This window comes from Salvia splendens, chromosome 19 (assembly GCF_004379255.2).
Source record: "Salvia splendens isolate huo1 chromosome 19, SspV2, whole genome shotgun sequence".
Taxonomy (NCBI): Eukaryota; Viridiplantae; Streptophyta; class Magnoliopsida; order Lamiales; family Lamiaceae; genus Salvia; species Salvia splendens.
In genome coordinates this window covers 7,733,811-8,022,168 of record NC_056050.1, presented here as the reverse complement: position 1 = coordinate 8,022,168, position 288,358 = coordinate 7,733,811, and the positions used below count along the sequence as shown (strand labels likewise).

The following is a 288,358-nucleotide window of genomic DNA, read 5'->3' as shown; positions in this document are numbered from 1 at the left end:
TTACAAGCCTTTAAGACCTTCAGTAGCTGCACGTGAGATCCAAGTCCGAAGCAAGCGTGGTTGAGCATATTGAGAGAATGCGGTCCCAACATTCCAGGTGAGGTATGAGAGACCGAGTGAATCTAGTGTTTGGCCGAGAGTTTGGGCGATCTTGACAAACGGATGTACTGACCAGGAAGGAATGGGGGGGTGGCAGGAGTTCAAGGCTGTCTAAGGCCGGATTGCACCAGATCCCGAGGTAAGGGATGGTTGAAAATATAGCCCAAATCTTTATGTTTCGGTTTGTGTTTGTGTGTCTTTTTCTGTGTTTGACCAAGTGTTTTTCTTTGCGTCGTTGTAGTATAGAGTCTAGTTTAGGTAGAGTCGGTCAGGGGAGTAACCAGGCTAGAATTCGACTTATTCGTTTTTGTTTGTTCTTCACGCTTGAGGACAAGCATGTGGTAAGTGTGAGCAGTTTGATAAGTCGTATTCTAGGCCTAGGTTACTGGTCAGTATGATGTGCGTAATCGAATTATATCTGCAAAAACTAGTTGCTTAAGCGTGCAGGGTAAGCATTCCAGCCAGTAGGCAGAGTTTCAGACACTTCAAGTGAAAAGGGCGTCAGGACGATTACGTACTGACCAGTATACATGCAAATATGGCTCGAGATGGAGAAGGAGGATAGCTGGGACTGCTCAATCACAATTAAGGGCAAAGAAGTCATCTCACCGCAAGGTCTTACCCTAAAAATCAAGGGTAAGCCTCCCTATAAAAGGAAGCTACTTGGAGAGAAAGGAGAAGGGGGGATCAACCATTATCATCATCATCATCACTCTTAGGTAGAATTCTCTCGGAGTTCAGTCCTTCAGACCAATCCAGAATCTCGTTCCTCGCCACTGCCATGGTCACTTGAAGATCTAGATGTTCCCGGAGTTCCAGATCGTCCGTTCCAGCCAGCAGAACCGTAGTTAGAGATATCATCGCCCGGAGTGGCAAAACACTTTTATTCGCTTTCGTAGTTTAATTTACTTGCTTTCCTTACGTTGGATCTTTGTTTGCTTTTGGATATTTTCTGTTTTTGAAGTACTTGTGGAAGATCCGAACGTGTTTAAGATATGAAGTTGATTTCCGTTTCAGTTATGGTGTTGATTTCTTTTCCTTTCTTTTCCGCCTAGTTAGCTTAGATCTAAGGTTCTTGGGTGTTTAAGTGCCGAAACTTTCCTTTCTTTGTTTCCTTCAAAATTCCTTTAGTTAAACGTGGAACTGTTTGATCGTGAGTGAATCGCTGCATGTGAAGTCTAGTTTGAGTTCGTTTCTTTTTCCTGCTGACCAGTACGCGGAGTGGCATTTTCTGTGTTTTGATTTCAGATTTGGTGTTTTTATTTGTGGATCTGTGTTCGTGAATTCATAAACTGTGTTTTCGTGTTGAATCTGGAATTATTTTCTTATTTTAGTTTGTATTGTTGAAGAAGATGATGTCCCTGTCTAATGTTGGGGACCACTTTGCTTTTTAGATGCTTTTTGCTTTTTGTCCTTTACTTTTAGTTATAACCTGCAGATTCTGTCAGCCTAGTCACCATGTCTACCACTACCCTCTGAATATTCTGTCTAGCCCAAAATAGAATCCCGTACCTTCCAAATATTTTCTGTTACAAAAATGTCTCCCTATTTTCACGTACACAGCTGCACCCCTACACTGCTTTCCCCATTCTAGTCAGTAGGTAATTACCTTTAAATTCTTGCCTAGGTAGAAACTCAACCCAAGCGTGGTAGCTAACCAAACCATCCAGAATATCACCACAATAGTTTTAACGCACCATCTCTGTGGGATTCGACCCTTACTACCACTATACTGATCAGTAAAAGTGGGTTGAGGAATTTTTGAAACCAGGGTCTAGGCTTAGTTAGGATCGCTATCCTGACCAGTAGGATATATCCTTGCTTGAATGACACCTAAGCACCCTGACAAATCTAGGAGATCGTTTCAACAATCCGAAATAAATTTTTGGTGAACTGGTTCAAGTTGACGATTTAATCTCATGAACTTCTGGTGTTGTATATCAACCATGGGGTGGTTGCGTTCTTCGTTCTAATGTTGAATGACGTAACCACAGTCAGAATCGAATTTGAATGCAACACAAGCATTACATCCACATTTTTTCGATTTACGGTGTCGTTTAGGTTGTTGATCGCTAAATTTTTGTTCACCTTCTCTGTTACACACCATGTAAAACCATATGGTGATATTATCAACCTTCTTTGAACTGTTCTTCCTTGTATCAAAACCAACACGTCGACCATAGTTCTCATAAAATTCAATTGCGTTGTCCAATGTGGGGAAGCTACGACCAACAAATGGTTTAAGTTCTATAGGGCATTCTGGTGTATTTACATCTATAATAAATCATAATCAGAAAACACCAAAAAAAGTTGATAATTAAAGACAAGCTTCCATCTACTGGATGTAGAAATATAATATGTCATAATAGGATGAAATCGCGGCATACAACTCATACAACTATCTTAAACTAAAATGTGTCATACTATAAAAAAATCGAATCATAGCGGACAAATCGATCAAATAATATATTTAAAAAGATTCATATAAACGAATACGATGACATAAACAGATACAAATATGTGAATCGGAGCATAACAAACAAATGAAAATAAAAAATATGACCATAACTTGTATTCCCAACAACGTCATCGGAATATGATTGATTATCTACGTGCGAAGTAGAATGTGTGTCGGATTCCATTTTTGGAGTTTGGGATCTGCCAACGATGATGATATAGAATATAAAATTGAACAGACTAATCTGGAACGCGATTGGAGTTATGATCTTCCAACGACGATGATATATATTTGAGAATGGAAAATAATAATCTGAAACAATTATAATGGAAGTTTGATGTTATAGTGGCTAAAGAAGATGAATATACGTAGAAGATGCAGTTGAAGAAATTTATCTCATAATTCACGCGTATACTTTGATAGTGGAAAGAGAAATGACAAGATTATAGGAGATGCCATAACCAACGTGATAGAGCTAATTACTTAATTAACCTTATTGGATTTTTATTGAATAAAATAACAAGATTTAATGAATTAATTGAGCCATCCGATCTTTTAAAATCAAGATGATCTCGCCAGATCCGATGGCTGAAATTTGGCATGTATTTCTTTATTTAAAACCATACTTGTTTTGATCAACATCCTATATAGGATTATATATATATATATATATATATATATATATATATATATATATATATATAGGGTTTTGATCCATACAAAAGCATTCTTAATACAAAAATGCAGAACCAAGCATACAAAAGTAATTTTTAGGTCATTGTAAGCTTATTTTTACGTCATTATAGTAAGGATGACATGAAATGATCTTAACATGACCTCAAATCTAAAGTTTATAATATGACCTAAAACTACTTTACAATGACCCTCCGTGTTTTTGTTTAATTATTAACCATTGGATTGTCAAATCTCATGGTCAGGATTTGGTCTGGATTTTGTATTGAGATCAAGTTTTGTATTGATCATTTTCCTATATATCTATATATATATATATAGATATATATATAGGGATGTATTCATTTCCTTTTTGTATCTTTTGTTCTATTGTTCTTTTTAATCTCAGCCCCACGATTTTGTCATCCGACGGTTAGATTGATGTCATGTGTCATTTAATAATGCAGATTTTCAGTTGAATAATGCACACTGACTAATAATGCACCGTTATAGTGTAATACTGCAGATTTTCAGTTGAATAATGCACACCGACTAATAATGCGAATTTTTAGTCAAATAATGCAGATCATCACAACCATCCAATTCAAGGATCCAAGGGCTGTGATTAACAAGAACATTGGACTGAAAAACTGCGAAGGACCTTAACACACCCATATATATATATATATATATATATATATATATATATATATATATATATATATAGGGGAGTGATCAAGATATAACTAATCTTAAGTGTATAACTAGAGAACAAATCTCAGCCACACATCTTAATGGAACAAATATTATTTATTTTAATAATATAAAATAGGCCAAGGGTATTTTTGGAAATTACATTATCAAATTCAAATTTACGTGATTTCCTTTCTTTCTCCTTCCAAATCTGCGATCAAATCTCCTTCGATTTGGGGCGGCGCTGATACAGGCACTGGCGACGTGGCAGAGTTGGGGCGGTTGGTTGTGATGGGCGTCGCATCGTGTTGATGTTGGTGGTGGTAGCCGTGATTTGGTGACAGCGGGAGCGGAGCTGCGTTGGTGCGCCACGGATTGTGTGCGGCGGTGATGTTAGTTGAGAGAAACTCCGTCCAAGGACACTGTTGTTGAGAGCGATACGGCAGCGGCTGCGGTGTGTTAGTGATGGATGATTTCTTGGGCTTGTGTTTTTTGGATGGCATTGTTGGAAGTAAGGTTTGTGGTATGAGAATGTGGTGATGAAAGGGGATGTATCATGTATGTATATTGGTAGGTGGCCCTTGGTCCCAATCATCCATCACTAACACACCGCAGCCGCTGCCGTATCGCTCTCAACAACAGTGTCCTTGGACGGAGTTTCTCTCAACTAACATCACCGCCGCACACAATCCGTGGCGCACCAACGCAGCTCCGCTCCCGCTGTCACCAAATCACGGCTACCACCACCAACATCAACACGATGCGACGCCCATCACAACCAACCGCCCCAACTCTGCCACGTCGCCAGTGCCTGCATCAGCGCCGCCCCAAATCGAAGGAGATTTGATCGCAGATTCTGAAGGAGAAAGAAAGGAAATCACGTAAATTTGAATTTGATAATGTAATTTCCAAAAATACCCTTGGCCTATTTTATATTATTAAAATAAATAATATTTGTTCCATTAAGATGTGTGGCTGAGATTTGTTCTCTAGTTATACACTTAAGATTAGTTATATCTTGATCACTCCCCTATATATATATATATATATATATAGGGTTGTGATCAATTGAGATTTTTTAGCCTAATTGAGAATTGAGATGCATTATAAGCCACTCATTTTTATTAAATGAGTGGTCCAGAATTTGTCACATGGAAAATATTTTTACATTAATTAATTGTGAAAGGGCATATTTGTAATTTCATCATATATTTTATTTAATAAATATTTTTTTTATTTTTTTTTAAAAAATTATTTTTTTTTCGATTTTTTATTTTTTTATTTTTTTTGTCAACTACATATACAATTCATGTCAACTACACACATGTAATGTCAACTACATATACAATTCATGTCAACTACACACATATAATGTCAACTACATATACAATTCATGTCAACTACACATATATAATGTCAATTATAAGCTGTTGACATTTGATGTGCAGAGCTATTGACATTTGATGTGCAGACTACACATCGTAGTTGACATAATGTTTCAGTAGTTGACATCGCGCGAAAATTTAAAAAAAATTTAAAAAAAATTAAAAAAAATTAAAAAAAATTAAAAAAATTAAAAAAAATTAAATTTTTTTAGTTGTTGACATTTTAATACGAGTTGTTGACATTTGATATTCTGGCTATTGAAATGAAATGACGATAATACCCCTTAGTTGACATAATCTACTTGCAGTTGACATTTCAAAATGAGTGACTGAAAATGCATCTCAATTCTCAATTAAGCTAAAAAATCTCAACCTAACAAGACCCTATATATATATATATATATTAATTATTTACTAAAATGTTTACGCTTGAAAACATAAACTATGGGTAAGAGTGACAAAATGTTTATTTTACTACGGTGGTCCATCGGGTGGCATAGGAATAATATTATTTGAAATACAAATTGCACTAATTAGGTATGACGGTGGAAGAATAGGGATTAGGACCATGATTAGTGAAAACTTGTATTAATAGATTTGGATTGCATATGTTTAGTAAGATAATTTATAGAATGGATTTAATCAATTACTCCTAATTACATTAATTAGGGACGAGTCAAGTCAACTATTTCCCTTTTAATACTATATGTTTACAATTTTTATTTTAAAAAATAACACTTGAATGATAGTCATCATACATATACTTAACAAGTACTACAAATTATTCATATTATATGTTAAATTATAAAGTGAATGCAAGTTAATTAATAAATGGTTTGTGCATGGTCGATCATTATTAGGTATATCACGTTTAATCGTTTTTTAAAAAAATTATCTAGTCTAGACATACCAAGGTGGAATGATGATGTGGTGTGTCCCATCTATAATATATTGACAAATGAAAATATACATAACTCCACTTCCAGCTGGAAATTACACCTCCACACATGCTAATTGTCAAAAATTTTAATATGGAAATTATGAGTATTCCATATATAATACTATGCAGGGGAATGATCAATTGCTAACTCATCATTTAATTGTTAACTACAACTAATTTAAGACCATAGGATTTTAGAAATCTTGTGGTCTAAAATTTGTCATGTATAATTTTTATTTTTATTAATTAAATCGAAAAAGATAAAAAACTACAAAATTATGGTTTTGGATGAAAATGTCAATATAGTATTTCGAAAATATCAACACAAGGCTTTGAGAATGTCAACACAATGCTTTGAGAATGTTAACACATTGCTTATATTGACATTCTACATGTATTATATTGACATTCTACATGTATTATATTGACATATTTTATATATTATGTTGACATTTGTTGTTGTACGAAAAATTTGAAAATTTTTATAAAAAAATTCAAATTTTGACAACGGAACATATGCAAGTGAGATCTTGTTAGAATCCTTATGATATTATCTTTAATTTGATATATGTTGTGCGAAAATATAATTTAAATCGAGAAAGTTAGAGCATCTGCGGCGGTTGAAGGACAGCGTCTGTCCGTCCGTGCCAGCGGCACGGCACCCGCTGTCCTGCGCTCTCGCCGCTGCTCGATGCATCGAGCACGTCCGTGCCAGCGAGCAGCTGACGTGGCGCGTTCTGATTGGCCAACGGCATTTCCGTTGGAAATTCTTTTTTTTAAATCGAAAATAATACCAAAAATTTTATAAAAAAATCAGATTCCCAAAAATATGGTCGTTTTTTTACCGTTTTTCTGGATTTTTTTTATTTTTTTATTCCCAAAATCATCTATAAAGACACACATTTATCATCCATTTTTTCACATCAAATCATCTCCCATTCATCTTGATGTGTAAATTTCGAGTTCAACTATCAAGTGTACAATTACACAAGTTTAATTAATTAACTCTAACATTACAACGAATCTGCAAGAATACAGAGTCGAATGTAGTATTTCGAGTGTCGATCCACAGGGAAGGTAAAGCTTATTTAACTCCAACACAAGTAAAAGACATACTAAGATGGATTTTGATTGAAAGGTTTTGACTTCTATAAGCTAAAGACAAAATAAAGCTACGAGTTAATTGACGAAGGACTATTCGAATGGGAAAATATGTCACTCCAAGTTGCTCACTAGGCTTATATTGTTCTACACCTTTAACAATGAAACATATAAAGGGATTAAAACATCAACCTAATCACATACACTGAACATGTACACGATGAATAGTTCGCAATTAGTTGAACACATAACATACGAACCAATCTTCAATGTTTACAAACTCCTACGGAAGCGCTAGAGAAACAAACATCTACTATAATCACCTACTTAATCCACTATCTAATTATCCTCTGAACAATTCTAATTCGATAGCAATCCAACAATCAAACATTCCTAAACTATGTTAAAGAGACAATAGCATAAGAAATAACATCACTACATTATTAGCCAAAAACATAGTGAATAAATATTGAGCACATTGTTGGACACAAACATATGAGATCAATGGTGTAGAAACATCCATACAAAGCCTAGATTACAACTTGGAGCAACATAGAGAGCTTAGCCTAAACACATGGTGATATTTGCAATTAAAATCGTAGGATGCGTGCTCTCGTTGAGTGGAATTGGGATTTGAAGACGGATCGTCGGAATGTTGGCCGGAACTCTTTCTTTCTCCCTTCTTCCCGCTTTCTTTCTCCCGTCTTCCTTCTCCGTTTTTCCTCTCCGAAAAACCTCTCTTTTTCTTTTTCTTTTCTCCATTTCTCCCTTGCCAAAACTGCCGAAAAACTGCTGAAATTGATCCACCCGGCCGGCTGGATATTTGCAACTGAAAATATCACCCGGTCGGGTGAAGGCCTCTGGACTCTTCCTTCATTAAATATTTCACCCGGCCGGGTGGAATTATTGGTACAAAAATCACCCGGTCGGGTGATTTATTCTGGACTCCGCCTGCCTTAAATATTTCACCCGGCCGGGTGGAATTATCAGGCATAAAAATACACCCGGCCGGGTAGCCAGATGTAACATCCCAAACTTTTGTGACCCTTCTTATTATGTTATTGGAATTTTGGAATTTTGAAACGTTTGATTTTATGTGATTAAGTGCTTTGCGTGAAATAAATTGTCGTGGTTAATGTGAATGATGAGCTTGAGACTTTATGTCATTCCAATATGGGGAAATAATTAATAGGATCATGCATTTATTCTTTCTCAAGTCAATTTATTGAAATATTCGGCCCTTCCTAATTATTGAGATAGTACTTCTTTTGTGGATTTAATTAAATTATTTTGGGACTTTAATCCAAATTAAATCCAAACCCATGGACCGTAAATTATACTACAAGAAATTCGAACTCCATTTTATTTTTCCTTGGGAGTTTTCGAAAATCTCCTATAGGAGAATGAATTAATCCCTTGATTAATTGGTGCTTTATTGACTCCCTTCCTTTGAATTTAATCCAATTAAATCATGTGATAATTTATTTCTTCACCCAAAATAAATAGAGAGTTGGGGTATTTTTCCTTGGCTATTTAGCCTATCAATTTCGGCCCCCTCCAATAAAGTTGGAGAGTAATTTATTTGTTTCCTAATTTGTGGGATCCCTTTTTATTCAAATAAATTCCTATGCCTAATTAATTGAGGATGTGAATATTTTTCTTCTATTGTTCCTCCATATCACACGCCCCTAGGCATTTATTTTCCTTGTGGGAATTTAATTAATTATTGCCTTTTTATGGGAGCCTTTTTCCATAAAGGAATTACCAAATTTAAATCCTATTCTATTTAATTGGGGATTTAAATAATTTCCTTGTACAAATTTCCTCTTGAAATTCTCGGCCCCCACCACATTAATTCCTACTTGGAGATTTAATTTATTTTTGTTCCCTTGTTTATGGAATATTCACCTTTATTTCCTAATTTATGAATATTCTCTCCAAGTAAATATTGCTATATCTCATTGTTATTAAATAAGCAAATATTGAATTAAACCCCCCCCTCATTATGCACGCCTACTTTGTGCTCTAATTGGGAGATTTTTATTTAATTTATTCCTCCCACAATTTAATTAATTCATTAGGTGTGGGATTTTAACCTAGACTATAAATATTAAAAGCCTTAACCCTAGCCACTATTTCTTTTTCACGCCACTCTCTCCTCACCCTCACTCCCACACGGTTTTGCCTTCTTCCCCACTCTCCCATCTCCAAAAACCTCCATTCAAGCTTATTCTTGCATCCATTGGAGTTTCCTTCAAGAATCTCCGACGAATCGCCTTGTTCTTCGCTTCTACCGATTGGTTTTTGTCAAAGGAAGGTATAATTGCTCACTTCTACTCCTCTTCCGTTTTTGAACCATGTTTTGAGTCCTACATGCATGTAGAGAGCGTAGGTTCGATAGATCGAAAGTTTTAACGGGAGGGAATTGTATGTTCGTATGAACTTGTTTGGTTTTGCGTTGTTGGTTGAATTCACATGTGATTGGATCGAAATAATTGTGAAAAATATGAGTTGGTATGCAAATATGTGTTTGAGGAATGTGTAAGCATGATTATGTGTTTTCGTGCTTGAAAAATCGGTGTTTTCGTTGTGGAAATTTAAAAACCCTATTTTCGAATTTGAACCAGAATTCTGTGATGCTCGACCAGTGACTTATGATCTGTGTTCGACCCATCAAACGAACGAATTTTACTGCGAAATTTTTACTGAGTAAATTTCAAGATGTCCTCGGTGTCTCGTGTGAATTTCAGCCTGTTTTATAGAAAAATGAATTTTTAAAAAATGTTTGAAGTCGACTGCGCAATTCTGCCAGAAACGTGAGTTCTCGCCATGAATGTTTCGTTTTCTGTTTGACTGACCAAATGAACTCCGATTTACGTAATTCTTGAACTATATGAATATTTGATGTGTATTCTGTATTGTGTTAAATTTTCAGCCTTTTTGGGCATCGTATGAAATTATGGTGAATTTTTCAAATTAACTGCGCAATACTGTCAGAAATCATCTGTTCCGACCAGAGAGTTCAATACGTGATATGACTGACTAAATGACGTGATTTCGATATGAAAATTTTCATGAATGAACTTGAATGTGTCCTCTGTATCGTGACCAAAAATTAGCATGTTTTGAGGTCGGGTGAATTTAAAGTGATTTTTACAAAACGGTCGCGCAATTCTGCCAGTTTTCTGCCTTGATTAAATGACACTTAATTGCAAGTTTAAAAGTCTTATATGATGCATGTATGTGCAAGGAACGTGTTTAAATGTTGAAATCACTTGCGATAAGTTGAAAGGTGTTACGTGTGTTTTATACCCTTGTGATGTATGTTGGGTTTTGGGAAATTGAGAAAAAAACGATAAGAGAGAAAGTGATAGGACATGCATAGTAAAATGTCGTTTTAGAAAGCTGACTTGCGTTGTCGTTGACAAGGGTGTTGGGTATTCGTGAACTCGAGGATCAAGAGTTGCTAAGTTGAGTTGTGATTTTGCTAAGAGAACGAGGTGGGCTTTCTTTCAAACCTCTTTACTTTTCTGAAAATATTATGTGGAGATATAAGGGTGGTTTAACTGTTATGTCATGCCATGGACTGTTTTGTTATGAGATTGTGTGCCTGATGCCTAGTTCGTATGAGTTTACTCCGTTAGGCTATATGGCTGTATATGTGAAACGAATTCGGGTCCGAGTAGGGCCGTAAACCCTATCGGGCTGTGTACACTGGTGGGATCGTGAGCCGTCCTTGCAAGTCGGCCGGTCTCGTGGGCGAATAGTGTGGCCACACTTTCGTCGCACTGTGATTGTGATTGTTGGATTGATGTGAAAAGTGGGGAGATTATTTGACTGGCCAGTCTATGAAACTTTTTGTGTTCTCGTGATATTTTTCTTTACTGCGTATAAAACTCGAGATCACTGGTATGGATGACATAACTTGATAAATATTTTCGGCATGAGCCCATTGAGTACAACAAGTACTCAGCCCTGCAATTTCTTTTTAAAATTTTGCAGGTTGAGCGGGATGTTGCGGTGGATGTTGAGCTGGCTAGAGAACTTAGGATACGTTGTGTCGTCATACATAGGCGTGATCCTTGACTCTCCTTGAACCCTTTTATCCGCTGCTATGTTTTAATTTATGTCTTAAGATCTTAAGCTTTTCGTTTTGGTGTTGGAACATGTATGGTGGTGTTAGGTTTTAAACGTGCATCTACGTTGTCTTTTGAAAATGGTTTTCTCTGAGATTTAAGTTTAATGCGTGTTTTACTTAAACTTTTAATTGATGTATTTCTTAAGTCTAACTTTTCCGTTGTCCTTTTTTTTAAAAGTATTCTTTTATCTTATGTCCTTTCAAAAAAATAATAACGTTAAAATCTTTAAACTAAGTTGTTTTCCTTTCTTCAAAATTAATTAAGTTTTTTTTTTTTTATTTGAAATCCATGCATGTCGGTCACGATCGCCGCGTTTGTGGTACCCCTTGTATGGGCGGTCGTGACACCAGTTTTGAGCGCTTTCTTGGCAGCGGGCGCGACTTTTTCACCATCCGAGCTTCATTCCTTGTTTCGTTTCACCATTCACTCCTCTTCCTACACCATAAAAAATACTTTTGCAAGCATCAAACTATATAAATCATGTAAAGTTAGGGGAATAGAAAAAATGTACAATTTGATTCGCATCACATCTCTCATTCATATTTTTTCATACAACTTATCTACATCTTCCTCTCTCACTTAAACCCTCTCAAATGGATTTCACCAATCTCATTGCTGAAGCGGAGCGCGAAAAACAAGAATACTATGAACAATATCGTGCCGCCTATGAAGCCTATGTCACCGCAATTACCCCTGCCCCTCCTCCTCGACCAACTAGATCAACTCGCCGCTACATCCATCGTGACCGGGAGGGAGCCAACGAAAGGCTCGTTGCCGACTATTTTTCCGACCAGCCGCGGTTTCCGAAAGATTACTTTCAGCGCCGTTTTCGCATGTCAAAACGCTTGTTTATGCGTATTGTCAACACATTATCCGCCCGTGTTGAATACTTTCAAACAAGTACAAACTTGTTGCAGAAGTGTACGTGTGCCATCCGACAACTTGCTACTGGGCTAACGGCTGACCTCTTCGACGAGTATTTGCATGTCGGTGAGTCAACTCGAATCCTTTCCCTTGAATATTTTTGCGAAGGCGTTCGTTCAGCTTTTGGTGAGGAATTCCTTCGGGAACCCACCACCGATGATTGCAAACGGTTACTTCCTCTTCACGAAACAGTCCATGGTTTTCCCGGTATGCTTGGCATCATTGACTGCATGCATTGGAGGTAGAAGAATTGCCCGACTGCTTGGAGGGGGTACGGCCTCAAAGGCGGCGGCCCAACACTTATCCTTGAAGCGGTCGCCGACTACCGCCTATGGATTTGGCATGCATATTTTGGTATTGCCGGATCCAACAACGACTTGAGCGTGCTCTATTCTTCACCACTCTTCAATGATGTTTTGAATGGTGTAGCACTGGCGATCGACTTCTGACAAGTCGTATTCTAGGCCTTGGTTACTGGTCAGTATGATGTGCATAATTGAATTATATCTGCAAAACAGTTGCTTAAGTGTACAGGTTGAGTGTTCTAGCTAGTAGGCAAAGCTTAGGATACTTCAGGCGAAAAGGGCGCCAGGAGGGTGCAATACTGGCCAGGATGCATGCAAATAAAGGTTCGAGATGGAGAAAGAGGATAGCTGGGACTGGTCAACCGCAATTAAGGGCAGAGAAGTCATTTAGCAATGAGGTTTTACCCTAAAATCAAGGGCAAGCCTCCCTATAAAAGGAAGCCACTTGGAGAAATAAGGGGGATCGAGACACCATCATCACTCTTAGGTAGAAATCTCTCGGTAGTTCAGTTCTTCAGCCCAGTCTAGATTCTCATTCCTCACCACAGCCATGATTACCTGAGTTCCAGAAGTTCGCCGGAGTTCCAATTGTTCTCATTTCAGCAAGTGTGATCGTAGTTTAGCTGTTTCATCGCCCGGAGGGGCAAACAATCTTTAATTGCTTTCTTAGTTAATCTTTACGTGTTTCCTTACGTTGGACCTGTTGCACTTTCAATTTCTGTTTGCTTTTGAAGAATTTCGTTTAGATCCAAACACCTTTTATGCAATGAAGTTATCTTTGAGCATCGTTTTCTGTTGAATCTGTTTCTTTCTGCCTAGGTAGCTTAAATCCAGTAGCTACGGTAATTTCCAGTGTTTAATCACATGTTTTCATTTCTGTAGTTAATCTGCCTGAGTTTGCAAGTCTAGATAGCTGTTAGATTTTAGATCTGAAATGGTTAAACGTGAAAGTCCAGTTTACGTAGTTTCTGCCACCTTGCATGTCACCAGTAAGCATGATTTCAGTTTCGCTAGATTAATCTTTTGATTTGGAGTTTTAATTTTGGATCTGAGCTGTGAAGTTTGTTAATCTGTGTTTCTCGTTCATGAAATCTGAGATTGTTGATCTGAGTTTATTCATGTTGAAGAAGATAACATCCACATCCAAGTTTGGGACCACTTTTACTTTTTAGTTACTTTTTGCTTTTGTCCTTTACTTTTTCTACCTTTTCAGCTGGTACCCTACAGATCTGTCAGTCTAGTCACCTAACTACCTCTTTTCCTCTGATTTTCCGTTTAGCTTTTTATAGTAATCTCGTACCTTACACATATTTTCAGAGACATAATGTCCCCTACTCTCACGTACACAGCTGTTTATCAAACGTCTCTCACACCTCCTAATCAGTAGAGTAACATCTTAACTTCCAGCCTAGATAAAGTCCCAACCCAAAGCGTGGTAGCTAACCAAACCCTTCCAGAATATCACCACAATCACTCCAAATCGTCACCATCTCTGTGGGATTCGACCCCTACCTTCACTATACTACCCAGTAGAAGAGGGTTGAGGATTTATTGATACCGGGTTCAGGCTTAGCCAGGGATTCCATACTGATCAGTAGGATATACCTTCGCTTTAACGACACCTGACCGAAACCTGCTCTTTCAAATGGCGCCGTTGCCGGGGACAAGAGAGAGTGATCGGAGAAAATCCTTCGGAACCGATTGTGCCCTCTACAGCAACACTCGCCACCTCCATTCAGACTTCCTCCGAAATTCCACCAGAAAGTGAAGCTCCATCGACTACCGCACCACCTAAGTCCTCGGAACCCTTAGAAACTCCACAACACAGTGATTCAATGGAGATTGACCCCATTTCCGCTCATTACGATTCTGACTCAGAAGAACGTGAAGCGAGGAAAGGTCAGGAACAGGGGAGCCTACAGGGAGAAGTTGAATCAGAGAAAACGCCGACGGCGGAAGTCGCTCCCCAAGAAGTAGCGAGAGAGGACATAGATCTGAATGAGACGGCCAAGAAGCAGGGCCTAATGACCGACGAAGAATTTCAGGCAATCATGGATGATGTCAATCGGATGGAAGATGATACCGCTGCGATGGCTGAGGGGCGGGACCTCGCATCGAGGGCGGTAGGTGAGGGTGGAGAACTTGGAGAAGAGAATTACTCAGAAGACCCAATCGAACGGCCAGTAGACGAGGAGGTGGACAGTCAGACTGGGAAAGAAGTCTCGGTGTCAGTGAACCCCCAGACAGAGACGGCGAAGAGTGTTGTGCATGTGGAAGCAGAAGAAACAGAAGCAAGAGCGGAAATTGAAGTACCCGTCCCAGTAGCGCCTCCAGTAGTAAAACCAAAGGCAGTCAAGAGGCAGTTGATTTTGAAAGGCGCTCCAAAGGCAGACCGGCCTAAACCAACAAGGGTGTCACAGAGATGTCTGGGAAAATGGGCAGCTAGCAAAGCCGAGGCAAACACAGCGGAAACTCCGATAGAAATTGAAAGTGGAAGGTAACGGCCCACTCCCACAAAACCTGGGGAGGAGCTTCTACCTGCTACTGACCTGGAGGACGCTGATATGGAAATCGATGAAGCCCCTCAGGCACAAGGTGGCTAAGGCGAAGAAGTTGAGTCAAGTCCTACTGCCCAGGATGAGTCCTTAACTCAAGCAGGGGAGGAAGCCAGATATCAACAAGCAAGAAAGAGGAAGGGGAAGGCCCCAATTCAGAAGAAATCGGTCACCAAGAAGACTCGAGTAGTAAATACTGGAATAGTCATCAGGGAAGCTGCTCAGAGAACTCCGCCGAGCCGAAGGGAGTTGAGCGACAGCGAGTATACGGCCAGTGCCGAATCAGCCTCCGAAAGCGATGTTTCTTTGGAGGATGAGGAGTACGCCGAACAACAGCTTCTGGATGATCATCGGGAGTTAGTCCACCCACCGGTAGAGAGATTAAGGTACCGGAGGTGGACAGTGGACTTCACTGACGAGATAGCGAAGGAGATGAAGCTTTTTGAATCAAAGAAGCTGCAGGATGTTTTCGACAGCATGGATGATGGGAATAAGGACGTCAAATGCGGAAAGGTAATGCATTATCCCTCTTTGGATGAGTTGGGTGTCCGAGAGCAGTTTCTAGCCTATTTGCAGGCATTAGGATTTGAATGGTTGTTGCCGAATGGAAACCCAGATATCTGTGTTAGGCTCGAAAAGGAATTCTTTACCACATTTCGGTTTAGGGTGACTACGAATTTGGATGTGGTTTCTATAAGTTTTAGGTTGTTTGGAGGAGACATAAGTATGAGTCTGATTGAGTGGACGGTTCGGCTGGGGATGTGCAGTCTTGAGGAGGCCATAGGGCCATATTGGAGAAGTCGGGAACGGGGAATCCCCCCGTAGACATGTCGATTTTGACCCACAGGAGGCTTGGGCAGAGTTAACTCATCCAGGTGCTGGGGAGTTTGTTTCAACCATCTCTCGCTCAATCCATTTCAATGACCTCATTTTACGTCTAGTGCAACTCCATCTAGATTTCAACTTGTTGGGCCAGTCAAACTCAGCCGTTCGTACCTCAATGACGGAGTTATATCTGCTTTGGTGTGCAAAGCATGGACGGAGATTGCATCTAGGTTTCTAGACTGCGTACCAATGCCATTTGATCGCCACCCATCCTGCCCGAAATCTCACCCTATGCTATTCTGGGAGTATTTGTCGGGAACAACATCCTCGTCACAAAGGCTGAGGACTTATCCCATCTGACTATGGTAAGCCCCCCTGGGTTGTTTGACATACCATTTTTCGTCCGCACAAATTCCGTGTACATGAGGAAAAGTGTTCCGCATTTGTACGCAATGGGACAAGAGGCTATACCAGCTGGTAGAGCTTCTGCAGGACAGAGAATGCAAGCTCAGAGGCAGGCGACTTTGGAGAGGACATTGGCAGAGATGGGAGAGGAAAACCGACAGATGCGATCGGAGTTGACTAGGATAGCATCCGTGATGGAGGAAATACTGAGGGAAGTAACTAAGGGAAAACAGGAAGGAGCAACCAGAGCCAGGGGCCATGAAGGCCAGTATACTGAACCAAATGTGCAAGAGGAAACAGAATCAGGGAACAAGAGCGCCGAGGTGCCGGCGGAAGCCGAGGAGCCGGCGAAGTCTGATGAGAACCAGTCCGAGAATGTAGAGGAACCATCGGAGAACCCACCTGCACCACCTGTACCGCGAAGGAGCAGGAGACACTGATGAACCCCCTACTGACCAGTTAGTTTTCGTTTTAATTTTCAGTTTTTTTAGTTTTCCTTATTTTGGTTTGTGTTTTGGTGTTTGTTTAGGTAGTATAATTTATGTATGTGCGCAAACCCCATTCATAACACTTAGCCTATTCTATAGTCTAAGTGTGAGAAGTAAAGGGTTTGCTACTGTGACCCATGTTCTGTTGTTTTTATGTTTTCATAAGCATGTTGACTCACACTTAGCCCACTACGTGGTCTAAGTGTGAGAAGTTTATGTATATATGTGTTTTGTAATTGTTGGATTCTGCTTAGGTTTTAAACTCTCCCACTTAGCCTATTTTATAGTCTAAGTGTGAGAAGTTTTAGTTTTTAGCATGTCGTTTTGTTTGTCATGTTTGTGTGTCCACCGTACTGGCCATTACCTTTTCCACTTCACAGCTTTATCTGAGGGCAGACACTTGTGAAGTGGGAGGGGGGACGCAATGGCCAGTATGACGTATGTGTACATGTGTGGGTTGTGTTTGTGTTAGTGTTTTGTTAGGTCTAGTTTTTTTTCTTTGATGGGTTGATTGGGCTTAAAACTCAACTGTCTTGAGCTGACGGTAAGGGGAATTGAGGGAGATACGACATGTTGGAAAACAGAAACCACCCCCTTTAGTACCTCCTAGTCAGGACAGACGATGCAAGTATGAGAGAAAAACTCATCCTTAGAGCCAAACACGAAAGCCCTCTTAAAATGTGAGTTATAAGCTTAAAGTGGAACCACTTTCCACAATATCCAGAAAAGAAAAGAGTGGCTGCCACAGAATGATTAGGGCGAAGTGACTGCGTGTGGCAAACACTGAAGGCAGTAGGAAACCCCCCCCCCCCTTAAAAAAAGAAAAAAACTACCAGTAGAACCCCTTTTCCTAACCATATATACCCAGATATACACCCCTAGCCACTGGGACTGTGTGTGAATGCAAGGCATGGAAAGCAACTGGCCAGAAAGGTGTGCAAGAAAGAAGAATTCAACTGGAGGGAAGATTGGGAAGCTTGAGAAGAAAAAAATGGTCAGAAATACTTGACCACAAAAAAGAAGGAATAAGGGTGGCGAAGCCACAAAAGAAAAAAAAAAGAAAGAAGAAGAAAGAATATGAAGAAAATGGTCAGAAATACTTGACCACAAAAAAGAGGGAATGAGGGTGGCGAAGCCACAAGGAGCTACTGACCAGTTGGAGGTTAATGTCACAAACACATGCCGAAAGAAGCAAACACCAAGAGCCCGAGTACACACAGTTCCACCCACCAAATAAAGTGGAAATGTTTTTGAACCTTAGAGCCTTAGGAACATCCACCCCAAACACTACAACCAATAGCCCCGTTACAAACCTTAAAGCCCTTTAGTAGCTGCACGTGAGATCTAAGTCCGAAGCATCTGTGGTCTAGCATTTAGAGAGAACAGTCCTAACATTCCCGGAGAGGTATGAGTGACTATGTGAACCTAGTGTTTGGCCGAAAGTTTGGGCGATCTTGATGAGCGGATATACTGACTGGGAGAGAAAAGGGGGGCGGCGGAAGTTCAAGGCTGTCTAAGGCCGGATTGCACCTGATCCCGAGGGGAGGGATGGTTGAAAATATAGCCCGATCATTGTGTTTTAGTTCTCTTATGTTTGTTTATGTGTTTTTGTGATCGTTTATGTTTCATTTTCTTCCTTGTGTTGTAGCTTAGAGTCTAGTTTAGGATTGAGTCGGTCAGGGGAGTAACCAGGCTAGAATTCGACTTATTTCTTTTTGTTTGTTCTTCACGCTTGAGGACAAGCATGCGGTAAGTGTGAGCAGTTTGATAAGTCGTATTCTAGGCCTTGGTTACTGGTCAGTATGATGTGCATAATTGAATTATATCTGCAAAACAGTTGCTTAAGTATGCAGGTTGAGTGTTCTAGCCAGTAGGCAAAGCTTCGGATACTTCAGTCGAAAAGGGCGCCAGGAGGGTGCAATACTGGCCAGAATGCATGCAAATAAAGGTTCGAGATGGAGAAGAGGGATAGCTGGGACTGGTCAACCGCACTTAAGAGCAGAGAAGTCATTTCGCAATGAGGTTTTACCCTAAAATCAAGGGCAAGCCTCCCTATAAAAGGAAGCCACTTGGAGAAATAAGGGGGATCGAGACACCATCATCACTCTTAGGTAGAAATCTCTCGGTAGTTCAGTTCTTCAGCCCAGTCCAGATTCTCATTCCTCACCACAGCCATGATTACCTGAGTTCCAGAAGTTCGCCGGAGTTCCAATTGTTCTCATTTCAGCAAGCGTGATCGTAGTTTAGCTGTTTCATCGCCCGGAGGGGCAAACAATCTTCAATTGCTTTCTTAGTTAATCTTTACGTGTTTCCTTACGTTGGACCTGTTGCACTTTCAATTTCTGTTTGCTTTTGAAGAATTTCGTTTAGATCCAAACACCTTTTATGCAATGAAGTTGTCTTTGAGCATCGTTTTCTGTTGAATCTGTTTCATTCTGCCTAGGTAGCTTCAATCCAGTAGTTACGGTAATTTCCAATGTTGAATCACATGTTTTCATTTTTGTAGTTAATCTGCCTGAGTTTGCAAGTCTAGATAGCTGTTAGATTTTAGATCTGAAATGGTTAAATGTGAAAGTCCAGTTTACGTAGTTTCTGTCACCTTGCATGTCACCCAGTAAGCATGATTTCAGTTTCGCTAGATTAATCTTTTGATTTGGAGTTTTAATTTTGGATCTGAGCTGTGAAGTTTGTTAATCTGTGTTTCTCGTTCATGAAATCTGAGATTGTTGATCTGAGTTTATTCATGTTGAAGAAGATAACATTCACATCCAAGTTTGGGACCACTTTTACTTTTTAGTTACTTTTTGCTTTTGTCCTTTACTTTTTCTACCTTTTCAGCTGGTACCCTACAGATCTGTCAGTCTAGTCACCTAACTACCTCTTTTCCTCTGATTTTCCGTTTAGCTTTTTATAGTAATCCCGTACCTTACACATATTTTCAGAGACATAATGTCCCCTACTCTCACGTACACAACTGCTTATCAAACGTCTCTCACACCTCCTAATCAGTAGAGTAACATCTTAACTTCCAGCCTAGATAAAGTCTCAACCCAAAGCGTGGTAGCTAACCAAACTCTTCCAGAATATCACCACAATCACTCCAAATCGTCACCATCTCTGTGGGATTCGACCCCTACCTTCACTATACTACCCAGTAGAAGAGGGTTGAGGATTTATTGATACCAGGTTCAGGCTTAGCCAGGGATTCCATACTAATCAGTAGGATATACCTTCGCTTTAACGACACCTGACCGAAACCTGCTCTTTCAACTTCACCGTCAACGGAAATGCATACCACATGGGTTACTATCTCGCCGATGGTATCTACCCAAGGTGGTCGACTTTCGTGAAGACGCTCAGCAACCCGCAAGACCCCAGACGGGTTCTTTTTGCGCAGAGTCAAAAGTCCACTCGGAAAGACTTCGAAAGAGCTTTTGGGTCCTTCAAGCCCAATTCAACATTGTGAAGGCCCCGTCTCGACTGTGGTACGTGAAAAATATCACTGACATCATGTACACGTGTATTATCTTGCACAACATGATTATAGCTGACGAAGGACCGATGGTTTGCTAGCTTTTACGACGAGGATGAAGCCGGAAGCTCAACTGCGAGGTCTCCCCCACGCCGAGGTGTGCATACGGCGGTGGGCGAGAGGATCGAAACAAGGAACACAATGCGCGATACCCGAGCCCACATTGAGCTACAAGAAGACCTAATCAAACACATATAGGCGAAATTCAGCCACGAGTAGTAGGTTTTTTTAATTTTATGAATTTAATAATGTAATTTTTAATTTTTAGGATTTTAATTATGTACTTTTTAATTTTTAGAATTTTAATTATGTAATTTTAATTTGTAATTTGTAATAGTATTTCGGATATTTTTAATGCATTTTAATTTATGGAAATGTTTTTATTTATTTTGAATAATAGAATGGTGGGACCCTTGAGCTTGTCCTTGCGAAAGAGCACGGATGTGGGTGTTGTGCTCTTGCCTAAGAGCAGGGAGTAAAAGTGGGTCCGGGCCCACATCCGTGCTTGTTGGCAAGAGCACGGATGGGGATGCTCTAATATGCATTTTAAAGTTATGGGATATTTTTTAAAAGTTAGTTATAACTAATTTGTTGTAATTTGACCTTAATACCCTTATTGACGTTTTTTGTTGATCATATTGACATTCCAATGATGATGATCTAGACCCTTGATTTGAATATCTAATGGTTATTATTTAATTATAGTTAACAATTAAGTATTGAGTTAGTAATATAACACTCCACATACTATGCATAACCATATATACACTCTCAGAGGAGTGATCAATTGCTAACTCAACCTTTAATTGCTAACTACAACTAATTTAAAACCATAAGATATGTAGAGATCTAGTGGTCTACAAATTTTCATGTGTAATTTCGTTTTATTATTATTTAAATTTAAAAAGATTAGAAAACTACCAAAATTATGGTTTTGATCAAAATGTCAATATAGTATATAAAAAATATCAATGTGATTCCTTGAATATGTGAACACAATTTTGTATTGACATTGTATATATAGTATATTGACATGATTTTATACATATATTTACATTAAGTTGAGGCGAAAAAAATACGAAAATTCAAAAAAAATATTCAAATTTTGACATCGGAACATATGCAAGTGATATCTCGTTAGAATCCTTATAAAATTATCTTTAATTTGATATATGTTGTGTAAAAAATAATTTAAATTGAGATAGTTATACTCATTTAACGTTTTGGGATATTTTTTTAAAGTTAGTTATAACTAATTTTTTGTTAATTGACATTAATACTCTTAATTGACATTTTTTATACACTATATTGATATCCGTGGCTAAATGATCTTGTGCCTTGATTTAATTATCTAAAGGATATTATTTAGTTGTAGTTAGCAATTTAAGAATTAGTTAGCAATATAACACACCCATAATATATATATATATATATATATATATATATATAGAGTCTCATTATTCACAAATCCACTCTTAAAGACCGAACCACCGAACCATACAAAATTAGGGTTTTTAGATCTAGTTTTTTATGGATGAGAGACACAAATTTATCAATTATTTTCGCCTTCATCACGAGCCTATTTTAATTTATCCGAAGGTAAATAAGTCATACTAACATGTTACGAAGATTTAACTTCATCCCAGTAGGTTTTTACTTCATTCCAGTAGGTTTTTACTTCATTCCAGTAGGATTATTACTTCATTCCAGTACGTAAATGCGGTATCGCCGCCGCGTGCCGTTCTTTCTCTCTACAATATCTATCACCACCGCCACAACGCTGATATGGTGTAATAAACAATGGAATGATGTAATAAATTGTTGGAATGAAGTATGTGTAGAAGCATTTGAAGTCCTACTGGAATGAAGTAAAAACATTATCCAATGAAGTAATAACGTTTCTGAATGAAGTAATAAACGCACTTGAATAAATTATATTTTTTAATGTAAATAAAGTAAAAACTCATGTCAATGAATTCAAATGAAACATATGTTGAATCATTTCAAAACCTACTAGAAGAAAGTAAAAACATGTTGTAGCTTCAAGGTATTACGTACGGAATGAAGTAATAAACCTATACAATGAAGTAAAATGGGCTTGTAATGAAGACCAAAAAATTTACACAGCAGCACATCTCATCAAAAAAACTAGATCTAATAGCCCAGATTTGGTCTCTAGTTCGGTCTTTAAAATTGGTTCGACATTGATCACAACTCTCTCTCTCTCTCTCTCTCTCTCTCTCTATATATATATATATATATATATATATATATATGGGAGCGTTATTCTCATATTCATTCCTTAGATCCTTTATTCTTCTTAATATGGGTCGTTAGATCTCATTCATCAACGGTCCAGATGATCTGCATTATTACACTATAATGGTGCATTATTAGTCAGTGTGCATTATTCAACTGAAAATCTGCATTATTACACTATAATGGTGTATTATTAGTCGGTGTGCATTATTCAACTGAAAATCTGCATTATTAAATGACACGTGGCACCAATCTAACCGTCGGATGACAAAATCGTGAGGCTGAGAATAAAAAGAACAAAGAACAAAAGATAAAAAATGAAATGAATACATCCCTATATATATATATTAAATGTTATGACTTAAATCTCCCATTATCTTTCCATCAGCTGAAAAAATAATTACTGCAATTGTAAACTATGACACTATTTCATTATATACGTAATAGTGTAATCAAGTTTCACGGGAATATTTTTTCTTTAATTGATAGCATTGAACAGAATAAATATTGTCATATAGCTTAAGTTTATTTTTTATTTTTATTTTATTTGTATATATTAATCACTATTTTATAGCTTAAGTATTTTATTTATATGCCGTGTTAAAATATAAAGGTAGTTAATAATAATAAGATGATCAAAATATAATTTTACTTGATTAAGAAGACTAAATTTAAGTTCATTCCGGAGTTATCAATTGCTAACTAATTACTAATCACAAATTAAGACTAAATCTTAGTCATTAGATTAGAAGATCTAGTGGTTGAAATAATGTCACATGTATTATATTTTAAATTAAAAAAATTATTAAATAAATTTAAAGAGTATTAATGTCAATTCTCTCATTAAAATCATCTTAAAACTTTAAATTTACGTAACTCTCTCGATTTAAATTATTTTTTCGCAAAAAAATATCAAATTAAAGATAATTTTATAAGGATTCCAACGAGATCTCAATTGCATATGTTCCGACGATGTTCGGGTGATGAAATTTGATAAATTATATTTCAATTTTCGTAATAAGCAGATTTTATCAACAAATGTAAAAAAAATCTCAATATAGTATATGGAAAATTTTAATATAATGTAGGTAAAATATCAATAAAATTGTGTTGATATTTTCTTATACTTGTGTAGATAATCTCATGTCATATTCTTGATATTTGTAATACACTATGTTGATATAAAAAAAACCCACGAATATTATCATATGATAACATAATGACGATATTACCCTTTTGTTGATATTTTGTCTACTATTTATTGAAATTTGTGAGCTTTAATCTCATTCACTCATTTCAAAATCTAAAGGTGTAGATTTAGTCTTTGTTTTGGATTATGGTGTTATAAGCATTAGAAGAGGATCCGACGAACCTATATATAGATGTATGTTGTGCATAAAAAATGGTATTCCTTTGAAATTTATATTGCAATGAAGAATTTTTTTAATTGTTTTGAAGAAGATGGAAGATGTAAATCATAAAAAGATTGCTTAAATATATTTTGCATGGATGATATGGTTATGTAAGTTATATATGGGATATTCATAATTTCCATATTAAAAATTTTGACAATTAGCATGTGTGTGAGGTGTAATTTCCAACTGGAAGTGGAGCTATGTATATTTTCATTTGTCAATATATTAGAGATGGGACACACCACATCATCATTCCACCTTGGTATGTGTAGACTAGGGAATTTTTTCTCGTGTAGGAGAGTATGGTTGATACTCATACCACGAAAATAAATACTATATGAGAATCAAAGTGAATTGGTGTTTAGAGAAAACTTGAAAGATTTGGATTATGTATTTACAACTTACCATGAGAGTGGAGAGAAATACAGATAATTGTACTCATTTACCTATATTGCAGTAATATATAGTATAATGTTTGAATATGTACCGATTTTCGGTGTATATAGAGGGTTCGCTATACCGAATATACGGTATATACCGAAAGTTCAATATATATACCGAAAGTTCAATATGCTTCGATATCATATCATACTGAAAATCATAAATTTAATGCAAGTAAATTAGTAAATGGTTTGTGTATGCCCGATCTTGGTAAGGATTTATGTTGTTATTATTATTCTGTTTTTAAGACTTCCTCCGTCTATCAATTTTTATTATAAATTTTTTATGAATGAGACTATTATTTTGGACCGATGTAGTATATGTTATATTACAATTTTATTTATTTTCTAACTCAAAAATATGCTAAAGATGGTGAAATAAGTTTGACTATGTTAAAACTATCTTAATGTTGTAGCTTAAATAAAAAAATGTTGATTTGATAGGAGAAAAATTGGTTGTGGCTGATTTTATGACTGATTTTAACGTGTTTATTCTGAATGCCCTAAATACATATTTGCTCCCTTAAAATATCCATCATATTTACAAGGCGCCTATACAAATTTTCAGCAAAAATGAACCTTGGGTTCTTCAGGATTAAAATTATAATCGAAAACTTTCAAACAGAACTGTATATATAGTTTCACAATTTGAACACATGATTTGAGCTGTGGAATTCATAAAGTCTACATTCACTATAAGGAAATTACATAAACTATTTTCAAAACTTTGCAATGTTCAGATACAACTGCTTCCATACTCTATAAGGAGAAGGGGAGAGAGAACTGCTAACCATACTGATAGCATAAAACTACGGGGGAGGAGCTTTCACTTGCTTTCCGTAACGGGAAGATAAACACCCTCCGCTGCTAGCCAAACATTATCAGGCTTCTTTTGTCCAACGCCACAAACCTGAAACAATTCAAGAGACAATACATGATCGAGATGTCGACGCTGCAACTTGTTAAATCCACTATTATTTCACTTATTTTCGTTCTCACCTCTTGCTGACCCCCAGCTATGCGTTGGTATTTCTTGTCATGGCTATGAAGGTACCCATCAGTATCTACATGCCGAAGCCTTACCCTTTGATCTTGCCTCCATGTCTTTCCACTTCCCTCAATTTCGACACTGAACCACACGCAACAAACACTATGAATGCCTCCTTTCAAAACCTAATCACATCATCCACAAGCTTCATAACGAAATGTCTTTACCTCCAGTGATCCCCAGTGTCCGACTCGCTATCACTGCCAAAGCAACTGACCTGTATTTTTTTCCATCATGTATTTAGGCTTAACGCAATAATAGTAAGGTCGATACAACATGGAATATCAAATATGATGGATCTATACAATTTAAGACACAAGAAAATATTAGATGTGGAACTCTTCCAATTTTTAACGTCATAATGCTGGTACTGATAACAAAGATGAATAACTTTTTTAGAATAAACATGACACATCAATTACATAGTTCAAGAGCAAGGTTGATTAGTAAGACCAATCAGATTAGTACTAAAAATACCAAATAAAATGATTTTCAGAGCGAAAGAAGGATCTTATGTCTATTCCTTCAACAATCTAGTGGGAACTTATAAGCACCTTCAGCTGAAAATTCACGAGTACAAGTTACTCAATTGCGCGTAGGTTACACAAGGGGAAAGGAAAAGGAAAAACATTTAGTCATTGATAAAGTCCATCTGATAAATTAGACAACCATACAGTATTAAACTGGGAATAACAACTGCAAAACATATTGGGTGTAGAAATACAAGCTCCATGTAGTGACACGTGGCACTAGGTCTAAGTGCCACGAGTAGATACCAGTGCAAGCTTAGTACTTATAGGAGTTGACTTATAAATTATAAGCATATATTAGCTTCTCTTAGTAAACTAACGACTTGAGTTAAGATCAAGCTATATTACACAACAACCAACTTTAGAAGTTCAGCTTTTTACCTCAGCTCTAACACATCTAGATTTAAAGACTCTGGACTAACAAGTTTAAAAAGGATTTGTGATATATCAAGAAGTAAGTTAAGACTGTTTCTATGTGAGCGACAACGTGCATCAAACTAGCAAAAAAGAAGCTCCCAGTCCCAACAAAAAACATTATTAGTAAAAGAGTGATTAGTCATTAGTTGTTTCTCAAAATTTCTATTGATATAATAAAAACATTTTACTAGGTCTCAATGGATTCAAGAGTTGGAAGATATATTTCATATCAATATAAGCAAACACATTCAGCATTTATTCCACATTTTGAACTAATTCTGACAAATTTGAAATCAATTTGTTTTGAATGATTGAATTAAATCTCCCAGTCTAAAAGTAAAAACAGATGCGTTACGAAAGCTAAACATGATAATTCATACCTGATTTTGTTGTTATTTAGCAATCAGGTTACACAATTTTATAGCTGAAAAAAAATTTGAGTAACATTGAAGGTCACATGTACTCTACATACCAGAATTGTGCACAATGAAATAGCAAAGTAAAAGAAGAATTTTCAGCCAGAAAAGCAGATAGATAGATAGATGTTCAAAAATTTGATGCAGGCGGGAGGTTGCTAAGCAAACTCACGAACACTGACCTCCATATTGCCTGATATTGGCGAGGCATGCAAGTGGCTGTGCAGCCACTTCCTAGTTTTCATATGTTGCAACCTAATGAGGCTTCCAGTTTTTATTGAGTCTCCTTGCTTTGCAGATGATTCTTGTATATGCCTGACAATCTGCAAATAACAACTTCTCTTTAACAGTCCAGGAATCAGAATTAATAGATCACATGCACAAAGGAGCTACAATTACACCAGAACAATCAGACAATGTAGTGCTGACTGCTGACATACCCAGTAGCTATTGGCATCATCAACATTAGGAAAACCAGTCACAGACTGCTGCCCACTGCCAGAGCCATAAGGAACATCATGCGAGTGCAGCCTGAATTTTGTCCTCTCATGCATCAGCTTGATGACTGAACCATACGATATCTGTAAAATATTTGAGAAAACTCATTGGTACAATGGCACTCGAAACACAGAGCATACAAAACTAGTTTATTAACTGCATATTATAAATTACTACAGCTACTCAGCATTCGAGTCAGTAAAGCAGAAGGATGCACAGAAAAGCAACGAAATTAGCTTTCTCAACTGTCAAAGTGAACCTGAATTTAAATAGTTTACTAAGTTTCTTCACTAGCAGAACCCTCTAAGCATACAACTTGACTTTATATCTTCATTTCCTTTCTCATCAGTTCTCATGGAAATCATACTTATCACACGCCATTTGGAACTAAGACACAAACCAGTACTTATTCAGGAACCATATAAAATCCAACTAAATCCCTACAAGTCTAAAACCTTAAGCAAGTTTAGTTCTTCACATTTCAACATACTTCAACAAAATCACAACAACGAGGCCAGATAATAAACCACGAATATTCGTCAATTCACAATTGCACTGATATGCATCACTAAGTTGCAACCAAATCAAGCCGTAATCGTAACAGCTCCAATCAAAAACAAAAACCAGAACATAGTATCTTCAAAATTTTGAATTCCAGCTCTTCAATAAAACAAATTTAATGACAAAAATACCTAAATCTCGCAGATCAAATAGCCAATATTAAATCCACTCATTTAGAAATCTCCTCTCTAGCTCACACATACTATAACTATACGCGAAAAAAAGAAAAACATTAAAGGTGAATTATGAGTTGCCTGAACGCCCTCGGAGGCGGCGGAAGCCGGAATTGAACCATAATCGGAGTCGAGCGTGAAAAGAAGGAATATCGCGAGAGCGAAAAAGGAGAAGGCCATCGCTAGCAATAGGACAATGAACCAAGTCTTCTGCAAAAATGGCGGACTCAGATCCGGATCGGATGAGCGGGCAACGGACTCCCGATAGACTATTCGGGTCGGACCCGAAGAAGACGCGGCTGAGAAGGCGGAAGCCGGCTCGGATTTCCTGCGAGTGAGGTTGCTATGCCGGTGCTTCGGCGGAGCGGGGGGAGCCACGGTTAAATCTTCAACGGCGGTGCCGGAGCTCCGGCTAATTTCTCGATTGAAGTTGCAATGAGCCCTGGGCTGGGCGTGGGGTAATTAATTCAACTGGAATTAAGCCACGTGCGAGTGACGGACGTTCCGAATTGCATCATTCCACGTGGAGTTATGGTGACGTGGGATGTTACTATTGGTTATTGGTGCGTGATCTGCATTGTTTGATTGGTTAGTTTACATGTTCTAAACAAAGAAATCATGAAAGTGAATCTTCCCCAAAGTCGACAAAATAGATACCAATGGCAGGTGAGGTACGTTATATTGCTAACTATAGGCATGCACAAATCGAATCGGATCGCCGGTTAACTGACGGTTCGGAATCGCCGGTTCATGAACCGGAACCGGTGACAGCGGTTCGAACCGGCCGACGGTTCGGCGGTTCAAGCGGGCCGGTTCAGGTTCGGAAATATCACGAACCGTAACCGGCGGTTCACCGGTTCAAACCGTCGGTTCAATAAAATTTTTAAAAAAAACTTATTATTTATAAAATCAATTTTTATATATAAAAAACAATTTTCACAAATAAATATAAATAAATATAATAATTTCATAATAGTCCATATTTATTTGTTGGGCATATGATTCTAAGAAATCATTTTTGGTTGTTTCTCTTTTATAGAGACATATTTGAATATTTTGTGTTTCACTTTCGATGTGGGACAAAATATGTTTAATTATTTTCTCTTATAAGTACATGTTTAGATCATTCATTCATCTTTTTCCAATGTGGGATACAAAACTTTCATTTGTTTTCTAATTTTTTTTATTTTTTACTACATTTTATTATTCACTAACTTTATCTTTATTTTTGTTATGATTCATTTTCTAAGACAAATTTATAGATAATAATAGAATCAAATAGAATAGTTCAATTAAATTTGAATGTTGCATGTTGCTCATAATTTCTATATTTATAAAATGTGGATGTGTTCAAATAATAATAATAATTGGATTTAAATGTGCTCACCTTTAAGAATTCTAAGAAAACATTTTTTTTGTTTCTCTTTTATAGAGACATCCTTGAATATTTTTTGTTTCACTTTCAATGTGGGACAAAATATGTTGAAGTATTTTCTGTTATAACTACATGTTTAGATCATTCATTCATCTTTTTCCAATGTGGGATACAAACCTTTTATTATTTTCTACTTTCTTTATTTTTTACTACATTTTACTATTCACTAACTTTATCTTTTATTTTTGTTATGATTCTTTTTCTAGGACAAATTTATAGATAATAATAGCATCAACTAGAATAGTTTAATTAAATTTGAATGTTGCATGGTGCTAATAATTTGTATATTTATAGAATGTGGACGTGTTCAAATAATTAGATTTAAATGTAAGTATGTTGTTAATTTTTCTCAATATATTGATTAAAATGTGAAAAATAACAATTAATATAATTGGTATAATAATGATAAAAATAGATAACTAAAGAATGATTTGTTTAGTGGTATAATATAGTTTATATATTAGTAGTAGACTAATAGTATGATTTTGTATAATAGTTGTTATTCTAATAGATGTAGTATGATTTATATAAATAAAATTATTATTTGTGAATATATTCTTGATAGATAAGAATAAACAATTATTGAGTAATATAATTTGTATATAGATAAATAATTATTCATATTATAGTTATCACTAGATTAATACAATTTGTATAATAATTATTCTCTCAATGTGTATAAACTATAATGGTATTTATTAGTTAATATACACATAAACTTATATACAAACAAATCGATAATGATAAAGAATTAAATAATAATACTTTATGTAATTATATTTGTTGTTAAGTTATAATAATAGAAGATAGATAAGATATAAACTAATACTATAAACAAAAATGATGGAGATGTATCATGTAGTTATAAATAAAGAGTTTTATCCCACATTGAAAGAAAAAGCAACACATCCAAGAACATGTAGCTATAAAAGAGAATCATCCAATACAATCTCTTTCAACCCAAAAGCTCAAGTCCAACATTAAGTGTAAATTGTAACTTATAAGTTGTGACTTGTGACTTGTAGTCTTGTTGAAATAAACACTAAAACGAGAAGAAATGCAAAAAAATAATAATTTACGAACCGCACCGCCGAACCGGCCCGGAACCGGCCGTTCAGGCCAAAAACCGGCGGTTTTGAACCCCCTCATCAACCGGCGGGTTTTAGAACTGGAACCGGAACTACTGGGACCCTTGGCGGGCCGGTTCCGGTTCATGGGAATGATGAACCGTGAACCGCCGGTTCATGAACCGGAACTGGCGGTTCCGACCCGTGTGCATGCCTAGCTAACTATTTAAGTTGTTAACTTTGCTAACTCATCAACGTAGTGTATTAAAAATGTCAACACATAATATCAGCCCATTATATTGAAGTTCAACAAAATTATGTCTTAGACATTTTAATATCATCATGTTGACATTTTTAATACACTGCGTTGATGAGATAGCAAATTAGCAACTTATGAAAGTTAGTAATTGATCACACCCCTACTAGTGGTATATATCGTTCATTATTTCTAAGACATCATAATAAAATATTTTTGCCAAAAATTTATTCTCCGTGGGTAATCATGAAATATTTGTTATACTCCTTCTGTCTATGAAATATTGTCCACATTTGACTCGATGCGAATTATAATAAATGTGAAGAAAAGTGACTGAAAAATGTTAGTGGAATGTAAGTATCATATTTGTACGTTAGCTTTATAATAGAGTGTGAGTGTAATCAGTTGGTGGAAAGTAAGGTTCATTTACTAAAAAAAAATAAAGTGAACAACATTTCATGGACGGGCTAAAATGACAAAAGTGGATAATATTTCACAAACGGATGGAGTATTTAAGACAACTTCAAAGTTTGTTGCAAGTAGAATAAAAAACCGCATTGATTTAGTTATATCAAGCAGGATTAAAAAAAGGTACATACGTGAGTCGGATACAATGATAAACCCATCATAGGAAAGAAGACAGTCAAAAAGGTTAAAATTTTTAATCCAAACATACTAGTATTTAAATCTCCTATGCATCCCAATCATATTTGTGGCCATGCTGGCCATGAGCAATAAGAACCTATGTGTAAAACAAGGATTAAAACACAATTTTACAAAATGACTATAAAATTGAAGTGTAAAAATCCAAGTGTAAAAAGACTCAAAAATCAAAATATGAAAAAAAATGAAAATGTCTTAAAACCTAAGTGTTAACATGCAATATGGAGTAACAAATTTTTACATTTTGGGCGATAATTTTTTTTTTGAATTTGTATTTAATTTTAATTAATTGAATTAATCGGATGAAAATTGGATAGAATTTAGAATAAGTTAAATGAACTGGACGAATTTTTCAAATAACCAATTAGTTTGTCTCTAACCATTAATTTAGTACATTTAACAATTTTAACTAGATTTTCTCTCTCTACTTGAAGATATCAAAATACAGCTCATAAAATCTCATATCATTCCAAAAATGCACTAATCTTATTTTAAACAAAAAGAATAGTATAAATATCAAAATCAAATAGAATTTGTTATATATTTTTTATGTTTAGAACCAATATAACAATTGAACAAGATATAACATTTAGATTGAACTTGTTTAGCAAGAGCTGCTATATGTATACATTCTATCAAGATGTTGAAACCTTCATGCCACGATTTCTGGAAAGAGGCAAATTATATACGTGTGCATTACAGTGGAGTTGAGTTACAACATACTAATATAGAATAGACTTTGGAAGTAAGTTGAGATGGGTTGGAGTTGAGTTGGATCGCTTGTGCAGCATCATCCCCACCAGTTCCTTGAAAACAATATGCAGACGAGCATATTGTGTTCGACCCGAAAGCACAAGCACAGGATCACCACCATGTACCGTATAAGTTAGCCCGTCATCAATTCAATCCATGGAATCACCCTCATCTATCTCGTCTGGTACGTGCAATTTTTCAATGGCAGCCTGTTCACAACATGACAAAACCTCATAAACAACGGATGGAAGGAACAATAATGATAAACGAGTATATTCTAACACACCTATCCGAGGGAGTAATAATTAGTTATAGTCCATAGGCGATAAAAATACGAGTTTGTTACCTTAATAAGAGCGACATCAGTTGCAGATGGTTTCAAATCCAATGCTAGTCCGAAATGAAGCATTGCGTTATCATACATATTTCTCCGCTTGTAAATGTTGCCCATTAACGCATAGACACTACTCTCACATGGTGCGTACTCTTTGAGCTCCTCGAGAACTGCTAGGGCCCCATCAAGATCATCGATGCTCACAAGGATGTTAGCCTTCTGATATAGTGGGAGAGGATTCTTCTTATCAGCCAATACAGCTCTTTCCATCATCTCCAGTGCTTCATCATTTCTCTGTTGGAAGTTATGAGCATTGTTAATGAAGTCAAAACCAATTCCAAGTTAGGATTAGTCTTTTCGTAATATATTTATCTACCCTCAATGCATGCAAAGCAGTCCCAAGGTATGACATTATGACAGAAGAAAGTGGATTGATTTGGAAAGCCATCCGGAAATGATGCTCCGAGAACTCAAACTTCTCTTGCCGAAGATATATCATCCCTAGTCCATACCAAGCATTATAGTGTCTGGAGTCTATTCGAAGGGCACTCTGGTAGCTCTTGATACCATTTTCAAAATCTTCCAAAGCCACATATCTATAAACAAACACAGGTTTGATTACTAAAAATAGCAACAGTTAGAAATGCGGTATACGTATATAACAGGGAATTAGATTGTGATCCATACTCGTGACCACACAAGGTGTGGGCATATGCGAATCTTGAATTTAATTGCACAGAACGCTGGAAATTCTTGAGAGCAGTTTCGTGATCTTTCTGTAAGCTATAGCAATTACCCATAGCACACCTGTCATACCACATACACAAATCAGCCGCAATAGCACACGTGTTGTGTTGTGTGCATGAAGCAGAGACATCTACGAGGACAACCCAAAACATCTATGCGTATCTTATTAATGTATAAAACTAAGTACAGTTGAGTGTGATGGAAAGTACCATGATTGAGAAGCCAAACGGTCAGTTGATATCAGCTCCTGGGCCAAGTAACTCAACTTCATATCTTCTTTCAAATGCTAAAAGATGGAGGTAGATTGAGTAAATAAAAAAGTTAAAATTCATGGGTTGAGCTGAAATGGTACCTGATTAAGAATAAAAGTATAATCTAAACGAATAAGGCCTGATAGAATACAGATTGACACTATAAGAGGGAAGACCACAATTATAAATGCATAGTCCCCTATCGCAATCATGAATCATCAAGATAAAGTGGGTTTGAAGCCAAGGAATGACAACTGGGAAAATAATTTTAAAGATAAAACTCACATATAAAACTGTGGAATATATATCCATTCCATCCAAACTGTAAGGAGAAGCAATGCGTGCACGACTGAAGGCACGGTCAGCTTCAAGATAATCAACCATTTCGAAGTAAGCTTTCCCGACCTGTGCTTGAGTGAGATCATATACGAGATGACAGTCAAAGATATGTAAAGGCCGAAGCAAACGTACACTCACACAAGTGTATGAACAGCAATGATATTAAATGCTTGACAATGAAGTACAGAACAAACAACAAGGTAAGCTTATCAAGTGCTACCAAGCTCTCTTGAGTTAATCTTTCTAAAAATGAACTTGCAAAGAATCTTTAACTCTTAAGGATGAACTGTTTACCTGAGAAAGCACCCATCCGGTATTATAATGCTTTTGTGGAAGTTTCATGTAGATGCTCAATGCATCCTGTTCATGACAAGCAGGACTTTACTTTACATGTAAACCAATGGCAAATAAATTTCCTTCAAGATTACTGACTACTACCTGGCATCTGCAAAGACATGAGAGTCTGAAGCCTTCCCCAAGAAGTCTTAGGAGACCCAGAATATCAGAAGCACCATCTGTAACTTTGGAGCTGCTCAAAATCACTGCACCGTGTGATCTGGTTGCTCCTTCTGGTTCAAGAGACCTATTATCACCACTAGGTGACGAGGTCGAACTGGTAACATTTAATCTAGATTCATCATACACCTCATGATGGTTACCTGAAAAAGCAATAATTCAGTTAGGTCAGATCAAAAGACTATCTGTGTAACAGCTTTGAAACTTCCTTGTTCAGTTCTCTCTTTCCCTCAATTAACCCTTCACTGGTTAACTAATTGGTAATTCACAGAACAAATATTAGGAAACCACTTATCTAGCATCTTCTAAGGTAAATAATTAAGAAACCACTTATGTACTTAGCATCTAAGGTTAATCAATCAAAATATTGCTACTAATACAAGAACAACATAAACTTCATTAACGTCAAATATTAGGAAACCACTTATGTAGCATCTAAAGTAAATAATTAAAAAATTGAATGGAAAGTGTTGAATATTAATTGGAAGCCATCCACAAACCATGAAACTAGTTTTCTGAACATCAAAAAAGCTGGGGAAACACAGTGAAGAGCTATAGGTGAAAGACCACTCAGAATGATGTTAGAATGATTCAGGGTTCAAGAATACAAAAGGCATAATAACCAGGTCTAATGGTTTCAATACAGTTACATTATGTCAAGCTTTACTATACAAGTCTTCATGTATATAACTCGTTAGATAAAACATAAAGAGATAAAATTTTATGAAAAAAGCCAAGCAATCAATTATTTACCTTCATCAGCAATCTCACTTGAAGAAGGGTGACTTTTTCGAAGTGTCGAAGATCGTGAAGCTACTGAGTTTAACTTGGATCCCCCGAGATATTTAGAAGAGTGGCTTATTCCATTCCCAGAAGCTACAGATGTACTTGAATTTGCATTGACAGATTCTCCAGCAAGTCTCATGCTTCGTCGTTGCCCGGAATCAGAAAATAGCCTCTCAGATACCTAAACGCATACAAATGAACTAACAAACTTTAGGGCAATTTCTCAACTTATTCTAATTGTGTTGTCTCTATCACAAAAAGAAGTCATGACTCCAAAATTTCACCCTATACCAATGGTTATTTGTTAGTTTCAAAACTTGGCCCTCTTTGCTACTGTAGCACAATCCAATATAACTCCAGCCCCCTCAAGATATGTATCATAAGCTTAAAGAAAATGGGTGGATGAAAAAAGATTGAACAAGATTCTCGGATAGGTTTCAGAATAAAATTTATCAGTTTGGGACTAGAGAAACTAACTGAAAGCATATAAGCGAGCAGTAACCATCACAAGCAACTATGAAGAGAATTGAACTTAAACTAGAGACATAAAGTACAGTCAAAATGTACTTTACACTTTTGCAGAGGCTATTACTGAACTGAGGTTATATTATTATACTGTAAATAAAGAAATCGTGTGGGATTGATGAAGGAGAAAAAGAGATTCAGAGGAAATAAATACTAGTTTCAAAAGGGAACTTAGGAAACAATAAACTAGCAAACAGTGGCCAAAATGAGTAATAGCATGCACAAAACTATTACAATAACAAAATACTACTAAAATATCTCGACCTTTCTTAATTTTCCTTCATCAACAAATTTTCTTCTAGGGCCTGCAACAGCAGAGTTCATGGTTACTCGTTGGGAGACATCAGCTCCATGTGTTCTCATATTCGGCCCATTTGGTAGTGCATTCCTGCATACTGGAGGTGGACCAACTCCAGATAACTGCAATACATTAAGTAGTTTAAGAACAAACTTAGTATTCTTTAGCACAAAAGATAAGGAACAAAGACAAGTTTCTATAATACCATAAGTGAATCTCACTTGATCATTCTCCAAAAAGATCAATATAATTCACCCAAAAATAAGCAATATATAAAGAACACCAGCAAATAAGATGATTAATTTCAGTCAGACAGCAAGCACAAAGACAGTAACAAAACTTCCACAATTTTAGATGAGAGAGTTTGAAAATAAATAAATGCCATCACCAACATTCAGATTAAATATAAAAAACAGTGAGCATGATCATGGCCACTAGCATGAGAGCTCAAACAGAGTAATGCAGAATCAATATGCAGCTGGTGCTACGAAAAAAAAATGGAGAAGATGAACGAAAAGGAAAGTTCAACTATCCATTATCACGCCCAAAATGACAAAAAAACAGCATCAGTACATGATTATACCTGTGCTTGTGTAGCCATCGGGGAAGGAGTACTGTAAAATGGCAAGCTGGTGGGACCACCATGAAGGGGCTGATTGGAAGTTGTTGCATAAGAGTTACCAGACATCTCTCTTAGGTTATTACCATAAGTGTGCTTCAATTTTCTTGGACTAACATCATCAGAGACTGAACTCCTGTTTGAAGTAATCTCATGATCCTCATTTGTTGCTTGGGAACTATGGGAAGGTAAACCACGTTGCAGGTATTGCTTCTGAATAAGAAGAGAAGCTCCATCGTCAAAGACTAAAGTTGCTTCTTCAGCAGCACCTGAAATGATGCCAATTTTATCTGGTTAAAAAAGAGAGCTTTTTATCGCACTGTTTGAAATTTAAACTATAGATGAAAAGATAATGGCAACATACTGATTAAAATGGGAGAAAAATATGCTCAAGTTCAAGTAAAGACTCATCCCAAAGGAGATAGAAAAGCATTACATGGATAAAAATGTTTCGAATTTCACAAAACTCAAAATAGTAAGGCATTACCTAAATGGGCAGCCAATTTCACATGTTAATTTTCACATCAGTCTAGCTAAAGTTACTAATTTAATTTTGATCAGATCAGATATATACAGACATATATGTGCATAAAAATCTTTAGAGGCCAATTCCAATGGCAAAATAATCAGATGTATGAAGCATTTACCAGGAAAAGTAAAGACATGAGAAGCAGCTAAGTATTTCTATTATAAGCATTGTTGAAGAGCGTAGAAAAAAAAATTTAAAAGTGAAAAAAGCCTCATAAATGGCTATCCAATTGCCATTCCTTTAATAGATGGGGTCAGATTGCAGAAAATTAAAAAATATAAAGTAAATAAATATTTAATATACCTAATATACAAAGCTCCTCATAAGCAGCCCATAATAATGGATCCAATGACAGAGCCTGATTGAAGTGATTGATTGCACTGTGCTTTCTATCTGTATACCTGTGATAACAACATATGATATTGAAGAACAAATATAATGGCAATATTTAGCTTGTTTTCCAAAATAACTTTCTACCTAGTAACTTCTCCCAAAACACAATTGCATTTTTTTTCTCAGAAAATTCATTTCCAAGTTCTTCTGAAATCTTATCCACAGTATTCAAACATACCAAGACTTCTCAACAAATTGGGACTTTTCCATTTTATCAGACTTAAATATCTCGATTATTGGGTTGTAAGCCATTAAGACACACTTAACAGTTAACAACATGGAAGAGGCACCATCTTGAGTCCTTGACTCCTTGACACTTCCAGATATCTGCAACTGTCATCATACTATCTGTAGCACTCACCATAGCTGTTTTCTCTCTTTTCTTAATCATATAGAAGGTAGCACCAACCCATACAAAAATGAAAATTCATTTGAAATATCATGCTTAGTAAAAGCACTTTTCTGCAATATCATCATATGATAATTCATCATGAATCGTGATCACCCTTTCACTCTGTTCTACACAAGAATAAGAAAACACTGAGCCATGAACTTTACAGTAGACTTTCCAGTGAATAAACAAGAAAGAACTTTATGACCTATGAAGTGGGAAGACCTTAATCCCTTGTCACTTATTGCCCGAGAAATTAGGAAACCACATTGTACTTTAAAAAGAAAACATTCATAAATAGATTATTAATTTAGGATAGAGTTGTTTGTTACTGGTCATTTGAAATCAAATCGCGCTAGAAAGATAGCAGCTAACAATCCCCTGTCTACAAAGAAAAAAAAACTATGTACAACTTATTGTCCACAACAAACGCTTTTCTAGAGGCCCAAACTTGATCAATAATCAGAGCACACATTTCTACAATCAGACCACAATATTAACATCTCCTTATGATTAAAAGAAAGCCGCTCAATACACAGTGCAACTCGAAAAAAGAGCCTCAGCCTTGTTTTCCTTAATGTGTCAGTTTCAATTAATATAGACAGGAACGAAAAAAAGCATACAAGGACTAGAGAAAATGGCAACTGCAATCCAACCCAAAAAGACAGCAAAATCCAATGTAATTAAGAATTGAATAAGGTATCACGTTAAAACCTGTACACAAGTCCAAGAAGGAAATGCCCAGCAGCTCCATTTGGAACCTGCGACAAGTAAGGAAACTACTAACTATTATTCCTATACAAATGATTATTTCCGCAAATAACATCTACAGTCAAAAGTCATATAAGTATAACCATTACAGCTGAAAGACAAACTATACTTAATGAGCATACCTCCACATTACACTCATTAGGGGATAATGCTGCTTCTGCTTCATTCAGAAGATCCATCTGGAAGCACGCCAGCGCAAACAAATAGCGACATTCAGCTATATGTGTTCCTTGAAATCGAAGAGAACAAAGAATTAAATAAGCCATTCTCCACACATAGTGCAACAATATGCCACGATTAAATGTTACACAGATAAGAGAATAAATCAGTAATCATGCACCATTACTAATCATGGTCCATTAATCAATTGGTCAGATATTCAGATAAATGAAGAAAAATTTGCAGAACATACCCTTCAAAATGTGATAAGCGCAGTGTGCTTGATTGTTTTGCAAATAACAGCTAGCAAGCAGATGCAGATTTTTCTGCACCCAACAAAATAAATATCAATGAAACAAACTATTCAAATTCAATCTAATTCAAAGCTAGTCCAGACTTAGCCATACCCAACATTCAACAAACAATTTAGGAAATCACAAATGTTAATTTCAATTTTCAAGACAAACATCACTAAGATATAACCACAAAGTCCCACTCCTTCCCACATAATTATACAAAGCCGGAAACATTATTTGCAGCAACGCATGAAAAGTACATTTTCAGACAAAATCAAAACCATGTATCTTGTTTGACATGAAGTAGAAGTGAAACAACAAGCAACATACTGGAGTTAATCGCTGTGCTCCCACCAGACTACATTATACAATAAAAGATGTAGGAGTATAAAATATATGGCATTGCAACTCAACTATCTCAACTAGTGGTGTCCCAGTACTGAAATTACTAATTAGAAATAAATACTTGAGGAAATCACAAGTGTTAATTTCAAGACTAACATCACTAAGATATAACCACAAATTCCCACTCCTTCCCACATAACTATACAAGCCAACAACTATATGCAGTAGCGCATTAAAAGTACTGTAATTTTTCGACAAAGTAAAAACCATGACTCTTGTTTGACAGGAAGTAGAAGTGAACTAAAAAGCAATAGACGGGGGTTAATAGCTGCGCTCCCACCAGACTACATTATACAACCAAAGATGTATAAGATGTGTAAACTATATGGCATTGCAATTTAAACTCCACATGGTTTCATCATTCAGCTCAAGCTCAAAAAAGGGGTTCACTTCAAATAAAACATAAGTGCAAGTAATTGCTTTTACAGAAATAATTGTAAATAATAATTCACAATTCCACTGTTCCGCATTGTATTTAAAATTTCATTATAAGGCCATATTCAAAAAAAACTAACCTCGGAAGGAAATTCAGCGCAGAGGCGCTCGCACATGAAAATGGCGTTTCGGTACATTAGTTGCTGGAGGCTGTTGCGGACACTATCAGCAAGTATAGCCTCCATCTTGGCCGTAAATTCAAACACTTTTTTAGGCCAAACTAAGGATTCGGGAGATCTTATACGCAATCAATACTTATACTCACTCAGATTGCGAGAGACAGAGAAGGAGGGAGATGGAGGTTTGAAAATAAAATCACTAAGATTTCAAATTGTGAAAGAAAAATAAGCTGAAAACGGAAAAAATTGGTTAATTGTACAAATTCGGAGATGTTCTCGGAATTAAACATCAACGAAAAACAAAAACAACATCTCGTTGGAATCAACAAATTCGTGAGGCAAAACCCCCCAATTGACAAAAACCCTAAGATTTGAAAATTTCATAATTTTGAAACAAACAATAGTTTTAGTAGCTTCTAACACGTGCCTTGGTTAAAATTCAAATTTTAGGCTTGTATAGGAACATTCGGTATACTATAGTACATTTTGTCCTTCCTCTGTTTTTAATTTATTTATTAGTAAGATTTTAGTGGTTAAAATCATTAACTTTGTGTAACACCCCGACTTTTTCTATCCTTTTTATTTGTTCTCGTAGTGACATCGTTTGTGCACCTGAAAATTTTTTCATTTGTTTCATTTATCGACAGAAGGATATAATCATTTTGGACCTATAACAATAATTCTTTTTCTACCCCCAATTTATTTAATTTTTCAAGCTCAATTCATTTTTTTGAAACTACATTTTGAAGCCCAAATTTTGGAGAAGATCAAGTCAGCTTTTTATATTATCAATTTAGAGTCCATCGCCCACTCCCCTTTTCGGGTACCACATTTGAGAAGGAGAAAGAAATCAGATTTTAAATAAAGGAGCAAATCTCGGCCATATCTCCAACAAACATATCTATCAACTTCTTATATCTCTTTCATTGCCATCTTTCATGTAAAAACCCTACCAAATAAAACCGAGAGAGTTGGAAAATAGAGAAGGGGCGGCGGTGGTGCTGTGTTGAGAATAAAGTTGCGCAAACTCCAACAACGAGGACGGCGACATGGTTTCGAGTGGAGTAAGGCAGCGGTGGCTATGGGAAAAACAATGGGGCTGGACGACGACTCCTACTCCGATCAGCAGCCTCGCAACCAACAGCAGCAGCAGCGCAGGGCGACGGTGCCTGTGTCGTCGGCATGGACGTGAAGCAACAGCGGACAACAAGCAGAGGGCACGACAACAACTGATCCTTGGCCGCGACAACGGTGATCTATTAAAGGCGGTGTCTCAGTGACTGAACGACGCGCTGTAGGAGAAGGCGGTGCGGCGCCGGCTCTGTTCACGCAGCAGCAACCATGGCGCGATCCAGCGTCGGCGTTGATGGAACAAAACGTGTGAGAGAGAGAACGGAGAGCAGAGTGAGATGGATTTGGCGATGCTTAGACTTCGGCGGATGGAGATGGTAGTGTGGTTTCGAGCAGATCGGAGCAGCGACGGAGAGACAGAAAGGTCGTTTTGGTGGGGTGAAACGAAGGGATCGACATAGAGAAAGGTGTTGGACTGATTTTGTGAGAGTGAATTAGATGGAGTCCCTATTCAAGCTAGTGTACACAGAGGGGATTGTGCGCTATCTTTCGAGTTGGCCAGTCCAGTGATCGAGAATGTGGCCACGTTCTCGTTTCACATATGAGGTTCAGATATGGTACGAGGAGGGAGAAAAATGGGCTGCGCGGCCATACTTTTGAGCGAGAAAATATTTTGGTGACTTGGTCTTTTGTAAAACCCCGAGTTCACTTTTAAATGCTGACACAATATTTTATGAAAATTATTTTGGCATGTGTCCACTGAGTGCATCAAGTACTCAGCCATGCATTTCTTTTTAAAAATGTGCAGATTGAGCGTGACGGGTGCGGTGGGTGTTGAGCAAGACCGTTGAAGAATTTTAAGTTTTTAGAATGTGTCATGTCTTCACACGTGGCATATTCCTTCTTTCAAATGCTTCCGCTGAGTAGTTGTACTTCTTTTGAGTTCTTGTATCGCTGAGATAATATTTATTTTTGAGTTGTTGATTGTTGAGATACTCTGATTTTGTTCGAGCTATTCCCATTTGTTTCGAGCTATGGTCGATTTGTGTTGTTTTCTCCTTTCTTCCCCTCTTCTTTAATCTTCTCCTAGTCGCGATCAACTGAGTTTTCTATCCTTAGAAAATGCGGGCGTGACACTTTGTCTTTGCTATTTCTGCATATTTTTTTCTTAGCCAAACCCGAGTATTAAATATAGGGCAAATGATCAAAAATAAAATCATGAAGTTTTGATCAAATTCTGATTTATTCACGACTTTTGAAAATGGTCAATTATATCATAACTTTTGATATTTTTCTCGATTGTCACATAGCAAAAAAATTAATCATGCTACATTTCTGAATTTATTAAGTAATGCGTACATATGTAAAAATTAAAGACATAATTGGCTACATGTAATAATGACACAGTTTACATGTGCGATTGTTTTGTTAGCAAGATATATTTTCGTCTACCAAAAGCATACATAATTTCCCACTAAACAGGGAAAATTGAAAAAAAAATGTCAAAATTGTGATATAATTGATTTTTAAAAAAATTACAGAATTTGACCAAACTTCATACACGATCTATCTACTTGGATGATAGTAACCTATACGTGCACAAACCGTATATCTTAAACCTTATAACGTTGTTTCCAACACAATCCAATATCCTAACTAATAACTAAACCCTAAGCAGCCATTTCTTGAAGAATCTCTAAATTAACGCCGCATTTATGGTTTAGCGGTAAATTGAATTAGTGTTACTCGATATGGTGGACAACTGAAAATTGAACTAGGGTCAGTGGATTTTTTTTTCCCGGTCAATGAGGTGTAGCTAAACAATTGTAAACTAAATTAGAGTTGGAGAATTGTAAATGAATTACATGATGAATTAGATGATGTGTTTGTGGACATGAGTTTATTCACTACAAGCTTTTGGCGACTTCTATTCTTTCTATTTACACATTGTTAGGTTATCCTCCTAGTCGGAACCATGAGAAATTAGATGCAAACATTTGGCGAACAGATTTATTCACGAATTATTGCTTATTTCATTGAATAAATTACCATTTTTGCATTTCATCGAATTAGGTTTTATGGTTATTTTTTGGTAATTTCATCGAACATATTGCTAATTTTTGGTCATTTCATCAACCAAATTGCTTACATTTTACAATTATCTATAAGATGTCGGTGATTGCTAATTTTTTTTGTCTGGTCCTATTGTAAATGGTTAATTTTCGAGTTAGGTTCTTGTTGCAATGTCGTTTTTCTCAATCGTCAAGTTTTAATGTGAGTTGGCCTCATGTAGAATATGCGAATTGTAATCATGGACTTGAAGTTGAGCTTGTTATGTCTAGGACGAATAATGATTCTGGACAATATTACTATCATTGTCGTAAATGGAAGGTATTGTACATTCACATTTTAGATTTTGTGGTACAGAAATTTAATGCTTATTGCGAACTATGTAGGAAGATGAATGCTAATTTTTTCGTTAAGTTGACTCGGGTCTTTCCTCTAGCCAAAGCAATTACTTTCAAAGAATGAAGCTTGAACGATACCAATTCGTTGAATAACTTAGAAGTAAAACAGTGAAAGAGAGTGTGTGATGGGATACGAACTAAACAACTAAACAATAATTGCGAGCCCAATAGCAGTGACGGCCCATCAGCCCAAAACCCAAGAAAGAGTATCAGTTCGGCACAACCAAAGAGTTCGGTCACGGCCTATAGCTCGGTAAAAGCCGACCAATCGAGCTCAACTCTCAGATCGGCAAAAGCTGATCGGCAAAGTTCAGCAGTTCGGTCTCAGTATTCGACCGAACAAGGAGATAGTGGACCCATGCAGGATCTCCACGACCTCCATTACACCCACGATCTATTTAGTGGTATTAAGCAGTTATCAACCCCCCTACCAGGGCTGCAAACCACGATCTTAGTTCGAATGTATAAATAGAACTTAGATCAGATAGACCAGGGTTAAGTTCTCTAGATCCTGAATCTCATATAGCAAATCAGTATTGTAATCTGTAAGCTAGATCAAGCAATACAAATTTGCCCTCTATTCTTCCCGTGGACGTAGATTTACCTCGGTAAATCGAACCACGTAATTTTCAGTGTTGTGATCTTCATTTATTACTTGCATTTATTCCCATCAAAAATTCGCTAAATCATCACTGGCGCCGTCTGTGGGAACACAGAAAACCAAAACTGTGATAAAAGCGAGTTTTTGATCCTCTTCCACCAAAAAATGCGTACCAGATCACATAATACCCATACTTCCGTCCGTGATGAACGTGAGGAAGCTAGTCCAGCCCGTAGGTCTGGAAAACAGCCTCTGGAGAAATCTGCCTCCAGTTCTCACGGTGAAAGAACAAACCACTCAAAAAGTCATCGCACCGAGCCTCCCCAGCAGCTCGATTTGAATGAGGCTGTCAAGTTGTTCTTGGCTGAGAAGCAGGATGAGTTCTTAACATTCCTGCAAAAGAGCCAGAAGCCGGAGAAGAAAACGGCGGATTCTCCCTCCCCCTCCAGACATGAAAGTCACTACCGCAGTAGTGTCATATCTTCCAGGAGAAAGAATCCTCACCACCGATATGTTCCTTCTCCTCCTTGTTACCGAAATCACAGGAGAACTCCATCTCCACCATACCGTAGAGATGTCGGATTCGCTATGTATGGAGCGCTGAAGACTCCATTTTCGGATGATATCACCAGAACTCCGTTGCCACAGAATTACCGAACTCCGTCAGTGACTTATGACGGGTTAGTGGATCCTCATGATTTCCTGGGACGCTATCAGTATAATATGGCGAACCAAGGTCTCAATGAGGTTCATATGTGTAAGCTGTTTCCCGAGCTGCTCATCGGGAACGCAAGAAGGTGGTTTGATAGCCTCCCTCAAGGCAGCATTAGATCTTACAGAGATCTAATGGATGCTTTTCATAGGAGGTTCTTCCAGAAAGCTGAAACCCGAATCACTTCGGCTCAGCTGCTTTCTATACGTCAAGGTCGCGATGAAAAGATTAGCGACTTCATGACAAGATTCCACAAGGAATGCCTACAAGTAGATGATCTCAATGATCTACTTGTCATTTCGGCATTCCAAAATGGAATTCTGCCAGGAGCTCTCTACAGAAAGCTCGTTGAATGCAGTCCGCAAACAGCTCAAGAGATGTGGGACATTGCGGACCAGTTTTCTCGTGCTGATGAGGCAGACCGTCGAAAACGGTCTTTAGACAGCTCTTCCAGAGGAGACAAGAGGAAGCCCGATCATAGCGATCAGGGACATCCTCGCCGAACTCCTTTTGAAAGAATTCAAAGGGCACCGGTACAAGACAGATTGGGACCACGTCTCAATCCTGAGAAACCACCCGCTCAGTTCGTACCATTGAACAAGTCGAGAGCGGAAATTTTCGAACTGCATTCTGATATGTTCGAAAAACCAAAGCCGATGACGAAATCGGCCACGCGCCGAAGTCAGGATAAATATTGCTCCTTCCATCAAGACCACGGTCACGATACCGATGAGTGCCGAAATTTGGCATCAGATATTGATGTTCTTGTGAAAGCAGGGACGTTAAAAAAATACCAAAGCAAGCCGCCGAACAAGAATAAGAAACAGAGAAGTGCGAACTGCGCTCCTCAGGATCCTAAAAGGCAACAGGATCCCGAAGACGATGACGAGCCGCAATATGATGGAGTAATCCAGACTATTGACGCTCTCCCAGCCGGGAAGACTAAATCGTCTCTAAAATCAGAGCGCAGAGGCTTCAATCGAGAGGAGCCAACACATAAAAGGCTGAAGAAGGAGGAAGTAATTACATTTTCAGATGCAGATCCCGTCCCGGCCATTTCTCCTCATCAAGACGCTATTGTCATTCAAGCTGGAGTGGCAAACAAACTGATCCACAGAGTGTTTGTGGATACAGGAGCGTCGGTTAGCATTCTTTTTAAAGAATGTTTTGATAAACTGGAAGTGGATCCAGCTCGGCTCAGTCCGGCCCCACTTCCTCTGAAAAGTTTCGCCCAGGAGGACACCCGCCCTGAAGGTATTATCAGCCTTCCGATTACGGTAGGAAGAGCGCCTACTAGCTCCAGTACGGTGATCGAGTTTTTTGTGGTAAAAGCTCGATCCCCGTATAACATTATACTGGGAAGAGACTGGCTCAACACAGTTCGGGCCATTTGCTCTACTTATCACCTCACAATCAAGATCCCCACTAAAGGAGGGATAGCAGTCATCCGAGGTGATCAAAAGAGAGCAAAAGAATGTTTGCAGATTGCGCTTAAAAGTGCCGAACAATCAGATCGGCACCATCAAGCATAGCAATCACAGCAGCCGGAGTCAGAGGCAGGCGAAATGAACGAAGTCACACCGGAGCCGAACTCGATGAAAGTTCAGTTATACGAAGATGATCCATCCAGAACGGTCAAGATCGGTTTCGCGGGAACATCTCTACTCCGGGAAAAGACCATCCAGCTCCTCAAAGAGTACAAAGATGTCTTTGCGTGGTCTCCGTTGGACATGACTGGAGTGTCTCCCGAGGTAATTACACATCGGTTAAATATTGATCCTTCAGTCCGGCCTAAAACAGAAGCAAAGACTCTTTGCGGCAGAAAGAAATCAAGTCATCCATGACGAAGTCCGCCAATTACTGAAAGCGGATGTATTATTTGAAGTAAAATATCCTTCTTGAGTGGCCAATCCTGTGATGATCAAGAAAAAAGAAGGAGGATGGCGGATGTGCATAGATTTTACGGATCTAAATAAGCACTGTCCTAAAGATTGCTACCCCCTTCCCAACATAGATAAAAAAGTAGAAGCTCTGATAGGCTTCGAAATTTTCCGTTTTCTTGATTTGTATAAAGGATACCACCAAGTTTTAATGGATGAGAATGATGCTTCAAAAACGGCTTTCATTACTGACTTCGGTATTTTTGCTTATAAAAAGATGTCATTTGGTTTAAAGAATGCCGGAGCCACATATCAAAGGATGGTAGATAAGCTATTTCGGCACCTGATCGGAAAAGAGGTTGAAGTATATGTTGACGACATAGTTGTTAAAAGCAGAAGCACTTCGGAGTACGAAAACAATCTCAAATCCACTCTCGACGTGCTCAAAAAAGCCAACCTCAAACTCAATCCCCAAAAATGTACCTTTTTGGTAGATTCGGGAAAATTTCTGGGTTGTTGGGTTTCAAAGGAAGGACTCAAGGAAAATCCCCTAAAGGTTCAAGTTGTTCAGAACATGGCAATGCCGAAGTCCATACATGATGTGCAAAGGCTAACTGGATGTCTAGCCGCACTGAATAGATTCCTTTCCCAAGCAGCCGAAAAGCAAATGCCGTTCTTCAATGTTTTGAAGAAGGCACCAAAGTTTGAGTGGGGAGCCGAACAGAAAAAGGCTTTTGACGAACTCAAAAGTTATTTAACCGAACTTCCTACTCTCTCTGCTCCAACAGATGCCGAAGTGATATTCTTATATTTAGCAGCATCAGATCAAACCATTAGCGCGGTGCTTGTACGAGAAGAAGGCCTAAAACAGCGTCCTATCTACTTTACAAGCCGAGCATTAAGAGGTCCTGAAACAAGGTATCAACCTCTGGAAAAAATTGCTCTGGCATTAGTAAATGCAGCAAGGAGACTGCGGCCATATTTCTATGCTCACAAAGTATGCGTCTTAACCGATCTTCCACTTCGGCAAGTTTTGACTAAGCCAGAAGCATCAGGCAGAATTGCCAAGTGGGCCATAGAGTTGGGAGAACATTCAATAGAATATCTACCTCGGAAAGCCATCAAGGGACAAGCCTTGACAGATTTTCTTGTAGAGGCAAAGTTCGATCAGGCAATCCCTATTATTGCCGAACAGAAAAATCCTACCAATGATGAACTAACACAGCCCCAGAAATCCGAAGTAGAGCCGCCGGACTGTTGGATTGGATTCGTAGATGGAGCTTCGAATAAGACAGGAAGTGGAGCTGGTATTCTACTTATCGCTCCCGACGGACACGAAGTAACTTATTCACTTCGGTTCTTATTCCCAACCACTAATAACGAAGCCGAATACGAAGCCCTTCTTGCCGGACTTCAGTTAGCGCAACGTCTACTTGTCAAATCTCTCAAAATTCATTGTGATTCACAAGTCATAGTGAATCACATGCTGGGTACAAGTGAAGCCCGTGGTGAAAGGATGAAAAAATACTTGGACAAAGCGCAAAGTATTAGCCGAAATTTCTCTTATTTTCGGATAATCCGCATTCCCAGAGCGGGAAATAGCCGAGCAGATACTTTAAGTAAGTTGGCCTCATATCCGAGCTCAAAGGTGGAGGAATTACCGCACAGAAGCATTGATGAAGCTGAAGTACACTCAGTAACCAGTTCACCAAACTGGATGACGCCAATATTAAAGTATCTAGATCAAGGACAACTGCCCGAGGATAAGAGAGAAGCAAGGAAAATCACATGCCGAGCACGTCGGTATGAACTTCATGAAGGAGTCCTATATAGAAAGTCCTACCTTCAACCGTTATTGCGATGTGTAGGACCAGAAGAGACGGATTACATCCTTAGAGAAGTTCATGAAGGATCTTGCGGTAGCCACATCGGAGCTAGAGCATTAGCTAAAAAAGTTCTGAGATGGGGATATTATTGGCCAACTTTGGTACAAGAAGCAGTACAGCTAGTTAAGAAATGTACGAAATGCCAAATCCATGCAAATATCCCAAGGACGCCGCAGACTGATCTATGTGCTATGCAAAGCCCTTGGCCTTTTATGCAATGGGGCATAGACATAGTAGGACCACTACCACAAGCTCCCCGGCAAATGAAATTCTTGATCGTTGCCGTGGATTACTTCACAAAGTGGGTGGAGGCTGAACCATTAGCTACGATAACAAGCTCAAAGGCATTAGATTTTGTCTGGAAGAACATAGTTTGCCGATTTGGCATACCCCATATCCTCATTTCAGATAATGGGACTCAGTTTACTGACAAAACATTCAAGAATTGGTGCCAAGAGTTGAATATTCAACAGCGGTTCACTTCAGTCTCTCACCCACAAGCAAACGGACAAACGGAAGTAACAAACCGTACTTTGGTGAAAGGATTAAAAACTCGGTTAGAACAAGCCAAAGGACAATGGGTAGAAAATCTTCCTCAAGTCCTATGGTCTTACCGAACTACACCAAAAACCTCCAACGGTGAAACTCCGTACAGTCTAGTGTACGGCACTGAAGCCGTAATTCCGGTTGAGATCGGCATACCCAGCCCCCGAACCCTTAATTTCTCAACAGAACTGAATGACGACGGACTGAGAGCCGAACTAGATCTTGCCGAAGAAAGAAGAGAATTGGCCTTCATAAAAGAAGCCAAGTACAAGGAGCAAGTAACCCGGTATTATAACCAAAGGGTGAAAAAGCTGCAGTTTCAAGTGGGAGATCTCGTATTGAGAAACAATGAAGTAAGCCGAGCAGAAAAGCTGGGCAAACTTGAACCCACATGGGAAGGTCCGTATCGGGTGTCAGAAGTCCTGGGAAAAGGGTCTTATAAATTAACTCACATGTCAGGAGAACAAGTACCCCGAACATGGCATATTTCCAACCTCAAGAAGTTCTATTTGTAAGAGACAAGGTCCGGTCAGTCTTGTGTCTAGTTCGGTCCTAGGGTTATGTGCTTTCATATTTTTATTGTTCTTTATACTTTTCGTTTTTTAAAAGATTAAAATCTTTTTCGTCCTTTTTATTTGTCTCTCTATGTGCGTTTTGTCTCTTATAAATGTTACTGAGGTATATTGTTCCTTAAAGGCTGATCCCCTTTTTTTAGATCATGTATTAAAGACAATTGTGAGTCCAAGCTTCTAAGGAAGATACAAGATTCCACAATTCAGCTTAAGAAACAAGCAATTCGTCTGAAACGAACTGCAATAAGCCGAAAACCACTCCGGTTAACTAGGGAAAGTCCAATCCAAGCGATAAAACTCGCCAAATAAGGACACTAACTAAGTCCGGTCAAAGAAGAGTTTACTTCATAAGACCGAGGACGAGTACAATAAATGAAATAAAAAATCGCTGAACTGTAAATACGCAGTGATAGAAGCGAAATGAAAAAATTTCATTTACTAAGTCTTGTGGGGCATACAATTCCGCTGCCCTACGAGAATGCGTTACACCATTACAAAGGACTATTCTACTGTCTACGATTGCTAAAGTTGAGCCACCTATCCGAAAAATCCTCATGATGCTGAGTTCGGGCGTTCCGAGCAGTTGAAGAATAAGTAGGTGGACGAGATGCTCTGATCGACCTACCGCCTCTTCCCTGAGTCCGGGAAGTTCTAGCACCTCGGCGGCGAAGAGTCTCTTCACGAAGCATTCGCTGATCTTGCTCACTCATATTCACAACTCCTCTACGAACTTCAGGGCGTTCTTGTCTTGACGTTTCCGGTTGCTCCTGAGTCCGTTGCTGATTTGGAGTAGAATTTTGAGTAAGTGGATTAGAGGTTTGAGTTGGAGTGTGAGCATCTGTTAGCGGGAAACGGCTAAGGAATCTCTCGATTGAGGGACGCCGGGAAAGAATGATGTCGTACGGAGAAGCCAAGCGCCGCAATGATTTCACAACTTGTTGGCAAGCCGAGCTCTCCAGCACATTGTTCTTCCGGAGTACATGAAGCTTCTCCCACAGTTCATCAACTTGATTCTGAACTTCAGATATAGTCATTCCCCCGCGCCCGCAGATGAAATCTTCATATGCAGTCCTCTCAGCGATGGCAGTATTCAGCTCGGCCTCCAGATCTTTCTTTATGCACTCTAAGTCCTTATTGTTGGACTCCAGCTCCACTAAACGAGCCAAGAGTTCATCATACTTCATCTGGTCATCTATAGCTTTTTTCTCAGCTTCATTTAAAGCCAAAGAGTATAGCCGCTTCCAGTGAAGTACCTCCAGCTCCTTAGAGTTAAGAATACGAAGCAGCTATGTCAGTTCGGCATTTCAGTTTACCGAGCAGGCAGTAAACCACAATAGGAGTAAATGAGATTAAGAAAAGCTATAAGGAAGACACGAGTGTAGAAAGAAGAATTTTTTTCATTCACAAGAAAAAATTTACACAAGGAGGGCTTCAAGGCCATTTTACAAATAGAAAGAAAGAAACTAAACTAAGAGAAGGGAGACGAAATCATACTCCGCCAGTTTCGTCTCCGGCTTCCCTGTGGGTTTCAGCTTCTTGCTCCTTGTCGACCTCGGTCTCAGCCTCGGCCTCCCTCCTCCCTCCCTCCTGCTCGGCGCCCCCATCGCCGATCTGCTGCACCTCTTGCTCGGCGTGCCCGTCGCCGGTCTGCTGATCCTTCTGCTCGGTCTCCTTGCCGGCCTCATTTTCCTGCTCACCCTCTTCTTTGAAAATTGAAGCGGGTGAAACAGGCCCCAAGGAGGCAAAGATGGCCTCCATGTTCTCGTCACGGTCAGCACGGCAATTACGGACTCGTTCAGCAGAAAGCAGGACCGATGAAGACGCAAGCTCCTCAAGGAGCGGCAGACTCTGGAGACGCGCTGCAATCTCTCGGCCATACAGCGGCAAGACGACTTCGGGTTCCTGCTCAACATTATCGGTCATCAATTTCAGCAGATCACCGATAAGGGCCGAAAATTGATTGCTCAAAAAGAGTTTCTCCGTGTAAACACGGAGAGCCTCCTCCTGAGCAACCACGGCAGCCGCCTCCCTCTGTTTCGACCGCTCTCTCTGGATGATGAGCTGGTCTTTGGCACGCTGGGCTTCATCCTGAGCCGAGATCATAGCGGCCCTTGCCCTCTCAAAGTCTGCCCGAGCCTGTTCGGCCTGGTGACGAGCAGCATTCAAATTCCTCTGCATCTCATCATAATCGCTGGACGCTTTAGAGAGTTCAACTGTGACGAGTTTGCAGAGCATATTGTTCCTCTGAAAATGGAAAAAGGAAAAAGTCAACAGAGGGGCCACAAAAAAAAAATATAGGAAAGAAGCAAAGCCAGAAAATCAAGAAGAAAATTCACCTCTACAAAGTCCTTTGGCCATAAAAAGGGCTCAGAGATATGTTCCGAAGTGGCCGTAACCACTCCTGATCCATAACCCCCCTGGACAATGTCTCTCTCTGGCGCTTTTGGGGGTTTCTGAGTCTTCGCCTTCCCCCTTGCCGAGGTCGATCCCGGCTTTTTTGGATCCGAAGACTGACTCGAAGAGGTCTTCTGCCTCTTCGGATTCTTCTCGGCATCAGACGCCGAGCTGGTGGTTTTCTGTTTCTCCGGCTCCTTTGATTCGGAGGATTTGCGACCAAGCTTGCTTAGCATGTTCACTGCCAAAAAGCAAGAAAACAAAGTTAGTTTTCGCCGCTAAAGCAGTAAAGCATAAAAAAGAAATCCTCACCCTCAGTCTCTTCGTCCGAAGACGAGGAGTCGAACACGAAGTCACCCTTGACGAGCTCAGATTCCAAATACTGTTTCCTAATCATGGGAATCTTATTGAGCCCGCCCTCGAGCTCGTCCAACGGTTCTACCCGAGGATGAGGAATTATGGACTTCGGCCCTCTCCAGGAAAAGTCCGGAGCCGCTGTCCTATTGTTAAAAAAGAAGCGATTTTTCCACATCGGCCATTTGGTTTTACAGAAGGCTCTAAAGGGCTGTAAAGGGATCAAGTAAAACCAGGATCCCTTTCTCTTAAACTGAAAGAAATTAAGGATTGCCCTCAGAGACAGATCCTTTTCTAGTCTACGCAGCTCGGCAGCAAAGGCCGATAAGTGCCTCCAAGAATTTGGAGTCACCTGACCTAAAGGAAGTTGGAAAAAATCAAGAAGCTCTACAAAGGCGGGGGGAAGAGGGAAACGAAGCCCGCATTCTAAGCAGGCTTCGTAAACGGTGGCATAACCCTCCGGCGGCGAGTTAGCCCTATGAGTGTCGTCGGGAATCACCACTAACCCCCCAGGAAGAAAATATTTTCTGTGTAAGGATATCACAGTATCCTTACTCAAAATGCTGTGAAAATATTCTACCGTCTTCTCCCCGGACTTTTTCCGGCCAGAAGATCCCTTACCCCCCTTCCTACCACTACCTGATTCAGAAACAGTTTCAGAAGAAGAAGACATGATTCTTACTCTTTGATGGTCGAAAGTCTCTGAAGAAATTCTTGAAGAAGCGGAAGAAAATTTTACGAAAAAGAGAGAGAATGCAGAAGAAATAATCGCAAAAGTGTTCCAATGATGAAGAAAGGAAATATTTATCAGATTCGCAGAGGCGTTTCAAATTCGTCGCACCGTTTCAAATCCCACATTTAATGCAGACACGTGCAGAGCACGTCCCCTGACGTCAGCCTCCCCCTTACACTTATCCAAAATGCCGAAGTGATTCACTTCGCTTTTCGGGGGGGTGGTGATGGGATACGAACTAAACAACTAAACAATAATTGCGAGCCCAATAGCAGTGACGGCCCATCAGCCCAAAACCCAAGAAAGAGTATCAGTTCGGCACAACCAAAGAGTTCGGTCACGGCCTATAGCTCGGTAAAAGCCGACCAATCGAGCTCAACTCTCAGATCGGCAAAAGCTGATCGGCAAAGTTCAGCAGTTCGGTCTCAGTATTCGACCGAACAAGGAGATAGTGGACCCATGCAGGATCTCCACGACCTCCATTACACCCACGATCTATTTAGTGGTATTAAGCAGTTATCAACCCCCCTACCAGGGCTGCAAACCACGATCTTAGTTCGAATGTATAAATAGAACTTAGATCAGATAGACCAGGGTTAAGTTCTCTAGATCCTGAATCTCATATAGCAAATCAGTATTGTAATCTGTAAGCTAGATCAAGCAATATAAATTTGCCCTCTATTCTTCCCGTGGACGTAGATTTACCTCGGTAAATCGAACCACGTAATTTTCAGTGTTGTGATCTTCATTTATTACTTGCATTTATTCCCATCAAAAATTCGCTAAATCATCAGTGTGCTTGAAGAAAAACTAAACATAAGAGGGAAGACTATGAATCACTTCAGTTAAACATTGATAATTACGCAAAATAACATGAAAGATGGAGATGGCAATTTTCTTATTGCGTGTTGTAATTTTTCTACATTTAAAATTATATTTTTAGCGGCTAAATTATTCAGTTCAAGACAACTCAAGTATTACACAATTTTTATGTCTGAATCAGATCAGACAATACACGCATTCGCCATCGAACCAATTTTAAGCCGATCAAGTTGTTTTAACACTAGGTTAAAAAAGATAAGTGTTTCTAACTACACAGTTCTTTCATTTTTGAAAAATAATTTTTTTTTTGGTGTGACCACAGGTGTACCGAACTAATTTTGCTCGACTGAATATGCGGATATTAAGGCCGAAAGTCTCCCAATGGGTGGTGGGATTTTTGAATAACAATTTATTTTTATTACTATTATACATCAGCATAATTGAGTATATTTCCATTATATTTTTTGTTACTATTATGCATCTACACAATATACTTTATATAATAGCCTGACATGATGCAACTCATAACGTTAAAGATCAAACATAAACACCACATAATAATAATAAAATAATAAAAAAAGCATTCAACACGAACATGTCTCGTACACACGATAATGAAGCGATATCTTGTTAACATAATTCGATAACGACAATTGACAAATATAGAGTAACATTATAAACTAGAATGAGATTATAAACAATTGCCCATAATAGTTCATTTTTTTAAGTCCACTAAAATTAGTTTATTTTCATTTATAGATAATACCCCACGATATATAAATCCGACGACATGATAAGGCCAAACTCGGACAACACATGATAAGATAAATTTAAAAACGAACATGAACACGGTGTAGATTGACATTATCAACTAGAACGATATCATAGAAAGCGTCCGAGGATATATATACTAGCGGGGACGAAGGCAGGAAATCGTCTCAAGATGGGCAAAAATATATATAGAGAAAATTTTGAAGAATTTAAGAAGGAGCATTTAGTGAATAAATAGTGCAATTAGCAAAAAAGGTTCCGTCCCTGTAGATGGACCCATTATTTAGTAGTAATGTGTTAGTATTAAATAAATTGATCGTAATTAGTCAAAATGAGCTTATTAAGTTAATTCAACGGATTAGTTCAGTTTAAATTTTATTGTAGTATGTATAATGCATTTCAATGTTTAAATTTATTTTGATTTATTTTATATATATTATTGCAGTATCAGTCTCATAGTAGATATCACACTTTCCTTTTTAGGTGTTACACTTTTTTTTTGACAAAATTTCTTTCACATTATCACATTAATATAAATATAATATTTTCTCTTTCCATTTAATACATAAAACAAAATCTTCTAAAATCTCGTGACATTAACGAAGTATGTCAGCTATTATGTGACGGAGAAAGTAACTTTTTATTAAAAATTACTCCATCCGTCCTGGAATAGGAGTACTATTTAGTTATGGCACGAGTTTAAAGAAATGTAAAGAAAAGTGAGTTGAATAAATTAGTGGAATATTGGTCCCACTTATATACATTAGTTTTATAACAAAATGTGAGTGGAGTAAGTTGGTGGAATATGAGACCTACTTACCATTTATGATAAAAGTGAAATAGAACTCTTATTGTGGGATGGGTCAAAATGACAAAACAAGACTCTTATTATGGGGCGGATAGAGTATATATAAATAAATTGCTAAGAAAAATTTATTTAAGTACGTAATTTACATTATTGCAGTTACGTGTTTTTGTTTACACTAGTTGTGTTTGTGTCGAAGATTTCTTTGGTGTTACTTCCTCCATTCCCAAATAATATGCACTTTTGGTTAGGCACGGATTTTAATATAAAATTGGCAAAGTAAGAGAGATGTAGAGAGAAAAAGTAATTAAAGTACTGTTCGTAGAGAATGAGTTTCATCCCATTAGAGCACTCACAATGGAGGCCTTAAATCCAGAGTCCATCTCAGAGCCTATATCCATTTTCTTCTATCACGTCAGCAGCCCATCTCCCTGCAATGGGAGCCCATCGCACAGAGCCTATCTCAATTCCACCTCATCACTATTTTCTTTTATTTTTAATGTCAATGTCTAAATAATATAAATTAAAATACATAATAAATTAATTCTCTGATGTATTACAATATTGAAAAAAAGAATACAATGATAAGAAAATTTCAATAAAATTACAATAAAACATTTATAATAGGAGAAAAAGATTAATAAAGTAATTTAAAAAAATAGTGAGTAGAGAAGGATGTGGGTGTGTGAAATTAATGTGATTGTGAGGTATTTATAATAGGAGAAGAAATTTAATAAAGTAATTTTTAAAAAAATTATTTATCGGCCTCGGCGCCCCGCAATGAGGGCCTATCTCGGGGCCAATTGAGAGCCGATGGCGGATCGACAGAGGCTTATGATCGGTCATGGGGGTGATACGCTCGGATTTTGCACTGTTTTAATGCCATTATTCGGTCTGTTTTGAGTATCAAAGTTGCATTACATGTCCATTAGTTGCATATTTTATCTATTTTGGTACTTTGACGTGTTTTGTGAGACATGTGAAATATAGCCTAAAAAGATAGCAAAAAGTTGAAGATGAAAATCTGGAGTATTCGAGCCAGCCAGCGACCGCTGATCTTGTAGCGGTCCACTTTGGGAAATTAGAGCTAAAAAGAAGAACACTCCCAATGACCTTTGGGTTGAGCACAATGACCGCTTAGTTAGATCCAGTAGCTACGGAATGATTGCCAGCGACCGCTGAAACAAGTGCAGCGGCCCGCTGGGAAAATGCGGCGCACAGATTTGCCCTATTTTCTCTCCAAGACTTACCATACTAGAAGAAGGATTTACCATATCAAGGGAATTCGACCCTGAGGCTATAAATACCCCCTCAAGCTTCATCGAAGGAACCTTTTGCTGCATAATTTCCAGAGATAATATTTGAGAGTTCATTCCACTGATTATCAAGATCTAAGGTGTTTGAAGTGTGGAATCAAGAGAAGATCAAGACTACAAGATTCAACATTTGGGTTCCATTGCTTTAGTTTTAATGTTTTCTTTGTTTTCCCTACAAACTATGTATTTAGCTTATTCCATAATGTGTAACTAAACTCATAAAATTCTAAGGATGTGTTAGTAACGACTTTGGTTTATACAGTTCCTATTTATTTAATATCTGTTTTGTTCATTACTTTTCTTCTATTCTAAGTATTGGATAATTGCTTCATGTTTGAGTGACACATTCTATGATGATCTATTGGCTTGCAACATAATCATGAGAGGGGGTTTGCGAGTTAGAAGAGCTTAGTTGACATTACGATTAGCTTCCCTTAAAACGGCATTGTTAATGGAGAGCGAGAACATTTAGAGTCTTAGGAGCCTTTTAGGAATTACTAATCTAGGATTGACGCCCCTAGTGTCCGTAATCCACTTTACGCCGCATGGACAATAAATATGACTCGTTCTAGTAAAGTATGAACTGTGGCAGGGTGTTGTATTTGGAACTTGTATAAACCATAACTGTGAAAGCATGATAAGGTTCGTTTTATGCATAGTTTTAGTGGTGGTTGATATGCTAATTTGGGGGGATAATGCGAGAAAAGTTGAGCTTTAGTGTGCAGATTATCAAGTCGACCAAGCAGTAGGTGCACCTTGATCAAGTAAGCACAGAAAGGGAAAATGGCTTAAAAAATGGTGCAAACGGATCAAGCGGACGTAGACGGGATGACACTGCCAGACAACCGTGCGGATTGATCAAGCAGATCTACTATTGATGGCGCTGCAAAGGATGAGTCAGAGGAGAGAGAATATAAAGTTGTCTTCTTTTGCAAGGGTATTAATGCCAAATCATGGAGGGTATGCCCTGAGGATTGGAGCGGAAGCCGTCCTATAAAAAGAGGAGGAACCTGAAGGAAAGATCATCATCGAGAGCTCTCAAAATCTCGACACACACACTCAGTTTCAGATTCTACACCCTGGAGATTCAACACATGGATAAGCAAGGATAGAAGGAAGAAGAGAAAAAGTTCCACCGGGAGAATACTCTCTACCTACTAACTTGGAGAGAGAGAGCCTAGTTTAGCAAGAATCCGTTGTTCGTTTGATGGTCTTAAGCTCTGAGGAGCTGCTACAATTGTTCTTTTGTCGTTTCTATTTCTGTTTTCAGCTACAAGTTCTTATTTTTTTGTGATTTTCAAGTTTCCTTAGTTTAAACTTTAAACTCTTTGCAAGTTGCGTTTCCAGTTGGATCTTGTTACTTTAAGTTGTTAAGTTGTTATTCGAATCTGAAATTTTGTGGAATAGCTGTTGAAATGAAGTTTGCTGCTGGAGTTTCGGTTAGATCTGATGTTGGCGAGCTCGATTATGCATTATATGTGATTCCTTTGTTTGATTATCATCATATCATATTTCTTAGATCTAGCCTCTTCGTGTTTAATCGTTGTTAGATGTCTAAGATTTAGTTGTTTGATGTTTGATTTGCGTTGGATCTGAATTTACGTGTTTAGATTTGCATGGAAACGGAGTACATACTGTTTATTTGGTGTTTAATTGGTTGGAATTGCATGGATCTAGTTTTAATTTGTTGATTTCTCGTTTTTTGCTACATGCTCTATTTTCGATCTGCCATGGTTTGAGTTGTTAGTTTAGCTTGTTGTTTGAGGAAGAAGACATTCAGAGTTAGTTAGGAGAGCATGTCTGTGTCACTTTTAGCTTTAGTCGCTTTTTCCAGCTTTATTTGCCAGCGCATTAATTAGGAAAGTGGTCCCCATTACTTTTCTGTTTCGCAGTGTACTTACCGCTTTTGTAAATCCAGTTGATCAGTTAGGAGTAGTAATAGTCCAGTCATGAGCTCGCATAGTTAAATCAAGTTGATCATTTAGAACCTTTTCTTTTGTTCGCTCAGTCAAGTAGATAAAACTTAACCCACTTAGTTTGCGTGGCAGCAGCCATCCCAAAATGTCCGCGACACATGCTGAAACCTCTTCATCACTGTGGGATTCGGCCCTTACTTCCCTTCGACCCTTACTTCCCTTTACTAGTTAATAGTACTGTGGGTTTTTTTCTTTTTTTTAAAGGAGGATCAACGATGGTTCCCCCATCTACCCCCCGAAGTGACTCGGACCCCCGGCCTAACGGTCGGAGGTGAAGCGTCTTACCACCGAGCTGCGCTTCGTTGTCTTGGAGGGGACCAATGGGTCCACCTACCTTCCTCTAGGCACGGGTCCAGACCAGCTAACCTATCTTCCCAAGCACGGGCCTGACCAGTTAACCTATCTCCCCCAGCTCCTGGGTCCAGGCCAGTGAACTCATCACCCCTCAGGGAAATTAATCCCCAAGATACGCTTCCCAGGGGTAAAACTCTTGACCTCTAGGATGGCGCGGGTATCCTTGCCCCTCTACCACTTGGGCTAAGGGGCTTGGATTTAATAGTACTATGGGTTAAAGCTTTGAAGGTTCTTTGTTCTGGTTTGCGCACCGACGACACATAGCTAGAGTTTTAGGAGTCGCCTTGACCAGTTGGTTGATGTCCTCTTGATCAGTCTGCGATTATTTTCATTACATTGCATGCATACAGAACAAAAGGAAACATTTCAAAGCACATCCCTGGAATTCCCTTATCTCATCTGGTTTTTCTCTGGAATTCAGACATGAAAGAATCCATGAATTTATGCTCTCATACTTCTTGTGACTTGATCTTGAACTTGATGGAACATGAATACGTTGGGTTGGCTTTTGGTTTTGTGCATGATCATATACCCACCGTAATGGTGTAATACCATCTTTTGGAGTTTGCAGTGGTCCTAATCCCCATCATACTATGATATTTGATTTGCTCTTGCTTAATTTTATAGGTATGCGAGATCGGCTTTCCAAGGAGAGGATGATGATATGACCACGTGTGTCGGACATCAAGAGTCTCTCCGACGACGTGAGCCATGGATTGATTAGGGTCCAAGGATGAGAGAGAAGACATGCCAAGGATCCAACAAAGCTCGATGGCATCCCGAGGATGATAGGAAAGGAGAACGCTCGGATTTGAGGATAAATCATTTCCAAGAAGGGGAGGATGATACGGTCATGGGAGCCGCATATCAAACATTTCAACCATAGCGGAATTCCAAGAGTAATCAGCCTATTGAAATAACGTCCAAATCATCTTCAAAGGCCACCAATGTCTTCGTCTTCGAAAGAGGTTTGCGTGAGTATGTTGCACGCCTCAATTGGAGTCCGGTGGAAAGAGTCCAGGGGAAAAAGGCTACACCGAATGGGAGGAATCCGACATGATTGTTTTTTCATGGATCCTCGACAATATCGATACGGATATTGTCGTGGATTTTGCTCACCACCACACTGCACATGCTCTTTGGGAGAGCCTATCTGTCACCTTCGAGAGCGTCTCGGATCCGTACCTGCTCTACGACCTAGAGGAAAAAGTAGGAAAAATGATCCAGGGAGAACAGGGGCTCGAGACGTACTGGCGCCATCTACATGGGCTCTGGATCGAGATTGATCGATGCCAAAAATGCCCAATCGATTGTTGTGATAAGGGCATCGGCCAGTTCAGAAAGTATGGAGGGACGAAGCGTTTGTTCAAGTTCCTAACGGGACTGAACGAACGGTATGATGGGATTCGACGGGACATTCTAAAAGAATGCCCACTGCCCTCAGCCGAGGCCGCATACGGATGGGTGAAACGAGAAGCTACCCGGCTTAAGATCAATGCGCCGGCAACAAATTCGGATCTCCCAACCGGTGCAACCAACGATGGCTCATCATCGGGCGGAATAGGGTTGGGATTCGCAGCCCGAAATCAAACACCACAACACCAAACCCAACCACCGTGCGCCGCCGCGCTACCACCAAACCGCCGAGGGTTCAAACCTGACAAATCCAGAATGTGGTGCACCCACTGTCAACGACCGAGACACACCAAGGAAAATTGTTTTCTCCTCATCGGGTTCCCAGAATGGTGGGATGAAAGCCAAAAGGCGAGAGCACGACTCGCAATCGGAGTCGAAGAAGGAGGTGGATTGTTCCAAGAAACGGCGGGCAACCGAGGAGCTGCCAACGCCCGAGGGAGAACAGACGAGACCACCCAACAGCAGGGCGGTGGCGGCGGCATGCGAGGCGAACCGGACCAGCGAATCGGAGAGGCCGCGTTTGCCGAACGGATGGGGAGTTCTGTCGGAGGTAACGGCGGATTAGGGAGTGACAACCCTAATCCCCAAATTAACAAATCAATTTTATTGCATGCCCCCTCAAGTTTGGAAATGTTTAAAAAGGGACCCCCTTCTAGAAAAAATTATAAGCCCAGTCCCTGTAGTATAAATCATGTGCAAAAAGGTCCTCAGACTCAAAAAATCTGAAAAACTACCCCTATATTGCCTAAAAATTCCTTTTTAAGCCCAAATAGTTTTGCACCGTTGGAAAAAATCCCTATAGCATGTATGGCCCAAAGTAAAAATGATCCTAAGGAGAATGGATGGATATTTGATTGTGGAGCCACAGATACAATGTCTTATGATAAAAATGATTTTTCTGCATTTACTGATGCTACAAAGAGTTCGATACAAACTGCAGATGGGGAATTGACTGCTGTTAGTGGGAGTGGAACCATTGAAATTTCTCCCACCTTAAAACTCTCCAAGTGCCTTTATATGCCCAAACTGTCTCATAAACTCATGTCCATTAGTCATGTTACTAAAGAGCTAAACTGTACTCTATTGATGCACCCAAATTTTTGTGTATTACAGGATATCAGGACGAGGAGGATAATTGGGCGTGGCACTGAGCGTCAAGGCCTCTACTATGTGGATGAGATTACTCAACAAGGTGGCACCGCGATGCTTGCTCACGGATCTGCTGAAAGAGAAGCTTGGTTGTGGCACCGTAGAATGGGGCATCCATCTTCGGGTTATTTCAAAATTCTGTTTCCTAAGTTTTCTAAGTTTAAGAATATTACTTGTGAGTCATGTGTTTTGGCCAAAAGCCATAAACAATCCTTTAAATCTAGTGATACTCGGGTTAAGGATATTTTCTCCTTAGTACATGCTGGTGTGTGGGGGCCAGCGCCCATTACTGGTGATCATGGTTTAAAATATTTTTTAATTTTTGTGGATGATTGCACTAGATTAACATAGGTATATTTTTTGAAAAATAAAAATGAGGTTTTCAAGAAATTTACCATTTTTTTTACTATGATTCAGACTCAATTTCAAACCTCTATTAAAATTCTTAGGTCTGATAATGGTAGGGAATTTGTTAATAAGGAAATGACATCTTTTTTTAGGAGCAGGGGACTTGTTCATCAAACGACTTGTCCCTATACTCCTGAACAAAATGGAGTAGCAGAACGGAAAAATAGACTGATTTTGGAAATGACTCGAGCTTTGTTTTTTGACTCAAATGTTCCAAAATTTCTTTGGCCTGAAGCTGTAGCCACTGCAGTTTATTTAATTAATCGTCTACCTACCAAGATTTTAGGTATGAAGACTCCTCTGCAAATTCTTTCAGCCTCAACAAATATTCCTGAACCCCTGACTATTCCTCTCAAAATCTTTGGTTGTTCTGTTTATGTCCATGTTCCCAAGCATGAAAGAAGTAAATTCTCTGCATGTGCCATTAAATGTGTTTTTATGGGTTATGGATTGAATCAAAAAGGATATAGGTGTTATGATCCAACTTCTAGAAAGATTATTACAACCATGAACTGTAACTTCTTAGAAAGTGAGTATTTCTATCACACCCAAATTCGGGGTTAGGGGGAGAGTGTTCCAAGCCAGGGGAGAGTGTTCGACCCCTTCATTGGGATGTGCCACAATTAGGCAACTCTGAGGTGGAGCCAACAGAGCAAGCTAGTGTCATCGCCGAGCAGATCACGTCCACTGTGGAGCCTCATCAGTCGCCATTGCCTGAACCAGATCCTCCTCCAGTGATATCTGAGGTAATTCCCGAAACTAGCTCAGAAAATACAGTTATTGGTTCTAACCAACCTGATGCAGAGGAAGGAGAAAATGCAGCAATTGATGGTGATACTGGGCGGTATATCTTACCTCCTAGAAGCACCCGTGGGGTGCCTCCTAAACGATACAGTCCAGAAAGAACCAACTCAAGGAGTCGGTACCCTATGGCAAATCTGGCTAAAGCAAACTTGAGTGAAATGGCCAGGGCATTTGAAGCTGCTCTTTATGAGGAAGAAGAGCTCCCTAGAACGGCAGAAGAAGCTATGAAAGTTGCCCACTTGAGGGAGGCAATGTTGGTGGAGATGAGGGCCCTGATAAAAAACAAGACTTGGGAAGTATGTTTGAAACCAGATGGGGTCAAGACTGTAGGATGCAGATGGGTCTTTACTATTAAGAGAAGACCAGATGGATCGATCGAAAGATATAAGGCAAGATTGGTAGCTAAGGGATATACTCAGACATATGGAGTCGACTATGCTGAGACTTTCTCCCTGGTGGCAAGGATGAGTACTATTCGAGTACTATTCTCCATAGCGGCGAACAGGGAATGGCCACTACACCAATTTGATGTGACAAATGCCTTTTTACATGGGGAGCTGTCCAAACCAATCTACATGGAGGCACCACCTGGTTTCTCTGGCCAGTTTGAAGGAGGAAAGGTTTGCAAACTTAAGAAGACACTGTATGGGCTGAAACAATCCCCTAGGGCATGGTTTGGGAGGTTCACGGAGGTAATGAAGAAGTATGGATACAAGAAAAGCAACTCCGACCATACTCTGTTCCTAAAAAGGAGAGAAGAAAAAATTACGTGTCTGATCATTTATATAGATGATATGATCCTCACAGGTGATGATGAGGATGAGATCAAGCAGTTGAAGAAGAATCTCTTTGCAGAATTCCAAATGAAGGACCTTGGCTTACTTAAATACTTTCTGGGAATTGAAGTACTAAGGTCGAAGAAGGGAATCTTTATCAGCCAGCGAAAATATGTACTTGATCTGCTGGCAGAAACTGGGATGCTAGACTGCAAACCAGCTGATACTCCTATGGCACAGAATCACGGTTTGCAGATAATTGAAGGAGCGGAGTCTACTCATCGCACAAGGTACCAGTGTCTAGTTGGGAAATTAATCTACTTGTCTCACACCAGACCCGATATTGCATATGCTGTTGGAGTAGTCAGTCAGTTCATGCACGCACCCCAAGCAGCTCACTGGGAGGCGGCTCTTAGGATTGTAAGATACCTAAAGGGGACGCCAGGACATGGAGTGATGTTCGAAAATCATGGACACTTGGAGATCCATGGTTTCACAGATGTAGACTGGGCAGGAAACTCAAATGACAGAAAGTCGACCGCAGGGTACTTCACCTTTGTTGGAGGGAATCTTGTTACGTGGCGGAGCAAGAAGCAAAAGGTGGTTGCCCTGTCTAGTGCAGAAGCTGAGTTTCGAGGAATCAAGAGTGGTATGACTGAGATTTTATGGCTGAAGAAGCTAATGACAGAGCTAAGCCTAAAGTCACAAAAGTCGTGTAAGTTGTTCTGTGATAACAAAGCGACAATCAGTATATCTGAAAACTCTGTCCAGCACGATCGGACAAAGCATGTCGAGGTGGATAGGCACTTCATTAAAGACAACATAGAAGCAAAGATAGTAGAGCTCCCGTTTGTGAGATCTGAAGACCAACTGGCCGATATTCTGACTAAGGCTGTGGATTCAAGAAGCTTCCGCGAAGTATTGGGCAAGTTAAGAATGAGTGATCCCATTACTTAACTTGAGGGGGAGTGTTGGAAAGAAATCAATTAGAATCATGTATTTAAGGAGAATTACCATGTGATTAGGAAATTAATTGGAAAGGATCCTTACCATGTTTAGCTATTGTTGAACCTATTTAAAGGGGTGTAAATTAGACCATAAATCATAAGAGTAAATGAAGAAAATCTCTTCCTTTTATCAGTTTTCTTCCGTAGGCAATCTGTAAGATACTAAAGCAAGCTCACTTTGTCTCCGATGTCAACAACAAGTAGTTAGTGTTGTTCCAAATGCAGCACCACCACAAACCACCTTCAACATTATTTCACATTCCTTACTCAATTCAAATATTTTATACTGCTACCTTTTAAAACTACATACAAGCCTCAGAGACTGAGACCAATTTAAACCAAATAAATAAACTACATATGTTTCTAGCAAATTTAATTTTCTTTATGTATCATCTAACACAGGCAAAAGATATTCAGGACATGAAAGTATATAATTTTCAATATTGCAGAAATAGATCTTGGATGTCTTAAATGTCTTTAGAATTTAAGTAATCTAGAATTATTAAATTTTATTATCACCTAAACTTGCTGGTGAACTCAGCTATTCAAAATTAACTCACAGAGAGCAGGAAATCGAAACCATCTTTTCAATAGCCTTTATGAAGAAATTACCAATTTAGAACCTTCAATTCCTTCTTTTTTCTCTTCTGATCTTCATTTCTTCATGTTCATTTAGATTAGGCTTATGATATACAATGAGATTATAGACAACATCCCAATATATATAAAGTAGTGTGTGTCGGGTCAAGCCAAAACCAAAAACTAGATGACAAAAAAACCTTAGAACCCAAAAACTACATAATAAAGATACCTTAGACACAAACATTGTTGTTGAAAAATGATTGTTTAACTGCGATACAAAGATACACTAACCGGGTGTAGTACAACCCAATGAAGAAAAGAGAAATTAAACGGAAAATAAATTGAATTGAAATTACAAAGAAGAATTCGAAACAATAAACCGTAAAGATGTAAGCCGAGTCGAGGAGTCCTCTTTCCGCAAGACGAGATACGCCCCGGTAGTGCTCTCGGTTTGGCGTGTCATCCCCAAAGATAAAACGGCTTCGTCTTGTTCGTTGTAGCACCGCAGACGAAACAAGCTCCGGCGAACTAGATGATGGCGAGGGGCAGAGCTTCGACGGGAAGACTATGCAGAGAGGGAGAGAGCTATGCAAATGTGTTGTGTGTCTAATTGTGTGCAATGCATGAAGTGACTGCCTATTTATAGGCCAAGTCCACCCGCAGGAGCATTGATGGAGTCAAGGGTCGGGGTCCAACGAGGACCTTTTGTCTCCCGTTGTGCGTCGGGGTCCAGCGGGACCATGACGAGGACTAGGACCCGCCGGGGATAGCGTGGAGTTTGGGTTGGTCTAAAAAGAACAAGCGGGGCACGAACCACGCTCAACGACTAGCTCCAAAGAACAGCCCAAAGACCACCCAAAGACCAATTGCCAAGAACCAAGAACCAAGGTCCAAGGCACCAGGCACCCGGCACCCGGTGCACGGGGCACGGGGCACGGGTCACGGGTCACAGTATACGGGTCAGGGACACTGTGCACGGTGCGCGGCTCGCAGGCGGGCGGCGGCGGAGGGCGCGTGTGCACGCGTGTGGGCTCTGTCACCCGTCTTATTCCACGATAATTATTACACATAATAATTCATCTAATTAAATACTTCATCAAAGAAGTTTATCATCCCCGATGTGGGATAATTAACCCTTAGTTAATTAATCCCTTAGATTTTCTCATAGCTCATTTCTAACTTTATTGTGACCAACTTTAATATATTATTTCTCACTCACCGGGAATCGGATTTGAGAAAATGAATATACAGTCATCTACTCGTAATGTAGATCGACGTTACTGCATTTAATTTCATAAAATTAAATGTCTTATAACATTTATTATTAGTCAAAGTCATTTGACCAATAACGATTCCAACTATCCCCCACATGAGTGGAAATTGTCAAATGCATATGTATGCAGACACAAGCTCAGCCCTCAAGAGGTATGTAAGCATAAGGATAGGTAGTTTTTGGCTTTGAACCATCCATAGTTAACACCATCGGATACACAGGCGGACTAGTAGCGCGATGCTTTGAACTATTCCTCCACGGCGTGCACCGAGACAATGATGTTAACACTTAAACACCTCAACCTCATCCGTTCTCACGTTTTGTGTCCATTTCAGGCCTTGGACACCACTTTGGATTCATAAGTGTATTGTTTGAAGCGGCCCCACTTCACACTTACATAGGTGATTCCTCGTTAAGTATTTTTCCATACTCGGTCTCTTTGAGAACTTCATCTCGACGAGATCGTTTAGGGATCATTAAAAGTCTTAGACTTAACCTCACCACTAGGCAAGTTTTTCAACACTCTATTGCTCTCTAGGGAATAGATATAGATGAGTGTTTCACACGAACTCTCATAGCTTAGTTTTCCCATTGAACCAAGTTCTTGGAATCTCCAGTCATCATGGTTGGGTTACCACTATGACAATTCTTTAGTTTGTGGATTTCAACCCATTCCCTCTAGCAATTTATTCATCTGATCACGATTTAACCATTTGGTTAGCGGATCCGCTAGATTATCCAATGACTTCGCGTAGTCAATTGTAATCACCCCTGTTGTGATCAAATGTCTCACGGTATTATGTCATCGATGAATATATCGAGACTTACCATTGTACAAGCCACTGTTTGCCCTCCCAATAGCGGCTTGGCTATCACAGTGAATTAACACTGGAGGCACGGGCTTTGACCAACATGGAATATCTTCAAGGAAGTTTTTAAGTCATTCGGCTTCTTCCGCGGCTTTATCTAAAGCTATGAATTCAGATTCCATAGTGGATCTGGCTATACATGTCTGTTTCGTGGATTTCCATGAGACAGCACCACCCCCGATAGTAAAGACATGTTCACTTGTTGAAAGTGAGTCTTTGTTATCGGATATCCAATTTGCATCGCAGTACCCTTCAAGTACCGGGGGGTATCTCGAAAAGTGTAGCCCGTGATTTTGAGTATACTTGAGATACCTCAAAACTCTTACAAGAACTTTCTAATGCTCTTTGCTTTGATTGCTCATGTAACGACTCAACTTGTTCACAATGCAAGCAATGTCAAGTCTAGTGCAATTAGTCAAATGCATAATGCACTCAATGCCCCGTGCATAATCTTTTTATGCAGCGGGCTTGCCCTTGTTCTTGCTCAAGTGAACTTTGAGCTCTATAGGCGTCTTAGCCGGGATGCCATCATAGGCGTTGAATCTCTTTAGTACTTTCTCAATATAATGAGATCGTGTCAAGATGATTCCTTTGAATTAGAATTTTTCATTCCAAAAATCACATCGGCTAGACCCATATCCTTCATGTCAAAGTTTCTCTTTAACATGGTTTTCGTATAGTTAATCACTTAGGTGTTACTACCCATGATTAACATATCGTCAACGTAGAGACACACTATAACGTATCAATTATCAGTGTTCTTAATGTAGACACATTTGTCACATTCGTTGATTTTAAATCCATTTGATAACATCACATTATCAAATTTCAAGTGTCATTGCAACGACCCTTGTTTCAATTCATAGAAGGATTTAACCAGTTTGCAAACCTCTCTCTCTTGTCTAGGTACTACAAAACTTTTAGGTTATTCCATATAGATTTCATATTAAATCACCATTTAAACTTGTCAACTGTTCCAACGGCCTTAAACTTGCTTTTAAATACTCATTTGCATCCTAAAGGTTTAGCACTTTCAGGTAGATCAACCAACACCCAAGTGTGGTTTAGCAAAATTGAATCAATTTCGCTTTGAACAGTTTCTCTTTAATGCAGCCCATCTGGACCAACAAATGCTACTTTTATCGATGTTAGTTCTTCATCCAACATAAAACCAATATAGTCAGGACCAAATGTCTTTGGTGTTCTGACCCTGCTACCACGTCTTAGTACCGCATCGTTTGGATCATGCCTTGTTCGCTTGCGCGATTCAGGCTCTTCATCCACTGATTTAGAACTAGTGGCTTCATCCTCAATTCTCGTCTCAGAATTGGGTGCAATATTTTCCTTGTCTTTGCGAGGAAATGTATTTTCAAGAAATACATCATTTCTTGACTCGATTGTTATTCCCAAGGTCACAGTCGATATTTCAGACTTGTGGACAACGAATCGATATGCACTACTATTAAGTGCATACCCAATAAAGATACAATCAACCGTTTTAGGACCGATTGTAACTTCTTTGGGTGGAGGAACCATCACCTTAGCCAAACACCCCCACACTTTGAGGTATTTGTAGGATGACTTCATTCCCTTTCACAACTCATAAGGAGTGACATCCTTACTTTGAGTGGGATTTTGTTTAGGATGTAGTTAGCTGTCAAAACAGCTTTTCCGTACATGTTCTGGGGCATCCCTGGACTAATCAGTAACGCATTTATCATCTCTTTAAGAGTTCAGTTTCTTGCGTTCTGTAACACCAATAGATTGTGGTGAACATGGTGCACCCGTTTGAAGAATTATACCACTTGTGTTGCATAATTCCTCAAACGAGGCTATGTATTCGCCTCCTCTATCACTTTGAATCATTTTGATTTACAATCCAAGTCGATTCCCGACTTCGTTCTTATAATTTTTTGAACACTTCAATTGCTTCATCTTTACTTCTTAAAAAATAAAGATAGCAATGTCTTGTGCAGTCATCTATGAACGTGATAAGGTATTTTTTTACCACTTCTAGTTTGCACGAATTTTAAATCACATACATCAATGTGAATTTTCAAGGGGTTTCATGTTTCGTTAAATAGAATGAAACGATAATCTAGTCATTTTCGCCTCAAGACAAATCTCACATTTGTTTTGGTTATTAACTTCTTTTGTCTTTAGTAAATCCAAGTTTACTAAACTTTTATAGCATTAGGATTCACATGACCTAATATATAATGCTACAAATATGAGGAAGTATTGGCATTTTCATTATTAGCCAATGGCTTTTCAACACGGCGAATAGCCGATACACTTTGTTTAAAAAGGACCTTCGGTTACATAATATTTTCCGATGGATTTTCCAAACTTATATACAAAGAACTTATCGGACTCAAATACAAGGAAAGAACCCCTATTTACAAGTATTGATCAAGAAACTATGTTCTTGCGTATGTCCGGGACATGTAGCACTTTCTCAGAGTGATAGTCACGATAGACGTCATCTTGAGGACCATATCTCCTAAGTCGACACATTTGGACGAGGCTTGGTTCCCCATGTTGAGCTTCCTCCCCTCAACAGTCTTGTAAGTGTAGAACTTACTTCTATCGGCATACACGTAGGCAGTGACGCCCGTGTCGATGTACCAACCACATTTGTTCTTGACGTGGTTGGCTTCTTCAGTTACCACGGTGGCTATGTTGCCTTTGGCATGTTTGATAAATTTGGCTACACCAAGCTTCTTGGTTGGAGGCTTCATCTTTCTCCCGACATCTGGACGGGTGTCAAATGTCTCCCGACATCTCCCATGGAATGGGCAGGGCCAAATGTCTCCCGACATTTTTTCAAGACACGGACGGGTGTCGAACGTCTCCCGATATTTTCTAAGGGACCGACGTGTGCCTTATGTCTCCCGACATTTGCTAAGGCACGAACGGGAACCAAATGTCTCCCTATGTCTCCCGATGACCGGGAGACCGACGGGTGCAAAATTTCTCCCGACATCTCACATGGGATGTATGGGTGCAACACGTCTACTGACATTTCCTAAGGCACGGATGTCACACCTCAACCCCTCTGACGTATACTCTTATAATAAATAAATCTCTTATCATAAAAGCAATCAATACAGTGTCTAATTCATCGAACACCCATATTATATAAGTTCAAACCAACACTTATCCGATACATATTTCAAAATATCTTGTAAAGTAGTAGAACCCCTCACCACTCTATATACTATACATTTATCTACATGCAAAATGATGAGGAGAAGAAGGTTGCCAATATGCGTCAGCCGCCGAACCTGATAACACGTGCAGTTCCTATGACCCATGTCAGTCAAAACTTTACTGTTATCTTATTCCTGAAAAATTTAGTGGTTTATATGAGTCACAACTTAGTATATATAAATTTCCACCTTTAATCTCACATGATACAAACATCAAGCATATTCTTTCATCAATACATATAATCAGAAACAATATATATATAACATAAGTTAAAAACAAACCATTTCATACTCATATGCATATGCCATTCTATTCAATTTATTATTCTGTAACAGTAAGCCTGGTATCTGCCCGGGATTCCTCTATGATTGACCCGTAGGTCCCATTATGATTTGGACTCATAGGTCCCTCTGTATTTGGACTCATAGGTCCCTCTGTATTTGGACACATAGGTCCCTCTGTATTTGGACTCATAGGTCCCTCTGTAATTTCAGATCCAGTACAAGGCTGTCACAGATCCTTTTTAATCACATGATTCATGTACTTTCGATACCATATGTAAAACATCAATTATATATTTCTATCATATAATTCATTTACAACATCATATTCATTGCACCAATCACATATCCATATCATATTCCACCATCTATATCAAATAACACATAATCATATTGGATCACATCATATAATCAAATCATTCATTTTATGTAACACCTAGCAAGGAAGCAAATAAAACAGGTAAAATTAAAAGTGTGATTTATACATACAGAAAGCTCTGACTTCCAATCCACGGCCCTCCATCCCTTGAATAATTTTCCTTTTCTTCAACTGTTTTTTTTATATTGCTACTCTTTTCTTTTTCTACTGATTCTTTATTTCAATTTTTTTTTACAACTAACCCTCGATAATTCCCTTCCTCTCTTTTTTTTCCTTCACTGAAATAGGCACATATATATTTATAGGATCAGTGGAAATTTTTAAAATTAAACCGACCTCAGACTAAGCAAAAATATTGATGTGTATACACGACACATATTTCTTAGCATTACACTTGTGAAGTTTTTATCATCTCAATATATGTGTTGTGTCTCATACACAACACCTACGTGTCTCACTCCCATAATATTACACATACTAATTTATAACTATAATTAGTTGTGCATGGCTATACGTAGCCATATACACACATTGCTATTGGACACATACTTATTTATATATATATACTACTACTTTAAATCCCATGCACACACAACTACTTTAATTCAATGATTTAATATACTAAACAAATTTATATTATACATAATATATTCATTATTTATTTTGAAATACGGAATAAAATATGCAATGATGCAAAATGATGTACGTTTCGGGTTAGGGATGTCACAATTCTTCCCCTCTTAAAGAATTTAGTCCGCAAAATTTGCTTTCCCCCTGAGCTAATGCATCCAATAAATCACTAACCCGTAAACAGATGTGGATAGTTCTTTCTCATTTTTTCTTCAGTTTTCCAAGTAGCCTCTTCGACTCTGTGATTCCGCCAACTAACTTTAACCATTGGGATCTCTTTTCTTCGTAATTGTTTAACCTGTCGGTCTACAATATTAACTGGTTCCTCTATGTTACTCAGATTCTCAGAAATCTGTATATCAGGATCTCTCAAAACATGTGATAGACCAGATCGATAACGTCGAGGCATACTGACGTGGAAAACATTATGAATTTGTTCTAACTCTGGAGGTAATGCTAACCTGTACGCTAACGGTCCAACTCTTTCGACAATATCATATGGCCCAATATAACGAGGACTCAACTTACCTTTATAACTCTTCGGTCTATCCCATGTCGCTTTCAATCTGCTTTTAATAATGTCAATCTTGGACAGTTTCTCGAATAATCTCTGACATTTCTAGAATCTCTATATATTGAACTTCTACATTTTCTACTATACAATGTCTCATATTCAACTCCTTCTAACTCATCAAATATTTCAATCTGTTATGATCGGCCGAAATTCAAAAAGTCTCTCCATGCAGATAAGGATGCCAAATCTTCGAAGGAACACAACACTGCTAAATCCAGATCAGAAATAGAATAAGAAGCTTCATGTACTCGTGATTATCCTTGATGCATAAGCAATAAACTTTCCATTTTTTTAATAGAAGAAAAACCAAATCCATGTTGCAGTGCATTACTGTAAATAACATAATATCATATACCTGTGGAAATAACCAATATAGACGACATAGTCAATCAATGCTTCAACTCATCAAAACTGTTTTGACATGCTTCACTCCATATAAGAGGAGAACTCTTCCGTAATAACATCTTCACCAATTCAACCATAATCGAGAATCCTAACCTTGCAATAAGATGTTTATCTCTCAAACTTGTAATGCTTACTGCAAGTGATTAACATGCTCATCTGTACTTCGTGAAATATACTAGTAAGTCAATAAAAATAATCACTAAGTGATATAGGAATGGTTGAGAGACTTCGTTCATCAATGCCATAAATAATTGTAGGTGCAATAGTTAATTTGAAAGACATAACCAAAACTCATAATAGTCGTACTGAGTTTAAAATGGTGTCTCTGCAAGATTCTCTTTAGCTATCTTTAACTGATGGTATCTTGATCGAAAATCAGTACTCGAAAACAGTTGCATACCTTGAAATTGATCAAATAAGTCTTCTATTCTCGGCAATAGATATTTATTCTTCACAGTCACTTGATTCGACTTCCAATAGTGTATATAATGCCGCAGTGTGTCGTCTTTCTTCTTCAAAAATAATATTGGTGCTAGTAAAACGTTGAGTCATACATATCTCTTGTCTGACAACTCTTGTAACTATTTTTTTAACTCTTGAAACTCTAATCAAGACATTTGATAAGGATGAATAGAAATAGATACAGTACCTGGTAGTAACTCAATAGTGAAGTTTGTCTCTTGATCAGGTGATAACCCAGAGAGATTTCCACTTCGAATAAATTGAAAAGTCGATGTAGCTAATATAAGACAAGTTGCAATTGGTCGATACCATTAAATATCATTCGATCTCGTCTCGATGATTATATTACCATTTCTTTAACATGACAAGCTGTCTTAGTTCGATGAAGTGACAACCAATTTATACCCGTGATAATATCAAATTTGTGTATGAACAAGAGAATCAATATTCGCTAGCAGCTCAACTGAATTAACTCGCACCACGTAGTCTAGATAAACCGTGTATACTGAAACAATGTCAGCTCGTAATCAACAACAAACATAGTTCCTTGTAAAGACAAAAACTCTCTTTACTTCCATCACACACTTCTTGTATATATTTATCATTAAATTCTCTAGGAAAATCGTCTGAACTGAGTACTAGAGGTTGTATCATAGATTGTGGGACTGTTTCTCACCAATAGTAAGTATTGCTCCAAAAAAAAAAGTGACACTGTATAATCAAAACACTCATCTGACATACAACTCATCTGATTGAACACATGTTCTATCCTTTTCAACCATATCTCGTACTCGGCCGGATCAGTAGTCTCATAAAGTCAACAATTCCATTTTTTGGTGCTATTTAATATTTCTACCTCTTTGACTCATCATTGGTCCATGTATTTACTGGAAATCACCATATAATGCAATATGTATGTGAGATGTTTCTATAATTAATTGATGATGCAGGGCGGCTGACCCTTCTCTCCTCAGTGAGATATGTTCATGACAATACAAATGCAAATGATACTTATAACCAATACGTATCATATGCAATGCATGGATGCAATGTCCCAGCGGGATCCTTATCCCTGCTCTGATATCACCTAAACTGTCACACCTCAACCCCTCTGACGTATACTCTTATAATAAATAAATCCCTTATCATAAAAACAATCAATACAGTGTCTAATTCATAGAACACCCATATTATATAAGTTCAAACCAACACTTATTCGATACATATTTCAAAATATCTTGTAAAGTAGTAGAACCCTCTCACCACTCTATATACTATACATTTATCTACATGCAAAATGATGAGGAGGAGAAGGTTGCCAATATGCGTCAGCCGCCGAACCTGATAACACGTGGAATTCCTATGACCCAGGTCAGTCAAAACTTTACTGTTATCTTATTCCTGAAAAATTTAGTGGTTTATATGAGCCACAACTCAGTATATATAAATTTCCACATTTAATCTCACATGATACAAACATCAAGCATATTCTTTCATTAATACATATAATTAGAAACAATATATATATAACATAATTTAAAAATAAACCATTTCATACTCATATGCATATGCCATTCTATTCAATTTATTATTCTGTAACAGTCAAGCCTGGTATCTGCTCGGGATTCCTCTATGATTGACCCGTAGGTCCCATTATGATTTGGACTCATAGGTCCCTCTGTATTTGGACACATAGGTCCCTCTGTATTTGGACTCATAGGTCCCTCTGTAATTTCAGATCCAGTACAAGGCTGTCACAGATCCTTTTTAATCACATGATTCATGTACTTTCGATACCATATGTAAAACATCAATTACATATTTCTATCATATAATTCATTTACAACATCATATTCATTGCACCAATCACATATCCATATCATATTCCACCATCTATATCAAATAACACATAATCATATTGGATCACATCATATAATCAAATCATTCATTTTATGTAACACCTAGCAAGGAAGCAAATAAAACAGGTAAAATTAAAAGTGTGATTTATACATACAGAAAGCTCTGACTTCCAATCCACGGCCCTCCATCCCTTGAATAATTTTCCTTTTCTTCAACTGTTTTTTTTTTATATTGCTACTCTTTTCTTTTTCTTAGATTCTTTATTTCGATTTTTTTTTACAACTAACCCTCGATAATTCCCTTCCTCTCTTTTTTTTCCTTCACTGAAATAGGCATATATATATTTATAGGATCGGTGGAAATTTTTAAAATTAAACCGACCTCAGACTAAGCAAAAATATTGATGTGTATACACGACACGTATTTCTTAGCATTACACTTGTGAAGTTTTTATCATCTCTATATATGTGTTGTGTCTCATACACAACACCTACGTGTCTCACTCCCATAATATTACACATACTATTAAACACACACACATTATTACACATACTAATTTATAACTATAATTAGTTGTGCATGGCTATACGTAGCCATATACACACATTGCTATTGGACACATACTTATTTATATATATATACTACTACTTTAAATCCCATGCACACACAACTACTTTAATTCAATGATTTAATATACTAAACAAATTTATATTATACATAATATATTCATTATTTATTTTGAAATACGGAATAAAATATGCAATGATGCAAAATGATGTACGTTTCGGGTTAGGGATGTCACAACGGATGGAAGCCCATGTCTCCCGACGATCAGGAGACCGAAGGGTGCAAAATTTGCTCCCGACATTTCCCACATCACAGATGTGTGCCATACATCTCCCGACATATTCTAATGCACTAACGGGAGCGAAATGTCTCCCCATGTCTCCTGACATTTTGAAGGCACGGACGGGTGAGAAATGTCTCCCGACATTTCCCATGCCACGGACGGGAGTCGAATGTCCGTCATGTCTCCTGACGAACGGGAGACGTCCCTTGGGACCAATGTGTGCCAAATGTCTTCGAACATTTTCTAAGGCACAGACGGGAGCAAAACGTCTCCCATGTCTTCCGACGAACGGGAGACGTCCCGTAGGACTTCCCTGTCATTGGCCATTCATGAGGTCTCTCCCCCCACATTGGAGTCAGTCGTGTTGATCCCAACGGCATCAACTCTCGTGTTGGACCCGACGGTCCCAACACTCAATCCATTAGAGGATTCTATGGAGCCACTAAACGTGGAACCACTAGTTCTCGTGTTGGCCCCGAAGGACTCAACACTTGATCCGTTAGAGGATCTAAAGGAACCACTAATAGTGGAACTGTCAGTTTGCGTGTTGGCCCCGAATGCCCCAATACTCGTGTTGATCCCAAAGGACTCAACACACGATCCATTGGAGGATCTCGCGGAACCACAAAAAGTGGAACCGTCTTTCTTCGTGTTGGTCCCAAAGGCCCCAACACCCGTGTTGACCTCGAAAGGTCCAACACTCGATCCTATCAAGGATCCCATGGGTCCACTTAATGTAGAACCATCGGTGCCACCAAAGGTGAATGCACCAGTCGACCCAAATGAGTTAGTAAGCGCTCAAGGCGCTTGGGTAATCAAGTGTGATGATGTGGACTCGACGGGAGTCGTGGTCATGGCGGGGACCCGACGGGGAACAGTGGGCACGTCGGTGTTGGAGTCGGGAAAAGCGGCGACGGGGAACGCAACGACGGGATCCATCTCCACGCTAAGGTATTAGTTTCGAAAGTTTTAGATTCAATTTAAAGTCCAATCTCCTTCTTCAATGGCAAGTATATCTCGTCTTGCGATTGTTGTCGAAAAATGATTGTTTAACTGCGATACAAAGATACACTAACCGGGCGTAGTACAACCCAATGAAGAAAAGAGAAATTAAACGGAAAATAAATTGAATTGAAATTACAAAGAAGAATTTGAAACAATAAACCGTAAAGATGTAAGCCGAGTCGAGGAGTCCTCTTTCCGCAAGACGAGATACGCCCCGATAATGCTCTCAGTTTGGCGTGTCGTCCCCAAAGATAAAACGGCTTCGTCTTATTTGTTGCAGCACCGCAGACGGAACAAGCTCCGGCGAACTAGATGATGGCGAGGGCAGAGCTTTGACGGGAAGACTATGCTGAGAGGGAGAGAGCTATGCAAATGTGTTGTGTGTCTAATTGTGTGCAATGCATGAAGTGACTGCCTATTTATAGGCCTAGTCCACCCGCAGGAGCATTGATGGAGTCAACAGCCATCATGTGTGCCATGATGGCTTGACTGTAACCGCCGGGGGTTACTGACTGGTGCACTAGCCAGTGGGAGCTGAAGAGACACGATGCACCTGGACATTCTACACGACGAGATACACCATGGACCGTCGGGGTCCATCGACGACCTTTTGTCTCTCGTCGGGGTCCAAGCGGGGCACGAACCACGCTCAACGACTAGGTCCAAAGAACAGCCCAAAGACCACCCAAAGACCAATTGCCAAGAACCAAGAACCAAGGCACCCGGGGCACGGGACACGGTGCGCGGGTCGCGGGCGGCGGCGGCGCGCGCGTGTGCGCGCGTGTGGGCTCTGTCACCCGTCTTATTCCACGATAATTATTACACATAATAATTCATCTGATTAAATACTTCATCAAAGAAGTTTATCATCCCCGATTTGGGATAATTAACTTAGTTAATTAATCCCTTAGTTAATTAATCCCTTAGTTTTTCTCATAGCTCTTTTCTAGCTTTATTGTGACCAACTTTAATATATTATTTCTCACTCACCGGGAATCGGATTTGAGAAAATGAATATACTACGGTCATCTACTCGTGATGTAGATCGACGTTATTGCATTTAATTTCACAAAATTAAATGTCTTATAACATTTAATACTAGTCAAAGTCATTTGACCAATCACGATTCCAACAAACATCTCTTAAAACGAAAAACACAAATGTTGACTTAAATTATGGACTAAAACGAGATCACATAGTAGATGAGCCTATGCAAGCTTGCCATGAGCCGATTTTTATCCGACAACATCAAAATGTCACCATCTTTAAAAAGTTTAATTGGATCAAGAATACAATCAAAATAGAAACCAAAGCTAGTAGTACTTAGCTTGTACTCCGTGGTCCAAGACTCCTAGACTTAGTATTCCTTCATAATCCAAATAACAAATTCATCGTCGTGGGTGTAAGAAAAATACAGAGTCTCTCAAAACAGACAAACCACTCTCTCCAACTACCACATGCACAAGAGGAGCAGAAAATGTGCTTAAAACATTCTATTTCAAGATCAAAAGATACTATGGTATAACCCTGTGTTTCAAGGTCAAAACCGCGAAACGAATACAAAAGAATTTGCTGATTGCAATGCTTCGGAGAGGATGTTGGTGGTGATTTCTGATGCTATATGTATATATTGTGGGGTTAAGAATTTGGGCTATTCCTCAACTCTCAACAATTTGATTTGATTTGCTTTTATTTTTATTATACGAATTCGAAACTGGAAAGCTCATAATAAAGAGATTCAGCTGAATTTGTTTGAAACTATACTCTGATTTTGTCGACAGAATAAATGAGTTTGTTTGGCATTGGAACTGCATCTCATAAAGCATTTGTTCGAAAATGAATACTCGAAATTCATTAATCCTAACATATCGTGCATGTCGGCCGACATGATAAAACTCAAATGTAAACTCATCATGGACAACAATGAGATTATAGACAACATCCCACATTATATATACTACTCCATCCATCCCACTTTAAGAGTCCCGGTTTATCATTTTTGGGTGTCCCATTTTAGGAGTCCTAGTTAAAATATTCCGTAAATGGTAATAGGTCTCACATTCCATTAATTTTTTTCCACTCATATTTTATTATAAAACTAATATATAAAAGTAGGACTCAAATTCCACTATTTTTTTCACAAACTTTCCTTTAAATTTCTTAAAACTAGTGTCGAACTCAAATGAGACTCCTAAAGTGGGACGGAGGGAGTACATGCTAGGCTCGACGCATAATGTGCGACAGGTTGACACGATGCGGGTTACTCCTTTCGTCCAACTAAATATTGTCCACGTTTGATTCGGTACGCGTTTGAAGAAATGTGAAGAAAAGGTGTGGAAAGAGTTAGTGGAATATGAATACCACTTTTATATACTTCATCTATTCCACAAGAGTATGCACTCTTTCTTTATTTAGTTCGCCCCACAAAAGTACGCATAATCTAATTTTAGAAATAATTTTCTCTCTAATGAATGTGACTCATTCTCCAGTCTCCACTAACAATACTTTAATTACTTTTTCTTTTTACATACTCTCTCCGTCCCTAATAATACGTCACCATTTGATCCGGCACGAGTTTTAAGAAATGTAATAGAAAATGAGTTGAAAAAGTTGGTGACATATGTGTTCTACTTTTATATATTAGTTTTATAATAAAATGTGAGTGTGAATAAGTTGGTGGAATGTAGGGTCTACAACCAAAAATGGTAAAAGTGAAATGTGACAAATTTTTAGGGACGGACGAAAAAGAAAATAGGTGATAAATTTTCAGGGACGGAGGGAGTATTTCTTAGTCATGGGCGGATCTACATGGAGGGGTGGTGGGGCATTTGCCCTCCTCAAAAGTTCATATCAATGGCATTTTTCTTCATATTTAAAATTTTATTTTAAATTCTCCTTTAAATGCCGCTTCTCCTTACTACAAAATATGTTTATAAATATATTTTTGCCCCCTCCCCCCACTCACATCAAATTATGGCTACGCCCTTGTTCTTAGTTTACCAATTATGAATTAAAACTCGTGGCCAACCAAAGTGTATATTCTTGGGGGATTGAGTGAGTACTAGTTTAAGAGTGTGTTTGAATTGGAGTTTATCTTTCATTTAGATAAGAACACAACCATTTTGCACCAATATTTTTCTTGCATTTCCATTTCTATCTGTGGAGTTTGAATTGATGGTATATTATCTATAGTCCTTAATAACACATGTTTGATTTCTTATTTAAAGCCACATAATAGTAGGAAATTTCTAAACTATCATCAGACTTTTTTTTATATTTTCAAGACTGGGGGCTATATTAGTAATTTTTGGTAATCTACACATATTATTATCACTCAATTTTTCATGATATTAAACCACTCTTTTTCAGCCTTAATTCAATGGATCTTTGCCCATTGAGCGGACCACCCGAAAATTTAACCAACATATCAACCACTAGCTAAGACCATTAAATGCACTATATATGTGCATATCTATCAACAAACACAATTATGGAACGTGAGCGTAATGAGTTAGTCGAAAGTGAAGTCCATTATAAAAAAATTTAAATAAATATGGACAATATTTTGTAGATCGACTGAAATAACAAATGTGGACAACATTTCGTGGACAGGAAGGGAGGAAACATCGGTGAAATGAGTACCCATTATTTATTTATCTTCGAAACTTGGTGAATTGTTAATATATTTGTAAATAATAATGCAAATATTTATGGGCAAATTTACATGACAAATTTGGACTTTAATCTAATTAATTTTATTAAACTAAAAAAAGAGCTAACTTCAAATCTCCAATGATTCAAAGTCAATAAAAAATACACTTTATATCCTTTAGCTCTATGTATTAGAAAAAAATATTATAAAAAATATTTGAAAAAGCAAAAATAGCATTACTGTTATTTACCTTTCAAATTACTTCCATTCAGCCCGCCATTTTCTATCTTCAAATTTCGTCACTATGCGGCCACTTTTGTTCGCCATGTATTTTCCACTAAAACGACTCAAAAATTTTCCAAGTGAATGCATTAAAACGGCTCAGTTGCAGGTTGTACAAGATAAGACCAATACCGAACACTACACGACAAAGAAACCTTAGAACCTGGACACTACACGATAAAGAAACCTTAGAACTTGAACACTACACGATAAAGAAACCTTAGAACTTGAACACTACACGATAAACAAACATTAGAATCTGAACACTATGTAGACTAGTATTATGAACTAAAACGAGATCACATTCTCAAATCCGAAATTCTTGAGTGACAAAAGGGTAGGAGTGAAAATCAAGGCGGTAAGGTAACCCGCAACTGCATCCTTGAACATGCCCACTTCTTGAATAGTTCTTGCCTTGTTAGAGTAGTAGATGAGCTGATATCTGTACAGCGACATCAAAACGTCCCCATCTTTGAAATGTCTAATCGGATCAATAGAAATATCATCCCAACCATCATCACAGCCAACAGTGCTCAACTTGAACTCTACAGTCCAAGAACCCTCGACTCCGTATTCCTTCATCATCCAAATGACAATTTCATTGTCACGCGTGTAAGAATAACACAGACAGTCCCTCAGAACAGACAAATCCCCGTCTCGATATCCCATAGGAGGGGCAGAGAAGATTCTGAAACATTCTGTCTCAACATCAAAACCACAAATCAGCAAGTTATCGTTCAAATCAAATACCATCCAATGGAGGTTGCCATTGCACACAATGCTTGGACCAAAAAAACGGAAACCAGAAACAGCGCGGGCCTCTACGCGCCTCCATGTTCCTGTTCCGAGGGTGTATACAAATTGAGACTCGGTGTCTGCATTTCTGTAGACCACCTTATATTGCCCACTTATTTTGCTCACACCAAATCCGAATTTCAACAATTGACCCGGGGCGTAGGCCTCGGGGCAACAGAGCTCGGTATATTCACGAGTCATCGGATTGCATATGTAAACATGAATACCTTTTGGTAACGGTGAGTAGAGAAGAAGCAATCCTCTAGCAGTGATAGCATCGATAAATGCTCTGTTTCCGTGAGGGATCACCAAATCCGTGAGCGGAATGTAGTGAAGATCGTGGCTCTTCTCGGCATCATCGACTTCATCTTCGTCTTCAATTTCGAAAATCGTGCACCGAGTTGAGTCCCTCTCCTTCGGCGTCAGGAGAGCTAGGGCGGGTGGGGTTTTGATTTCGGATTTGGGGAAATCGTCGGAATCGATCAGATTGAGCCATGGTTTGCAAACGGACTTGCTAATTGCGAGGCTTCGGATGGAGAGGCGTGAGAGGATTTCGGTGGTGAGTTCTGATGGTAGATAACTGAAGAAATCAAGCCCCATTAATGGACCCAAATTTGGACAGAATCACTGTTCAATCACAATTCAATCACAATTCACACTGAAGAAGAAGAGGGCTGCGATTTGGGGATTTTGTTATTAGAAATGAAATGGATTCCCAAAATTCAATGGTTAATGTATTTTGTAAAATGGGAATTGATTTATTTGACACTATCGCATTACCTAATTTTACATTTAAATTTTATTTATTATTAATTTTATATTTTGGATATGTATATTTTACGTTCTATATAAACCTGTTTATTTATTTTTGTTACGACTTATGGGATGTAGTACATAAATTTATGATTCCGATTAACAAAATTTGTCTTTTTCGATTTGGCTAATTATGACTTTTTTATAATAATTTACGTAATTATGATCACATATATACAATATACATTTGGTAATTCTCTCTGCATTTTTTTTCAAATTTAAATTCTCTATTCAAATTACAATGCATAATCTAATCAATTCACTATGTATCCCTAGGGCAGTTTTTAGTACGGAATTATGATCACATATATAGTACAATATACGTAGTATTATGCTTATATAGATTCATAATTTTTGGAATATTACCATCGAAACTTGAAAAAAAAATTAATCACATATTCTTAACTTATATTTTTTTTATTTTAGGTTATATAGTTAATATTTTTGTCTTACGGTATCAATATTTGAATTGTTGGCTAATTCACTACATATTATGAAACATACTGTATTAAAATTTGGTATACGCCGTGGGTTTGAATTTTTTAATTTCATAATTCTAATTTTAACTCTTTACTTTTTGAAAATTGTAATTTCTTTAAATTCTTAACGTTTTTGAAAGTTACAGAAAATTGAACCTCAATCATAAAATTAATTCCTAAATCATCTATTTATTATTTTAAAGCTATATAGTTAAAATTTCCTTTTTTTTATTAAAATTATTAGAGTTCTTAGCTCTAACTCACTATATTACACAACAAATAAAAATCAAATATATATAAGGATGTAATCATATGATAACCCATATTTATGGTGATAACCTAATAACCTATCATTCTATGGACGAAATATATCATTTTATAAAATAAAATATCATTTTATGGATTAAAAGTATCATTCTATGCATGCTGAAAAAATATCATTTTATTGTATATAAATATCATTTTTAGTAAAAATGATATTTTTGACCCATAAAATGATAGGTTATTAGGTTATCACCATAAATATGGTTATCATTTTAACGCACCTCATATATATATATATATATATATATATATATATATATATATATATAAAAGGATGTGATCATATGATAATCCATATTTATTGTGATAACCTAATAACCTATCATTCTATGGACGAAATATATCATTTTATAAAATAGAATATCATTTTATGGATTAAAAGTATCATTCTATGCATGCTAAAAATATATTATTTTATAGTGTATAAATATCATTTTTAGTAAAAATGATATTTTTTACCCATAAAATGATAGGTTATTAGGTTATCACCATAAATATTACTCCCTCCGTCCCCGAATAAGAGTCGCTAATTTCCATTTTGGGCCGTCCCCCATTAAAAGTTACTCTTCATTTTTACCATAAATGGTAGTAGGTCCCACATTCCACTAACCCACTCCACTCACATTTTATTATAAAATCAATATAAAAATGTGGGTCTCACATTCCACTAACTTTTTCAACCAACTTTTCTCTACATTTCTTAAAACTCGTGCCCGGTCAAAGAGCGACTCCTATTAGGGGACGGGGGGAGTATTTTATAGTGATTCTACCAATATTTGATCGGATACAATTCAGGTTTTAGAAGTTTCGTATGTTAATTCTCGATCTAACTTTGAACAAAAAAAGATCAATAAGAAGAGGCCTGAAACGAAACATCGTGTCTCTTCACGAAGCATTGCGCCTCTTCGTTTTTCTTAACTGATTTTAACAGTTTTTTAAGGAGTTTCGAAAATTGCAAATCAGTCCTTCGACTATCAGAAATTATATTTCCTGATGAATTTTCGACCCCAGCCAGGGGCTCTGCCCCTTGGACCCCGCTACTCGGGGCGCTGCCCCCGAACCCCCGTCTAATCATAATGAATTCAAACAAGCGTGCGCTCCGCACTTCCAAACTTATATGATGTCTCATTATGACAATATTGATCAATCAAGTTAATCCAATTACACTAAAATAACCAACACTCCCAACTCAAAATCAGTCGGGACTCTTCTCTGTCTCATGGAGCATCTGGGCTAGAGCCGACTCCACAGTAGCCAAGTTGAACGTCATCCGAGGGCACATTCTTTTTCCAGTTCCAAACGGCAAATACTCAAAATCACCACCCGTAAAATCCACAGCCTTATCCTCGAATCTCTCGGGCTCAAACTTCTTTGGATCTTTCCAATTCCTCGGGTCCCTCTGCATGGCCCGTACATTTACCAACACCATCGCTCCATCGAGTATGGTGTATCCGTTGATCAAATGTTTCTCATTGCTAGATCTAGGTATCATCGGACCTGGAGGGTGCAGCCTCAGAATCTCTTTATCCACCAGTTTTAGATATTTCATATTAGAAACAACGTTGTTTTGTTCAAAACTAGAGTTTCCTTTCATGGCTTGTCGTACTTCAGCTTGTACCTCGGCCATCGTGCGAGGGTGCCTCAATAGCTCTACCATCCCCAAATCAACACTCGATTTCTAATTCTCGTCACAAATTTAATTAATAATAAAACATGAAATTACCATTCTGCCCTTTCATACTTAATTAATCTAAAAATATTTTGCATGTGACAAATTCTGGACCACTCATTTAATAAAAATGAGTGGCTGATAATGTATCTCAATTCTCATGCTAAAAAATCTCAATTGATCACAACCCTGTATATATATAGGTAATGATCATTTGCTAACTAATTATCAATCTCAAATTAAGACCAAATCTTAGCCATTAGATTATGAAATCTAGCGGTTGAAATAATGTCATGTGGATTATATTTTAAATTAAAAAAATCATTAAATAAACTTAAAGAGTATTAATGTCAATTCTTATATATAGTAGTTAAAATTAATAACTTTCTCTCTCCTCAAAATCATCTTAAAATTTTAAATTTATGTAACTTTCTCGATTTAAATTATTTTTTCGTAAAAATTATAGCAAATTAAAGATAATTTCATAAGGTTTCTAACGAGATCTCAATTGCATATATTCCGACGATGATCGGATGATGAAATTTAATAATTTTTATTTCAATTTTCGCATATGTTATAATCATATTTTATATTTAAATGTATCAAACAATCTCAATATAATGTTGTGTTGATATTTTCTGGTACTTGTGTTCAGATATTCATGTCACTGTGTGGATATTTTTAATACACTATGTTGATATAAAAAAACATGTAAATTGCTTCTAAAATCATGAACTTTCACAATAGTTTGGTTTTTTTCGTGAACTTTAAAAGTTGAGCCAAAATCATGAACTTTATCCTCGTGTACCGATTTCCCGAGTCGGGTACTCCGGCTAAGCAGTGTGATGATGTTTGCATTTATGCTGACATGAAAGATGATTTGGATATTGAGTGTGTTTATTCCCATTATTCTTCCACTTCATTTACTCTAACCCTAATTAAAAAGAAGAAGAAGAAGATCTTCTCCTTCCTCACTCCACCTCTAGCGCCATCGTCTGCCGCCGCTCCGGCGCACCACCTGCTCCTCCCCTTCTTCTATTTTCCCCCTCCTTTCTCCCTCTTTCCCCCTCCTCTATCTCTCCCACTCTCGGCCTCTTCGCGCCGCCGCCGCCACTGTGGGAGCGGGGGCGCTCCGTCGCCCTCCGTCCCTTCCTCTCGCTGGCTCCGCCCCCATCATAACCATCCACCGCCGACCGCCCCTCCCTCTCCTCCAGAGACCACCGCTGATCGCCCCTCCCTTACCTCTCACTCCAAATATTCAAAGGCAAGATCCCCAAGTTAGAAAAGGATGTGGAATCGTGGTTGTTCAGATGATGCTGTTCTCCCCGCGGCGCCATAGGAGTTTTAGGTGATGTTCTACCCAGCGCCACCGCCACCGCCTGCCGCCGCTCCGACGCACCACCTGCTGTGGTGCACCACCAGCGGTGATAGTCAGCGAATTTTTAATTTTTTTTCAACAAACACAAAACGACGTCGTTTTGTGTTCCGACTGCCTAGTCACGCTTCCGGCCGCCACATAGTATAAGTTTATGCCGGAAAACTACCGGGTCGGATTGTTTGAGAGATTTGTACAACCCTGTAAAGTTCATGATTTTTGACGCAACTTTTATTGTTCACAGGAAAAACCAAACTATTGTGAAAGTTAATGATTTTAGAAGCAATTTACCCTAAAAAAATCCATGAAAATTATTATGTTATACAGATTGACTGTTTTACGCTTTTATTGATATTTTATCTACTATACTATTTATTGAACTCCATAATAAACGGTTGTCTTAATGTTTGGTGGAGATTATTTCTGACCCTGGCCCAAGCCCAAGCCCAAGGCCCATCCGGCGCTTAATCATTGGGCTGATTTTTGGAACTAAAACAGCGCTTTTTAATTCCAACTGTAGAGAACCGCATCGAAGGAACGGCAGATAAAAGCGGACCCAACCCAGCTCCGGCATCTTATATATATGCCCCGAAACCCTCTCTCGCAAATCAGATGACAATCTATAAACAATGACGCCGGCGAAATCCTCCGGCACGACGGCGATCGGCCAGCCTCTCCTTCCCCAGCCACCTCAATACATCATCGTCGCACCTCCCTACCCCATCCCCTACCGCCGCCACCGCCGCCGCCGCGACTCGTGCAGCTCATGCCGCTTCATCTGCATCGCCTCCACGCTCTTCGTCCTCGCAGCTGCTGTCTACCTCCTCTGGCCGTCGGATCCGGAGCTCTCCGTCGTCCGCCTGAACCTCGATCGCCTCCACTTCCGCACCTCTCCACGGCCCTCGCTCGACATAACCCTAGATCTGACGGTCAAAGTGCGGAACAGGGATTTCTACTCCCTCGATTACGACTCCCTGCGCGTTGCCATCGGGTACAGAGGGGAGAGGCTAGGGTCTGTGAAATCAGCTGGGGGGCACATCAACGCACGCGGCTCGTCGTACGTCAACGCCACGCTCCGGCTTGACGCCGTGGAGTTGTTGACTAGTGCCATATTCTTACTGGAGGATTTGGTTCGAGGTTCGATTACGTTTGACACCGATACTGAGATTAGTGGAGAGCTCGGACTTTTCTTCCTTGACCTTCCTCTCAAGGTAACTTATTATGTTTAACTGCAATTACAGAGATTTTCGATTTATTTTACTTAAGTTTGAATCTAGGAATTGAATTGACAGATAATATACAAGTATTCTGCTGATTGATGATTATGTTGCGACAGAGATTAGTGTTTCTAATAGCAAATTGAATTTTATGATAAAAATGATACTGTTTTCGAGCGGGCTAAAATTAATGGTTTGTCAAATTAATTGAGTTAATCAGACAATGTTGCATGAATAAATTGGCCAACTTTTGTCTCTTGGAATGAATGAAACTCTCTCTCTACTCTTGGATTGTCTTTCGACCAAAGTAACTCCTCGCGTGAAAATATGCTTGGCTCTTTGTTGCCGGGTCGTGATTTTTGAAGGAAAAGCTCAGGTTTTCTGGTGACCTAGACTGATATCGATAATGAAGGAGCCTCTTGTAGATGAGGAAGAACATAAGATTTATGATTTTTAAAGTTTTTTCTTTAAAGCTTTATCAGTGACAAGGACCTACTACCTAGGAAGAATGCAACAGAGCCAATACTATTGGAACTGGATCCCGTAAGATTGTAGGACTGAAACAAAAATGATTGAAAAAGATCCTTGGACCGTTCACGTATGAGTTAGGTTTCAGAATTTTATTAGGGTCATACTGTCTCAGGTGTAGAATATAATTATTTTTGTGTTACTTTGAATCATGTATGAACTTAGGAATAACATACAGGTTAGGACAAAGAATATGACTCTTTTACAAAGATGATTTTACCAGTAGAATTTGGTGGTTCACATTCGTTAGACAGGAAATAAGCGACGAGGGTGTTTCTGTTTTGTGTGTCCGTGTTGTGAGTGCAGATCAGGTGTTTGCATAATTCATAAATGCAGAAATATATGCAGACAAGGTGTTAGGGGAAATGCAATAATGAAAATGATATTTTCTCCTTCTGTGAAGGCCACAGCTTTACCGTACTTTTAACAATGATCAATAGATAATTCTCCCCTTCAACGTCAGGCAAATGTGTATAGCCTAACAACAAAAGCTGAATTTTAAAATATAACAAAATGCTATCAACTCCCGAAGGACAACTATTTCTTCTCCCTTTTTCAATTCTTTGTTTCTTCTTTCATGTCCTTTCCCATCCTCACCTTTACTACTCTTTTATTATGATAGGGCAGCCTCTCCAATCAGTGCCATGTTGTGATAATTTGATGTGATGTGTATCAGCATTGCTCTTCCAGAGCTCAACTTATATCCGTATCATACCTGGTGTTCCTTGAGAATGGCCCACGGCTGAATTTATCTAATCTGTTCATTTAAGTGCATCACTCCTTAATGAACTTTAGATAGAAAGTATGTTTATGGTTTTATCAAGGAATGCTGATGTACATGTATTTATAATATTATCCTTCTTATTTTTATGTCTACAGACAAAAGTATCATGTGAAATCATCGTTAACACAAGCAATCATACAGTTACTCACCAAAATTGCTACCCAGAGGTAAGTCTCTAATATTTTTTTTGTGCATATCACCTGCAAGCTTATTGATCCTCATACATGTTGCAATTCAGAGATAATTATAAAAGGGTGCTTGGTATGAGAGTTTGACTTTGGAACTACAATGTTTCTACCCCAAACTAAAAACCTCACCCGATTCCTACCTTTTTTCTTTACCATGCCCTTCATATGAAGTAAAGGTGAACCATATGGTGCAACTCATGAATGCAGTGAAACTTTTTAACAATCACTTTTTCACTATTTTATATGCTATGAATAATTTCTTTACTTAACAGTGATGAAGGGATTGGTTATGCGCGGGTGCAAGGACATAGAGATGAAGGCAGTTTCCAGCATCTAAGATAAACCAAAATAGAAGGAAATTATGTAAATATTCCAACTATTCTATCTTCATGTAAGTATCTGATCCTATCATGATGCATAGATCAGTGTTCATATCCCTGTCTCTTTCCTTTGGATTAAAGAAACTATCTGACTCGTCCACGAGCTAATTTATCTGTACAGAGGTACTATTAATAAAACACATTGTCCCTTTCTTCTTGGACAATTACTCATAGTCATCAAATTCATGCCATATTGCCATTGATGTAGGTTTCATTGTTTACTTTTGGTAGAAGTTGAAAAATAAATACATATGTACTGACCTCAGAGAAATTTACATAGATATTGCTCATTACACTAACTAGGCTTAGATCCAAGCCTATTAACCCACTGATAGTCACCATGATGTTTCCTGCACCTGAACGAACCCGGATGACTGGTGGGGGAGCACAGGCACACCTTCACAACCTGACCGCCTTCCCCAGCTGGTTGTCTGCCCAGCGGTGGTGGCTGCACGGCTGCCACCAATGTAACCAGTTGCCTCCGGGGGCTTGCAGACGTCACCTGATAAGGGTAGCACATCTTCTTCACCAGACTTGAGCTTGCGTGTGAAAGAGAAATAGTGGTGTTAGCATGAAAGAACAAAGAATCATGTGATTATATAGGAAAGAAAGCAAAGAAAAAGTGAGGAGAATGAAAGAGTGGAATAATGAAATGGTTTAGGTATATTGTGTGTGTGTGTGTGTGTGTGTGTGTAAAAAGATTGCATTGATTCCACACAGAAAAGGGTTGAGTTGGGCTTTAGCTTTTCTGTGAAATTTGGTGTTTCTTTTCCATTCAATGCTTATCCACGTAAGAAAAAAAAAACTTTGGCTAAATTAATTACTAATTTTGAGTGGGGTTCGGTTCGGTATTGTTCTTTTTTTTGTGGTGATAAGTCAGTTGACGGCTCGAGGCAGCTGTCAGATTGGGAGGGGGAACATGTGTTTTTTTGGGGTTTATTTGAGTCATATGCCGCCACGGAACAATAAATAAGAATGCAATCTAATACAGAATGGCTTTAAAATTAAATTATGACATTTATTTGGTTAGATATAGCAAATTTTATACGATACATAATTAATTATTCATTTCGTTTGAAAAGGGAAATATTTATTTATTTGAAATGATCTAGACATAATAAAATTGGGTGTGCGTGTTTCTGCATAAACTTGGAAAATAGAAAACGTGTTTATATATTTTGTAAAGAATTTTTGCTTATATCTTTAATTTCAACATATTTTCCGATAGTATCATTTTTGAGAAATTGTTAAATTATATAGTTAAGAAAAACAAGAATATCAAGTTTTGCGGCTAATTTTTTTTTATCGTTTTATAATAACTCATTTGATTGATGAATGAGTTTTGTCGGCTATATTATTAATATGAAGATTTTGATATATCATACTCGATAAATTTGGTTGATTATGAAGACGATATCTGTGAATAAAGAGCTTAGAACACCAACTTTTACACCCCCAACGAAATTCCTTCTCGTTACTAAACCAAAATAGCCGAGTAATCCCTCAATATGTTACCACAAAGCTCAAGTATCAAATCAAACAAATCTTGTTATAAAATGATCGAAAATTAGCAGTAGACTTGGCATTGTGTTTGTAACTTTGTTGTTTAAACAAGTTTTCAAATTTTAAGAGTACAGAAAACAAATTGAAGTAGAAATTCGCTCATAACAATGCTGCTAGAGAGAAATTTAACAAAATTTAGCAAAGTTCAGTAAAATGTAGCAATTGCTGAGAGAAATAATAAATCAACCTCACTGTCTTAGAATGTCAGAATCCAGAAACTGCAGCAAATCTTCAAATAAATGCTGCAAATCTCAACAGCCAATACATCAAGAACATGCAAATCAATCCATCTGATCATAATGAAGTTCAAGCAAAACTGTTTTTAAATCTAAATTGTGGAACTAATCCCTATATCAAACTAAAGCTTAAAATCTAAATCCAAGTTTATGCAGCAGCCTTTGCACATTTACATTCCCCTGAATCATCCAATCCCCTTCAGTCGTAAACAGTTGTCTGTTTCTGCAATTTTCCATGATCCTTTGCAGCTCTAAACTGCACATTTCCAAGCACTTGATATTGCTACAGGAATTGATGAAACCGGAGGTTTCGTTACACCAGAGAAAGGCCAAGTATGACGACCACCAAGTAGAAACTGCAGTCTACGAAGATCGCACAGATCATCTGGTGCAAAACCAACCCCAATTCCAGCAGCTTTACAGCTCCGTCCAAGCTACCATCGTCCTCATCTTCGTACTTACCCTCTTCCTCCTTGTTCGATCGTGCCTGACTCACCACGACTATAACAAAGTCAGTCAGTGCCACCACCAAAAGAGGGCTAAACATGACAAGGCTCTCGGGCTTAACTACCGCGTAGTGATGAATGATTTGGAGCACAACCACGGCAAGGCCTAGCAGTGCGGAACAGATTGCTCGTGTATCCTCCGAGGAAGAGAGGCTAGAATTCACCGCATGTGCATTGATTAGACGGAGAAGATTCAGCAAGTGATTGTGAGGTAATTGTACATTTTTCGATGTTAACTCTTTCTGATCGCGTTTACGCACGTCCAAATCTCTGCTTATCGAATCCTTCCCTGTAGATGATGCTTCCTCAACAGGATTGACTTTTACAGCAGGAACCTCGCATCCACCTTCAAATTGAAAAGGTAATTAATTGAATGTTCATCGATAACACCTTTCTAGCATTGATAATCGATTAATATAATGGAATCAATTTCGTCACGGAATTTTGGATGAATACACAAATTAAATTAAATTAAATTAAATTAGATCGAATCAAGGAGCTAGGCTAGGGATTCATCGTTAAACATAATCCGTCCTCATTTATGAACAATTGAGATTCTGTGATGGAATGAGTATTAGCAGAGTGCGAAAATTGACGATTGAGAATTGAAATACCAGATTGGAAGAAGGCTTGGTCGTTTGCGGAGAGAGGCTCGGATGATGAGCGGGAATGCTGCGGCGGTGGAAGATCGGAGCGGTTGGCGGTGAAGGTAGAGCACTTTAAAACCGGATCCGGATTCAGTGTGTTGATCCGACCCGTTATCAGCGCCATGCGATCTGTGCCCCGCGCGATGATCTTCCTCCTCCGCTGCTCTTTCTCCATCTCTCTCTCCATTTCTCTCTCTCCTTTCGCATGCAATGCAATCCCCAATTTTCCTTTTGAGTTTTATCCGAAAAATAAGGTTTTTCCCTCTGTTATTCAAACCTTAGCCTTCTTCGTGTAGATGAAATAAAAATTATTTTGTGCAAGATTGATCAAAACAAATAGCTGGTTATTTGAGACTGTATATATGTAATTATATTAAAAATAGAGGTCTACAATATACAATTATCAATATTTTTTGGTTTAAAATAATTAGAGAAAAATTCGCACTATTAAGAATTTGTTGCTAATCAACGCATAATGATATCATCAGCTGTGACTAAAAAGATTTAGTAACAGTAAATTATTTCATTTTTGTTGAGTAACATAAAGCAGGCTATGAAAATTGCAACGGAGGAAAAACACAATCAATAAAATCAATAAATTTAAAAGGGCACTTTGCAAGAAAAAATCATCAAGTTTAGTATATCCCGTAACTTCTATAATGACAAATTATATCATAAATTTGATATGTCTCTCTCAGCATCTCTTTTACTTTAAATATTTTCTATTTTATTACTCATATTTCTTCATTTAATTCACTTAACACAATTTTCTTAAGTCCAATGCTAAAAAAGAAAATATCTCTACTACAGAGAGAGGATAGAGAATTACATTTTTCAAATTTAAAATTTTCTGAATTACATTGATTAAAATTACAAATCACAATATAATTATAAGAAATAGCTCAGGCCCAATCGGAAATGTTGAAGCCCAAAGAGTCGAGCCCATTAAGAGAAGATCATTCTAGAAGCTACCAAAGATCCGAGAGACATCTAGGACCATAGACCAGTTTCCCTTTTTCTTTTTTTTTACACCAATAATATTAGTACTTTATTCCGACTGAATATTTCCCAACACGTATAAACCCCTCTCTGTCTCTCTGCCTTCTCTACTCTAGAGGTTTCCAGCTGCCCCGACCACCCGCTGCATTTGTAGAAACACCCCCGACCTCTCTCTCGCCCTCGATCTGTTGCAGGTATGCTTGTTTCGAATATCTGCTGTTAACATTCGCTTCCCACCGTTTTTAGATCTGATCGTTTTTTTTGTGTGTTTTCTATGCTTTTGCATGGTTGGGACTCTTCGTTCTGTTGAATTTTTGTGCTTGATTTTATATTCCGATGCGTGTGATTGATCTCCGCGTTATTAGATTTCATTGGATTCGGTATTTTTTCCTCAGTACTAGATTGTACTTGGATTGAATTGGAGGACCTCAGGCTATTGCTGTTGTTTATTTCGCGCTCGAGATGTAATTAGTTTAAAGTGATTAAGAGTGTAATTAGCGTGCTTGAGTTGTAATGTGATTTTCTGTATTATTTCAGCTAGGTTTATGAGTTTGTTTAAACCTTTACAATGCGTTTTTCGTGTCTAAACTGAACCAGTGTGTTTTGTTTAGCAATGTTCGTCTCTTTGAAATTTGACTGTAACTTAGTGATTGGTGGCTGTGTTTGTTTGGATATTTATGATGAATTTGAGTCATTTGTGCCTCAGGTTGTGAGCTCATTGATTTTGTTCGAGTGACCGTGTTACAAATCATAACCACCAAGCAAACATGAGTGTGGTTGGTTTTGATTTTGGAAATGAGAGTTCCGTTGTTGCTGTTGCAAGGCAAAGAGGTATTGATGTAGTGCTTAATGATGAATCAAAGAGGGAAACACCTTCTCTTGTATGCTTTGGAGACAAGCAGCGGTTCCTCGGGACAGCAGGTGCTGCATCAAGTTTGATGAATCCAAAAAATACAATATCTCAAATAAAGAGGCTGATTGGACGCCAGTTTTCTGATCCGGAGCTGCAGCGTGATCTAAAGTCATTGCCATTCTCGGTGACTGAAGGGCCTGATGGTTATCCATTAATACATGCTCGGTATTTGGGAGAAAGTAAGGCATTTACGCCTACTCAGGTATTGGGAATGCTGTTTTCCAATTTGAAGAGCATTGCAGAAAAGAACTTGAATTCAGCGGTTGTAGATTGTTGCATTGGAATACCTGTTTATTTCACTGATCTCCAGAGGAGGGCTGTGATTGATGCAGCCACCATTGCTGGTTTACACCCTCTTCGTCTTATTCATGAGACTACCGCTACTGCTATGGCTTATGGTATTTATAAGACTGATCTACCAGAGAATGAACCAATGAATGTCGCTTTCGTTGATGCGGGGCATGCCAGTATGCAAGTTTGTATTGCTGCATTCAAGAAAGGCCAGCTTAAAATTTTGGCACACTCGTTTGATCGTTCCTTGGGTGGAAGAGATTTTGATGAAGCTCTTTTCCAGCATTTTGCTGCAAAATTCAAGGATGAATATAAGATTGATGTTTATCAGAATGCGAAGGCTTGTCTAAGGCTTCGTGCAGGTTGTGAAAAATTGAAGAAGGTTCTTAGTGCTAACCCTGAAGCACCTCTCAGCATTGAATGCTTGATGGATGATAAAGATGTAAGAGGATATATTAAGAGAGATGAGTTTGAGCAAATTAGTATCCCAATTTTAGAGCGTGTAAAGAAGCCGCTGGAGAAGGCTCTAGCAGATGCTGGACTGACTATTGAGAATATACATTCAGTTGAAGTTGTGGGATCAGGCTCTCGAGTCCCTGCTATGATTAAGATTTTGACTGAGTTCTTCGGGATGGAGCCGAGGCGTACAATGAATGCAAGTGAATGTGTTGCCAAAGGCTGTGCTTTACAATGTGCTATCCTTAGTCCTACATTCAAAGTTCGGGAATTCCAGGTGCATTTTCGTTCCTATCTTGGTTTTGTCTTCTAAGGTTTCACAGTTATAGTATTGTTTTTATAATCAACTTCTACCCTTTTGAGCATGGAACTTCGGAAAGCGCTCACATGACTCAAGATAAAAGCTACTAGTTTACTTATAAATTACTTGGTTTATAACTTTTTATCTTCTATGTTCATGTATTTCCTTGTCTACAAAAATATTATGCCTTTGAAGCAGTCCACTAGTAGAGGCTGTGACAATAATGCTGAAATATGCTTTTTCTTTATGTGCAGGTCACTGAGAGCTTCCCGTTCCCCATTTCTCTGTCATGGAAAGCTCCTGCTGGAGATACGCAAAATGGAGCGGTTGATAATCTGCAGAGCACCATTGTATTCCCGAAGGGAAACCCAATACCCAGCATGAAAGCCTTGACTTTCTACAGGTCTGAGACCTTCACATTAGATGTACAATATGCTGATGTTAGTGAGTTGCAAGCTCCAGCAAAGATCAGCCAGTATACGGTAACTTTGCTCTGCAAATTTGTTTTAATTCATCTATTAATACTATCTGTAGCCTCGTCATTTACACAACATCTGTTTTCATTGTGTATTGGCATGTTGACTGCAGATTGGACTATTTCAGTCCAAAAATGGTGAGAAGGCAAAATTGAAAGTCAAAGTTCGTCTTAATCTTCATGGTATTGTGTCTGTTGAATCTGCAACGGTGAGCTCTCAGCTCTCATGATGAATTTATTCTCTCATGATGAATTTACTTAACATGTTGAGTTAAGTATATCATAACTCCAATTTATTTTTCCCATGAAGGATGCAAGTCAACAGTTGTCAAAATATTGAGAGAATGCACATATGTCCGTGAATTATGTTAATGAGACCTGAACGATTTTTGGGACCTTTCTGCAATTTGAGTTGTGTCAAAATATAATATGTATTAGAGGGTAGAGAGGATAATGGGGGGTTTATCCGAATTTTCATTTAGTGAAGACGGTTTGGTCAATAAACTGTGGGTTGTATAAGATAATGGCTTGATCTTTATGGGGATACAACATAGATCTGAACAAAAGGACAAATTGCTAAAGTTTTAGTTCTTTTGGTATTAAAGGAAGTTGTCACTGGGTGCTGGAACTTATTAGCAGGAGATTGCTGAGCTATCTTTTATCTAGCTTGCAGAGTTGTATCTTTTATGTGGTATTCACTATTTTATTGTTGACAATATACTTTCCCCAAAAACATGACGTCACTCTTGAAACAGCTGCTTGAAGAAGAAGAACTACAAGTTCCAGTTGCTAAAGAGTCTGACAAAGAGTCCGCTAAAATGGAGACTGATGAACTTCCTGCTGACCCTGCTCCTTGTGCGGCTGATGTAAACATGGAGGATTCTAAAACTGGCGTTCCTGCTGCTGAAAATGGTGTTCCAGAGTTGGGCGTTCAGATGGAGACAGATGTCAAGGTAACTCGAATGCTTATTATTGAAATATGCTATTTTTATAGTAAATATATTATTGTTATTGTTATTATTATCATCATCATTATTATATTTATCATTATCCTCCTCTTCAGTATAAAATAGCTACTTATTTCTGGCTTCCAAATTGTTAATGTATGTATCAATATCGCATGGTTCTAATATTTTAGGAGGTTGTCTTTTACTGTTTTGAAAGTTCCTTATTCATTTCCTATCTGTGCTTGTGTTCGTCTTGGACTACTAGTAATATAACTGTATAAATGCTGCTCATCAGGTGGAGGCTCCAAAGAAGAAGGTTAACAAGAAAACTGTGCCTGTGTCAGAAGTTGTATTGGGAGCTCTTACTGCTCCGGATGTGCAAAAGGCTGTGGAGAAGGAATTCGAGATGGCTTTGCAGGATCGTGTCATGGAGGAAACCAAAGACAAGAAGAACGCCGTCGAGTCATATGTTTATGATATGAGGAATAAAGTATGTACAAGGTCCTGATTGGTATTCCGATTCGCCTTAATTATATATCTGAACTGTTTATTTTTGTCTCTGCAGCTCCACGACAAGTATCATGATTTTGTAACTGATTCAGAGCGAGACCAATTGATTATCAGACTCCAGGAGGTAGAAGACTGGTTATATGAGGACGGTGAAGATGAAACCAAAGGTGTATATGTTGCCAAGCTTGAGGAGCTCAAGAAGGTAAGAACTGAAGCTCGTTATGTCTCGTGTGTTGTTTTTCTTACTATTTTACCGGATTGTTTTTTAACTAGCACTCCGAAATCCTGTAGCAAGGTGATCCTATAGAGGAGCGCTTCAAGGAGCACACAGAGAGGGGATCTGTGATAGACCAACTTGCTCATTGCATCAATAGTTACAAGGAGGCAGCAATATCCACTGACCCCAAGCTCGAGCATATTGATGTGACGGAGAAGAAAAAGGTATAATTTTTGCCATATGTGCTCACACACATGAGACCATTACATAATTTTAACTGTCATGTTTTGAACTGTCAGGTTTTGAATCAATGCGTGGAAGCTGAAGCTTGGTTGAGAGAGAAAAAGCAGCAACAAGATTCACTTCCAAAGCACGCAAACCCAGTTTTACTGAATTCTGAAGTGAAGAAAAAGGCTGAAGCCATCGATAGGTACTGTAAAAATTCTGTTCGTTAGTGCTTTTGCCTTTTCTCGTCCAACATATTTTGGCATGTCGATGGAAACATGATACTACTACATTTTTTGCCTACAAACTGCAAGATGTTTGATTTTCCCTCTTGGCAGCTCCTACAATCTCTACAATTATCTGATACGATCCTTCTTTCTCACAGGTTTTGCCGGCCAATAATGACGAAGCCAAAGCCAACAAAACCAGCCACTCCAGAGCCAACCTCTCCAGCTCCATCCCAAGGCAGTGAGTCTCAACCTCAAGGGGATAGCAATGCTGGTTCGAGCCCTGGCCAAAACACGGAAGCAGGGGCCGGACAAGAAGCTTCCACAGAGCCCATGGAAATGGACAAACCCGAGGATTCTCAAAACGTGTGATGGTAGTTATATCTATATAATATATTAAGTTGCAGCATGCTTGAGCCCTTTTTGCACAACAAGCAGAAACTGGATTAGGGACTTGTGATCACTCTCGAATGTCTGACGATGTCGCTGATTTTTCTCCATATATTTTGGTAGGTGATCAAAGGATGTTTTATAGATATAGCTGGTTCTTTATGATCTTGTTTCAGAGAAAGGGGGGTTGTAAGAAGTGACTGTCGATCCTGTCTATTTCAGCTTCGCTCATTGGAAGCAGTGAAGGGCGTGTTCGAGTTTTTAAACGTTTCCCAAATTTTTATTGGTCTTTGTGTATGCGAATTTTGCCTTATTTTCAAGAAATCGGAACACCTTGTGTCGTTTGATTACATTTACTATGCTTGTGCTCTTGCCTGAGGTGTGTGTGCAGTTTTTGTTGATTGTGCGTTCGACTAAAATTTTTAATCCGCTGTACTGTAATGACACATTTTCCTTTTTTTGATGTCCTATTTTAATTGACGCATTCTTTGAAATGAAAATATATTATCTCTACTTACATCCATTGAAATAAGCAGAAAAACAAATCCACAGTTTGGCTCCTCAATCAAGAATCAACGGCTAAATGATACTCCAACTCCCAGTTATTATTTCATCCTCTCCAACTCCAATTCCCCAATCTTGCTGCCTAAGAGAGCGGCTGCAGTTGGTTTGCAGCAAAATTCAAAAGATGAAGACTACTTGCGTGGTCGGAGAGCGACTCTGTACATGGGTTTTGCTGCTATCCCTCTTCTTACATCGATGGCCGATGCTGATAAGTGTGTGTGTGTTTTGCATTTCAAGACTTTTTCTATTTTTGTTGGCCAAATTAAAGCTGTATGTATGTTTAGTGATTTGTACTTAATCTTCTTGGTGGCATATAAATATGCATTCTGGAAAAAGGGAACAAAAGAAAGAAAATGGAATGAATTCGAGCTTCTTAGAATTTGATCAGTTTGTTTAGAGATGAATTTCTTAATGAAGTGATGAAGAATGATTGCATTTAGAGCATCCACAATGGCGCCTAGCGCACCGCCTAGCCGAGCGCCGGCGCTAGGCGAACCATTGCAGAAGCCGAAAACCGCCGAGCGGTTTTTCGGAAATGAATTTCGCCTAGCGCTAGGCGGTCAAAAACCGCTGGGCTATGCGCTGGGCGATCCGCTCGGCGCCATTGCAGCGCCCGGATCGCCCAGCGCATAGCCCAACGGTTTTTTTTTTTTTTTTTCGAAACACTATATATACGCGATTTGCACTTCATTTTCATTCGCACCACTTGTATTAACGAGTACTCTCTCTATCTTAATTTATGTACAAGATCAACACCGAGAAATGGATCTGAACAACGAGCCTAGTTCAGGGATGAGCGGTTCTCAAACTCCCCCAATCCCCGTTGGAGGCGGATGGAATCAGATGCCCGGGTACTACAACATGTACCCGTGGCAGAAGATGCTACCCGGGATGCCGACCGGAGGGAGTCCGCCGGGGGGGTTCCCGGCGATGCGGGGTTGGGCACCCAATATGCAGATGATGCCGGGGTGGGCACCCAATATGCAGATGATACCCGGGGGAGGTTCGGCGATGCAGGGGACGCCGGGGGGCGTACCGGCGACGCAGGTGACCCGGGGGGACGTCTATCGCCCCAGTTTTGATTTTTTGACTGCTTCGTCGCACACATCGACCCCAACGGATGCGCAGTTCACGCCGAGCGATTTTGATGATTTTGCGTTGTCGGATTTGGGGTTTGATAGTCTCAGAGTTTCGGAAACTCCCGTTCAAACGGGGGGAGCAGTGCAGGGTAGTGGCGCCCCAAAGAAGAAGGGCAAGGGAAAGAAGGTCGGGGAGTCGTCGCAGCGGGGTGGGGATGACCCCACGGTACGGAGAAGGTAGACGGACGAGGAGAATGTTGCGCTGTCAAAGGCGTGGGAGAGTGTTTGCGACGATCCTCTTGTTTCTAATAACCAGAGGATCGTCAACGTGTGGGGCAAGGTAGCAGCAGCCTATCAGCTATTTTGCCCGGAGGGGAGGCCACACTACGGGGAGGATTGCCGGAAGGAGTGGAACCGAATCAGGGCTGTCGTCTCCCGATTTTCGGGTTTGTACGCCAACGCCCTCCGCATGTAGAGTAGTGGCCAAACGGAGGACGACTGCAGGAGGATAGCGGAGAAAGCCTTCCCCCAGCCCGGGTTGTATAAGGACTTCACCTACTGGAACTGTTATCTTGTGCTGAACGACTCCGAGAAATTCCGAGTAGGTGTCGACGCTGGCTGGCCGAAGAAGCAACGATTGAACTATACCGGGGATTACAGCGGCAGCAGCGGTGGTTCCCACGACCTCCCCGAGACGGACCAGGTGCTCCCCAACCCTCGTTCGTTCGGCCGCCGACCTCGCCCCGCTGGGCAAAAGCGGGCGCAACGGGAGGCGAGGGGGGTCGCCGGGGGTTCCCAGGAGGTCCAGTCGGCATCCCCCTTTGACCGCCAGTCTACAGAGGATCTCAAGTACTTCGCGCGTCAACAAACGCGCCAGATGATGGTGAAGACGTTAGCCGAATGTCGAGCGGCGACGGACCCCCAGGAGAAGAGATTTCTCTTCACATTGCTCGAGAGCATGAATGACGATCTGCGTGGAGGCGGCAGCGGAGGCGGCGGTGGCAGCAGAGGCGGCGGTGACAGTGGCGACGGAGGCGGCGGTGGGCGGCGGTGGCGGTGGCGACGGCGACGACGGAGGCGAGGGAGCCGACGTGTGATTTTTTTTAAGCAATGTACTTTTTCGATTATGAATGTAATTTTTTTTATTAATGTACTTTTTAAAATTTTTGTACTTTTTTTAATTTATTGTACTTTTTTGAAAAAAATTAAAATTGTATTATTAATGTCTCGTATATGTCTCGTAAATTAAATCCCTTATATTGTGTTATTAGTGATGTGGCTATTGTTGTGGCTGAGCTATTTATGATATGGCTAGGCTATGGCTGTGCTATTTCTGATGTGGCAGGAGGATTTTTAGTATTGATGATGTGGCAGGAGGAATTTGTAGCTGGACTATGGCTAGATTATTGCTGGGCTATAACCATAGTGGATGCTCTTACAACCAAACTTAGAGATATGTACTTTTATGACTGAGCCTTTTTTTTTTTCTTTTTTCTGGTTGTTTCAGAAAGGGAAGAAATTTAGAAAGGCTAGAAGCAAAGGTCTCATATTTAATTACGCTAGAACTTATTTATGCTGCTTTATCCAATAATACAAATGTGGAGATCCTTGATAAGACTCGTGAGGTAAGATTGAGGTTTGTGGCCGTTAACGTCAATCAATTTATTTATTATTTTATTTATATTTCCAACACGAGATCCATTTATGATTAGAAAATGGGAGAGATTGTGTAGACACGTAATCATGTAAAATTACATTATGAAAATAGTATTTGATACGGAAAATATGATAAGATATTTAATTTTTAGTGGGCCGAAATGATAAGGTGGCACGACTCTCTTGGACAAGAATATATCGTGTATATTATGAGAGTGTTTGGTTCGCAAGTTCCAACTTTGTATTCCAATATTAAATATGGAGTGTATTTGATTCATAAGATTCAATCTCATAATTTAATTTTAGATAGATAATCACGGAATAATTAGTCCATTCACTACGCGTCCCGCGTTCCGTCACGGAGGGACGAAACCGCGGCGGGACGCGTTGCAGCAGGGCGTTCCGTCCCCAGCCCGTCCCCGTACCGTCCCTTAGAGGGCGCGGAGGCGACGTGGCGAGCTCCCAGGCCATGCGTGACGCCCACTCGCTGGCCCGCGAGTGAGCTTCGTCAAGCTGACGCAATAATTTATTTTTTTTTAAAATCGAATTTAAATAAAAAAAATTCAAACGGTCATGTTACCGTTTTTTTAGTCGTTTTTCGTCGTCCACAACCGGCTATGTAAAATGAGGTACTATCTCACCGACGGCATCTACCCGAAGTGGCCGACCTTCGTGAAGACGTGCAGCAGGCCTGCAAACCCAAAGCATGCTCTTTTTTGCGCAGAAGCAGGAGGCTGCTCGCAAGGATGTGGAGAGGGCGTTCGGGGTTCTCCAAGCGCGCTTCAACATCATCAAAGCTTCAGCTCGTTCGTGGTTCATGGAGAGCATGGTCGACATCATGTATACGTGCATAATCTTGCACAACATGATTGACCAAGACGAAGGACCCCAGGCGGGAAATTGGTTCGACCCCGGATCCCCCGGAAGCTCAACCGTAAGTAGTCCGCCTCGAAGTGGAGCGCATCCGTCTATACAAGACCGGTTATCTATTCGTGCAAGGACACGCGACTCTAGCGCCCACACCCAACTCCAAGAGGATCTAATTGAGCACAGTTGGACAAACTTTAGGGGAGGAAATTATTAAATTATGTATTTTTATGTTTTAGGAAATTATTAATTTATGTTTTTTTTACGAATTTTATTTTGTAATGTTATTTTGTTTTTAATGAAGTGTGTTTTTATTAATTGAATTTGTTGGAAAAAAAATAAAAAAAATGAAATTGAATGAATAGTAATTTAAGGGACGGAGCGTTGCAGGTTTCGTCCCTTAGTTAAATGATGGAGTAAAAAAGGACAGTGGGACCCTCAAATAGTAGTTTAAGGGACGGTTAAGGGACGGTATAGTGACAGCGTAGTGGATGGCCTTAGTCGTAACTAACCCTCTATGATTAAAATAATCTCATAACTCAATCCTAAATTATATCTTAATACTATTTTATCTGAAAAACCGAACACCACCTATATTTATTAGTATTTAATATAGTCATCTATCCTTCCTTACTGTTCTATTTAGATATGAATTGTAGTATTCACCAACAAAGTGTTTCATCTCAAATTTATATGCTAAAATGATGTCAAACTTCCACTTTGCTTTTATCATTAGTACAAGTTTTCATGCTTTTGACTTTTCGCAATTACGGATAAGGTGAGTAAAATCATTCAATTTTTTATTGGTAAATTAACAGATATTTTATACTCTCCGTTCCATAGATTTTATCACACTTTTTATCGGGCACAAATTTTAAAAAATGTAATGAAAAATAAGTTAAAATTTTTAGTAGAATGCGAGTCCTACTTTTATATATGGAGTATTAATTTTATAGTAATAAAATGTGAGTGAGAATAAGTTAGTGGAATATAAGATTCACCGTAAAAAAATAGTAAAAAGTAAAATATGAAAAATTTGTAGGACATACGAAAATGTGAAACTTTTTGAGACGGAGAAAGTAATTATATTTTGACTCAAATCTGAGACTTTAGTTTCCGACATTAACAATTTTACCATTATGTCTAACACGTGTAAATTCGTCAATTTATTTTTTATGCATGCTATGAGGGTTGAAGAAGATGGAAAATGAATTGAGTACTAATGCACATGGTATGGTTAGACAATAAATTCATTTCAAATATAAGGCCATCCACTGTCACTATACCGTTCATTAACCATCCCTTAAAACACTATTTACGGATCCCACTGTATTTTTTTACTCTATCCTTTAACTAAGGGACGGAACCTGCAATCCTCTGTCCCTTAAATTACTATTCATCCAATATCATTTTTTTATTTTTTTTCCAACAAATTCAATTAATAAAAAACACACTTCATTAACAATAAAATAACATTACAACATAAAATTCGTACAAAATTAAAAAAAATATAAATAAAAATCCTAAAAAAATTAAAACTACATAATTTAATTTCCTCCGCCAAAGTTTTCCCAAATGTGCTCAATTAGATCCTCTTGGAGTTGGGCGTGGGCGCTAGAGTCGCGTGTCCTCCCGGTTACGATGGATGTACATCCGGGAGCGTCGTTGGGGTGGCGCGGCTTCCTCCGCCTCCCGACGTCGATCTTCTTCAAGTGATTGTTCCATTATTTGACGCATTTGCTCAAAAGGATCCATTAGTTTGATTAAATTTAGGAGAAGAAAAACAGAGTTGGTTTGAGATGAAAATTGGAGTGGAAATAGAGAGGATTTGAGAGGAATAGATGTGTGTTTGTGTGTGAAATGAGTATAAAATAGGGGTATTTATAGAGTAAAAAAAATTGAAAAACGGCTATAAAACGGTAACATTACCGTTTGGATTTTAAAATTTTTTTATATTTAAATTCAATTTTTTTTAAAAAAATGAATTATTGCGTCAGCATGACGAATCCCACTCGCGGGCCAGCGAGTGGGCATCACGCATGGCCTGGGAGCTCGCCACGTCGCCTCGGCGCATGGCGAGACGTCGCGTTACACATCTCGGAGGGATGGAACGCGGGACGGGATGGCGACAGGCTGGGGACGGGACGGAGCGCTGCAACGCGTCTCGCCGCCGTCCCGTTCCTCTGTGACGGAACGCGGGATACCCGCGTGACGCGTTGCGGGAGCCCTAAACCGACAACGGTGACAATAAAATGAATTCAGTTTTAAAAAATGTTAAATTTTGGAAAAGGAGTTATTGCACAATCACAAATCTATATAACAAATTAAAGCATTAAGAGCATCTCCAGTGACGGCCTTCCGGTAGGACGTCCGATCGGACACGCGGAAGGGCTACCGGGACGTCCGCCGTTGGGGGGTCGAAGGTCGGATACGGACGTCCCGTGAGGACGTCGGGTGTCCTCGGACGTCCCGGCGACGGGCGGGCGGACGTCCGCCACTGTGGCGAGGGTCGGACGTCCGCCACTGTGGCGAGGGTCGGACGTCCGCCACTGTGGCGAGGGTCGGACGTCCGATAATTATTATTATTTTTTTTAAAATTCTATGTATTTTCTAAATTCTCTTTTTTTAATGTTTTATGACTATGTATTTTTGCCCGTTTTTTGGTTTCCCATAATTTTTCCCGTATTTTGCTTTCCCGTACTTTTTGTTTATATTAAAATTAAATTATTGTGATTTTTTTTATTGCGGGATGTCCTAGTGGGAAGGGCGATGGGAAGGGCGGATTATGCAGGGGATGTCCTAGTGATGTGGCAATGGGGTGGGATGTCCTAGTGACGTGGCAGAAGGTGTTTTTGGGATGTCCTAGTGGGAGAGATGCTCTTAAAATAATTATATATAGTACATCAAATTGATGAATATTCCAAAAGTTCTAGCTAATTCCTAAAAGTAATTCCTAATAATATTAGGATAATTGATGAGTCATAAGCCAGTGGCTCACGTCTCAGTGATCTAACTAAATCAATCCCAGTTTAGATGACTGAAACAAACTCCCAAAATTAGAATTACGAGGTCTGATTCTGTTGATGCTTTTCTGTATGTATTAGTTTTGATTTTGTGCCACACAAAAAATCATTAAAAAAAGAGCGAGAATAAAGGGCATATCAAAAAAAGAACCCGTGAGCTTGGAATTCCAAAAGGTGGTATATTCACGTCCATTTTCTGCCTCATATTGACTGCTTCAAGATTGCTATATTTCTTGTATCTAAACTGAGATTCAAGAAAAAAAAGACAATTGTGTATAGCTTTGCTAAATGTGATCAAAATTACCTTATTTCAATATGCTATGTTCATAGAATCTAGGAAATACTACTTGGTTTTCCCTTTGCAGATTCATTCAATTCAAGATTACAAATTGTTGATCAAATAAGGCAGCTTTATAAGTTGAGATTGCATTTGTTTGAAGTAGAATAGTCTATAGATATTGAGAGAGAGAGAGTGTGTGTGTGTGTGGAAATTGGAATGAGAGTGAAATGGATTTCTGGCCGGAATTTCTTGCAAACAGTTGGGGGAGAGAATTTGTGGCCGGTGGATTCGGTGGCACCGCCGGAATAATCGCCGGCTATCCGCTCGATACGCTCAGAATCCGACAGCAGAGCACCGCGGAAGGGACGGCGGCCCAAATATTCCGGCGCCTGGTGGCTGCGGAGGGTCCCTTTTCCCTCTACCGCGGCATGGCCGCTCCTTTGGCTTCTGTAACTTTCCAGGTTCTTATTTATTGCTTTAAGAATTATAATCTTAATCTCCTTCAGTTTTTCTATGCAAAAATGGCCAAATAAATCAATCAGTTGCTAAATTCTGGTTAGAACTGAAATGATATATCATCAGTTGCAAAATTTTGCAATTATCTTTTCCGGCGATAACTGTGATTTATCTATGTGAATAAAAATGGCGTTGTGTGGTTTACCTAGAAACTCAAACTATAGTGAGATAATTGGTTGCCACATCATTGCATTTAAAAGTTTAAAGGGGTGCATCATTTGTATCGTCTCCTTTGTTGACATGTGAAGAACGAACCTACGGTTGTGATGATCGAAATGCAAATTAATGAAATGACAACATGCAAGGAAGAACACAAGCGAATTACGTGGTTCGGCGTAAGCCTACATCCACGGGCAGAATCTGGTGTGTTTCTTTATTGATCACTCGAGAAATTACAAACATAAGAGCACTCAAAACTCTCAAGAATTTACAAGATGGAAAACCCTCAACTCGCCCGAAAACTTCTTGCTTCGAGAGCTAAAAACGCACAGCTGAAAGATAACACTTCCTCTCTTGAATTCTCTCTCTATCACTTTTGATTTCTGTTGTTGTTTTTTTCTGGAATGAATCGCAACTCCCTTAAGAAGTATCGATCAAGAAAACCGCCGAACAGCTTCCTTTGCCGAACAGCTTCCTTTTGCCGAACAGCTTCCTTTTGCCGAACAGCTTCCTTTGCCGAAAACGGTTATAACCGTTTCCAACGGCTAGTTCCTGTTTTGGTTCCCAACGGCTATTTCCTGACTTGATTCTTCCACCAGCTCAATCCGATCTTGATGAGCTCAAATACTAACAAATCCTCCACCTTTGAGCAATCTAAGATCCATCACCACCAGTTCCACCTTCCTTCCCATACTTACAAATTTCGGACCACCCCAACCAAATCCAAGCAATGTCGGAACTTGGATCTTGGTAGGGCTTTAGTAAGTGCATCAGCCGCATTGTGCTCGGTGCTGACCTTCTCAATCTTCACCGCACCCTTCTCAACCTCATCTCGAATGAAATGCAGCCTCACGTCTATATGTTTGCTGCGTTCATGATATGTCTGATGTTTCGAGAGACAAATCGCGCTATTGCTGTCGCACTTGATCACAACATTCTCTTGCTTCACCCCAAAATCACCAACTATACCCCTAAGCCAGAAGCTTTCCTTTACTGCCTCAGCAAGAGCTATATACTCTGCCTCCGTCGTCGATAGAGCCACCACGGATTGGAGATTAGACTTCCAGCTCACCGCGGAGCCGAACAAGGTAAATATGTACCCAGATTGTGAGCGCCTATTATCAAGGTTAGCTGCATAATCTGAATCGCAAAACCCAATAATGCTATCCTTATCTCCTTCATTCTCTGATTTGAACATTATTCCCAGATCACTACTTCCTTTGAGATACTTGAGAATCCCTTTCAAAACCAACCAGTGCTCTCTTCCCGGACAGGACATGTATCTGCTCACCACGCTTACCGCATGAGAAATATCAGGCCTTGTGCATATCATCATATACATCACACTCCCAACTATGTTGGAATAAGGTATCTGGCTCATCTCTCTTTCTTCTTGCTGATTTCTGGGACATTGTGATTTGGACAGCTTAGTCTGTTGTGATAGTGGAACTGAGGTTGCGCTACTCTTGTCAATCTGATATTTGTGCAGTACTTTCTGAATGTAGCCTTCTTGGGACAACCACAACACCCTCTTATCTGCATTTCTGAATATATCCATTCCCAAAATCTTGCTAGCACTCCCCAGATCCTTGATTTCAAATCCCTTTTTCAATAAGGCTTTCACCCTATCTAGCTCCTGTCTATCTGGTCCAGCAAGCAAGATGTCGTCTACATATAATAGCAAATACACAGCAGGTCCCTCAGACTTTGATTTGAAGTAGACACAACTATCATATCTGGAATTTATAAATCCCATACTCTGCATATGTTCATCAAACTTGATATGCCATTGTCTACTTGCTTGCTTCAAACCGTATAGACTTTTCTTTAGTAGACAAACCTTATCTTCACTCCCATGTATCACAAATCCCTCTGGCTGATTCATGTATATAGTTTCCTCAAGCTCTCCATGAAGAAAGGCTGTCTTCACATCAAGTTGGTCCAAAAACCAACTTCTTTGAGCAACTATAGCTAGCAAAATTCTGATTGAGGCATGCTTTACCACTGGAGAAAATACTTCATTATAGTCTATTCCCTCCTCTTGTGTGAACCCCCGAGCTACAAGCCTAGCCTTGAACCTAATCTTGTTCCCAACCTCCAACTTTTTCTTGTATATCCACTTACAACTCACTGGTTTTTGTGTGGAAGGTCTCTTCACAAGCACCCATGTCTTGTTCTTGATCAGGGACTGTATTTCATCTATCATAGCCTCCATCCACTGCTTGCTCTCCTTAGAACTCATAGCTTCCTTGAAGCTTGAAGGCTCTGCATACTCTATGTTTTCTGCAACACATAGTGCATATAGCAAGTATTCTTCTTCACTGTATCTTGTAGATGGTTTAGGGATTCTTCTGACCCTATCTCTGGCTAGAACATAGTCACCCAAATCCTGCTGCTCTTCTTCAGGGTTCAAGACATCAGCATCTGCTTCTTCTTGTTCACTATGATTTCCCATCTGCTGTTCAGGCTCAGCAATTCTATCTGCTCCAGAAACCTCCACCTGAACTGATTCCTCAGCCTCCTCAGGTTCTGGAACACCCATCTCCACCATCCTCTCAGGCTCTGGTTCTTTCTCAGAATGAGATGGCCTCTGGCTCTCTTGAGCCTTTTCCAGAAATGGCATCCTACTTTCTTCAAATTGCACATCTCTAGAGATAATAACTTTCTGATTTCCTGGCTCTATGCACCACAGTCTGTAGCCCTTCACTCCCTTTTGGTATCCAATCATCACACATCTCAAGGCCCTTGGCTCCAACTTACTTTGCCTGATGTGTGCATAAGCCATACAACCAAAAATCTTCATATTCGAATAATCCATGGCCTTTCCATACCATCTCTGATCAGGAGTGTCAAAAGCTATAGCTGAAGAAGGACTTCTATTGATGAGAACTGCTGCCATACTCACAGCCTCACCCCAGAATCTCTTAGCCATTCCAGAGCCAAAGAGCATACATCTAACTCGCTCTAGGATGGTTCTATTCATGCGCTCAGCAACTCCATTCTGTTGGGGATTAGATGGAGATGTCCTATGCCTCTTCATACCTTTCTGCTTGCAGAAAGAATCAAACTCCCCACTTAGAAATTCCAGCCCATTATCAGTTCTTAAACACTTCAAAGAACACCCTTTCTCCACCTCCACTTCCCTACACCACTCCTTGAATTTCATGAATGTCTCTGACTTTTCCTTCAAGATAAACACCCATAATTTTCTAGAAAAATCATCAATAATGGATAGAAAGTATCTACCTCCACCCAATGAAGCTGGTGTAGCTGGGCCCCACAAGTCACTGTGGGCATAGTCTAGTGGTGACTTTGAGCTGTGAATTCCTCTTCCATAGGGCAGTTTCTTACTCTTTCCGAGCACACATTGCTCACACAAACCCAACTGCTCATTGGGATTTTCCAGCTTAATCAGCTCCTTCTTGGCCAATTCTTTAATTCCAGTTTCTCCCAAGTGTCCGAGTCTGAGATGCCACATTCTTAAGTCTAATACCTGCACCAGATTCACAGATCCAGTAACCACACTTGCCTTTAGATAGTATAGGCTTCTCTTTCTCTCAGTCATCATAACAACATCACCATTCTTGACGATGTTCATAATCCCATCAGATAATATGCAATTATATCCTGCTGCATCCAACACTCCAATAGAGATCAAATTCCTCTTAATCTCTGGAATAAACCTCACACCAGTGAGTAACCTGATGGAGCCATCATGAAGTCTAAGCCTGATGGACCCAACTCCTCTGATTCTGCATATCTGGTCATTTCCTAACAAAACTGATCCAGCTGCATTCTTGATTTCCTCAAAATGACTTCTAGTTGGACACATGTGGAAGCTACATCCAGAATCCATGATCCATGGAAGTTCTTCCATGTCCTCAGTCACACACAGAGCCTCCGGGACCACCAACTCTTCTGCAATATCAGCATTGTTCTTGCCATTCTCTTCCTCGGCCTGCTTCTTCTTCCAAACCCAACAATTCTTCTTTATGTGGCCTGGTTTCTTGCAGTGATGGCATGATCTGGTCTCTTTCCAGTCAGCTGTCTTGTTTTTCCATGGCTTCTTCTGTGACTTTCTTTTCACATTCTTCTTGTGATCAGCAACACTCAGACTCTCAGACACCATTTCAGTGGACTTTGGATTAGATTTCTGGATTTCCTTGAGCTTTAGAGCAGAGTACACCTCTTCATATCCAATCTTGGACTCTCTACCAAGAAGTATAGCATCCTTGAAATGCTCATAACTTGGTGGCAAGGAATTCAACAACATCAGAGCCTTGTCCTCATCTTTAATCTCTTCATCAATGTTCTCAAGATCATCGATGCATTTCCCAAATTCTTCGAGCTGTTCCAACACACCTTTTCCATCAGCAATCTTGAAAGTGAGAAGTTTCTGCTTCAGGTGCAGCCGATTTGCCAAGGATTTGGCCATGTATAATGACTCCAACTTGGACCAAACTCCAGCCGCTGTCTCCTCCTTTGAAACTTCTCTGAGGACTCTGTCATTGAGGTTGAGTATCAAGGTACTATATGCCTTGTACTCTCTGTCTTGAGCCTTTGCCTTCTCCTTTTCATCAGGCTCGGGCTTCTCCTCCTCATTACTGCCTCCACCATTTAGGGTTTCCCATAAACCCTGTTGCATCAAGATTGCTTTCATCTTCAGCCTCCATAGGCCAAAATCATTTCGGCCTGTGAACTTTTCAACATCAAACCTTGCTGCAGCCATTATTCAAACAGGTTGAGCGCCTTCTTGAAAAAAAAAACAAAGAAAGAACTCCCAAAACTTTATGCCTTCTCGATCAATTCAGTGGACGAATTTCCCACAGACGGCGCCACGTTGTGAAGAACGAACCTACGGTTGTGATGATCGAAATGCAAATTAATGAAATGACAACATGCAAGGAAGAACACAAGCGAATTACGTGGTTCGGCGTAAGCCTACATCCACGGGCAGAATCTGGTGTGTTTCTTTATTGATCACTCGAGAAATTACAAACATAAGAGCACTCAAAACTCTCAAGAATTTACAAGATGGAAAACCCTCAACTCGCCCGAAAACTTCTTGCTTCGAGAGCTAAAAACGCACAGCTGAAAGATAACACTTCCTCTCTTGAATTCTCTCTCTATCACTTTTGATTTCTGTTGTTGTTTTTTTCTGGAATGAATCGCAACTCCCTTAAGAAGTATCGATCAAGAAAACCCCCGAACAGCTTCCTTTGCCGAACAGCTTCCTTTTGCCGAACAGCTTCCTTTGCCGAAAATGGTTATAACCGTTTCCAACGGCTAGTTCCTGTTTTGGTTCCCAACGGCTATTTCCTGACTTGATTCTTCCACCAGCTCAATCCGATCTTGATGAGCTCAAATACTAACATGACATTTAGTAGAAATGCTAAAATCAAAATTTTACATAAGATGCAAGAATCGTGGTCTGAACTTGGCTCAGTGTGTGTTTTGAATATTACTATAAGAAATTAGTGTAAGTCGTAGATTAATCATAGCAACATGGAGTACTAAATTCAAATTTTGGTTACATATGGTTCCGTTTCTAACTTTGCTATGCTAATTGAATTTTGTAATCCTGTATTTATATAATCAGCACGTTTAAAAGGTGTAATGAATGGCAGAAGATACAAGTAGAAATGGAAAATTTAAAATGATGGAAGAATGATAGATGCAAATTAAATGTCTGTTTTTGCAGAATGCTATAGCTTTCCAAACATATGCAATCCTTTCAAGAGCAGTAGATGGACACTGTAGTAGCTCCAATGATCCACCCTCATACACAGGAGTTTCTCTTGGTGGGTTCGGCACGGGAGCCATCCAGAGCCTCGTCCTCAGCCCGGTCGAACTGGTCAAGATCCGTCTCCAGCTTCTCCGCAGCCCCATGGGGCCACGGGATGTGGCCCGGAGCATACTCCGAGCGGAAGGCTTTCGGGGCCTATATCGGGGCCTAACCATTACGGTGCTGAGGGACGCCCCTGCCCATGGGGTCTACTTCTCGACGTACGAGTACACGAGGGAGTGGCTCCACCCGGGCTGCAGGAAGGGCGGCTGCGAGTCGTATGGGACAATGCTGCTTGCAGGAGGGCTGGCGGGTGTGGCTAGCTGGATCTGCTGCTACCCGTTGGACGTGGTGAAGACGCGGCTGCAGGCGCAGTCGAGGTCGTGCGAGAGATACGGTGGGATAGTGGATTGTTTCCGGAAGAGTGTGAGGGAGGAAGGGTATCATGTGTTGTGGAGAGGTTTGGGGACTGCTGTGTTGAGGGCCTTTATTGTGAATGGGGCTATCTTTACTGCTTATGAGACCGCACTAAGGTGCTTTTTCCGGGCCAACGACAATCCGGCCACCATTTAGGCCGGAGACGGCCGGCCCTTTTCAGGGGCAACGCCGGTTGTGGTACAAAGGGGAAATTCTTGGAATTCGATTTAATTTACTCTGCTTTTTAATCTATTGCTATTATCAAATGTTCTTATATCTTGTGAAGTTTCCTTTGTATGTTTGAATTTATAGCTACGGTAATGCGTTTGTATTCTGATGTACTAATTGATAAAATGAGCTCTCAACGCTTGAACTACTTCACAGCAAATTGTCTATTAACAACCCTATGTTTATAACATCTAGACATTTAGATTGGGATAGTTGTTTTAAACATCTCCATTCCCATATGAGTACTCAATTTTCATTCATCCCAATTCCGACAACAGTATGCTACTCCCTCCATCCCACTACAAGTAAGACGTTTCTATTCTGTCGTTGTTTTGTAAAATTAATAGTTAGTTAGAGTGAAAAGAAAGTAAAGTAAATCAGAGAATAATATAGATACGACTCTCTCTATATTATTTTTTCTCCACTCTAACTGTTTATTACTACCTCCATCATGGTTTAGAAAAGTTAGTAGAATATGAGGTCTATTTTTTTATATTGGTTTTATAATAGAATGTGAGACATACATACCATTTACATTAAAAGTGAAATGTGACTCTTATAATAGAACAGGGATGGTATCATCTTAGCAAAACAATAGCCGAAAAGAAACACCTCTTATAGTGGGACAGAGGGAGTAGTACTTTTTAAAAATACTCTTATTACTTTCTTTTCATCTTACTTGACTAATGACCAAAAATGACCTAAATCCTTGCAACATTTACAAATTACAATAATTAATATATAACCCACCCTTGCAACAGGTGTGACATTACCATCAATATTTTCACTCTAAATCGCCATCGAAAGGTGCTGAGTATAAATTATTTTATACTACAAGAATGAGATACAATATCGTCTACTGCAAGACCTAGATTATCAAGTTCAGATTTTATTTTAGAAGTTGAAAACATAGTAGAAAGTAGAAACAAAACACACAAGGATTTGAGAAAGTATACATGCTGAAAGCCTTCAGCAGAAGAACTGGCTCACTTTTTTTATATCGAGGAGACATTATCAAATTGTAAAGGAGTTTGCAGAAATCTTTACAATGCAGCCTCTTAAACAAATCAATGATTGTAGAATGGATATAAACGGGGCAGGCAGATCTCTGCCCCCAATCGGGCACCAGACAGTGCCGCACAGGCCTTTACAGCACCAACAACACTGTCTTAAGCGGTGATTTTCTGACTACAAGAGTGACGGCAGTAGTATCGAAATCCCAAGCAAGCAGCAGCAGCACAACAGTCTATGTAGTATCATGGCATACCTTCGAGTCTAGTAGCCAGAAGAGACTAGGACGTTGTGATCCTTCAAGTGTTTCTGGAATTGACCCAAGCGGTTTTGTAACCGGAGGATGCCAGCAGCCTTCTGCGATAGGATTGAGTTCAATCGTGAGATGTAATCATCTAGCTGGTTGCCAGGTTGATCAGTCTCGACCAACAGATTCATCTCCTGCAAAGTGCAAATAGCGAAATCAAGCATGTGCTTAAAGAGGGAGAAAGACATTAAAAGAAAATTTCAGAAACCTCTCTAACAATCTCCATACTCTCCTCCACCTGTTTCCTGTGAGCATGAACAAGATCTTCCTCTTCCTAAACACGGACAACAGAAACTAGAAATTAATACCATAATTACCATTATAGCAATATATATGCCTTATTCATATCTTCCAATATGGTAATTCTGCTATACTCTTACCTTCAATAAAGAAGCTAAATCATCATCTGAATTTAAATATTTTTTTTCTGATTTAGGAGGCTCCTTCCACTTGGATTGAATATGGTCTATCTTCATTTTATCATCAGGATTCGGAAGACTGTGTAATTCAACTCTTGAGTTTTTCTTCCAAGACAGCTTCTCTTGCTCATAGAAATCCTCGTCATAATCTTCCCTATCAGTTTGTTCGAGCCATGAATCACCTGTATCATCTTCAAAAGTCGTAGCAGGAGGAAGGACTGACGATAAAGGTTGTGCAGTTGATTCTTTCAGGTTTGAGGTCGACAATAGCACATCTTTTTTTTGTGTTGCCTCTAGAAAGGCTCTTTACCCTACAACAGCAACATAATGCTCAAGACTTAACAAATTTAGAAGTGTTTGCTGAAAGAATAATTACTCATTAAAATATAAGATTTACCTATCAGCATATCTTAAAGTGTTCAAGGTGTGCTCACAGGATCCTGAGTTTGGTGAAATACATGATATCATACAGTGCGAGAATTCCCTACGAAGGAATCTCGTAAAACTTCAGTTAATTTACTTCCGCTAAACGGAATGTGTCCTTGGTCATTGTCAAGTGCTCTAATACATTCTTTGAGTGCAAGCAAACTTTTGTAGATCTCTGCTCCTTCCATTCTGCTTAGTCAGAAAATTGGATAAGTGCGACAACTTTTTGTAATCATTATATTTTCTTCTCTCAAACAACAGGTAATTTGCATCGCAAGTGCAAGTATATCTTGTGTATAATATAGTTTTAATAACACATTAGTAAGAAATCTATTATGTCAATTTACTAAGCCAGATACCTGGTTTGCTTGTCATTGTCTGTAGTATCTGCCCCACGTTCGCTTCCAGCAAGGTCTATGAAGGAGAGCTTACCAACAAGTCGTGCAGGTTTAGATTCACTTCCATCCACAGATCTCTTAACAGAAAGCTGAAGAATCGCATGTGACCGAGATGATTCCTCATTTGCACCTGTGGTTCCAGTACTTCTTATCGCATTTCCTCTCTCAATGAGCTCCTTAACTATCTCCACATCCACTACTCGATACTCTTGCAAGCCCACAATACAAACTTGCTGCTTCCCATCCTCTCTCATACAAAGTTTCCTACAAGTACAGAAGTTAAAAAGTTTGTTGGCAATACAATGGAGGGAGCAAAGCAATAAAAGAACCCAGAGAAAAAGCTTACTTCCTATCACTAAGCAGATCAAAGAGCTTCCCTCCATATATCTCAAAGAAGCTGAAAAACAATTGAAACCCTTGGTTCCTGTAGGTGTGATGAATGAGCCTCAAAATATCTCTCACTGCTCTGAGAGGCAGTGGTTTAATGGTATATGTTTTGCCACTTCCTGATGAATTAGAGATGGTGAAATTCTGAGAAAGAGAAAGTGAACATGAAAAGGGATATAGAAAGTAGTGATGACACCAAAGAAAAGGAATAAGGTTTTATCAAGAGTTTTCTTCTTTGAAACATTAAAAAAGTTGAGTTAAGATGCTAAAATCATTTCAAGATTGATACTGTACAGAGAGAAATTAAAACTATCCAGACAAAAATAAGAAGAATTATACAACTTGCAATTCCATCTGATTATAGGATGGCATGTCATTACCTGTTTGCCCATAAGCAAAGCAAGTAGCTTTTGTACGTTGGAAAATTATGGGAATGATAGGCTCTACGGTTTCACGATATACCTAGAGAAAGGATACATGAACCAGAATTAAGCAAACACCAAGATAAAGTAAAAGATCCACTTCAGATTAATATAGATTATTCATGGGATGGGATATAATTACCTCATCATTTCAGACTTCTTCATTTAGTACAGCATCAAAAACAAATTCGTGTTTCTCCTGATATTCTGTCAGGTCAACCTGGAGTACATTAAGACTAAAATATATGAAAAAAGGATATGCGGATTATACCAGATGAATAGGCATTACCAAGTCTAATTAACGTTTGCTTGGAGAAACAGTCATTTAAAGGAGTTCCCCATAGAGATGAGAAAGGAAGACATGGTTTCAACCATAATAACGTCAATTTTTATCTTATAAGCTTAAAAAGTTCCGAGCCAAGTACATTGCATTGCAAATGTTACTTGTCAGGTCTGGATGGGGAAGTGAGTTATAGATCAAGAAGCAGAGATTACTTAATAAATTTTGAAGGTGGCTTCAGAATATACACTTGAAGACAAAATCTGAAAATTTACAAGAAAATAGTTCTATAAGAGAGCAAAACCTAACTTAATTTTAATAAAGCAAAAATCTCTGGACAAAGGGACAGAGAGCACAAAGTACTATATTTTGGTAACAATTCTATTAAATGAATATTGAGAGAAACGAAAGTCATAACAATTTGTACAGACCTTGAGTTTTGTCTCATGGACGACAAGAGAGTTTGAAAATGTTTCTATGATATCTTCATCATTCTTTGCCAGTTCCCTTTTATTTAGTGGTCTTTTCCTTACCTGGAAAAAAATCACCATGAGTCATACTAGGAAACAACAGTGTTGAAATTTCACTTATCTGGTTGCTGCAAGAAAATCTCGGGAAAGAAAAAGCATGCTAAATAAAATATAACTTCTGAAACTGTTAATTGATTCGATATAAGAATGATCATTTGCTGAAAAGTAATGAGAGATTTTGGCCAGCTAAAATATTTGGAGTATAACAACTACTTAAAAAGCATAATATACATACCACTACTTTGATCTTTGCAACGTTGCCAGCCTTCACATTGTCAGCAGCGATGCTTTTTAGAACATTGGTATCAGGCAAGCCACGTGCTTTGCTAGTTTGTTTATTGATCCCAAAGTACGGGTCAGAATCATCAAAACTTCTTCCTCTTGAAAAATTGTTCACTGGAGGGGCATCATACAGACTGGGAACTGACATCTATTCTCAACAATCACACCCAAAATAGCAGAAAGTGAAAAGAATACAGAAAACAGAGTTAGACAATATCAAAAAAAGTAACTTGATATCTTAAATATAACAATGATGGAATATAATGAAATTCAAGAGACATAACTAGTAACCTCATATATACATGAATCTTTTGCCTTATCCAAATTTCAAATGTATGTTAACATATCAGGCCTACTCCAAATTGCATTTAAATGATTGCTAAAACACAGCAGTACATTATTTCTTAACATAACCTAAACCAATCCCCATACACATAAGAAACCAAACAAGTCACTCAAAATTAGTGTAACCAATGTAGAAACACCACCTCATCAAATGCACAAACATACACAGGGTTCAATTGCATATTACTGCAAAGCCACACAGTGCAGTAGTCTGACTGACAACAACCCCTATTTCCGTCAAACCATCCATATGGCGATGTCTAAAGCTTCTAATTCCATCCACGATGCACGATAGATTTCATTTCCTGCCACATACACTACAACTACTTCCTATAAAACCTATTCCCAAAAACTAGGATATACACGAAAATGATTGCTTCACTACTCATGTCAAAAAATCTACCTCCGGAAGTAGCTCAGTATCAAAGGAATGCAGATCCAACAGCCCTGGGCTACTCTCATTCCTCAAAACCAGCTCCTCTCCATTCTTCCGCCTCATAGGCGACAACAGCTCCGCAAACAAATCACCTCCACTGTAGTTCCTCTGTGCCTGTACACTCCTGTACATTCTAGAACCCTGACCGCCTCCGTTATAATATCCAAAATCCTAGTTTTATTCAAGAAAAAATAAATAAATCAATCAAATTTCTAAGTTCCAGCTCGTGAAATCAGATCTGCGCAAGTTCAAATCCACCAAAATTGAAAAATGTCCCCAAATTTACCTGAACTGGAGGAACTGCGTATTTCAACGACCGTAGATGCTGCAGGCCAGCTGATTGCAGCCATCGTCCGTTCGATGAAGCTTCCACGAATTGGTCGGAGTACTGCCGCTGATGGTGTGCCGCCGCGCCGGATCTCTGCCTTCCCACCGCATTCATCTTTTACGGGATGAAAAAAAGAAGGAAATAAAAAGAGGAAATCCAATCCAACAGTGCTCTCACTCAACCGTCTATGTTCAAATACTAGCAAAAATACCTCCAATCCAACACAAGGTGTGGAATTTTTCTAGAGAGAGAAACTGTGATTGTTAGAGGTAACGATTGAAGAGATGCAGAGAAGAGTGAAGAATGAATTTTTCATCACTTTGCTTTCATTTTTTTTCAAAATAAAATGTTTAAAAAGGAAATTAATTGACTAATTATATTGATCAGTCTTTGATAATCATTTTTATTGGTATGGAAAACTAAGAAATAAAACTGAACAGTAATTCTGACTATTGGGCCCACATATTTCAATTCCATATCCTCCGTTCACATTGTACGATATAGATTTTGTTTTCTTCCAAGATTTTATTAACTTTTCGTCATGATATAGATTTTGTTTTCTTCCAAGATTTTATTAACTTTTACGTCTCATGACGAAAATAGCCCTAAAAATTGAAGGTGTTGTGCAAGCCAGGAGAGAGAGAGCTTGAAGAAATGGAGGAACCTCGTCGTTGCCTAGAATCCTAGCCCCTTGCGCTAGCGGAAGAAGAAACTATGGTGATTCAAATTCACCTGAATTTGATTTTTGGATTGTATAAAACCCTTCTTTTGGTGACTGGAATTGAAAGGTGAGTCTGAAATTGGGGGAAACGAAAATTGAAGGGAGTCCACCGCCTGCCGATGTTCCTACCACATAACACCTTTTTAAATCGTTAGTTATGTAATCAAGCTATTGCTAAATGGGGTCCTGCATAGCACCTCAAATTCCCAAAGTGTAAACTACACATTTTCCGATTTGAAACTCGGAGATAATCGGACTCACAGTTTCTAAACGCCGCACCTCAAACCCACCAAAAAGTCGTCGGTTCTCTGTTGCCCGACCTCTACCATCGTGTATTAATTCAAATATCGTTCTCCATTTCGCACTCTACTGCCCTGTAGTTTCAGAGAAATCGGTCGCGGCGGCAACCGGTATGCATTGCCAGTCACCGGATTTCTGTCCCCGCCGCTGCCGCGGTGAGAAATTACGCAAAGAGGATTTGAGGGATGAGGAGAGGGGGAAATGGAGGGGTAAATGAGTAACTAGGCTTCTATTTCTAGATGGTCTAGAATTAAAAACCACATATTTAGACAGATTTGTTTTTGAGTTTTTTTGAACAGAATAGTGCGGGCCTTTTTTATTTTTTAGGGCTTGACAGAAATTAATGCTGGATCATGAACGCCGACTTACTCCCAGAATTGAACTTATTTCTAGCCATATGAAGGAACATTAACACGCCCGGGAGTTGGAATTTGAATTTTGAAGTGGCACGTATGAGGCACACGTACAAAGCATGTGATTGGTTGAACATGTGGGACGCTGGTGCGCCTATTTATTTTTTAATTTGTTTTGGCGACCATTGTCGTTTCACGTGGTGGGGCACTGTCGTTTCGGCATTCTGTGAATCCATTGCTTAATTATATGACATCATTAAAACCATAATTAAAATCTTTTACAATTGCAATTTCCATTCCATTTTGTTTTGTTCCTTCGATTTAGAGTATCGTTCATAAATGACTTAACTTTTTTTTATAGTTTTGGGGATTTGGGCAATTTGATCTTTTTACACTTTTAACATTTTAAATCTGATATTATTTCAGTGATGTATTAAATCTGATATTATTTCAAAATTATCATTCTTCTTCCCTTTTGTCATCCTTCACTTTGTTTCTTTATTTCAATAGATTTAATTTTATAAAATTAAATTTTAAATTTCAATTTTTAAATATCAATAAATTTTTTAAATTAAAACTATTAATTCATGGACACTATAAATATTGATTAAAACTATTAATTTTTTTTATTTAATATTCAGCTGAATTGAAGAAGTACAAATTAATCATGATGGAAAAATAAGAGCTCTTCTATTTAGCCTTCGTTCAGTTGTTATAATAGCTTGTGATTAAATATTATGAAGTTGACTAAAAATTTGATATAGGAGAATTTTTGTTGAAATTTTCTAGTTAATTTTGATTGTTTTCAAATTAATAAACGAAAATTATATTAGTCTTACATTAGATGCATATTTATTTCAAAATAAATCGTGTTATATGATCTATTTATGATTAAAACTATTAAATATTGATAAAAACTAAGGCGTCGTCGCACCTTATTGATTAAATATTAGACACTATCAAATATTGATTAAAACTATTAATTTTTTATTTAATAGTAATTTTAATAATTAATAAAAATTTATTGATATTTAAAAATTAAAATTTAATTTTATAAAATTAAATCTAATATTGAAATAAAAAACAAAGTGAAGGATGACAAAAGGGAAAAATAATGATAATTTGGAAATAATATCAGATTTAGTACATCACTGAAATAATATCAGATTTAAAATGTTAAAAGTATAAAAAGACCAAATTGCCCCAAACATCGTGCGTGACGCCCACTCGCCGGCCCGCGAGTGGGCGTCGTCACGTGCTGACGCAATAATTTTTTTTTAAAAAAAATTTGAATTTTAAAAAAAAAATAAAAAAAATCGAGCGGTAATATTACCTTTTTCCTTTTTCTTTTTTAATTTTTTAATTAATTTTTTTACTCTATAAATACTCATAATTCATCCTCATTTCACACAGAACTACACATCTATTCTTCCTAAATCATCTCAATTTCCTTTCCAATTTTCATCTAACAACTCATCACAAGATGTCCGGCAACGGCAACTCCGGCGGTGGAGGCTCCGACGGGTGGGATCTCAACGTGTTCGGCGATTGGGAGACCATGATCAACACACTGGGTGGTTCCGGTTCGTCGACGCCGGGCACCCAGGGTTCGGCGACGCCGGGGGTACCAACCACCCAATTTTAACGTGGATGCATATGCCCGTCCCTCCGCCCCGCAGTATTCGCATGGATTATCCCAGATTCAGGAGGATTTTCCCGTTGATCCCACGCCGGGAGTAGGCCGAGGCGGTGGAGGGGGCCGAGGCGGTGGAAGCTCTAGAGCGGAACCCCAGGCGGGCGAGGAGGAAGAGGAAGAGGATCTAGGCCGGCATCCGTACAACAACCTCGAAACGCTGGCGGTGTACAACGCCTGGGTTACCGTCTCATACAATTTCATCGTCGGGAATCAACACCCCCGGAAGTGTTTCTGGATAAAGGTCTGCGAGCTCTACCACCAGATCAAGCCGAAAGGCTCATGCAAGGTCAAAAAATTATGCGGCATCTACTCGACCGAAGCGGCGCACTACCAAAGCGACGCCACGGGAGCCGACATTCTGAGGGCGGCTTTGCGCGTCTACAACCAGGACACTTGCAAACAATTCAAATTTGTTGATGTTTGGCAGGCTGTTAAGGACGAGGAACGGTGGGCCGGCGGTGTCCGCTCCAGCTCGGGCTCAACCTCAAAGCGCACGAAGCACACGACGAGTGGCCAATACTCGTCTGGTGACACCGGTGAGGGCAGCGGCGGACAAGTTAGTGCACCGCAAGAGTTTGCGGGTACGGCCGGCGATGACGGGGGATCCAGCCGTGGGCGCCGTCGGCCACAAGGGACGAAGGCGGCGAACGCGGCTAGAGCGAGGAAGGGCCGAGGCGAATCAAGCCAGGTGGGCTCGGGATCGGGCTCGGGGGAGGCTCGAACACCCTTATGGCGGTGTACATGACCGCCACAATGGCGGACACTTCCCGCTTCTCGCCCTCCCAATACGCATCCTGGTGGAACGGAATTGTGCATATGGCAGCACAACTTGGCCTTCCAACTCCCCCTCCACCTCGACCGCCTTCGGGGGATGATTCACCGGCGGAGTAGTTTTTTATTTTCTTTAAATTTATATTTTAAATTATGCAACGTTTAATTTTTTAGGATTTTAATTGTGTGTTTTTTTTTTAATTAAGTTGTAATTTTTTTTATGTTGTGTGTTTTTTAATGAAGTGTGTTTGTTTTAATTGAATTGGGTGGGAAATAAAAATAAAAAATGAAATTGAATGATAGTAATTTAAGGGACGGTTTAAGGGACGGTTAAGGGACGGAGCGTTGCAGGTTCCGTCCCTTAGTTAAGGGATGGAGTAAAAAAGTACAGTGGGGGCCCCAAATAGTAGTTTAAGGGACGGTTAAGGGACGGTGGGGGGACAGCGTAGTGGATGCTCTAACAATTACTCCCACCGTAAAAAAAACACTGATTGAAAAGGATAGTTAAGTGTGAAGGAGCAAGAGCATTTTCAAGGGGAGAGGTAAAGTTATATAACTACCATATTTACCTTTTTTTCATGAAAAATCGTTCTCCAATTGGAGAGGTATTTAAGAAGGTATTATACATTTCCCATTTTAAAGAGGTATCTTTACCTTTACATCAACTGAGAGGTAAAATTTTATAACTACCATATTTGTCTTCTTTTCATGAAAAATCATTCTCCAAGGGAGAATGTATTTGAGAAGGTATCACACTTTATGTTTTTTAATGCATTTTGTACTATTATTTTATGTTTAACAAATCATTTACCTTTCTATATAACTTTTTCGTTTGGAGTATGTTTCTTTTTGCAAGGGTATATTTCACTTTTTGAGGAGGTATATATATGATATAATTCTTTTATTTACCCTTCCTCGTTGGAGATGCTCCAGGAAGCTTAGAGCATCCACAATGGCGCTCATCCCGGCGTGTGTCCGGCCGGTGTGTCGGAGTTCCGTGCGGGACGTCCGCCATTGTGCAGCGGTGATGCGGACACCGGAGTTCCACGGCATTCCCGGGACGTTCGTCGCGACGTCCGCCATTGCGTTGACTCCACGGACGTCCGCGCGGACGTCCCGATTATTTAATTATTTTTTTTCAAAAATTCTATAAGGTCATCCACAATAGGAATAGCCCAGCAATAGACTAGCCACAAACTCCTCCTGCCACATCATCAACACTAAAAATCCTTCTGCCACATCATCAAAACAAGCAAATAGCCTAGCCATAGTCTAGCCACATCACTCAAAATTATATAAAACAAATAAGTAACAATCACACAAAATACGGAATTAAATTTACGACACAGATACGAGAAAATACAATAATATTATTAAAATTTAAAAAGTAACATTAATTAAAAAAAATTACATTAATTAAAAAAAAGTGCATTAATTAAAAAAAAGTATATATAGCATGGTTAAAACAAGTGGTGCGAATGAAAATGATGTGCAAACCGCGTATATATAGTGTTTCGAAAATAAAAAAATAAAAAAATTCCGCTCGGCGGCTTTTAATTCCGAAATCCGCTGGGCGGTTGCAATGGACCGCCTAGCGCCGGCGCTCGGCTAGGCGGTGCGATAGGCGCCATTGCGGATGGCCTAAATACGACTCTGTATTTGTGTCGAAATTTTAATTCCGTAAATTGTTTAATTCCGTAAATTAATTAATTTTGTGAATTTGTGAATTTTTATTATTGTGGGAAGTCCGTCGGGATGTCCGTCACTGTGCAGTGGGATGTCTTTATGACGTGGCAGTGTAGTGGGACGTGACAGTGCAGTGATATGAGGTGTTTTTGGGATGTCCGCGGGGATATCCGCACCAATGTAGATGCTCTTAACTAACCTCCACTAATCTCTACTTTTGAATTTTGATTCCACCTCCATCATTCAACACCCAAAAAATTCCTCCATTTTTCGCCAAGAAGGAATCTTCTCGAAACCACCAAATCCCCACCGCCCTTGAATGCATTATAGCATCATTCAATTCAATCAATCACCTCTCCAATTTCGATCATCTCTCAGCTGAAGAAGCAGCTTCACCGATTTCAATTACATCCAATGGCCGACGACCACGCCGTCACGCTCTACAGCGGCGCCGCCATCGCCGACACCAAGAAGAACCCCTTCTCGCTCAAGGTGGGGATGGCGCAGATGCTCCGCGGCGGTGCCGTAGTGGAGGCCACCTCCGTGGATCATGCAAAGACGGCGGAGTCCGCCGGCGCCTGCTGCGTCATCGTCTCCGATCCTCCTCCGCCTTCGACGCGCCGCGGGATCTCTCGCATGGCGGATCCCTCGCTGATCAAGGAGATCAAGCAGGCGCTGTCGATTCCTGTAATGGCGAAGGCGCGCGTCGGCCATTTCGTGGAGGCGCAGATTCTGGAGCAGATTGGGGTCGATTACATCGACGAGAGCGAGGAATTGGGGATCGCCGACGAGAATCACTTCATCAACAAGCACAATTTCGGAGTGGCGTTTGTGTGCGGGTGCCGCGATTTGGGGGAGGCGCTGCGGCGGGTGAGAGAGGGCTCCGCCATGATCCGGACGCAGGGGGAAATCAAGGGTTTGGGGAATGTGGCGGAGACGGTGGGGAGTGTGAGGAATATCATGGGGGAAATTAGGGTTTTGAATAACATGGATGAAGACGAGGTGTTCGCCTTTGCAAAGCGAATCGGGGCGCCTTACGATATTGTGGTGCAGGCAAAGCAAATGGGCCGGCTGCCGGTGGTGCAATTTGCTGCTGGGGGGATTGCAACGCCGGCTGATGCTGCATTGGTGATGCAGTTGGGGTGTGATGGGGTGTTTTTGGGGCAGGAGGTTTTTGATTGTGACGATCCGTATAAGAGGATTCGAGCCATTGTGCAGGCAGTTAGGAATTACAATGATCCGATGGAGCTGGCGCAGGCGAGCAGCGGTTTGGATCACGCGATGGCTGGGTTGAACCTCGATGATAACAGGTTCCAGATGTTTGGATCTGGAGATGCTTACTGATTATCTTTTCGTGTGAGTTCTCAGTTCCTAGCTTTCTGATTTTGGGAGTTGCTGTAGTATATAATGTTTGTGATTAGAAAACTTGTTTCTTTGCATAATCAAAGAATAAGAGCTAATGAAGTGCATTTTGTTATTTACAAATTAATTTGTTGAACTCTGTCATTGAGCTAGCTACTGACTATCATCGGATAACCTCGTCTTGACATTTGAACCTCGTAAACTAACCTCTAGACGATCATAATGGAACAACTCAATCATTTTCGTAGCAGTCTTTTGAACATACAAGAGATGAAAATCAAACTAGGAGTTTATACCTTAATTGATAGTATTGACTTGAACTCTTAGCTTGTTTAGAAAAGTGAAATTTTCCTGCATAATCAAATGGTCTCATTGTTGTAGCTTCTGTTAATATCTATGTCAGTGCAAAGAGCAGATAATGAAATAAAAATAACATGTTATAGTAAATGTAACGGCAATTTCAACATGAAATGGCTCATAGCATGAGGACTGGAATTAACACTCTCACACGCTAAATAAATACAAAACCATGAGCCACCTAAGCATTTGGAATATTTTTTTGTACTTAACTCAGCTGCATATAGCTTAGGAGGGCAGACACCTCACTGAACGGCGAATGTCATCTGATCTCAGTTTCCTCATGGAACCATGAATGCTGTGACTATCTGAACCCAGTTTTGTCATAGATCCGGGAATGCCGTCTGAATCCAGTTTCCTCATGCTCATAGACCTGTGTATGCTGTCTGGACCAAGTTTCCTCATTGGCCCATGTATGCAGTCTGATCTCAGTTTCCTCATTGATCCGTGAATGCTGTCTGAATCAAATTTCCTCAGTGACCCATGAACACTTTTTGAACTCAATCTCCTCATTGAACTGTGAACGCTGTCAGAACCCAGTTTCCTCATCGAACCATGAATGCTGTCTGAACTTAATCTCCCCATTGATCCGTGAATGCTGTCTGAATCTAATTTCCTCGTTGACCCATGAACACTTTTTGAACCCAATCTCCTTGCTGAACTGTGCAGGCTGTCGGAACCCAGTTTCCTCATTGAACCATGAATGCTGTCCGAACTCAATCTCCTTGAGTCATGAATGCTCTCTGAACCCAATTTTCTCTTTGAGTTGTGAACTTCGGATGAACTTAGTTTCCTCATTGAACCGGCATTGTCTGAACCTACTTTTCCCATTGAAGTGTGAACACTGGTTGAGCATCCCAGTCTCCTCATCGAACTGTGAACACTGGCTGAACCCAACTTCCTCATCAGACCATGAATGCTTGCTGCTGAATCCAGTTTTCCCAGTGAGTTGTTGACTTTTCTTGGAGGCTGGGGAAGATTTAGTTCCTGGTAGACATCTTTGGAGAATTTGTCAACAATTTCTAAGTAAGTAGGGCTGGTGAGGAGGGAGTAGCAATGAACAACTTCCTCTATGTCAAGCACATGATTCCCATCACTCTCATCCATCATTTCCAATTCTTCCATCTTCTTTGCAAAGTCCTCTGTAGCCAAAAAACTAGACTTCCCTTGAAGGCTCTGGTCCTCTGGTCGACGAACACTCATGATGCCATCTTTCTTACCTACCAGCTCACTGGGATCCCATCGCTGGAAGGAACTTTTGCACGAACTGTCGGTCTCTTGCAACTTGGGATCAATCTTGCTGCTACCAGAGAAGATGGGATAGGTTGGTAGCTTCTCATACCCTCTTAGAAGTAAGGATCTCACATTTCTAAAAGCTTTGTGAACGAAGATCTTGGTATCATGCAAGCTTACTTTAGCCCACTTCTGTTTTGTTCTGCGAGCCTCGCCACTCATCTTTATACCCTTAAGTCTTTTGCAGACTGCAGCTACACAAACTTCGGATTCAGGTTAACAAGCCTTACTATTGAAAAGAGTTTGGAGGTGTTAGATTCAAACTCAGGGCATTGAATGAAAATAAATGGTAGTAGCATTTAGTAATTCCTCTGCGGCAGGTCCTGAGTTTGTCCTGCCATTTATGCAGCAAATGGAGCCCCTTTGGGGTCAGTATCATGATCCATTTTTATCCTTACATAATAAATAAGCAGACCTAATCGTTGTAAATATAATTTGTCTGGATTTACAATTGCCAAGGAATTTGAATTTAAGTGCAGCATTTATATTGGGAGGGAAAATTGATTGAAACTTGAAAATGAAAGCAATTTTTATGGTAAGCCTTCGTATAGTTGATTTTAATAGGAATTGAGGTAGTCTATGTTGATTTTACATATCTGTGTTGCATAGCCAACACTGACTCCTCTTTCTATATAACAATATATCATTTCATAAACTATGATTGCACAAATTTGAATTATGATTTGGCTTTTCAAAATATATGAAATCCACCCCACGTTTCATAAAGAGTTTGGGGTGTAAAATGGAAATTGGTTTGTGGACAGAGTGAATAGAGATGACTGAATAGGAGAGAACAAAGTGAGGTAAAGCAATCAAGTGAAGTGGTCTTTGATCCATAGCACTAACAAAATTTAAGAGATAATAACTGGTGTGATGAAATGGCAATCCCTTAACCTAAGTAGAGGCAGCTGCGGCAGCCTTCTTCCTTGGTGCAGCCTCGGTACCTAAATTAAAATCCATAAATCAAATCTCATGCAACCACCGAACAATCTAAATGTAAGAATGGACAAAGAGGTTTCAAACCTTCTCTGAAGTTGGTCTTGAATCTCCGGGGGACATTGCGGAGGTACCTCATGCGTCCAGTTCCCGTTGTCTTTCTTTGGATCGCTTTCACACTCCAGTTGTCTGCATAATGTACCAACATATCACCACTCAATTTTCAACATCTAATGCATTCACATTAGTATTCAATACAACATACCTAACCTTGCCTTATGCTAAGTCGTATTCTAGGCCTTGGTTACTGGTCAGTATGATGTGCATAATTGGATTATATATGCAAAACAGTTGCTTAAGTGTGCAGGATGAGTGTTCTAGCCAGTAGGCAAAGCTTCGGATACTTCAGGTGAAAAGGGCGTCAGAACGATTACATACTGACCAGGATGCATGCAAAAAAATATGGCTCAAGATGGAGAAGAAGGATAGCTGGGGCTGGTCAACCGCAATTAAGGGCAGAGAAGTCATTTCACAATGAGGTTTTACCCTAAAATCAAGGGCAAGCCTCCCTATAAAAGGAAGCCACTTGGAGAGATAAAAAGAATCATCATCATCCACTCTTAGGTAGAAATCTCTCGGGAGTTCAGTTCTTCAGTCCAGTCCAGAGTCTCATTCCTCGCCATAGCCATGATCACCTGAGTTCCAGAAACCTCCGGAGTTCCAGACGTTCTCTTTCCAGTCAGCACGATCGTAGTTAGCAGTTCCATCGCCCGGAGTGGCAAAAACAATCTTTATTTGCTTTCTAGTTAATCTAGTTTGTTTTCTCTAAGTTGGATCTTTCGCATTTCCAGTATTTTGCTTATTTTGAAGTCTTGGTTGTGATCCAAACGTTTTCTAAATGCTATGAAGTTGTTTCGTTTCGGTTGTATCGTTGTTCTTTCTTCTTTCTACCTAGTTAGCGTAGATCTAGCATTTTCGGTTGTCTCTAGTATTAAATCGCATATTTCAGTTTAGTAGTTAATTTCTCTAAGTTAGCTGGTTGTTTACTGTTTGATCGCGTTTGAAGATTGTTACATGCGAAGCTCAGTTTATGTGATTCTTACCACCTTGCATGTTGGCCGGTAGGCGAAGTTTCATTTTCAGTGTTTGAGTTAGAGTTGGAATTTTGGTAGTAGATCTGTGTTCTGAAGCTGTTAATCTGTGTTTTCATGGCGTTGAATCTGGTTGGTGATCTGATTATTTTCATGTTGAAGAAGAGGACATCTCCATCAAGTTTTGGGACCACTTTACTTTTTAGTTGCTTTTTACTTTTGTCCTTCACTTTTTAGCTTGTACCCTACAGATCTGTCAGCCCAGTCACCATAACTACCACTTATTCTCTGACCTTCAGTTTAGTCTTTTATAGAAACCCAATACTTTTCACATATTTTTTCTGTTACACCCCATAAACCAATTTCCACGTACGCAACCACATGTCGACCACCCTTCACCCGTCCTAGTCAGTAGAGTACCATCTTAATTTCCCGTCTAGGTAGAAACTCAACCCAAGCGTTGTAGCTAACCAAACCTTCCAGAATATCACCACAATCACTCCAAATCGTCACCATCTCTGTGGGATTCGACCCCTACCTTCACTATACTACCTAGTAGAAGAGGGTTGAGGAATTATTGATACCAGGTTCAGGATTAGCTGGGGCTTGTTTTATCTTGATCAGTATGATACACCTGGGCTTGAACGACACCTGACGCAAACCTGCTCTTTCAAATGGCGTCGTTGCCGGGGATGAATGACGTTATTAACTGTTATTGTGAGTGATACTTTGGCGTATATACTGTGCATAATTTTTCTCTTTTCAGCGTTTCAGTTTATGAGCAGCAGCTCGGCTCCTGACCATCGGGGACCGAAGATACTCCAGCGAGGGACTATACTCGTGACCACTCGTTCTGGCCTGTCAACAACTTTGTCTGACTTAGGTTCGAGTAGTGACGAGGAGCAATACACCATAGAAGGACCAATACCGGAAGAGATACCAAGGATAGAGGGAAACCTGAGAAGGATGGCCGCTAAAGGAGAAGAAGATCCTGAGATCGGGACGCTGAATGCACATACCGAGGGAGAACCACCTCAAGCCATAGTTGTGACCCCAGGGCAAACTGCCTGTGATGTGAAGCCTCATGTGATCGTAATTCTGCCTACATACTGCGGGAAGAGTTACGAAGGGCCGTATGAGTTCCTTCATGAGTTTTGTAAAATTTGTAGGGCACAGAGAAGGCCAGCAGGAGCGACTGAGGATGATTATAGACTGAAGGCATTGCCGTTCGTACTGAAAGGGGAGGCTAACACCTGGTTCATGCGCCTGCCCCCCGACTCCATTGAGAGTTGGGCTGATTTCAAGTCAGTATTCCTAGGCGAGTTTTTCCCGTCATCCAAGACAAGCGCGCTGAAAAGGGAAATAACTAGTGTGAAGCAAGGGTACGATGAACCTTTGAGCGATTATTGGGCGAGGTATATGGGCCTTTTAGATGCATCATACCTTCTATGAGGGGATGAACATAACAACCAAGGACCTGGCCAATTCGTCGTCGGGAGGAAGCTTCACGCAGCTACGAGTCAGCGAAGCGAAGAGGGTCCTAAGGAAATTTCTGAGTGCGAAAGGGTTGCAAGTGTCTCGTCTACTGACCAGGAGCAGAAGCTTGAACAGAAGATGGATTTGAAGATGGATGAGCTGAAGAAGTCATTCCTGAGCGCAATCGAGAAGAATACACCGCCGACTTCCCCAGTTGGGAACTACAAGGGTGCAGAACAGGGACACCAAGAACCGAGCTATGATCAGCCAAACGACTCGGTCAGTATGGAGCAGGCTAATGCTGCCGGGTATTTTAACTCAAATGGGAATTGGATCCAGGGGAGACAACGGGACGTACCATGGAGGGATCACCCAAATTTTCGATGGGGAGATGGGAACCAAAATCAAAACCAAGGTCAAGGTCAGAACCAATATAACCGTGGGCCAGCAAACCCGGACCACCAGTTCAACTGGTCAGGAAGGAACCAACAATCCCAAAACCAAAACCCACAACACCAAAACCCAAACCCTGTCTACATACCACCCCACCAGAGAAACTTCCAAAATTACCAAAATCAGCCGAATCAAGCACCCCAACACCATCATAACCAAAATCATTTCCAAAACCAGAACCAGAACCAATATCACCAAGACCAGTATAACCAATACCCACCTAACCAGAACCAGCAAAACTTCCAAAATTTCCAGCCCAACCAAAGTTCCCAGTATAACCAGCACCAAGGCCAAAATCAGTCACAATATTCCAACAGGACCAGGCGATCCATGGAGGACATGATGGGAGAATTGCTCGCGTCGTAGCAAGGTATCAAGGGCGAGTTGCAATCCCACAACGAAGTAGTGCAGGGGATGCAAAATGCCCAGAAGGAACATAAAGCGAACATGGATATGATGAATAGGCAGTTTACCCAGCTGGCCAGTTCGGTGGGTGATTTGAAAGGAAATGCAGGGAAACTTCCGTCTACAGTCCAAATACCCGAAAAGGCGAATGTGAGTAAGGTTACATTGAGGTCAGGAACTACTTATGATGGCCCTCGACCGAAACAACCAAGTGGAGAGCCGAGTGGAACGAAGATAGGGGGCGACACCATCTCAGTGGAAGAGCTTAATAGATCCATACCTCGGATGCAAGACCCATTTTTCTTGGGGGAGACGCCATGTGGAGGAGGTGAACCCGAGAACGTACTGGTCAGGAAGGAACCCCATCAAGAGGTAGAATCCAGAACAGAGGCTCAGTTCCAGAATTTGCCCAAGGAAGATTCCAAGGAGGTTGCTGAGGGACCGGTAGAGGAGAGAAAGGGGGAGAAACCATTCCCTTTCCGCTTTGTTACAAAAAGAAAGAAGGAGAACCCGGTGGATTACTTGTCGATTTTTGGGAAATTGGATGTCACCATACCATTCCTCCAAGCCGTGAAGCTACCCCCTCTTGGGAAATTCATTAAGGAGTTCATAGCCGGGAAAGCCCAGGAGGATGGGAAGATCATGGTGGAAGGGATAGCGTCGGCGATTGTGCAGGAAAAACTACCACCTAAGAGAGCCGACCCAGGTATGTTCACTCTACCCATAACTGTAGGAGATGTAAAAGTCGAGCATGCAATGTGTGACCTGGGGGCATCTATAAATGTTATGCCACTGTCAATCTATAACCGATTGAAGGGAGTTAGATTGTCGAGTACTAGGGTGTTGATCCAACTGGCTGATAGGTCATGCATAAGTCCTGAGGGTGTTTTAGAGAATGTGTTGGTTAGAGTGCATGATTTTACCTACCCTGCTGACTTTTATGTGATTAAAATGAGTGAGTCCGAGGCTAGGGAATCTAGTGGCATATTGTTAGGGAGACCATTTTTTAGAACGACCAAGACAATAGTAGATATGGCTGAGGGGACAATTTGCATTGATTTCCATGGGGAGAAATTACTTTTGATATCAATGAGGCCATGAAGAAGCCTATTGATTCTGAAAACTTATGCTATGTTGATGTGATTGACCTCTTAGTCCAAGATTTTCTTGAGACTGAACTATTGCAGGAGAAACTTCAAGCTTTAGATGTGTATGAGCAGGCTGACGTAGAAGCTGCTGCATGGTGCGATCTGATCAGTAGCCAAGGGTTGACTGATGAAGAAATAGAAGGAGCGATCAAGGAATTTTGCCAGAAATCAGAGTTCATTGGAGCCGCAGGGGCTCAGCTACCAGCTAGTATAGAGGAACCCCCAGGGGGAGAATTAGAAAAAGAAGGAGAAGCTGAAAGAAACCCTCTACCCGAAGACACACTTCCACCCCAAGTCGAGCTGAAGAAACTGCCATTGAATCTGAAGTATGCTTTCCTCGGAGAGGAGAACTCATATCCAGTGATCATCAGCAGCAGCCTTACAAAGGAACAAGAGGCGAGGCTACTGACTGTGCTGAGCAAGAACAAGAAAGCGATTGGATGGAGTCTTACAGATTTGGTGGGGATAAGCCCCGACGTCTGCATGCACCATATTAGGCTGGAGGAAGGAGCAAAAGCTCATCGAGATGCTCAAAAAACCCTAACATGCGAGAAGAAATATTGAAGGAAATCTTGAAATTGTTGTCGCTAGGGATTATCTATTTAGTGCCGGACAGTGAGTGGGTCAGCCCGATCCACATGGTTCCAAAGAAGTCGGGAATCCAAGTCGTTCAAAATGAGAGGAATGAGCTGATCCCAACGAGGCTAGTCACGGGTTGGCGAATGTGCATCGATTACCGAAAGCTGAACAATGCAACGAGGAATGACCATTTCCCTTTGCCTTTCATCGACCAAATGTTGGAGAGACTAGCTGGTAAGAAGTACTTTTGTTTTTTGGATGGATACAGCAGATATTTCTAAATTTACGTGGATCCTGAGGACCAAGACAAGACTACATTCACTTGCCCATTCGGAACCTATGCATACAGACGCATGCCTTTCGGCCTATGCAACGCTCCAGGTACGTTTCAAAGATGTATGATGAGCATATTCTCCGATCTAATTGAGGACTGTAAAGAGATATTTATGGATGACTTTACGGTCTACGAAGATTCTTTCGACTCATGCCTTCATCACTTAGACATAGTTCTCGAAAGGTGTCAAGCAAAGAGTTTGGTTTTGAACTTTGAGAAGTGTCATTTTATGGTCACCGAGGGGATTGTTCTAGGACACGTGGTCTCAGAGAGAGGGATCCAGGTGGATCGAGCCAAGGTGGACGTTATATCCAAATTACCGTTTCCTACTGATCAGAAGGGGATAAGGGGCTTTCTGGGGCACGCCGGATTTTATCGAAGATTTATCAAGGATTTCTCCAAGATCGCCCAACCCCTTACCCGACTTCTTCAGAATGAAGTGGAGTTCATTTTTGATGAGCAATGCAAGGCTGCTTTCAACCTTCTCAAGGAAAAGCTGATATCTGCACCTATCATACAAGCTCCTGACTGGGACTATCCTTTCGAAGTAATGTGTGACGCCAGCGACTATGCAGTGGGAGCCGTACTGGGTCAGAAGATCGATGGGAAGAGGTGTGTAATTTTTTATGCATCTAAGGCTCTGAATCAAGCCCAACGGAATTACGATACCACTGAAAAGGAGATGCTGACAGTGGTGTATTCTTTCGAGAAGTTCCGGCCATACTTGTTGGGATCCAAGGTCATCGTATATACTGACCATGCAGCGATTAAGTATTTGATTGCCAAGAAAGAATCCAAACCCCGTTTGATCCGATGGGTACTCTTGTTACAAGAATTTGATTGGGAAGTGGAAGATAAGAAATAAGTCGAGAACAAGGTGGCGGACCATTTGAGTAGAATAGTGCAAGATGGAAACAATGAAGAGTTGCACGACAAGTTTCCAGAGGAACATTTATGTGAGGTGATTTTTGAGGTCAGGAAAATTGACTGGGAAGAAGTGATGAAGCTTACTGGCCAGTACGATACATCAAGAGGGAAAGAAAAGGTAGGGCAAGAACCATGGTATGCAGACCTAGCCAACTACCTAGTGACTGGCGAGCTTCCAGAAGTGTCGAGTATTACCAAGGCCCAAAGAATGAAGATTAAGAGTGAAGCAAAATACTACTTTTGGGACGACCCCTATCTGTGGAGAGTGGGATCCGATCAAGTGATAAGGAGGTGCATTCCTGACTGGGAGCAGCGGGATGTCTTGATCCATTGCCATTCGTTAGCGTGTGGAGGACATTTTGGGTCCAAGAAGACGGCAAGGAAGATTCTGGATAGCGGTTTTTATTGGCCAACCCTTATCAAGGATGCATACGAATTCTGCAGAAGCTGTGAACGTTGTCAACTGACCGGAGGAATATCTGCCCGGGATGAAATGCCGCAGGTACCCATCATCGTTTGTGAGCTGTTCGACATATGGGGAATGGATTTCATGGGGCCTTTTCCTTAATCCTATGGCAATCTGTATATCCTAGTCGCGGTGGATTACGTTTCCAAATGGATAGAAGCAAATGCCACGAGCACGTGTGAAGCAAATGAGGTGGCCAAGTTCTTAAAGAGTCAGATCTTCAGCCGGTTCGGAGTTCCGAGTGCGATCATATCTAATCAAGGTACACACTTTTGTAACCGTACAATTGAAGCTGTAATGAAAAAGTACGGTGTGCACCATAGACTTTCGAGCCCCTATCATCCGCAAGCTAATGGTCAAGCGAAGATTTCTAACCGAGAGATAAAGAAGATTCTGGAAGAGACTGTAAATCATTCTAGGAAGGATTGGAGTGTGAGGTTAGAGGATGCTCTATGGGCCTATCGTACAGCCTACAAGACCCCCATAGGAATGTCCCCGTACCGGATCGTTTTTGGGAAGATGTGCCATTTACCGGTTGGAATTGAGCACCGGGCATACTGGGCAGTACAGAAAGTGAATATGGATGCTACAGCCTGTGAAGAGGAAAGGAAGCTGCAGCTGCAGGAGTTGGAGGAACTCAGATTGAAATCGTTCGACTCAGCCATGTGGTACAAGGAGCGAACCAAATTGTGGCACGTCAGGAATCTGAGGACCAAGGATCTCCATGTTGGGCAGAAAAGTACTACTTTTCCAGTCAAGACTGAAGCTCATGCCTGAGAAACTCAAGTCGAAATGGACAGGGCCTTATGTCATCACCTCACTCCGTTCCAATGGAGCAGTAGAAATTTCAGGGAGTCCTTCTAACTCTGAACCTTTTGTTGTGAATGGGCATAGGCTAAAAGTATTTAGGGAGAATAGTGAGGTGGGTGTAGTGGATGAGATTCCACTACAACCACATACTTTAGCCGTATACTGACCAGTAGGATAGGAATTTGGAATTCCACTGGGCCAATTCTTTTGAAAGTCTATATATACTGGCCAAGTAGAGTTCCAAATTGCCTAAGAGAAATGTAAATATTGTAAATACATAGTTAATTTTCGTTTGCAAAATAAATTTTAGAAAATCCAAAAATATTTTCGGGCCTTAATTATTTTGGAGTATGCTTTGACCACGAGATTACTTATCTGGTGCAACTTCAATTTTATTTAAGTGCCTATTTTAACTATTTTCCGTATTAGGTAAGAATAGGGGGAAATTTGAATTATGGCTGTTGCAGCTTTGCAGGGTGAGGCACCAAAAGGACAGGCATTGTCGAATCAGAAGGCAGCCTGCCCAACCGTCTCCGACACGTGATAAGGGCGATCTGGAACCGCCAAGTGCTGGTTAAATTGACCTACAACCGCACTCTCCCTCCCAAATAACCATACCGTCTCACCCATTCTCCCTCACAAACCCTCATTTCCATTTTCTCTCTTCCAAATTTCCCTTCTATCTCCTCCAGAAATCAAACCCAAATCTCCACCAACAAATCACCACTTTGAAACCATGGGAAAGAAGGCGTTTGCAACCAAAATTAAACCCCCTTCAACCCGCCGAGAAGAACCACCGCCGAACCCACAACCATCAGAGCTGGCTCCGCAAGCACCAGCGATGGTCTCTTTAGATGCAATGGCGGAGTTTCTTAGGCTGCAAGATCCGACCAGAAATTGGGCGGCGGAATTGGCAAATTTCAGCCAAATCGGAGGACAGGGGAGCGTCACCGGAGCGGTCCCGGCAGTAACCGCATCAGAGACAAGCGCGCAGCCCACGGCACAACCTCCATCTACCATGCCGACTTTCCCAACGACTCCACAAGAAGAGGAATCTCCCACTGAAGCAGCACCGTCAGAACCCTCGGAACCCTCTCCGAACCACCGAGAGGCAGAGCCCATGGATGTTAACCCTATTGCGGCCTATTATGATTCTAATCCACAAGAAGAGGGAGGAAGTGCAGCTGAGGAGACGCCGGTCACAGAAACCGTCCATCATGAAGTGGCTAGGGGGAGAAATAGATCTGAATGAGACGACCAAGAAGCAGGGCCTGATGACAGATGACGAATTTCAGGCGATTATGGATGGAGTGAACCAAAGAGCAGAAAGCACTGCCTCGATGGCCGAGGATCTGAACCTCGCTTCGAGGGCAGTAGGAGAGAGCGAAGAGATAGGGGTAATACGTGTACCAGAAGGCCCAGCCTACCAGCCTGGAGACCGAGCAGACGAAAGCCAAGCTGGGGATGATGAGATGCAAGTAGAGGAGGAAGAGCCAGTAACAGAAATCCAAGAACCAGCACCAGCGGCGCCTCCCGTCTTGAAACCGAAAACAGTCAAGAGGCAGTTGATTTTGAAGAGCGATCCAGCGACAGAAACCAACACGGGTGTCTCAGAGATGCCTGGGTAAATGGGCAGCAAGTAAAGCCAAGGCAAACACGACAGAGAATCCGGTGGAAATTGTAAGCGAAGAGGAAAAAGACACTCCCAAAAAGTCTGGGGATGAGCCTATACATGCTACTAGCTTAGAAGATACCGCGGTTTCTCCAGCACAGAGCGAGCAAGGCGAAGAAACTGAAAGGGTGGCTGAGTGTCTGGACCTCGCACCTGAGTCAGTAGGGCCTGATGGATCTGAGAAAATCGATGCTCGTGTCCACGGAGAGACCACTTCTACTGCCCAAGATGAGTCTCTACTTCAAGAGGAGGAGGAAGCCAGATACCAACAAGCCAGAAAGAGGAAAGGGAAGGCCCTGATTCATAGTAAGTCGGTAACCAAGAAGTCCCGAGTGATGAACACTGGAATAGTCATCACTGAAGCTGCTCGGAGAACACCACCGAGCCGACAGGAATTGAGCGACAGTGAGTATGCGTCCAGCGAGGAATCAACCTCCGACATCGATATCTCTTTGGAGGATGAAGAGCACGGGGAACAACTACTTCCGGACGATCATTGCGAACTTGTACATCCCCCAATAGAGAGGTTAAGATACCGGCGGTGGACAGTGGACTTTACTGACGAGATAGCAGAGGAGATGAAGCTTTTTGAAACCAAGAAACTGCAGGATACTTTTGACAGCATGGATGATGGGAATAAGGACGTCAAGTGCGGCAAGGTAATGCATTACCCCTCTTTGGATGAGTTGGGTGTTCGAGGGCAGTTTCTAGCCTATTTGCATGCACTAGGGTTTGAGTGGTTGCTACCGAATGGAAACCCAGATATTTGTGTTAGGCTTGCGAAAGAATTCTTCACTACATTCAGGTTCAGGGTAACTACAGATTTAGATGAGGTGTCTATAAGTTTTAGGTTATTTGGAAGAGAGATCAGTATGAGTCTGATCGAGTGGACGGTTCGGTTGGGGATGTGCAGTCTTGAGGAGGCCATAGGGCCAGATTGGAGAAATAGGGAACGAGGAATCCCCCGCAGACATGTCGATTTTGACCCACATGAGGCTTGGGCAGAGTTAACTCATCCAAATGCTGGAGAGTTTGTTTCAACCATCTCTCGCTCAACCCATTTCAATGACCTCATTTTATGTTTAGTGCAACTCCATCTAGATTTCAACTTGTTGGGCCAGTCAAACTCAGCCGTCCGTACCTCAATGACGGAATTGTATCTGCTGTGGTGTGCAAAACATGGACGGAGATTGCATCTAGGTTTCTGGACTGCTTACCAATGCCATTTGATCGCCACCCATCCTGCCCGAAATCTCACCCTATGCAATATTCTGGGAATATTTGTCGGGAACAACATTATCATCACAGAGGCTGAGGATTTGTCCCCGCTGACCATGGTATACCCTCCTGGGTTGTTTGACATACCATTCTTCGTCCTCACAAATGTCGTGTACATGAGGGAAGGTGTTCCGCATTTCTATGCAATGGGACAGGAGGCTATACCAGCTGGTAGAGCTTCTGCAGGACAGAGGATGCAAGCTCAGAGGCAAGCGACTTTGGAGAGGACTGTGGCAGAGATGGGAGAGGAAAATCGATAAATGAGATCGGAGATGACCCGCTTAGCGTCAATGATGGAAGGAATTTTAATGGAGTTAGCTCAAAGAAGGCAAGAGGAAGCGGCTGGACCGAGTGGCCATGGAGACCAGAGTGATAAACCACAGGTACCCGAAACAGAAGCTGCAGAGACAGAGGAAGGAAAGGCCGAGGTGCCGGCGGATGCCGAGGAGCCGGCGAAGTCTGATAAGAACCACCTGCACCACCTGCGCCGCGAAGGAGCATGCGACACCAATAGAACCCCCATGACGAGTTAGTTTTCTTTATAGTTTTTAGTTTTTAGTTTTTCGTATTTTAATTGTGTTTTGCTTTGTTTAGGTAGTATAATTTGTGTATGTGCGCAACCCCCATTCATAACACTTAGCATATTCTATAGTCTAAGTGTGAGAAGTAAAGGGTTTGTATCTGTAACGCATGTTCTGTTGTTTTTATGCTTTCGTAAGCATGTTGGCTCACACTTAGCCCATTGCATGGTCTAAGTGTGAGAAGTTTATGTATATATGTGTTTTGTAATTGTTGGTTTCTGTTTAGGTTTTACATTCTCCCACTTAGCCTATTCTATAGTCTAAGTGTGAGAAGTTTTCAGTTTTAGTATGTCGTTGTGCTTGTTTTGTCTGTGTGTCAACATACTGACCATTACCTTTTCCACTTCACAGCTTTATCTGAGGGCAGACACTTGTGAAGTGGGAGGGGGGACGCAATGGCCAGTATGATGTATGTGTATATGTGTGGTTTGTGTTTGTGCTTGTGTTAGTGTCTTGTTAGGTCTAGTTTTTTTTCTTTTGTGTGTTGATTGGGCTTAAAACTCAACTGTCCTGAGCTGACGGTGAGGGGAATTGAGAGAGATACGACATGCTGGAAAACAGAAACTACCCCCCTTAGTTACCTCCTAGCCAGGATAGATGATGCGAGTATGAAAGAAAAGCCCATCCTCAGAGCCAAACACGAAAGCCCTCTTAAAATGTGAGTTATAAGCCTTAAGTGGAACCACTTTCCACAAATCCAGAAAAGAAAAGAGTGGCTGCTACAATTTACCTAGGGTGAAGTGACCACAGGTAGCAAATACTGAAGGCAGTAGGACCCCCCCCAAAAAAAACCTTTAGAACCCCATTTTCCTAACTTTTTTTACCCAGATATACACCCCTAGCCACTGGGACTGTGTGCGTGCAAGGCATAAGACGAGTAAAGCTCACTGGCCAGAAAGGTGTACAAGAAAGCAGAATCCAACTGGGCAAGAGAAATGTAAATATTGTAAATACATAGTTAATTTTCGTTTGCAAAATAAATTTTAGAAAATCCAAAAATATTTTCGGGCCTTAATTATTTTGGAGTATGCTTTGACCACGAGATTACTTATCTGGTGCAACTTCAATTTTATTTAAGTGCCTATTTTAACTATTATCCGTATTAGGTAAGAATAGGGGGAAATTTGAATTATGGCTGTTGCAGCTTTGCAGGGTGAGGCACCAAAAGGACAGGCATTGTCCAATCAGAAGGCAGCCTGCCCAACCGTCTCCGACACGTGATAAGGGCAATCTGGAACCGCCAAGTGCCGGTTAAATTGACCTACAACCGCACTCTCCCTCCCAAATAACCATACCGTCTCACCCATTCTCCCTCACAAACCCTCATTTCCATTTTCTCTCTTCCAAATTTCCCTTCTATCTCCTCCAGAAATCAAACCCAATTCTCCACCAACAAATCACCACTTTGAAACCATGGGAAAGAAGGCGTTTGCAACCAAAATTAAACCCCCTTCAACCCGCCGAGAAGAACCACCGCCGAACCCACAACCATCAGAGCTGGCTCCGCAAGCACCAGCGATGGTCTCTTTAGATGCAATGGCGGAGTTTCTTAGGCTGCAAGATCCGACCAGAAATTGGGCGGCGGAATTGGCAAATTTCAGCCAAATCGGAGGACAGGGGAGCGTCACCGGAGCGGGCCCAGCAGTAACCGCATCAGAGACAAGCGCGCAGCCCACGGCACAACCTCCATCTACCATGCCGACTTCCCCAACGACTCCACAAGAAGAGGAATCTCCCACTGAAGCAGCACCGTCAGAACCCTCGGAACCCTCTCCGAACCACCGAGAGGCAGAGCCCATGGATGTTAACCCTATTGCGGCCTATTATGATTCTGACCAACAAGAAGAGGGAGGAAGTGCAGCTGAGGAGACGCCGGTCACAGAAACCGTCCATCATGAAGTGGCTAGGGGAGAAATAGATCTGAATGAGACGACCAAGAAGCAGGGCCTGATGACGGATGACGAATTTCAGGCGATTATGGATGGAGTGAACCAAAGAGCAGAAAGCACTGCCTCGATGGCCGAGGATCTGAACCTCGCTTCGAGGGCAGTAGGAGAGAGCGAAGAGACAGGGGTAATACGTGTACCAGAAGGCCCAGCCTACCAGCCTGGAGACCGAGCAGACGAAAGCCAAGCTGGGGACGATGAGATGCAAGTAGAGGAGGAAGAGCCAGTAACAGAAATCCAAGAACCAGCACCAGCGGCGCCTCCCGTCTTGAAACCGAAAACAGTCAAGAGGCAGTTGATCTTGAAGAGCGATCCAGCGGCAGAAACCAACACGGGTGTCTCAGAGATGCCTGGGTAAATGGGCAGCAAGTAAAGCCAAGGCAAACACGGCAGAGAATCCGGTGGAAATTGTAAGCGAAGAGGAAAAAGACACTCCCAAAAAGTCTGGGGATGAGCCTATACATGCTACTAGCTTAGAAGATACCGCGGTTTCTCCAGCACATAGTGAGCAAGGCGAAGAAACTGAAAGGGTGGCTGAGTGTCTAGACCTCGCACCTGAGTCAGTATAGCCTGATGGATCTGAGAAAATCGATGCTCGTGTCCACGGAGAGACCACTTCTACTGCCCAAGATGAGTCTCTACTTCAAGAGGAGGAGGAAGCCAGATACCAACAAGCCAGAAAGAGGAAAGGGAAGGCCCTGATTCAAAGAAAGTCGGTAACCAAGAAGTCCCGAGTGATGAACACTGGAATAGTCATCACTGAAGCTGCTCGGAGAACACCACCGAGCCGACAGGAATTGAGCGAAAGTGAGTATGCGTCCAGCTAGGAATCAACCTCCGACATCGATATCTCTTTGGAGGATGAAGAGCACGGGGAACAACTACTTCCGGACGATCATTGCGAACTTGTACATCCCCCAATAGAGAGGTTAAGATACCGGCGGTGGACAGTGGACTTTACTGACGAGATAGCAGAGAAGATGAAGCTTTTTGAAACCAAGAAACTGCAGGATACTTTTGACAGCATGGATGATGGGAATAAGGACGTCAAGTGCGGCAAGGTAATGCATTACCCCTAAATAGAAGCTGCAGAGACAGAGGAAGGAAAGGCCGAGGTGCCGGCGGATGCCGAGGAGCCGGCGAAGTCTGATGAGAACCAGTCTGGAACTTAGAAGGAACAACCGGAGGAACCACCTGCACCACCTGCGCTGCGAAGGAGCAGGCGACACCAATAGAACCCCCATGACGAGTTAGTTTTCTTTTTAGTTTTTAGTTTTTACTTTTTCGTATTTTAATTGTGTTTTGCTTTGTTTAGGTAGTATAATTTGTGTATGTGCGCAACCCCCATTCATAACACTTAGCCTATTCTATAGTCTAAGTGTGAGAAGTAAATGGTTTGTTTCTGTAACGCATGTTCTGTTGTTTTTATGCTTTCGTAAGCATGTTGGCTCACACTTAGCCCATTGCATGGTCTAAGTGTGAGAAGTTTATGTATATATGTGTTTTGTAATTGTTGGTTTCTGTTTAGGTTTTACATTCTCCCACTTAGCCTATTCTATAGTCTAAGTGTGAGAAGTTTTCAGTTTTAGTATGTCGTTGTGCTTGTTTTGTCTGTGTGTCAACATACTGACCATTACCTTTTCCACTTCACAGCTTTATCTGAGGGCAGACACTTGTGAAGTGGGAGGGGGGACGCAATGGCCAGTATGATGTATGTGTATATGTGTGGTTTGTGTTTGTGCTTGTGTTAGTGTCTTGTTAGGTCTAGTTTTTTTTTCTTTTGTGTGTTGATTGGGCTTAAAACTCAACTGTCCTGAGCTGACGGTGAGGGGAATTGAGAGAGATACGACATGCTGGAAAACAGAAACTACCCCCCTTAGTTACCTCCTAGCCAGGATAGATGATGCGAGTATGAAAGAAAAGCCCATCCTCAGAGCCAAACACGAAAGCCCTCTTAAAATGTGAGTTATAAGCCTTAAGTGGAACCACTTTCCACAAATCCAGAAAAGAAAAGAGTGGCTGCTACAATTTACCTAGGGCGAAGTGACCACAGGTAGCAAATACTGAAGGCAGTAGGAACCCCCCCCCCAAAAAAAACCTTTAGAACCCCATTTTCCTAACTTTTTTTACCCAGATATACACCCCTAGCCACTGGGACTGTGTGCGTGCAAGGCATAAGACGAGTAAAGCTCACTGGCCAGAAAGGTGTACAAGAAAGCAGGATCCAACTGGGCAAGAGTGATTGAAGGCTCAAGGAAAAAAATCGACCAGGGAGTCATCCCAGGTCCAAAAAAAGAAGGAATAAGGGTGGCAAAGCCACAAGGGAAAAAGAAAAAGAAGAATATTAAGAAAAATGGTCAGAAAAACTAGACCACAAAAGAGAAGGAATAAGGGTGGCTAAGCCACAAGAAGCTACTGACCAGTTGGAGATCAAAGCCAGAAGCGCCAGCCAAGAGAAGCAACAACCAAGAGCCCAAATGCACACAGTTCCCCCACATCAAATAAAGTAGAAGTTTTTGAACCTTAGATCCTTAGGAACATCCACCCAAAACACTACAAACCAATAGCCCCGTTACCAGCCTTTAAGCCCTTCAGTAGCTGCACATGAAATCTAAGTCCGAAGCAATTGTGGTTGAGCACTATGAGAGAATGCAGTCCTAACATTCCCGGTGAAGGTATGAGTGACTGAGTGAACCTAGTGTTTGGCCGAGAGTTTGGGCGATCTTGACGAACGGATATACTGACTGGAAAGAAAGGGGGGGCGGCGGAAGTTCAAGGCTGTCTAAGGCCGGATTGCACCTGATCCCGAGGGAAGGGATGGTTGAAAATATAGCCCAATCTTTGTGTTTAGTCCTTCTGTGTTCGTTTATGTGTTTTCTCTTCTGTGCTTGTTTTTGTGTTTTTTTTTCTTTCCGTTGTAGTCTAGGGTCTAGTTTAGGATTGAGTCGGTCAGGGGAGTAACCAGGCTAGAATTCGACTTATTTCTTTTTGTTTATTCTTCACGCTTGAGGACAAGCATGTGGTAAGTGTGAGCAGTTTGATAAGTCATATTCTATGCCTTGGTTACTGGTCAGTATGATGTGCATAATTGGATTATATCTGCAAAACAGTTGCTTAAGTGTGCAAGATGAGTGTTCTAGCCAGTAGGCAAAGCTTCGGATACTTCAGGTGAAAAGGGCGTCAGAACGATTCAGTGTTGTTAGGGTCGAGGGTCACACCGGGTCGATAAGGTGAAAATTTGGATCGCGGTTCGATTGGGTCGAGAGACCCACTAATCTAGGCTAATTTTTTTGCCTTTTAATATTAAATCAAATAAATATATTACTCTAATGTTTATAATATATCAAATAATATAAATGTAGACGTAATTCATGTGAATAGAGATAAAGTGGAAAATAGAAATTATCAAAATATCAAAACAATTCATAAGTCATAAGTATAACACAAAATAAATAATTGAAAACATTGTGTGAAAATGTCAAAAGAAAGTTATATATCATCTTCACTTAGATGATAGTCATCTTCTCCTTCATCAAATTCTGCTCCAAGTTTATATCTTCATTCTCTTCATCTTCATCCACAAGAATACGAATAGACTTGGAGCTTGAGGCATGATCTCGAGTATTTGTGTTGCCTCTAGTATTGTGAGATGGCTCCAACACACCAGAAGCTCTACCAACATCTCTCCATCTGAGCGACTCATTTTGGAAGACAAAATCATCACCCCCGCATCCTCATCCTCATCCTCCCCCTCCATCCTACCCATTAACCATTCATTACTATCGTCAATGTCACTTAGGAGTATAGGATCAGTGACGTTTTGTATGTTGAATCTTCGCTCAAGATCTCTGTTGTACTTCACAAACACTAAGTTGTTTAATCATTCTTGTGCCAAACGATTCCTCTTTTTGCTATGAATCTGTAAATGAAAAGGTAAAAATAACATATATTAGCTTCTCACAAATATAAACACAAATTTCAAGTCTTACATGTTGAAAAGTACTCCAATTCCTCTCACAGCCAGTAGCACTACAAGTTAGGCTCAAGACTCGAATTGCAAAGTTTTGCAAATTTGGTGCCTTAGACCTATAATGTTTCCACCATTCAGCTGAAGAAAACAAGATAGAGAAATATTTAGTATATCATTTATCAATCAAATAAATAGTTTAATGAAAAATATGATAATATTTACCTTGTGCCATTTGATTTCTATGTCGAATAGCTAAAGGATTTCCGAAACAGGAAACAGCGTCCCGATACAAAGTCGTTTCCTTTTTCATGATCTGATCTTGCATATTTATGTCGGGAACCAGTTTTAGAATACACTCGTGCAACCCTTCGATAACCTCTGAACAAGCCAAAATACCTTTCACATCTTTATAAAAAAATGTCGGATTCAAGTAATGACCTGCAACATGCAATGGTTTGTGCAATTGATCATTCCATCTAGAGTCAATTACATCAAATGCTCTCTTATACTTGTCTTCGTTTCCTTTGAATGACTTGTAAATGGTCTCTTTACAATGATCCATAGCCTCATAAATATAACCCATCGCGGGCTTGCGCTTAGCATCAACCATTCTCAACACCTCAATAAGAGGAGAACCCAATTTGAGTGCATGGACAATATGTCTCCAATAAGCATCATTCAACACAGTAGTAGTTGCATGTTTTCCGGATGCCTCTTTGTACCACTGACTAGTAGTCCATTCATCACTGGTGAACATTTTTCTGAGATTCTGCCGCTGGTTATGGATGGACCTCAAAGTGATGAAGGAAGTAGCAAATCTAGTGACTGCCGGCCTAAGTAACTCTCTCTTATTCGTATATCTTCTCATCATGTTCAGCACGCCCATCTTACTGTGAATATAACCGGTCAAAGCTATTGACTTTTTGATCACACCATTGATAAGCGGTATTTTACCAATATCTTCAAGCATCAAATCGATGCAATGTGCTGCACATGGAGACCAAAACAGTGAGGGTATCCTTACTTGCAGCGTCATTCCAGCTTTCTTGTAATTGGAGGCATTATCCATCACGATTTGGATCACATTCTTCTCTCCAACATAATCAATCATCTCTTCGAACATTGCTACCAGAGCGTTTGCATCTTTTACAATGTCAGACACATCGACAGACTTGATGAAAATTGAACCTTTTGGCGAATTCACTAAGAAGTTGATAATTTCTTTATGAGAAACAGAATCACGCCGCCCATCAGATATAATTGAACATGCATAAGTTGCCCAATCATTTCTATGCTCTTTTACGAGAGCACTCACACTCTCAACTTCTTTCTTCAGCAAAGGCACTCTCAGTTCATGATAACTCGGTGGCTTCATACCTGGACCATACTGTCCAACAGATTCATTGGCAATCTTAAAGCTTTCGTGCTTAACAGCATTAAATGGTATTCCGGCTTCATAAAACCATTTAGCCAATTTAGTGCAAGCCCTGTCACCTAACTCTTTTCCCTGAACATCATTTATCGTCTTTTGTTTTCCCTTGCCTAATTTTTGTACTTGGACTCCTTTTGCTGGAACGCGGTCGTAATATACATCCAAAGCACCTTTCGTCCTCGGCTTCTTCGATTTAATTGTTGTATTACAAACATCATCCTCTTCGTCATCTCCAAAGGTTAAATCTTCAAAATCCTGCCTACCTTGTGATGCTGACGGAAGATCTTGATCCAGTTTAGCATCCTGTTTTTTCTTCATGAACTCTATAATCTCATCTCTCACATGTGATGGACATTTAGGGCATGCCGTGACATTTTTAAAACCACCGACCAAGTGTTCCTTGACCCTTCGAAACCCCTGATGTTATATTCTTTGAGCAAAAATTACACGTAAATAAATATCTAGTCTTTGGATTTGGAGTTGCGTATTTTCTTGCAGGATCTTGAGCCATCTTATATTGACTGTGATAAAAAAAAATATACATGTTATGATGTATGGATAAGAAAGCATGCATTTACTACTAAAAAAACATTTGGGAGTGGATGAGACATGATCAATGGTGTTGAAGAATGCAGATATTCACCGTCACAAACATATGTTACTATGTCTTAGAAACTAAAACTCTCATTTTGACCAAAGAAAAACAACTAGCAAACTGCATTGTACAACAGACGATTCAGGCTTTAAGAAATTCTACAAGTACAACAGACGATAGTCATGATGAATCTATATTCCATAATTCAATAAAATATTACATGATCAATGATGTTCAAATAATTTTTGGTTGTTATTAATTATACAATATACATGGATCTACAATTCAATTTAATTATACAATATACATGGATCTACAATTCAATAAAATATTACATGATCTATAGTTCTATACAAAAAGTAGGAAAAATAAAGTTACATAAAAAAAATTAAAATTAACTCCTCATCTAGACTCAAGTTTCAATACATATAACCTATAGGTAGATAAAGTGGTACAAGTTGCAATCATTTGTAGGGTCTGACCTAAATTTAAAATTAACTCCTGCACACAATTCAAAAAGAAGATGAAAGTTAGAACAATACCTTGATTAAACAAAGGAATATATAAAGAGTGGCAGCAAACACGATCGTTGAATTGTTTATGTGTTTAGGAATGCAGAGGAGGCTGAATTATGATGTGTAGAAAGTAGGGTTTGAGTTTGAAAATTTTGATGTGTGCGTGCATATAGAGAGAGAGATTATTGAATTGAGATTGAGAATGATCCGTGTGAGATATCAAAGATTTGCAGATTTTTAGGTAAATTTACTTTTATATTAATGTTTAATTTAGTAAAAAAATTCAGCAGCAAAAAGGAAAAGATTTACGTAAGAAAAGATTGGGGAATTACCTTAAAATGTTAACTGTGAAGCATGTATTAGCCGTTTGGGCGACCCACCCGAAAGGCTCGACCCCGCCGACCCAGCGCGACCCATGCATCTCGATCAACCCACCCATGTTGGAGCGGTGCTGGTCTCGACCCGGGCGACCCGAGCGACCCAAACGCCAAATTAACAACACTGGAACGATTACATACTGACCAGGATGCATGCAAAAAAATATGGCTCGAGATGGAGAAGAAGGATAGCTGGGGCTCGTCAACCGCAATTAAGGGCAGAGAAGTCATTTCGCAATGAGGTTTTACCCTAAAATTAAGGGCAAGCCTCCCTATAAAAGGAAGCCACTTGGAGAGATAAAAAGAATCATCATCATCCACTCTTAGGTAGAAATCTCTCGGGAGTTCAGTTCTTTAGTCCAGTCCAAAGTCTCATTCCTCGCCATAGCCATGATCACCTAAGTTCCAGAAACCTCCGGTGTTCCAGACGTTCTCTTTCCAGTCAGCACGATCGTAGTTAGCAGTTCCATCGCCCGGAGTGGCAAAAACAATCTTTATTTGCTTTCTAGTTAATCTTGTTTGTTTTCTCTACGTTGGATCTTTGGCATTTCCAGTATTTTGCTTATTTTGAAGTCTTGGTTATGATCCAAACGTTTTCTAAATGCTATGAAGTTGTTTCGTTTCGGTTGTATCGTTGTTCTTTCTTCTTTCTACCTAGTTAGCGTAGATCTAGCACTTTCGGTTGTCTCTAGTGTTAAATCGCATATTTCAGTTTAGTAGTTAATTTCTCTAAGTTAGCTGGTTGTTTACTGTTTGATCGCGTTTGAAGATTGTTACATGCGAAGCTCAGTTTACGTGATTCTTACCACCTTGCATGTTGGCCGGTAGACGAAGTTTCATTTTCAGTGTTTGAGTTAGAGTTGGAATTTTGGTAGTAGATCTGTGTTCTGAAGCTGTTAATCTGTGTTTTCATGGCGTTGAATCTAGTTGGTGATCTGATTATTTTCATGTTGAAGAAGATGACATCTCCATCAAGTTTTGGGACCACTTTCCTTTTTAGTTGCTTTTTACTTTTGTCCTTCACTTTTTAGCTTGTACCCTACAGATCTGTCAGCCCAGTCACCATAACTACCACTTATTCTCTAACCTTCAGTTTAGTCTTTTATAGAAACCCAGTACTTTTCACATATTTTTTCTGTTACACCCCATAAACCAATTTCCACGTACGCAACCATATGTCGACCACCCTTCACCCGTCCTAGTCAGTAGAGTACCATCTTAATTTCCCGTCTAGGTAGAAACTCAACCTAAGCGTGGTAGCTAACCAAACCTTCCAGAATATCACCACAAACACTCCAAATCGTCACCATCTCTGTGGGATTCGACCCCTACCTTCACTATACTACCCAGTAGAAGAGGGTTGAGGAATTATTGATACCAGGTTCAGGATTAGCTGGGGCTTGTTTTATCCTGATCAGTAGGATACACCTGGGCTTGAACGACACCTAACGCAAACCTGCTCTTTCACCTTACTTCTCTATCAATCAACAAAATTAACAGCAGTTACTCTCATAGTCCGTCCAGAGCATCGATTTACCATTTTAATCCGTTCGCCATTAGGAGTCTCGGTTCACTTTTACTATAAATGGTAGGTATATCTAACTTACCACTAACTCATTCCACTCACATTCTATTATAAAACTAATATATATAAAAATGGATCTCACATTTCACTATCTTTTTCTACCTCACTTTTTTATATTTCTTAAAACTCGTATCGAACTCAAATGAGACTTTTAATGGTGGACCAATGGAGTATTAGTTTTTGGAATCAATCCAACAATACCAACCTAGTCCTACAGCACAATGAACCTATGGCTAAATATAGAACATTCAGTTGTTTAGACTAGACAAGATAATAGTGATATATAATAGTACTACTCTATACTTTTTGGCATGTTTCACAAAAATAGAAACTTTCTATTTTAGGGAACTCCTTTTTGTCATGAGACCCATTTTACACTGTAACACTTTTTCTATATCACTCTTACTTTATCAATTTTGTATTATAGTCCATGCATTTTCAAAAGTTAATCTTTTTAGGAAACAGAGAGAGTATGGGATAAGCCACAGTAGGATTTGTGTAGGATTAAACAAGTCATAGGGACTGTAATGATATTACAGAGGCTGTGAAAGATACATTGTCAAAGGCCGGACATGTAAAGATTAGTCATTGCATTTAATCACACGTAATCATAGCAACCGAACGGCCCAAATTATAATTCCTACAACTAATCAACACAAAACACACTCAAATCACACATACAAAATATATCAAATAGGAGATGAGCAAATATCATCATACAGACTAAACTAAATTCCTGAGTACAATCAAATTCAGTACAAAATAAAATGGCAATCAACAAAATCAGAAATTACATACATATCCTCTTGCGAGCGGCCGGGTAAGCGCAGGAGGAGCAGCGGCTCTTCTGCAAGTGGAAGCTGCGGCGGCCGCACCTCACACACAGTGTGTGTGTCTTGTTCCTCCTCTTTCCGAAACTCCCGGTTCCCTTCCCCTGAAAAAAACAGCCGGCGATGAGCATATTATCTCCTTCTAATCATTACATATGGCGATAGGCCGAATCAAAATCTCAATCGAAACAGAAATCGAGAAATCACCATTAATGAGGCGCTGCTGCAAAAACCCTTGCTTCTATCAAGGTTGAAGAGAGAGAAGCTACGTCATAAAATATTTAGGCCATCCACAACGTTGTTCTTATACCGTTCCTAAACCGTTCCTTAAACTACTATTTGTGGGCCCCACTGTACTTTTTTACTCCATTCCTTAACTAAGGAACGGAACCTGCAACCCTCAGTTTCTTATCCGTTCCTTAACCGTTCCTTAAATTACTATTCATTTAATTTCATTTCTTATTTTTATTTCCAACCCAATTTAATTAAAACAAACACACTTTATTAAAAAACACACAACATTAAAAAAATTACATCTTAAACTTAAAAAAAATAAAAAACACACAATAAAAAACACACAATTAAACGTGGGAAAATAAAAAACTACTCCGACGGTGAATCACCCCCGAAGGCGGTCGAGGTGGAGGGGGAGTCGGAAGGCCAAGTTGTGCCGCCATATGCACAATTCCGTTCCACCAGGCCACGTATTGGGAGTGCGAGAAGCGGGAAGTGTCCGCCATTGTGGCAGTAATGTACGCCACCATAAGTGTGTCCGAGCCTCCCCGCGAGCCCGATCCCGAGGCCGGCTGGCTTGATTCGCCTCGACCCTTCCTCGCTCTAGCCGCCTTCGTCCCTTGCGGCCGACGGCGCCCACGGCTGGATCCCCCGTATTCGCCAGCCGTACCCCCAAACACCTACGGTTCACCCTCGCTGGCCTCACCGATGTCACCAGACGAGTAGTTGCCGCTCGCCATGTGCTTCGTGCGCTTTGAGGTTGAGCCCGAGCTGGAGCGGACACCGCCGGCCCACCTTTCCTCGTCCTTGACGATCTGCCAAATATCAACAAATTTGAACTGTAGACCGGTGTCCTGGTGGAAGGCGCGCAAAGCCGCCCTCAGAATGTCGGCGCCCGAAGCTCCGCTTTGGTAGTGCGCCGCTTCGGCCGAGTAGATGCCGCAGAATTTTTTGACCTGTACGTCGACTCGGCCAAAGCGAGAACGGAGCATTGCATATTTGCGCTTCCGGGCCCCTTTCGGCTTAGTCTGGTGGTAGACATCACGGACCTTTTCCCAGAAGCACTTGGCGGCTTGTTGATTCCCGACGATGGGATCGTACGAGACGGTGAGCCAGACGTTGTACACCGCCTTTGTTTCTTCGTTGTTGTACGGATGCCGGCCAAGATCCTCCTGTTCCTTCTCCTCCTCCTCCTCGGCCGCCTCAGACGCAGCCCTTGAGCTTCCACCGCCTCGGCCTCCTCCCTTGGTGGGTTCAACAGGGATATCCTCCCGAATCTGGGACAATCCCTGAGAAGGCCGCGAGGCGGAGGGTCGAGCGTATGCATCCACATCGAAAGTGGGTGGTTGGTACCCACCCGGCGTCGACGAACCGGAACCACCAAGTGTGTTGTACATGGTCTCCCAATCGCCGAACGCGTTGAGATCCCACCCACCGGAGCCGCCACCGCCGTAGTTGCCGTCGCCGGACATTTGTGAAGAGATTGAATATGAAAATTGGAGAGGAAATGAAGTTGATTTAGGAAGAATAGATGTGTAGTTGTGTGTGAAATGAGGATGAATTAGGAGTATTTATAGAATAAGAAAATAAAAATAAAAATTTTAAAAAAAATTAAAAAACGGTAATATTACCGTTAATTTTTTTTTTATAAAATCGAATTTTTTTTAAAAAATAATTATTGCGTCAGCACGTGACGTCGCCCACTCGCGGGCCGGCGAGTGGGCGTCACGCACGACACAGGGAGAGCCACGTCGCCGAAGCGTGTGGCGGCACAGACCGTGCCGCGAGTCGTGCCGCCGGCACCCGGCACGGCATGGGAACGGCACCGCGACGAAACCATGCGCCGCAACGCGTTCCGCTGCGCTTTCGTTCCGGAGGAACGGCACGCGGAACGCCGGCGCCCGCGTTGCTGGTGCTCTTATAGGAACAAGATTAGATGGGTTTGGGCTCTGAAAAATACTGGATTATTAATGGGCCTTTATTATTGGGCTTTTCTTCCCCTTTATGAGCTTTTTCTTAAGTGTCACATTCCATATTTAATCCTCTATTCTAAAATCTTTTGTTCATTAATAATTTTATAACAAATTAAATTTTTAATTTTCTTTATCCTTTAAGTATTCCCGAAAGTTTGAGTATATTTTTTTAATTGTTAGGTGAGTAGATTCTAAATAAATAGTTCATGATAATAATTTATGTCATTAACTTTAAAATTATAGCATGTCTAAATTGATCTTTATTTAGTGTGTGGGAGTGAGAGAGAAATTGTTGGCTCTAATGAATCTTGAAAACACCATTAATTTTAGAAGCATGGTAAAACCAGACAATGAATGGAGAAAGCATGCACCCCACGTTCCCACATTGATAAACTGGGAGGAAAAATAAAAGAAGAAAGTTTGATAATAATCACATTCCCTCGAAAATAATAACCCTTAGCTCCCTCTCTCTAGCTAATCCAAGAGGAAGCCACAAAAAAAAAAAAAATAAATAACGAAGTTGGGTCAGCTTCGAGGTTGGATCATAAAAGTTAAAAACGCGAAAATGGTGCGCGTGCTAGAGGAGGAGAAGGAGCATTTGCGAGCCAAGTTGGGGCAGTTTAAGGGGATGTTTGATGGGATCAGGCAGAAGAGTTTGATCGTCGACACTAATGGTGCTGACTACGATCCTCTCTCCAAGAGCCAGGCTTCCAGCCCAATGGCCAGCAGCCGGCCCCGCCTGTTGAGCAACGGACCGAGGCTGTTAAGCCTAACGATGCCCCCCCTCAGGTAAAAATACATGTCCTGATGAATTTTAAATATGTTTATAAAATGGTGTTTGGTGTGATGTAGATTTGGATATGGTGAAGGAAAAGTTTCGTAGTTGCTTCTAGGAGAGGATATGTCCGGTGGTGGAAAAGGCGTCTCTTCTGCTCTGGCTTTGTCGAATGTTATTACGAACTTGGCAGGTTGCTGCTACTCCACACAAAACTAAAACAGCGAGGGAGGTCATTTTTAGTTCGTTTTAGAAAATATGATCTAAAAAATGACCTCCGTGTTCTCTAAAAATGACAGTTTTTCGTTCAATTTTATAAGCTTCTGCATTTGGAGAGCAAAAGAAATTAGAGCCGATGGCACCAGAAACAAAGGCAAGGTGGAAAAAGGAGATTGTCTGTCGCAGACCATATTGTTTAATTTGTTCCTTCTAAACAAAAGGCCAAAGATGGTAGCAACATGGAGGTCTCACTTTTCTCTCCTTCTTTCCTTCTCCATCATATTTGAAAGCTTAACAACATACTTGTCTCCACACCAGATCATGATAACAAGACAGAGAACTGACCTTCACATGAATATTCCTGCCTTGAAGAAACTGGATGGCATGCTCCTTGTAAGTAAGACTGATGATATCATCTTCAATTCCTCAATTTTCTACGATATTGATAATTGTGGCGGTGAGACGGGACTGCCTGGATAACTTCAAGGATCAGAATGAGTTCTACTACGAGAAGGGGCCGAGCAACAACGAAAAATGGTGGATCCCGCCGCCAAAGGTTCTTCCAAATGGCTTGTCCGAGGTTACACGAAAATGGCTGCAGTATCAGAAGGACTCTGTGAACCAAGTTCTGAAAGCAGCGATGGCGATAAACGCACAGGTTTTGACGGAGATGGAGATCCCCGAGAGCTACATAGAAGCTCTCCCCATGGTAATCAAGATTTGTAGTTTAAGGCATTATTTAGATGGGTAAATAGCCATTTAAATCACCAAGTTTGGTCAAAATCTGGTCTATCCCATAAAGGTTGAAATCCGCTAGTTAAATCGCGAAGTTTCAATTTTTCTAGTTTATCATATGAGTCGAATTTTAGGTGGAATCTTTGTTGACGTGATTGAGATTTCAAGATGGACTGGGATTTAAATCACGAAAATGATGCGTGTATAATCCAAAGTGTAATCATAAGGAGCTTGTTCTTAAAGTTTGATTGAAATTTCAAGATGGATTTCAATGTAGAGATGCAAAGATTCCACTTAAAATTCGACTCACCCGATAAACTAGAAAAATTGAAACTTAGTGATTTAATTACTAGATTTTAAATAGACTAGATTTTGACCAAACTTGCTGATTTAAATGACTATTTACCCTATTTAGATTTGTTGCGAGATTTGGTAAGAGGGTGTGGTGTGGTGTGGGCAGAACGGGAGAGCGAGCCTCGGGGATGCAATGTACAAGAGCATCACGGATGAATTCTTTGACCCGGACGTGTTCCTCCAGTCGGTGGACCTGTCATCGGAGCACAAGATCCTTGACCTGAAGAACAAGATCGAGGCATCGGTGGTGATCTGGGAGAGGAAGATGAATGCCAAGGACAGCAAGCCGGCTTGGGGATCGGCTGTGAGCATGGAGAAGAGAGAGATCTTCGAAGATAGAGCAGAGACAATCCTGCTCATTCTCAAGCATAGATTTCCCAGGAATCCCTCAATCCGATCTAAACATAAGCAAGATCGAATACAACAGAAACGTGGGGCACGCCATTCTCGAGAGATACTCAAGAATCATCGAGAGTCTGGCCTTAACCGTGCTCTCGAGAATAGACCATGTCATGCTCATCGACTCCCAGGCTTCCGGGGAACAAGTGAAGCCCTTCATCCCGCCCAAGTCGGACGCAGACACCCCTACATCGAAGCCCACGCTGCTCGACTTCATGGGGAGAATGGGGAGCCCGACCCCAACAAGGACGAACCGCCTCCTACTATCAAGCCAACCATCATTGCTACAAACAAGAGATTCCTAGAGAAGCTTGAGAACTTGAGTGGCCTAAGAAGTCCATCCTTACGCCATTAGTCCTCACAAATGCCAATATCATTTATGTATGTATATATAAAATGATCATAACTAAACTAATCAAACTTCTAGTTTTTCACCTTTTTAGGACAACACAAATACATACTTCAACTCTGGATTTGATGTAGTAGCATTAGAAATGCAAGCAACTCGCTCTACACAAGAATGTAACGGTTTTGCTAAGTTGATCTTTCTGGTTTAGAGCAGACTTATTGTTTTCTATGATTGATGGAAAGAGAAAAAAATTCTCTACTATTTAGATATGTGTTATACGGAGGTGTCAATTGCTAACCCACTCCTTAATTGATGAGTACAACTAATTTAAGATCACATGATTTGATTTTAGAGATAATGGTCTATAAATTATCACGTGTAATTTCATTTTTCATTTTTTAATATTAAAAAGATAATATATATCAACATGAATACATGACAATGTCAGCACAATTTCATATTGACATTGTACAAGCATTATATTATCATATTATGTAAGCTATATTGATATAAAACTGCTTTACGAAATATATGAACATTTACGAAAATTTTATCAAATTTTGACATCAAAATATATGCACGTAGGATCTCGTTGAAATCCTTTTAAAATTATCTTTAATTTGATATATGTTGTGCGAAAAAATAATTTAAATCGAGATAGTTATATGCATTTAAAGTTTTGAAATTTGAGATAGTTTTTAAAAGTTAGTTATAACAAATTTGTTGTTAATTGACAAAAATACCATAATTGATATTTTTTGTTCACTGTAGTATTCATACTCGGGTTGAATGATCTTGGCCCTTGATTTGAAGATCTAATGCTTATCATTTAGTTGTAGTTAGCAATTTAAGGGTGAGTTAGTAATATAATGCATCCATGTGTAACTGTGTTTACGTTGAATGATTCCACTTTCAAACTACTATTATCAGTGTTTTGATTTCGGGTAAGTTACCTCAGTGATCATGAATATTGACATAAGGCGGATCCAGAATTTATAATTCGGGAATACGATAAATGATAACAATGACTTGAAGCTTCAAAACTCGAACTTTAAAATTATAGTGTTTCAAAATGATTAATTTGTTGGATTGAAAGTAAACGTTTTGAACTTATATAGATGAGAATATGACCACAGCGAAGCACTAGGGCTCATCCTTAGTTAGAGTGCTAACGTACATCCAATCTCGTGCTGTCACGTTCACGAAAAATGCAATATTGTAAACACTAAAATGCAATATACATTTGTGAAGCTATATATGCATTTCTGCAGATTGTATTTTAGTTATAGGCAAATTGCATTTTATATTGTTGAGTTTTGCATTTTAACATAAATTGTCAACAATGCAAAATAAACTATATATAAATGCAATCCGTCTATATATAAAATGCAAATTAAACAGTCTATATCTAAAATGCAAAACTCAACAATAAAAATGCAATCTACCTATAATTAAAATGCAATATGCCGAAATCCATCTATCACTTTTACAAATGTATATTGCATTTTAGTGTTTATAATATTGCATGTTTCGTGCCACGTGGTAGCACAAGATTGGAACCCATCGACCGCCGAAGAAGCAACGGTTGGCCTCAAAATTCATGCCTAGAAGAAGACACGACCAGCGACCCCCTAGAAAGTGTTCCGAGAGATTAGGACTCGACAGCGGTCCGCTGTGACCTGTCCAGTGACCTGCTGGGATCGAGCGATGCATAATTTAACCTATTTTCTCTCCAAGGCTTACTTTATTTGGATAGAAGATATACCATATCAAGGAGCACGACTTGAAAGCCTATAAATACCCCTAAAGCTTCATCAAAGGAACCTTTTGGCCACATTCTATACCCGAGAAATAATTTGAGAGTTTCAGTCCATCGTTCTACATGATCAATTCATGATCAATTATGCTCCATGCTTCTTACAACCACGACGTTATATAATTTCATTCATATCAACGTGTGATATATTGTGCAATTCCCAAAATTTAATTGCTTGATCAAGTGTGACTTTCCCATCCATTCCCTCTAAAACTTTGCTACTGATGTTTTCACACTTTGAATGCTTGAATAATATGTTGATCTTTTCGTTATAAGGCAAGAGACAATTCATTGATTATTTATTCCTAATAAATGTTTCTCAAATGCAAAGCGAAAACAAACTCATAACTATCCATCATTTTGATCAAGCCTTTTGTGGTATGAAGTGGCATCGTCACATACAATTGCCAACACTTCTCAACCAAAAACCACATAGAGCATACACGAAGCAATGTGAAGTAATGTGAGCCCCAAGGAGTGTCTCCAGGCCTTATCAAACTAGTCTTTTGATTTTTACCTCTTCCACTTATCATTTCTCCATTAGTAAGTTTTTCAACTAATCTGTCATGTTACAGCTTCCTAAGTTGTTCATTTCTCTTACAAGATGCCTCGACCATATTTAGGGTTCACAATCATGGAGACATAGTTAAAGACATTCTTCACAACTCTAATACCATTAGCAACAATAACAATAATTAATTGGAGTTGGTGAGAATAACAATGAATATACATGGCATATGAACTTTCGTGCAATATTAAGGATTTCAATCTATTAAACTCACCCTGCATATTAGAAGTTCCATCGTATCCTTGACCTCTCACATTAGATAGAGACAAAATATGCTTTCACCAATAAATATTCAATAACGTATTTCAAATAATGAGAGGAAGTGCCAGTTACAAGCACAATCCCAATAAATTGCTCAATCATATCCTTCTTTATTCACATATCTGAAAACAACTCTCATATACTCCTTTAATGAAACATCTTGAGCTTCATTAACCAAAAGAGTTAACACTTTATCTCCAATATCTTTAACTATGGAAAGTGTGACTTGCGAAGCACAAACATTTGCTAATTCCTTTTGAATTCATAGAGAATTCATTTGATTGTTACCGTGAGCATTTGTACCCCAAGTTTTAGATACATCATCGTTATGTTGATGACATGAAACCATAGAAGTAACTCCAGAAAATTATCTTAGTTTAAAGAACTATTTGACTCACATTGTTCACAAAAAGACAATCCGTACTTTAAGAGAAAACGAGTCACATTTGTCAGCCGAACACGATATGCAACTTCCATCTCACGGGTATTTGACCGTAATATATTTGCCACACTCAGGGACGGACGCATAAAATTTATTTAATAGGGGCTATATTGTAAACGATACTCGCTTTGTCCTTCATGGTCTTGAGGGTATTTTTGTCCCCAAAAAAATCGAAATAGTGAAAAAGTAGCTTAAATGATATTAAGTCAAAGTTGACACGTCTCAAAAGATATTTTCAAAGTTTACGGACAAAAATGATAGTTTGACAAACTTTGCGGACTAAAAAAAATGTTTCCTCTATTGAATTACAACAACAATTTGTTAGGTATCAATTACCTGAAAAACTTTCAATCTAAACAACTCAAACTCAAATCAATAATTTTCAATAAATAAAAAAATCCTGTAAATTAAACTTTCATATTATTAATTTCACCTAATAAAGTAAATATGAATAATTTCAGAAATACACATTTTTTTATAATTAAATTTAAAAAAATAGACAAGAAAAAACCTAAAATCACCAAGCAAAGTCCACCACTATAATCCGAATAACTGAATTACTTATTCTGGAGTATTTGCTTAGTTCTACTGTAGGAAAATTTTAAACTAAAGAAGAATTCGTAGTTTTACTAAATAAGTTTTATACTACCTCCGTCCCTGAAAGTTTGTCCAATTTTTCTATTTCCGTCCGTCCCCCAAAGTTTGTCTCATTTCACTTTTTACCATTTTTGGTAGTGGAGCCCATATTCCACTAACTAATTCATAGTCACATTTTAGAGTAAAGGTCAAAACTGCTCCTGAACATATGTCCATTTTATGATTTTGGTCATATACTTTATCTTTTGAATTTTTGTATCCTGAATATTTCAACTCGGATCACAATTGGTCATACACTAACAATTCCGTCAATTTTTAAACAGTTTTAACTCGATTTTGACGGATTTTTAAACGGTTTTAACCCGAATGGAACTGTTAAAACCATCAAAATCGGGTTAAAATCGTTTAAAAATTGACGGAATTGTTAGTGTATGACCAATTGTGATCCGAGTTGAAATGTTCAGGATGCAAAAATTCAAAGATATAGGACCAAAATCATAAAATGAACATATATTCAGGACCAGTTTTGACTTTTACTCCACATTTTATTATAAAATTGATATATAAAGGTAAGACCCACAATCCACTAAGTCAAAGTGGGATAATATTTTGAGGGAGTTAGTAAGTACTACTAGCTAATTCACTAAACCTATGCAATTGTGAATATTTTAATTTGACAAACAATAAATGCACAATAAAAGAGGTTTGAATGAGTCCGTAGTATATCATTATTATATTATTTAATATTTAATATTGTTCTTCTTCCTCAAACCATTACCACCATTGTTGCTTTGCTTCAACTATTTCAGAATTTTAAATTCAGCCCCGCTCATCAATCAATTTTCAATGATTTAGTCTTCAGAGATATCGGTTTTGTAAGGGCTAAGTAAATGATTTTCAAAAATTTTAAAAATTTACAAACTAAAAACAAAAAAAAATTATTGGGTAAGGGCTTAAGTCCCATCCTCTTATAATGTGTGTCCGCCCCTGACCACACTATTTATTTGATCTTGAAAAACTTCAAACTTGATTTTAGTATTATTGGGACAACTATTCACTGCCACGGCCCTAATATGACAATTGAATCAATCTAATGAATATTTCCGGTGGTTACAACGTGCCTTTGTAAAAACATCGCCTAATTAAAAAACGTGGCCTAGCTTATTAAAGTTTGGTCAAATTTTTACTTTTTTTCACCTTTTGCAAATATTAATAATTTATCCCCGTCATTGTTAACTTCATTTTTCCGCATTTTATTCTTTTTTGTCTTTAATTCAACCCATTTCAACCATCGACTCCAATACTCTTCAGTAGAATTGGCAAGGATTTAACATGTTTCTCTAAAATTTTTAAAAATTTAGAAGTAGGAAAAAAAAGGGTAAGAGCTTAAGCCCCATCCTTGTGGTTAGTGTGTCTGCCCCTGTGCACCATGGGGGAACTGAGCGAGTTATTTGGTGAGCCAGAAGAGTCTTACATTGGAGTCCTTGAGTACATATACATTAGATGTGGAGATGGATGAACAAAAGGTGCAATCCATTTTCTTCCTCCTCAAGATAGACATATTATTCTTTCTGTTGTCAATTTCAATAATATTTTTTGTTTTTACGTATAGGATGTGGGTATATGTGAAAAATCAGAAAATATACACTTTTCATTTTCGTCCGTTCCATAAAAATATAGGCATTTCCATTTTGGGGAAAAATTCACACTTTCATCTATAAATACCTTTATTTCAATACAAAAAATCACATTACACCAAACAATTCTCTCAACTTCAATTTTTATAATTTTAATTATATAATTTTTATTTTTTAGTATTTTAATTATGTAATTTTTAAATTTTAGGATTTTAATATTGTAATTTTTAAATTTTTAGTAATTTGTAATAGTATTTCAGGTATTTTTAATGCAACTTTTTATATTGTGGAAATGTTTTTATTTAAATTAAATAATAGAATAATGAGATCCTTGAGCATGCTCTTGTCGAAGAGTATGAATGTGGGTGTTGTGCTCTTGCGGAAGAGGAAGAACATGGAGTAAAAGTGGGTCCGGGCCCACACCCATGCTCAAGAGCATTGTTGTGGATGCTCTAATTATCTAAAAAATTATTATAATAAAATTAGTACTACGAATTAAAAATATTACTACTGTTATTAAGTTGGGATATTGGCGTCTAATATCATGGAGCTTTTAAAAAGTTAGGTTTTTCCAACGAACTTTGAAATTGACAAATAATATCACGAACTTTATCCTGAATTTGTTATTTTCCACCGTGAAAAAAAATCCGGCTATATTCATAGATTGAAGAACAAATTTGGAGGGTGTGTTTCAAGAAAAATTATTCTCAAAGATTGAAAATCTTGAAACTCTCGAAGTTGTTGTCGAGAAATTATGAAAAAAAAACTCGTATCATGATATTATTTGCAGGAATTTTTTAATTGGTGGTAAATAACAAATTGAGGGTAAAATTGGTGATATTATTTGTCAATTTCAAAGTTCCGAAAAAATCAAACTTCTCGAAAGTTGAATGATACTAGGTTCCAATATTCCAATTAAATTCACTTTTATCATCGAATAGATCAATTCTCACTGTAAAAGTTCAATCGAATCGCCATAATAACAAATAAAATTGGGCTCCGCATTAACGATCCCTACCTTCCAAATCCCCAATTCCCAAATTTCCGATTTGATTCTGAAATCACTCTCACAATACATCGTTTAAGCTATTTCCGAAACTGATTACCGATAGAAACAACATTCGATCTTCATTTTCCGCTTTGTTTTCCTTTTTGAATGATGTAGAGATTTACTCAATTTCGCCAAATCACTCCAACTTTTCTTCTCCTTTTTTGTGGGGGGAGGTTGTGACTCCTGATTTGATTGCTTTGTCAGCTTGGATGATGTGAACGCGATATTTGGTAGAGTGGATCAAGCGGCCTGATTGAAGAAGATATGGCGTGGTTCAGTGGGAAAGTTTCGTTGGGGAACTTAGATTTTACCGGGGCGGTGAATAAGCTGAGTGAAAGTGTGAAGAACATCGAGAAGAACTTCGATAGTGCGCTTGGACTCGAGGAGAAATCGGATGCTGATGCTGCGGCTGCAGCTGCAGCTGCTCCTAGTGACAGTGAGGGTAAGTTATTTTGCGAATTTTTGATCGTTAACTGCATTTTGTGATGAATGTGCTGCGGTCACGATTAATGAGATCTAATGGTTTGTCATGCCGATTTAGAATTGATTGGAAAGTTAACTTTTGAAATAGCTTTCGATCTGTAAATATATCGGGAGGGTTACATTTGTTGGTGCCTTATATTTTTACATTGTGTGTCAACCATTGTGAAGTTTGAATTTTTGCTGATTTGCTGATGAACGTATCTGTGTATGTAGTTTGCTGATTTAGACCATCTACAATGCTACTCCAAAACTAATGAGTAAGAAAATAGTTCCAATGGTACCTCAAAACTCATCCCATTTTGGGGTTTTGACAAATAAATACCTATTTATAACATACCCAAATCACTTTTTGATATTTTGGAAGGATAAAAAGTGAATGGATAGAAAATATTCTTTTAAGTTTGAGTTTGGTGTAAATGATTGGAGTAAAATTACTATGTTATGTGACATTTCCACTAGAATGAGTTTGGTTTGGTGTAAATGGTTAGAGATGCTATTAAGGCCTTGAGGTTCTGCAAGGGCATAATGCTACTAGTCCATTTATAATTTTATTGTGTATTCATAGATGTATATGTACAAGATTTTATAAAGTTTTCAATCAATTTAATGGTTGATCGTGAGATTGGCGATATCACTTATTCTCATAGTTTCTGAATAACAGCATCAGGACTATGGCCTTTAGCTACTGACAGGAAGGCGTTATTCGAACCTATTATTGGGTTGATGGGTCAGAGAGGTGACGAAGATACTGTCGAGTCATCAGACATGTCCGAAGCTTTAGATCCTACATCCTCTATCAAGGAAAAACAAGTTGAGGATGACAACTCAGTTAATCAAGTGAGTGAAGTAATTACTGGAGGAGAAGAAGTAAAGGAAGAATTGAGAAATGCAGAAGTGGAAACAGGACCTGAAGAGGAAATAAAGGATACCAGTGGTGAGGCAAAAGAGAATACTGGTTCTGACCACAGTGAAGATGAAGTGGTTTCACCTCCAATTCTTGATGATGCTTCTGAACAAAAATCTGAAGAGGAGCATACAGAATCTACAAGCAACCTTCAAGAGGAGGAGAGGTTAGAAGTACTTCCTACGTCGTCAGAGACTCTGCAACCTGGATCCACTGACAATCTTCAGGAGGAGAAGGGGTCAGAGGACATATCTTCTACATTGTCGGAGTCACTACAACCAGAATCTGTAAGTCCTGGAGATACTGTAGGAGCTAGTGCTTCTCTTTCTATTAATGATGCTACTAGTTTGTCTAAGAGCATAGATGATGAAAATGCCAAACGACAAGATGTTGAAGATGTTTTTCCAGCCCAAACACTTGATGGTTCTCCTCAAAGCCCAGATGAAAACAGAGAAACACATGTCACAGATGTTCCTGTTAGCACCATAGAAGCAGAAGATAGATCTAATGACAATCTTCCTGGTTTACAATATAATGAGGTGGAGGCTTCAAAAGCAGCCTCAGATTTGGTCACACCTCTCAATGATGCAATCTCTGATTCAGTTGAGCTAAAGCAGGCCATGGAAAAAGATACTGATGTAAAGGAGCGGATGAGTTCTGCAAGCAACTCATCTAATATTGCAGATTCTGTGGCTGAACACGATAAAGTGATGAAGGAAATGAAAATGATGGAAGCTGCATTGCATGGAGCTGCTAGACAAGCTCAGGTACTGAAGTTGTAGTACTTATTTTTGGATTTTGGCATGCATCATAGACTCATGTGGTACAAATATGTACTTGCATACTTTGTTCAGACAACAAAAGGGCTTATTTCTTTAGCTATGGAAAACTTTATCGACTAGAGAATTGATCAATTGATGGGCAGTTGATGTGTGTTAATCAGAACAGTGTTTCTCCCACAAATTGGCTCTAATGCTGTTTTTTAATCAAAACCTGAACAAATTTATTTTATTCCTCCAAATATTCCTCACCTACAACATTTCATTTGTCATGCTTCTCTTTAGATTTGAGGTATAGCATGAGATCCATTAAAAAACTCTCTTGTATGATCTTGTTACTCTCTTTTCTTTAAAGCATACGGTAGCTTCTTGTAATTTTTCTTAAAGAAAGAAATTAGAGCCCTTCTCCCTCTCCTCTTTACTTCACAGGCCAAGGCTGATGAAATTGCAAGGTTGATGAATGAAAACGAGCAGCTTAAAACTGTAATTGATGAATTGAAGGTAATGGTTGCTCTTTCCTTCCTAGTTTTTTACTGCACCCACATTGTTGTTACTTTTTTTTGTATCACTTTCTGGTTTTAGATCAAAACTGTAGTCGATGAATTAAGCAACAACATTCACTTGCTAACCATGCATGATAACCTATAAATTGGATATTGACTAGAGGTGCTGGTATTTAAAGGTGTTACACCAGGAAACCTCACTTTTGACATGATAGAATATTAATTCTTAATAGGTGATTTTATTATTAAATACTTCCTCCGTCCGCGATTAGGAGTTCCGGTTGAGTTCGACATGGGTTTTAAGAAATATATAGGAAAGTGGGTGGAAAAGATAGTGGAATGTGGGTCCCACTTTATATGTTAGTTTTATAATAAAATGTGAGTAAAATGAGTTAGTGTAATGTGAGACCTATGCACCATTTATATTTTATAGTAAAAGTGAACCGAGACTCCTAATCAACGGTTGTATGCGTGTTACTAGGCAAATTAACATAAGATTTCTTGTGAGTTCTGACAAGAATTCAGACACAGGAAACCAGGACACCAGCTCAATGCCTCAATCAAGTATAACAACTGGAAATTAAAGCAAGAGAAATGCTAGAGTGAGGTTTTAAAATGTCTTCTCAGAAATAGAAAATAGTGGAAGATGCAAGCCAAGTAAAAAGGAAAGCTTTATTGCAAATCACGGGCTTTTAACTTTCAAGTTTAGTTGGGTGTTCTCTATTTACTGCATATGGACACTGTAAATCTATCTAACATATCATATGATATCTTCTGGTTTCTTTCTTGTGGTCTCACCGGCACATAACCGATTCAGCTGTCTTTGTACTATACTGAGTCTGTGTCCTGAGGTATCCATGTACATCTACATTCTTGTACATGTTACACCTATAAAGCTTTCTAACACATTTACACACAAACATATTTTTACAGATCTATGAACAAATTATTAACTGGCTAAAGTGATTTCCAGAGAAAAACAAATGAAGCTGAAATTGAATCTCTACGAGAGGAGTATCATCAAAGGGTGGCAGTACTTGAGAGAAAGGTATACTTTTGCATGTTTTATTTCATCTTTACTTACATGTTAGGATAGCTGAACGTTGATGTAGCCCCTGAAGTTCTTGTAACTGAAATTTTGATGAACCTTTAGAAATACTTATGAACTATCACATAAGATTAAGCCTTCCGTATCTGTTCCCTGGTTAACCGACTTTACGTGAAACCATCCAGAATGTTGATAAACTGAGTATTATTTGTCTGTTTCTTGTCCAATGCTCAGACTGCCATCACATAGAATGATGTCCTGTATGATCTTAATGGAAATTGTGCAATTAAAAAGAACATTTTGAACATCAAAGTTATGAAGACCAGCGATGCTTCTTTTTTATTGATCTTTTTTATAGAAAGAGTTATCTAACTGCTTATTGTTTATGTTTTGCTACAAGTTCTCTTAGTAGGGATACCTTCTCCATCATTTTCTTGACTTTTCATTTCATAATTTATCTATCTATGAAGCATTAAATTAAGAGGATAAAGTTTTTTTTTCTTTAAAAGAGGATTAACCCCATCTACCCCAGTGTTGTCAAAATGTTGTTCGGGTCGCTCGGGTCGCCTGGGTCGAGACCATCACCGCCCCAACATGGGTGGGTTGATCGAGATACCGGGTCGCCGCTGGGTCGAGTGGGTCGCCTGGGTCGAGTGAGTCGCCTGGGTCGAGTGAGTCGCCTGGGTCGCCCTAAACACATGCTATCTCTGATTTCTCAAATCTCTCACATGTTTTCTGACTCTCTCAATCACAATTCTCTATATATATGCATGCATCACATCAAACTTTTCAAACCTACTTTCTACACTTTAGAATTCGGCCTCTTCACTCCTAAACAAATAAACAATTCAAAGATCTTTTTGCTGCCACCCTTCATATATTCCTTTGTTTGATATTTTCAGACAATGGTTTCAATTATTTATTGTGTTATGACTTATGAATTGTTTTGATATTTTGATCATTTCTATTTTCCATTTTATCTCTATTCACATGAATTGCGTCCACATTTATATTATTTGATATATTATAAACATTAGAGCAATATATTTATTTTATTTAATATTAAAAGGCAAAAAAAATAACCTAGCTTTGTGGGTCTCTCGACCCCGTCGACTCGTCGACCCGCGACCCGAATTTTCACCTCATCGACCCGGTGCGCCCCTCGACCCTAACAACATTGATCTACCCCCATGGTGTCTCGAACCCCCGACCTATTGGTTGGAGAAGAACCGTCTTACCAACTGAGTTGCGCTCCGTTGTCAATTAAGAAGATAAAGTTCATTTTAATCATTTTATATTTTCCATTCCCACCCCCGACCTATTGGTTGGAGAAGAACGTCTTACCAATTGATTTGCGCTTTATCGTCAATTAAGAAGATAAAGTTCATTTTAATCAATTTATATTTTCAAAGTCCATTTTCTAGATAGTCTATACTGGCATAATGTGCTTGTTAACTCCCACAAATAAATATTCTATGAGTTATTTATCTTGTTAAGATTCGGTGTAGTTAAGACTTCCTTTATTTCAGGTTTATGCTCTCACTAGGGAAAGGGATACACTGCGCAGAGAACAAAATAAGAAAAGTGATGCTGCAGCTCTTCTGAAAGAAAAGGATGAAATAATCAACCAAGTGATGGCCGAAGGTTTGATTTTATATTTGGAGCAGCAGAATCCCTTCAAACAATCAACGATTTTAAACAGCTTAAACAATATCATACGTCACATAACTGAATCATCCTGATGTGAAACAGCAAATTTTATACTCCATCTGTCCCATAAAAACATGCATACTTTCCTTTTTTGTCTTGCCCATAGTAATTTCCCATTTTTTTCTTTCCTTTTTTTGTACATTACCCCACCAGAAATTGTTACAATAAAACCCTTACTATCACAAATTGTTTACAATCACTTTACATAACAATACCCCTAAAGTGGGACTCTTTCACCACTCATAATACAAAGAACACTAAACTGGTACCATTTCTCCACTCATGATACAATCAACACTAGATATCTTAAACCCTGTGCTTTGTGCATTTTTTTATTGGATGGAGGGAGTATTAACTAGCATATGTATAAATCGTGAGATAGAAGAAACAAAAAATGAGTCCTTAAGAGAGGAAAGAATCAAACTATTTGCTTTTGAAACTTCAATTGCATTTGTGACAATTTGTACTCCGTATTAGTTTGACACGACTGGTTCTCAAGGATAATTTTACTCTACATATTTGTAAAAACATCAAGGAGCTTTTCCTCATAAAAAGAAAGAAGTAGCAGAAAGGGAAAATCAAGGAGCTTTTCTGTGAAACTTGCTTGATGAACTGGTCCTTTTTTCCAATGTCTATTCTTATTTTGTCCTGTGGTTACACATTTTACTCACACTAAGAGATTAAAGTTATTAAAAATCATCTTCCTAATTCCACTAATTTGAGATCATTCGTATGCATGCTTAGTAATTTTAGATTACACCTGGCATTGAGAGTTTGATGCCACATAAATCTCCAGGTGAACAGCTCTCAAAAAAGCAAGCTGCTCAGGAAGGTCATATCAGAAAGTTGAGGGCACAGGTGCACATTTTCTGTGAACTCTTTCAGTGTGACTGATACGATCCCACATCGGTTTCACACGAAAGTGTGGAATAGCATATAATAGGGAGTCAACCCTTTACCTTTGACCATGGTTTTGGGTTAAGTTAGGGCTTCCTATCTTATATGCTTATCAATTTGGTGCGGTGAACGTGGATCCGGATGTCCTACGGAAAGGGGCTACCCGTAGGTGTGACCAAGGGGTGCCACCGAAAAAAAACGTGGGCCCGAAAGGAAAAAGGGCCGTAAAGCGGATGGTGGGCCCGTGGCGTGTGCCGTCCGTGGACGTCCGGTTTAAAAGAGGGATGGATTGATACGATCCCACATCGGTTTCACACGAAAGTGTGGAATAGCATATAATAGGGAGTCAACCCTTTACCTTTGACCATGGTTTTGGGTTAAGTTAGGGCTTCCTATCTTATATGCTTATCAGTGACACGGGTTGGCTCTTTAATTTATCTGTCATATTATTGAAATCTAGATCAGAGAGCTTGAGGAAGAGAAGAAAGGATTCCTTACGAAGATACAGGTAGGTTTTCTTCAATGTTATCTATAAGTATGTGCATCTTTTTTCTTATATATGCTCATCCTGCCACCAATTGTATGCTTCTTGCTAATGTGTAAGGTAGGCCTGTAATTTCTGTGGTTCATATATGTATTTTGATAATTTTAAGGTTTAGAATTCTATTTATTATGACCACCTCCGCAGAAATTAAACGTTTTCTGACTATTGCGATGTCTAGCCTATTTACTATCTATACAATTCAGTTTGAGAAGTGGTTGAATTATTACCTTCTTTCATGGCCTATTATATTAGCCAGTATATTTATTACTCAGTTTAAATACATTTTAGTTGGTTCTTTGTTTTGTATCTCTATTCTCTAGTTTCATGTGATTCTAGAATTACTTGTTTTTTGTTGCTTGCTGCAACATTGTAAAGCAAATAAAAAGGAATGCGCTTCTGTCTTTGTTATGATGTAATCATGAATCACTTTCTTTATAGGTTTTGTATACAGTTCTTTCCTTGTGGAACTCACTAAACTTTTAATACGATGGCTGTGTTGTTATTCTGTCATTTAGCAACAAGTTCTTTCTATACTTAATTACTTTCTGCTATCTCTACCACCAAATTTTTCTTTGACATGTACGTGTATATCTTTATATCTAATTCTTATTGGAGTTGATGTGAATATTCATTAATAGGTTGAAGAGAATACAGTAGAGAGCTTGAAAAGAGACAAGGCAGAAACTGAAAATTTGCTTCAAGAAACTGTAGAAAAGCATCAAGCTGAACTTGCAGCTCAAAAAGATTACTACACTAATGCTCTTACTGCAGCAAAAGAAGCTGTAACATTAGCAGAGGCACGTGCAAATACTGAAGCGAGAGCTGAACTAGAAAGTCGTCTAAGAGAGGCTGAGGAGCGTGAAAGTATGTTAGTTCAAACTCTTGAAGGATTAAGGCAAACACTGACCAGAACGGAGCAGCAGGTTAGTTTCCCAGAGGAACATTGTGGGTACTCATTCACCCTCTTGTACTAAACTGTTACCGTTCACTCTCTTGCAGGCAGTATTTAGAGAAGATATGCTTCGTAAGGATATTGAAGATCTTCAAAAGCGATATCAAGTAAGTTTGGCCTTTTTGATGATAGATAATCTTATTGTTCAAAAACGTTTATCAATTTCTATCATCTGATGGGGAATTATTTGTCTAGGCTAGTGAGCGTAGGTGCGAGGAGTTAATAACTCAAGTTCCCGACTCTACCAGACCTCTTTTAAGGCAGATTGAAGCAATGCAGGTTTGACTGTGTACTCAGTATCTTTTTAGATGATTAGACTTGCTTGGCTTTGGCACTCATTTATAATTATGTCTTATGATTGATCTCAGGAAACAGCCGCCAGAAGGGCTGAAGCATGGGCTGCTGTAGAGAGATCTCTAAACTCACGACTTCAGGTTTCTGCAGGATTTACCCCTTACACGTTATTACACTTTTGATGCACCTGAATTCATTGTTGATATAAATACAGGAAGCAGAGGCAAATGCTGCTGCTGCAGAGGAAAAGGAGCGTTCTATCAGTGAACGTTTAACTCAAACTTTGTCTCGAATAAATGTACTTGAAGCTCAGGTATTTTTACTCTAATAGTCTAATGCTTGATTTAAGTCACTTTGATAATTACCTTGAAGATCAGCTTATGGTAGAGGAGTTTTGTAGATATCATGCCTTAGAGCTGAGCAGACTCAGCTGACAAGATCTCTTGAAAAGGAGAGACATAAAGCAGCTGAACATAGGCAGGAATATCTTGCTTTGAAGGAGGAAGCTGACACCAATGAAAGTCGTGTGAATCAGCTCGAAGAAGAACTGAAAGAACTGAGGAGAAAACATAAGGAGGAGTTGCATGATGCACTGATGCATCAAGAGCTTCTTCAACAGGTAGCACTTTTAATTTTAGCCAGAAATTACTTGTATTATCTTAACTGTGTTTGTGATGCTTAATGCTGAACTTTTGTTCCTTTTTTTGTTTTTAGTTTTGCTTCTCGGGTCATATCATATGTGATAGAGAAGATTGTGGTTGCTGCTGGAATTGAACAGAAAACAGGAAAAAAGAGAAAAGATAGAATGATAGAAATAAAAGAACAAAGAAAGTAAAAGATATCTCTCTTCCTAAGAGGCCACTCCTCTGAAAAGGCCACAGCAGAATGCTGAACATAACTATATTTTGAACAATTAAAACATAGGAACATAAGCCCTATTTATAACAATCTACTGACATGCTCCAAACTGAAAGAAAACTTTATCTTGACTCTAACCTGAAAAGATAAAACACTAAACAACTGAATTAATTACTAACTATACTTCTTAAAAGTTAAAACATTAAATAACTAAATTAATTACTAACAACTAAAGACTAAAAATAATGCTTTGCAGGGAACGATCTGTAGTCCTGCACGAACGACCACTATCAATATGTTTCTGGACTGCATATCACAAATAGTGCTAGGAGAATGTGCCAAATAAATGCTTAAATATTAGTTCCAGTTTTAGTTCCGCACACTAGCTTATTGATAAGGTTATTTTCCTTAAACAGGAGCTGGACCGGGAAAAGGCTGCCCGTTTGGATCAGGAAAGGGCTACCCGAGTTCAGTCTTCTACTGTACCTGATCAAGTTCCCATAGCTAGGCAGAAGTCAACTGCATTTGATAGTGGTATTTCCCATCAACTACACACAAGAGACTTATATGTTTCATCTACTGATGATTTTGACGTTCTACTTCAGCAGGTAACTTGACTCGTAAGATTTCGAGTGCAAGCAGCTTGAGCAGTGTGGAAGAAAGTTTTTTCTTGCAGACAACTTTGGGCTCATCAGAAACCTTTTCTGAAAATAGAAGTGTTGGGGATGGTGCGGTGAGTCCATATTATATGAAGAGTGTGACATCTAACACATTTGAAGCTGCCCTTCGTCAAAAGGAGGGAGAACTTGCATCTTATGCTTCAAGATTGGTATGAAGTGATATCTAAGCTAATTACACTCAGTGATCATTATGCAAGAGCGTCTCTTAAATTATCCATGTATAAAGGCATTCTGTAAATCTTTTTAGAATCTTTCTAGTAACTGGACCTTTTTTTATCCATCAGGCTTCTTTGGAATCCATTCGTGACTCGCTTGCAGAAGAATTAGTCAAACTGACAGCAGAGGTGAGGTCACCCCCTTTTGTTTCTGGGTGATTTGTTAGCACATGAGTTCCTTTTTAACTAGCAAGCTAGTTGGGTTGCTTTTAATTATCTATGGATTGCACACTGCTGCAGTGTGAAAAGTTACGGACAGAAGCTGCTACACTACCAGGAATACGAGCAGAATTAGAAGCACTTAGAAGGAGACACTCAGCTGCACTGGAGTTGATGGGAGAACGTGATGAAGAGGTATACTTTATCACTCCACAGCTTGATTAACAATTTTATTCCACCTCGATGCATTTGAATTCGAGGAAAGATGACTTGTCTAGAGATCAGAATCATAAGTTTCATCAGTGTAAAACGTGTGTTGCTTTAAACACGTGCTTCAAGTCAAAAACCTATCGTGAAGCCAAATTAAAACACCTTTTACGCTAGCTTTCATTCACAAAATTCCAATTGTGTATCTTATCTGATATTGAAATGGGCTATCTGTGTAGTTGGAAGAACTCCGCGCCGATATTGTTGATCTAAAGGAGATGTACAGGGAGCAAGTAAACATGCTAGTGAATAAGGTGAAATGTTGATTATCCTTTACAATTTCATTCATCTATTTGTATTAATCCTTTTCTGTGACATCTGTTTGCAGATTCACATACTAAGTTCATCAATGGCTGCTCCATGATAGCGATATTGATTTCAGCACTTGCAATTTGTTGCATTTTCACGGCAAATTACTGTATACGGCTTGGTTTTTTGACTTCTAACTAAGCCCCAAGTTAATTGGATTATAGAATGTAAAATGCTTTAAAAAATTGTTTATTCATCGTATTTTTTATGGCAATTACGTAGACTAGGTTTAATTGTGTTGAAGCATCATGGATCAAAACAATGATCTTGTTTTCTATGTTGGCGTTACTTGAGATGGACATGATGGACCATTTATTGGAAAAATATGTTTTTATTGTTTATTTATTTATTTATTCGACCGTGGTATTTGTGGGGTATCGATTGATAAAATGAAATATGGCTTTCAAGATATTCTGTAAGTATGTAAAGGGTTTGCACATATTATTTTGAATTGCAGTGGAATCAATAAATACAAGTACTTTTCAATAGTGAATTTTCCGAAATATACAATTGAAATTGTGATACAATACTCAATTTTAATGACAAATTATATAACCAAAGGGAGGTCATTATTAGATAATAACATTGATGTCATTATTAAATTATTTTTATTTCATTTTAGAAAATTTAGATTTTTAAAACAAGGGGAACACACGTTTGTTATGCAACTAATAGAAGAGTTATGGGGCGAGAGCATACTATCTATGTGTAATGATTCCATCATTCACGATAAATACCATTCCAAAGACCCACACCCAAGTTCCATAGCTTTTGGTCCGCTATCCCGATCATTATTTTCCTACTTCCGGCCCTTTTGTGTTCGAATGGTCCTTATTCTCATGACCCGGAATGGTCAGTACCTAGCTGGTCTTTCTTTTTTATTTGAAAAAAATATAGATAAATAATGATTTCTGTAATTTGAAAATAAAAAAGACTTATTGTTTTCAAAGGCCAAAATAGGATGTTGTATTTATGTTGTTTCATGTGAGTATTTATGGTCGGCGCTCCAACACCTATTGCTCTCCTTCACTTTTGCACAATGGTTAGTCGAAGATCAGCCGACTCCAACGTCGGAGCCGATTGAAACTATCTCAATGCATTTTACTGCCAGGACGTTATCAAGATTTCGTCTGATGTTAGTTTCTTTTATTATGCTTTAATTACTGTAATAGAGAGTATAAGCTACATTCTCGATTTTCCAAAATGCAAAATAGAGTCGAACCAACCCTAGGAATCACGTCAATAATGGGAACCTTGTACTTATTCTTTCAAGCAATACAAGATCCTTTTAGTTATTTTTGCCTTTTAAAATTATTCAGTATTTACATTCCAACTTTAGTTACTTGCAAACTCTAGTTTAAAACCTTAGTCATTGTCGGTTTAACGCATCGAAACCTCGCCACTGACGTCTCTCCGCTCAACCGCCGATCTACCTCTTGATTCTATCGTCTCTATAGGAACATACTCTTATCATAAGTGCAGCTCGAAACTCATGCCCTGACCCGAATAGCCAGCTAAATTGAAAGGGTTAGGGTTGAAAATATCTAGCCCCACAAAATTATAACCCGATTAACCAGCACCAAATTAGCTCACTTACTGAAATGGACCAAGGTGAAACTATTGTCTATTGCTTTAGAACTCACGTCGATACATGATTCTAAAACTCATGTCAATCCTAAAATATGTATTTAAATTTTGTAGTGGATCAAGAGATGTTCAGCCTACGATAAACTTAATAAGATTAATATATATGTGAGATGACGTGGATTGCTTTAGAAAGTCAAAGTAGATATTCCAATTCGATTTTTGTTTGTTTAATATAACAATGAATTGATGATTGCATTGACCTTTGTATTAACCACATATTCACCCCTAAACTCCTATGTGTATTGCCTCACCTACAATTAGACATGCTCAAGGTTTATAAAACACCGGTTCCGAATCCGGAACAGCTGGCAATTCACAATTCAAGAAAACATTGAATCTGAACCGACCCGCCATGGATTTCGACTGTTCCAGTTCACGGCTCGAACCCCCGGTTCCCGGCCGGTTCAGCTGCTCGTAATTTTTTTTGTCTTTTAAGTCTTTATTTGTCTATAAAAGTTGCATGAATAAAATTCAAATATTAAGGATGAAAATTGCATTTCTATTGATATAAATTTCAACGAGACTACAAGATAGAACTTATAAGTTACTATAACGATTACAATTTACACTTAATGTTGGACTTGAGCCTTTGAGTTGGAAGAGAGTGTATTGAATAATTTTCTTTTTTATAGCTACACATTCTTGAATGTATAGCTCTTTCTTTTAATGAAGGATAAAAATCATTATTTATACCTACATGATAGATCTCCATCATTCTTTGTCTATTTTAGTACTCTATCTTCTATTATTATAATTTAACAACAAATACTATTATACACATTAAGAGAATAATTATTAAACAAATTGTATTAATCTATCGATAGCTATTATATAAATACTTATTTTTCTATATACAAATCATATTACTCAACAATTTTTTATTCTTATCTATCAAGAACATATTCAAATAATAATTTTATTTATATAAACTATACTACATCTATTCGAACAATAATTATTATACAAAATTATACTATTAGTCTATTATATTGGGGTGTGTTAATGTCAAAACGAATCTTACATGTAAAACGTCAATAATGTACATTTTATACGTACTATTTTTATTAATGTACATAATTCATACATTTTACATAATGTAGGATTGTACATTATGGTACATAAAATGTGCATTAAACGACATAAAATGTACATGGTTTGATGTTTTGACAAAAGATATGGTTTTGATGTGAATACATGCCTACTAATATATAAATATATAAGTTATATTATATCGCAATACAAATCGTATTTTCTTTAATTGTCTATGTTTATCATTATTATACAAATTATATTACTTTTGTTTTTTATTACACATTTTAATCAATACATTGAGAAAAATGAGCAACATACATTTAAATCCAATTATTTGGATATGTCCACATTCTATATATATACAAATTATGAGCAACATGCAACATTCAAATTATAAATTTGTCTTAGAAAGAATTATGAAAAAAATAAAGATAAAATAGTAAATAATAAAATGTAAAAAATAAAGAAAGTAGAAGACAAAAGCAAGTTTTGTATAACATATTAGAAAAACATGAATGAATAATCTAAACATGTATTTATAAAAGAAAATGCTTCAACATATTTTGTCCCACATTGAAAGTGAAACATATAACATTCAAGGATGTCTCTATAAAAGAGAAACAACCAAAAATGATTTCTTAGAATTTATAAGTCCAACAAATAAATATGGGCTATTAAGAAATTCTTGTATTCAATTATTTGTGAAAATTGATTTTTCAATATAAAAATTACTAATTTTTATAAATGATAAATATTTTTTAAACCTAAATCAGACCGTGTGAATTGCTAAATCGTCTGGTGGTTCGGAACCACCGCGACTGTTCCAGTTCAGTTATGAACAGGCCATTAACTTCTTTTCGATTTGATTTGAACATGTCTACCTACAGCACAATTTTAAAATAAATTGAATAAATATCACACATATGTTGAAAATAATGTTTTTTCTTTTAAATAAAACCCCTTTTGGTAGTGGAAAATGAATGGATTATTTTATATGAAAAAATTAAACAGTTGCACCAAAAAGCATGGCCTATAATACATTAAATTAAGTTATGGGTGTGACGTATTTAGGACATCACTATTGCGAAGCCACTAGTGTATAGCCTGTAATGATTATGTATGCATATAATGAGTGGGTGGAAATAAAATTAAATAAAGTTATTACGTATTCGTCAATCACCTGGCAAAGTACTTTATGTAGACCCAAAAAAAGAGCTAACAAACAACAGACGCAACATACATTATACACATATTGAAAAGAGAGAAAGATCACTTAATACTAGTTGAGTCAACCATAGTTGGTTGCAAAGAGAAGAATGTTGGGTTGGGCACATTTAAGCATTACGTCTTCATTTTTAATGATATCTTTGTTACTTATCTATAACAACAAAAATAATTTTCTATATTAATGTTACGGTATTCATTGGTTTTTGTTTGCCATGCACTCTCTCCGTCCTATTGAAGATGGCCATTTTTTTTAATTTGTCACATCGAAAATGATACATTAATAAAAGTAGAAAGTTATTTATCTCTACTTTATTCACTCTCTTTTACTTTATTCCTTCCTCCTAACACACGAAATAAAACTGTGTAAAATCTCATGTCACCCAAGAAATGGGTCATATTCCTTAAAACAAATGGAGTATAAGCAATTAAAAAAGCTTTTCTTGATACATACTTACATGTTAGCTATAGAATTTTTTGCAATTATTCCATTTCCATTTTTTCTAGCGAAATATACGATGAAGTGTCAGTCAATTTTAAATGTCACCCACCACATAAATATATACTCATTTTGTTCGTGTTAGTAGTCATTTCTTTTTGGCATGGAGATTAAGAGATAGATGAATAATGTATTAAATAAATAGATAATAAAGTAGTAGAAGGGAGAGAGAAAAATAGAGAGAATAAAATAAGAGTGATAACATTTGTTACTTTTTGCTCAAAGTGGAAATGACTCAACTACCATGGAACGTTCCAAAATAGAAAAATGACTCAATATACCATGCAACGGAGGGATTATCATTTTGAAAAAGTGAATTAACATATTCTTAATGCTTCCACATATTTAAAACCGTTTGTCACATTATTGAATATTTCACTGAAAATAAACAGTTGAAAAATAATTGCAAAATTTATTTAGCAATTAGCACTTTTGAAAAAATATAGTGGCGATTTTCTTGTTTTTGACATATTTTAAATGGTTTTAACTTCACACATGCTACATTCTCAATAAAATAACCTAAAAACTAGATAAAGGTTATGTTTTACTTTTAAAGTCCAACAATTTTAGTTCTTCAACCTTTTGTTTGTGTCAAAACTTGTGTTTATATTATAAAATTAAATAAAAAGTTTGGGAAGGTTTAAATTAATCAAGAATATTCCAAATCAAAACCCGAACCTTATATTACATAAATATTTTAGTTAGCATTAGATTTAAACCATCTTAGGTGAAATTAAAACTTGAATAATGGTAGAATATATACTATCCAATTCAATAAATTCGGTCCAATGTGGCCAAAACCCAAAAATGGATGAGATGGTATTTTCTTTTGACTTTTTACAACATAATTAAACAATATATACAAACTTTCTGTTATGAAAAAAATCCAAAAACCAGATGGAAATTAATTGTCATTTTGGAAAAGGTTGAACAATAATTTTTTAAAAATTGAAATGCTTAGATACTGCAATATAGCTACTACGAAGCCTTAAAACAGCATGTCCTCATCAAGAACACCTAATCATCTTATATTCCATCAATTTTATAAAAATAGGATATATGGGAACTTTTAAAACGTCACGTATTCTAATAAAAAAATTGGTAAAATAAAAAAAAAGAAAAAGAAAAAGTTTGTTAATTAATAATGGGTCTCACTTCATTACAGAAAAATAACTTTCCTAAACTAAAAAGGTTTTAATTTTAAGAAACCGACTAAAAATGAAACATTCCCATTTTTAAGAAATGGAGGAAGTATTAACAAAGCAAAACATTTATATTCATAAAACTGTGGAAAATACGCAATATACTCCATCCGTCCAAAATTACTTAAATCGTTTCTTCTAGACTCAAGATTTAAGGAAAATGTGGTTAATGGTTAAGAGCATCTCCAACCATTTACACAAAGTCAAACTTATTTTAGTACAAATGTCATATTAAATAGTGATTTTATTCCAACCTACACAAAACTCAAACTTAAAACCATATTCTCTATCTACTCACTTTTTATACTCACAAAACTCAAACTTAAAAGCATATTCTCTATCCAATCACTTTTTATCACAAAATCTAAAAAAAGGGATTTAATTAGAGCATCCACAATTACTTTCGCCCAGCAATAGCTCAGCCATAGCCCAACCACAAACTCCTCCTGCCACATCATCAGCACTAAAAATCCTCCTGCCACATCATCAGGACAAGCAAATAGCCCAGCAATAGCCTAGCCACTTCACTCCTAATTAAATAAAACAAATAATTGACAAACACACAAAGTACGGAATTAAATTTACGACACAGATACGCGAAAATTCAATAATATTATTTAAATTAAAAAAAGTACATTACAAAAAAATACATTAATTTAAAAAAAAGTACATTAAAAAAATACATTAATTAAAAAAAATTACACTATTTAAAAAAAAATGACCTCCGCCTCACTCCCCGTCTCCGTCGCCCCCGTCGCTGTCGCTGGTACCCCCCCGTGCCCCTCCGGTCTTCAAATCGTCACGCATGCTCACGAGCAATGCGTGAAGAAAGCTCTTCTCCTCGGGGTCCTCTGCCGTCTTCCAATCGGCTAAGATCTTGACCATCTGAGCACGCGTTTGTTGACGCGTGAAGAATTTGAGATCCTCTGTCGACTGGCCAAGGGGGGATGCCGACTGGACCTCCTGGGACCCCCCGGCGCCCCCCTCGCCTCCCATTGCACCCGCCTTTGACCAACCGGGCGAGTTCGGCAAGCGAACGATGGAGGGGACGGGAGCTCCTGAGCACCCTCGGGGAGGTCGTGGGAACCACCGCTGCTGCCGCTGTAATCACCGGTATAGTTCAGCGTTGCTTCTTCGGCCAGCCAGCGTCGACACCTGCCCGGAACTTCTTAGAGTCGTTCAACACCTCATAGCAGTTCCAGTAGGTGAACTCCTTATACAACCCGGGCTGGGGGAAGGCTTTCTCCGCTATCCTCCTGCAGTCATCCTCCGTTTGGCCACTGCTCTGCATGCGGAGGGCGTTGGCGTACAAGCCCGAAAATCGGGAGACCCCAGCCATGATTCGGTCCCACGCCTTCCGGCACTCCACCCCGTTGCGCGGCCTCCCCTCCGGGCAAAATGCCTTGTAGGCTGCTGCTATTTTGGCCCACATGTTGACGACCATCTGATTGTTCAAAGTGAGGGGATCATCGCAAACACTCACCCACGCCTTGGACAGCGCGACGTTCTCCGCATCCGTCCACCTCCTCCGTACCGAGCAGTCGTCCTCAACCGGCTGCGACGACTCACCGACCCTCTTGCCCTTCCCCTTTGGGAGGCCCCGACCCCGCCCTACTCTCCCCGTTTGAACGGGAGTTTTCAGAACACCGAGAAGATCAAACTCACCAACTCCTCTAAGAAGAAAGTCTCATATTGCGTGAACTGCGCCTCCGATGGGGTCGATGTGTGCGAAGAAGCAGTCGAAAAATCAAAACTGGGGCGATAGACGTTTCCCCCCCCCAGCATCCCCTGCATTGCCGGTATCTACCCCCCCCCCCCCGGCGTCCCCTGCGTCGCCGGTACCCCTCCCAGCATCATCTGCATACCAGGTGCCCACCTCGGCATCGCCGGTAACCCCCCCGGCATACTCCCTCCCGGTGATCTCCCCCCGGCTGCCATCCCGGGCATCATCTCCTGCCATGGGTACATGTTGTAGTATCCGGGCATCGGACCCCATACACCTCCCACGGGTACCGGGGGAGTTTGAGACCCGCTAGTCATTGGAGTACCTTCGTTGTTGTTCTCCATTTCACGTTGTTGATCTTGTACAGAAATTAAGATAGAGAGTGTACTCGTTAAAACAAGTGGTGCGAATGAAAATGACGTGCAAAACGCGTATATATAGTGTTTCGAAAATAAAATAAAAAAGAAAATTTCGCTCGCCGGCGGCGAGGGGACCGGCGAGCGCATCGCCCAGCGCTCGCGAATCGGCGTGCGCTTGCCGATTTTTTTGCCGAAATGGCGCTCGCCGGATACAATGGTTCGGCGAGCGCCGGAGATCGGCTGGCCGGTCCGCTCGCCGCCATTGTGGATGCTCTTAGGTTCGCTTTGGTGCAAACCCAAAAACGGGTATATCTTGCTCAAAAACAAAAATGAGATGGGTTTTGCAGTACCATTGAAGCTATTTTCCTACTCTATTATGGGTTTTTTCCATAAAGAAAATGATTCGAGTAACATAGGATAGCTCGAAATAGAATACGACTCAAGTAACTTGAGACAAATGTAGGAAGTTATAAAGCTAATTAATATTATATCAATACCATTCACTGCTTCTACAAATTGTAGGTACTTATATTCATATAATATAATTTAGATAATATGACTGATATCATTTCACGTACTCATGAAATGGATATTGGACTTAAAAATTAGAAAGCAAAGTTCTTGAATATATCCATGCATAAACATGGCATAAAATCAGACATTATTAAGCTTCATGAATTACAATAAAGCCTCTCCAAACCCTTAGTTGAATTCTTGATCCCCCTATATTATAAAACTGCAAATCAGTAGCATCAGAGGCAGTCAATCCCTCATGTTTTCCACAGAATGACTGTTTCTGATGTTACATCCCCAAGAATTTCATTTGGCGCTAAAACCCTCCACCTAAAGCCGCCGGAGCCCAGTAGTCGGCGCCGGTCTCATTTCCCACATTTTGAGTGCAAGATATGGGAACCAAACACAACCCTCTACTTCTCAAGTCCTTCTGAGCCCCTTCACTTTGTGAGTCCTGCAACATGTTAATCAATGGGGCATTAGACTTTCTATTTAATTTAGTGTTACTTAATTCACATTTATATTCTATTCTATAAATTGATTGCATACATGCCATGACTATGGTTTGATTACTAACAATATCCTTACTTAGGTTCTATATCCTATATTCTCACATGTTATACAAAAGATTATTTTGCAAGAATCATAAAAAGAGTCATATGCTAAGTATCTTATAACACAACACATAAAGCATAAAACTTATATTGTTCTTTTTATTATTTGGAGATCATGATAGAATAAAATAAATTGCAATGTTAATCAATCTTTATTAAAATAGTTGAGCAATACTATACATTAAACTACCTAAATATATGTGCTATATATGACTATAGTATACTAATATATCTCAATTGAAAGCACATAAAAGCAAAAAAGATTAAAATACGAGAGCCAAAAAAAATTAATTGCATCAAGTTTGCAGCTTTATACTATCTTGTTTTTCATGTGATTATATTAACTCATATCTTTAATTATTACAAATGACTATCATAGAAAAGCTGAAATGCATCTTCTAAACAATACTACTATGCTTTACAAATTCAAATTAATCATCTTTTTCAATAAGTGATTGATCCAATAAAGCATGTACGTACCTCTTCGGGAAATAAACAATTCCTTTCTTGAACCTGTAAAAGGAAATTATTTTTCTTGATTAATAATAATTTTAAATAAATGTTTTGTGGGTTAATTTGATTATTCAAAGACATTCCCATTCCCAACACATATTATCTTTGTCTGAATGTTTGGTGTATCAGTGTCTGAAAAATCTTGGTCGTGCATTGGAAAATGTGAAGAATTTATATACTTACAGAATGTTGAGGATGATGACTTGTACCTACTGATGCATTGCGCATGTAGGGAGAGCTTAGTGCCTGCAAATTCACAAATTCACTTTCATTTTCAAGAAAATTCTACTTTTGACTAAAAATGGAAATATAAAAATTTGTCACCTAATAAAAACAATTAGTAATAAAAATTAAAATATGAGATTGAATAGGACATAACATACCTCGATCTGGCCTTGAAGGAATCTAATGTAGCCAATTGCTTCTGACAGAACAGAAGCAGTGTCAGTCTGCAAAAGAGAAACATGCCTCCAAAGTCATGTTTATGAAAGCCATCTTTTCTTGTCAAAAGACAATTCCTCATGCCCTAATATCTATGTTAAAGAAAAAGGGAATTTCGTAGTATTTTTTTTCTTTTCCCTTTTCCTTTTTGATTTTGATAATTAATTAGTTGCAAGTCCTGATATAGAGAAGTTTTTCATTATGGGTTTTAAGCTAAAAAAATTCAACATCATGATTCCTTCTGTCCAAAGATATTAATAATTGTGCAAGAGTTTCAAGAATTGTTTTACCTTGCCAAAAGGGGAAACAAGTTGGTGAAGTGCTGTTATTCTATCTCCCAATTTCTCCTTTCTCACCTGCACATAAAATTGAGTAAAATTATAAAAATGTAAACCCCATGATTTCTTGTTTGGAGTGAGAAATTGAGATTAGAAAACAAAAAATCCCATAATTTTTTTTTACCTTGAGAGCTGGTTGGGCTGAAGAATGTTGATTAACCCTTGCCTTCTTAGATGCCCCACCAGTAATAGTGCTGTTGCACTTTTAACAAAGAAACAAACAATCAATTAAACCATGGGAAATAAAGGAAAAAGGGGAAAAACCTTTCATTTTTTGAGAATTAGCAATGATTATTAAATGTTGCAATTATGAGTTATGGGACCTATTTAAATTTTTCCCGATGCCGGTATACTGAAAAATACGTTTCGAGCATATTGCACGATTATAATTGCTTTACCGAAGGCGAGAAGAAGTAATTTTATCGTTATTGAATTTTTTGAGAATCAGCAATGACTATTAAATGTTGAATTAATTTTTTTTCCAGACACTAACCTCGGATGAAAGGTCTTGGCTATGGAAGTGGTTCTTCCCCTCCGGCGCCGCGGCGGCAGCGGCGGAGAAGTTGAAGATGTTGTTGCTAAGAGATGTGACGCATGAAGTTGGAGAAGAGATAGGCATGACTTGATGGTGGTGGGGCCATGAATTTTTTTGGACTTCATCATCATAAATTTGGCAGCTTGAAGATTGAGCTGATTCTTGCTTCACATCAACACTTTGATAACTTGGATTCAAATTCATCACTTGATCTTCCCAATTCTCCAACTTCTTTTGCTGGTGGAAGAGGCCTCCTCCGAATCTCTCCTCCTCTCCACCTCCCAATCCACCCCTAACAAAATCATTTTTCAAGTGTGAATTAAATTAAATTAAATTAAATTAAAAAGGAAAGTAAAATAAAGAGAGAATTACAGAAGCAATTGGCTCCAAGATCTAACTGGGAATTCTTGAGATGGATGATGAGGATCAGCTGAAGCAGTGGTTGAAGATGGATTTGAAGAATTGGAAGCATAAACAAATTGAGATTGTGGATGCATGCCATTATTCATGCTCCACGAATTAGGGTTTCTAGCCATCATTTGTTACTTCAACAAACAATATAAGGTGAAAAATATCTGTAGATTTTTAACTAAAAAATCTCATTGTATCTACTTGTTTGAGCTCTTGGTTGAATCTTTTTTTTTTTTTAGAATTATGCTTTCTTTCTCAAGAGAAGATAGGTTGAAGAAAGGCAATGTCATTGTCAACACACAAGTAATTTTATACTTGTGGGGTTGGAAGGGAAAGGGAGTGATATTCATTTTTTTCAAAAAATAAAAAGAAATTGTGAATTATTATATAATATTTTTCTCACTCTCTCTTGATTCTTGCTTTAACTTTATTATAAAGTGGGACAGAAAAAAAGCTGATGGGGAGTGTTTCCAGGCCATAAAAAAACAATTTCTCGTGGAGCTTATTTCCTTGAATTGGGGTGGAAACTAGCATTGTTTTTAGATAGGATAGGAATTAGGGTTAGGTTCAAAATGTACAACAATGTATTGCAATGTCTCTTTTGTCACACCCTACTCCTCTACGCATTCTGTTTTTACAGTATGTTAAAATTGATTGGGTAAATATATACTCCCTCTGTTCAATAGTAGTGGGGGTATTTTTTTTCAGCACGAAAATTAAGAAAAATGTACGTAATGTGTATTAAATAAAAAGATACTCCCTTCCTCCACCATTTAAAGAGCCCGTTTGACTCGACACGAGTTCTAAGAAATTATTTGACTTTGTGAAGAAAAGTAAATAGAGAAGTGAGTGGAATGTAAGACTTATTTAAAATAATATTTTTACATTGGATTATGAGTGTAAAAAGTTGGCGGAATGTGAGGTCCACATATTAAAAGTGGAATAAAGTAAATGGTTCTATAAATCGTTGATAATCCAAAATGACAAAATGTTCTTTAAATGGTGGACAAATGGAGTAATAAAGTAGAAGATGACAAAAAGTAGAGAAATAAAGTAATACTAAAAGAGAGGAAAAAGTAAGAGTGAAAAAATGTGTTATTTTTTACTAGAAAAAGGAAATGGCTTACTAATATGGAATACCCAAAATGGAAAAATGACTTTACTACCGTGGAACGGAGGGAGTGCTTCATTTTCAGAAATACCAGTTTATCCCTTTTTACTCAAGAAAATAACAAAAAAATATTAAAATGCAGAAAATAATTATACTTTTATATTTGAAGGAAATATATTTATTTAATGATTTTAAGGACTCAAGAACTATTCAAGGAATTTATTCTGTCGATGGAACGTCGTTCTTCGATTATAAGCAGAGGATTCCAAAGAAAAACAATTCAGAATTTTCTATGGATAAATTCTTAAAAGTAGAAGTAAAGGTTCTTGTACAGAATGAATTCCCTTTCTCTAAAATTATGTGTGCACTTTTGTCAATTAAGTAGTACTAATTTTTTTCATTCTCACTTTTAACCACCCCTAGCTGGATTTATATCTTACTTTTATATTTCTTAGCACATATTCGTGCAATTAAGACACCAAAATTATTACAAGATGATGCATAAAAAATAAAAAAGAATAAATAGCATTTTCTGGAATGCAAGTCAATCCTGACCACATATCAATAAAGATGTTTTAATTACATGGATTTCTAACTAAATAAGGGATGTACAGTTTTTATTTGATAATTTCTGGTCCTTCATTTATGTATGCATTTATTTACTTATACTCATTTCATATATTTTGTGAAAAGACTTGAGAGAGTGCTATCAGTTTTTACACCAACAGATGAAATATGTTGTACTAATGTATACCAAAATAAAAAAAATGATAATTAGTTTGAAATTACATTTGAGTAGGATTAGCTTTTGGGAAGAATTGAAGAAAAGGTTGTAATTTTAGAGTTTAGTGTGTATGTTGACAGTCATTTTCTTGTTGACTTATGGATTAATAAACAAACAGCAAAAAAGTTGTTGCTAATCTACTGTGTCTCTTTTCATATAAAGGAAGAATAATCTTTATAGGATTGGTAGATTATTCTAATCATTTCCAATTTAAAGCTATAGCTTTTAAATTTTTATTACAATGAAATAGTTGTGCATTTTAGTAATGAAGTGGGTGGTACTAAAAATGTTATTACAGCCTTACCTATAAATAATCCTATCATTATTCATATATTTTTGGATTTAATAACCAATATTCAAGTAATATTAATTAGATTAAGGTCTGCAAACAATGACCTTTACAGAATTACATGAAAAACTTAGTTTACCAAAGTTTTCTCCCCTTCGGCCATAGCTACAGTATTATTGTGAGTTAAAGTTTTATATGTTTGAACACTTGTGTTATGCCTGTAAAAAAAATACACCGATATTAATTTGTGTGAATTACAATAAATGAGAAAACGAATAAAGATTCTTGTGTATTTTTTCTGAAATTGCAATATTAAATTTGTAACTATCTCTTATTTATACGAACTAGGGAAAGAAAAAAGCTCCTATTTCGTAATCATGAATTTTGTTTCATTTTCAATAAATACTTGGAGGTTAGCTGAAAGTCAAATTACGAAGGAATATTTGTATAAATTAATAATTGATAGATTGCATACATCCACCTAGTATCCGTAATTGAAGTAGAAAAAAACAAGTTAGTTTTAAATTAGATTCAACTGCAAAATAGTCATCGAACAATAATGCTTAGGACATCCACGATGCAAACAAAATAATCAGTTAGTGTATTTCAACAACAATTCCATTTCTCAACTATTCCTCCTGTCCGCGAATATATGTTTCATTTTATTCCCACTAGTATTAAGAAGTGTTAAAAAATTAAGTGGAAGAAAGTTAGTGGAATATGAGTCGTCCCACTTGTATATATTAGTTTTAAATGTATGTGAGTGAAATAAGTTATTGGAATGTGAGACATCTTTACCATTTATAGTAATTATGAACCGGAACTCCTATTCGCTAACCAAAATGAAAAAAACGGGACTCCATTCACGGACGAAGGGAGTATCATACAAGTATTTTTCATTTCAATCTGCAATGTCGTAGATAACTCCATTTCAATCCCATTTTCCGCCGAAATTCAATGTTAAAATAACTAAAATACATAAATAAATATAAAAATATTACACCATCCGTCCCGCTTAAGATGACATGTTTTCCTTTTTAGTTTATCCCAACTAAGATGACACATTTCCTTTTTTGAAAACTTTTTCTCTCCAATTAATACATCCAACTACTTTTTCTCTCTCTTATTAAAATATATATGCATATTCCTTCCTTTCTCTATTTTAATACTTACACTCACCCTTTCTCTCTTCAATTAAACACTTTAACCAATAACTCCTAAAGTCCCGTGCCGGCCAAGAAATGTATAATCTTAGCCGGGACGGAGGGAGTACTTAATTAAAATACGAATAACTAGAGTACTAAAAATCAAAACTTCAAAATTACTTGTCTAAAATATAAACAGCTAATAATTAAATAAAAAAACTAAAAATAAATCATAAAAATTGGTTGCATTAATTATGGAATTTCGTTCTAACATTATTATTGAAATTTATAAATGCAAATAAATAGTAGTATATACAAGTAAACTATTGTGTATATTGCACGAAATTGTAATCTTTTTTTTATATGGGATATCCAATTATCCACAGCTATATAATATGAATTGTTAAATATTAGTGTGACTAAAACGAATGACATTCTTTGGAGTTGCTACACAAATAAATATATCGACTTAATAGGATAACTAGCAAACTATATACATGCAACCCATTTGATAATTGGAGATTAGTTTCTGACGACACTTTTGCTTGAATCATTGGAATAACTATTACCATTGCTATTGCTTTTTGTTTTCATTGTCTCTCACTCTCTCTCACATTTAAATATAAATCTTGTTCTTATAGAATGTTAAAACAAAAAGTGTTTTGTTTCATATTGAAAATGGAAGAAAAATATGGCACTTGACTCTAAAAGAGAACCATCAAGTTATTTTTTAAACACATTCCTTCTATCAATTGATGAGCCTAATATTAATCTGGGCTATTGCAATTATAAATATTATTTTCTATAAATAAAAATTAATTTTAAAAAAATCCAAATCAAAATAATAATAAAAATAACAAAACAAAGAGCCTTGCAGTCGCCGTCAGGTCCACAATGGTGCTGGGAAAATTGTCGAGCATCCAGGCTTAAAGCCGTGTTGGGGGTGGAACAATCGGTGATCGCATTGTTTGGTGCGTTGCAAAGGAGTCGCGCCCAGAGTGGCTCCTTTGTGGATGCCCTTATTTCCAATAAACTTTTTTACCAATAATTATTAGATACTACCTCCGTCCCACACTAGGAGTCACATTTATTTTTCTGCACTCGTTTTATAAAAATGATAATAAATAGTTAAGTGGAGAAATAGTAAAATAAGAGAGAGAATAATGTAGAGAATACTTTTTCTCAAAAGTCAATTATTACCATTAAGTTACTCACTTAATTCTTAAAATTTGTCACTTATTTGCATTTTCATCCGTTTCTAAAAATTTGTCACCTTTCACTTTTACTATTTTTGGCAGTGAACCTCACATTCCGCCAACTCATCTCCACTCACATTTCAATATAAAACTAATATATAAAAGTAGGACTCACATGCTACTAACTTTTTCAATCCACTTTCTATTAGATTTCTTAAAACCCGTGCCAGATCAAATGGTAACTAATTATTAGGGACAACGTGAGTATTTTATTTCTCTTTCTTTGTTGAAGAGAAATAGTACTCCCTCCGACCTTCCATAAGTGAGACATATTCCTTTTTGGGTCATCCCACTATAAGTCAGGCATTTCTTTTTATAGAAAAAAAAACAAAGCTCTTTATCTATCTTACTTTATTTTCTCTACTTTTTTTCGCTCCTACTTTAGATTTTTCCACCGCCATTGGGTTGTTTCCGCGATCGTTATTTCAATCTGAGCTTCACCAGCGGCGCTCTATTTCTTTCAAATTGCAATTCGACCACCAAAGGAATCCCCAAAAATGTCGAGATATAAAAGGGGAAAACATCCAAATAAATTTAATTCTCATGCGTATTTGATTTTTTGTAATTTGGGTCTATATTTGAGATGAGTGGTTTGTTGATAAATGTTGGAATGAAAGTAAGTTTAGAAAAAAAGATAAAAAGACCAAAAAATCTCTTATTTTCAAAATTCGCATATCTCGATCTCATATTTTGATAGGTCACCGAATTTAATCTCAACTCTCGAAAGGTCAGCGAATTGAGATCCATATTCTGAAATCTAATCCATCCTCTACTAATTGTGATTAAGTATAACATATGCAAAAGGTCTTTTTTTCTGTTGTTATGTACTCCCTTCATCCCACGTTACTTTGGGGGTTTCTTTTTAACACGGGATTTAAGAAAGTGATGTTTAGTGAGTTAAATAACGTAAAATAAAGTAGATGAGAGAATAAAGTAAGAGAGATAAGAGAATAAAGTAGGTGCGATTAGATGTTTTGTTTTTAGCCAAAAGATAAATGACTAAGTAAATTGAGACAATCCAAAATGAAATACTGACTCAAGTAACTTAGGAAAGAGGGAGTGTGTTCTTTGGTAAGGTGAGTAATATTTGGTTAAAAATTACTAAAATTCCAAATCGAAGACATAAATAACATCTACTTCTTTCAATCAATACTCATAAACACTTCAATTTTAAACTACTAGACTTTGTCTAGTTTATATCCCACTTTTCCCAATTTCCTTGAATTTAACTTATAATTGAATATATTAAACACTATTATACGTTTTTATATATAATAACATAATAATATAATAATTTCCTTGAATTTATTAAACACTATTGTACTTTTATATATAATAACATAATAAGTTATGACATGCCAATTTATGATAATCAGAAAATTTAATGGAGTTTAGATTTAATTTAATAGTTGAATTGGTCAATTAATTTCATGTTAATCAAATGCTTTGGGATGTAATTTTATCTTAGATTCGATTGGGGATGTCGATGATTTTGTACACTGTCCCCTAAAATAAACAAATTCTGAAACGCCATGAGTTTTAATAAACCAATTCTGATTGATTGCATTGACAATCGCCATAAATAGTGTATAAATGAAGTGTTTCTTAATATCCTGCATTGTCAATGCCTCTGCAAAACTTCCATTTGATCAACACAAGTATTGAAATTGAAAAACTGTGATAGAACATTCTTTGATCAAATTTTCATCAACCAGATGGAGTACTTTTCTTTATAAACGAATCTATACTTCTTAAATTCCAACACCTTACATGATTATAATTGTGCTTCACCATTTCCTTCACCTTGTGCAACTCTTTCAGCGAGTTTCGTTAGGGACAGAGTCCCCATGTCGTTGCATTGCAACAACGGGTTCGCTACACCTGCAGCACCGGAAAGACATGGACGCAGAGCATCTTGTTCGAAGACAGTAGTAGCAATACCTGACAGTAATATCAATGGTAAGGAGAAGCTTTTCTAGAACTCACTTAACGATCGACGTTGGAAACGTTTGAATAAGGACGTGCATAAAGAATAATACAAGGATACAAAAACGAATTACTTGTGCTGACACGGAAGAGCTAAAAATGGAGTGGTTGGAGTCGCCTGGCAAATGGGGCATAAAGCATCATCCCCTTCCGAGTTTGAAGATATATCTTTTGAGAATGGACGTAGAACTTTCCTGACGGACGACGAATTGAGAAGTGGAAGAAGCAACAACAACATTTCCTGCACATTACGCCATGTTTATTCCATCATGAGTTGAGCGGATAAAAGAACACGATAGGACAGATAGCCTAGTTAACATTTTAGCAAAGTACAGCAACTTGATAACAAAAATCGCCATGCCAAACAAGTTTGATACAACTAAGTTCACGAAAAAATCTTCGCTGTTTGGATATAGGGAAATGGAGGACACAAAATTTATACAGAAGTTAGTGTAAAGTTCCAGTAGGGAGAGGAAGCTGGGAGGGAGTGGAAGAGCATATAGCATCTTAACAAAAATGTTTCCGAAACTATAATTGCAAGAAATGATGAGATGATTTACCGAAAATTCATTCCACACCAACTGCCGGTTCATGTACTCAAAGCTCACAGATCGATTCATATTAGGACTTCCATAGACAAGTCTTGCTCGCAAGGCTCTCTCAATAAGACTCCTATACCTGCATAAAGGCAAGACCAATTACTACAAAAATACGATGTTATTCATGTACAAAAGCAGATAAAAGCAAAAATATTTTTTTAACTATAAAAAAAATACAAAGGCTGCATAAGACTGATTACCTTCCTGTCAAAAGGAATATGAGTAGGTTTCCGAAGGATGCAGCCTTATAAAATCCTTCTATGCGTTGTAAGAGAAACCAACTCCGACGAGCTATTGATCTCTGGACAAAGAAGAGATGATTAGAACACTACTTTTTCAATGAGGGCTGGTTAACATTTATTTGGGCAAATGCGTTCAGATTCAAGTACATTATGTGTCATCTGCACTGCATATCTTGCAACAACTACATATCACTATAATATAATCTGGCAGAGAAAAGAAGCACCTGTTCAGTGTCACCCCATCTACGGAAAGCAGAAAACGATTGAAGTCGGGCCCAAATATACTGACCACCAACAGTTGCTATACAGTACCATATCTTCTGAGAAACAGTTAATCCTGGCCCCTCCAGCCCCATTCTAACTATAAGAATGCATACAAAAGCATAAGTGAAAAGCTTGGACATTAAAGGAAAAGATCCACAATTTATTCGACAACACCAAGGGTATACTGACCAAAATTTTATAATTTTCATAATTGTAAGACTTAAATTTATTTCAAATGCCTCTCCTCTCTAAGACACAAAGGTATAATGTAAAACAGTTGCAGAATATGCATTACATCATAATGGGAGGAAACCTGGACCCTTGAGTTAATGAACAATTTAAACACTTGCTAAAAGAAAATTTATAAGTCCTTGTTTCAAAGTGGAAAAAGGATATAAGGCTTTGCTAGCTACTAGAATTTTGAACTAGTCAACGAAGCTGCTATTTTACTGCTACTTCCACAATTATGCATGAATTAGCATCACAAGGTTTTGCAAAAAGATTTTCTGAAGTTAATGTTATAGATATTTTCTGAAGATTTTCTGACTCTCTAGTAACACATTTATATTAGTAAACACTAGAAAACAGAGAGCCAAAAAAATGAAAGTAATAATTTTACATATATTCAACCATATCGGGACGAATGTGAAAGGATAACATGCACAAAGATAAGCTTCATTTCTTGAATAATCTCCTGCCCCACTAACCAAATATAGGTGTTGGACAATATGGACGTATCTAAGCGGATACTACCAAAGGCACATCTTATTGATTTCCATTTAGTATGTACATATTTTCTTACTCAAGGTATGGGCTTCTTTATCACATTTGTAATAACAAGTGCCAAAATAATTTGGCAGTTATGTATTCTATCTCATCTGGTCATACCACTTCATCTATCCAGTTTGCTTAGACATCTCATCAGTTGTTCAGAATCAGTAAACAGCTCCTTTGAATAGATAAATAGACCATTGTATTTTGTCTATACTAAATCTACTTTTCTTAACAAGTAAATAATTGCTAGATTTTTCAACTGAATAAATAGTGACAGTGCTAAGATCACCCAGATTAAGTCTTCCAATCTCTTTATTGATTACAAAAACAGTACTTCATTGCATCTTAAGGGGTCCATAGACACCAGCAACATGCATAGAGTGCTATGATTGCAAGTTACGCAATTTAAACTAGCGAAACAATGATGATCATCAAACTTAAATTCATCATAGACATTGTAGGACAGAAAGCGCACATGTTGCATTTGTGAGTAGATAAAAAATGAGGAGCATGTAGAGTCAGTTGCAAACATTTAAGCTGAACAACTCATGTATACTCATAATGTCATCCTGCCCTAAAATACTTCAAGTTGTTACTTGTTAATTACCCAAAATTTGCCCGAGCAAGAAGTTCCTTGTGATTTTTCATTAAGTAGTACTGTGACTTATCATAACACAATTGACTTCATCCAATATCTTGAAGCATTCGTTCACCACTCACCAGTATATAGCACATCTTTCATATGAATATTACTCCCTCTGTCCCAAGATATTAGACTCGTATACCACTTTGGGGTGTCCCAACATACTTAAGTCATTTCTATTTATGGTAAAAATCTACTTTATTACCAACTCCACTTACACCACTAAACAACACCTCCTAAATTCTTGTGCCAAAAGAAATGAGTCTAATATCTTGGGACGGAGGGAGTACAACTTAATTGCTATATAAGGATAATCAAAACGACAGATTAATTGCCAGAAGAAGAAAACAAGTAAATAAACACTGACCTTTTACCCTTGGCTCAACTGCACGTTCATCCCTATACCTCAAGTTCATGAGAGCATTACCAGGTGTAGGCTTATCAACCCATATCGAAAATCGCCATATAAGAAACTCAAGAAATGCATCGAGTTCAGGCTCGTATTGGAATAGCATTCCTGGCTAACCCCAAAAAAGGGAATGTAAATCAAATGCCTGTGAACTGCCAATTAATTATAAAAGCTTCTGGTCCAAGAACATGAATAACAGCATGATGTTACCTTCAGTAAAGAAAAAACTTTAACCAACTGTTCTTTTAACATAGCCGACATTTCAACGTCAAGCCGTCCAGCATCTACCTGATTAACTCTAGATATTTCAACTGGAATCATCTCCTGTCAGAACAACCACAAAAGCACAATTGCAAAATGAGGGCAAAAGCTAGGTGCATCCCAGAAGGATAATTTTTACTAACCGATTTCTACTAAAAACTCAAAAACAACTCAGTCAACATGTTCTACCCCTCTCACTAACAATCGAACTAATAAGAGCATCCACAGTGGTGCGGAATTCCCAACGGAATTCCCCGCGGAATTCCCAAAAACACCTCCTGCCACGTCATAAGGAATTCCCACTGCACAGTGGCGGAATTCCCTGCGGAATTCCCGAAGTAATTCCCACAATTAAAAAAAATTCACAAATTCACAAATTAGACAATTTCTGAAAGTAAACAATTTACGGAATTAAAATTTCGACGCGAATACGGAAAAAATGCAACCACTTTATTTTTAAAAAAAAACACTTCATTTAAAAAAAGTACATAATTACTAAAAAAAGTACATAAAAATAAAAACCGGCTTCTCACTCCTCGGATTCCTCGTCGCCAGTCCTCTCGCCTTCCCAGCCGCCGCCCCCCTCACCGTCGCCGCCGTCGTCGCCGCCACCCCCCCTCGTCGTCATCGTCCGACATCCCGTCGAGCCCCAAATCGCGGCGCATACTATGGAGGAGGGGCTTAAGCTTCCGCTTGTAATGGGGGTCGGTCGTTTGGCGCCATTCAACCATCGCACGTAACAAGGTTTCATGTGCGGCGATGCGGGCGAATGAGGGGTTCTCGGGATCGTTTTGGGGGGGGTGCTGCCGATTGGGCCTCGGCGGATCCGCTGGTGCTTACCCTCAACATTCGCGCAGCGGATTTTTGCCCAACCGGGCGACGGCGGCGCGCCTCCAATGTGGGTGTGGGGAACTCTGACTCGGGAGGGGGAAGTTCCGCGGAACCAGCACTGCTACTGTACTCTCCGGAGGCGCTGATCTTCGTCCGCTTCGGCCAGCCGGATTCAACACCCGCAGTGAACTTGGGCGAAGACTGCACCACAAGAAACACTGGCCAATATTTGAATTCCCCGAAGCCCTTCTTAGTGTCGGGGGAACTGCTGATGAGCCAACAGCTTCACATCCTCGGCAGACATGCCGCTGGTTGCCGAGCGGAGGTTGTTTGTGTAAATGCCGGCAAATCGGCTGAGCTGCCTCTTCAACCGCTCCCACTGTTTCCGGCATTGCTCCGAGTTGTGCGCCTTCCCCCCTTGCGATTTGAACTGGAGGTAGCTGTGGCTAATGCGCCACCACATCCGGTCGATGTGCTGGTTCGCCCCGACGTATGGATCCTCCACTACACTGATCCACGCCTTCGCCAGCGCGACGCACTCGTCCATACTCCAGACGGTCCTCTTGCCCCCGCTGGATCCCTCCCCCACCTCACCTCCATACACCGGGACTCCCCGTCCTCGCCTGGTCCTCCCTGCCCTCCCCGTCGCCGGTGGTGCGCTGGCGGGAGTATCCCGGACCGGAGAAAGCCCCAACTCCTCGAACGAGAACGTGTCGACGCCAGCGAACTGAGTCTCGAGAGGAGAACTCGGCGAGTTGTCCGTCGCCGGTAAATCCATGAAGGGCCGATAGACGTTGTCGACCGGCGATTGGGGGACCCCCTGCCTAGTCCCCCCGCAACGACAGGCGACCCCTGCATCTGGGGCATCATCCTCGGCATCTGGCGCATCATCCCCGTACTTGCCCCGGGCATCTGGGGTTTCATCCCGTACCACGGCGGGTACATGTTGTAGTACCCGGGCATCATTCCCGGTAGCATTTGAGACTGGGGCATCATCCCCAGCATTTGAGGCATCGCAGCGGACATCAGCGTACTCCCGCCGATGGGAAAATGGGGCGCCGGTGACTCGCTCGAGGCGGGTGAATCGCTGTCGTGGTGCTCCATTGTTGATTCACAAGAAATGTATTTTTAGAGAGAGAAACTTGTTAATTCAAGTGGTGCGAATGAACTGAAGTTCAACGGGATGTATATATAGGAACCAAAAAAAATATTTAATGCATTAAACGGGAATTCCGCGAGCGTCAACGCAATGACGGACGTCCGCACGGAATTCCGCGCGGAACTCCGCGGAACGCCGCGAAACTGCGAATTCCTTCGCGGAATTCAGTATCCGTGCCTGGGACGCGCAATGGCGGACGTCCGCACGGAATTCCCGCATGCCGGTGGAAATTCCGCGTGGACGTCCGCCATTGCGGATGCTCTAAAGATTGAATCTTTCGTACATCAATCAAGCCCAATATCTTTAAATTTCAGCTGCTAGGTTGAAGATAGATTAATTATTCAATTTCCCCAAAACAATCAACCGACCAAAAGTAAAAGCATTGACGCAATTTCACAATCAAAAATAAAAAAACAAAGACAAAAAACTACCAGGAAGATGCAGAACAATACAAAATTCCTTCAATTTAGCACATGAATTCTATCACACTCCCCTCAAAAATGAAAAAATAAAAGCACGAAAATCTATTACCGTGGGAAGAGATTGCCATTGAGGAATTAGCTTCAGATAAGTGTTGAACCACGCATCCTCCGGCGGCGGAGGATTGGCAGAGCTAGCGCTGGTAGACGAAGAAGACGAAGCTAGGGCTTGTATATCCATTGTTGAATTAGCTGGTTCGAAATCTCCTCTTCTTTTTCCAATAATAAATGATGGAATTTGGGAGCTCTGCAGTTGCAAAATCGCTGCTGCTCCTCACCACCACCAAGTTTCTGATTTCCCTTAATTTTTTACTCTCAATTCATTAAAAAAAAGTTTTAAAACAACACAAATTTAATACTCAATGAAATTAATTAAAGACTAAAGACCCATTTTGTTCTTAACCTATTGTGATTTTACGATTTTGGTCTAAAACATTATATTTTGAATTATTCGGTCCCTCAAAAATAAAAACGGGTCACATTTGGTCCGAATTTGACAAAATTGTTAAAATTTAACAGTCAACGAATTTTAATTACATTTTGATCGGATTAAGTTAATAAATATGTTATATTAATGTCTAATATTTGATTAACCCAAACCTCCCTCACCACCTCCGCCACGACGTCCACCTTCCATCATCCCTCAACCTCACCTTCTGTCGTCATCGTCTCATCCCTAAGCCTCACCCCCTCCTTACATAATCTCCTTCACCACCTCCGCCACAGCGTCCACCTTCCTCCCTCGCTCAACTCAGCAATCAAATCCCCCGTAGCTATCGCAATCGGGGACGCATCCCGCCCTCCCCATCCCTTTCAACACCTCCACCGCTTCCCCAAATTGACAGAATTTTGAAAGAGTTAGAAATAGGTAATTGCAGGTGTCGCAATCGAGGGTGTATCCGATCGATTTCATCTCCGACAAAATTAGCGACGACGACACCTTCCGGTGTTGCCGCAGCCACGATTTGAGAGGAGGTGGTGGAACTGCGGCGGGGGGAAGCAGTCGTAGCTGAGGGTGCCTGGATGACGGCGAGGGTGAGGGCGAGGGGGAGGTGGTCGATGGAGGGGTCGAGGGTGAGGGAGAGGGAGAGGAGGCGAGACGACGACTTGACGGTGAGCAGCAGAGGCAGAACATCGGGAGTCGGAAGCCGGCATGTCCGAGGAAAAATGAGGGTGCCGCGAAATCGATTCAGAGGCAGAGGGGGATGACACCGAGAAGGCAGTGTTTCAGTTTGGAACTTCTAATTGAGAAGAAAAGAGCGAGAGAAGGACATGACAAAGACAGAAAGAGAGAGGAAGAGGACCGAAGGTGATGGTACGGCGGAGCTTGGCGGCGGAGATGCTGAGGGGTTTATATTTTTATTTATAATATAAAATTTTATTTATTTATAATAATAATTATTAATTTTGAAATAATTAAAAATGATTAATTGGGTCAAAATCGGGTAAATCCACGTTAACTGTTAATATTTAACGGTTCCATCCATTTTGGACTGATTGTGACCCGAGTTGAAATGTATGAGACCGAATAATTCAAAAGATAATGTTTTGGACCAAAATCGTAAAATCGCAATATGTTAAGGACTAAAATGGGCCCTTTAGTCTTAATTAAATAAAAAAATAATTAAACTCGCAACCAATGTTTAAAACTATAAATAGACTAAAAGTTTAAAATGGACAAAAATAATAAATTACTTTTGAAAAATAAAAAGAATGTAAAATGAACCTATAAAAATACAATTTACTCCATTGTAGTACTCCCTCCGTCCCAGAAAATTTGTCACTTATTTTCTTTTTCATCCATCCCTAAAAATTTATCACCTTTCACTTTTACCATTTTTTTTGTAATGGATCTCACATTCCACTAACTCATTCTTACTCACATTTTATTTTAAAATTAATATATAAAAGTAGGACCCACGTGCCACTAACTTTTTCAACTCACTTTCTATTATATTTCTAAAATATTCGTGACGGGTCAAATGGTGCCAAATTTTAAAGGACGGAGGGAGTAACTTTTTTACAATCATAAACTTGTGTCTAAGTCATTTGTGGAATATTAATTATAATTGAAAGAAATAATATGCCATTTTTGCATTTTATTTAGAACCTTTTTAGTACTACTTTTCGAGAGGAAGATTTGGTAATTGTTGGCATTATCCCACGTTTTAATACGACATTGGTATTTGCAACCTTAGTAGTACTGAACAAGATAAGCTCTTATACGAATTCTTTACAAAATTAATTTACACGATTAAAGTATATACAATATGATTTATCTTGTTACTGTTGAATCTTATTGTTTTAAATAGTTTGAGCTCATTTTCTTTTTTTTACAAATTCTAACATATCTACTCTTTTATGCTTCTTTATTCTTATCTTGTTCTACTATGGAGTACTCCCTCCGTTCTATAGTAATGGAGGCGTTTCTTTTCGATACAGAGATTAACAAAAATTGTGTTAGGTGAGTTAAGTGAAGGGAGAATAAAGTGAAAAATAAAAAAGATAGTGATACGTTTATTATTTATATATCTTTCATATCTTGCATATTATTTAGTTGCATTATTTAGTTAGATATTTAGGGATGACATATCTTTTTCATATCTTTTGTCTGGCTTATTAAGTTAATATCCACTATTATAAATAGTGGACATTGTTATTCATTTCATTCAATCAAGAAATATCAATTATCATTTTATTTTATTTTCACGCTTTTATTTCAATTCCGTATTGTTCTTGGAGCTGATCCCGGGGAAAGCCCGTGACGTCCACCTTTATCCTTCTGTCGTTGACCGCTCGTCGTCGCTGGAATCTTGTTAAGGGAGTGCAGCCTTAACAATTGGTGTTTTCATTGTCGTACTCATGGCTCATTACACCACCGAGGATATCGTTTCACTATGTGACTGGATGACGGCTTTCTGCAATAGATTAACCATGAGATTGGACGTGATGGAAGAACTTGAGCAGCCCGTATATCATCCCCTGCACCATCCGACCAGAGAGTTCGATCAACAGCCATCATATCCACATCCACAGGATGGACGACTCCACCCACAACACCATCCCTACCAAGCCCGTCAGCCCACTTTCTGGGACCCGCCATGGCTGCGCCAAGAAACTGCGTATCAACAACAATCGTCCTATGGGCCAGATTTGTACTCGCCACCACCGCCCTCTTGTTGGGACCCGCCAAGGTTGTGCACGCAGTAGGGATACTCACCATATGATCAGCCTTATCAACCGCCTCAGCAGCCACACCACACCGCGCTCAGACAACCCACTTGTTGGGATCCGCGGCCTATCCGGCAACAACAACTCGGATTTCAGCTATACAATCAGCCCTAGGCTCAACAGACTTATTGTTGGGAACCACTACTAACAGCAACCATCGCTGCAAACCAGCCCCACCAAGACTACCAGCAGCCACCACCACTATCGCGATTAGATTGCCCGCCACAATAGCCAAGTCTAGCACCTCCTTTTGAGCTGCCGCCACTGCCAGTAACAGCGCCACCATTGGCCTCTGATCTGCCTCAACAAGCTGCAGTTCCGAGCTCAATAAAGGAGTTAGAAACAAATATGCATGAATGTGAAGAGAGAACGGAGATTCAATTCCATGTTGATGAGCACAAGGCTGCATCAGAGACAACAAAGCATGAGCTTGAAGTAGGAATAGAAGATAGGAGAAGGTTGTTTACGGATGAGCTTGGAGTAGAATCTGAAGAATTGGTTCAGAAAGGAGGTGCTAAACTAGGTGCATTTGTTGGAGATGAAGTTGCATATGTCATTCCAAAAGGTTTGACGAAAATTGTCGTTCTCTATGTAGATTTGCATGTCGGTGATGTTGCAAGTATGAAACATCAATCAACATCGCTCGACGCTGATGCACGGTTGATCCCTCCGCGCATTGACACACATTGTTTGAGTATTTTTGAACGCGTTGACATGCTCCCCGTTGTAGCCCTGGAATATCATGACCACAATATTGCTTCGAAGTCTGCCGTGACTCGTATCCAACACGGTCCTCCATTGGTGATTTTGGAGGGATATGATGAAGGAAGATGCATATTTATTTGGTGTGCGTTTGATCCAGGAGGGGAGAGCTCGCCAAAGCTTATGTTCGCGTCGCTCTTCGTTGTGTCGTGGTTCCCACCTTGAGGACAAGGTGGATTTTAACCGCGGGGGAGTTGATACGTTTATTATTTATATATCTTTCATATCTTGCATTATTATTTAGTTGCATTGTTTAGTTAGATATTTAGGGATGTCATATCTTTTTCATATCTTTTGTCTTGCTTATTAAGTTAGTATCCACTATTATAAATAGTGGACATTGTTATTCATTTCATTCAATCAAGAAATATCAATTAACCTTTTATTTTATTTTCACGCTTTTATTTCAATTCCGTATTGTTCTTGGAGCTGATCCCGGGGAAAGCTCGTGACGTCCACCCTTATCCTTCCGTCGTCGACCGCTCGTTGTCGCCGAAATCTTGTTAAGGGAGTGCAGAGTGCACCCTTAACAGATAGAGAGATGAATAGAGAAAAAGTAAAAGAGAGTAAAGTAGGTGTGTAAAAATGTGTTGATTTTTACTAAAAAAAATAATGACTCCATTACTATGGAACATACCAAAAAGACAAAATGACTCTATTACTATGGAACAGATGGAATACTATTTTATTATCTTTAGTATTTTATTCTATTACCATTAATATACAATTCTACACTCTATTTTATTTCATTCTACTTAAACTCACTAAATATTTAATTCTTAATTTTGGCATAACACTTATGAAACAGAGGTACCTTATATTAAGAAGAATTCAGGAAAACCTCAACAATATGGTACATAGCCCACCATAAATATCTGAAAGTAAAAAAAAAACAATATGACATGGAATAGAAAATTTAATGTGTATTTCCATTATTACAAACTATAGTTGACATAGATAGTCCTACTTTTTCGAATCTGTAACAACATCAACCACAAGATTTGCACATTAAGAAATAGTCTGTATGATAATTGCAAATGAACAATGTAGTAAATTTAAACAAAATATTTTTGTTTTCCCGAATAGTTGTTCTTCAAAATAGTTTTCAAAAATATAAAATCATAAACTTTTCACTAACTGGATCAATTGCAAATATTTTAAATTTTTAGTTAGGAATATTTTCAACGAAAACAGATAAATTGAAAGGACATTTTCCTGCTTCGTGTACTTGGAATAATAAATAATTTTAAAATAATAAAAGTAAATTATATTGAATGAAGAATCATTTCAAAATATTAAAAAATCGTCGACAGCAGGATTCGAACCTGCGCAGGCAAAGCCCAACAGATTTCGAGTCTGTCTCCTTAACCACTCGGACATATCGACGATATGTTTTTCGTACGGTATTCAATATTAATACATTGATGAAACAATTATTACAACATAGAATGGAGAAGATATATGCTGATTTTTTTATGATAAATAATGTCACACATATAAAAGTGCATAAAATCTAGAATGTCAAAATATGATCCTATTGAAAACTTACCTCAGGTGCACAATGTTCGGAATTTTAGTGAGCAATAAACGTGGCATTTGTGAAGTGATGGATGTTAATCGTGTTAGTCCAATGAATTTTAGATAAAATCCACTTTGGATTGCAGCATGTTAGTTGAGTTGAGATTTTATTATGTTATAAATTTTCAGTAACCTTAAACAATTGGGTTTCAAGCTAGTTCAACCGACTAATTGGATTGATAACTACTATTAAATTTATATGTGATCAATTCAATTTATTAAGATGAAAATTATTTATATTTATAGAATATAAAATATTTAATTATGAGAAATTTAGGATAAATGTTTAACTCAAGCTTGATGAAATACTTTAAGGTAAAAAAATAATGACATAGGATGATAATGACATTTGATAAATCTTGAGTTGTTGAGTTACTTAACATATAAGAATAGATTATGATAGTTCTGAACATCTAATTTAATGATTTTAAAATTTAAAATAAAATATTAACATATTTTGAAAATTTTCAAAGCATATTTTGGAATTTAAATAATATATCTTATCGTATTTGACTTTTCCAATTTATTTATCTTAGATTACACATAAAACAATTAGGATCCAGGCCTCAATATCAATATCGACTTTTTGTCTAAGATAAAAATGGAAAATTTTCCAATCAAAATATTTTCTATCAGCTGGTTTTTCCATATATGGAATATCAACCTGCCCTAGATCATTTGGAATAGGGATGTTCCTCCGTATATCAAAAAAGTCTTTTTTCGACCTGTTAGAAGTATAAGAAATTTCTTGCTTCTTATTTCCTTTTTACTTTAAATATAAAATAAAATTTACTTTTAATTTATCTGAGTTTTAATAATCATCATTGAAGCGTGAAAATCAGTTACCATAAAAGATGACAGAACATATAACAGTGCATCTAGGTTTAACTATATCAGGCCAACCCATTAGGTTGTGAGTTAGGCCTACTTGACTTGCGAGCTAATCATGTCAGCCCACGAATTTTGGACTGCACTAATATAGCTATTTGTACTACAATTCTATTAATGGATTTATTTTAAATATCATTTTTTTCTAAAGGGTAGTGAGTATTATACACTCCCTCCGTCCCATTCAAGATGTCCACATTCTTGAATGAGACTAGATTTTAGGTGGAGTAGTTGTGTGTGATAAAGTAAAGTGGAAAATGTGATTGAATATTTTAATGAGGATAGATGATAGAGGGTTTCATTTCCAAATATAGAAAGTGAATATCTAGAGTGGGACAAACTAAAAAGGAAAGATATACATCTTGAGCGGGACGGGGGAGTATAAAATTATAATCTTATTAAGCTTTGAATTTCTAATTAAAAGACAAATCTATTCTATTTTTTGGAGTGGGTTTTCTCTTCTCTACCTCAAAGTTCGAATTTCATTATATTTATGTTGCATTTCGACACAAAAACCCTGGTTGTTAGTGGCAGATCAAGGGGGCCGGGAAGGTTTGATAGTCCCCTCTATGTGATTAATTTTCTCTTATTCACACGTGAAATTTCCATATTCGCCCGCTCCATTTTCCTTCGACGTCATAGTTATGTCCGCTCTTTCCGTTTCCGAATCCTGGATCCGGTTGTATTTTAACATAATAAAGTATCCCTCCCCTATTATTAAACTACTATGTGTTGCGTACAAAATCAAGTGTAAGATTAGAAACGTAGATCCACACGAAAACGACGAGATAAATGGAAAGTTGAGTGAGGAAGCTTGGAAAGTCAAACACATCGTGATAGAGCTGCTGGCGATGCAGAATTTATAACTGCATTATACCATTTGATTCAATTATTGATTTCCCTAAATCACACAATTAATTGATTTTAAAATGTGATAGTCTTTGCTGGATGTGGATCCTACGCCTCAAGTCATGCACCTTTCGCATGATGAACAAATTGTTAAATATTGTCGAGATTGGTCAATTTTTAACTCTACTTTTTTGAACTTATGTGATGAACATGATGAAACGTGATTAAAGAAGTACGAAAGTAAATATTGAACAACAAACCAAAAAAAGTTATATTGAATTAATAATGAAATATTTACAAATGGCTAAATTTAAGTAATAAACAAACTTCAAATTGAGAAATCTATACATATATAAAAGGGGAGTTTTGGGAAAATTAGCCAAAATGCCATTATGAAATTTTTAATTTTTTTTTGAGATAATGAAAAGATTTTATTTATTTTTATGATAATTGAGGGAAGTGGAAGTGAAAAGGCTTTGAAATATAAATTGAATAATTACTTCAAATTTATTGAGGAAATTGATAAGATTTTGGAAGAGAGACTCTCCAAATCTTTATGGTCCGTTTCTTCTAAAATAATGACCGGTAAGGATTTTGCTTCTCTATAGTAATTATTTGGTTTTAATACTATTGAATTGCTTTCGTAATTATAATGCTAGGCTCATATGCTTGCAGGAATCCACACACTATAAAAAAGTGTTCTTTACTGAGCACACAGTCAATATTTTAGCTCATTATATGTGTGGCTTTAATCATCTCTTTTTATGGCTAAATAATGTATTAGTAGTGTTTTGAGAATATGTTGTTGTGAATAGACAGAATGTTACCTTATTACGTATTATAAAATGTAAGTTAGTAGGTTTGTTCTAATTGTGGTCGTTAAATTTGTATTTGTAGTCACTTATGTTGATTTGCAAGCTCATATGATAGGTCGGAGGAGGTTCAAGTTTTCCAATTTGTCTTGTCATTATTTTATCTATATCACGTACTTTGGAGGTCCAATGTTTCTATGACTTGTCATTTGACATTATGTAGGGAAAAAATTATTATAAGAACCTTGCTCTTGATGAAGAAGAAGAGGAGACGGGGGAAGAAAACAAGAGGTTACGAAGAAAAGAAACATTTAAGGACAATAGGGAAGAGAGATCGATCTTTCATTTTATGTTTATAATATGATGATGCACAAACTCATAATTATATGTAAAGCATTTTAATATTAATACCCTAACCACAGTACTCATCGAATACATGTGTAGTAGTATTAAATAGAATAATGTGATTTGCCATTAAATACTGACTTTTGAGAGTTTTATATTTTTCCCCCAATTTTTGAGATTGCCTTGAAATATTTTTATTTTTTCTAACGAGGGATGTTTCTCTAAATTTATTTAATGTATGGTATTCTATTGATTTGCCATTGGGTTTAATTTTCACATTTATAATTTCTTATTAGTTAATTCTATACTTCAATAATTTTTAAACACATATTTAAAGTATGTTTTGACTTTACAAAATATTTGAATTTCTTAACCATTGTTTCAATAATATAAAAGAATTTACATTTTTGAACTATTAACCTCATCATTCAATTACAATTTAATTTTGTATCAATATTTCTTTAAAGAATATGCAATATGTTGTGCATAGCACGGATGAGATACTAGTAATTATAAATTTGCAGTTGCTCATGAAAAATAAGAGAATTGCTAGAGTCAATAGTTGACCACGAGACATCATAAGAGTTATAATGTCTAAATATCTCGTGTTAACTATTGACTCTTGGGTTTCTCCTATTTTCTAGGGGCAATGCAGTTGTAGACTTCTCTCGAGGAATCATTTGTCACACTGAATTTGTTGATAAACAAACAGAAGATTACAAAACAAGAATTATATAAAAGTTGTTCGCAGGGAACTAGACAATGTTGAATCCTGTAATTTCTAAGCATGACGATAGGTTGAATATGGAGCAATGGAGGTTGACGTTCATGGTGTCGTTCTGCACAACCCATGAGCCCCAACCTCCATCGTTGCAAATATAAACTAGTCATAGTTCCTAGAATCACAAAATTTTGCATTGTATAGTCCCCTTGCATTAGTTCAATTCTCAATTCCAAAATCTTTCTTGTCAAGTTTATAGTGGAGAACGAGCAACCATATTAGGACCAGCAAACGGTTTTGCATACGAGATTTAGAATAAATGGTAAAAGCTCAATCTTTCGACCACAAAGATTCCAAATTCTTTTGAGACAAATGACTCTAATTTCAAATTATAAGATCTCATTAACAATAACCATACCCTGTTTAATACTATCCACAGTATTTAATTAATTTTTAATATTAATTTTAATATTGACAATAAATAATGTCCCAACTAACCCAAAAGAGTTAATTATAGAGAATTGGTTGGCGCAATATATAGCTACGCCAGATTGAAATAGTCACCCCCTGCATATACAGACAGATATAGCACTCCATATATCTCTATGTTGATAATGTTACTAATTTTAATAAAAAGTGACTGTAATAAAAAAGAAATTAAAAAATGGTAGAAATAGTGTTAAAAGAGTATTAGAATATTAGACTCATCGCGATAGAGTGAGGAATTTATTATAAATAAATATAAAATTACTTTTGATTTATGAAATAAAATAAAAAAAATGAAATTAGTTTTCATAAACGAAAGTAGTGTAAAATAAAGTAGTACTCCATATTCTTATCTCAAATCTGAAATATTTTTTTTTCTTTGTGGATCAAATCTCAAATTAATGCTACTAACAATCTCACATGATCATTCATTGGATACCTTCAAACAAATCCAATTCTCCACGTTATGGACAGCTTGGCGAGCAACAAGGTTTTTTATTGGATGTGCATGAATTTAGTGCAAATTGCCAACTCAATATTATTCTGTTTTTCTGATTTTTTTTTGCTATGAATAGTATTTTTAAAATTTAAAGAACACTGCTTCAAATTTGAATCATTAGAAATAGGGAGTAGTATATTTTGCAGTACTTTGAAAGTTCACCAAAGCTCATGTCATTTATGAATCAATCCCAAAAATTGGGATCATAAAATATAATTAATTTATTCCGGTGGACGGTTGATTTGTGTAATAATTTACACATTTTATCCAACTGTCACTAAAATAAAATTTTAGCTTGACGTTTGCTATAACTACTCCTTATTAACTTAATGATCATCTAATTCAAGGATAGAAAATGATCACGGATAATTGGCGTGCTCATCACATATTAATTAAGTTTTTATAATAAACTAAAAACGAAGTATAAAATTACTTTAGATGTTTTTTTTTATAATAATACTATATTTTTATTGATTTTGTGTTATGCATTTAAGGGGATGTTTTAGTCTTAACACGATCCTACATCGATATATATAGTGAGGAGGGGCGGGGAAATGTTATGTTGCATACTTTGTGTGAGTGTCATCCATAAAACTACTCTCGTTTATATCACGTTAGTCTTATTTGATTTGTTTATTGATTATAATTTTATATAATTATGTAACATAACATTTCAATAGACAGACACTCCCATAATATCTAAACAAAATGAACTCATTGAAATAATCAACTTCTTCAATATTATCTTAGTTTACCAATTATGATAATAAAATTAGTTAGCATAGTGGATGTCGGTTCAACATGGCCCTTTAATAATTTTATTTTCGATTTGAACTGAATTTATATAATAATTGAGTTTCCAAAGCACATCCACCCACGAATAACAACTACGTCTAACTACAAAAAACTTATTATCTGGCTGCTATGAATTCTCAATTAAATAATAACAAAATAGTCGCATAAAATTAAAATAATCTATCTCTTGTGACGAGGCATCTGGCATATACTAATCATAGATGCTCACATTAAACTATTTAGATAAAGTCGTGTATGCCTCGTTATATAAAGTGCTATTTCTCTCATCCCAAACCACAATCACCTCTTCTTCTTTTTTCAAGAATTAATTTCTAATTATTTTTTGAAAAAGAAAAGAGTAGAGAAAATGCCAGGAATCGCTATCGGCCGTTTCGATGACTCGTGCAGCGCCGCCTCCATTAAGGCGTATGTCGCCGAGTTCATCTCCACCTTGCTCTTCGTCTTCGCCGGCGTCGGCTCCGCCATCGCTTTCAGTTAGTACTCAACCACTTCTTCAATCCAATTCTTTTTTAAAAATAATTTTAAAATTTTACATTTAATTGCAAATGAGATTATTTCTTTTAGGAATTTGTGGAATTAGTGATAGAATATTTTAAAATATTAATTTCTTTTTACCATAATAGAAATTAATCTTAATAACCCTAAGAGCCATGCATGCACATGTACTAATTTACCAGTCTCAGTCCCAAAATGGCAAAATGAGTCATTTATATTCCGACGATATATTTTATTCTAAGTTTAATTTTGCGAACAGACAGTTTGACGGCAAACGCTGGTCTCGACCCGGCCGGGTTGGTGGCCATCGCTATTGCCCATGCTTTCGCTCTGTTCGTTGCTGTCTCCATCGCCGCCAACATCTCCGGTGGACACGTCAACCCCGCCGTCACCTTTGGCTTGGTTGCCGGTGGCCAGTTGACCGTCATCACCGGAGTTTTCTACTGGATTGCTCAGCTTTTGGGCGCCGTTGTTGGTTCCTTCCTTCTCTCCTTTGTCACCGGCGGTTTGGTGAGTCAACTCATTAAACTCAATTGATAAGATAATTAATTAATAGCATTTGGAGAATATATATGCTAATTGCTATGGTGCTTGATCGTGAAATATAGTTTATTATTTCGCCAGATAATCTACCAACCAACTATAGTGCTTGGTCCATTAATGATTATAATTAAAGTACACTATATAATCATTAGCTGTAAAATCATTTAAATCATAAAATTTGAACAAATTTTATTCAAACCTTATTAATTTTGAAATTATATTATTAAATCGTAAAATTTTAATTTTCTTAGTTAGTCCTATTCATGCACAAAATATCATGATATGCAAAAGGATATACTAATTTTACTAATATTTTTCATTGTTTTTTAATTTAATTTTGTTCTATTGAAACAATGTTGTTTTTAACGTCAGTAAAAACATCCACGAATAAGATAAATGGAAAAAAAATAAAATAAAACAAAACTTTATAATATCAAACTTTATGATTTAGATAACTATTATCCCAACTCGGTCCATGCCAACCCAGCCTCCAAGAAATTGACATGACTATTTGAGTATTAACAAAGGCATAATTCTATACAAATAATGCATGCTTCTAAAATTAAAGTCTTTGTCACTATTTTTCTTCTTCTATATATTGGTTTCAACTAGAATCATAAATATTATGTAGGCTATTCCGATCCACGGTGTCGGAGCCGGAGTCGGAGCCATCCAGGGCGTCGTGTTCGAGATCATCATCACCTTCGCCCTCGTCTACACCGTCTACGCCACTGCCGTGGACCCCAAGAAGGGCTCACTGGGGACCATCGCCCCCATCGCCATCGGTTTCATTGTTGGCGCCAACATCTTGGCCGCCGGCCCATTCTCCGGCGGCTCCATGAACCCTGCTCGCTCCTTCGGCCCCGCCGTTGCCGCTGGAGACTTCACCGGCCACTGGATCTACTGGGTGGGCCCACTCATTGGCGGCGGCCTTGCCGGAGTCGTCTACAGCAGTTGCTACATCCACCACGAGCACTCACCACTCGCTAGCGAGTTCTAGATTTGTTTTGTTTTTGCTTTTGTAATTTCACATTTGTTTGTGGCATGCAAAGTTTGTAATTTCTTTTGTGATGGAAGGAATAGGGGAGAGGGGAAATGCATTTTTCTCTTTTTCTTTTTCCTTTTTAATCTTTTTTTATGATTGGAGAAATTTGGTGGGCTGTTTGAAGCTGTAAATGCAATTTCTTTTTGTAATGATGTGTGGTTTTTCTGGAAAATATTGTGATTAAATGATGTTTATTCCCATGTGTCTCACCTAGGATGCTCATGCTCTTTGGCACATCCTTATGTTGCATTAATTTATATATGTCCCCAATCATATATATAATGTGATAAAAAAAACGGAGAGTTTAAAACAAAATGAAATAAAATATATTATTAGAGAAAAGAAAGACTTGAATTCTAAATCTTAGGAATGTAAAATGTAGACCAAAAAATTTATGTTACTTTTCTCTCTCTTACTTTATTATTTTTTCATCTCTCTATCTTTTTCCTTTCCTACTAATTTATTCTTTCTTTACCCGACTCATTTAACACAATATTTCTTAATCTCCGTGCCGAAAACATATACTCCACTACTTGGAACGGAGGGAGCATTTCATTGCTCTAATAAACATAATATATAGTCTTTATCTTATTTGTTGGAGGTCCACAACCATTGATGATTGAACAACACCAAAAACACAGGAAAAAATAAACATAACTAACAAGAATTGAAGTCGAACAACACCAAAACACGGCAAAAATAAACATATCGCAAGAATCGAGGCGAGTATTTTCTTTTTCTTCTAGTTGATTTTGTACCAAACAAGCAAAAAAATTACCCAGGCTCAAGATTTTGGGTTACTTTTGTACATTGAGACATGGAATGAGTTCAATTATTTTGTATGTGTTAAATGGTGCAGAAAACATAATTGAAAGAGAGAATGGTAGAGAACGATAGGTTAGAATGAGATGATTATTTTTCTATGTAGAGATCCCTTTAAATAGGGAGTAGAAACATGTACATGGTAAGTTCTATACTAGTTAAACAAATCATTCTATTTTCTGAAATATATTATGTTCATCCTTGATTACAGTAATTGATTCTCCATAGTTAATGCAGAATCAACTCATTTTCTAACACTCCCCCTCAAATTGAGTAGTGGGGTCTCCGATACTCAATTTGCAAAGTGCATCCTCAAAGCTTCTAACATTAACGGCCTTTGTCAGTATATCGGCAAGCTGATCTTCTGAGCGGACAAACGGTAGTTCAACAACACCACCTTCGATATTCTCTTTGATGAAATGCCTGTCCACCTCCAATTGCTTAGTCCGATCATGTTGAACAGGATTCTCTGAAATGCTTATAGCGGCCTTGTTATCACAGTATAGTCGACACTTCTTGCTAGGAGTGAGGCCAAGTTCTTTCATCAACCTTCTTAGCCACATTATCTCAGTTAGACCACTTTTAAGCCAATGAAACTCTGCCTCAGCACTCGAGAGGGCCACCACTTTCTGTTTCTTACTTCTCCAAGTTACCAAGTTACCTCCAACAAAGGTAAAGTACCCGGCGGTTGACCTCCTATCATTGAGATTCTCGGCCCAATCAGCATCCGTGTATCCATGTATCTCAAGGTTATCATTTTTAGAGAACAACACTCCATGTCCTGTTGTCCCCTTCAGATATCGACAAATTCTGAGCGCTGCTTCCATATGATCTGTTTGTGGCCGATGCATGAACTGACTCACGATCCCTACAACGTAGGCAATGTCTGGCCTGGTGTAGATAGATAGATAGATAAATTTTCCAACCAGTCGCTGATATCGACTTCGATCTGTCAACTTGACATTATCATTAATCTGCAATCCATGATTAACTGCTATAGGTGTTTCTGCCGGCTTACACTCTAGGAGACCCGTCTCTGCTAGGATGTCCAGAATGTACTTTCTCTGTCTCAAAAAGATCCCTCTCTGTGATCTCAATACCTCAATCCCAAGGAAATACTTGAGATCGCCTAGGTCTTTCATCTCAAACTCCTGAAACAGATTCTTCTTCAAGCTCTCAATCTCTTCCAAGTCATCACCTGTGATGATCATGTCATCGACGTAAATAATCAAGCAAGTGATTTTATCTACTCTTTTCTTCAGAAATAAAGTATGGTCAGAGTTGCTCTGTTTATACCCATAACGGATCATTGCCCCGGCGAACTTACCAAACCATACTCTTGGGGACTGCTTCAACCCATATAGAGTTTTCCTTAGCCTACATCCTTCACCCATCTTGAAGCCTGCTGTGAATCCTGGAGGAGCCTTCATATACACTTCTTCTTCCTTCTTCAGCTCACCATGAAGAAAAGCATTCGTCACATCGAATTGGTGCAATGGCCAATCCCTATTTGCCGCCACAGACAATAAGATTCGGATTGTGTTTATCTTGGCCACTGGGGAGAAGGTTTCTGAATAGTCTACCCCATATGTCTGAGTATAGCCCTTTGCAACTAGCCGTGCTTTGTACGTCTCCACTGAGCTATCTGGTCTCCTCTTGATAGTGAAAACCCATCGACATCCCACAGGTCGCTTCCCTTTGGGTAAAATGCACGATTCCCAAGTGTTGTTCCGAATTAATGCATCTATTTCCTTTTGCATCGCCTCTCTCTAGTGCTTATGTCTCATAGCCTCTTCCCATGACTGTGGAATCTCTTCTTCCTCATATAGTGCCTTTTCAAATGCTTGAGCCATTTCTGACAGGTGACTTGTCGCTAGGCAAGCGACGGAGTAGCGAGCCTTCCTGTTAATCCACTCAGGTGTGTACCTTTTGGGTGGAACTCCCCTGTTCGACCGATGGGGAAGGATGTATCCCCCTGTGTCGGGGTCAACTCCTTCGACCTTCTCATCTTCACTAGTTTCCTCATTTGTGCTTTCCACAAAGGGCTCTGTTTCTTCATCTACACGTTCATCATTAGTCGTAAAGAGAACCGGATGAACAGGGTTATCAAAACTTACATTGGATAGCCTCAACGAGGAAGTAGTTGGCTGAGTGTCACCTTCAGGGACGAACTGTCCTACTTCAGAGACTTGCTCAGCGGAGCCGCTTACTGCAGTCCCTGTTAGGTCCACTTCTAGATTACTTGGCGTTGGCATTGGCGCTGATATCCAACTTAGCGGGTCCTTACTACTATTCTCCCCCTGACTGCTGAGATGGGTATAGAAGTACTCGGTTTCAAGGAAATTGCAATTCATGGTGACAAACATTCGGTTGGTTTTAGGGTCAAAGCATCTATACCCCTTTTGGTTTACCCCGTACCCTACGAAGACACACTTAATCGCACCTGGAGAAAGTTTAGTTCGTTCATGTTTTCGGGTATGAACAAAAACAGAGCACCCAAAGACTCGTTGTTCAAGAGTTAAGGGTGGTGGAATTTTAGTGAAGGATGGTATGGCTTGGAGTGGTGTTTGGTGTTTGAGGATACTTGTGGGTAATCTGTTTAAGAGGTAGGCTGAGGTGGCAATGGCTTCTGGCCAAAAATGTTGCGGGGCTTTTGATTCAATGAGCATAGAGCGGGTCATTTCTAGGAGGGAACGGTTTTTCCTTTCGGCTACGCCATTTTGTTCGGGAGTATAGGCACAACTGGTTTTGTGAATCAGACCATTTTCTTGAAAAAATTTAGTCATAGCAGAATTAACAAATTCCCTCCCATTATCTGATCTTAGGATTTTTATAGAGTGCTGGTACTGGGCTTTGATGAGGTTAAAGAAATGTGAAAAATGTATAAAAACCTCGGATTTTTGTTTCATGAAGTACACCCAAGTCATGCGAGTACAATCATCTACAAAAACTAAGTATCTAAGTCCCTGTCCCCCAGTAAAAGGTGCGGGCCCCCAAACATCAGAGTGAATTAATGAAAACGGAAAATCAACACGAATATTATTCAAATGATAAAAAGTTCGGTGGCTTTTGGCCAAAAAACAGGTTTCACAGTACTCATCATGTTTTGAAACAAAATCGGGAAATAATAATTTTAAGTAACTGATAGACGGATGTCCCAAGCGCCGATGCCAAAGCCAAGCTTTCCTATCGGCTGACCCGTTAGTTAGCATGGCAGTTCCTTTTTGAGCTATCTCGTCTACATAGTACAGTCCATCACGTTCAGTGCCACGTCCAATTATTTCCCTGGTTCGGATATCCTGCAGTAGACAGAAATATGGTTGCATCAATAAGGTGCAGTTTAATTCCTTCATGACATGGCTAATAGACAAAAATTTGTGAGACATCTTCAACTTTTGTAAACTCCCCATTAGCTAGCTGAATATGGGATTTCTGAGGGTTTTGAATCCCTGTAAGATCTGAGGCATCATAAGTTATTGTGTCTGTCGCCCCACAATCAAATATCCATCTATCATTTTTCTCATGTTCATTTGACACCTTACATGCAATTCCCAAGTTTTCTAGGGGCTGAAATCTATTCTTACACACAATTTGGGCATTTACAGGAATATCACACAATTTGGGGTCTGATTTGCACGAAATATAAGTTCGGGAGTCATTGGGTAATAAATGGGGTGTATAAGGTAATTTATCTAAATTTTTGGGAAAAAAGTGAGAATTTTGTAGAGTTTGGGGATTTTTAAAAAATCCCTCAAACCCTACATTACCTACACCCGCCGCCATGTCTTCCTCCATTCTCCCGAATTCCGCTTCCGTCCAGTCCGCTATCACCGTTCCTCCACCGAAATTGGCAGCACCAGTGTGAGTCGCCGGCTGTGCAGCGCAGGTCGATGCAGTTCCCCTATCGGTGCCCCGAGTTTGTGCGACTTCCCTGTTGCCCTCGGTGGCGGTGTGAGGATATCCTCCTCCATCTCCTCCGACGGCTGCCGCTGCGTGACCTCCGCGGTTCCAGGGTGTGCGATTCGGCGGTGGAGCCCCCAGATTCTTGGCATGTTTCTCCTCCCACCAATCAGGAAATCCGACCAATTCGAAGCATGATTCTTTTATGTGTGTCTTCTTTTTGCAATAGGAACAAACAAGCTTGGATTTGTCTTCATCGTTGCTTCGCCGGTTCCAACTACATCCACCCCGATTGCTGCCGTCCCTCGAGCCGCCGCTGGACTGGTTCGATCCTCCTCGGGCGATGAGTCCAGCCCCGATGCCATCCGCAGTGGTTATGGTTCCTGACTGCAACACTTGAGATTGTGTTTCTTCCTGCTTGATCAGATTATACGCAATATTGACCGAGGGAAGTGGTTCCATTTTAACTATTTCCCTCTTTGTTGATTCGTATTTCCCGTCAATGGCAGTTAGCAAGGTGTATAATCTCTGTTCTTGGATCCAATTGTCGTGTATTTCCATATCCTCAGGGTACTTCATAGGATTTGTTCGTTTATGATCTATCGACATCCATAGATCCTGTAGGATGCTCCATACCTCTTCCAACAATTGATTACCTTGTTTCACCATACCGGCTTTGATGTGCAGGTCGTAAATCTGGAGTTTGTCTCCTCCGCTCCCGTAGGTGACTGCCAATGCATCCCATATGTGTTTGGCAGTCGGTTGTTTCAACACCTTGACCAGCCGCGGTTCGATGTTCTGTGTAAGCCATGTAAACACGCAATGATCGGCTTGTTGCCATTGCGGGAAGGCTGGATCTGTTCGTGGCGGGGAAGGCGGCACTCCGGTAACGTGAGATACCATTCCCCTGCCGCTTATAGCCGTCTTCATCAACACGGCCAATTCGGAGTAATTGTCTCCATTTAACTTATTTCCTCCGATGTGGAGAGGTTGTGTATCAATTTTGTACACAACTGGTTTTTCTGGTGGGTTTTCTGTTGTTTCTGGTTTGGGTGTTTGAGGTATTACCATGGCAAGACTTTTACTCATGATTTCGGCAATTTTCCAGGCAATTTCATCCGACTGGGATGAACTGGTATTTTGATCAGTTTCTGACATGTTTGGAAGGTTTTCTGCAGGTTTTGGCTAAAGGTCGGGAAAGGTTTTAGGGACGATGATGAAACTTTTCTGAGTCCTGCTCTGGTACATGTTAAATGGTGCAGAAAACATAATTGAAAGAGATAATGGTAGAGAACGATAGGTTAGAATGAGATGATTATTTCTCTATGTAGAGATCCCTTTAAATAGGGAGTAGAAACATGTACATGGTAAGTTCTATACTAGTTAAACAAATCATTCTATTTTCTGAAATATATTATGTTCATCCTTGATTACAGTAATTGATTCTCCATAGTTAATGCATAATCAATTCCTTTTCTAACAGTATGTGGTATACTCAAACTAGACCATAAATCTTTATAATATATTTAACAACTACTGAATCACAACAACGTTAAGATGCTTGGATTATCTACATAACTATGGTTAAGATTGTCTAAGTAGCTTCGTATCATTTCATCAACATAACAACCTTCAATTTTCAAAATCATCAAAACAATCATAATATTAAGCACATCAACATAAGAATATATTAAATCAAATTTGATCTCACACCTCGCGTAGAACTAAGTGTTCTTTATTATCTCACAAGAAAATGTGCAATGAGTGAGTGCGTTACTTTGAGTGTATTGTATATGGTTCTATACTACGATGAACATTCAAATAGTAGATGCGCATTAAAGGATGTGTGTCTGATGACGATGATACAGAAGCATTCTTGTAACTACCTGTCAATGTGTATTCAATGCCCGAAATCATCGTGGGCATGTCTTGAGAATATCTTACGTTTCTCGCATCTTCAGATTCAACTTTAACACCAGTCGATGTTTCAAATATCCTAGAACATTCCAATTCAATAGCCACTTCTTTCGTAGTCGGTCTCATTCTCCCCTTCATGTTCAAACATTTTTGTGCAAGCCTTGCGATTAGTATCACTTCTTCCTTTCTCTCTTTTTTCCCAAACACGAGGATCTAAAATTGTGTCCAAACAATTTTCTTCCATGCATGTTAGAAATCGTGTAGCTAGACCTCTATCCTCTTCTGTTTAATCAAAAGATATTGGCTTTTGCCCTATAAGAAGCTCAATCAGAACGAACTACTCCAAAACTATAAACATCACTCTTTTCTGTGAATTGACTCGACTAAAAATACTATGGATCTAAATAGCCAAATGTTCCCTTAACTAGAGTAGTTAAGTGAGTTTGATCCGTAGGAATGGACCTCGAAATTCCAAAACCCGACACCTTGATAACATATTTTTCATCGATAAGGATATTACTAGACTTGATATCTCTATGATAGATAGGCATGGAAGATGCAGAGTGTAGATATCTGATGTAATTTTCAAACGCGTTATCATGAAAATGGAAATTCGTTATTTGGATCATGAATGAGATCAAAAAGGGTCCCATTTGGCATGAATTCATAGACAAGCAGCGGAACGTCTGTCTCTAAACAACAACCCAACAATTTAACTACATTCATGCTATTGATTTGCGACAGTATGACCACCTCATTTATGAACTGTTCCAATTGGTCCTCTTCAACCAACTTTGATTTCTTTATGGCCACAATCTTACCTTTAGATAACATTCCTTTATAGACCGTGCCTTGGCCTCCATGTCCAAGAATTCTGCTTTCGTTAAAGTTATCAGTTGTTACCCCTAATTCATTCGAGGGGAAAACTTTTGTTTTTCCAAGAATGCCTTGATTGGTTTGTTGTTGCAAGAGAAGGCCTCCATTTCATTTGAAAATTTTCTCTTTAACCATTTTTTGGTTTCGATTTTGGAGCACCTTATATAACCCAAAGCACATTAAAACTAGCACCGTAGAGCTCATACCTAAATGCAAATGTATTCATGTGAAAATGCGAACCTGAAAAGTTATTGAGTTGCACATACATATATATGATGATTTTATGGTTACCTTATCGCCTTGGTTCTGGATGGCGGCTGTTGAATGCAACATGTGCCATCTTTCTTCCCATCACCAATATACCCTTTTTGACATGAGCAATGATAACTCCCAACATCATTTTTGCAAATTGAATTTGAGACGCATGTATTAGTTGTATTATTCATCAATATCTGTTTAAAAGCCCACACAAAATACGTGCAATATAAGTCATTAGTATCCTTTAATCACAAGATGTAATTTAATTCATGTTGGTGAATAGTAAAAGAAAAGATTAGCAACCTTGGCAGCCTTTATTGAGGTAAGCATTGCCTCTGGAGTAATTAGAGACCTGCATCAAAATCAATGCAGCCGGTGTTATCTTGACACACATAATCAGTCAGATTTAATCGCGCATGTTTACAATTCACCGTTCCAATCCTCCAATTCAGCGCCATGCTTGACGACTTATCATATAAATATTCATCCCACAACAGAACATCAGGTCGCAACCCCGATGACTTGATCAACAACGGAAATGCAGAACCATAAGTAGTATCTTCTCTATATATTGTCAAGAAAGGAAAAGAGAATATCCTAAAATACAAGAAAGGAAAGAAGAATAAACCACTCTATTTTAGTTAGAAGAATAAGATTGATAGGAAATTGATACAATTAGAATATATTGATATTTTCCTTAGTTATCATGTATCTATTCCTATAAAAGGGGATGTATTGTACACAAATAAAAACAAAAAAAGAAATACAAACCAGTGTCTTCTAATAATCTCTCATCTCTCGATTACCATCTTTAAGGAGGTATCAGAGCAACCACTAAATCCTCATCCCTGCAAAACCAAAACTACACCAAAAACCATGTCAGATTCCGAAAACTCGGAAACAGAATCACCCCACAGCACACCAAAAACCAATCCAACAGCCACAAACCAATTCCCCATGGAATTTGCTGCCCAATTCGCAGAATTTCTCAAACAAAGTCTCAGAAATTCCCAAAAAATCGGACTCATCATCGACCTCACAACCCCCAAACTCAAACCAACCTGAATCCTTTGGAGAAATCTCCATCAAAACCAAACTCAATGGGGATAATTACGGAAAAATTCTATTTTTGGTAATGCATGTTAATGGAATGCCATTTTAATGAAGGGGTTTAGTTGTATTCCGACTCAGGGAGTGACGCATAACAGTTATACGTCGTTAATTGAGAGACGCATAACCGTCATGCGTCTTTATTCAGTGACGCATAAGAATTATGCGTCTTTATTTAGTGACGCATAAGAATTATGCGTCGTTATTTAGTGACGCGTAAGAATTATGCGTGTTTATTAAATGACGTATAATACTTATGCGTCTTTCCCTAGCGACGCATAAAACTTATGCGTCTTCCGTCGTGTTTTAAAACACTCAGAAGGCTTCGCAGCACAGAGAGCAGAAGCAGCAAACCAAGCGAAAGAAATCGGACGAATCCCAGCAATTTTCGGCGAATCTCAGCAATTTCCGGCGAATCTCCATCATTTTCAGACATATTCCGGTAATTGTTCTTCAATTTTGCTAAATACATCCTTTATTGCTTAATTTGTGCAGGTTTTCCGTAATTTAGCAAAATTAGGGTTTATGATGAAATTGATGGATTTTTGGTCGATTTTTGTTGTTTTGTTGCCTATTTGTGTATTTCATATGCATATAATTCAATGGGTAGAACTAAGTGATTCAGTTTTTGTAATTGCACCCCTTTTGTTGCCTATTTGAATCATGATTATGTTTTCAAATTGGAATATAGCGTGTCGTTTTCAATTGAAGTTGCAATTTAGTTAGATTGTTGAGTTTTTATGATAAAAATTGTATCTTGGTTATGTTTTACAATATATTTCAATTTTGGGTGAATGTTTTGAAGTAGATGGCATCTACAAGTTCCGACGAACAGTTATGTTATGGACCTGAGGATCCATCATTACTATTCCATCAAAACGAACACATTTCAGCTTCATTGTTGGCAAATGGCACAACAAATGTTTTGAGAGTTCGTAGGACGGAGAGCAAGGTTTGGGCAGTGCCAATACATTAAAATGTGAAGTATTGGCTTGATGTATGGGGGTTCAAAGGTGTGTTAGAATGTGAAAGGCCGATGAGGATGGACAACGAGCTTATAACTGCGTTGATCGAGCGCTGAAGGCCTGAGACACACTGTTTCCACCTACCAGTTGGAAAAGTGACTGTAACCTTACAGGATGTGCAAAGCCTGCGGGGTTTGTGAGCAGACGGTCGTGTTTTCACTGGCCATGACTACCCTATCGGATATGAAGATTGACCCAGCAAGTGTTGAGATGTGTTGGGATGGATACCTGACGCAGAAACAGAAACGAAGCAGGGCGGGTTGTTAATGACGTCTCTTATCCACCAAACAACGATACCTTTGGGTGATGGGCTGCATATTATGAATACATCCAAAGAGCACGTATACATGCTCTGATCCTGTTAGGGAGGCTTATTCTACCGGACACCACAGGGTGCGAGGTCCCCTTTATGTGGTTAAATGCCTTTGACGTTCCGGAAGAAGTGTCTAGTATCAGTTGGGGTAGTGCTGCTCTAGCCTTTCTGTATCATTATTTGTGCGAGGCTTCTGTAGGCAGTCAAAAAAGAGATGTGGGTGGACCTATGGTTCTTTTGCAGCTGTGGGCATTGGAAAGAATGCCCACATTGAGGCCATCCTTCTTGATATCGCCCATGCACACGCCTTATATCCCGTGTGGAGCCAAGTAATGTATTTTTTACATTAACTCACTTAATTATCTATTTTTTTTGTAACTTTTGACATTAATATTATGTATAGGTGGCACGGTGTTACTGAAATTGGAAATGCTCTACGACATTCAGTTGCTCATTATCGTGATCAATTATCAGTGATTCGTCCCGGCCAGGTGAAATTTATTTTTGTTGTCTTAGTTAATGAATTTACTATAGTATGAAATTAATTGTGATTTTTATATTATTTTTTGTAGTTTCTGTGGACACCGTATGCAGATTGTATCTTGCCTGATTACTGAATTGATTCGACTGCATCATTCTTGTGTGACACTTATTTGGTGTGCTGGTCATTTGTCGAGGCACACGAGGCTGGACGCGTTTGCCGACAATTTAACCGCTACCAGCGTATTCCTCAGTACTGTGATAGGATGCTACATAATGCGGGACATTTGTGTAAAAGTCACCACCGTGGGAGGAAGGGCGCTGATTGGGCTAAGGTACATAAATACTTCATTGATGAATGAGACTTGAGACACGACAGGTTCCAAGCAACTTTTGACCATGCAACGGCGACAATGGATGGTCGCATTAATCCGGGTTATATAGCTTGGTACAATAGGATCACAGTATCGCACCTAGTCCAACCTGGGACACATGCAACTGATGGGATGAACGAGTCAGCCTCTTCTAATTTATTGTCGGTATGTTATGTTTTTTTTATAAAAATGTATTTAGTTTGAAGTTAGTATAGATTGATTGTAATGCTTTTGTATTTGTATTATCTAGGTTGATACCCTTCAGGGGATATGGCATTTGACCTCTGAACATGACACAGACCCTCAGTTACGGCAGATTCGAGAAATGGCTGCTAGTGCCCTTTGTGGGATGAACCATACTAATGTGATGGAGTATCCATCTTCGCAACGGCGAAATGTGGTCATGCCGCCACGCCCACCAACTTCTCGTCGTCATGGACTGTCGGGTGTTCAGACGGGTGGACAAATACACGACAACATAGGTTGTTGCAGCCGCAGCAGCCGCAAGTATGCGGTACCAGAGCCCTCGAATCCAGAGTACGATCCCCCAGGTTGGTCTGTCTACCCAGGGTCACAGTCTCAGTTGAGTGGTGCAACCCACGAGCCCTCGCAATGGGGAGCACGATCATCATGTGATTCATTCTTTGGCGGTGGGTCTGATTGGGATGCAGCTCTAGCAGGACGTGATCCATACTTCCAGAATTATCAATTTGTGGATCCTGTGGGGGAAGAAGAGGGCCATGAAGAAGAGGGCCAGGATTAAGAGGGCCAGGAAGAAGAGGGCGGGGCAGATGATGATGAAGAAATATTTCGACCCCCGACCAAGGGATCCTCACGGCCAACTGCGAAGAGTTCATCCATCCAGTAAGATTGGGAAGGCCATGCACAATGTATTCAGGGGATTTTCAACAAGGAAGAACAAAGGGAAAGCTCCAACAAAGTTCACGCCTTCGGGGAAATAGGTTTTATGTATGATGTTGGTATATGTTGGTTTTGGTCACATATATTGAGCGAACATTATGTCCAGAAAGTTCGCCCAACCGGGCAATTTTATGTCGCCATAACGCCTGGTCAGGCGAACTTTCTGGACTCTCAATTTGCTCAAAACGCCCGACCGGGCGTTTTCCTTATGCACGAACGCCCGGTCGGGCGAAGTCTCTGTACTCCAGTCCCGAACTCTTTTTCAACTCATTTTCACCTGTTTAACTACAAACACTTGACAAATGAAATTTAAACACTTAAATAGTGGATAATGGATGCAAACTAAAGTAATATGCTACAAAACACTGAATATTCAAGTTAAACATCCAAAATACTTGCTAAACTACGAGTTTATCATCAATACACAACTCAAAAGCAAATATATACCACGAAGTTACTGAACAACACCGGCTTAGCAATTTCTTCGGTCATGCCCCTCTATCCCGCAGTTTCTGCAACGGCGGGGAGCTCTCGGTTCATCTTCCTCGCGGACATCCATTTGATTAAGTATCCTCCTTCTTCTAACTCGGCCACGCATTCTAGGAATCAACTACTGAGGGGTGATGCTCAATTTCCATGAAGGTTCAACCCAATAATCTTCGTGTCTTGGTGCATCAAATGAAATTTGACCATAGTACTGTGATCTCCATGTACCTAGGTAGTAGCAGTCATCTATGAGGTTAATCATAATGTGACCTCTGTCTCTAGCAACCGCACAAGCATGCGAACAAGGAATTCTCCACATCCGCCACTTACCACAACTGCAACTCGAATCCAAATACTTGACTATTTGAACGTTGTTGCCCTTTGACACTCCTTTTTCTATTTTTCCTTGAGTTCGGACATGGTACTTCCATGTATCTCGGTCAATGACAGTAATGTAATGTTTTCATCCCTTTGAGTCATTCTTAGCAAGTCAGTCCCTCGCCCATGGGGTTAACTCACCTTCGGTGTGTTCTATTGTTGTCTTCTTCTGCACCCACCATTGTACCGTCCTCCAAAATGTCAAATCAACCAACGCTCTAATAGGCAACTCTCTCACACCCCTCAACACGTTGTTGTAGCACTCCGACATGTTTGTTGTGGAAACCCCCCACCTAAGTCCACCATCGTAGCACAGTGACCAACATTCTTTTGTAATTCTATTGAGCATTCGAACCGCACCACTGCTAACATCATATAGTGCCCGGCGTCTTCTGCCAAATTTACGTTCCTGAGTACTGACCCCCAACTTCCATATCATGGCCTTCACATTGTGGCCCTTGTGCTTCTTCAACACATTTGCCCTCACATGGAGCAAACAAAATTTGTGGTGTATCTGCGGGACCCTTGTCATGATTTCAGATTCCATTGCATTCAAGATTCCTTTGTGCCTATCTGATATAATGCACACCTCTCTCTTGTATTTCTCCACATGAGTTCTTACATGATCCAAAAACCACGACCAACTGTTGTTGGTTTCTTCATCCACCACAGCATATGCAATAGGAAAGCATGTCTTGTTAGCATTAAAACCATAAGCAACAAGCAACTTACCTTTAAATCTTCCTCGGAGGTGAGTCCCGTCTACTGTTAACACCGGTGCGGCCTTGTGGAGCGCATGTTTGCAGGCCCAAATGCCCAAAAAACATAGTTGAACACCATTGTACGCCTCTGACTCAACAGCTCGTTGTGTCTCCACTCAACAATTGTGCCCAGATTCTATGACTGGAGTTCAAACATGTAGCTTGACAACTGCCTAAATGATTCATCCCATCCACCATATACAAACTCTATAGCCTTTCTCTTTGCATACCATGCCTTCTTATAACTGATTAACACACCAAATCTGTCTTGAACGTCAGCTATTATTGAGAAAACCTTGAAATCGGTACATTGTTGCACATGATGTCGAATCAACAGAGCCATCATTGCCGATGAAAAGTTAGCATGATCTCTGTTAGCACGATGGCCTACACAAGTATGTCGATCCTTCCACTTCCTAACTTCCCACATATCGTCATGCGACCTTTGTGTAACTGAAACCTCCCACTTATATTCCCTCGCCTTTTCAGCGTCGGTGGTGCTGATGATGCCTGCCCCTGTTGCTGTCGTTCCTGCTGGAAATTTGCATACGACACGCCACCTTCTTAATTTGCTCTCGACGACCTTAAACTGTTTTTCATTCCACAAACTCCACATAGTTATAGTAGTCTTCACATGTAATTTGGAATCAAATTTTGTTCCCAACACAATCCGATGCGGCTCTTTCTCATCCCAATACAAAAGGTTGTGTTCATTATCAACAACATCATCAGATACTCCAGACGGAAGACTTGGTAATTCACGAAAGAATCTAAACCCCCTAGGATTATATTCCTGAAGTGGTTGTTCACCTTGCATAATAGATTTACATGCTACTATCTCATCATCAGAACTACCATCAACATCATCAACATCATCAGCACCATCACCATCACTGAGATCAGGGTCTGGCTCTGTCTCAGATAGTGGCGCAGGCTCATCAAGATCATCTGCAACATGTACCTCATCATTCAATCCAACACCAACATCAGCAACATCTACAACATCTCTCTGCTTATTCATACTACGATCAAAGCTCATATGCTCCACCCTCGCAGATGATCCAATACCACAGTCAAAGCTAATTTGTTCAACCCTCGCAGATGATCCAATACCATAATCAACAACTGGTGGGATTTCTGAACTCCTCACAGGTGAATACTCAACAAATAATTCAATACACCCACTTGGATTTTGAGCATTGTTGAACATAAACGTCACACTTTCATCATTGCAAATCACAGAACATGTATAACTCATACCGGAAGCAAAGACTATACATTGTCTCCATAATAATTCAATTGTGTGTTGGCTCATATCTATTCTCATCGCATCACAGATCATTGCTACCAATTCAGAATACGAAACACATGAATTTAATATGATGGAGCTCCTCACACGAGGTGGTTCATAACCAATACCCATATGTGGTAGTTGAACTACTCTACCACCCAATACAAACTCACAAATAATTGCATGATTTCTGCATCAAAAACATTTAAAACAACAACAACTATGGACATTTTTCCTACAAGCCCTAATTTAATAAATTGGGTAAAACTAACAAATAAAAGCAAAATAAACATGAATAATGATGAATGTAGCTAAATTGATGAACAAATTACCGGATCTTATGGAGAAAACATTGGAAATCGCCGGAAATCGCCTACACCCGAGAGAGGAATTGAATGTGTGTTCTGTGCGCTGCTTCTGCCTTCTGCGTATTGTTCAAAGCTGAATGAACGACGCATAAGGGTTATGCGTCATTACGGAGTGGCACATAAGGGTTATGCGTATTTTAATGACGCATAATGGTTGTGCGTCATTGATCAAAGATGCATAAGGGTTGTGCGTTTCATTAATAACGACGCATAACACTTATGCGTCACTCCCTAAGTCGGAATATATCTAATCTCCTTCATTAAAATGAAATTCCATTAGTGGCCTAGAACAAGAATAGAAAGAACTCGGATAATTACCCCCTATGGGTCAATCTCATGGAACGAGCAATTGGGGGAAGGGATTGACCTCTCACATTGCTGGAGTTTCAAAACCTCCCCCAATCGGCGATCCTGACTACACGAAATGGCAGCAATGGGATCACTGCGTATTCAACTGGATCATCAACAACCTCGAGACAGAACTTGTGAATGAGGTGTCAAGGTACGCGACAGCCAGGGACCTTTGGGAAGGTCTGGCCATCACGTATAGAAGCGGAACTGACCCGTTTCAGATCTACGACCTGCACAGACAAGCTATGACAATCAAACAGGGAAACACGACCTTGGAAGGCCTATGGAACAAAATGCAAGACTTGTGGATATCAATTGATACCCGAGACCCCAACCCAGCGGATGTGGAAAGCTATAACAAGCGAGAACAGCGTCATCGCCTATACCAATTTCTCAGTGCCCTAGATGATAATTATGCGAACATCAAAAGGGAAATCATGGACAAGGACCCATTACCATCAGTCCAGAAAGCCTACGGAATGGTACGAAGGCAGGCAATTAACGACGGCATTCTCAGAGTCAAAGAGCCACCAAACAGCGGAATAGGCTCCGGACTCGCTGCCATCGACAGAAGTCGACCATCACCGCAGCCCAATCACTCCCCACACACATCTTACCGAACGTGGAACAGCTGAAAATCGGAAGAGGCACACAAAAGCAAACTCACCTGCTCTCATTGTGGGGGAAAGAGGCACACCCAAGAAGGATGCTTCCTTCGAATCGGCTCTCCCGAGTGGTGGGATGAGATGAAGAAGGCAAGGGCCGCTCGAAATCGAGGCCAAGGGGGACGGGCTGCCGTCGCCACTAGCGACCAGCCGTGGAATCACAGTGGCCAGGCGGCAACGCAAGAAGGATCAGCAACCGGCTTCTGGACAACCGGGAATCAATTGTGGAACCAGGGGCCTTCGATCGCATGAGTAACTGGAGGCTGGAACGGTGAGAACCGAGCCACCAGCACCGGCACCACCGGCGAGCAGCAGCGGCGCGCTGCCAGCCAGAAATCACCCTGGAGAAGAAAGAGCAGCGATGTCAATTAGGGCATCCGGAGGTAATGTGGGGTTAATCGATTTTAACCCCTCAGTTTTTCAAATACCTCCTTACTTACCCTATAATTCCCATTTATTATATTTTGGTCCCTGCAAGGTTTCAGACTTATACAATCAGCCCCACTCCACAGACTTATTGTCCCACACACCCAACAAGTCCTAAAATTTCCAAATTAACCCCAAAAAAACCCACATGTTGAATCCTAAGGCCCTAGATAAAGCATAATTTGATATTGAGCCCAATATAACATGTACAAATTCCTTCTAAGCCTTAGCTCTCTCGTCCACCTTCACTGAAACCCAAGAAAAATACTATCATTGGATTTTTAATTGTGGGGCCACGGATACCATGTCATTTGATATCTCTGATTTTAAGGAAATCTCTAGTACTCGGAAAAAATACATTCGAATTGATAGTGGGGAAGTTGCACATGTTCAGGGGGCGGGGACTATTACAATCTCACCTAAATTGAGTCTTTCAAATTGTTTATACATCCATTCCTTGTCTCATAAGTTGGTGTATGTTAGTCAAGCGACAAGGGAACTTCACTGTAACTTACTAATGCAACCAGGATTTTGTATTTTACAGGATACGAGGACGGGGGAGATAGTTGGGCGTGGCACTGAACACCGAGGGGCTCTACTACGTGGATAAGATGGCTCAACAATGTACCGCGATGCTGACTCAAGGACTGACTGACAGGCAAACCTGGCTTTGACATCGTCGGTTAGGACATCCATCCATATGATATCTACATTTGCTTATTCCTAATTTAGCCACTTCACATCCTTTAAATTATGAGACATGATTTTTGGCCAAAGCCATCGACATTCATATAAATTCAATAATACTCGTGCGAAATATGTTTTCTCTTTAATCCACTCTGATGTCTGGGGTCCCGCACCTGTTACTAGTGATAATGGCTTTCGATATTTCTTGTTATTTGTTGATGATTGTTCTAGAATGACATGGGTATATTTTTACACTCTAAATCCGAAGTTTTTGACAAATTTACCCAATTCTATAGCCTCATACAAACCCAATACAAACAGAATATCCAAATTCTTAGATCAGATAATGGGGGAGAGTATGTAAACACCAAAATGACAAACTTCTTCAGTGAAAAAGGCCTTGCCCACCAAACCACATGTGCTTACACACCTGAACAAAATGGGGTAGCAGAAAGGAAGAATAGGATACTCTTAGAAATGACCAGGGCCCTAATCATCGAATCTCGTATCCGAAACTCCTTTTAGCCCGAAGCCGTAGCAACTGCAGTTTACCTCCTCAATTGAGTCCCGACCCATGCCTTACACTTTAAAACTCCCTTAGACTATCTCGCAGCCTATACGAATATACCATCATCTCTTACCCTCGAACCAAAAGTATTTGGGTGCTCAGTGTTCGTCCATATCCCGAAACAAAACAGATCCAAATTTTCACCAAACGCTGTTAAGTGTGTGTTTTTAGGGTACGAAAAAAACCAAAAGGGATACCGATGCTATGACCTCAAAACACAACACCTCCATACCACCTTGAATCGTGACTTTGTTGAGTCCGAATACTTATACCAACTTAGCAGTCAGGGGGAGAATAATAAGAACACAGACTCGCTAAGTTGGCTCCATACACCATCATCCTTACCTATCCCAAACCAAGTCCCAAACCAAATCCATACACCCGGTCCTACCTCCAGTCCATTGCCAGCATCTGCACTAGATGTCGGTCCACCAGAGAAGGTTAGCATACCCGCCGAGCCGTCCTCATCCGCTCATGAACAGCCCGAGAGGTTCAATGCTCCTACCCCTCCGTCATCCCCGTCTTCAAATCCTGAGGTAAGCTCCAGTACTCATTCCCAAGTTAGCACTGACAGTGTGATACAGGAAAATAGTGAGGCCCAACAGGAGGATCCAAGCACGAGTAGATCGAGTGGATTCTTGCCACCCAGGAGTATGAGGGATGTACCACCAAAACGGTACTCTCCAGACTGGCAGGGGCGGAAATCTAGATACTCTATAGCAAACACTGTTCAGGGGCAATACAAGGAGATGGCCCGGGCTTTCGAAGAAGCACTATATGAAGAAGTCCATATTCCTCAGTCATGGGAAGAGGCGATGAAGCATGAGCACTGGAGAGAGGCCATGAAGAAAGAAATGGACGCTCTAATAAAAAATGGTACATGGGAACAATGTAACTTACCTAAGGGAAAGAAACCTGTACGTTGCAAATGGGTGTTCACTATCAAACGACGGGCAGATGGATCAATCGAGAGATATAAAGCGAGATTGGTGGCAAAAAGATACACCCAGACCTATGGGATAGACTGCGATGAAACTTTCTCCCCGGTGGCCAAAATGAGTACAGTTCACACCTTGTTGGTAGTAGCAGCCTGTAAGGCTGGCCATTACATCAGTTTGATGTAACTAACGCCTTTCTACGTGGAGAGTTGAAGAAAAATGAGGAAGTATATATGAAGGCTCTCCCAGGATTCTTGGAAGAGTTTGGAGAAGGGCAAATATGCAAGCTAAGGAAGACGCTCTACGGGCTAAAACGGTCACCTAGAGTGTGGTTCGGGTGATTCTGTCAAGCCATGACAAAATATGGCTATAAACAAAGTAATGCAGATCATACTTTGTTCTTGAAGAAAAGGGAAGGAAAGGTAACGTGTCTAATCATCTATGTTGACGACATGATCATCACGGGTGATGACATTGAGGAAATTGAAGAACTGAATAAGAGTCTGTTACAGGAATTCGAGATGAAAAACCTTGGGGTAATGAAGTACTTTTTGGGGATCGAAGTCCTGAGATCAAAAATAGGAATCTTCCTAAGACAGAAAAAATATGTCTTAGACTTATTAGCAGAAACTGGACTACTCGAATGTAAACCATCCGAGACTCCGATCATGATGAATCACGGACTGAAGATCACCGAAGGGGCTACAATGACTGATCGAGAAATGTATCAAAGCCTTGTAGGGAAACTAATCTTGCAGGTTTTAATTAATCATGTAATTATTTTGTAACATTGATTTATTAGAATATAATATTTTCATAATTTATGTAATTGTGTCCTCTAGTCTATACCTCCAATTATAAAAGGGAAAATGGAGAAGATGTTAGATTTTGTATACTAGAAATCACCTTTTGAGTGATTGAATACTGTAAACTCTATATTTTATTTACCAATGGAATAAAACAGATTATTTTTGTCATAATGTTGTTATGTTTTACATTTAATGGATGTTTATTGCATATTTAATGTATGAGCAACGTAACTAAGTCTAAGTCTTTGTTTTAGTAGACCTGTTGTGGGCGTCGTCCACTTCAAGGTAACACGGTCAGTTCTAAATAAAGAAAAAAAAGATTTTCACAACCTAGATAGGCTTAGACTACCTATCGTGAAAGGTTGCAATGTCAGTCCGCATATTTCTAAGTCTTACTGAAATAAGATGACATTGGTATGGTATAGCACTGAATTAGATCTAACAGCAAGACGAGTCTTTATGCTATCTACTGAAAGACGAGGTCTTGATAATTAATTTCTTAATCAATGTGCGTTAGCATTGAGCACACGATATTGATTACGTACCACTTTGATTTACCAATAGGTGCGAGTTTTTCGTAACCCAATACACCTGGTACATTGGGTGGTGGTGATTCATATCTAGCGGTGCTAGGATTGTTATTACATTGAATCGTGCGCGAGCAGAGTCTCGTTTGATAACGTTCACAAGAGGAGCTCGAAACAAGGTTTTATTATTCATATATATATATATATATATAGGATTGTATTCAAATCCTTTTTCCATATTTTCTCCTATTTTCTTCTTGATCTCAGCCCCACGATTTTGTCATCCGACGTTAGATTGATGCCACGTGTCATTTAATAATGCACCGTTATAGTGTAATAATGCACAACGACTAATAATGCACCGTTATAGTGTAATAATGCAGATTTTCAGTTGAATAATGCACACCGACTGATAATGAACCATTATAGTGTAATAATGCAGATCATCTGGACCGTTGATGAATGAGATCTAACGGTCCAGATTAAGAAGGAACTTAAATCTAAGGGGAGAAAAGGAGTTTAACACTACCCTATATATATATATATATATAGGTATTTGATCAAAATAAGTATTGGCTTAAACCAAGAAATGCAGACGGTTTTCTGTCCATTGGATTAGCCAATCTAATCTTAAGATTACATTAATTAACGGCTAGATTTATTGGGTAGATATTAATATTTTAATTACTTATAATCTTAAAAGGTTAATTATGTAAATTGCATTATGTCGTTAGTTATAGTATTTCCTATAATTTTGCTCCGTCATCTAATGTTCCTTTTATATGATCATGACCTATATTTTCATCTATTATGACATATTAGAATAAATTAAATTTTTGTGGTATAAAACATAATCCCTGTGTTATGACTTGAATGTAATTATATTTTGACCCTATTTTACCATGTTTTTTATTATGACACATAACATTAATTAGTATGACCCAAAGATATGTCTATATTTTTAGGTAATTTTTTTTGTCGTGCTTGAATTGTAAAGGCGTTTTTAGTATGGTTATGCCATATAAGCCCTGTGTTATGACTTGAATGTAATTATATTTTGACCATATTTTACCATATTTTTTATTATGACACATAACATTAATTAGTATGACCCAAAGATATGTCTATATTTTTGGGTAAATTTTTTTTGTCGTGCTTGAATTGTAAAGGCGTTTTTAGTATGGTTATGCCATATAATCCCTGTGTTATGACTTGAATGTAATTATATTTTGACCCTATTTTACCATATTTTTTATTATGACACATAACATAAATTAGTATGACCCAAATATATGTCTATATTTTTGGGTATTTTTTTTTGTCGTGCTTGAATTGTAAAGACGTTTCTAGTATGGTTATTCCAGAGTAAAAACGGAACGTCAGTTTATATTTTTGAGTAATGATCCCATGATTTCCGCGAAGAAAAAACGGAACGTCAGTTTATATTTTTTTAGTTCCCATATTACCATTTTATGCCTCAATTCGTTATTATTATGACCTAACAAAATAGTTGACAAGACTAAATCGTGGCCGTTCATAATCAGATCCCCCGTTCCAGATTTGGTCTGCATTTTTGTACTTAAGGGCGTATTTTGATAGATTAAGACCCTATATATATATATATATATATATATATATATATATATATATATATATACATATAGGGGAGCGTTATTCTCCTATTCATCCCTTAGATCCTTTATTCTTCTTAATATGAGCCGTTAGATCTCATTCATCAACGGTCCAAATGATCTGCATTATTACACTATAATGGTGCATTATTAGTCGGTGTGCATTATTCAACTGAAAATCTGCATTATTACACTATAATGGTGCATTATTAGTCGGTGTGCATTATTCAACGGAAAATCTGCATTATTAAATGACACGTGGCACTAATCTAACCATCAGATGACAAAATCGTGGGGCTGAGATCAAGAAGGAAAAATGAGAAAATATGCAAAAAGGAAATGAATACATCCCTATATATATATATATATATATATATATATATATATATATATATAGAGTCTCATTATTCACAAATCCATTCTTAAAGACCGAACCACCGAACCATACCAAATTAGGTTTTTATATCTAGTTTTTTATGGATGCGAGACACAAATTTATCAATTATTTTCGCCTTCATCACGAGCCTATTTTAATTCATCCGAAGGTAAATAAGTCATACTAACATGTTACGAAGATTTAACTTCATTCCAGTAGGTTTTTACTTCATTCTATTAGGTTTTTTTTTCATTCCAGTAGGATTATTACTTCATTCCAGTACGTAAATGCGGTTTCGCCGTCGCGTGCCGTTGTTTCTTTCTACAATATCTATCACCACTGCCACAACACTGATATGGTGTAATAAACACATGGAATGATGTAATAAATTATTGAAATAAAGTCTGTGTAGAAGCATTTGAAGTCCTACTGGAATGAAGTAACAACCTTATCCAATGAAGTAATAACGTTTCTGAATGAAGTAATAAACACACTTGAATAAATTGCATTTTTTAATGTAAATAAAGTAAAAACTCAAGTCAATGAATTCAAATGAAACATATGTTGAATCATTTCAAAACCTACTGGAAGAAAGTAAAAACATGTTGTAGTTTCAAGGTATTACGCACGGAATGAAGTAATAAACCTATACAATGAAGTAAAATGGGCTTGTAATGAAGACCGAAAATTTTACACAACAGCACATCTCATCAAAAAAACTAGATCTAATGGCCCAGATTTGGTCTCTAGTTCGGTCTTTAAAATTGGTTCGACATTGATCACAACTCTATATAGAGTATATATATATATATATATATATATATATATATATATATATATATATACATACACGCATTATACACTACCAAAAAATCATGTTTCTCAGTAAAATTCGTGTGACTGAAGTGGGTGAATTCTTACGATAGATTACCAAGTACTAGTGCCCTTCGTACATTAACAAAAAAGTAATATTTGTAAAGTTTGAAAGACGTTACCTATTAGCAGTATGCTCGGTACTATACCAAAATTGTTATTTTCTAACACATAAACTCGAAGTCGAGGAAGAGAGAAGCACCATAACGAGAGAGACACGAAGACATGAAATTCATATTCTCTCCGTCTACCAAACATGGACAAGGTTATAAATGACACGAGTTTTAATGTATAATTGGTAAAGTAAGAGAGAGAAGGAAAGAGTAGTGGAATAAGTGTTAGTGGATTATGAGATTCACATTTAGAATGATGTGTAAGTTTAGTATTGGTTGAAAACTTTTCATTTTTAGACTTAGTCTAATTTTGGTACAATGTTGTTATGTTTTACATTTAATGGATGTTTATTGCATATTTAAATGTATGAGCAACGTAACTAAGTCTAAGTCTTTGTTTTAGTAGACCGGTTGTGGGCGTCGTCCACTTTAAGGTAACACGGTCAGTTCTAAATAAAGAAAAAGAAGATTTTCACAACCTAGATAGGCTTAGACTACCTATCGTGAAAGGTTGCAATGTCAGTCCACATATTTCTAAGCCTTACTGAAATAAGATGACATTGGTGTGGTATAGCACTGAATTAGATCTAACAGCAAGACGAGTCTTTATGCTATCTATTGAAAGACGAGGTCTTGATAATTAATTTCTTAATCAATGTACGTTAGCATTGAGCACACGATTTTGATTACGTACCACTTTGATTTACCAATAGGTGCGAGTTTTTCGTAACCCAATACACCTGGTACATTGGGTGGTGGTGATTTATATCTAGCAGTGCTAGGATTGTTATTACATTGAATCGTGCGCGAGCAGAGTCTCGTTTGATAACGTTCACAAGAGGAGCTCGAAACAAGGTTTTATTATTCAGAACCTAGCTAGTTAGAGTTTGATTACTCTATGAATAATAAATAAGTGTTTCTTGCTAAGTACACTCTTGGAGTTTATAATATGTAATTAATTAAGTTCATAGCAGACATTGATTAATTAATGGACGTTTCCATCTTAAGCACGGGAAATTAATGGCGAATAAATCAAAACCCGGAATAACTGTAATTTCGGATTTGGACGGGTAATGCAATATTACTTCTATAGTGGGTGACTGTAATATTCCAATATAAGATTATATTAAATTGTGGGTTCAATTAAATTAGTAAAAAGCTAATTGTGGGTGAGGCTCTGTCCAAATTCATCCATAGATCCCTGAACTGGCCCAATTGGAGACTTATATAAATAGGAGAATAAAAGAGACAGAAAATAGACTTGCATTTTTCTAAAATTTTCGTCCCCCCCCCCCCATATTCCCATAGGGGACGATTTTCTCTCCTTTGAGAGATAGGTTTTCCGTCTTCTTTATTTGTGTCCTAGTATTCTAATAAGATCAGACCACCTTGATATTAGATTACAGTCTGGATAACCAGTCGGAAGATCCCGTGGTCTAGTACTCAAGATCTTCACGAGGAGACGAAGCAAGCAATCTTCGATTCTTTGGTGAATTAACGAGGTAAATCGGCTAACTCCGTAGTAAGCATGTTTTAGGTCTTGTTTGTGCTAAAACGTGTTTTTCAATTCAAGTTATCAGCATGATACGTGTGAAAATTACACAAATAGATTTTTTCTAAATAATCTCCTAAATAGATTAGAATTTATGTGATTCGTTAAAACGCACATTTCCGCTGCCAACCCCAATAGAAAAATCAATACTCTTGTTCTATGCCAATTTTCCGAAATTAGGGTAGAAAATTGGTAGTATTGGTGGGTGACAAATTTCTCTACCCAAGATAAGGTTTTATATATTTTTAGGGATATGTATAAATTTATGCAACCACTTTATGATTATCCATAAAAAAAAATTTGTTTGTAAATTTAGACGTTATGAATACGAGTAGTTTTTTTTAATAAGCAAAATTGAAAGTGTGCTCAGTAAGAATATGAGTAGTTTAAATATCTCATTTGTGCTCCAATAACTTTCTATTTAGTTATATTTAAAATTTCAATTCTTTAATTCGATTTTTACATTTCTTGTTTTAGATTAATTCATTTTTAATACTTTTGTTTTCATTAATACACTACTTTTTAATTTAGGATTAAATATTTATATTTTTTAGATAAATTTCCTATTATACACCGTAATAAAGTTAAAACCAATAATAGTAATTAAATTTATAACGATACTGTCATATATAGCCTACTATAAAATTACTATCATGTCATATTTTAAAATTTTCAATTAGTAAAAAATATAGAGTGTATTATAATATAGCTTCATAAAGAAATACTATTCCCTTCGTCCCGACTAAGATGACACATTTCTTGGCCGACACAAAATTTTAGGAGTTATTGATTAATGTGTTTAATTGGAGAGAGAAAATGTGGTATAAGTATTAAAATAGAGATAGAAAGAAAGATGAATATTTTAAAATAAGTGAGAAAAGGTGGTTGGGTGTATTAATTGACGAGAGAAAGTTTCCAAAAAAAGAAATGTGTCATCTTAGTAGGGCAAACTAAAAACGAAAACGTGTCATCTTAAGTGGGATGAAGGGAGTAGTAATTATTATTTTATATTCTATTTATTATATTTTTTTCTTTATTTTAAACCTAGTATAATAATTAGTTTCTAACTTGGATTTTATTTTTTTTAAAAAATAAATCCTGAAAAAAGAGTTTTATCAAAGAAAATATTCTTCGGGGGCAAGTGGGTTTCACGCTTGGACGTCCTCATTCGTCCATGTAGGGGGGACGCTGGCGACACATCACTTGCGTCGTGGATGCTCGAAGCAGGCTAATTCTTTGAAGAAATGACCAATTTGCCATTTGGTGTTCGATGAAATTCCTCATTTACTATATACAGTGATATTGGGATTTTTTAAAAAATAGTCTATCAGGATATTATGATAACTAGACTTTGCAAGTAGGGATGTCAATCGGGCCAACCCGTTCGGGTTGTCGGGCCATTCGGGTACGGGCTATTCGGGTTATGATTTTTTCGGGTTATAAAAGTTCGACCCTAACCCTAACCCTTCGGGTTTCGGGCTAACCCACCTGGTTATTCGGGCCAATGAGTATTTTTAATTCTTTTACTATTTAAAAAAAATAATACATATTTTAAATTTTCTTTACATATTTTTAATTAATCATTCAACAATGAAATACATATTTTTAATTTTCTTTAATATTTTTAAAAAAGATTAAGTTATTTAAATTGAAATAACTTATTCATTACATAATTATTTATAAAAAATCTATCAATAGTATGTTTATGTTTATGTATTTAAAACATAAATCAACACTTTGTTTCAAAATTCAAACATAAATCAATTCGTAGAAAATTAAATAAAATTTTCATAACGTGAGAGGTGCATCGTAGATGTAACAAAAATATTTTGAATTGTTAAAGAGTGAATTATCAAGATGCTAGCTAATTGTAGTAACTCTAAGTTTTCTTGAATTATGATTGGTTAAATTTAATTTATTCCAGCTATAAATAAGTCAAATAATAATTTATCTTTGCTTTAAGAATCATCAAAGTACGCATAATTCAATGATGAAGCAACGTCAAAACACTTTGCACTATTATATTGGAAATATACTAAAAGAAAGCTTTTATATACGAGTATTTATGAATCCATGAACCACACAGTGATTTTTTTCGTGATCTATATAGTCGGTTGACGTATTTGGATTTTGCATGGTTTTAGAGGGTTGTCTTGGATGATTTTGATTATATTTCTATATTTTGGTATGATTACATGTTTGTTGATAAATGATAGAAAATGGATTAGAAAATGTACACAAAATATGTGGATGTGCAGCAGCTTTGTTTGAGTCAATGTTTCTCGCGATTTTGAAGTCTGATAAACCTCTAATACATATCATTCTCTTCGTCTTCGAAAGAGTTTCGCGTGGATATATAGCACGCCTCAATCGGAGCTTTGTAGAGAAAGTTATGACCGTTACAAAAACTGCTCGCTGTGCAGATGCCTTCAACCCGACGGGCATGTAACCCGAACGGGTCAGCCCGCCTAACCCGACAACCCGAACGGGTCAGCCCGAATGGCCCGATTTTAAATTCGGGCTGCGAAATTACAATCCTAACCCTGTATTTTTATCGGGTTATTCGGGCCAGCCCGCGGGTTCGGGTTACATTGACATCCCTATTTGCAAGCATGCGAAATTATTAACAAGTCCTTTTTCTTTTTCTTTGCAAGACATATGCAGACTTTGGATCACATCTATGGCCTTAAAGTAAATAGCTTTTCTAACCAGGCTATCAATATATTATGGTAGTTAGACTTTACAAGCGGGTGAAACTATTAATGAGTCCTTTTTCTTGGCAAGACATATGGAGACTTTGGATCACATCTATGGCCCAACAATAAACAGCTTTTCTAAAATTTTAAAAAAGCTATCAATAATGGAATAACTTTTATGACTTAGAAATGAACAAAAGAAAAATAAAAGGAAAAGGAGTAGCTGGTTCCACAAAATAGAAAATGAAATACCATCTTAAATTATAAACAATCATAAAATTGATATTAATAATATCAAACTCCTGGACATCACGCATTTAATTATGAAGTATGATCACTGTTTGTCCAAGTGTACTCAATGTCTGAAAACATCTTGTGCTTGGCTTCAGAGACTGTTGCTTCTTCAGACTCAGGAATTTGGGATATAATTAAACTTTCCAATTCTGTGGCCACTTCCTTCATGTTTGGCCTCATTTTCCCCTTAACATTCAAACATCTTCTTGCAAGCCTTGCAACTGCAATAACCTCCTCCTTACCACCTTCCTCGGAAACTTGAGTGTCTAAAATGGCATCGAGATTGTCTGCTTCCATGTAAGAAAGGAAATGTGCTGCTAGATTTCTTCCCACTTCAGGCCTCTCCAAAGATATTGGTCGCTCACTTGTTAGAAGTTCGAGAAGAACCACCCCAAAGCTATAGACATCACTCTTTTCCGTGTATTGACTTGTTTCGTAGTACTCTGGATCTAAATACCCAAATGTCCCTTTAACCAGTGTGGTTAAATGAGTCTGATCTACTTGAACAAGTTTAGAAATTCCAAAATCTGATACTTTGACAATATACTTTTCATCTAAAAGGATATTAGTGGACTTGATATCTCTATGATAAATGGGTATGGAAGATGCAAAGTGTAAATAAGCCAATGCCCCCGCCACATCTGCAACTATTTTTAGTCGCATGTTCCATGTTAGTGGGAATTCGATTTTGGGGTGATGAATAAAATCAAAGAGGGTTCCGTTTGGTAAGAACTCATAAACAATTTGAGGAGTGTTAGTCGCCAAACAACATCCGAATAATCTGACCACATTCTTATGATTGATTTGCGATAGTATGACAACCTCATTTATGAACTCTTCCACTTGATTCTCATCAACCTCCTTTAGTTTCTTGATGGCTACAATAGTACCATCAGATAACATACCTTTGTAGACGATGCCTTGCCCTCCTCGTCCACAGATGCGGCTTTCGTTGAAATGATCGGTGGCCTTCTCCAATTCTTTTGCAGTGAAAAGTTTGGTTTTCCCAAATGCGCCCTCGCTTGTTTGTTGTTGCAAGACAAGGTGTTTAAAGAATTTTTCTTTGCGGGTTTTGTTCCTTTTCTTCTCAAACACCTTATGCAACCAAAAACATAACAAAAGAAGCAATAGAAGTCCCAAAGCAGAGGCTAGACCTGTGTGCAAAAGTTACCCATTTGAGAAAGGAAAAGAAAAAAACAAACAAACAAATAAGGAACTTGGTGTTGTGGATAAAATTTACCTATTACAACAAATTTGGCTATATTGAAAGGTGGCAAAAGTGTGCAACCTGTTCCATCATTCTTCCCATCACCAGTATACCCTTTTAGACATGTGCAATGATAACTTCCAGCTTCGTTTTCGCAAATTGAATTTGAGACGCATGTGTTCGTTGTATTATCAGAACATTCATCAATATCTGTTTGCAAACTCACACAGCATATATGCAACATCAGTTAATAGTATACTTTACTCACAAGATCTAATTTAATTCATGTTTGCCAATAGCAAAAGAAGAGATTAACAACCTTGGCAGCCATGAATGAGATAAGGATTGCCTTTGTATCCTGTGGAGCAATTGCAAAGGTATCCTGAATCAAAATCAACGCAGTCGGTGTTATTCTGACACACATAATCTGTCCGATTTAATCGTGCTTCTTTACAATATACTGCTCCAATCCTCCAATTCAGCGACATGTGTGACGACTTAAAATAAAAATATTCACCCAACAACGCAAGATCAGGTCGCGTTCCCGATGAGTTAATGAACAATGGAAACGAAGATTCATAATTATTATCTTTGTTTCTATCCATGTATTCAATGAAGGCGTAGTTGCAAGAAAAACTAGTGCGTGGCCATTGTCCGGTTAGATCGCTCAAATTTGCTTCAAGGTAACTCGTACCTGCAAAGCATCTAATACACATGTCACTGTGTAATTAGTTTGCTCACAAATATTTAGGGAAAATGACTTACCCTTCATCAACAACTTGCAAGCACAATAATCATAGTTGAAGTTGTTTATTTTAAAAAATACTACTAACAAAAAAACTATATAAATAATCATAGTAGTAATTAATCTTATAAAAAACTATTAACAATATATTATAAACCAAAATATCCTTTGAATTCATTTTAGAAACAAAACATCAACACACTGTTAATTACCTACCTCTTGGAATTGGTACCCTACAACAACCATCGTCTCCCAAATTAGATCCTCTACCAAAATTGCAGTCTGCATATTCATACTGCATTCTGTTATAGTAACTTATACTGTCCGAGCAAATGGCTGCGCAGCTGCTCCCAATAGAAGTCAGTTTGCCCTCTCCAATAACCCCCCCAACAAGCATGGCATTGCACCCGATGGCCGTGATCCAGTTTTCATCCGATAATGTAAATTGTGTTTTCAACAAGTCAATTACCAATTTTCTCTCCTCTGGCTTAGTAATTCCATTTTCATAGGCTGACAAATTATAGCAAGTTGAAGCCATGTTTTGACTGATGACCACGACTTTTGATGAGTCGATCTCAACGATTTCAGTTTCTAGAGCGCGGAGGTATGGTTTCTCAGGGTTGGTAGTTGTGTTGCAAACAACTTCAAAAGATGAATCCAAGAAGCAATTCGGGCCAACTCCAAATGGAAATGGAATCGATATTTCCCCACATTGATCTAGGCACCCAGCTTTGGCAATTGAACTGGAAATTCCTGTCAAAGATTTAAGTTTGAAGTTAATAGAAAATAGATTATATGAACAAATAAAATGGAAGTGCAGAACAGTTAAAAGACACTAACTTTTGCATCCTCCTGATAGGTAAGGATTGCCGTAATAGCCTTGGACGCAACTACACAGGTACCCGTTTACTCCTAAACTACTGTCGATATCAACGCAGATACTCTTTGGATCAAGACACGCGTAGGTTTTGAAATTCTTGGCTACACTGCAGTTATCAGTCCCAATGGTCCAGTCCAGCCGCACAACTGGTGCCATAGATGCTGATTTCCAATCATCATTTAGCAATGCACTTGTGTTATCCAGATAGTACAATGGATAGGAAAATGTGAGGTCATCATCATCCAATAACTCCTTCATAAAGGCGTAGCTACACGGGAAAAGCTTTTCACGTAGTGATTTTCCACTCAAGTCAATCAGTTGTGCTTCCATCAATTTCCCTCCGCCTGTCAGTTTAAATCGATTTTAGTCAACTAACAAAAATATACTCCTATATTGACGGACATGAGTTTTAAGAAATGTAATGAAAAGTAAGTTTAGAAAGTTAGTGGAATGTGAATCATACTTTATTAGTTTTATAGTAATAAAAAATGTGAGTGAGAATAAGTTAATGTCAAATGTGGACCACTACCAAGAATGATAAATGGTGAAATGTGACCAATTTTGTGAGACAAACGGAAATGTGACAAACTTTCTAGGACGGAGGGAGGGAGTAATATTCAGGTAAGTTAATTATTTGTGAAACAAAACAGTCTATATTTTTTCCCTTTTAACTCTCAAGAAATGGGGGTTAATTAATAAAGTTATTATGATCAATATAAAGTTGCAAGGAAGATATATTTTGAGTACAAAATTAATGGGGTTAATATAATTGCTTAATCTTTGTATTCGAAAGAAATACTTCAACTTAATTGAGAATTTGGGAGAGAGTGAACTACAACACAGATGTAATACTTACATATCATACCTAGTCGAAATACGATTATTCTACCAAATGATCACTAAATATGCCGTCCTTGCCAATTTAAGCTGCCCACAATTAGGATGGTGTTTCTATTCTAAATTTCTAATGTACGCCAAATATCCAACAATTAATTATCTAAGTTTGTGTAGTCGCTTCTACTCGATACCTCACCAGTGCGCAATCCATAGGCCGGCTCTAATAGCTAGTTAAAAATTTTTAGCTCAATAAAATTATAATCCAATTCGCTTCTCACCAGTGCGACTATTTTATACTTCATCCATCCCTGAAAAGTATGAACTATTTCTTTTTAATTTGTCCCTGAAAAATATGAACTTTCTAATTTTGAAAATCCAACTACGCTACTAATAATGTGAATCCTACTCTGTACTAACACTACTTTCACAATCATTTCTCTATATCTCTCTTAGTTTTTCCTTCACTCTAATAAGATGTAACCAATTTTTTCACTAATACACTTTTCTTCCTATCTCTTTATTTCTTTATCATTTTGCATTAAAATTTATGCCGTGCTGTTTCAAAAATTTTTATTTTTAAGGGGATGAAGAGAGTATTATATTTGAATCATGTGATTTAATCTCAAGAAAAATAATTTCATAACTTGATCCTAGATGAGTAATCATATATAACAATAAATCATAGCAACCGAACAAACCAAGGTATAAAAAGAAACAAAGGATTTGTGGACTCTACCTCTGATCGATTGCTGGCAACAACCATTACGAGAATAATTCCCGACGCCGCCCGTACCATTTTTGTCCGCGCAAAACGCCGAGGATCCGTCAATTACGGAACTTCCTTTGATTTGGACCAACATATCATCACACCCGATGGCAGTGAGCACGTTTCCCGAAAACATGTAAGGAGTTCCGGACAAGTTCACAGTCATACTATGTTGCTTGTCTGTTGACAAATCATAGCAAGCTGAAATCATGTAGGGGTTTCTGAGGCGAATGTAAGTTTCATTTATTTCAACCACTTGTTTTTTGATAATGGAAAGGTAAGCTTTTGGAGGGTCTGTGGATGTATTGCAGTCGATGTTAAAATAATGGTTAAGGGAGCAATTTGATCCCATGCCGAAAGGATATCGAATCGGTAAGTCCCCGCAACTGTCAGGGCATCCGGCTTTGGCATTTAGAGCGGCGGAGATAAGCGGTGAGAAAATTAGGAAGGCAAACATTAGCTGCAAAGGCCACATATTTAAGAGATAGGCTTAGGATAATATGTATAGCTCAACAGTGTAACAAATCTGAGTTTTAAACAACTAGTAAGTCTTTAATTACTATCTGAACTAGTGAACATAAAGTATCCATTGACTTCTAGTGTAATTGAGAATCACAAACACTAGACTTAGTCAATGAAGGAAAGAGATAAGGGGTGTACTTAGCAAAAGAAGAATTTTACTTGTGATCATGTGCAGAAATTATCAAAGAGTAAATGAAGGGTTCTAATATACTAGTCAAAACTGTCAATAGAAGATTGAAGTTGTTTCTTGAAACAAAGCCTAAACATTCAATGGAGATTTCATTTGAGTATAAACTACTCATAAAATTGAAGATTTGCAAGTTAAGTGCTTCTTTGCCCATTAAAAATGAAATGTTTTCCTTTTTGGATTGTCCGATTAAAAATTAAACGTTTCCTAAAATAGAAAATAATATCATCTCTAATTTATTATCTCTTCATTAACTCACAAAACAACACTGCATAAATTCACATACCCAAAACCAAATGTCTCATATTTATTGGGACATAGTGAGTATGAGAATGCAATCAACTATAAAAGAAGTGTTGCAAAGTGAATCAAATAAAGTAAAATTGGATAAGAGTTAATCAAACAAGATAAATTTAGTAAAGTTTACTAGAAACAGATTTAGTAAATGTGTGTACATAAATAGACAATATTTCCTTGTATAGTAAGACTGAAAATTTTAAAAGAATATTACCCTAGCATATTACAATATATTGATTTAATTTTTTTACTATCAAATTTAGGTAGAATCTCGCTGGGTATCAATTTCAAGTCTGTAATAACAACCGACTTAGATTTTTATGAATAGGCATCGGGTCTTTCGCTAGAGTACAAGAATGTGCATGGAAAGTAAACAAAATAAAAAATAATAAGAGTGGAGAATTAATCAAGAAATGTTTACTAGAAATGGAACAAATAAATGTAGGCCAACTTTAGTGGTTTACCAAGTCAATCGAAATCGACTGAAAGATGACATCAAAGTCTATGGACTTCTAATATCTTTGGTCCCCAAGAATTTTACTTCCCCGACCCCCATTAATTGGAACCGATTGACTTGACACGAGTTTATAGATAGTCTTCTTTTTTGTTTGCTTTTACCATTTCAAGAACATCATCTCGATGTATGAAGTCAAAAAGTAAAAAATATACAGAGTAACATGGATAAATAAACGAAATTATGACTAAGCAGCTACATTCATAATACTGGATCGCAGCTAATGAAGTTGACTAGAAAAGTCTCCCTCGAGTCTGAATCACTCCCGTCCATTTGTAGGCCAACTTTAGTGGTTTACCAAGTCAATCGAAATCAACTCAAATTAAAGATAACATCAAAGTCTATGGACTTCTAAGGCCATCCACAATGTTGTTCCTATACCGTTCCTATACCGTTCCTTAAACCACTATTTGAGGGCCCCACTGTACTTTTTTACTCCATTCCTTAACTAAGGAACGGAACCTGCAACCCTTCGTTCCTTAACCGTTCCTTAAATTACTATTCATTCAATTTCATTTTTTTTATTTCCAACCCAATTCAATTTAAATAAACACACTTTAATAAAAAACAAACACACTTTATTAAAAAAAAATTCAACTTAAACTTAAAAAAAATAAAAAAAAGCACACAATTAAAATCCTAAAAACATAAAAAACACAAAATAAAAAACACACAATTAAACGTGGGAAAATAAAAAAATTACTCCGCCGGCGAATCATCCTCCGGAGGCGGTCGAGGTTGAGGGAGAGTCGGAAGGCCAAGTTGTGATGCCATATACACAATTCCGTTCCACCAGGCCGTGAATTGGGCGTACGAGAAGCGGGAAGTGTCCGCCATTGTGGCGGTCATGTACGCCACCATAAGTGTGTCCGAGCCTCCCCGCGAGCCCGATCCCGAGGCCGACTGGCTTGATTCGCCTCGGCCCTTCCTCGCTCTAGCCGTCTTCGCCGCCTTCGTCCCTTGCGGCCGACGGCGCCCATGGCTGGATCCCCCGTATTCGTCGGGCATTGGATCCCCCGTACCCCCAAACACCTGCGGTGTACCCTCGCTGGCCTCACCGGTGTCACCAGACGAGTAGCGGCCGCTCGCCGTGTGCTTCGTGCGCTTTGAGGTTGAGCCCGAGCTCGAGCGGACACCGCCGGCCCACCTTTCCTCGTCCTTGACGAGCTGCCAAATATCAACATATTTGAACTGTAGGCCGGTGTCCTGGTAGAAGACGCGCAAAGCCGCCCTCAGAATGTCGGCGCCCGAAGCTCCGCTTTGGTAGTTCGCCGCTTCGGCCGCGTAGATGCCGCAAAATTTTTTGACCTGTGCGTCGACTCGGCCAAAGTGAGCACGGAGCATTGTATATTTGCGCTTCCGGGCCCCTTTCGGCTTAGTCTGGTGGTAGACATCACGGACCTTTTCCTAGAAGCACTTGGCGGCTTGTTGGTTCCCGACGATGGGATCGTACGAGACGGTGAGCCAGGCGGTGTACACCGCCTTAGTTTCTTCGTTGTTGTACGGATGCCGGCCCAGATCCTCCAGTTCCTCCTCCTCCTCCTCCTCGGGTGCCTCAGACGTAGCCCTAGAGCTTCCACCGCCTCGGCTTCCTCCCTGGGTGGGTTCTACGGGGATATCCTCCCGAATCTGGGACAAACCCTGAGAAAGCCGCGAGCCGGGAGGTCGAGCATAGGCATCCACATCAAAAGTGGGTGGTTGGTACCCACCCGGCGTCGCCGACCCCTGGGTGCCCGGCGTCGACGACCCGGAACAACCTAGTGTGTTGTACATGGTCTCCCAATCGCCGAACGCGTTGAGATCCCACCCACCGGAGCCGCCACCGCCGTAATTCCCGTCGCCGGACATTTTGTGAAGGAGATTGAAATAGAAAATTGGAGAGGAATTGATGTTGGTTTAGGAAGAGTAGATGTGTAGTTGTGTGTGAAATGTAATAAATTAGGTGTATTTATAGAATAAGAAAATAAAAATAAAATAAAAAAAAGTTAAAAAAACGGTAATATGACCGTTTTAAAAAAAATTTATAAAAATATATTTAAAAAAAAAATTAATTATTGCGTCATCGCTGACGTGTCCCACTCGCGGGCCGGCGAGTGGGAAGCACGCACGAAGCGGGGAGCGCCACGTCGCCCGAGCGCGTGGCGGCACAAGCCGTGCCGCGTTCCGTGTCGTCGGCACGCGGAACGGAATGGGAACGGAATGGGAGCGGAACGGTGCGCCGCAACGCGTTCCGCGGCGAAACCGTTCCGGCGAAACCGTTCCGGCGAAACGGCACGCGGAACGCCGGCGGCACGCGTTGCGGGTGCCCTAACATCTTTGGTCCCCAAGAATTTTACTTCCCCGACCCTCATTAATTGGAACCGGTTGACTTTACACGAGTTTATAGATAGTCTTCTTTTTATTTGCTTTTACCATGTCAAGAACATCAACTCGATACACGAAGTCAAAAAGTAAAAAATATACAGAGTAACATGGATAAATAAACGAAATCACGACTAAGCAGCTACATTCATAATATTGGATTACAGGTAATGAAGTTGTTGACTGGAAAAGTCTCCCTCAGTTCTGAATCACTCACGTCCATTTGTAGGCCAACTGTAGTGGTTTACCAAGTCAATCGAAATCGACTGAAATTAAAGATGACATCAAAGTCTATGGACTTCTAACATCTTTGGTCCCCAAGAATTTTACTTCCCCGACCCCCATTAATGGGAACCGGTTGACTTGACACGAGTTTATAGATAGTCTTCTTTTTGTTTGCTTTTACCATTTCAAGAACATCAACTCGATACATGAAGTCAAAAAGTAAAAAAATATACAAAGTAACATGGATAAATAAACTAAATCACGACTAAGTAGCTATATTCATAATACTGGATTGCAGCTAATGAAGTTGACTAGAAAAGTCTCCCTCGGGTCTGAATCACTCTCGTCCATTTGTAGGCCGACTTTAGTGGTTTACCAAGTCAATCGAAATCGACTGAAATTAAAGATGACATCAAAGTCTATGGACTTCTAACATCTTTGGTCCCCAAGAATTTTACTTCCCCGGCCCCATTAATTGGAAGGGTTTGGATCCCCTGCTGTGGCTCCAAGCACAGCAGGGGATGCTGCCACACACAATCAATTTTTAATAATAAATTATAATATTAAAATAATATATGAAATAATAATTTTTTTTATTTTAAAAAAATGGGTTTGGTGTGGCAGCATCCCCTGCTGTGCTTGGAGCCACAGCAGGGGATCCAAACCCTAATTGGAATCGGTAGACTTGACACTAGTTTATAGATAGTCTTCTTTTGTTTGCTTTTACCATTTCAAGAACATCAACTTGATATATGAAGTCAAAAAGTAAAAAATATACAGAGTAACATGGATAAATAACCAAAATCATGAGTAAGCAGCTACATTCATAATATTGGATTACAGGTAATGAAGTTGACTGGAAAAGTCTCCCTCAGTTCTGAATCACTCCCGTCCATTTGTAGGCCAACTTTACTGGTTTACCAAGTCAATCGAAATCGACTGAAATTAAAGATGACATCAAAGTCTATGGACTTCTAACATCTTTGGTCCCCAAGAATTTTACTTCCCCGGCCCCATTAATTGGAAGGGTTTGGATCCCCTGTTGTGGCTCCAAACACAGCAGGGGATGCTGCCACACACAATCAATTTTTAATAATAAATTATAATATTAAAATAATATATAAAATAATATTTTTTTTATTTTAAAAAAATGGGTTGGGTGTGGCAGCATCCCCTGCTGTGCTTGGAGCCACAGTAGGGGATCCAAACCCTAATTGGAATCGGTAGACTTGACACTAGTTTATAGATAGTCTTCTTTTGTTTGCTTTTACCATTTCAAGAACATCAACTTGATATATGAAGTCAAAAAGTAAAAAATATACAGAGTAACATGGATAAATAACCAAAATCATGAGTAAGCAGCTACATTCATAATATTGGATTACAGGTAATGAAGTTGACTGGAAAAGTCTCCCTCAGTTCTGAATCACTCTCGTCCATTTGTAGGCCAACTTTACTGGTTTACCAAGTCAATCGAAATCGACTGAAATTAAAGATGACATCAAAGTCTATGGACTTCTAACATCTTTGGTCCCCAAGAATTTTACTTCCCCGACCCCCATTAATTGGAATCGGTTGACTTGACACGAGTTTATAGATAGTCTTCTTTTTGTTTGCTTTTACCATTTCAAGAACATCAACTCGATACATGAAGTCAAAAAGTAAAAAATATACAGAGTAACATGGATAAATAAACAAAATCACGACTAAGCAGCTACATTCATAATACTGGATTGTAGCTAATGAAGTTGACTGGAAAAGTCTCCCTCGGGTCTGACTCACTCCCGTCCATTTGTAGGCCAACTTTGGTGGTTTACCAAGTCAATCGAAATCGACTGAAACAAAAGATGACATCAAAGTCTATGGACTTCTAACATCTTTGGTCCCCAAGAATTTTACTTCCCTGACCCCCATTAATTGGAACCGGTTGACTTGACACGAGTTTTAAGAAATATAGCAGAAAGTGGGTGGTGTATAAGTTCTATTTGTATATATTAGTTTTACAAAAAAAATGTGAGAATGATGAGTTAGTGAAATGTGAAGCTCATTATCAAAAATAGGAAAAAATAAGAGTGTCAATTAATGAGGAATGAATGAAAAAGAAAATTGGTGTCAATTAAGGGGAGAGATGAGTATTAAAAGGATTGGCCATGGATTCAAGACGAAGGATAATCATATTTGAGGTCTTTCTCTAGCTCCCCTAGTTGCCATAGTGGTTGACCAGTGAACTCGACCAGTAATTAAATATTCGTCTGCCAAGTGATCGATGTCCCATTTTAAACTAGCTCGAGTTTTAAGAAATTATTTGATTTTGTAAAAAATGGTGGAAAAAGTTAGTGAAATATAGTTCCTATATTAAAAGAATTTGAATGAGATGGGTTAGTGAAATCTTTGGTCCACTTGTTAAAAATGGTAAAAGTGAAATAAGATACGTATTTATTTGTGACAGATGAAAAAAGAAAAATGTGACATTTAATTGTGAGCGGAAGAAGTATATAGTATAGCCCTTACTGGAAAAAATTTCTGCGTCCGCCCTGCCTGCACACCGAACTAGTGTTTTTTTTTGTATTGAAAGAGAACGAGTTGAGAGATAACTTTTCATTATGTTTCAAAATAAGGAATAGGTCAAATTTAATATAAGAGTAAAACATGATAAATGTTGACTATCAATTTTGTCAAAATTTTAGGGACAAGTTTATCTGACAATTGGCTATATATACACAAGTTTTTTTTAAATTGTGGCGAACAATTACTTTTTTTTGTCATATATTGATAGGCTACTTAGATATATTAACACGAAATTATATATGCATATAGAGCTTCAATATAAATTGGTTGTCGTGTCCATAATTTCTACACCCTTACAAATTTATATACTAACTACCCTCTGAATTAGGCGTCAAGGGGTATAAAAAGCCTTTATTGAGTTCACATTGCTACTTAATTTAGCATATATCAGATATATATTTATTAATAATACTAGTGACACATATGAAATAATTAAGTATTAGTGTACTTGAGCAACATCAATAAATGGTAAATGTCTCACTAAAAGGAATACATACACCCCCCGCATTAATTAAGATTGTGTCTTTAATATTCTATTTCTTGTTGGGTGACATAAAATTATTATCATAATTTGAGACATAAAATAATTTTGTCTTAATATTATTAAGGGAATAATTGATGTGACGAGTCGATCGACATATATATGACAAATTGCATATTGGCAAGTTGATTATTATGCTAAGCTTTGGAAAATTAAGTACTACATTTTTAGAAGAAAATAAACCGATGTGTGTAAGTAATTAATGTTAGCATGTTGAGTGAGCCACAAAAATTAATTTTGATAATTGATATAACAATGAAGAATTTATTATCATATTCTTTGCCTCACAATAAGATAACAGTACAGGGGGCATTATTTTCCACCAAAATTTGACATCCCAACTGCACAACCAGTGGCGGATCAGGGGGCAGGAGGGGGCGCGTGCGACTATTTCCCCCTTATCGGGACGTAAAACTACCATGTCCGCCCTCTCCGTTTGCCTCCGGCGTCGTCCCGAACAACAAAAAGAATAGCCATGTCCGCACTAAATCAAGCTAATACTATATTCCGCCCCCTCCGATTCCGGATTCTGGATCCGCCACTGTCGACCACTATTGGTAAAAAGATGTAAAAACAATATCAGCTGTTAGTTCTATCCTAAAAACATTAATGTGTGCATAGGATCAAGAACCCGAAATTAAATGCTCTCTCCGTCCACGAAAAACATGACACATTGTGAATGACACGAGTTTTATGTGAAATTGGTAAAGTAAGAGAGAAAGGAAAAAAATAAGAGAGAAATAATGTTAGTGGAATGTAGGGTCCATATTATTTGTCAGGCCCGCATTTTCTAAGGATAGAAAACACGGTTGATCGCGACTAGGGGAGGATTAATAAGCGGGGAAGAAAGGGGAAAACAACACAACTCGACCATAGCTCGAAACAAATGAGAATAGCTCGAATAAAATCAGAGTATCTCAAAAATCAACAACTCAAAAATGAATATTATCTCAGCGATACAAGAACTCAAAAGAAGGACAAGTACTCAGCGGAAGTATTTGAGAAAAGGAATATGCCACGTGTGAAGATATGCCACATTCTAAACACTTAAATTTCTTCAACGGTCTTGCTCAACACACGCCGCACCCGTCACTCAACCTGCACATTTTTAAAAAGAAATGCATGGCTGAGTACTTAATGCACTCAGTGGACTCATGCTAAAAATATTTTATAAAAAGTATTTATCATGCCACCATTGAGTGACCTCGAGATTTTAACTTTAGAAATTCCCAAGACACTAAAATAATTTCCATCATAAAATTTGGTTGATCAACCATTTTCCCATAGCTGACTACCATATCTGAACCACTGATGACAAGGATTGTGGCCACATTTCAAGTCACTAGGCCGGCCTACTCGAAAGATGGCGAAAGATATTCTTAGGTGTACACTAGCTCGAATAAGGACTCACTCCCTAGCCAGAATAGGGACTCACTCCCTAGCCAGACCCGAATTCGATTATCCATTAATGGCAAAAGCCACATCAGATAGGTTCCATAGAAAAACGAAACAATACATGACAAATATATTTCACATCATTTGAAAAATAAACTACTTAGGACATAGTCCTTATTTAAAAAGAAAGCACACCTCAAACGCTTAACTCCCCAATCACTTTCTGCTTCAACCTCAAACGACGTGCAAAAGTTCACCCTATTGAAATAATATGATATTCTAAAATTAGATTTTGTAAAATAACTTAATTTAAAAATGATGCATGCATCCTACTTGTGTGTGCTCAAATTATCCTTCATTCTTTCGTAGAGAAAACTTTATATAATAAACTCGGTCCAACTACAGATCTGGAATTACTATTTAGATTAAACATCAAAGTCCCAATTATTTCTTGTTCTCCCGATCACCAACAAACAGAAACACATGAATTTCAATTAATAACTAAACTAGTTCAGCCCAGAGTTAACGAACAAAGATAGAAAAAAAAGTCAGCAACATAAGAGCATCCGCAACGGTGGCGCCGTAACACGGGTCCGTCCGTGCCAGCGGCAAGGACGAGGCTCGCCGCCGCTGCGCTCGCGCAGCTGGCATGGCGCTGCTCGATGCATCGAGCAGTGACGTGGCGGCACGCGATTGGGCAACGGCATAGCCGTTGCCTTTGAATATATTTTTATTTATTTAAAATTCGTTATTTAATTATAAATAATGATAAAAATTAAAAAAAAATATTTTCCAAATCCCAAAAATATTGTCATTTTTTTGCCTGTTTTTTGGAATTTTTTGGAATTTTTTGGAATTTTTTTCCCTCAAAATCATCTATAAATACACACATCCATCATCCATTTATCACATCAAATCATCTCTCATTCATCTCTCATTCATAATTCTCATACAAACTATCAACACATTCATCCCTCACTCAAAACCTCAAATGGATTTCACCCATCTCATGGCGGAAGCGGAGCGCGAAGAACAAGAATACTACAAACAATATCGTGCCGCTTACGAAGCATATGTCTCGGCGAATAACCCCGCTCCTCATCCTCAACAAACTAGATCAAATCGCCGCTTCATCCATCATGACCGGGAGGGAGCCCACGAAAGGCTCGTTGCCGACTACTTTGCCGACCAGCCGCGGTTTCCGGCAGATTACTTCAGGCGCCGTTTTCGCATGTCAAAGCGCTTGTTCATGCGAATTGTCAACACATTGTCCGCACGTGTTGAATTCTTCCAAACAGGTCCAAATGCAGCCGGACGGCAAAGTATCACGCCGTTACAGAAGTGTACGTGTGTCATCCGACAACTCGCTACTGGGCAAACAGCCGACATCTTCGACGAGTATTTGCATATCGGTGAGTCCACTGGAATCCTTTGTCTAAAGAATTTTTGCGAGGGCGTTCGTTCTGTTTTCGGGGATGAATTCCTTCGGGCACCCACCACCGATTATTGCCAACGCTTGCTTCGTCTTCTACGACGAGGATGAAGCCGGAAGCTCAACAGCGAGGTCTCCCCCACGCCGAGGTGAGCATACGACGGTTGGCCAGATGATCGAGACAAGGCACACAATGCGCGATACCCGAACCCACATTCAGCTATAAGAAGACCTAATCAAACACACGTGGGCGAAATTCGGTAACGCGTAGTGGTTTTTTTAATTTTTAGTATTTTAATTATGTAATTTTTATTTTTTAGGATTTTAATTATGTCGTTTTTATTTTACTTGTCATTTGTAATATTATTTAGGTTTTTTAATGAATTTGAGTATTATGGAAATGTTTTTGTTTAATTGAATTTTAAACTAATTGTGCCCGTCCCTGCGGAAGAGCACAACTGTGGGTGTTGTGCTCTTGCCAGAGAGCAGGCAGAAAAGTGGGGCCGGACCCATAACCGTGCCGCTGGCAAGAGCACGGTTGTGAATGCTCTAATAGACTCCAAAACACAACTCGACAACACGTCTAACCCCAGTGGGAATCAATTCTCTCTTTCTAGTTCTCAAAAAAGCAATCTCCTCTCTCTCTCACTTTCTCTCTCCATTGCAACTAATTCAGATTCTCTCCCTCTCGGCCTCTCCTCTCTAACTCAATTTGGAACCACTGAAATTCTCGAATCTGGAACACATTCCCATATCTTCTATCAGATTTTCCACATCTCCGTCATTCTCCGTCCGAGCTCCATCTCTGCTAGCACCACTGCCACCGTTTTGGTTCCTCACCAGTCCCTACCGAGTTCACGACGGTCGCCGTTCAGCAGAATTGGAGCCGCCTCGCCGCCGTTGTCTGTCGCCGCTCCAGGCGGTCAGCTCCTCCGTCGGCAGCGCCGCTTCTCCAACCGGTAAGTTTTCCCCCTCCTCTTAAAATTCATTCGGTTTCGAGTTTGATTTAAAGAGTCTGGAGTTGATTTGGTTTCAAACTTACTTTTTCATAATAAAGATTGAAGCTTTGACTATTGCCGTGTTACTCGAAATGTTGATCCTTTTTATTTGACACTATTTTAGTCACGTTACAGCTGCGCTCCCTATAACTAGGGGAGGGGGAAATTCACTAATTAAAATTGTTTTTGTAATTGCAAGTAAATAACTGAAATTGATTTTTGAAAAATAGATTTCTTTATATTTTTTTGCTTTATCATGTGTTTTTTAAATTATCTAACTATTTGAAAAAAATGCACGTCCTCTTCAACGTTTTAGCTATAAATTTATTAATGTCCCTTGTTCCTAAATTACATCCTTAAAATTCTCCTTGTGTATCCTCAAAGCTTGCCCTTTATATTGTAAAGATTTATTACAAATATTATACCAAAATTCGTTGCCAATTAAAAATGAATAAAATGAGTTTAAAATCTAAAGATCCATGCTGTTTTTTACATATAAATTTATTCATGGCAGTTACTGCAAATATTTAAATTTATTGAGAATACTATCCAAAATTTATAAATATTTACAATCTAGTATAAAACTCATAAATATTCAAAATTTATTTCAAAACTCATAAATATTTAACCATGCCCAAAATTTATCAATATTCAAAACAGAGACCAAAACTCGCTATATATATATATATATATATATATATATATATATATATAGATTAGCAGTGGACAGATTCTCTCGTAATATTTATATCTTTAATAGAAAAACAAAATTTCAAAATCAACTATTTATAATCAATACCGAAACACGTGTAAAAAAACATAATATGCTACACGATTAATTATTTGACCCCAGAAGTGTGGAATACTTGCCTAATTAGCCACTACCATGATCTAGTGATGCTTTTCTTCGAGAAAAATATCTTACTTTCTACGTTGAGCATGCTGGTGGTGAGTATACATCTTTTTATGCATAATTTATAGTAACTTTTTTAATACTATCTAACTAGGACAAAAAAAGGAGTAGCAATAAGATATTCATGTTTCCTATAATAGGCACATTATATCTTTAGTCGATATTCACCTTCTTTTTATTTTTATATATTTTAAAATCAACTTATTTGTAGAATAATATCACCAATAATTGAAATTTGGTAGTGCATTGAGATCAACAGAGTCATTTTAGTCGATCAATTTCCGTCCAACAAGAAAAGAGGTTCATCATGCGAACAACGCTTGCGTTTACCATTGAAATTTATCTGATGCTAACAGTAGTGAATTGAGGGCGGAATTTCGCAGAAAAAATTACTAGCAGAATTATAGCCGATCTCTAATAAATTTTGAGGCCTTGAACAGCATAGTTGCTGTTATAGATGAAGTTCCTTAACTCGTAGATTTTGCGTCAAACGTCGTAGGAGCTTTTGCCCGTCGATCAATCCGGCGTCAAAATTAGGGTTTTGTGCGTTTGACACGTTTGAAAAGAAGAAGAGAGTGTGAAAATAAAATAGAAGGATAATAGATTTTTTTTGAATGAATGGGAAGAATACAATGTCTCCTATTTATAAGACTACGCTGACTTAGAGAACCAAAAAATAAAGATCCTAATAATATATGAGAAAGATATGTTAAATCAATACTAAACTAAATAAGAGAGATTTGGGGATATTCGTAGAGATATTCTCGTATCAACTCCCCCTCTGTTAAAATCCACCTTGTCCTCAAGTTGGAAACACGAAGAAGCAAAGAAGAAAGTCTCTGATAACGTAAGCTTGACGAGATCTCTCTCCTCCTGGATCAAACACACACCGAACAGCTGAGTGTCTCCCTTCATTATCTCCATAAAAAATTACCAAGGCGGGCTCGTGAGAATTCAACGCTAAAACGGGGACCTAGTCAACGCAACCACGAATGCTCAAACAACGCTTGTCAATCTGGGGAGGGATCAACCGTGCATCTACGTCGAGCAATGCTGAACGATAATTCATACTTGTAACATTATGATATGCAAATCCACATTCCACATAGAAACCATCTATGTCCTCTTTTAACAAAAAAGAGTTCATCATCTTTCTCAACTTCAAAATATCCAACCTATCATGCACATTTCCTTGAAGCAAAACCTTGAAAACCCTTTCGATAACCGGCAAGAAAGCATCAGAGCCGCACAATGGATATATTTTCTCAAAAGATGGAACTTGTCGGTAGTCAAGGCACGCATCTGTATCCTCCTCAACTCCATGATTATCACAAAGCATAGCAATGGAAGAAGGACGAGATACACCAGACACATCATGATCAAGTGCATCCATTTCTGTCTCTAAGCTAGAGTCCATTGAAAGTACACTTTCCAGATTGTCACAATGCTCCTCTTCCATATATTTAGCGACATCATCACCAGTAACTCCAAATTGATCCACCTCATAGTCCAGTATCGGCTGCGTAAGGGTGTAACTAGGTTGGGGCGGTTCATCTTCCAACAATTCCTCTTCCGCTCCACTGACATCGGGGCTGCACAGGGGAGAAATAGCAACTGGTGGGGGGACAGCCGCAACAGAAGGCAGCTAGGCTGTTGCTGAATGGTGGGGACTCGTTGGAGGCCCGCAGGATAGCTGACATGGCTGTGGTGGCTGTGGGACAGCAGCGGGCAGCGGCGCTACTGAGTGGTGGTTACTTGGTGGAGAATCAAGTTGCTAGGGACGTGCACTCGGGCATGAGTTTTGCAGCTGCCGAAAGGGCACAGAATCTTGGTTGCTGGGATGCTGGGGACGCTGTCATTCAATAGTTTCGAGGGGACGAGCTTGCGGTTTTAAACCGTATGGCTGTCGCGTCTGTTGTGGATCCCAGCAAGTTGGTTGTCTGAGCGCAGTGTGGTGTGGCTGCTGAGGCGATTGATAAGGCTGATCATATGGTGAGTATCTCTGCTGCGTGCACAACATTGGCGGATCCCAACAAGAGGGAGGTGGGGGCGAATACAAATCTGGCTCGTAGGACGATGGTTGCTGATACGCAGTTTCCTGGCGCAGCCATGGCGGGTCCCTGGAAGTGGGTTGACGGGCTTCGTAGGGATGGTGTTGTGGGTGGAGTCTCCCATCATGTGGATATGGATATGATGGTTGTTGATCTAATGCTCTGATCGAATGGAGCATGGGTTGACATACGGGCTGCCATGGGTGGTAATCCGCGTGCCGGAGTTGATATCCGGTGTAGCTGTACGACATGTAGACAACGATTCGGAGGAATAGATCACGATGAAAGCACCAATTGTTAAGGATGAAGTTCCTTAACTCATAGATTTTGCGTCGAACGTAGCAGGAGCTTTTGCCCGTCGATCAATCCGGCGTCAGAATTAGGGTTTTGTGCGTTTTGCACGTTTGAAAAGAAGAAGAGAGTGTGAAAATAAAATAGAAGGATAATTGATATTTCTTGAATGAATGGGAAGAATACAATGCCTCCTATTTATAAGACTACCCTGACTTAGGGAATAAGAAAATAAAGATCCTAATAATATATGAGAAAGATATGATAAATCAATACTAAACTAAATAAGAGGGATTTGGGGATACTCATAAAGATATTCTTGTATCATTTGCCAGCAGAATCAGGAACATGTTTTAAAAAATGTTTTGTCATACTTTGATCGGGAACATGTTTTAAAAAATGTAATGAAAAATGAGTTGAAAAAGTTAATGGAGCGTGGGTCCTACTTTTATATATTAGTTTTATAATAAAATTTGAGTTGGTATGAATTATTAGCATATGAGGTCCACTGCCATATATGGTAAAAAGTGAAATGTGAAAAATTTTGTGGGGCGGACATAAATGGAGAAATGGACAAAATATAAAGGAAGTAGGGAGTATCTTATTAATAAAGGAACAAAATTTTAAAAAACAACATTAATAATCAATACCAAAGCATGTGTACAAAATAGCAATAATTAAGTAGCCTACTCCCCCCGTCCAAGAGTCCAAGATAGTTAAGTTGTTTATCTTTTGTACTCCCTCCGTCCCAAGGAAGATGACTCCTTCCTTGGGCAGCACGGAGTTTTATGCAATTTTATTTTGAGTGTTAGGTGGAGAGAGTAAAGTAAGAGAGAGAATAAAGTAGAGATAAAAGTATTTCCATTTATAGTAATGAGTCATCTTAGATAGGACAACCCAAAAAGGAAAGTGTGTCATCTTTAATGGGACGGAGGGAGTATTTGTTTTTATGAAATAATAATAAAAAGTTAAAGTAGAGAACAACTAAAGTAAAGTAAAAGAGAGAAATGTAGGGAGGAGTCTTATTTATATAACTTTATTTCTTATTTACTCTTTGTTCATTTAACTATTTATTATCATTTCTTCAAAATTAGTGCAATAAAGAAACGACTCAACTACCTTGGGAATTATGGCGCCTAAACGAGGCGTCAAATTTTACCAGAGATTGGCTATAATCATGGTAGTAATTTTACCGGTCGACGTTCCACCGTCAATCTGCTGCTAAAAGCGTCGAACTAATTCCCAATTAATTTCGATGTTAAAATTCAAGTTTGTGTACGCATAATAAACCACATTTCTTGTTGGCCGAAAATTAATCGACTAAACTTACTGTGTTTATCTCAATGCAACACCAATTTCAATTATTGGAGGATATATATATAATTCTTTAAAAAAGTCGATTTAGAAAAAAAAAGTAAAACTAAAAAGTAGGTACAGATATGAAGTAAAGATATAATGTGTCTATGATATTAAACAAGAATTTTGGTACTGCTTTTTTGTTGGAGTTAGATATAAGAAAGTTATAAACTATGCATGTAATGTAAAGATGTACTCGCTATCAACATAAAAGTAAGATACTTTTCTTCAAGAAAAGCAGCACTTATATCATGGTAGTCACTAACTAGGAAAGTGAACTGTGCGGTCAAATAATTAATCGTTGGCATTTATTTTGTGTTACACGTGTTTTGTTTTTTATTATTAATATACCCTCCTCCGTCTTAGCATAAACGAGACGCTTCTTTTTTGCACTCGTTTATCATTTTCCCAAACGAATGCAAAAAAGAGGCATCTCGATCTCGCTTATAATGGTAATTATAGTTAGGCACCAAAGTTCACTAGAGATCTGGTATAATTCTGCTTGTAATGTACTGGCGGCATTCCACCATTAATCTGCTTCTGATAGTGTCATATTAAATCCCGATAAATTTCGATGGTAAAATGCATGTTTTTTGTACGCATAATACACCTCTTTTCTAGTTGGACGGAAATTGATCGACTAAAAATGTATGTATTGATCTTTCTACACTACCAAATTTTAATTAATGAGGGATACTGTTGACATAGAAAAAAATAAAATGTAGGCTTATTGACTACAGACATAAGTCTATTACTCTTTTTGTCCATCATTTCAAGAACCATTTTATTATTTTAGGTTGTCCATAATTTATAAACCATTTATTTTATTTCACTTTTAGTATGCGAATCTCACATTTCGTCAACTTTTTACATTCACAACTCAATATAAACTAATATTACTTTAAAGACTAAAGTCTCAAAATGGTCCCTAACATTTGACGTTTTTTTATTTTGGTCCAAAACATTATATTTTGGATTATTCGGTCCCTCACATTTGAATTCGGACCACATTTAGTCCTAAATTGACGGAATGGTTAAAATTTGACGGCAATTTAAATCAATTTTGACCTGATTATGATTTATAACTATGTTTTATTTATGGCTAATACATAATTAACATAAAACTTAAAAATACAAAATGTAAAATATGTTAAAATATTCAACCTCCAATTAAAAAAAGAAAATAAAACATAGTTCTACTGAAATGTGAACGACGCAGCCTTCATCCATTCGACGCAACTCTTCCTTCCCTAAACTCTTCTCAACATTCGAATAGAATAGGGTTCTTTCTGCACAAATTCTAATCGACACTTGGAATCCTAGATTTCGCGTTGATGACACAAACATCTAAATCCCCAAACCAAAAATCTCACCTCGCGGTGATTCGTGTGTGGGGACGAAAAAATAGAACTGAAGACGGTGATTCGAGCAGCGGAATAGAAGAAAACAAACAATTTGAGGGATATCTGCAAAGTGTCCGCCGCACAGATACAATGTACCTCCAATCCCCAAAACAATTACACTCTGTGTGTGAGTTTGAGAGAGAGGGGGGTTGTTTTCCACATCCCAGCTTGGTGATTACTGTGGATTGAAACCTCGCAGCTTCAGCAATGGAAGATCGCTTTCAAAGTGTTTTGCAGTGGAATAAATTTGAAATGAGAGAGGGAGGGTGGTGAAATTTTTGGTTTGGGGATTTGAAGTTTGAACGGTGAACCAACCAAGCAGATTTAGCAAAAAATGGGCTTTATCAAAATTAATCTGGTCAAAATTGATTAAAATCGCGTTGACTGTGACGTTCCGTAAATTTTTAACCATTCCATCAATTTAGGACTAAATGTGGTCCGATTTCAAATGTTGGGGACCGAATAATCCAAAAGATAATGTTTTGGACCAAAATAAAAAAAACGCCAAATGTTAGGGACCATTGTGGAACTTTAGTCTACTTAAAATAAATCTCACATTTCACTTGTTTTCTTCATTTACTTTTCTTCACAAAGTCAAACAATTTCTTAAAACTCGTGCCGAGTTAAAATGACTATTTAAATAGTGGACGAATAGTGTATTAAACATGAGGTACTTTTCCGTCCTAGTTAAACATAAGAAAGTTATAAATTATGCATTGAAAGATGTATACGCACCATGAACAAGGAAAGTAAGATGCTTTTCTTTTGGAAAAGCAGCACTCGGTCATGGTAGTCACTAATTAGCAAAGTGGTTCATCATGACTTGTGAAGTCAAATTAATAATCAATCGTGTGGCATATTATGCTTTTCTAATATCACTTTCGAAATTACTTGTCCAATTAGGATGGAATTTATTTTATAAATTAATTTTCTGTAAACCAAATTAAACACATTATTCATAGACCGGACTATCTAAAATGTGCTTATTTATGTATATATATTTCAGATTAACACAACAATTAATACACTTCTACAGAGCAAGCTTCAAATGCAAATGACTTATTTTCTCACGTTGATCTTTTTCTTCTTAACGTTCGTCGTAGTACAGAAGCACATATACTATCGACTCAAAGTATTGCACTCAGTGCACATATTCTTATGAGATGATAAAGAACACCTTGGTTCTACTGTGAGGTGTGAGATCGAATTTGATTTTTAATCTTATATTGATGTACTTATTCATATTTTTTCTATGTGTAATATATTATGATTGTTTTCATGATTTTGAAAACTGAAGGTTGTTATTTTGATGAAATGATAGGAAGATAGTTAGATAATCTTAATCTTAGTTGTCTAGATAATCTAAGCATCTTAAATTATTGTAATTGAGTAGTTGTTAAATGTAATGAAGAATTATGGTCTAGTTTGAGTAGGACACGTACAAAATAATTGAACTCCCTCCATGTCTTAATGTATAAAAGTAACCCAAGAGTGAAAAATATCTGTCAAAGGGTTACTATTGGGCTGTGTGGGTTGGTTGGTGCCAATGGCTGAAATCTTTCGTTTTCTGTTCTTTCTTCTTTTGGTGTTGTGCGCCTATAGGCATTAGCTGGTGCCGATGGCTTTTGTTTTGCTTTTGGTCTTGTTATGGCCATAGATAACAGTTCGAGGCTGGGTGAATTTTTTCCTTGTTTGTTTTCAAATCAAGTAGAAGAAAAAGATTGACTCCGATTCTTCTGAGTAATGTGTATTTTTGGCATGTTTTGGTGTTTTTTAATAATCCCCCCATACGCATGCACCAACCGAACCGAACCGCCGGTTCACAAACCGGAACTGGATCCGGAGGCAGCGATTCGAACCGGCAGACGGATCGGCGGTTCATGCGGGTTGGTTCAAGTTCAACGAAATGTGAAATCGGAACCGCCGGTTCAACGGTTAAACCGGCGGTTCAATTAAAATTAAAATTAAAAAATATATTTTTTTATCTATAAAATTTGATTTTTTATACATAAAAATCAATTTTTACAAATAAATGAATACAAGAAATTCATAATAGCCCATATATATTTGATGGGCTTATGAATACTATGAAGCCATTCTTGCTTATTTATCTCTTATAGAGACATCATTGAATATTTTATGTTTCACTTTAAATGAGAGACAAAATGTTGAAGTATTTTCTTTTATAATTGCATGTTTAGATCATTCATTCATCTTTTTCGGGATACAAAACTTTATTTTGTCTTCTACTTTTCTTCATTTTTTTATCATATATATAAACAAAATTATTAGTATTTGAATATATTCTTGATAGTTAAAAATAAACAATTATTGAGAAATATGATTTGTATATAGAAAAATAATTATTTGTATAATAGTTATCGTTAGATATATATAGTTTATATATTAGCAGTAGACTAATAGTATGATTTTGTATAATAGTTTATATAAATAAAATTATTATATGAGAATATATTCTTGATAGATAAGAATAAACAATTATTGAGTAATATGATTTGTATATAGATAATTAATTATTTATATAATAGTTATCACTAGATTAATACAGTTTGTAATAATTATTCTCTTAATGTGTATAATGGTATTTATTAGTTAACATATGCATAAACTTATACACAAATGAATCAATAATGATAAAGAATTAAAGAAAAATATTTTATGTAATAATATTTGTTGTTAAATTATAGTAATAGAAGATAGTCAAGATACAAACTAATATAAACAAAGATGATAGAAATCTATCATGCAGTCATAAATAATGACTTTAGTTTTACCCCACATTGAAAGAAAGAACAACACTGATGAAAGGTAAAAGTTGGAACAGATTGATCAAGCAAGTATATAAAAATAGAACCGATCGGGTGGACCAGTTTGCAAATGTCGTTGCGACCTGATAAAGGCACTCACCTCTCTCTTTCACAAAAATATTTATAACTCCCTAACATGCATCCTACTTAAAACAGCAAGCGGCAAGTACGGGGTCGATCCCACAAAGAAGTTGGTGCGTTGAGTGTGTGTTTAATGAACAGGGTTTTGGCTGCGGGCACACTTTAAGTTGGGAGTTTTAAACTACTGGATTAGACTAGGGGAATGTAAATTAACTACTTGATCAAGTGACTCATCATGTTGGAAAATAGCGAACTGATTAGGTAAGCGACAAACTGAAATAAAAGACTTAACTACCTAAACATGCTACGAATCTACGAAACACTTTGCCATTCAACATAATGAAAGTTCAAACACTGGATCTGGAATTTTAAGACGAAAACTAAGCTAGAACAGTAGACGAAAATTTTGAAAACAGATAACTTTGATTAAAAACAGAATTCAGAACAGAGCTGGGAAAGTGCAAAATACAAGACAAGAACGATTTTTTAACTATGCAACAAACAAGAAATTTAACTAAGCAACTAGATCTAGAATGTAAGAAAGCGAATAAATCCGAGAAAGCCCTCGGTCGGAAACTAGACGGCGCCGAACAGATATGAGTTTCTCTGTCGTGCTCCCTTCGGCCGCACTCCTACTAGCAAACCATTTTTACTCTCTAAACTAAGGAACGAAGCTTTTTGGAACTGGGAGCAACTTGGAACGAAGAATGGGCGGAATGAGAAGAAGAAGAAGATTTCTCTATGGCGCTGCGTCCTCAATTTATAGACCCTTCGCAACAACTCCAGCTGTGATAACAACTTTGGTAGAGAATATTCGTCCTTGCTGGAATTCCGCGTCTTATCCATCGATACGTGTCCTCTTTTCTGTTTCGCAGCAGTAGTCCTTGATAATCGATTGATGATCGCTTTCCAGCTCATCGGCTATACATGTCCTCCTTCTAAAATGTAGTGGTCCCCGGCTAACTGCTTGATCACCACCTTGATCAACCCACACTGTTTTGGGCCTTTTTTGTCTTCTACGCTAACATGATCAGTTTGGCCTTACTGCCCTTGGTCAAGCGACATTCCTGCACAATTAACACTTGCTTTCCGCGTGAAACTAATCAAGTAGCCTGCATTTTACCCTCTAAACCGATGCATGAAATAAGCCTTATCAAACTGCTCACACTTAAAACATACTTGTCCTCAAGTAAAAAGAAAAAAGAAGAGAATAAGGCAAATTTCAAGCATGATTTCTCGTTTCAAGAAAGTAAAAGAAGAAGAAGAAGAAGAAAAACATAATACTCAAAACATAGACACATATTCACATAGATGCATAAAAACATAATAAACTTCCAACATTCATACCCGAGGTTTAGGTCAATCCATTTGCCAACAGTATATGTTTCTACCCTTTCACGTTCACTTGATCAAGGTGTCAGTTCGTCAAGATAGCTCAATTTAAACCAACTGTTGAATTCACTTGGTCACTCATTTCTCACCAGAGATGTTAGGACTATTCACTCAGTAATTGTTGCACATTTAATACCTCGAATGGACTGCACAAGATGGTTCCTTAAGGTCTTTGTTTTGGTTGTAAAGAGGCTAAGAGTAGTAATGTGTTTAGGTAAGGTCCTAGGGGTTGTAGGTTAAAATATAAACTGGAAAATGGAAAAAATGAAAAGCACATGAGTTAAGAGACCAAGATTTGAACAACTTACAGGATCAAGCTGGGTTTATTTCTTAACCACTTGACAGCTCACTTGGTCAAGCTACGACTTTAGTCTCTAACTTCCTGGCTTATTTCTTAACTAACGACTTACTGGGTCAGATTACAAACTTTTTTTGTGCGCTTTTTCAACTTTTTTCAACACACAATTTTTTTAATTTTTTAATTTTTTTGCTTGATCAACCTAACTTTTTACTTGATCAATCATGGCTAATTGACTTGACCAACCTGGCTACCCTATTTCGACCCCTCTATCGCTATTCCCTTTTCTTTTGAAATAGTCCATATCTCGACCCCTTTTCCTCATGTACTTATAAAAATATATAAAAATGTGGGTTTAGGTTTCAAAAGACGGGTAAAAGTGTATATAGGCTCAACTTGGTTTACTAGGGGTGCCTTGTTTGATGAGGAGGGTTCAAGAAGCGAAGGAAGAAATGGCTCAAATGGTTAAGTCTTAATGCCTTTAGTCCTTACTACTTGTGCAATTTTCATCTAAATATTAAAAGGCAGCCTCTCATTCGTTGTAAAAATAGTAGAAAGTGTTCTACTTTGGCTTATAACTCGCATTTTAAAGAGGCTTCACAGAAGGTTTTACATTCGGCATTTCCATCATACTTACTTCATCCAAACTGATCAAGTTGAGCAATCAAGTTTTTACATGTAAACATACTGTATCCTTTTTCTAATTCTTCCCCAGGCATTCATATCTTTCATTTACTCAGTTCCATGCATACTGCCCTAATTAATTCTATCTGTTTGTTTGATTTTTTATATTTGACATGTGTGATTTCAATTAGGCTAACCCTCCCCCTCCCACTGCATATTAGCTCGCCCTCGAGCTACTTGATTAAGTGGAAAAAGGGTTAGGCAACAACACAGGTATAACCAAAACCAAGTAAAACTTCTCACACTTAGACCAGACACTGGGCTAAGTGAGAGATAGTGCCAACATCAAAATCATGCCGAAAACAAGAAAAACAAAAACACATAGACCAGAAAAAGAACAAGGAATCCATAAACTTTCACACTTAGATCAGACATTGGGCTAAGTGTGAAATGGATAAAAACATATAATTACAAACCAAAAAACAAAAATAAAAACATAGATTGTTTGAAATTGAAACGAGCTGGGTAAGATGGTATACTTTGTCCTCCTGGATGGCTGCGTGGCTTGGGTAGAGGTGTGCTTGGTCGGAGTAGTGGCATGCCTAGCCTGAGGTGAGCGTGTAGAGGGAGGTGGTGTCTTGTGTTGGGCTGTCTTGCCAATGAGCTGGCTGGATCACGAACTGCATCCAGCAGCCTCTCCATGACGGTCCCAATCATATTCATCTGAACCAGGTGGGCTAGAGAGTTCTTCACCATCTGCGTCATCATCTGCTCCATTCGCTGCTTCCAATCAGTGTCTCTCTGGGTACCCTCCTCTGTCTGCTCTACCCTCGGGGTGACCACTAGCGCCAGCTGGGGCCTTTGAAGTTTGCTGGGGCTGATTGGGCGCTCAGTTTGCCTCTGCCTTGCTTCTAGTTGGCCCCTTGACTGCTCCCTTTGGCCTAGAGTGTAGAAGTGAAACCTCCCCTGTCTTCCTTTCTCCAGCCCATGTATTCTGAAAAAGTAATCCAAGTCAAATGGTTTGGGGGAAGGGCAACAGAGAGGGCGTCTAACACTCTCTTGATTCTCCAGATTCCAGTTCCTTCTCAGGTAGGCTCCCAGAAGATGGCACATGTTCAGGTGGCGAGCCGGGCGGGTAGCTATTTGATTGACTGAGTAAGCCAGCCAGAATCCCAGGTGGACCTTCCTCTGTTCCTTCATGCACCACATAAAATAGAGCTCGGCCAGAGTAATCATGGTTGTGGTGTTGCCTTGGCCCAGAAGATTGCAGCCAAGGTAGACTTGAGCAAGTCGGAGGGCCGGGTCTGCAATATGGTTACCCCGGGATTCAGATGCCTTAAACGCTGGAGCTCTGTCGTGGCTGAGGGCTTTCCGGACTTCCTGTTGATCGAAGTCGGCCCTATTGTTTGCGAGTCCTATGTCTCGCCCGAACCACTCGCCATTGGCATCCTGGTTGTTTGTATAGGGTTCCATTCAGATGGAGAACTAATTTAGGCTCATTCGCTGTGTGCGGCCGAACACTCTGAATCTGATGCTCCGGGGGTCGAGGTCAGTCTCTCTAGAGAACCGAATGGAGGTAAAGAACTCCTTGGCTAGAACCTCGGGGACAGTTGTTGTATCAATATCTAACAGCCACCCGAAGCCTATTCCGGTGATGTATTCTGTAAATTTCTCCTCAACACCCCTATCTTCCCCAGGGTAGGCTAGTGGAGCTTCTTCCCGGACATTGGAATTAACTACTTGGAGAGCCTCTGACTCACCTCCTCTTGGTATTTTGGGTCGTCGATCTCGGTATCCGCTTGAGGAGGTCCGTGGTCAGAACCACAGACTGCTTGGAGTAGTTAACATTAGAAGCTGGCTCAGGCCTCCCCATGCTGCTTCGCCTGGAGGTCCTACTCGAGCGCAGTTCGCTCTCTCCGGCCTCACTGCCTTCTTCATCATCACGCGGCAGTGGAGCAGCTGGTTGGTCAGCTTCCTGAATCATTATCCCTTGATTGGCAGAGCGTATTCCCTTAAGAGAAGGCTGTGCAAGCTCTTTCCCTTTCCTCTTCTTCACCTTTCTCAATTGGCTGTCGTCCACAGCCTCTTCTTTATCGATCAGGGTCCGCACACGTCGCCGCCTTCGGAGTAATGGCTTCTTCTCCCTTTCGAGGCATGGCTCATCCTCGAGCCTCTGTAGGAAGTTCTAGTCGCCCCCAGCTCTGAAGTAATACGTCGCTGGGAGGGGCAGCTGGACCTCCATGTCGTCTTCAAACTCCACCACTTCAATCGGTTGTGGCTCTTGAGTGTGATATTAAAGGCAGGGACGACTTCTTCTGGCCTAGGGCTGGGCCTACCAGTATCTTCGATTGCTAGCTCTACTCCTGCATCCTCCAACCTCGAGGTAGGTATGCCCTCGGCGGGGCGAGCAACGGGCTGCTCCACAACCTCTCCCTTCTCCAAAGTGGCATCCAGTTCTTCTGCCGGTATAGTCACTCCACTGAAGTTGTCCACCGGATCATATAGGTTGGATATGGGGTTGCGGGCTTTAGATGGGGGGCGGACTTTGTGTTTTGGATGGAGAAGATGGTGGAATTTGGGGTACGGAAGTAGGAGCGGGATTTCTAGATTTGGAAAATACCAGATTTGCTTTGAGGTGGGCGAGGACCATTGCGGCGTCCGTCCCGATGGGTAAACCGTCGAGGAACCTCTCTAGTTGCTCCGATAACCTTGGATCTACGACTGGGAGTGGGGAAAGTGGAGCCGCGGCGCTAGGGTTTGCAAGCGGCGCCGCCAAGGCTGAGACGAAGTTCGTCTTCTATTGCCGCTAGTACCGGAACCGACGTTTCTTGAGGAGGTAGCTTGGTCTCGTGCTTCACACTTCGTCATTTTGGTAGTATTTTGTGTATTTTTCGTTGAGAGTTACGGCAATTTGGAGCTCGGGTTCCTGCGATTTTGAGAGAGAGAAAATATGAGAGCGAAAATTTGGGTAGCGCGTGAGGAAAAAGTGATAAATTTTTTCGATAAAATCCCTTCTATTTGCAAGGGCGTCGTTTGGCTTCCCCGTGACGCTTCGACAATTGGGCGCGCCTTTTCATTTCAAAAGTTGGCTTCCCTCGACTCTTCATCTCTCCTCGACACGTCAGCAATTAAGCGCGCCTTTTATCTACCCTGCCTTAATCAAGCCAATGACTTAGACCACAAAATAACCCTGATGTCCAACTGATCAAGTGGACAAGTCAATCCAGATGAATACTCAAATAATAACCACTTGATTAGTTTAACCCTTTTTTCATACTTTAATATTTTTAAATTTACTTTAATTTTCAATTTTAATAAAGCGGAAAAATATTTACACTAAGTTACCAAGGAGTCGACTGAATGCCCTTAGGACGTCACTTGATCAATTTAACAATTTTGAAGACCACTTTTAGCTCGATCAAGCAGACTACCCAAAGGTACCAGTAACTCCTTTTACCTGATATTACTGGAGAGATTTAGGCATGGGTAGTGGAATTTCTTCCACCACGCACACCTCACTTCTGTCTCTGTAACGCTTCACTCGTTGACCATTTACCAGAAAGGAAGATGAATCAGGGTCGCTTCCTTGGAGTTTGATTGCCTCATTCGCGCGTATAGCCACAATGGTGTAAAGGTCTGCCCACCTTGACCTTAGCTTTCCCGGCATCAGTTTGAGTCTTGACTGGAAAAGCAACACCTTTTGTTCCACTTTGAGCTCCTTCCTTCGGAGATTCTTGTCATGCATTATCTTTGTTCTTTCTTTGTACCACATGGCTGAATCATACGCATCGAGGCGAAGCCCTTCAAGATCCTGCAGCTGTAATTTCCTCTCTTCAGTGCAGGCCTCTGCGTTCAAGTTCATCTCCTTAATAGCCCAGAAGGTTTGATGCTAAACCCCCACCGGTAGATGGCACATCTTCCTAAATACTAGTTGGTAGAGAGACATTCCGATCAAAGCTTTGAAGGCGGTTCTGTATGCCCAGAGCGCGTCCTCCAGTCAACAACTCCAGTCCTTCCTCGTTGGGTTCAGTGTCTTTTCTAAGATCGCCTTGATCTCTCGGTTGGACACTTCAGCTTGGCCATTTGTCTGGGGGTGGTAGGGTGTAGACAATCGGTGGTGGACGCTGTATTTTCTCATCAGAGCTTCGATGGTTCGGTTGACGAAGTGAGTGCCTTGATCAAAGATGATGGCCCGCGATACTCCATACCAGGTAAAGATATTTGTCTTCAAAAATTTGGCCACCTCCTTGGACTCACACGTCTTGGTTGCCTTGGCCTCGATCCACTTGGACACATAGTCAACCGCCACCAGATATATAGATTCCCTTCAGAAGATGGGAAGGATTCCATGAAATCCATCCCCCATACGTCGAAGATTTCGCAGACTATCACTGGGATCTGCGGCATCTCATCTCTCGCCAAAATCCCTCCAGTCAATTGGCACCGCGGGCATCTCTTGCAGAACTCATAAGCATCTTTATGAATGGAGTGCCAATAAAACCCGCTGTCAAGCATCTTCTTCACTGTTTTCTTCGGACCAAAATGACCGCCACAAGCTAGTGAGTGGCAGTGGACCATTACGTCATCTTGTTCCCACTCGGGTATACAGCGGCGGATGACTTGATCAGCTCCCATCTTCCACAAATAAGATCGTCCCAGTAGAAGTAGCGGGAGTCGTTCTTGAGTTTCTATTTTTGCTCTCTTATGACCTCAACATTTGTGTGTAGTTCGCCCGTCACCAAATAGTTAGCCATATCAGCAAACCATGGCTCTCCTCTGTGCTGGATCTCTTTCCCTTCAGCTTGGTGGATTATCTCAAGGCTGGACTTGACCAGGTACAGATGTTTTTCACGGACTGCGTCATAGATGGCTTTCCCATTGTCCTTTTGCATGATTCGGCTCAGGTGATCAGCAACCCTATACTCCGAGCCTTTCTTGTCTAATGCTTCCCAGTCAAACTCTTGCAGTAGGAGCACCCATCTGATCAAGCGCGGCTTTGACTCTTACTTCGCTATGAGGTATTTGATAGCCGCGTGATCTGTGTAGACAATCACTCTTGAACTCAGTAAGTACGACCTGAATTTCTCGAAGGCGTAGATCACTGATAGCATCTCCTTCTCTGTAGTATCATAATTCTTTTGCGCTTGATTGAGAGTCTTCGAAGCGTAGAATATCACGTGGCTTTTCCCATCGATCTTTTGGCCCAACACCGCCCCTACCGCATAATCGCTTGCGTCGCACATCACCTCGACGGGATGACTCCAGTCGGGGGCGCGGATGATTGGCGCACTGATCAATCTGTCCTTCAAGATCTGGAAGGCGGCCTTTGAGGCATCATAAAATTCAAAATCCACTTCATTTTGTAGCAGCCTCGTCAAGGGCTTGGCAATCTTTGCAAAATCTTTGATGAAACGTCTATAAAAACACGCATGACCCAGGAAAGCCCAAATTTCCTTCTGATTGGTGGGGTATGGAAGCTTCGCAATTACAACCACCTTGGCTTGATCAACATTGATTCTTCTGCTTGACACAACATGGCCCAGTACGATGCCCTCAGTAACCATGAAATGACACTTCTCAAAATTTAAGGCCAGGTCCTTCTGTCGGCATCTCTCCAACACTTTGTTCAGGCTATGGAGTCCCTACTCAAATGTGTCCCTATAGACGGTAAAGTCGACCATGAAGATCTCGATACAATCCTCTAATATGTCAGAGAAGATGCTCATCATACATCTTTGGAAGGTACCTGGAGCATTGCAGAGTCCGAATGTCATTCTTCTGTACGCGTAGGTGCCGAAGGGGCATGTGAAGGTGGTCTTCTCTTGATCCTCTAGGTTCACTGCAATCTGGAAGTAGCCGCTATACCCATCAAGGAAGCTGAAGTATTGCTTCCCGGCCAATCTATCAAGCATTTGTTCAATGAATGGCAGCGGGAAATGATCTTTCTTCGTGGCCGCATTCAGCATCCTATAGTCTATGCACATCCTCCATCCAATGACGAGCCTTGTTGGAATCAACTCGTTTTTCTCATTCTTCACCACTTGGATTCCACCATTCTTTGGCACCATGTGAACTGGACTGACCCAGTTACTATCCGAAATGGAGTAGATGATTCCGATGGAGACCAGCTTGACTATCTTCTTGAGCACTTTCTCCCTCATATTGGGGTTGAGCTTGCGCTGCTGGTCACGGTGGGGCTTTGCTCCTTCCTCTAGCCGGATGTGGTGCATGCATAAGTCTGTGCTAATTCCCACCAAATTCATCAACTTTCACCCGATTACCTTCTGATTGTGACTCCAGCAATTGTTTTTCCTGCCCCTGGGTCAACTGATTGTTGATGATTACTGGCAACGTTTCATTCTCCCCCAGATAGGCGTACTTCAAATGAGCTTGAAGCGGCTTCAATTCCTTCGCGGGTGTGGGTACTTCAGTAGACAGAGGATATTCTTCCGCTTCTCTTCTCAGTGGGGCGCCTTGATAGAAACCTTCTTGAGGCTTGCAGTTGAGCGATCCCGCTTGACCCAGCTGGTATCACCGCTTTCGCAATGGCTTGATCATCCATCTCGCCAACTTTCATAGCCTCGTACCAGTCAACGATTTCCTTTTCAACCTCTTCGTCTGCTGCGGAGTCTGTGAATTGCCTCTATAGGAACTCCTCTTCTAGATACTCCTACACCAGAGGCTCGGTTACGTCCACCGAGTACACGTTATCACTGTCTGTCGGCCTCTTCATTGCTTCGTCAATGTTGAAAGTGAATTGCTCTCCTTTGGTCGTCCCATGGCGGACGTTGATTGTAAAGCCGGCCGTAGATAGGAACAACCTTCCCAATAAGACTCCACTAGACTCCTTCGCTGCTGGCTCTGTGATAGACTAGTTTCCTTCACTCAGAAACGATCACTTTTTCGCACTTATTAGTTGAATATTTGCATGAAAAAGATGCTTTTTGGCAGGAAATGAATGGAATGGTCCGACTAGCATGCTAATGGAATGGATTCTGGATTACATGCAAAAGTAGAGGCAAATTGGATGCAAATTCAGTAGTTTGAGAATGAAGGAATCCACAAGACACAAACTGCCCAGTTTGATGGATTGGCCAGAGTCCGAACAATGTTGACAGCTCTTCAAAGTCGCATTTCAAAGTAAAGTTGATGAGTCTTTGTGCTACCAATGCCCACAAGCGATACTTTTGAAGGCAAAAGAAGCCAACTACCATCATGGGGAGTGGATAAGACTTCCACATCAGATTGGTTCGAAGATGTGTAACAAAAACACCAAAACTTATCTTTTGGCCTTACTTTTCAACCACTTTTGAACCACCCACTTTTTAGCTAGCTTTAGTTAGTGTTTTTTTCTCTCTCTAAGCTTAGTTTTCTCAGATCCTTGAAGTAAATTTCGAACCATAGACAACCATTACCACTTTTGCTCACCATGGGGTGAAGCTTGTAGTTATGTAATGTTTTAATGCTTTGAATGATCTAGTTCCTTGTTGTACTCATTTTCCAACATCTTAACTCTCTAGTTAAGGTTGTTGAGTTGATCTTAAAGAACTTTCGTGTATTTATTTCTCTAGTTTGAAAGCATTTACTCTTAGTTCTTGTGTTCTTGTTTAGAGTTTAAATCTAACGATAACTATTATACAAATAATTATTTTTCTATATACAAATCATATTTCTCAATAATTGTTTATTTTTACCTATCAAGAATATATTCAAATACTAATAATTTTGTTTATATATATGATACAAAAAATGAAGAAAAGTAGAAGACAAAAGAAAGTTTTGTATCCCGAAAAAGATGAATGAATGATCTAAGCATACATTTATAAAAGAAAATACTTCAACATATTTTTGTCCCACAGTTAAAGTGAAACATAAAACATTTAAGGATGTCTCTATAAAAGAGAAATAACCAAGAATGGTTTCATAGTATTCATAAGCCCATCAAATATATATGGGCTATTATGAATTTCTTGTATTCATTTCTTTGTAAAATTTGATTTTATACATAAAAATCAAATTTTATAGATAAAAATATATATTTTTTAAAATTTTAATTTTAATTGAACCGGCGGTTCCGGTTTCACATTTCGTTGAACCTGAACCAACCCGCATAAACCGCCGAACCATCTGCTGGTCCAAACTGCTGCCGCCGGTTCCGGAACCGACGGTTCAGTTCGGTTTGTGCATGGCTACGGAGAGATTATTAAAAAACACCAAAAAATGCCAAAAATACACATTACTCAGAAGAATCGGAGTGAAACTTTTTCTTCTACTTGATTTGAAAACAAACAAGGAAAAAATTCACCTAGCCTCGTACAACAATCTATGCCATAACAAGACCAAAAGCAAAACAAAATCCATCGGCACCAGCTAATGCCTATAGGCACACGCAATGGCGGATCCAGGAACAAATTATCGTGGGGTCGAACAAGATAGTAAATATTTATTTAAAATAATTATTTAAATTAATTACTTTTATTAATATATTTTTTAATATAAATAATTCATGCGAGTATCGATATTCTTAAAACAACATACTCCACTTTCTTCGTCCCGTTATAAGCGAGACGCTTCTTTTGGATACAGAATTTAAGAAAAAGACGTTTATGGAGTTAACTGAAGAAAGAATAAAATATGATCTTAGATAAAAACAAATATGCAAATAAATAATAAAGTAAGAGAGAACAATTATGTTATACTACGTATTTTGACAAAAAAAATGACATACGCATAGCATAATTTTTCTGTAACATACCAAATTTTTAAAGATTTAAAAAATTGAATATGAATAATAAGGTTGAAAATTTAAATTATAAAACTAAGAGTAGAAGAAATTAAGAAATATTTACTTTATATAAGTAGGTGGTTAATTTAAATAAGTTGATTTTGATATACTTAAAAAAATATTACTACTACTATTTAACATTAATTGATATTTTAAGATGAGAATATATTTTTAATGGACTTTTAAGAATTAATTCAAATAAAGAAAATATTTCAAAGCCAATTTTACAATTAGATAACATATTTAAGATATTTAATCTTTTAAATTTAGTTAAATTTATTGATGCCGGTTTATTCTATTTCACGAGTGAATATAGGGATGAGAAAACAATAATGACATCTCCAATACCATTCCTCTTTCTGTTCGAAAACAAAAACCGCGGAAGGACTCTTCGCCTACAACTCCTTCGTTCTCGACAACAGTCTACCCATCCGGCTGCCTCACTTCCTTCCTTTCTCTCTGATCAGTCTCCTCATCATCTCACACGGCGTGAGGACGTGAGGTGGAGGCGGAGACGTGAACGCCGTAGGGTCGGAGGCCGAAGAAAGTAGCTTTCCGGTGCACTCCGGGGCAGGTGGTGGGGTCGGCCGACCCCACCTGGATCCGCCAACACCAAAAGAAGAAAGAACAGAAAACGAAAGATTTCAGCCATTGGCACCAACTAACCCACACAGCCCAACTATAGTAACCCTTTGACAGATTTTTTTCACTCTTAATAATACATTTAACAACTACTCAATTACAACAATTTTAAGATGCTTAGATTATCTAGACAACTAAGATTAAGATTATCTAACTACCTTCCTATCATTTCATCATTTCAAAATCATGAAAACAATCATAATATTACACAGAAAAAATATGAATAAGTACATCAATATAAGATTAAAATTCAAATTCGATCTCACACCTCACAGTAGAACCAAGGTGTTCTTTATCATCTCATAAGAAAAAGTGCACTGAGTGCAATACTTTGATTCGATAGTATATATGCTTCTGTACTACGACGAACGTTCAAATAGTAGATGCAAACATTAAAGGATGTGTGTCTGATGATGATGATGCAGAAGCATTCTTGTTACCACCTGTCCACGTGTATTCAATGTCCGAAATCATTGTGGACATGTCTTCATTACTTCTTACATCTTTCGCATCTTCAGATTCAACTTCAACACCAGTCGACGTTTCAAATCTCCTAAATGTATGTTTCCAACTCAGTAGCCACTTCTTTCATAGTAGGTCTCATTCTCCTCTTCATGTTCAAACATCTTTGCGCGAGCCTTGCAACTAATGTCACCTCTTCCTTTCCCCCTTTTTCCCAAATACGAGGATCTAAAATTGTGTCCAAACAATGTTCTTCCATGCATGTTAGAAATCGTGTAGCTAGACTTCTTTCCTCCTCTGTTTTATCAAAAGATATTGGCTTTTGCCCAGTAAGAAGCTCGACCAAAACTACTCCAAAACTATAAACATCGCTCTTTTCTGTGAATTGACTCGACTGAAAATAGTCTGGATCTAAATAGCCAAATGTTCCTTTGATCTGCAGCAATGGACCTCGAAGTTCCAAAATCCGACACCTTTATTACAAATTCTACATCTAGAAGGATATTATTAGACTTAATATCTCTATGATAGATAGGCATGGAAGATGCAGAGTGTATCTATATCTGCTGCGATTTTCAATCGTGTGTTCCATGAAAACGGAAATTCATTGTTTGGATCATGAATGAGATCAAAAAGGGTCCCATTTGGCATGAATTCATAGACAAGCAGCGGAACTTCTGTCTCTAAACAACAACCCAACAATTTGACAACATTCCTGTGATTGATTTGCAACAATATATGACCACCTCATTTATAAACTGTTCCAATTGGTTCTCTCCAACCAAATTTGATTTCTTTACGGCCACAATCTTACCATCAGATAACATTCCTTTATAGACGTGCCTTGACCTCCATGTCCAAGAATTCTGCTTTCGTTAAAGTTATCAGTGGCTATCTCCAACTCATTTGCGGGAAAACTTTTGTTTTTCCAAGTATGCCTTCATTGGTTTGTTGTTGCAAGAGAAGACCTCCATTTCGTTTGAAAACTTCTCTTTAACCATTTTTTGCTTTCGATTTTGAAACACCTTATATAACCAAAAACACATTAAAAGTAGCAGCATAAATCCCAATCCGGAACCAATACCTAAATGCAAATATATTTATGTGAAAAAATAAACCTGAAAAAGTTATTGAGTTGCACATATACATGATGATTTTATGGTTACCTATCAAGATTATCGCCTTGGATTTGGATGGTGGCTGGTAAATGCAACATGTACCATATTTCTTTCCATCACCAACATACCCTCTTTGACATGAGCAATGATAACTCCCAACATCATTTTCGCAAATTGAATTTGAGACGCAATTATTTGTTGTGTTATCAGCACATTCATCAATATCCGTTTAAGAACCCACAAAACACGTGCAATATCAGTCAAAAAGTATCCTTTAATCTCAATATTTAATTTAATGAATGTTGACAAATAGCAAAAGAAGAGCTTAGGAACCTTGGCAGCCTTAATTGAGGTAAGGATTGCCTGTGTATCCTTTGGAGCATTTGCCCCCAATGTTAGCACCAAAATCAACACATTGAGCATTAGGTTGGCAAGCAAAGCTAGAATTCCGCGGTGTTTGGGAGCATTTCTGGTTGCCGAGCCTCCAGTCCAAACGCACCACATGATAAACATGTAAGATCGTCGTATTGTTTTGGTTGAGGATGGAGTAGTTATACTGATAAACATAGGTTTTGAGGGAATCGATTTCATTATTGGTTGGAGAATTACAATGATCTACATGCCTCATATAGGCCTCACTATCCCTCACATATGGTAAGCTATTAATTTCTATACCTAATTCTATACAAGGTATGAAAAAAGATATCAATCACTAATTGATTTCCATTCTTGATTGTGTAGGATCTTCTCTCGATTACATAGGATCTTTCCTTCCAACACTCCCCCTCAAGTTAAGTGACGGGATCACCGATGCTTAACTTGTCCAATACTCCATGAAATGATTGAGAGTTCACAGCCTTCGTCAAGATATCAGCCAGTTGATCTTCTGATCTGACGTATGGTAGCTCTACAATCTTTGCATCAATTGTGTCGTTTATAAAGTGTCTGTCCACTTCTACATGCTTGGTTCGATCATGTTGAACCGAATTTTCGGAGATACTAATAGCATCCTTGTTATCACACAGTAATCGACATGGTTGGGTCGATTTGAGTTCCAACTCAGTCATGAGTCTCCTAAGCCATAGTACTTCGGTCAATCCACTCTTGATTCCTAGGAATTCTGCCTCCGCACTTGACAGAGCTACCACTTTTTGCTTCTTGCTTCTCCATGTCACAAGATTACCTTCTACAAAGGTAAAATACCCGGCTGTTGACGTTTGATCATTCGGGTTTCTTGCCTAGTCTGCATCTGTATGTCCATGTATCTCTAAGTGGTTGTGCTTCTTGAATAATACTCCATGTCCTGGTGTGCCTTTCAAGTATCGTACTATCCTCAAAACAACCTCCCAATGTTCTTCCTGAGGTGCATGCATGAACTGGCTTACCACTCCGACGACAAAGGCCAAATCCGGCCTCGTATGGGAGAGATAAATGAGCTTTCTACTAGTCTTTGATATTTCCCTCGATCAACCCGTTTAGCTCCTTCTTGGATCTGTAATCCATGATTCTGAACCATAGGAGTGTCTGCTGGCTTACAGTCTATCATTCCTGTTTCTGCAAGGATGTCAAGCACATACTTTCTTTGATTGATGAAGATGGCCTATTTCAACCTTTTTACCTCGATGCCCAAGAAGTATTTCAAGGCACCAAGATCTTTCATCTCGAATTCTTTGAACAAATTCTTCTTCAGCTGATTTATCTATTCTTCGTCATCCCCGGTGATAATCATGTCATCAACATAAATGATAAGACAAGTGATCTTACCATTTTTCTTCTTGAGGAACAATGTGTCGTCCGAGTTGCTTTGTTGGTATTCATATTTTTTCATTACTTCAGTAAATCTTCCAAACCAAGCTCTCGGAGATTGCTTCAAACCATACAAGGTTTTCTTGAGTTTGCAAACATCCCCATTCAAAAATTCTCCTTCGTCGTGTAGAAAGGGATTCGTCACATCAAATTGGTGAAGGGGCCAGTCTCTGTTGGCTGCAATTGAAAACAGTACCCTTACCGTGTTGATTTTGGCTACTGGTGAGAATGTTTCAGCATAATCCACGCCGTAAGTTTGAGTGTACCCTTTTGCTACTAGCCTTGCCTTGTATCGATCAATAGACCCATCTGATCTCATTTTTATGGTGAACACCCATCTACACCCCACAGTTGTTGCTCCTTTGGGTAGTTTGCTAACTCCCCAAGTTTTATTCTTCAGTAGTGCATCCATCTCTACAAGCATTGCATCTCTCCAATGTTTCTTCTGCCAAGCATCCTCTGCTGTATAAGGGATTTCCTCCTCTTCATAGAGGGCAGCCTCAAAGGCTCTCGACATCTTGGTTAGGTTTGCCTGTGCGAAGTTTGCAACGACATACTGACTCCGCCTTCCTATCTTCTCTGGGGAGTATCTTTTTGGTGGAATTCCCCGAGTGCTCCGGGGGGAAGTATGTACCTCCCAGTACTCTCATCTAGAGCAGTATCTGTATCAATTTGGTTAGGAAGTGAAGCTTCTTGAGGAGAATCAGAGGTTACCTCGGATACCGGTTGATGAGGATCATCGGGTGGTGGCTGAGAAGACTCTGTGGCAGAGACATGCTCGATGGTCGTGCTAACCTTTTCTGTTGAGTCCTCGTTGGAGAGATTTAACTGAGGCACAAACCAACTTAGGTAGTCAAAAGTATTTTCTGACTCACTCTCCCCCTGACTACTAAAGTTGGTGTGGTAGAAGAATTCAGTTTCCAAAAAATTACAGTTCATTGTGGTTACAACTTTTCGTGTGCTTGGATCATAGCACCTATACCCTCGTTGATTAATCCCATAACCTACAAAGACGCATTTGGTGGCACAAGGTGATAATTTGGTTCTCTCGTGTTTTGGGACATGGACGTACACTGTACATCCAAAGACTCTAGGCTGAAGGTTCAGATGTTCGGGAATTTTGGTAAGTTTGGTCAAGGTATCAAGGGGTGTCTTTTTGTTCAGAATTTTGGTGGGAAGCCGATTTATAAGAAAGATCGAGGTGGCAACTTCTTCTGGCCAAAAGGATTTTGAGACTTTGGACTCAATCATCAAGGCCCGGGTGATTTAAAGGATGATTCGGTTTTTTCTCTCGGCTACCCCATTCTGCTCAGGTGTATAGGGGCAAGAGGTTTGGTGGATGAAGCCTTTTTCGGTAAAGAAATCAGTCATTTTTTGGTTAACAAATTCTCTGTCATTGTCGGATCGAAGAGTTTTTATGGTGGTTTGGAATTGGGTATGAACAAGTTTAAAGAAAAGAATGAATTTGTCTGGCACCTCGGATTTGTGTTTTAAAAAATATATCCATGTCATCCTAGTACAATCATCTACAAATATGACAAAGTATCTAAAACCATTCCCCCCAATAACGGGTGCAGGACCCCAAACATCAGCATGCACAAGGGAAAAAATTGAATTCATACGAGTGTTTGTAGGTTTAAATGATTGTCTGTGGCTCTTGGCCAAAACACAAGTCTCACAAATAAAATCTTTTGGAATAGAAAGCTTAGGAAAAAGTAAACTAAAATAACCAGGAGAGGGGTGTCCCAGTCATTGGTGCCAGAGCTAAATCTCCCTTTTCGTGGACCCGTGAGCCAGCATCACACTTCCTTGTTGAGCTATCTCGTCCACATAGTAGAGTCCTTGGCTCTCAGTGACACACACAAGTATCCTCCTCGTCTGAATATCCTGCAAGATACAAAAGTCGGGATGCATCAGCAATGTACAGTTTAATTCCTTCGTCACATGACTTATAGACATCAATCTCTGGGACAAGGTAGGAACATAAAGGCAATTTGAAAGTCTCAATGTCGGGGATATTTCGATAGTGCCCGCCCCGGCTACAGTGATTAATTCCCCACTAGCAGTCTGTATATATGTCTTAGTAATATTACTAAAATTAATAAAATCATCCTTATTTGGGGTCATAATATCGGTGGCCCCACAATAAAAAATCCATCATTTTATCTCCCCCTCAATTCCATGTTTCACAATATATTCAGCGGAAATTTGGTTTAAGGGCACAAACTGATTTTGAGGGTAAATAGGGCAGATTTCGATATTTTCAGAGATATCAGGGGGCTTTTCACAATAATCCATAAGTTTGGGGCCATCATATAAATCATCATAAGTGGGAGGGGGGCTTTTTGAAAATCTCGGGGGCGTTTGTATAATTTTCTGAAACATGGGGGTTTATTTTGTAATGAGCAGTTTAAACTAGGATTAGGGTTGTGAATCCCCAACCCTTTACCTCCATTTGACGCACCGCCAATTCAGTTCTTCCTTTCGGCGAAATTGCCGGCTCCGCCTCCACCTCCGCCGGAGGCTTCTGGTCCACCTTTCTTCTGCTTCCCTCGTCCGTTCGGTACCTCCCATTTCTAGGGATTTTGCTTTCCCGTCTCATTCGCGATGGTCAGGCCGACTGCCATCTTGGCCCTTGCCGTCGTCTGCCTCTCCTCCCACCAATCGGGGTATCCCACCAGTTGGAAGCATGTCTCCCGCGTGTGCTTCTGCATTCCGCAATGAGAGCACCACAACTTTGACTTATCCGCCGGTTTGCTTCCCGAGCGGTGTGCGGTGGCTGTCAGTCGTGGGATCCCGCTCCGATGTGGTTGTCTCTGCCCTTGTGTTGCGAGGCCGTGGCCGATTCCTCCAGTGGGATCGGTTCCGGTTCCTCCGTGGTTGTTTTTGGCGGTGTTGTTGAGGGAGCTTGGTGGTCCGAGCTTCCGCCGGGCCGCCTCCTTCTTCACCCAGATGTATGCGGTTTCTATCGGGGGTGTTGTCACCTCTTTGAGGATGTCGCGACGAACCCCTTCATATTCTTCGTTCAGTCCAGCGAGGAAACGTAGCACTCGTTTGGTGTTTGAGTATGCCCGGAATTGGCATACCCCTTTGTCACAACAGTCAATTGGCTGCTTTTGGCACCGATCGATATTGATCCACATCCCACCATGGACCTTCCTGTAATACGTCTCCAAGTCCATATCTCCTTGTTTAATCGTGTTTACCTTGTCCTCCAGGTCGTACACGACGTAGAGATTCGCCTCACTCTCATAAGTGACAGCGAGACTCTCCCAGAGTGCTTGGGTTGTTTGGTGATGAGCAAAATCTGTAATGATGTTGGTTTCGATGTTGTCCACGATCCAGGAGAATACGATGAGATCGGTCTCCTCCCAATCTCCATAAATCCTAAATATATATCGAGCTATGGCCCATCAAATTTTAATTATAGAGATCCAATAAATATTAGAAATAAGGCCCAGATTTACTGCAGTTGCCCATTTCTCTATATCCCTTCTTCTCCCTTTTTTTTATATTTTAGAGGCCCAATTCATTTCAAGGGAGAGACCAATTCGGATTTAATGGGGAAGGCCCAAATTGTTATACCCCAACCGGTCGCCCCCCTCCCTTCTGATGGGGTTTGGAGCCCCTTGCACAGCGGAAGTTATGCATTCACAAATAAATCATAATTACAGATCTGTTTGACCGATTATGGGATCAATTAATTACATGTTAAACACATAATTGCATCCAAGAACACACATAATTCAAGTAAGAAGAATTAAAACCTAAAACATGAATTCCTACGGTTTAGAATTACCGATCTGATTCTCTAAAGAATCGCCGATTGCTTGCGGCTTCTCCACGTGATATTCTTCGTACTCTACCACGAACCTTCTAGTCTGTATCCCGAACTCATAATCCGACCTTTGGGTGGGCAAACCTTGTCAGAATCGAAAGGAATTAACTAGGCAGAAGACTGAACTTCAGTTCCGTGAAACTGAAAATTTTGTCGACTCCCTGGAGAGAGGGAGCACGAATTTTTATAATAAAATTCAATTAATTTAGTCTTCTATCTAGTCTCCTTTATATAGAGTTATGATGGGCCAGATTAGGGATCCATGGAGGTTGGGCTTAGGCCAAACCTGTTGGACTTTTACTAATTAAATTGAGCCTCAATTTAATACAAGTCCAACAGAATATTATTATCAGCCACTATAGTAAAATAATATTGATTGCCCGTCCAATCCCAAATTACGAGTAATCCGGACTTTAACTCTTTAATTTATTATTTCTCGTGTTTAAGATATAAATATCCATTAATTAATTTAAGCCTGCTATTTGACTTTAATTGATTAATATCTTTTTCCAAGAGTTGTCTAGTTCAAAATCTTTATTTATTATTCTGGAATAAATTCCAACCGGCCGGGTTTATGAATAATAAAACCTTTTTCGAATACCTCTTGAGGATATTATCAAACTGGACTCACCCAGCACACGATTCATTGCAATAACATTACTAGCACCTCTAGACATTAATCACCACTACCCAAGATATCAGGATTCTTGGATTGCGAAAAATCCGCACCATTTGATAAATCAAAGTAGTGCATAATCAATATCGTATGCTCAATGTTATATCAATAATGATTAAGAAATAACAATCACCGAGACCTCGTCTTTCAGTAAATAGCAAGAAAGACTTATCTCAACTGTTAGATCCTTCAGTGCTATACCACACCAGTGTCGTTTATTTCCTAAGGTAAGGAAACATGCGGACTGACACTGCAACCTTTCACGATAGGTAGCCAAAGCCTATCTAGGTTGTGAAATTCTATTTCTCTCTGTGAACGTCGTTAACGACCAGTCTACTATGCAGAAGAATTAGACTTATTTGCTTCTTATACATTTAAATGTTTGAGAAACATCTTATAAATGCATAAGCAAACACCAATGCGATAAAATTAATTCTTCTCGCCTTGGGTTAAAAGTGGATTGTAGGGTTTATTGTATACAAGCAATTCTATCCGTGCAACATGCTCGAAATATGCTTTTCAGTATACCAATCCTAACACCTTCCTCCTCATTCTTCTTCCATTATCAAATCCCCAATTTCCATCCAAAAAACCCTAGCTCCTTCTCTTCCCCTTTTCTCTCGATGGATGGCCACCCGGCGCCGCTGTTGGTCGGTCCCGGTGCTGCCGTGCGACCACTGGCATGCGCCACTCGCCTCAACTCTTACTCCGAACCCTTTCCTCCATTCAATTCCATTATCGGATTGTGCATTTTTCCACTCTTAACCTCACTCTCTTCCTAGGCGTCGGCCGTCGCTAGCCGAGTCGTCGGAGCATTGCTGCTCCAGATGTCGTCACTCTCCGTCGACGCCACCTCCCACCTTACTGTTGAAACTGCCGCTACTTCGCGGGCAAATCTCGGCACTTGCTCATCGTCACTTGCTCCTCCGTCGGCGTCATGTGTCTGGTACAGAATCGGAGTCACCGATGATTAGAACGACGACCGGAATTGCACCAACACGTATGGAACTATGAGAATGAGATGAGAGTGAGGAAGAAGAAACAACTTGCATTAATTCGATGATTGAGAGTTACAACTGAAGAAGCTACAGTTTATATAGCTGTGAACTAACGTAACTAACTGTGTAACTAACATGAAATGGTAGATCTAACTAACTAATAACTAACTAATCTTCACGCCACGTGTCATCTTCTCCAAACTGCTCTCGTGTGCACACGTGTTATTTCAATTCGCCTTGTGCGTTTATTCCTTTATCCTACTATTACCATTTCCATGCATCAAATCTCCCCTTCTTCAATTAACCTTGTCCTCAAGGTTTAAAATGCGGGTAGCACTCCTTAATGTCATGAAGGAATTCCCATGTAGCATCTTTCGGGAAAGAGTTGGCCCAATGGATTAAAACTTGAGTTGCTGGTTTGTTGCCGCGTTTAACCAAGCGTCGTTCAAGGATTTGCACTGGTTCGAGAAAGGTTGAGTTTTCCACAGCAGGTAGCGTGCCGTGAAGCTGTGATAAAGGGCCCATTTTCTTCTTTAATTGGGACACATGAAACACATGATGGATCTTGGAGTCAGCTGGTAAGAGTTTGTATGCCACTTTGTGGAATTGTCGATCGCGTAGGGTATTATGTCGGTATGGCTGTAATTTCAAATAGACCCAATCACCCAAGGCAAATTTGCGATCAGACCGATGCTTATCATGTTGTTGTTTCATGCGTTTCTGAGCACGGCGTAAATGGTGTTTAAGAACCTCCAACATCGCCTCTCTAGCCATCAAACTTTCATTAACATCATGCACCGTAGAATCACCTTTGAAGTAACGAATGTGAAGAGGTGGAGGATAGCCATATAATGCCTCAAAAGGGGTGGTTTCAATAGCCGAATGATAGGACGTGTTGTACCAAAATTCAGCCAAACTGAGCCAGTTACTCCAGTTTGACAACATTCCTGTGATCGATTTGCGACAATATATGACCACCTCATTTATAAACTGTTCCAATTGGTTCTCTCCAACCAAATTTGATTTCTTTACGGCCACAATCTTACCATCAGATAACATTCCTTTATAGACGTGCCTTGACCTCCATGTCCAAGAATTCTGCTTTCGTTAAAGTTATCAGTGGCTATCTCCAACTCATTTGCGGGAAAACTTTTGTTTTTCCAAGTATGCCTTCATTGGTTTGTTGTTGCAAGAGAAGACCTCCATTTCGTTTGAAAACTTCTCTTTAACCATTTTTTGCTTTCGATTTTGAAACACCTTATATAACCAAAAACACATTAAAAGTAGCAGCATAAATCCCAATCCGGAACCAATACCTAAATGCAAATATATTTATGTGAAAAAATAAACCTGAAAAAGTTATTGAGTTGCACATATACATGATGATTTTATGGTTACCTATCAAGATTATCGCCTTGGATTTGGATGGTGGCTGGTAAATGCAACATGTACCATATTTCTTTCCATCACCAACATACCCTCTTTGACATGAGCAATGATAACTCCCAACATCATTTTCGCAAATTGAATTTGAGACGCAATTATTTGTTGTGTTATCAGCACATTCATCAATATCCGTTTAAGAACCCACAAAACACGTGCAATATCAGTCAAAAAGTATCCTTTAATCTCAATATTTAATTTAATGAATGTTGACAAATAGCAAAAGAAGAGCTTAGGAACCTTGGCAGCCTTAATTGAGGTAAGGATTGCCTGTGTATCCTTTGGAGCATTTGCCCCCAATGTTAGCACCAAAATCAACACATTGAGCATTAGGTTGGCAAGCAAAGCTAGAATTCCGCGGTGTTTGGGAGCATTTCTGGTTGCCGAGCCTCCAGTCCAAACGCACCACATGATAAACATGTAAGATCGTCGTATTGTTTTGGTTGAGGATGGAGTAGTTATACTGATAAACATAGGTTTTGAGGGAATCGATTTCATTATTGGTTGGAGAATTACAATGATCTACATGCCTCATATAGGCCTCACTATCCCTCACATATGGTAAGCTATTAATTTCTATACCTAATTCTATACAAGGTATGAAAAAAGATATCAATCACTAATTGATTTCCATTCTTGATTGTGTAGGATCTTCTCTCGATTACATAGGATCTTTCCTTCCAACACTCCCCCTCAAGTTAAGTGACGGGATCACCGATGCTTAACTTGTCCAATACTCCATGAAATGATTGAGAGTTCACAGCCTTCGTCAAGATATCAGCCAGTTGATCTTCTGATCTGACGTATGGTAGCTCTACAATCTTTGCATCAATTGTGTCGTTTATAAAGTGTCTGTCCACTTCTACATGCTTGGTTCGATCATGTTGAACCGAATTTTCGGAGATACTAATAGCATCCTTGTTATCACACAGTAATCGACATGGTTGGGTCGATTTGAGTTCCAACTCAGTCATGAGTCTCCTAAGCCATAGTACTTCGGTCAATCCACTCTTGATTCCTAGGAATTCTGTCTCCGCACTTGACAGAGCTACCACTTTTTGCTTCTTGCTTCTCCATGTCACAAGATTACCTTCTACAAAGGTAAAATACCCGGCTGTTGACGTTTGATCATTCGGGTTTCCTGCCCAGTCTGCATCTGTATGTCCATGTATCTCTAAGTGGTTGTGCTTCTTGAATAATACTCCATGTCCTGGTGTGCCTTTCAAGTATCGTACTATCCTCAAAACAACCTCCCAATGTTCTTCCTGAGGTGCATGCATGAACTGGCTTACCACTCCGACGACATAGGCCAAATCCGGCCTCGTATGGGAGAGATAAATGAGCTTTCTACTAGTCTTTGATATTTCCCTCGATCAACCCGTTTAGCTCCTTCTTGGATCTGTAATCCATGATTCTGAACCATAGGAGTGTCTGCTGGCTTACAGTCTATCATTCCTGTTTCTGCAAGGATGTCAAGCACATACTTTCTTTGATTGATGAAGATGGCCTATTTCAACCTTTTTACCTCGATGCCCAAGAAGTATTTCAAGGCACCAAGATCTTTCATCTCGAATTCTTTGAACAAATTCTTCTTCAGCTGATTTATCTATTCTTCGTCATCCCCGGTGATAATCATGTCATCAACATAAATGATAAGACAAGTGATCTTACCATTTTTCTTCTTGAGGAACAATGTGTCGTCCGAGTTGCTTTGTTGGTATTCATATTTTTTCATTACTTCAGTAAATCTTCCAAACCAAGCTCTCGGAGATTGCTTCAAACCATACAAGGTTTTCTTGAGTTTGCAAACATCCCCATTCAAAAATTCTCCTTCGTCGTGTAGAAAGGGATTCGTCACATCAAATTGGTGAAGGGGCCAGTCTCTGTTGGCTGCAATTGAAAACAGTACCCTTACCGTGTTGATTTTGGCTACTGGTGAGAATGTTTCAGCATAATCCACGCCGTAAGTTTGAGTGTACCCTTTTGCTACTAGCCTTGCCTTGTATCGATCAATAGACCCATCTGATCTCATTTTTATGGTGAACACCCATCTACACCCCACAGTTGTTGCTCCTTTGGGTAGTTTGCTAACTCCCCAAGTTTTATTCTTCAGTAGTGCATCCATCTCTACAAGCATTGCATCTCTCCAATGTTTCTTCTGCCAAGCATCCTCTGCTGTATAAGGGATTTCCTCCTCTTCATAGAGGGCAGCCTCAAAGGCTCTCGACATCTTGGTTAGGTTTGCCTGTGCGAAGTTTGCAACGACATACTGACTCCGCCTTCCTATCTTCTCTGGGGAGTATCTTTTTGGTGGAATTCCCCGAGTGCTCCGGGGGGAAGTATGTACCTCCCAGTACTCTCATCTAGAGCAGTATCTGTATCAATTTGGTTAGGAAGTGAAGCTTCTTGAGGAGAATCAGAGGTTACCTCGGATACCGGTTGATGAGGATCATCGGGTGGTGGCTGAGAAGACTCTGTGGCAGAGACATGCTCGATGGTCGTGCTAACCTTTTCTGTTGAGTCCTCGTTGGAGAGATTTAACTGAGGCACAAACCAACTTAGGTAGTCAAAAGTATTTTCTGACTCACTCTCCCCCTGACTACTAAAGTTGGTGTGGTAGAAGAATTCAGTTTCCAAAAAATTACAGTTCATTGTGGTTACAACTTTTCGTGTGCTTGGATCATAGCACCTATACCCTCGTTGATTAATCCCATAACCTACAAAGACGCATTTGGTGGCACAAGGTGATAATTTGGTTCTCTCGTGTTTTGGGACATGGACGTACACTGTACATCCAAAGACTCTAGGCTGAAGGTTCAGATGTTCGGGAATTTTGGTAAGTTTGGTCAAGGTATCAAGGGGTGTCTTTTTGTTCAGAATTTTGGTGGGAAGCCGATTTATAAGAAAGATCGAGGTGGCAACTTCTTCTGGCCAAAAGGATTTTGAGACTTTGGACTCAATCATCAAGGCCCGGGTGATTTAAAGGATGATTCGGTTTTTTCTCTCGGCTACCCCATTCTGCTCAGGTGTATAGGGGCAAGAGGTTTGGTGGATGAAGCCTTTTTCGGTAAAGAAATCAGTCATTTTTTGGTTAACAAATTCTCTGTCATTGTCGGATCGAAGAGTTTTTATGGTGGTTTGGAATTGGGTATGAACAAGTTTAAAGAAAAGAATGAATTTGTCTGGCACCTCGGATTTGTGTTTTAAAAAATATATCCATGTCATCCTAGTACAATCATCTACAAATATGACAAAGTATCTAAAACCATTCCCCCCAATAACGGGTGCAGGACCCCAAACATCAGCATGCACAAGGGAAAAAATTGAATTCATACGAGTGTTTGTAGGTTTAAATGATTGTCTGTGGCTCTTGGCCAAAACACAAGTCTCACAAATAAAATCTTTTGGAATAGAAAGCTTAGGAAAAAGTAAACTAAAATAACCAGGAGAGGGGTGTCCCAGTCATTGGTGCCAGAGCTAAATCTCCCTTTTCGTGGACCCGTGAGCCAGCATCACACTTCCTTGTTGAGCTATCTCGTCCACATAGTAGAGTCCTTGGCTCTCAGTGACACACACAAGTATCCTCCTCGTCTGAATATCCTGCAAGATACAAAAGTCGGGATGCATCAGCAATGTACAGTTTAATTCCTTCGTCACATGACTTATAGACATCAATCTCTGGGACAAGGTAGGAACATAAAGGCAATTTGAAAGTCTCAATGTCGGGGATATTTCGATAGTGCCCGCCCCGGCTACAGTGATTAATTCCCCACTAGCAGTCTGTATATATGTCTTAGTAATATTACTAAAATTAATAAAATCATCCTTATTTGGGGTCATAATATCGGTGGCCCCACAATAAAAAATCCATCATTTTATCTCCCCCTCAATTCCATGTTTCACAATATATTCAGCGGAAATTTGGTTTAAGGGCACAAACTGATTTTGAGGGTAAATAGGGCAGATTTCGATATTTTCAGAGATATCAGGGGGCTTTTCACAATAATCCATAAGTTTGGGGCCATCATATAAATCATCATAAGTGGGAGGGGGGCTTTTTGAAAATCTCGGGGGCGTTTGTATAATTTTCTGAAACATGGGGGTTTATTTTGTAATGAGCAGTTTAAACTAGGGTTAGGGTTGTGAATCCCCAACCCTTTACCTCCATTTGACGCACCGCCAATTCAGTTCTTCCTTTCGGCGAAATTGCCGGCTCCGCCTCCACCTCCGCCGGAGGCTGCTGGTCCACCTTTCTTCTGCTTCCCTCGTCCGTTCGGTACCTCCCATTTCTAGGGATTTTGCTTTCCCGTCTCATTCGCGATGGTCAGGCCGACTGCCATCTTGGCCCTTGCCGTCGTCTGCCTCTCCTCCCACCAATCGGGGTATCCCACCAGTTGGAAGCATGTCTCCCGCGTGTGCTTCTGCATTCCGCAATGAGAGCACCACAACTTTGACTTATCCGCCGGTTTGCTTCCCGAGCGGTGTGCGGTGGCTGTCAGTCGTGGGATCCCGCTCCGATGTGGTTGTCTCTGCCCTTGTGTTGCGAGGCCGTGGCCGATTCCTCCAGATGTGGGATCGGTTCCGGTTCCTCCGTGGTTGTTTTTGGCGGTGTTGTTGAGGGAGCTTGGTGGTCCGAGCTTCCGCCGGGCCGCCTCCTTCTTCACCCAGATGTATGCGGT

At 38.9% G+C, this 288,358-nt stretch overlaps 17 protein-coding genes, 1 non-coding gene and 4 pseudogenes across 29 annotated transcripts; 8 read left to right on the top strand and 14 right to left on the bottom strand.

Annotated features, from left to right (window-relative positions):
• Window positions 1-25,230: 25,230 nt before the first annotated feature.
• On the bottom strand, window positions 25,231-28,727 carry LOC121778460 (stromal cell-derived factor 2-like protein). Its single transcript, XM_042175815.1, has 6 exons — window positions 28,360-28,727; window positions 27,487-27,627; window positions 27,229-27,369; window positions 25,851-25,900; window positions 25,635-25,764; window positions 25,231-25,545 (listed from the first exon to the last, which is right to left on the bottom strand). The coding sequence occupies exons 1-6, from the start codon at window positions 28,456-28,458 to the stop codon at window positions 25,462-25,464; spliced, it is 645 nt and encodes a 214-aa protein (XP_042031749.1). The 5' UTR covers window positions 28,459-28,727; the 3' UTR covers window positions 25,231-25,461.
• Window positions 28,728-32,211: 3,484 nt separating this feature from the next.
• On the bottom strand, window positions 32,212-40,783 carry LOC121780245 (cell division cycle protein 27 homolog B-like). The gene is made up of 16 exons (XM_042177785.1): window positions 40,327-40,783; window positions 39,364-39,436; window positions 39,074-39,180; window positions 38,895-38,941; window positions 37,700-37,797; window positions 36,832-37,136; window positions 36,215-36,370; window positions 35,393-35,606; window positions 34,562-34,782; window positions 34,418-34,483; window positions 34,070-34,189; window positions 33,743-33,819; window positions 33,474-33,593; window positions 33,163-33,382; window positions 32,799-33,080; window positions 32,212-32,661 (listed from the first exon to the last, which is right to left on the bottom strand). The coding sequence occupies exons 1-16, from the start codon at window positions 40,429-40,431 to the stop codon at window positions 32,602-32,604; spliced, it is 2,271 nt and encodes a 756-aa protein (XP_042033719.1). The 5' UTR covers window positions 40,432-40,783; the 3' UTR covers window positions 32,212-32,601.
• Window positions 40,784-81,575: 40,792 nt separating this feature from the next.
• Window positions 81,576-83,009, bottom strand: LOC121778473. The gene is made up of 2 exons (XM_042175830.1): window positions 82,526-83,009; window positions 81,576-82,201 (listed from the first exon to the last, which is right to left on the bottom strand). The coding sequence occupies exons 1-2, from the start codon at window positions 82,896-82,898 to the stop codon at window positions 81,792-81,794; spliced, it is 783 nt and encodes a 260-aa protein (XP_042031764.1). The 5' UTR covers window positions 82,899-83,009; the 3' UTR covers window positions 81,576-81,791.
• A 2,100-nt stretch (window positions 83,010-85,109) lies between these two features.
• Window positions 85,110-85,541, bottom strand: LOC121778965 (premnaspirodiene oxygenase-like). The gene has a single exon (XM_042176336.1). The coding sequence runs from the start codon at window positions 85,539-85,541 to the stop codon at window positions 85,110-85,112; it is 432 nt and encodes a 143-aa protein (XP_042032270.1).
• Window positions 85,542-87,536: 1,995 nt separating this feature from the next.
• On the top strand, window positions 87,537-90,228 carry LOC121778522. Of its 4 annotated transcripts, none has more exons than XR_006045686.1 (4): window positions 87,537-88,169; window positions 89,331-89,505; window positions 89,583-89,654; window positions 89,948-90,228. XR_006045686.1 is itself a non-coding variant. In XM_042175891.1 (3 exons), exons 1-3 carry the CDS (start codon window positions 87,588-87,590, stop codon window positions 89,948-89,950), a joined length of 657 nt encoding a protein of 218 aa, XP_042031825.1. In that variant the 5' UTR covers window positions 87,539-87,587; the 3' UTR covers window positions 89,951-90,228. The 4 variants fall into 4 exon arrangements, 1 of the variants encoding a protein (XP_042031825.1); XR_006045685.1 differs by having other exon boundaries at window positions 89,326-89,505; XR_006045684.1 differs by lacking the exon at window positions 89,331-89,505 and adding an exon at window positions 89,726-89,851 and having other exon boundaries at window positions 87,538-88,169.
• A 1,939-nt stretch (window positions 90,229-92,167) lies between these two features.
• LOC121778802 lies at window positions 92,168-93,194 on the bottom strand. Of its 3 annotated transcripts, none has more exons than XM_042176206.1 (3): window positions 92,975-93,194; window positions 92,426-92,706; window positions 92,168-92,341 (listed from the first exon to the last, which is right to left on the bottom strand). In XM_042176206.1, exons 1-3 carry the CDS (start codon window positions 93,192-93,194, stop codon window positions 92,168-92,170), a joined length of 675 nt encoding a protein of 224 aa, XP_042032140.1. The 3 variants fall into 3 exon arrangements, with proteins under 3 accessions (XP_042032140.1, XP_042032139.1, XP_042032141.1); XM_042176207.1 differs by having other exon boundaries at window positions 92,228-92,355; XM_042176205.1 differs by having other exon boundaries at window positions 92,168-92,706.
• Window positions 93,195-94,047: 853 nt separating this feature from the next.
• LOC121779696 (heat shock 70 kDa protein 14-like) lies at window positions 94,048-99,310 on the top strand. Its single transcript, XM_042177067.1, has 10 exons — window positions 94,048-94,200; window positions 94,713-95,943; window positions 96,222-96,449; window positions 96,556-96,651; window positions 97,198-97,395; window positions 97,685-97,879; window positions 97,955-98,101; window positions 98,191-98,340; window positions 98,416-98,546; window positions 98,727-99,310. Exons 2-10 carry the CDS (start codon window positions 94,774-94,776, stop codon window positions 98,938-98,940), a joined length of 2,529 nt encoding a protein of 842 aa, XP_042033001.1. The 5' UTR covers window positions 94,048-94,200; window positions 94,713-94,773; the 3' UTR covers window positions 98,941-99,310.
• Window positions 99,311-106,189: 6,879 nt separating this feature from the next.
• Window positions 106,190-113,673, top strand: LOC121778353 (mitochondrial arginine transporter BAC2-like). The gene is made up of 2 exons (XM_042175686.1): window positions 106,190-106,888; window positions 112,804-113,673. The coding sequence occupies exons 1-2, from the start codon at window positions 106,655-106,657 to the stop codon at window positions 113,458-113,460; spliced, it is 891 nt and encodes a 296-aa protein (XP_042031620.1). The 5' UTR covers window positions 106,190-106,654; the 3' UTR covers window positions 113,461-113,673.
• Window positions 113,674-114,473: 800 nt separating this feature from the next.
• Window positions 114,474-119,655, bottom strand: LOC121780452 (annotated as a pseudogene).
• A 5,215-nt stretch (window positions 119,656-124,870) lies between these two features.
• On the top strand, window positions 124,871-130,468 carry LOC121780446 (pyridoxal 5'-phosphate synthase-like subunit PDX1.2). Of its 3 annotated transcripts, none has more exons than XM_042178079.1 (2): window positions 124,871-125,986; window positions 130,444-130,468. In XM_042178079.1, exon 1 carries the CDS (start codon window positions 125,045-125,047, stop codon window positions 125,972-125,974), a length of 930 nt encoding a protein of 309 aa, XP_042034013.1. In that variant the 5' UTR covers window positions 124,871-125,044; the 3' UTR covers window positions 125,975-125,986; window positions 130,444-130,468. The 3 variants fall into 3 exon arrangements, with proteins under 3 accessions (XP_042034013.1, XP_042034012.1, XP_042034011.1); XM_042178078.1 differs by lacking the exon at window positions 130,444-130,468 and adding an exon at window positions 128,946-129,496; XM_042178077.1 differs by lacking the exon at window positions 130,444-130,468 and adding an exon at window positions 127,019-127,153.
• LOC121778964 lies at window positions 126,578-128,937 on the bottom strand. Its single transcript, XM_042176335.1, has one exon. It carries the CDS (start codon window positions 127,802-127,804, stop codon window positions 126,578-126,580), a length of 1,227 nt encoding a protein of 408 aa, XP_042032269.1. The 5' UTR covers window positions 127,805-128,937.
• LOC121778963 (60S ribosomal protein L37-3-like) lies at window positions 128,537-151,179 on the bottom strand. Its single transcript, XM_042176334.1, has 3 exons — window positions 151,017-151,179; window positions 128,666-128,767; window positions 128,537-128,586 (listed from the first exon to the last, which is right to left on the bottom strand). The coding sequence occupies exons 1-3, from the start codon at window positions 151,177-151,179 to the stop codon at window positions 128,537-128,539; spliced, it is 315 nt and encodes a 104-aa protein (XP_042032268.1).
• Window positions 151,180-153,820: 2,641 nt separating this feature from the next.
• On the top strand, window positions 153,821-156,172 carry LOC121778962 (annotated as a pseudogene).
• Window positions 156,173-162,359: 6,187 nt separating this feature from the next.
• Window positions 162,360-173,401, top strand: LOC121780191 (golgin candidate 5-like). 5 transcript variants are annotated; one of them, XM_042177711.1, is made up of 20 exons: window positions 162,360-162,568; window positions 162,663-162,900; window positions 163,603-164,612; window positions 165,054-165,125; window positions 166,101-166,175; window positions 167,705-167,819; window positions 168,682-168,743; window positions 169,243-169,290; window positions 169,965-170,249; window positions 170,326-170,385; window positions 170,474-170,557; window positions 170,647-170,712; window positions 170,787-170,885; window positions 170,973-171,191; window positions 171,847-171,964; window positions 172,036-172,259; window positions 172,395-172,454; window positions 172,566-172,679; window positions 172,931-173,005; window positions 173,080-173,401. In XM_042177711.1, exons 2-20 carry the CDS (start codon window positions 162,723-162,725, stop codon window positions 173,113-173,115), a joined length of 3,000 nt encoding a protein of 999 aa, XP_042033645.1. In that variant the 5' UTR covers window positions 162,360-162,568; window positions 162,663-162,722; the 3' UTR covers window positions 173,116-173,401. The 5 variants fall into 5 exon arrangements, with proteins under 5 accessions (XP_042033645.1, XP_042033648.1, XP_042033647.1 ...); XM_042177714.1 differs by having other exon boundaries at window positions 162,360-162,900; window positions 171,847-171,961; window positions 172,039-172,259; XM_042177713.1 differs by having other exon boundaries at window positions 162,360-162,900; window positions 171,847-171,961.
• A 7,920-nt stretch (window positions 173,402-181,321) lies between these two features.
• Window positions 181,322-184,397, bottom strand: LOC121780349 (transcription factor bHLH68-like). Its single transcript, XM_042177933.1, has 8 exons — window positions 184,073-184,397; window positions 183,659-183,992; window positions 183,290-183,367; window positions 183,118-183,183; window positions 182,770-182,835; window positions 182,570-182,632; window positions 182,354-182,386; window positions 181,322-181,713 (listed from the first exon to the last, which is right to left on the bottom strand). The coding sequence occupies exons 1-8, from the start codon at window positions 184,237-184,239 to the stop codon at window positions 181,576-181,578; spliced, it is 945 nt and encodes a 314-aa protein (XP_042033867.1). The 5' UTR covers window positions 184,240-184,397; the 3' UTR covers window positions 181,322-181,575.
• Window positions 184,398-190,340: 5,943 nt separating this feature from the next.
• Window positions 190,341-196,667, bottom strand: LOC121778797 (peroxisome biogenesis protein 2-like). Its single transcript, XM_042176194.1, has 8 exons — window positions 196,396-196,667; window positions 193,824-193,937; window positions 193,572-193,725; window positions 191,748-191,884; window positions 191,482-191,582; window positions 191,243-191,360; window positions 190,757-190,923; window positions 190,341-190,637 (listed from the first exon to the last, which is right to left on the bottom strand). Exons 1-8 carry the CDS (start codon window positions 196,522-196,524, stop codon window positions 190,514-190,516), a joined length of 1,044 nt encoding a protein of 347 aa, XP_042032128.1. The 5' UTR covers window positions 196,525-196,667; the 3' UTR covers window positions 190,341-190,513.
• A 4,973-nt stretch (window positions 196,668-201,640) lies between these two features.
• On the bottom strand, window positions 201,641-201,722 carry TRNAS-CGA. Its single transcript has one exon. It is a non-coding gene; the product is annotated as a tRNA-Ser (tRNA).
• Window positions 201,723-207,581: 5,859 nt separating this feature from the next.
• LOC121778276 (aquaporin TIP2-1-like) lies at window positions 207,582-209,607 on the top strand. The gene is made up of 3 exons (XM_042175594.1): window positions 207,582-207,803; window positions 208,085-208,335; window positions 209,000-209,607. The coding sequence occupies exons 1-3, from the start codon at window positions 207,677-207,679 to the stop codon at window positions 209,366-209,368; spliced, it is 747 nt and encodes a 248-aa protein (XP_042031528.1). The 5' UTR covers window positions 207,582-207,676; the 3' UTR covers window positions 209,369-209,607.
• Window positions 209,608-216,375: 6,768 nt separating this feature from the next.
• LOC121778961 lies at window positions 216,376-218,272 on the bottom strand (annotated as a pseudogene).
• A 6,744-nt stretch (window positions 218,273-225,016) lies between these two features.
• LOC121778959 lies at window positions 225,017-225,679 on the top strand. The gene has a single exon (XM_042176332.1). It carries the CDS (start codon window positions 225,017-225,019, stop codon window positions 225,677-225,679), a length of 663 nt encoding a protein of 220 aa, XP_042032266.1.
• Window positions 225,680-237,142: 11,463 nt separating this feature from the next.
• Window positions 237,143-242,159, bottom strand: LOC121778472 (wall-associated receptor kinase-like 8). The gene is made up of 6 exons (XM_042175829.1): window positions 241,605-242,159; window positions 239,992-240,375; window positions 239,368-239,904; window positions 238,726-239,100; window positions 238,440-238,616; window positions 237,143-238,353 (listed from the first exon to the last, which is right to left on the bottom strand). The coding sequence occupies exons 1-6, from the start codon at window positions 242,107-242,109 to the stop codon at window positions 237,227-237,229; spliced, it is 3,105 nt and encodes a 1,034-aa protein (XP_042031763.1). The 5' UTR covers window positions 242,110-242,159; the 3' UTR covers window positions 237,143-237,226.
• Window positions 242,160-273,891: 31,732 nt separating this feature from the next.
• On the bottom strand, window positions 273,892-275,985 carry LOC121778958 (annotated as a pseudogene).
• Window positions 275,986-288,358: the final 12,373 nt, after the last annotated feature.

Bases quoted from the DNA above. Each gene is read 5' to 3' on its own strand.
- LOC121778473 (XM_042175830.1), bottom strand. From the start codon at position 82,898: ATGGGGCTTGATTTCTTCAGTTATCTACCATCAGAACTCACCACCGAA. The intron at 82,202-82,525 runs GTATTCATGTTT...ATGTTGAGACAG, and splicing joins CTACTCACCGTTACCAAAAG to AATGTTTCAGAATCTTCTCT.
- LOC121778959 (XM_042176332.1), top strand. From the start codon at position 225,017: ATGGGTCAATCTCATGGAACGAGCAATTGGGGGAAGGGATTGACCTCT.
- LOC121780245 (XM_042177785.1), bottom strand. From the start codon at position 40,431: ATGGAGGCTATACTTGCTGATAGTGTCCGCAACAGCCTCCAGCAACTA. The intron at 38,942-39,073 runs GTATGCTCATTA...TACTTGTCGCAG, and splicing joins CTAATGAGTGTAATGTGGAG to GTTCCAAATGGAGCTGCTGG. The intron at 33,594-33,742 runs GTACTTTCCATC...GTGGTATGACAG, and splicing joins CGTTTGGCTTCTCAATCATG to GTGTGCTATGGGTAATTGCT.
- LOC121778460 (XM_042175815.1), bottom strand. From the start codon at position 28,458: ATGGCCTTCTCCTTTTTCGCTCTCGCGATATTCCTTCTTTTCACGCTC. The intron at 27,628-28,359 runs GCAACTCATAAT...AATATTTTACAG, and splicing joins CCGCCTCCGAGGGCGTTCAG to ATATCGTATGGTTCAGTCAT. The intron at 25,546-25,634 runs GTGAGAACGAAA...GAATTGTTTCAG, and splicing joins TAGCTGGGGGTCAGCAAGAG to GTTTGTGGCGTTGGACAAAA.
- LOC121780191 (XM_042177711.1), top strand. From the start codon at position 162,723: ATGGCGTGGTTCAGTGGGAAAGTTTCGTTGGGGAACTTAGATTTTACC. The intron at 168,744-169,242 runs GTGCACATTTTC...ATTGAAATCTAG, and splicing joins TCAGAAAGTTGAGGGCACAG to ATCAGAGAGCTTGAGGAAGA. The intron at 170,250-170,325 runs GTTAGTTTCCCA...ACTCTCTTGCAG, and splicing joins TGACCAGAACGGAGCAGCAG to GCAGTATTTAGAGAAGATAT.
- LOC121778802 (XM_042176205.1), bottom strand. From the start codon at position 93,194: ATGGAGAGAGAGATGGAGAAAGAGCAGCGGAGGAGGAAGATCATCGCG. The intron at 92,707-92,974 runs GTATTTCAATTC...TTCAATTTGAAG, and splicing joins CCAAGCCTTCTTCCAATCTG to GTGGATGCGAGGTTCCTGCT.
- LOC121778965 (XM_042176336.1), bottom strand. From the start codon at position 85,541: ATGGCCGAGGTACAAGCTGAAGTACGACAAGCCATGAAAGGAAACTCT.
- LOC121780349 (XM_042177933.1), bottom strand. From the start codon at position 184,239: ATGATGGCTAGAAACCCTAATTCGTGGAGCATGAATAATGGCATGCAT. The intron at 182,836-183,117 runs GTAAAACAATTC...TCTCTTTTGCAG, and splicing joins TTGTTTCCCCTTTTGGCAAG to ACTGACACTGCTTCTGTTCT. The intron at 182,387-182,569 runs GTAAGTATATAA...TTCCTTTTACAG, and splicing joins GTCATCATCCTCAACATTCT to GTTCAAGAAAGGAATTGTTT.
- LOC121778522 (XM_042175891.1), top strand. From the start codon at position 87,588: ATGACGCCGGCGAAATCCTCCGGCACGACGGCGATCGGCCAGCCTCTC. The intron at 88,170-89,582 runs GTAACTTATTAT...TTATGTCTACAG, and splicing joins TCCTTGACCTTCCTCTCAAG to ACAAAAGTATCATGTGAAAT.
- LOC121778353 (XM_042175686.1), top strand. From the start codon at position 106,655: ATGGATTTCTGGCCGGAATTTCTTGCAAACAGTTGGGGGAGAGAATTT. The intron at 106,889-112,803 runs GTTCTTATTTAT...CTGTTTTTGCAG, and splicing joins TGGCTTCTGTAACTTTCCAG to AATGCTATAGCTTTCCAAAC.
- LOC121778964 (XM_042176335.1), bottom strand. From the start codon at position 127,804: ATGAGTGGCGAGGCTCGCAGAACAAAACAGAAGTGGGCTAAAGTAAGC.
- LOC121778276 (XM_042175594.1), top strand. From the start codon at position 207,677: ATGCCAGGAATCGCTATCGGCCGTTTCGATGACTCGTGCAGCGCCGCC. The intron at 207,804-208,084 runs GTTAGTACTCAA...TTTTGCGAACAG, and splicing joins CGGCTCCGCCATCGCTTTCA to ACAGTTTGACGGCAAACGCT. The intron at 208,336-208,999 runs GTGAGTCAACTC...AATATTATGTAG, and splicing joins CCTTTGTCACCGGCGGTTTG to GCTATTCCGATCCACGGTGT.
- LOC121778963 (XM_042176334.1), bottom strand. From the start codon at position 151,179: ATGCTCATCGCCGGCTGTTTTTTTCAGGGGAAGGGAACCGGGAGTTTC. The intron at 128,768-151,016 runs GTATGTAATTTC...TACATTATGCAG, and splicing joins GGCCGCTCGCAAGAGGATAT to ACAACTGGAGTGTGAAAGCG. The intron at 128,587-128,665 runs GTTTGAAACCTC...ATTTTAATTTAG, and splicing joins CAAGACCAACTTCAGAGAAG to GTACCGAGGCTGCACCAAGG.
- LOC121778472 (XM_042175829.1), bottom strand. From the start codon at position 242,109: ATGTGGCCTTTGCAGCTAATGTTTGCCTTCCTAATTTTCTCACCGCTT. The intron at 239,101-239,367 runs GTAGGTAATTAA...GATGCTTTGCAG, and splicing joins TAGGGTACCAATTCCAAGAG to GTACGAGTTACCTTGAAGCA. The intron at 238,354-238,439 runs GTAAATTTTATC...TTTTGCACACAG, and splicing joins AGCCAAATTTGTTGTAATAG to GTCTAGCCTCTGCTTTGGGA.
- LOC121780446 (XM_042178079.1), top strand. From the start codon at position 125,045: ATGGCCGACGACCACGCCGTCACGCTCTACAGCGGCGCCGCCATCGCC.
- LOC121779696 (XM_042177067.1), top strand. From the start codon at position 94,774: ATGAGTGTGGTTGGTTTTGATTTTGGAAATGAGAGTTCCGTTGTTGCT. The intron at 96,450-96,555 runs GTAACTTTGCTC...TGTTGACTGCAG, and splicing joins CAAAGATCAGCCAGTATACG to ATTGGACTATTTCAGTCCAA. The intron at 96,652-97,197 runs GTGAGCTCTCAG...CTCTTGAAACAG, and splicing joins TGTCTGTTGAATCTGCAACG to CTGCTTGAAGAAGAAGAACT.
- LOC121778797 (XM_042176194.1), bottom strand. From the start codon at position 196,524: ATGGATATACAAGCCCTAGCTTCGTCTTCTTCGTCTACCAGCGCTAGC. The intron at 193,938-196,395 runs GTAATAGATTTT...TTGTTCTGACAG, and splicing joins AATGGCAATCTCTTCCCACG to GAGATGATTCCAGTTGAAAT. The intron at 190,924-191,242 runs GTAAATCATCTC...CGTAATGTGCAG, and splicing joins TGGTGTGGAATGAATTTTCG to GAAATGTTGTTGTTGCTTCT.